Source organism: Passer montanus, unplaced genomic scaffold (genome assembly GCF_014805655.1).
Source record: "Passer montanus isolate IOZ18808 unplaced genomic scaffold, ASM1480565v1 scaffold49, whole genome shotgun sequence".
In the NCBI taxonomy this organism is placed as follows: Eukaryota; Metazoa; Chordata; class Aves; order Passeriformes; family Passeridae; genus Passer; species Passer montanus.
In genome coordinates, this window is record NW_024369818.1 from 4,576,253 (window position 1) to 4,834,424 (window position 258,172).

General features: G+C 44.4%; 6 protein-coding genes and 2 long non-coding RNA genes across 12 annotated transcripts in view; 3 read left to right on the forward strand and 5 right to left on the reverse strand.

Annotated features, from left to right (window-relative positions):
* LOC120508674 overlaps positions 1-4,109 on the forward strand; it is a 12,748-nt gene extending 8,639 nt beyond the window's left edge. The window contains exon 3 of the long non-coding RNA XR_005629041.1: positions 3,512-4,109. This is a non-coding gene — a long non-coding RNA (uncharacterized LOC120508674). The remainder of the gene's footprint in view (positions 1-3,511) is intronic.
* Positions 4,110-131,443: 127,334 nt separating this feature from the next.
* LOC120508671 (transmembrane protein 182-like) lies at positions 131,444-146,733 on the reverse strand. The gene is made up of 5 exons (XM_039722490.1): positions 146,475-146,733; positions 143,584-143,701; positions 141,561-141,659; positions 138,861-138,998; positions 131,444-132,096 (listed from the first exon to the last, which is right to left on the reverse strand). The coding sequence occupies exons 1-5, from the start codon at positions 146,625-146,627 to the stop codon at positions 131,867-131,869; spliced, it is 738 nt and encodes a 245-aa protein (XP_039578424.1). The 5' UTR covers positions 146,628-146,733; the 3' UTR covers positions 131,444-131,866.
* Positions 146,734-153,233: 6,500 nt separating this feature from the next.
* LOC120508669 (sodium/hydrogen exchanger 2-like) lies at positions 153,234-179,017 on the reverse strand. The gene is made up of 12 exons (XM_039722488.1): positions 178,885-179,017; positions 177,036-177,499; positions 176,063-176,313; positions 172,540-172,757; positions 168,802-168,998; positions 165,541-165,630; positions 163,410-163,480; positions 162,215-162,379; positions 161,677-161,791; positions 160,360-160,494; positions 155,411-155,477; positions 153,234-154,197 (listed from the first exon to the last, which is right to left on the reverse strand). Exons 1-12 carry the CDS (start codon positions 178,907-178,909, stop codon positions 154,052-154,054), a joined length of 1,944 nt encoding a protein of 647 aa, XP_039578422.1. The 5' UTR covers positions 178,910-179,017; the 3' UTR covers positions 153,234-154,051.
* Positions 179,018-181,025: 2,008 nt separating this feature from the next.
* Positions 181,026-183,527, reverse strand: LOC120508673. The gene is made up of 3 exons (XR_005629040.1): positions 183,500-183,527; positions 183,058-183,191; positions 181,026-181,268 (listed from the first exon to the last, which is right to left on the reverse strand). It is a non-coding gene; the product is annotated as an uncharacterized LOC120508673 (long non-coding RNA).
* Positions 183,528-186,354: 2,827 nt separating this feature from the next.
* LOC120508670 (TLR adapter interacting with SLC15A4 on the lysosome-like) lies at positions 186,355-190,799 on the reverse strand. Its single transcript, XM_039722489.1, has 4 exons — positions 190,694-190,799; positions 189,409-189,640; positions 188,057-188,182; positions 186,355-187,861 (listed from the first exon to the last, which is right to left on the reverse strand). Exon 4 carries the CDS (start codon positions 187,814-187,816, stop codon positions 186,893-186,895), a length of 924 nt encoding a protein of 307 aa, XP_039578423.1. The 5' UTR covers positions 187,817-187,861; positions 188,057-188,182; positions 189,409-189,640; positions 190,694-190,799; the 3' UTR covers positions 186,355-186,892.
* A 2,696-nt stretch (positions 190,800-193,495) lies between these two features.
* On the reverse strand, positions 193,496-222,807 carry SH3BGRL (SH3 domain binding glutamate rich protein like). Its single transcript, XM_039722491.1, has 4 exons — positions 222,655-222,807; positions 201,280-201,465; positions 198,482-198,562; positions 193,496-195,561 (listed from the first exon to the last, which is right to left on the reverse strand). The coding sequence occupies exons 1-4, from the start codon at positions 222,697-222,699 to the stop codon at positions 195,529-195,531; spliced, it is 345 nt and encodes a 114-aa protein (XP_039578425.1). The 5' UTR covers positions 222,700-222,807; the 3' UTR covers positions 193,496-195,528.
* Positions 222,808-230,719: 7,912 nt separating this feature from the next.
* Positions 230,720-238,943, forward strand: HMGN5 (high mobility group nucleosome binding domain 5). 4 transcript variants are annotated; one of them, XM_039722486.1, is made up of 7 exons: positions 230,720-230,903; positions 231,367-231,410; positions 232,563-232,592; positions 233,238-233,267; positions 233,710-233,760; positions 236,897-237,040; positions 238,237-238,943. In XM_039722486.1, exons 2-7 carry the CDS (start codon positions 231,396-231,398, stop codon positions 238,282-238,284), a joined length of 318 nt encoding a protein of 105 aa, XP_039578420.1. In that variant the 5' UTR covers positions 230,720-230,903; positions 231,367-231,395; the 3' UTR covers positions 238,285-238,943. The 4 variants fall into 4 exon arrangements, with proteins under 4 accessions (XP_039578420.1, XP_039578418.1, XP_039578419.1 ...); XM_039722484.1 differs by having other exon boundaries at positions 230,728-230,903; positions 231,308-231,410; XM_039722485.1 differs by lacking the exon at positions 230,720-230,903 and adding an exon at positions 231,103-231,149.
* Positions 238,944-258,171: 19,228 nt separating this feature from the next.
* BRWD3 (bromodomain and WD repeat domain containing 3) overlaps position 258,172 on the forward strand; it is a 51,036-nt gene continuing 51,035 nt past the window's right edge. For both annotated transcript variants that reach the window (XM_039722481.1, XM_039722482.1), the window contains exon 1: position 258,172. This exon is cut by the window's right edge and continues 208 nt beyond it. The gene's annotated coding sequence lies outside the window, so the exon portion shown is untranslated.

Here is a 258,172-nt window from a genome sequence, read left to right on the forward strand (position 1 = left end):
TTTTCCAGCTTCTTGTTTCCTCCCTGGACCTGAAAACTGTTCTAATTTTATTTTACCTCCCTGTAAAGTTTCTTTTCATTCGCTGCCTTTGCTTTTCTTATCGCATTTTATGCTCTCAACTTCATTATGCAATTGTTCCAACCCTGCTCTGTATTTGATGTTTTATAACTCGTGTCTGCCTTTTCTTCCACTGTTGATTACTTTTACATTTTGATGTTCCTTCACACTGGCTTTACAGGGGAAAAAAATAGAAAAAACAACTTGAACATTCCCTGTGCAATTACTGGGAGGTGGCACACACAACCCCCGGGCATACATTAATTTATCTTTGAACACTTTCTATTTCCTCTGTGTCCTTTCTCTCCCCAGCTTTATCATGTTGAATTTCACCCTGCACTTACTCTCCCAACTTTGCTCTGCTAAAATCTAATCTACTTGTTTTCTAACTTCTGGTTGAACATTAATCCTGGTGAAATCCTTAAGGGCTGAGCCCAGAGTCTCCCCCATACTTGCATCCACTCATAATTGCTGGTGCAGGAGCCTTGCTCAGGAATTATTCCTCACAAAAAGCCACCTTCTTCCCAGACATACTCCAGATGAGGGAAAAAATACATGGTGGGACCCCCTGCACAGTAAAAAATGATTTTTCCCCAGTTCCCCAGGTATTGCTCACATCCTCTCCCCCTCTTCAGATTTGTCTTTCCCCTTGACTTGATCCCAGCTGAACATTTCAGCATCTGCCTGATTTTGAGCAGCTGGGACATGGGTTTCAAGTGCTGCAGTTCTGGTACTTCCATAAATTTCCTTAAAAACAACCAACTTGGATTGCTCAGCAAAAAGTCTTCATGTTAATCAGCAGAAGTCTTGAAACACTCTGGATGAGCCCTGGACTTTTCTAGACCTGTAAATCTATTTTCAGGAAACCCCTGAAGGTTATTCCCATTGAAAGCACTTCTTTATACCCACATAAATTCCCAATGCATATAAAATTCTGTCAGGGTGGATACTTTGAGTGTGTTTGTCTTGTTCTTCCATATCTTTATCTAGTTCTTGTATTATATGTAATTAACACATTTAATACTGACTTTAATTGACCTCATCAATGTCATGGCTTATTAAGCTTTTTATCATGTAATGCTCTTTTTCCCCCATCTCTGTAATGATCACATACATTTGTTTATCATAAATTGAGTGCATGTGTTTTGGAAAAATAAAATTGAAATGCCAAGTGCTTTTCAGAAATACTTTCAAGCACAGTAAAAGAGATACCTGGGTGTAGTTAAATTTTTATAAAGTGCAACATGAAAACATGTCTTTACCTTCATTGCTTTCTCTGTCTTCCACCTCCTGCCTTTTTTCCCAGAAAGGCAGCTGACAAAAATAAGAAGGAATATTTCTTGTGCTAAATGAAAACAACTTAAATCTCTTTTTATTTATTTGGTATTTAATCTCAAGTGGAAGCTTGCAATCAGAACCTGTGCTTTCTGTTCAAACTGGAAAAGTATTCTTCACAAATAAGTGTTTGTTTGGAGGGGGAGAAAGCTCTAATTGTAACTCTTGGGTCTCACAATAAATATTTCTGTAGTGAATTTGAATTGATTAATCTGTCACTTTTTTCAGTAAAGTGCAAAATCAGATCAGCTCCCATCTTGCTTATTTACACGGTCAGCTTTAATTTGTCATTAGTTCTATTGAGTAGCAAAGCTTTTAGTGCAGAAGATACCTCTTCCACTTAATGGATAATCATTTAGTGGAATATAATTTAAAAGGATTTATCTGGTCTCTCTGCCATGGCTGTAACCTAACCCCAGCATGATAAACTTTCTCCGGGAGAAGGATTAGCACTTTCTGGTGGCTTTTGCTTGGGAATTTGTTCAGTCATTAGTTCAACACCCAGCTTGGCCAAAGTGTCCTGAGAGCTGCACCTGAGGCCTTGAAACAGTGAAAGTGTTTCTGGCTTTGGCTGCACTTTGCATTAGACCACTTTGTGTCAGGTGATTCAGTAGGTTTCCAATCCAGATCCCTTCCCTGCATTATTTGGAAGAGCAGAGCAAGAAACTCAAGGCAGAGGGTAGGAGAGTTGGAAAGGTTTTGTGTGAGATGAGGGGCCAGGAGCTCTACCTGGAAAAAACAGGGAACACTAAATGAAAACGAGTTCTTGAGCAAGTTATGGGAAGAGACTGGACAGATCATGATAAGAATTTTGACTTGCAGTGGAGGGCCATGGGGGTAAGAGCTGGTTTTTCTCCAGAGCTGCTTTTCTGGGCACCAGAGCTGTATCCCCTCAGCCAGAGGGATGGGAATGTCAGCCCTCCCAGAGAAGCACCCTTAATCAGGGATGCAAGTTGCTGTAACAGTTTGAACTCCTAGAATCTGAAATGATGAAGAATCCTGACTTCAATCCATTTTCTTTCTTCCCCATTGCTGAGCTCTGGCACTCCTGGAAGGTGACAATGGTGGCACTGCAATGTTATGAGCTCCAAAACCAGGGCAATTCATCTTCATGGCTCTGCAGCACGGGGCAGGTGCTGTGACAGTGGAGTTTGCATTAAGTGAAGGTTTGTCCCAGGAAAATCTGCAGCAGGGACAGAGAAGCACTATATAGATCCAAGTAGGACCTTTTTTCAGGGAGCGTGTGAGGATATTTTCAATGGTGTTTGGACTGATGTGCTGGGACAGTGACAGCTGACAGCTGGACCTGGAGTCACCAAACTAAAGCTTTTGGGCAAAAACTTTGAATTAATACATCATCAATAACTGAACAAGTGCAGCGCTCCTCATCAGCATGGATTGACCTTGCTTTTAGTGCTAAATGTGAAAAAAGTCAGGCTTCCCAGGGCTTTAATTTGGTTTTGCTTCTTTTATCCTGGGTCTGCCTGGGTTCCAGAGCTGTCACCACTGGAATAGGATCATTCCAGCTCCTGCTGAAGCTCTGTCAGTAGGGCATGGCCAGGCTTGATGACAGATGTGACAAGAGGGTTTTGGTTGGGTTTTTTTTTGAACCTGATGCTTTCCTCTAACTCTTCTATTCCCCTTATTGCTAAAAGAAGAGTTTTAAACTCCCAAATAGCAAAAACCAAACACCCTCTTCAAAACTCCATGTTGCATTTTTAATGATCTTTTATGGTTGTGTAATAATCCAAAGCAACATTTTGAAGCTTCATTTTTGGAAGGGATTAACAGGGACTGTTTTAATCTTTCCTGTAGTGTATAAACTGCTGGAAAGCAATCCAGCAATCCAGAGGCAGTTATGTTTTCACTGATGCCTGGAATTGAAATACTCGTTGATTTTTACTTTCTTTCTTTTGGCAACATTTCTACTCGAGGAAAGAACTTGAGTGCAATCAATTAAAGAAAGGATCTGATTTGCTTTGTAATTGTTTTTCTGTCTCTATGAATGATGTAAGGGCATTTTGGAAGAATTTACTTCACCACTCTGTCTTTTCTAAAATAACAGGTTTACTGGTTGATTTATGGGTTGTTTGTTTTGTTTTTGTTGTTCTGTCTGTAGGTGAGAAAAAGGTTAATTTGCTTGAGAAATCATGTCTATGCCAGAGAAGGTCAACTTGTTCCATCATCGTGTTCTGCCATTGGAGCTGACCTCAACCTAAGCACGGCACTTTAAGGCAGGAATTAGACATCCTGTTTTTCTCCATGCTTTTCCCAGCATTTGTTTTCTCCTGTTGTCATAGTTTCTCAGAAAAGGCAGGAGGGTGTGACTCCCAGGAATGAATTCTGTTCCCTCTCAAGTCGTGTTTTTGACGTTGCACTTCAAAAACTTCGATTTTTGCTGTGGCTGTGCCAAGCTGTGTCAGGTGTGACTGCCCATGAGCCAAAACACCAAGTCTATTTGGGAATGGTGTCAAAGGCAGGAAAAAACTGTGGAAGCACAAAGATTGGGAAAGACTGGGAATATTAACTTTGTCAAAGTGGATGTCCATGGATATCAAAGCATAGTGAGTCCTGGGGATGTCCCAGCTCCTCTTCCTGTGCTATTCCCATGATTTGCAGGATTCTGACCACAAACGATGGACCAAGGCATCCAAATCCTTGGATCCAATCCAAATCCAGAAGCTCCTGCTTCTTGGAGCCTGGATTCAACTCTTGTCAAGGGGAAATATTCTAGGGAGTGACTAAGGAAGATGAAGTAAACTCCCAATAATGTTTAGCTGGAGGGTTTAGGAGAGGTGGTGGAGGAAATGTTAAAATGTTTGATCAGTCTGTAGGATTCACTCTGGATGCGCCAGAATTTATGTTGGCATCTCCCTATTTCCATTCTTGTTCCAAAGTCACCAGAAGCTTGGAAATTGGCTTGGAGGTTGCACCTCTCATGCTAAATCTGGCTTGGGGAGGTTGTGCAGCTGGAGACTCATCTCCACCCAGACCCAACTCCCACAGTAGTTTTGGGAAATTAATGGGAATGCATTTTGTGACAGCTTAGTGATAAAGTGATGGTTAAGAGGGTGTTGCCAAATTTGAGATACAAGTCAGCAGGAGTCTCTGTATGTGTGCAGTTTTGATGTGTTCTATGTTGTTTCCTGGAAGATCCACATGCAAGAAGAAGCAACTCAATAAATTAAGGGGTTTTTTTCCTAGTAAGTCTCATACAGGGAGTGATACTTTGCTTTTGTGGATTTGCAATTGCTCTTAAGTTACCAGGGATGCTGCAGGGGGGACTGGAAAGAAAATAAGCTTTTTTCCCCATTTCTTTAATTGGATAAGAGTGAAAAATGTGGTTGGAGTTTGTCAGCATAGAAACAAATGTCTGAATTTACTTGCAAGACTTCAATATCTTCAACCTTCCCAGGTATAAAACCCCCTGCAGTAAAAGGCATGTGCACAGGATTTTACATAATTTACTATTTTTGATGAAAAATCTCACCAAAGTGACACCTGAGGCACCACATCCATTGCCCTTTGATAAGAGATGGAAGTTGGTCAGTCCTGCTCTTGACATTTATTAGTGCTGATTCCCAGGGCCAAGGAATGGCAGGAAGAGTTGGTTATACAGTAACTTCTGAACTGGAGGGGCAGAGCTGGTATTAAAGATCTTGGATTTGCTTTAGGCTTCCTGTACATCAGTATAAAGCTGTGGTAGGCTCTTCATGCACTTGCAAGTCAAAACACTTCACAGGTCCTTTTTTTTTTTGGGTAGTTTCTTGACTTTAAAAAAAAAATTATTTTTCTCACAGTAGTTGTTAAAACATTTGCAGAATAAGTGCTGAACTGAAAATAAATTTGTGCATCCACTTTATATTTCAACAATGCACAATAGTTGCTATTGCAGGTTTTACCAGCCTGCAGAATTGGTCTTGGCTTTCCCCTCCTCAGGGCAGATCATGTATCACGCCCTGTTTAACTCCTTCAACAGACACAAGAAGAAATTTCACTTCTACAGAGCAATCAGACCTCCCCCTGCCCTTGAGCCTTCACGGGGAGGATGTATGAGTTGGGATTTTCAAGTACATATTAAGAAGTTTATTGCCAGTGGAGTATGCATAGATCAATATTCAATATAGCTGTAAACACACGTCCTTCACACGGGTGCTGGATGCCCTTCCTTGGGCCTGCAGCTCCCTGGAACACTCTTACAGCAGGCCACAAACAATAAAACATCATCTCTCTGCCTGCCTGGCCCAGGGTTTGCTCAAGCAGGTGCTCAGAGGGGAGATTTTTACACTTTTGACCTATTGGTTTCACCTCCTATTTGATTTTTAACGTGAAATATTCAGGTGAGGAGAGCTCTTTCCCCAGTATTTTACATTGCTGGCATTCACTAGCAGCTGGTGTTTCCTCTTTGTTGGGGCAAAAACCAGATGAAGTGTCACATGTGGATCTTTGTGCTTTGCTGATGGAGAGAGCCCTTGGAAAACTCACCTGAACGTCAGCTGGGGCCGCAGCATTGGTCTGTTAATTAGCATATTCCAAGAAAATTATCAAAAGTTGGACCATTCCCATCCAAAAAACCACAATAACTGCAGATCTTTGGGGGTAGGGTGCTCCCAACCCAAAAAAGGCTCTTTGTCTTGTCCCTAAAGTGAGGGCTACAAATCCTTCTCTGTTAAACTGAGGGGGGAGAATCTGGTTGGCAATAAAAGTTAAACTGCTGTCTAAGGAATTTCTGCTTATTTTGCTGTATCTCATTCAGCTTGAGATTTTTTGAACTGGACAGGGAGTTTGCAGGGATCTGAGGGCTGTCATAGCTGAGAATTGGGCTTTTTATAATGCAGAAGAGTCTTTATTCAATTGTTTATCCTGTGTCAGAAGGGCTGTGCATGAGAAGTAATTGCCAGAGGAGAAAACTCCTGGCAGTTCCCACCGAACCCATGGCACATGCTTGAAGTGCCATCCAAGCCTAAACAGCACTCAAAATAAAACAGGGATTTGTTCCCTTCTGTGTGGATTTCCTGGTCTGAGATATCTTGTCAGGCTGGCAGAAATAATTATTACTAGGAGAAGATGGGAATTCTTCCCTCTAAGATTCCTCGTTCATCCATTCGCCAGGAGAACAATTAATGACAACTCACTAATGGCTGCAACACTTGATTTTCTCTTTGCAGTGGCATGTGCAGTCCCAGGTTTCTGAGTGCTGGGTACTCCCTGCCTGGCCCCAATTACTTTGGCAGGGAGGATGGGATGCTGCAGAGCTTCCCCTGGCAAGGCAATTCCCAGCCAAGAACGGGTTGGAGCTGCTGGCACTGAAGTGGTGTCTGGGAGCAGCTCTGGGTAGTGGGAATCACTGCCTGGCTCCAGCAAAGGAAGAGCAGTTGAGGTTTTAGCTGTGTAATTAATTACCACAGATTTGGATGGGGGTAGGGGAGAGAATTTGGGCTTCAGGGCTGAGTGAAAATATCAGACACTTCCCAACTGACCAAATATTTCCTGTAAGATGAAACCAACAAGACCAAGAGACAGAAAGATGTTAAAAAGAAATATGGTCTAAAATTAAAATAAAGCAACATTTGCTCCATCCAGTTTCCTCATCGAGGCTTTTGCCCTGAGTCTGCAGGTAGAGCATGGGCTGGCATCAGTCTGTGATTTAAGGCTGGGAATCACCAACATTCCATGGTCTGTTTTACTGACCTGGTGGCCCAAAATCTGCAGAGCTGAGCTGGAGAAGCTCCTTTTGGTCAGTCTGGAGCCTTTTGTCCTGGGGCATCCACCAAGCCCATCACCAGGGCCGGGGGAATTAAACAGCACAACCCCAAACCCCCTCTCCTGCACCTCTGACATGTTGCAGAGATAAGAAACCAACTGACTTGGCTGGGACAGCACTAAATGTTTCCAAAATCCTGGTGGATAAATTCAGTATCTTAATATCAGAGGCGTTGGTGGAGGCCAGGAGCTTGTCTTTCACGTCCACTGAAAATGTTATTTTTAGTGCATTACATCTTCAGACTTGAAAGGAGAAAAGCCCAACACTAGCTAATAATTAAGTGATTAACTGTAATAATATGCTGCACATTTTGAAGTGAGCAGTATAGGTTCAGATGAATCAGGAGTGAATTTATACATTAATACTTATTCAAAAGTGTGTTTTATGATTTAATTACAGTTCTAAAGGAACCAACCCAGAGAAGAAACATAATGCCCTGATGTTTGCATTATTCTTACACAAGGAAACATCCAAAGTTTGCCTGTTAATTAATGGATTCTGTGTAATTTATTTATATCTCTACTGCCTTTCCCATTATGCTGCTATGGCTGATCTTGGGAAGCAGAGAGGGGAGACTGAGTTCAGGAAGGGATCACTCCTCATCCCAAAAGTGCTGCTGTAGCAGAAACAGCCTTTGATCCCAGAGAGATGGTTCTGAGATTTAGGACTTGCAGCGTTCCCATTGCTGAATATGTAATTTAGGTCACTGAACTATGTTTTGGTGGAAGATACTTATCTATTCCACTTCTTGCTGATGTCATGTGCTGGGAAATCAGATGTTAGAGTGCAAAAATACATGAGAGGCCAGGCTTAAAATGGCATAAAATATAAATGTCTCTGTGACTGGATGCAGCTCCTGGTGGTGGTTGTTGGGGATGAGGGTCACATCCTTTCTTTTCTGCTTCATTGTCCTGCTCCATCCAAACTCTGACAAAAATAAAAAAATCTGGTTTATCTCTCCCTTGATTTTTGGTGCAGAAGAGGAGCAGAGAAGCCCCAACCCACTGTCTCCTACTTTCTCTGCTCTAACTCTGTTCAATTTGGGAAAGCTGAGGGTGTTAAATTCAGGTGTTTTCCCTGTATCTCCAACAGAGATGTTCACTACCTACAAGAAAGGTTAATTCAACCCAAAATGTCCCTCTTAAAGAGAATGTGGGTTTTAAAAGGTGTGTGGATACCTTGTTTTGAGAAGAATTAGTAAATCATGTCCTGGTTTAGTGCAGTCATGGCAGGCAGTGATGGTCTGTAGTTAAATTCTCCTCTCAAGGTTTGCTGTGTGCACTGTCAGCTACTTCTGTAGTTTACCAAACTATTTTTTTCCCCTTTCTCCCTCCTTCCCCTTTGAAAATCCTCCATATTTTTACTTTAGGGAAATTGTTAACAGGGAGCAGGCTCGGAGGAAGATATGGAGGGGCTTATCTTAGTTGTAAAATTACTCAGAAGTTCAACTGATAACAGCAATGCAAATTTAAATAAGTAATAAAAACCCTCCAAACCTCACCCTTGGGTAACAAAAAGAAAATATGGCTCTGAGATAATTCATCAGGCAGTGCTCAGCAAACACAAAGAGAAAAATACATTTTTCCCCCCTAATTCTTTCAGGGTAGAAGAAAAAAAATCAGGAAGTTTTTCTCTTCCATCTATGAAATTTTAGCAAACCGTGATCAGTAAAGCAGTTGTGAGAAATATCAGCTACCCTTGCTAGCTAGTATTTGAAAATCTCTGATTTATAGCAGCAGCTGATGCCAAGATAGCAGCCTGGATTTTGCAGATCAATCTCCTGTAGCTGCTGAGATCTGAAGTATCAGAACTACCAAGTTCACATTTTCTGTATTTTTCTTTATCAGATTCCAACCCATCTGTAAAAGTCCCCAGCTTTCTGACACTGTTCCTATTGAACAACATAATCCAGGGAGCCTACAAATTGTTAATGGTTCACCTTTTCAGTGAATCCTGAAGATTTTGGAGAAAGATTTTTCTTACTTATGATCTTCCCCCTGTTCCTTAAAGATGAACACACTGTAAGAATGTTTACATAAATAATGGCTATATAAGCATTATATACAAATGCACATATTATGTTTATTATTAGTTGGCTGTACTTATTTGTTCTCACTAATGGCTAATTAATTTGGGAGAAGCTTACAAAGCTAATGATGTATATAGTGCTAAATTCTGTGCTAAATCAAAGATATCAGCCTAGAATTTACAGTGAGATGGTAATTGCTGAGGTTATCAAGTAGAAGGTATTTGCAGTTTGACATAATTTGTCATTTATAACAACTCTTACTAAAAGTTCCAGGATTTACAGATGAGTTGATCCAGATCACCTTTGTACAGCAGTTAATTATTAGCTCCTGCACTACCAGCTTTCACTTCTAAATTACCTCCTCTCTCCTTCAGTCTTGCTTTTAAAAGCAGTTTAAGATTATATTTGCCACGAGGCTGCTGAATTTATCTTGGGCACCGGTGACTCAAACTCCACGTTGAACTCTCTCAACACTCCTCGGAGTGAAGCTGCTGCTCGGAATTTGTTTCCAGAATTATTAAAGGGATCATGTTTTAGAAGTTTGTGGCATAAATACTGATGGTCTCCCTGACAGACAAAAGGCACAAATAACCACTGATCCCAGATAAATTGCTGGAGTTTCCCCTTTCTTCAGTAGCTTGCCGTTGTGAAATTTAAAAAAAAAAAAATTATGTCCAAAATAATTAGGAAGTGTCAGGGAGATTTCCCACACCAGCAGGGACGCTGCAGAATTCAAACTGCAATTCCAAATGTTCCTGAGCCTCTTCAAACCCTCCCTGATTGCTACAGTGGGGTGGAAAATAAACACAGGGATTATTCACCAAACAGAAATTTTAACTCTTAGTCCACGAGATGAGGGTGACATTTTGCTGCTGGGGTGGGAGGAGGTGGGGAAGGGGAACAGGCACATTCAGGGATTTTCTCTTTAGCACTGCAACTCTCTAAGTTGAAGATATGTTACGGTGTAAAACAAAAGTATTTTGGAATTCCTTATCTCAATAATTTTTTGTTGTTTTTCCCGGATTACAGTAACTTTTTGTTTGCTGGTAGTTGCTTTCTTTAGCAATTGAGACATATTGAGACATAATTCAAAATGACAGGACAGGAGTAACCAATACACGGGGCACAAATGACTCCCTGTTAACATGTCACGTATTACATCCTTTATTAAAACCAGCCCCTGCTCCGTGTTGGCAAACAGCATTTCCAGCCATCCCCCAGCACAGCTTTATGATGGATTGTCCTGGAGCTTGGTTGTATGTGGAGTAAAATATCAGCATCCATATAAACACACAATGTTGTAATAATGGAGGGTTTTTTTCCTTTATATTCTCTTTGTAGGGATTTCCATTCAAACAATATTTTTAATCACAGCTCATAGTTTTAAATAGGCTTCCCAGGGCAGCCTGGATTGCAAAGCTTGGAGGTATTTCAGCATCCCTCTTCAGCACAATCAATTAATCTGAGAGTTAAGGCATACCTGCCCAGCTGTCTGCCTCAGGTCTGCAGCTTCCTTGAATTTTTCCCATTATCCTAAGTTTTTGTACAGCTTCCCTCCCACCTGGCACTGTGACTTTTCAAATAATATTTTCCCTTTTATCGTCTTTGTTTCTCTTCTATAATTTATCACTTGAATTCCATTTAAAAAACAAATAGAGCTGTGCATGAATCCCAAATTGCTCTGTAAAGGATTCAGAATTCCCACACGCTCTGCTCAGCTTTAGCCTCTGTGCCTGGCTGTTTCCTTTCGTGCTGAAGCTGGAAAATCCCGACTCCTTATTCCGGTGTCGGTGCAACAGATGTCTGAGTCCCATCCTCAGCCGGTGTTTCTGGAGCAGCAGTGAGTAGGGGTGTTGTTTCTGCAGGATAAGGGAGGACTGAGAAACGACAGGGGTTTTCAAACCCTGTGTGTTTGTTCACAAGATGCCAGGTATTGTTTTAAAGCTGAGCCTGTAAATAAGAATGTGTGTTATTATTTATTATTTATTGATAATGTCTCTTGTGCAACGTGAAAGCTTGTATCAAAAAAATTGCAGGGCATGGTGTTTACAAATAGCCAAAAAACCCCAAACCCTGAGGGGTGTGTGAGTGTGGGGAAGAGGATGGAGGGGGAGCAGAGGCAGCGGGTCCGGCTGCCGTGGGAATCCCACCTCGGGTCCATCCCTGGCAGCTCTCCATCCCACAGCAAGCCCAGCACTGGAAAAATGCCCCATTCCCGTGGTGAGAAAGGTGATGGTATGTTTATCACGCAGCCAAGAAATAAATGGGAGCCATTACAAAGGTGTATAATTCAGCAATTACAGTTATTTGTTTTTTCTGACACCCCCTGCAAACAGTTATCGCTTCAGTCAAACATAATCAAATTATCTTTTTTTTTTTTCGTTTTCCTGGTACTGTATATTAACAGGGCAAATAAAAGGGAAAATAGTGCAGTCCCTTGTAATAAAGAAAACAGCAGCAAACTATTAATGCTCTTTGAAAAGAGTAGTTTTAACAAAGTAAGCAAGAATCATTTTCTTTGGTTGAGTGTTGATTCCCCAGTGTGCTCTCAGTAAGTAATTAGAATGGCCCAGTGAATGTCAGCATCAGCTTGTTTATTCTCATTATTTTATCATTTTAAAAACCCTCTAGGTGATGAGACATGCAGTATAGAACATAATTACCATTATTAGCATACTAATTGGACACAAAAATAGGCCAACTACAAGGTAGCCAACTGAATAATTTCACATTAATCAAACACCATAGTGAATAAGCCTATTGTTAAATTGACAGCTACAATAATTGGCAATATTTCGCTGCGCAATATAAGAAATTCCTTGTAATATCTCTGCCACATTATATAATTTAGTAATTTCCCACATTTCCAGCCTTAACTTTGTACACCTAGTTCAAGTTCAAGAAAACATCATGATAAGATTATTAGTCTATTATCAAGTGGACAAAGTATATAAAGACCTGCTTGTTAGCATTCAGGAATAGATTTGCTCGATAAGGAAACAAAAAGGCTCCCAATTTAGTTACTTGTTGCTTCAGCATTGAAAATGTATAAAGGTTCTTGATAAGAATTTTTTAACTGTATATTAAAGTCCAACTTGCCTGTTTAAGAAACAGAGAAAATGGTAAAGAAATTTTTTAAAAATGGTAAAATAAAATAAAATAAAATAAAACCCAAGGGGGAGCTGTGACTTTCAGGCTCCAGGATAATTTTCTGGCTGGGATTTGCCTGGTGCCGTCCCCATCTCGTCGAAAGGCGAACTGGAAAGTTGCAAAGCCGCCACCAGAAGTGGGAATTCATGAACTGTTCAATTAGCAGCAGGCAGGAAGGGAGAGCTGGCCCTGGCTGGGCTTCCCTTTGAAAACCTTGGGGGAAATAAGACAGGAAAGGAGTGAGTGGAAAGGAGAGGAGAAACAAGGGTGGGGAAGGTGCGAGGGGGGAAGGCGCGGGTTGTGGCAGAGGGAAGGAGAGCGATAAGGAGACCAGAACCAGATGGTGAAACCAGAGCAGCAGAGGCAGGAGAGGACGAGAGGAAAGAAAAACAGTGAGGAAGAAAGAAAATAGTCATCAAGAAGAGGGAGGAAGAGAAGGTAAGGTGAGAGTCGGGGAAGGCAGAGCAGATTTGGAAGAGTATGAAACAATATTCTTCTTTTAAGAATTCAAAGGCGAGGGGAAACAAGCATCTCGCTGAAAGAAACGTTTCCTTCCCACTCCCCGGGCTTTGGGAGGAGTGGAGGCTGGGAAGAAAGGCAGAAAGGAGTCACTGAAGTCTCTGTTTATTTCAATAAGGAAAATGTTTTTGGAAAATTGTTATAAAAATGATGTTTTGAGCAGTTGCTCAAGGGTACTAGGTGCCTGTTAAAGGTGGGGCACATGGAATAGGACAGGTTTGGAACCCCCCAAATATTTCTGGGTGACTTCTTGGTTAGAAATGGCTTGATGAAATCCTGAACTGTGTGGTTATACTTGATGGTGTGTGATTTTAAAGAAATGAAGAGGGTCAGAAAGAAATAAGAAATAAGGATGGCATAGCCTGTACGAAGTGCCAGTTGTCACAGAACCAGATGTGGCCTCTCTGGCAGCACGTGGAGAAGGGAGACTGCCTTGAGCATGGGCCAGCAGCTGCCTGAAATACCCTTCTTTCACTTAAATAATGGAATTATTTCAATGTCAGTCACCAAAGGGGCAATTTTTTTGCCAAGGATTGGTTCTGGTAGGGGTGGCTCTTGAGGACCCGCTGATGTAATTAAAGGCAGAAGTTTTCTGGAAGAAGGGACCTTTAAGTTTGTTGAAATTTGGCTGCTTATTTTGAATTAAGCTGTAGGGGGGAAAAAACCCACTGCCTCATGAGCAATAACAACATATTTTTTTCCAGCTGTTCTTTGATTATTAATCTGTTAATGGGTAATTCTCTGCTAATGGTTGGGGATGCCTGTTAATATATCACAATCCCAGAGTATTGATCAGCTGCTTTATTTCCCTTTGTATGGCCAGGCTCTTGAATAGCAAAGTCACAGGAAGAAAACAAGTAAGCCTGTGCTTCAAATATCTCTGGGTACAGAGAGGAGCCACCATGGGACATATCAGAGGGCACTAAAATCAGGTGAAATATGCAGTATGTGCTCAGACTTTTCTTAAGCAGGAATGTACAAGCTCCAGCTTTGATTTACTCACTGTACTTGGGAAATACATCTCTGGGCACTCATTGCTGGGAAGTGTCTCCTTGAGCCAGCTCTGTACCTATAAATGACTGTAATACCTGGGTCAGGGGGTCTTGGAAGAGCTCTCAAAAAGTGATAGAATCCACCTTTTATGGAGCAAAACTTCGAGTGGGAAAAGGGAAGAGTCCTGTGCCAGGTTTGCAGCAGAGTTAAGGATAACAGCCAAGGCCATACTTTTGCTAATACATTAGGATGGCTCCGAAATGTGCCAACTCCAGAGCTTGGGATAAAGCAAACGACAAAACTGAAAATATCCTTGACAAGATGTCTCTCTTAACACATTAAGAGGCTGTCCAAACTGAGAAAAAAATGCTCGGCAGTTCCTCTCCTTCTGTCGCAGAGTCTGTGCTGGGGTGGTTGGAGTTGCAGGGCTCTGCTGCACGTCAGGTGCTGGGAGAGGAGCAGCTCCTGGGCAGCACGCTGGGCACACGCCATGCTCACCTGCTCCTTCCTGTGCCAGACACACTGGGCACTGCAAAACCCCCCAAAAACCTGGTGGATTCTCCAGGGAGGTCTGGGCAGGGGGTTTGACGGGCATGCGCAGCCACCAAATGTTGTTATTATATCAGGATGTTGCAAATCAGATGTTTTCACATCCCTAAAATACACCTGGATGATCAATGGAAGCAATCCCCCACACTCTGCTCCCAAGAAACCCCAGAAAAACCCCAGAGCTGAAAGCAGAAGGAAAGAAGGATATTAAGCACATTCAGGCACGATAAACACAGAAGAAAAACACTGCAAAGGATAGTTGTGGAATACATTTGAATAACAAATACATTTGAGGAAATCCCAGTCTGCTTGGGGACAGAGAAAAGGAAAATAAATTCATCACATTATTCATTGGAAATTATTTGTTCAGCTCCGCTCCTTAATGTGTCAGCTAAAGATGATTTCCAAGAGTGAAGATTTTCCTTTCTTGCTTGAAATGACTCAAAAAGAAATGAATATTCCAGCCACCAAGTGAGGTTAATATATGAGTTTCATAGGCATTTACTCACCACTGCTGTTCCCCGCAGAGTAATGGCAGTGGAGGTGCATTCTGGGAGTGCCAGGGGTGAAACCAAAGTAGATGTTCCTGAATAATTTAGTGGTGTATGAAAGCTTATTTCATCATCATCAACACAGTAATACCTTGCACCAATGGAGTGCTTTACATCTCTGGGCTCCAAAGCTGTGCAAGTATCAGCATTTCCATTTTTCAGTTGGGGAAACTTGAGATTAGAGGGGGGAAAAAGACATTTTCCAAAGGGAGTGAAGGCTGTGGCAGAACTGGGATAACAATTCAGGCTCCTAGGAGGAGTCACCTGTAATGTCTGAGTTGAGTGTGGGTGAAGAGGCTGCGGTTTAGACCAGTTTATGCTCAGTGAAATATGAGGAATATCTAAAGGAAAGTATTTTTCCCTTTTCCTTTTAGAGTAAAAAAAATATATGATATGATAAATTTCCAGGATAAATGAAATTTCAATATATCTTCAATATATATATATTTATTTTTTTCTGTGCACTGGTTATTCCAAAGTGGCAGAGCAGGTTCACATCCAATTCTTGGAATGGCAGGAGGCTCCACTTCCATTACCCAGTGATTATTGCCATTAGGCTGAAGGAGCAGAGAGCCCTCGTGCCTCTCTTTGGGCTGTTTACACATGCATGTAGCTGGTAACTTTTTTTTGTGTTTAAAGAGTCTAACAGCTCATCAATCTTATTCTTCCCTGAATGTAGATTGGTCTTTAATGAGATCAATGAATAGTGCTGGTACTTTGCTGGCCAAAATTGTAAATGTGCTGTTCCATTTCCTATTTACCCTGTAGCACAGGGATTTCGGCGCGTTACTGCTAATGTGTTTTGCATTCTATTGCTCTCCTACAAAATTTATGGCCAGAGAGAGACTGCAAGAAACAGTACGGGCAGGGAGAGCTGGATTCTAATCTTTCTGCTGCATTCTGGTTTTCAAAAAATATAAGGGTTTGGAATAGTTGAAGAAAAGGGAAAGAGGGAGCTGGGAAAGGATGTCAGATTAGTTTAATTAAAACAAAACTTGGAGACTGAGGTATATGAGAGACATAAAAAAATGTGGCTTAAGACAGCTTTAATAAAGGTGGGATGTAATGGAAGTCAACCTGGCCAAAAGCAGAAGGAGAGAGGGGCTGCTGGGCAGGGAAATGAGTTTTGGAAAAGCATCCGGTGTTAATTAGAGCTCTGGAGTGGCCTGGGATGACAAGTGCTCTTCCAGCCCTGTCCCTTCTCCTCAATGCCCTTGTTAGCACTGTTTGGTCCTGTTCCAGCTGTGCATCAACCTCTGGAACCACCACCCCAAATCCTGGAGGATTTGTTTGTCCTGCAGCTGGGGTCACACAGACACCCCTGAGCTCTGACCTGGGGGTTGCCCTTGGTGTGTGGGTGTGAAGGTTGATGTTGAGGATCTATGTCTGGTTCTGTGACCACAAAGTGATGATTTCTGTCTTTCTTTTTTTCTTTTGGGGCTTCCCCCTATGACCTTTCCTCCTGAAGCAGCTCCCAAGGAAGTTGTGTCCCACAGGAATACACTTTAAAAAATCTCTCTGTGCCAGGGAAGGTTATTTGGCATCCTTTACATATTAATCTTTTTTTTTTCAGTGCACAATGGTCCAAAGGCAGATAAGAGCTGTAGTCTGAACCTCTGACATGATTATATGGGAAATATACTATATGGAAAATCAGTGCAGAGGGTTGATGGGCTTTTCTTGGTCCATTTGGGATGGGTGTGTGCTGAAGGAAATTTCCCACAGACCATCAGCTTCACCTGACAGGTAGTAGAGGGGCTGGATGGGCTGGTTGATTAACTAAGTGAAATGATTCCTGGAATTTCTGCATCCCAGAGGAAATGCAACCTGGCCACTCAGGCACCCTGCAAATATCCAGGTGACAAATGTGGTATTGTTGTCCCACATCATGTTGTGCCTATTAAATCTGAAATATGGAGAGGACCCCTTCTTTGGGAGGCAGGAAAATGCTCAACCACATAGAAACGGACTTGGGAAATTTGAGAGAATGTTATTCGACGTGTTATCTGTCAGGAAAAGTCAATTCCTTCTGAAAAGGGCGAAACTGCAGAGGAAAAGTGACTCTGCCCACCCCAAAGCCTGGGCTGATTGCAGAGAAATGCAGATTCCAAGAGCCCACTGAAATCCTCCCACTGGGTTTGATGGTGCCAAGCCTCTATAAAGCCAGTAGAGATGATTTTCTGAGCAATCCCATGGTAAGGGGAAATCCCCCAGCAAAGAGCAGAGAGGCATCTGCTCATCTTTTGGCTTTGGCAAAAGTGGATGCCTTGGACATAAAGGACAAAGTACAGAGGTGGGGCAGAAAAACAGGTTCTGCATCCCCTGCTCACCAGGAGGAATCCACTGGCAAGTGGAGGAGATGTGTGGGAAGACCCAATTTACAGGAACTTCAACATCTTCCCTTGCACTGGGACCAAACTGAGGCCTGAGCTGAGCATTCCCTTTGCCAGGTCAGCAAATTGGGCTCCAGACCGTGTAATTTCAGGAGCTGAGTGGAATTATGTAGATGGTGACAGCAGAGAGAAGAAAATATTAATGGCTTTTTGGGTAGGTGGCCCAAATTCTGTTCTCTTGTACTGTGATTTAATAACAACTGCATTTGCATCAAAGCTTTCTCAAGAGTTCATATTAATCTTAAACTATTCTGATATTTAACCTCCATGCTCTGGAAAATATGGTTTTCCATGCACTTCTTCCATGTGAAATGCCTGTTATATCTTATGCTCTTATCCCAGTTTCCTCTGCAAAGAGCAATTCATCTCTCTGCTGCTTTATCCAGGATTTAAGTGCACGTTCTCCCTTTAATTCTGCACACTTCTTTTTTTACCTTCTGTCTTTCCATCCTTAAGTATCACTGAGTTGCCAGATAACAGAGTTATTGTTCATATTACCAGAAGATTTTAATGGATTTATATAAAACTCAGACAGTGCCATTGTTCTTGAAGTCCATTTTATTGTAATGAAGTTCCACTCTTAATATTCCATGATCTTCAATGTCCTTTACAAGTAACTTTTTATAAATTAATCTATAATAATCTAATTCAAGTCAGTTAAAGTGGATAACTATACTCCAATTATGATATCAGGAAGAGTTTTTACATAATGAGGGCTTTTATATAGATGGTTAACGCTAATACTGTAGTTTACAACATACTGTATGAATCACTAATTAAATGCCTAAGTAGCAATAATGGAAGTGGAACTATCAATACAGAGACGATATCAGTGATGTAAGGCATTAATAAAACTTTATGGTCCCATTTAATCTTTTTTTATAGGTACTCCATTATGTCAGTTAAAAGAAAAGGCAGAAAAACAAGAAAGTGAGAGAGTGGAACTTAAAGAGACCAGGACACAGAAATTAAAATGGGCTTTCCCTTGTACCATGCCCCCAAAGTGGGTCAGATGGAAAAGTGATGAGAAAACTGCCCAGTAGAAATGAGTTTATCACATTTCTAAAAATATGGCTGTTCACTGCAGCTGGATGGTTTAAATGCTCCTTAAATAACCCATATTCTATGATTTAAATGAAGGGCAGCTTAAAGAGTATCTTCAAAGGGGAATCTGAGTTTAGCACCACTCTGGCCCAAAAGGAACAGCTCAACTCTTGTGCTCCTGCCATTGGCCAGCAGAGATGACTTGAAGGGTAAATAGACAAACATTTATATTGGAAGGAGAAACGATTAACAAAGGTATTTTATTTTGAAGCCAAAGCCCAGGCTTGGCTCCGGCGCTGCCCAAGGAGCGTTCGAGGCGGCCGGGCTGCTCTCCTGACAGGACATCTCCTCTGTGTTCCTTGGCCCCCAGCCAGTGTCCCCTGCAGGAAAGCAAGCTGCCCATTTGCATATCAAAGCAGAGGAATAAGCCAAGCCCAGCAGACCTCTAAAGGGAAGTGAGACTATATGGGAATTTTTAGTTTTAACTCTCAATTAAAGAAAAAAAAAAAAGAAAGACCACCTCCATTCCTTTCACGAAGCAGCCTCTTCAAATGTCTTTTGCAGCACATTTGAGCAGAAATAACAATTTAACCCCTCAGATTTGCTCACAGGGTGTTTCAGTCCTGTTTTAATGAATAAGAAAAGAAATGGTTTTATTCCTGGTGCTTGATATCAGCCCTTAGAAAATCATTGCACTGAGCCGTTTAACACACCTTGACACGTATTAGGAGTGTGCAGTGTCAGGCTTGTGTTTCATGCTCACTGCTGTTGAAGTGACATGTTTATTTAGCACAAGATTTCCAGCCTGTGCCTTTTCGTGCCTCATAGGAGGAATTTGACATCACCTGCATTGGATATCAGGGCTGAGCTTTGGCTCTGAACTCCTTCTTTTCTGGATGCCCATTGCTGGGCAAACTGGAGCTGACAGCTGGGCTCTCACAGCCCCTAATAAAAATAAATCTTTCTGTATTATTTTAAAACTATGACTTCAATACGGGTAGATGAAGAGGCTGTGAAAATTCTGTGCCAATATCAGTGAAGATTAGATCTGAGAACTCACATCTCTGTGATAAGGAATTCATTACTCCCCTTGCCCATCAAATGCAGCTGTTGGCAATGCTCTGCCTCAGCACACGGAGTGGGGACATCAATAATCCTGAAAATCTGCAACAGAAACCAAACCTTTGTGCAGCCCTCTTCCCTCCATTTAACATGTGTACTCCTCCATTTCACAGCCACCCCCTCTACTCTCTTCAAACACCTGTGGAGAACTGAAGTTTGACTTGTGACTTTCTGGCTTTTTAGGTAGCCTTCTTTCCACTGAGTGGGATCAGATGGGTTTTGTGGACTGGCAAATGTAGCTGAAATACAGGAGCAGGAACAGCTCTGCCTGTATACCACCTGACAAACCCTAGGCTTGCCATGAGTAATGTAATCAAACCTAAATAATGTTTAAAAGGTACCTAAAAATGATGTGGGTTTTCCTGTGAGTCCAACCTTATCACATGAGCAGAGCTCATCCCTGGTCACTGGCTTTTCTTCATGGAGTGGTTTGGGCTGGAAGAGACCTTAAAAAGCATCTAGCTCAGATTTATCAGCAGTTTCTCTAAAGCAGCCATTACCTTCTGCCAGGAGCAATCATGGGATAAACTCCTTATTAGAGAAAAAAGCACCATTCAAATGATTTGTCATGACACAAGGTTTTCTGGAATTCCACAGGAGGCTCTGATTGTCCTTCCTGTTCTGCAGTTCACTGAAAGAAATTCCGCCACAAAGCTTCAAGTCCTTCAATATTTTTTAGTCTTTCAATAGCTCATGTTTTTTTCACAGGTCTCTTGGTAGATCATAACAAAAATAAGATTAAAAGATCAATGAAGGTTTGCTCTGGTTTAATGATTTTGGGCACAGTTCCCTCCCTTTCAGTGTTCTTGTCCCCCATGGCAGCTGAGCACTGTAAGATGCCATAAACCTGAGACCTGGTGGTAGTTTGTGTCAGAAATCCAGAAATGGCACTAATGGACAATAAAAAATAATCAATGAGAGGAGTGGAGGCTCAGCTGTGTCAGCAGGAATGGCTGGAGAGCCTGAGCTGAGCAGGGGGACCAAGGCAGGACGCAGCCCCACGGTCCTCTGCCCCAATTTGTATAAATAAACACCTGGTGTGAAGCCCCAGCGAAGACACAGGTTTATACTGAAGGAAACTTAGGCTGTGATCTGACTTTTATCTGCAGTTTTCAGAATAATTTTCTTCTTTTGGTGTTTTGTGGGAACTCTAATTCTTCTTTCTGCACAGGAAGCTCTGTAGGCTCCATACATGTGGAAAAGTTACTGTAGGAACTGTTTAAAGCTGGGGCAGAAATTTTTTTCTTATTTTAAAGGGTGTTTGGAGAAATATTAAGACTTTGAATGCAGCTTGTTCTGCTGCATCTCTGTTCCCTTTGAACACACCTACACATTCAGTGTCACCTCCATTTGGTTTATCGTGCAATAAGATGTCAAGTTTAATTTTATTTATGGGCTTAATATTCAAGTTTTTCACAAGTTATTTTCCCCATATGGGCCTTTAGAAATATGTTAGAAAAATCATCATGTACTGCTGTTAGGAGCAATGCATTAATAAGCAGATGAGCCTCCTGCTGATGGGCAAAAATCTGGTTTTAGCACCATGTGAAGGCACTTGGTCCAAAATGAGCCATGAACCAAAGAGTTTACAGGTTATGGATGACTGGAGCATTGTAATAGTTTGTGTACCAGCAAGTGTAATGCTCACTCCTGCTTTAAAATTAAAATATCCTCTTAAATGTGCATTGTTGAGTCACCCTGAATCTGTTAATGGGAGTTTTAGTCTGATTTCTGTCTCCAGAGTGCTCCTGTGATCTTTGTGAGTTTAGCCAGAGCCAGGAAAGTGCCTCTGTTGTTGAAGGGCTCTATTTCATCCTCTGGGTTAGAGCAGGAGCCTTCTGGGCTCTGAGCATTTGTACAGCTATGAATGAATGAAGTCTGCCTGATACTGTATGTTTCAATTTATTTTTTTTATAATTCATCAAGAAGCAAATCTGGCACAAGCACCTAAAGTGATGACAAAGATCAGTTTTCTGTTCTGGTCCCTTCCTGGCAGCCTGTGATATCTCTGCTGGCTGGGAGAGTTGGTTCTGTCCTTGAAGGGTGGCTCTTCAACTTCTCACGTTCCCCGCACGCGGCCGCGCGCGCGGAAAGCGCCACTTTGGGAGCACTTTTGGCCCTTCCTAAATGAAACCTGTTGCGGGTTTGAGCCTGGGATTGACAGGGGAAGGGGAACAGCTGTGATGTTCCTCTAAAGCTAAATGTTGCCGCTTTTGCATAATCTGCAAAAATATGTTGTCAGGATGAGCGCTCCAGCTGGCTCCCTGCCACCTTCCCCTCCGCAGCGTGCTGCGGGAGCGGGCGGAGCATCTGGAGAGCGGAGGGTTCGCTCTGACACTGATGTGTCAACCTAATATAGCAAAAAAAAAAAAATATTACAGAGAGAGAGTGGGATATTTTAGTAACTCGAGTTTTTTCTTGCGAGAGGCGGAAACAAAGGGAGCTGCAGCTCCGAGTCCCGCGGTGCTGGAGGGGTGGTTGGAGTGTGGTGGGAGCAGCGGGATGGCGACGGGCCGTGGTGTTGGCATATGCACACCACAATCTCCTTAATACCCATGGTAAATCCTGCTGGCTGCTACAAGCTCTGTGGTGAATGTTAGGCTTGTTTGCCTTCTGGTTTTTAAGCTCCTGAACACTTTGGGGCTGAAATTCCCACAGAAGGTAACAAGAGCTTTGTTAACCCTCCGCCATGGTCTATTGAAAGGAGATTATCGTGGGCAAGTGGGGCAAAAGGATGGGGTGAGCTGGGGAGTGGTCAGGTTTGGGTGGTGGCTACTCCAGGTTTATGTTTCCAACAGCACAACTCCATTGCATTCAGCAGGGATTTATGGAAAGCATCCATATGAGTAGAGGATGTCAACAGTTCTGAGTGGTTGATGGATGGATGTTGCTCATCTGCTCAGACCCAAGAGTCAAGAACTGCTGTTTAACCCTGAGTTTTTATTTTAGGCATGGTGCTGCTGTTATTCCAGGCTGACACAGAGGGTTTCATGTGAGGTTTCCAGTATTATGTTCATTAGGGTCCATGCATAATGTTTTGTGATGTTATAAAGTGTTCCTGTGCTCTGAGGAAATAAATTCTGATGGAGATTGCAACCAAGTGGATGATTTGGTGCTCTTTGATCCTGGTTCCTTGCACCAGAAATCTTCTGGTTCTGATGGAATGAATATAGAATCAAAAAACCCCACTTTGAACCCTTGCTACAGTTTTTCAACAGTAAGGGTGAAGGTAGCACTTGGTTATTGTTCTAAAGTAACATAAAGAGAAAGATGATGCCAATATCAGTGTCTAATTTACATCCTTAGACCAAAATGCTGTTTGCTTCAAAAAATATGTTAGAGTTGGATAAAAGCTGAGAAGAGGATGGGAGATCAAGAGTGCTGCTCTAGCCAGGGTGTGAAGAAGGCAGGCTTGGCTTTTGTGGGGAGTATCATAGAGAATAATGAGCATAAATCCTGTGGGGAGGATTCAGAAGGGGTTAAGGTCATTAAAAGATTGGTTAGAATTTGTTTTGCTGCTGCTAATCTGTATTATGAAACAAAGTCTCTGAAATGGGATGAGTTTGGGTGGTGGGCAGAAGCTGTGAGTTTGTTCTCCACGTGAGTGTGTGTGAAAATGCTGGCTTGGAAAAGAGGATGAGGGCAGGTGTAAAAGGCTGGTTTTCAATATTTGGCCAGAAAATGCTTTTTCCTGGTCCATGGGCCCCTCAGTGCAGAGCTCCCATCTTTGACTTCCCAATCCACACCCTGCAGACAGGGCTGGGCTTCACTTCCCTGCACACACATCTGCAAGAGAGAAAGTTAAGTGCTAAAATACTGAGATTATACAAACACCAAAGGTGGGCTCAACTTTATCTTATCTAAAATAACAGCAAACCCCCTTTTTTCCTTTTATTTATAACCCTTTATGTACAGAATGTTCACATCTATATCCCGTAGTTCAGTGAGGAGGCTGCTTGTCCTGTGCTCTGAGCAGACTAATAGACAAATTTCCCCCAAATCTGTGCATTTGTCTTTTGGCAATTCTTGCAATCTGTTTTATTTGTTGCCAAAATATACACTTAGACTGATGGAAACCTGCATGGCCTTTTTTTTTTTTTCATCTGACTGATTTCCCTCCTTTGGGTTGTTTATCCTTCAAATGTGTGTTAAAGGGATGAGGAAAATATTTACTGAGCTCTTAAAGAATGGGCAATAATCAGGAAAAGGTAAATTTCCCATCCTCCCTTGGCAAGTGCATTCCAGTAGATCTCCTAATAAATCACCTCTGTGAATTGAAGGTGTGAATAACACCTGGGTCTGTACTGCAAGAGGATAAAAAAGTAATAGTGCCAGAAATGGGAATTTGGGAAGAACTGGGCTTTTAGTTTTTGCAGGGAGGGTTTGCAAGGTGATGTTTCAATCTCTGCAGGCATTAAACCTTGCAATTATTCTATTATTACTAAAGTATATAATCTTAAAATATATTTTTATTATTGTATAGTATGACGATATTATAGCATTGCTATATTGCTGTTATAATAATATAAAATTATGCCAGTATAATTATCCTGTAATGATTCAATTATTACATCCAATGTAATAATGCACCAATGCTGATTTAAAGACTCTTTTAACATTCAAGATCAAGCAATTCTCCCCAAGCTTGAGAGGGAAGCAGTGACAGAGTTCTGCTGAGGGCACATTAGGGACGAGAAAGAAATAAGTAAAGGAAGCTAAGCATAGCCTTCAGGTTGGTCATCTGGAGAATTTTTTCATGGGAAAGGTTGTCAAACCCTGGAACTGCCCAGGGAGGTTTGGAGTCCCCATCCCTGGGGGTGGCACTCAGTGCTCTGGGCTGGTGACAAGGTGAGGCCAGGCACAGGTTGGGCTTTTCCAATCTCAGCGATTCTGGGATTCAGAACCACTGCAGCTCAACCCATGCCAATGCCACCACACAGAAAATAATTCAGATGCCTGGCTTTATGTAGCTTTTGGACAAAGTTTTAAGGTCAGGTCTCTCCTGCTTCAAATGGTGTTGTGGGGGTTCTTTTTGTTTCAGTGAGAAATTTAATTACATCCCTACGCTGAGCAATTTCTGTTGGAATTGGCAATTTCCACTCTGCCTGTTCTGCAGTCTCTGGATGTGAAGATGATTCTCATTTGCAAATAATTTCAGCATTTCTTCCTCTCCACAAGGCTGCAAAGGGTGGGTCAAAACAAAATGTGCTTTCAAAGAGATGCGTGTGAAACAATTGGCTGGCAAAGTTACTCAGAAAAAAGTGCTTGAGAAAGTTCTTGTTATCTGTATTCCTTGCTAAACAATTATTAGAAGCTGATAATGCAAAAATTTAAATATGAAATCCAACAGCATCTCAAAAGACTTGTGGGATTCCCCCAATGCTTCAATATAATCTGAAACAAAAGATTTTAAAATCATCCTGTGCCATCTCTGAGTAAATTTTTATTTTTGAAATTTTTCATTGGTTTGGGGTTTTTTTTTGGCCTAAGGACTACATTTCCCACTAGGCTGCTCTTAAATTAAATAATAAAGGATTGAAATGTTAAAGGAAGAAAAGGCTACAGCTACTATTGTTCCTTGCAGTACTCTGGGCTTGGTTAAGAAACTTCAGGTCTTTAATTTATCTATCTATCTATCTATCTATATAAATAATGTTATAGATATTATTATATGCTATAGATATCATTTTATATATTTATATGTATTATATTAATTTGTTTATTTATATTTATTATTATATCTCAGATGGGTAACTGCTTAAGTCATAACAACTTCTGGAAACACCAGGAAAACATGGACAGGCCTCACATAGCCTTAATTTGTCATGAGATCCCCTCTTTATCTGTGGGAATCTGCTCCCTCAGCAGGATGAAATTTCTGTGTTTAAGTGAATTGGTTGCATGGATATGCTCAGGACTGCTCTCCCTGTGATGGATGCCCCCCAGAAATGGGGGAAGAAAGGGTTAAATCAGCCTTTAGCATCCCACATAATTATTCCTGCCCGATTGTCTCCAACTGGAAACTCACAATTTGTTACCACTTAGTTGGTTTCGGTGAATGAAGAGGATTCATTGCTTTTTGCAGGCGTTCAGACCTTTTGTTCACAGTTTGGAGAAAATTGCAATCTTTTCTTGCTACTGTTCCAGCTTTAGCCATGCTTGGTTAAGCCAATGCTCAGATTTCTCTGGATTCATTCACATCCACTAATCTGGGAGCGAGCAGGGCTGGATTTTCTTCTCTTTTTACTGCTTTTCCTGGAGTATTTTGTTTTCGAACTGACACCACTAGAGCATTTATTTTTACAATCTTAATATTTTTGCAGTGACTCCACTTTCTGAAATGTCCCTCTCCTTATGGGATGGACATTTATCTGAATTGTGTTAATATTTCCTGAGCTTTACAAGACACTAAAGAAAGAAAAAAAAGAAGCCACTGCTATAGGCACAGGTAATAAAAACGGTGTGGTGACATTACATAAACCAGCATCCAGTGCTTATTCATGGGTTGGTTAACTTCTGTGAGTGGTGCCAGTAGCTCCTGTGGGATAAGCATGGCTTACACGTTCATAGAAGAGATCTCAGAAAGTTTAGTAGCTGAAGGGTTATTTTTTAATAAAAAGTGAGTGAGATGGAGCGCGCTGATTCTGATTAACCAACTGTGACAGATGGTAATTCTTCCCTTTAAACGTGGCTTAGAGAAATTAAATTCAAGGTGATTTAAGAACTCTTTAAGAGCTGCTGAACCCAACTTAAAGGAAAAACAAAAAGCAGAGCAGAACACCTTGAAGTTTGCTTTGTTTGCTCTTGCCCAGGCATCTCTGGTGTTGGGGAGCCAGCCCCGTTCCCAGAGATCCACAGGGACCTTTCCACCCAAGTGGTGTCCAGGGTGCCTTGGGACTGCCCCAGGAAATGTGTCTGCTTGTGCCAGCCTCCTTCAATCCACATAATTGCAATTAGTTATTATCTCTGGCGATAATGCTACTCAAACATTTTGGGGTTGGAGGAGGGAATTACTGTACATTTCATAGGAGATTTGTTCCCAAGTTCTGCAAAACTTGTGCTGTATGTTTTTGAAGGGTGTTTGTAGGGCTTGGGTCAATGAGGGACAGCTGAGACCTTCCCATTGTGATTCCCAAAGCATTGATTGGTGTTGAGGTTTAAAGGGATCTCAATTTGCCAGGGCCAAACCAGCTCTGTTCACCTGGTTTCACATTAAAGTCTATGAAGAAAAACAGCCTACACTTCATAGAATTGCATCATCATAAAGTAAATCCAGGATCTCAAAACTGGACTCGGTTTTCAGTCTGAAGAGGTTGGAATGTGACTGTACACCCTGATTAGACGGTGTAAAGCACTGTGTGAAACCCCAGACTGAGCAAAGTTTGCAGTTCTTTTCATGATGGGCATATGCCTGCCTGATTTACCCAGGAAATCAAACTCTAAACCTTCAGAGCATTTCTGCTAATCACGTTTCTGGAAACAGCACACAAAGACAAATAACAGGCTTCAGCATTCTGATTTGTAAAACCATGAGAAAACAACTTGTAAGAGGGGTGGGAATTGCCTGGGTGTGGTTTGAGAGCACAGCATTCCCCTGCTTGTCCCTCGTGGATCAAACACAAAATTGTACCTGAGCAGGAACAAGACTGAGCCATGGCATCAAGTCTTGTACAAGGGGGTGCATCCTGCTGGGAGCAGAGCAGCACATCCCTGAATTCCTGAGGTGCTCCTGTCCCAGCCCTTTGTCTGATATCCATGTGAAGAAGAAAGTGAGCCAGCTGCAACAGTGATGCTCAAATCCTTAAAGGCTTCCCAGCATGGCTCCTGCAGCTATTACTCTTTATGTAGCTGAGGTATTGTAGCACAAACATAAATCTCTTTATTTATAAAACACAGTGTTTCAGCTATTTTGTGTTATCTTGGTGTCAGTGGTCTCAATATGATTTCTTGAAATTGCTTCTGTCAGCTCTGGGGTAACTGGGAGTTGGAAATATATTTATGTGTGCACCTTTATATTTCACTCTCTACATGTGTATGTGCACATGTCTATTTATATCAGATACTGTTCTCAATTAAGTTTTAGTCCAACTCTTCTACTGACTCTATTAATTAATAGAAAATTGTGAAAACCATTCACAGCACAGTTTTTAAGGAGAATTTCTTCCCTCCTCTAGCTATGGAGTTTGAAACGGACACAAGTGATTATGTTCTTTTTCCCTTTTCTGGTTGGATGAGTTCTTTCCTCTGGAGAAATTTCTCAGGTACATGTTCAAATGCATTAGTCAAAAATTATAATTTTCTGTAGGTGTTCTCTTACATACCCTGCTGGGTGTCCATGCCATCCCTGGAAGTATCCCAGGCCAGGTTGGAGCAGCCTGGGACAGTGGGAGGTGTCCCTGCCCATGGCAGGGGTGGCACTGGGTGAGCTTTAAGGTCCTTTCCAGCACAAACCACACCTGGATTTTATGATTGTTTAAACACTCCTGTTGTTTAGGCAGAGCCTTATGGGAAGGGAAGGCATTCTCTCTGTTTTCTGATGACAGTTTTTCCCCTGTAACCTTGTGCCTATGCAGTCTTACAGACGCATCCCAAATTGTGTTTTTTGGACATGCTTGTCTATGATGCCCATCCTGTTCAAACTCTGCCTTCTTCCACAACCTATCCTTCAGCAAGGAGCCTGGTCCTGGAGTGGGAAACCCCCTCTTTGTCCAGCCACAGGAAATCCCTGAGCTCAGGAGAAACAGGCTCTGACCTCCTGCGTGGCACCTGTAATCTCAGAGCAGCAAAGTGGGCTCCTTTCATTATTTTTAATGCTGGTGGAACAATTTATTAACGTGAATTTTTATATATCCCAGCATCTCGTGCTTCACAGTGTCACAACTGTTACCAAACCACCAGTGCTGAGCACTTAAAAGTGCTCAGAGTGGTGGCATTTGTGATCTGAGATTTGAATATATGGTGATTCCCAAGGAATCATCGTGTTCTGCATCTTGAGGCTTTTAGGAAGAAATGACAGACTTGAATTAACGCTTGGTCATTATTGCTCTATCATGTGCTCTCATTGCTTCATGAGGATTAGGGAGCTGGTGATCATATATCTGTATTTGTGTGCCAAGGCATCATCATTGGTATTTACTGTGATTACCCTGGTGGAGAAAACACTTTACATTATCACAAAATGGTCTGAAGTGGGAAGATTGTGCAACAAAGCCCAGTCGTGCCAGTCTGATGAGATGCTGACAAGTGTTAATATGTTGAATAATCAATATTTAATAAGAATTATGGAAATATCTCTTCTTCATTAAGGGTATTTAGTGATTGTACTTGGTTTTGATAATTGTTTGTGAAATGTGTTGGGTTATTTGTTTTGTCTTCTATGCTGGGTTCAGTTTCCAGGGGAAAATCCTCAAATCTTGATGAGAAATTCTTCAAATTAAAATTAAGAGCAGTCTTTCTGCATGGCAACACCTCTGATAGCTTTATGCACTCCTTCAAAAACCTTTCTTTTAAAAAATTTGTCACTTTTTCTATCTGCTGTGGAGGAAAGCTGGTTGAAGTTGCATTTCCCAGCTCAGGAGTGGTTCTCATTGGGGGTGCACAGCAAAGTTCAGCTTTATTTATCTGCTACCTGCAAAGCCAGGGATAAGTGCTGCTGAGAGATGGAAAAGTTCATTCTCTCCAGCAAGGTTACTCTTCTTGATGAGCATTAAAAGATAGCTTTGAGCCATTCACAATTATGACCTTGACTAGGAAAATGTAAGTTAATAAGGCTTCAACAAATTATGGTCTTTTTGGTCGATTTGCCTAGTGAACTGTTAATTGTAAAACTGAAAGACATTATGTTCAGCTTTCTCTATCACATCTTTTGTGTTTTAACAGTGACACTTCATTGAGTGCAATTAACAAAGCCTAGGAGATTTATTAACACACTTCTTCATGGCCAATGATCCATTCCACTTAAGACATAACACTGTAAAATGCACATTATCTCCTTTTGGCACTTACAATAATGCTTCATGAACTAGGAAGGCATATGTTAAAGCAGATAAAATAGCATTATTAGCTGACAAATCTTACAATTTATTAGACAGTTAATTTATCAGCTTAAAAGACACTTAAAACAGCTGTGCATTTAATGTCTTTTTAATGTATCCAGTAAAACTTGCATAATTGCCTGTAGTGCAATTTATTTTTAGCTATGTTGCAAAATGTCTGCATTTACTGTTTACATCTTCTTTAATTTTTCCTGCAAGGCTCATCACATCGAGGCAGGGCTCTAACAATGAGGGCAGATAATCAGATAAAGAGGCTGCTTGTCCAAATGGCCGCCCATGAATGAACTATTCACAAGTCCACGCTGAGCTGGACCAAAGAGTTCCTGCGTTTTATCTCCACCCCAAGGGCGATAGGGAGGGGGAAAAAACCCAGGGAGCCCTGCAGGCAGCGCGGTCATGGAACGCCGGGCACCTCGGAGCATCCCTGGAATTAGCATTTGGAGCCCATTCGGAGCCACATGTCTGGGGTGTAAACTAACAAGGCTCCAAGACTGCATTAGCAGAGGTGTTTCATTTTATAATTAAGGTAACTGCTCCTGCAGATCCATTGCAGCAGCCCTAAGTAGTGTCTGTGAAGGGAGTGGTGGAGAGGATACACATTTAATGACTCCGATGCATAAATTGGCTGTGTTTGTTTATTGCTCTCTAATTTAATGGAACCTTTTGTTAAATCTTTCTGCCTTTTCTTCTTCTTTTTTTTTTTTTTTTAGCATACCGCTATTAATGATTTCTGTGGGAACAAAGGGTGTTGCTTATTAAAATAAAAAGTCAAACATTGCCGTTTCCATTAATTAAATGTCAGATTAGCTTAATCTTTTTATAAATATTGGATATAATCTATTTACAGAGGGAAATCAGATCTGCAGATGCTGGGGAAGGAGTGTGGAGGTGTAATTCTCCTCGCCTTGCAGAAATCAGCTGGGCTGGGGGAGCTGGGCTGGGTCAGACCTGCAGCTGGGACCCCAAAACAAAGCAGATTTTACTGAATGCAAGGAGCACAGAGCCATAGGTACCTCTTCTGAAGGAATAGGTGAGTCTTGAGAAAGGGAAAAAGCTCTTCTGGAGAGTTTCCAAATTGAGGAGTCTGAGAGGAGCCAGATTTCCAAATGCCCAGAGACTGAAAATGAGTGGAATCCATCAACGTGCACTATGCACCAGAAGTACGTGAATAAAAGGAGCAAAGGAATGTTTTACAAAACCATAGAATTGTTTAGGAAAACCCTCAAAGATTATGGAGTTCAACCACTCCCCCAGCACTGCCAAGGCCACCCCATGTCCCCAGGTGTCACCTCTGCACAGCTTTCAAACCCTTCCAGGGCTGTTGACTTCAGCACTCTTCAACTTCACCCACTGCAAATCCCAGCCTCCAGTCCAGGTGTGAGTTATGCTTTGTCCCAGGCTTGGCAAAGCTTTTCACCCCTCTTCTCCCTGTGTTTTGGGAAGGGGCAATGGAAAAGAAATGGATTTTCAACAGACGCATCAACCTCCAAACAAGAATTTAATAATCCAAGGCTAAATCCTCCTAAAACCCTTTTATCGTGTTAGGATGACTTTTGATTTTCCCTCTAAATGTAGTTATCCACTCAGAATTGCTGTGTTCAGTGCGAGTTTACAGAAATGCTGAAGGTCTGCAGTGACTGTGTTAATCCCAGTCAGCCTGGAAAACACTATAAAAACTTTTCTCATAAATGACTAACATTAGGAGTCTGGCAAAATGATAAATTGTCCAAATGAGGGGATGAGAGGAAAGTGAATGAATTATTGAAGACAGGTATAATAGAGGCGTATGGATACCTATAGTCATTACAAGAAATGTTATGTATTACATTTAATTAAACCCAAACAGGTAATAGTGCATTATTCATGCAGAGATAGCCATCTAATGAGAGCTGCTTCTCCCTTGCATTAGTGCAGCCTTGTTGACTGTTTCCTTGCTATACACTGAATTCTTGGAGAGGTGTCTTTGTCCCACTTACAGCTGAATTCTGAGGACATCAGGTTTTGGTGAGGAGTAATCTGGTAATCTGTAATTCCAAAATTACAGCTCTTTTCATGAGAGATTTTAAAGGCTACCACTGCAGAAGAAGGTGCTCTTTAAGTTCTCCCTCTGCTTTTAGCAGGACATCATCATCTGTTTGATGTTCTCTCAATTTGTCATCATGAATTTAATTTCCAATAATTTAAAGGTAAAACATTTTGGGCAGGAAATACCTAGAATTATCTGTTCAGTACCAATGTTGGGGTGTTGCTGTAGATGAAGAGCAGATTCAGATTTAAAGCAGTATTTTCTTAGAGTAAAATCTAACCTTTGAAATCTTTCTTATGCATAATCCACCTTGTTGCAGGAATAATTATTTTACAGGCTAGTGGAATTCTCTCATTTTGTGAGCAGCTTAAAAATAAGCTCATCTGTAACCACAAACACTTGAGAACCTTTTCATATTCCTTGTTTGGAAGCTTTCAGGCACGGAAAGAAGACAACTCCTTGCAAAATGATAGGTTGGAAATGCAGTTTGGCTTATCTGGATTTTTTCCCTGCTGTTTAATGATCAGGTATTTTCTAAAGAGATGAAAAAGTTGCAAAACCAGGACTATAAAGCAGTGATTCATTATTTTGTTAAACTTTAGGAGCCTTTCTCTGTAAACCTGGTGGGTGAAGGTGGTTTATAAATAAGGTCTCCAGCACAGAGCATGTGGCTGGAGATGTCACCTCTCTTCAAAGGCTTGTTTCTACCTCTTGAAAGATGAATTTGTGTGGAAAAAGCACACGTTGGCTCTGAAATTCTTATTTGTCTACAGACCTGTGCAACCCCTGTCATTTGAGAGGTACAAAGTCAAAAAAGTAATTTTTAGAAAGCTCGTGCTGGCATGAGAAGACAGAAAGTCCTGGCAGGTTTCTGGCCAGGGGGCGAGTGAAGGAGATGAGGAGCTGCAGGAAACAGGACTGTTCCCTGTTCTTTAATCCCACCAAGCTATCCTGTCCTCTCTTTCCTACTTGTGACCGTAAAATTTGGAGTGTTTAAGAAATCATAATAATCTGGAAACAGGTTAATAATTTTTCCCTGACGTTGTTAGTTTATTAAACAACTAAACCATAATTCCTCTTAACATGGGACACTGCCATAAGATAATTAATTACTGTGTCAGAGCCTGAAAATAGTTGGTATCACTGTGTTTTAAAAGCATTTCCATTCCTCTTAACATGGGACGCTGCCATTACTGTGTCAGAGCCTGAAAATAGTTGGTATCACTGTGTTTTAAAAGCATTTCATTTAAGATTATTTGTAGAAAAACACTGTTTAATTTCCAGGCCATTGTGCCACACCTTTCTATCTCACTGGGTGGGATTTGCCTTCCCTGACGTGTGAAATCCCTCCCCAATTTCTCAGCCATCTCCACAAAAGTCTCTTTTTAAAAACCCACATTTGAGCAGACACTGCTGGTTTTGCTAGAAACACATTTGGTGTCGTGGGGAAGGGTCCAAGGGAAGCAGGAATGTGTGGGAATCCCTGTTGGGGCTGGAATCTTTGGGGGAGAGGGTTTTTGGGGTCGGGGGATGCTCTGAGCCCCCGTGTGGGATTCTCCACAGCTTTAGTTACTGGCACAGCTCTGCTTGTGAGAAACACCCGAGGAAAAAGGAAAAGCAGCAGCTCTTCCCATGGGTGTTCCAGGCAGCAATTAGAAAACTGCATCCAGTGAGCTTTCCTAAAAAAAATCACTTCAAGAATGTTATACAGAAAAGATTTTTACCTCCCTCCATCCTCTCCAATAGTGAAAAAACTGTCCTTTTTCTAGTAGGTTGTGATTTAACCAGCTCTCCTAGAAGATGAACCTGTAGTTTAAACTAGTTTTGGGTCATGTTGTTTTTCCCCCCGAGCATCAGAAGCCAGATGTTTTCAGTGCAAAGGAAATTAATGGCCTAAATAATGAATATATTGAAGCACTGCAGCCACAGTCCATCTGCTGCTTTAGGCACTGCTTTTGGGGAAGCAGGATCAGACCCTTTTTAATTTTTGGAGTATATTTTTTATAGATCTTGTAAATGTGAATAAAAGAAAGATTAGCCTGGTCTGTGAGGAGTAAGGAATGATGCAGAGGGGATTGTGGCAGCTTGGAATAGCTGGAGAAATCACATGGATCCCAGTCTTTCATGGCAGCTCCTTGGTGTCCTGACCCATCCCTGCAGCTGAGGAAGGACCTCTGGTCCCTCACCAGGCTGAGTCTTGCAGCTCCTGTTCCAGCACTGCCCACCTGGGAAGGCTGTGAGCCCTTTATTCTAAAACTGTTTCTGCTGTGACCCCACAGGAAGCTGTAATGACCATTCCAGAGCATCCTGACAAGAATATTTTGTATAAAAAGCTGTGTGGGCAGAGCCCTGGGGAGGGAGAGGCACTAGAATAGAAAACAACCACAACATTTTCATTTGTTTTCCTGGAAGCTCTCTAAAGTTGTTTTTTTCTTTCATTATCATAAATGGAAATTCCCACAGAAAGGCAGGACATTTCCAAAGATGGTGATGCCTTGACAAATAATGGCCTCCCAGTTGATTTTGTATTCTCTTTGTGTTCCAGCTTGGCTGGAGTCTGGTTCTTTTGGATGTGCAACACCCATGACTTGATTCCATCACTTTGATTTCAAGTCCAGTGAAAATTTGCTCTTCAAATCTTGCAATTCACTTTTTTACAGTTCTTCTACTGTCCTTGGTTTTACAGAATGTCCAAATGCCTGCCACCAAAACAGCCTGGTAAAGTTCCAGCTCTCCACCAGCCTTTTGTCATAACCAGACTGACCTGGCCCTCCCAGCTCTGTGTAACTACAACCCCAAACCTGTGTAATGAAATAAAAACCATTCCTAAGTCCAGCTCAGAGCAGTTGGAAGGTCAACTTCCTGCTATTCTGTGATAAATCTAGGAATAAGCCTTTATTTGCTGAAAGTGTGTGAGTACTTCACACAGATCCAATATGAAAGAACAGCAGAATCAAGGATAAAAATCACTTTTTGTTCTTTTGAATCCTGAGGCTTAAAGATCGCTGCTTACAGAGGTTGGCAAAAATATACTTTTAGTGGGCTGGGAGGAAATCTGTAAAACATATACAGGTATAAATGGAAATTGAGAGTCTGAATGTATACAGTGTTTATTTATGTTTTGAAAACATCAGGGGGTCTGCCTGGGTAAGGAACTGGGTGCTCAAGAGAGTGGGAAAAGATGCACAGTAACTCTTCAAAGTTCTGGTGGTTTGAAAGTCACAGGAAGGGAAGAGGTCTGCCTCCTATGGAGAGAAAATATTTTCTTGCACCAGGTCAGTGATCTTCAAATGAAGAAAAAAAAATCTGTAAGTAGGTTTAGAGATATTAGAGAGCAACATCTCCCAAGAAATCCTTTCAGGGAATTGGCCAGTGGTCTGAGTCAACAATGGGATTTTACAGCACTGCCCATGTGGGGATGATGCTGGAGGAGCTTTTTGAGCTCCTGCCTAATCCTGGGGTGGTGGAAATATTCATCTACACCCTAATAACTGGGAGTTTTTTGCCCAGTCTGCAGAATAGAGACGTGAAACCAAGGTGATACAATGCCAGGAGCTGGGGGTGTGCTGTGAAAAGCAGGAATTTAGGCTGGATAATTTAAGCTCTGGTTCGTGCTCTTGTACCTCTCCCCCGACCCCAGTTGTGTTCAATTGGTACCAATGTGTCAGGCTGGATTTTCAGCCCATTTAATCATCTGCCTCTACCTTTGCCTGTGTTTGTTTCTATCACCAGGCTAAAAAGCCTGCTCTGAGCGGGTTATTGGATGAGGCAGTGCTCTGTGAGCTGCAGAGCACTTTCCCTTAGTGGTGATAAAATGGTGATAAAAACCAAAAGTGACACTTCAAACGCGCGCCTGCTTTTGAGCTTCAGTGCATATTGCTTTTTCTCCCCCAAACACAGCTCTTTATTTTTTCCCTTCGACAACTGATGGCTTTGAAAGAGAAGAAGGATGCACATATGGCACAGCAAGTCTTCCCAATATCTACTGGTATGATCTGCAGAAATGATGTGAGCCATCAACATATTTGAGCCTACAGAAGCTCCTAATATTTAGAGAGAGTGTTTTCTCTGCTAGAAAGGTTTCCAGCTCAGCTTGGACTCACCAGTATCCTTCAGCTGCCTTGGAGGGATGCAGAACTATATTAAAATTGTTCAGTTACCTCTTTTTTGGGTTTGCAGCAGCTTTCCATCACCCAAGAGCTCAATTTCAGGTGCATTTGCCCCGCACCTCCCTTCCCACCCTCTCTCTGATGGCCTAAATCAGAATAAGAGTTGCTATGTTAATTATTATCTCCTTTTAATTAATTAAAGAGGCTCAGAACATGGCTGTGTTGAAGTATGGCTGCAGGGACGATTGACAGGGAAAAAATAGAGGCTGAGAGAAGTTCCCCTGAGAGGCTCCACAGAGCTGTCCTGCCGTGACCCCACTGCTGGAACCCCAGTCCTCACACAGACCCGGCTCCATTTTCTTCCCCAAACCCTAATTTTTACCTCACTCATCTTTTCTTCCTTTCTCCCTTCCTGTTAAGCTTTCTGATAGCCTAAAAGCTTGTGTTTGAAGGAAGAAAACCCTTTTTGCTGCCCATTCTCTGCCCTCAGCTCCTCAATCTGGGCACCTTCACAAAGCAGCACAGGGGTGCTGTCCCCTGTAATTTCTCTTTAAGCCTCTCCTCATGTTCATTTCTGTTTGTGCTTAAAGCATTTTTCTGTGCTGCCTCTGCTGTTTTTCTGAAGCCTGGGGACAGGAGAGGCCCTGGTGCTGCAGGATCCCATTTAACACACAGTTCTTTAAGGATGCTGTGCAGGAATCAGAGCTCTGAGAAGGACCAAAACTGATGAAAGATTCAGAAAAGTGGGTTGGAGACAGGGCTGAAGGAGCTGGGTTTGCTGGCAGAAAAGTCAATATTTCTTTCTCTCTGTTGGGCTTAGGAAAAGAAGGAATTAGCTTCCTTTGCAGCAAAGATTTTGGATAAAAAGGGTTGTTAAACATTAAGACAAGTCTCAGAAAGTGAGGGCTTCTCTTCTGTGAGTTTTTGTGAACAGATTTGTCCAATTCCTGCTGGTTAAAATGCAGGTGAAGCCCTTTCTCCTTGGCTGGCAGGGAAGTGAACTTGAACTTCCTACCACCTTTCTCTTCTTCTAATATCTGTGTAAACATGGAAGCATAAAAATCTTGATTTTTTTCCACACAGGGCTGTTAAAAATCAAGTCTGATATGGTTAATATTTTATAACTGCTCTGAGCTATAAAAAAATTGGCACTGCTTCCGAAGTTGCTGCAGAAAGGATGGATAATTTATAAGAAAGATGCGGGGACTGTCCCATCTTCTGTTTTCAAAACCTGCCAGGTTGGAATTATGATCCCTAAAGTGCCCATTTGGATTTGGGGGGGTGAAGTTGATAAGGACGTGTGCATTTGTCACAATAACCTTGCAGAAACCTTCATCAATGTGCAATTCCCAGAGAAATGGCCAAAGATTTCCTCCACAGGCATCGGGCACTTAGTGCAACATCAGCCCATGGCAGGTAGAACCCCAAATAATTATTTTGAGTGCTGAGAGAGGGGGTTTAGGTGTGGTGGTTGATACCTGATGAAGTGCAGGTGTTATAATCAATGCACAGATGCTCTTTTTAAACAGAACATTTGGAGAGCTGTGTTTGCCACGGTTCCTTGTGCTTGGCCAGGGCTTGGAGCAAGCTGGGCTGCTGGAAGGTGTCCCTGGACCCAGGGCTGGCCCTGGGTGGGATTTAAGATCCTTCCCAACCCATTCCATGATCCTGTGACTCTGCTCCCTGTCCACATCCCCTCCTCAGCCCTTTGAATGCCCAAGCTCACCCCACTGCACCTTCCTGAATATCCCCCAGTGAGGAAAGGAAGAGCAATTCATTAATTTATTTTTTTTTATTCATTTGGTTCTGTCATAACCTCAGCGCAGCTTTAAAACTGAATTTTGCATTTCATGATTTGTTCTTCCCACACACATGCACATATTCCCACTCCCCCTCAATGAGGTAATTGCATGACAACTAGATTAATATCTTTTACATACTTATTAAACTCAATAAGTGGTCCTGCGCAAACAATTGATATTTAATTACCGTATTATCATCCTACTAAATTTTAATTACTATTCATTTAAAATACCTCATATGTTATCATTCATGGTAATGCAGATTTGTTTCTCTGTAAATGTTTCTCTGTAAATCCTAAATTCAGGTTGAAGTAACCTGCAAAGTGATTTGGGTTTCTCAGGGTAATGGGATGTTTAATGCAGGTCCAAGATATTCCAATATGATATAGAAAGGGAAAATTGAACCACCAGTTTGTACTGGTCCAATCAAAAAATGTGTTTTCGAACCAAAATTCAGAAAAGGTTGAGTGACTTTACCTTTCAAACTGCCTTTCAATGTCATTTCAGCTTAAAAGATCTTAAAGCAAGAGAAATTAATAATTAGCAGCTGACAATAGCTGATTGTTATGAACCAGAACAATTCCAAACTAGGCAAGGAATGTGAAAAAAGCCTAAAATCACAATTCTATGATAAACTTACCCCTTCCACTGATCATTGTTTTTACCCCTGACAAGTATCAATTTTCTAGATCTCATCCATGAGTCACTTAATTACTCCTCAGAGAAAGGAAAATATGTGGTAATTTTTGTAGTGAAAAAACAACCCCCTTTGAGGTAAAATCATCACACCTGCAGCAGGAGGCAGAGATTGGGGTCTCGTGATCGGATTTGCCTAAATCTCTTTGGTTTTGTAATTTATTGATCAAGGTTTTAAAATAACGCGGGTTTGTTTTCTGTATTTGTGAGTACAAGAAGTGGAGCAGTTGTGGATGACTCTGCTGAGAAAGGTCACAGGCTCTGAATCAGAGCACTTTGCTCAGCTCCTTCTTGCTCTTACATTCATTGAAATTAAACCTCTTCAGAGAGCTCTTCAAACCCATTGTGCTTTTCACAACCAGGCACGTGAAACTATTAATATCTGCACTCTGGCAGCAAGACTTCCCAAATTTCTGCAGAATCTCTCTTTTTTCTCCTCAGTTTTGCAATTTCTAAAGGTGGTCCTTGATCCCATCTATTTCTTTTCCTTGCGAAAAACAGGTTCAGCTTGTTCCTTGTAAAATCTATAAGGTTTCTTTTTTCACCTAAAACATATTTTGTGAGAAGGAAGTTTAGTAACAGCTTGGAAAACGCTTCTTCCACACGGTTTGGTAATTTGAGGGGATTCAGTTTTGTGGGGTTATTTTTGTTGTTGCTTAGTTATCTTCCAGAAAAGTCCATGAAAAGGATCAGCTTTCTTGTATCAATTTGCTAAAAATACACTTTTTTACTGCAACCACGAGCTTTTTCTTTGGCAATTAATTGTGTGACTCAGTCCCATAAGCTCCTTTAATGACTTTATGGGCTGTCAGTGATATATAACCTATTGACTTTGCTTTGGTTATGGGACTATTACTTTCCTGATTGATTTAATCATTCCATGCTACCTTTATCTATCTCCTTGCTCTTATGAAACACGATTGACTCTCTGATCTTTAAAGGGCTGATCCAAGGGCAGGGGAAATCAAGGGGAGGACGTGGCAGCCCTCAGATGTCCCTTGGTTTTATTCCTGCCTGAGGTGGACTTTACTCATGGATAAATTCCAGAACAGACCTCTGAGTATGGTAAAATAATAATTATGTGGGTTTCTATTGGTGTATTTATCATAATGGAGAACGGGCAATTTTCCCTCTCCACAAAGCACCAGAATTGAGTTCCTGGGGGAATTATTGCTTTACTAATTACACCAGGTTTTATTCATTTTTTACTGGGACAAACAATCCCATTCCCTTCAGGTGAGTTTATTTGCATGAATTGTGGAGTCTCAGGATTGGCATTTCTATAAATCAGGGGGGAAACCAGAGTTGCTGGTACCCTGTGTGTCATGGGCATAATAGAGTCTTAATTTCCTTAGAAACATTTAATATGCAAACACTTCCCTGAGACCAATTTACTGATTGGGATGAAATTTATACAATATATTTGTGGTAGGAGCTCTTGAACTTTAAATATTTAAACCAATGCTGGACTTTTGAGGGAATGAACCCCATGGCAATGAAGTTATGGCAAGGGGGGCACAGGAAAACCCAAAATGTGTCCCTATTGTGGTTAAATAACCAATAAATAATATAATAAATAAATAAATAACGGGGTGAATGACAGAAAAGACAAATTTACTGACCTGGGCTTTGGTGTGCTTAGACCCTGTATATTGTAATTTTTATAACACACATTCACTGTAACACTTTAACTAAGAGAGTTTGTGTATTAAATGATGTTAGATTAGGATATTTAATGGCTTATAGGATCTAGGGAGGACCCAGGAGGCTAATTTGTTTGCATTAGTTGGACGGGTCAACTGCTTCAAACATGCAGATTATAGAACTACTGGTAGATTGCATTACACAATTTAAATAAATAGTAGCAATTTGTCAATGTCATCTTAGCTTCAACATTTTCCTTTTAAACCCCGGGAAATAGTAGCTCCAATTAAATTGACCTTTTCTTTTCTGCATCTTCATGTTATTAGTAGATAATGCTTAGTCTTTTAGCAAGTAAAAAAAAAAAATAAAAAAAGCAAGGAATAAAAATAATTCCAAAGCAACGAGGCACTTGTAGGAAACTTTCAAGGGAAAATTACATTCTTTATAAACAACTGAATCCAGTTTATCACCCAATAAATTTTACAAGTCAGATATACATATATATGTCAGGAATAAATGAAGACACATGAATTGCTGGATCTCAGTGATTAAACCATTGTTTTCAAGAGACAATTGCAGATTCTTGGCATGGCAAAGCTTTAGGTTGGACTATTCATTTTGGAATATAATGGTTAAATCATCTAGATGTTAACCACCCCCAGCCACATCTGGAATGTGGGGAGTTGAGGGTAGGGATCCACTTACTCAGTCTTGGAGCACAAAAGGAGCTGGACTGGAAAACCTGGATGTCTTGTAGTCAAATGAAGTGGTGAAATACTTAAATTGTCAGGAGACGTGGAAGAATTTGGCTCATGAAATTTCCCTATGTCTGTGTGCATAAAAATTAGTTTAATCCTTTGTCCTCCTGAAAAACAGTAGCAGTAAAATCAGATTTTATTCCAATTTTGGTAATGGAGGTTGTTCTGAACCTATGGTAGCTCAATGATTTTGGGAAAAATTTGGCCAGAGAAAGGTCCATAAAGATTTCTCAGTCTTCTGGGCAAAATACTGGGACAGGAACTCTGTTATTGCTGTGTCCTGGTGGAGTTTATCTGGGAAAGGGAGCAGTTCTCTAAATTAAAGGATCCTAAAACTTCAGATTTTGCTGAATAGGGAAGGATTCCTTTTTGTTGTTCAGGCTGAAAAGGGTTTTGGAGCTACTGAGCAGTTTGCGACTAAAGAAAAAAAACTGAAATGTGAAATCATGGAAAAACTACTATTTTTTTAAGGAAGATGCCAATCATCTCAGCTGGAATCCAAGGGGGGTAAAAAACTGACCCAACCAACCAAGAACAAACAAAACCCCCCAAAAAACCCAAAGAAAACCCAACCAGGCAAAAAAAATTTTTGGTTCACCCATCTTTGGTGCTGTGGATAGAATGGCAATTCTCATGAGAAAATCCACTTTCAAATTGGCTTCAATTATCCATTGTTTTATTAATCCTTTTTTTATCAACAAATCTGCTTTCCAGTCCTTTCCTTTTGGGTGTTGCATGAGGCATCTCTCACTTTGCTGCTTTATTTCCAGGGGGATCAGGGAGCTTTGGATAATCTCAGTGTTTGGGTTGAGATGTTTCCATCCATTTCTTGTGCCACGTAGCAATAGAGCCCAGAAACAAAAACAGAACCAATTTCTTGTTCTTCATCACACCTGGTGTTTGTGATGCTCTCAGAGAATTTGGGGCATCCAGCAAAACTCCCTCTCACACAGAAGGTTACAACAGCATTGACTTTATAGATTCACCTGCTAATTAAAAGCACTTTTTTTTCCTGAGCATGTGGAATTGGCACATTCCAAAGCTGAATGCTCCAAGCACAGAGCATGGGATATTTAAAGTTTCACTTTATTTAGAATTCAGAGCAGATCATTCAGCAGCCACCATTTGAAAAGAGGCCAGAAAGCAATTTTAACCATATCACACGTGAGAAGATGATTCTAAGTTTTGGAGAGGGATAATCCTGTAATCTCTGTGATCTAAAACCAAGCCGAGGATGTGGCATAATATATTAAATACAAAAAACCAAGTTCCTGCTACATTCAGTTCGGACTGCTCAGAGTGCAGACATGGTACACATGGATCTCTCGCATCGTGTTTTTAACATCATTAAACTGAGTAGTTGGGCCTCAGAAATTCAAAATAGCCCAGAGAGAGTTGCAAGGACAGGGACTGATCTCTCCCTTCCCATTTTTGGCTTCAGGGAGGTCCCATACGTCCCCAAGCACAAGGGAGAAGAGCAAGGGCTGTTCAGGTTTCTGAGATGTTCCTGTGGCTCTAAGATGTCCCAAGTGCATTCTTTGGTTCCTGCTGGGAATAAAAATAAATGGAGAGGTGAAGGACAATCACTTCTGGATTATTTTTCCCATCAAGGCAACTAAAACTGATTAGAAAAACATAGATTTTCGAATTGAGGATAACTGCTAAGGAGTATTTTGGGGTTATTTGGAATATTTTGCCTGCATGTATTTAATGTGCTATTTAATGAAGATGCCACTGTACCTTCTCTTAGCATCTTTACAAATGCTATGTCATCAATTTTGGATCCAGATACTAAAATTCAGTAGTAAATTTTATGGGTTTGTTTGCCTTTGCACTTTTTGTGGATTTCACCAATTTCTGCTTTGTGATCAATCAATGCCTTTAAAAAAAATTTCTTTCAGAGCAGTAGCCACAAAGTCCTTTCCAAAGGACAAAAAAGAGGGCAGCAAATTCTGGGAGCCCAATCTTGGCTGTTTCAGAGAATTGTCAGTCTTTGGCTGGCGAGTGTTTTGTAGGAAGATCCAAGGATTCCACAAACACAAAGTGTCAAGAATGTGCCTCATTGAAGGATTCTTTAGCGTTTTCTTGTCTTTATATATTTATGTATTTATTTATTTTTAGTTGGCATTTCTGCTGTTACCTCACAGATCAGAGTGGACAGCTCGCGGTGCATCCCTTTAAGTGTCTGCTCTGGCTGGGGGTATCAACTGCAGACTTTTAGGGCTTTTCTTCATTTCCACCTGCAGTGCATGGACCTCATCTCTCCCTGGGTACCTGGCAGTGCAAACTCTGTTGAGAGGGATCAGATCTGAGTGGGGTTAGCAGCAAGCCAAGTCCTGTGCACGGCGCTGCTTTTGCGCCGCTGCTCTCTGCCAAAGAACTCCATCCTTGATTAGCAGCTGGCAGCTAAGCAAGAGAGGTGCACACTGTGCAGCAAAATAAGTCAGAACCAATTAATGTTTGTACCTTTCGCTGTTCTCTAAGAATTGTTTAAGGATAATTCTGGAATTTCCATGACTAGGGGCTGTCTGTGGTGTTTTCTCCCTTGTCAGCAGCTCAGACTGGAGCGGAGATGTAACCAAAGTGAAACAGTACATATGCAGTCATTAATCAGCAAATTAAGTAAATATGCAATAATTGCTCATTTTCCTTAAGGGACTCCATACAGTAAAAAAACTTGGATAAAGAAATTCTCTGCTTTCCCCCATTTCTGTATTTTCTGCATGCTCATATAAAAATAACACGGCATTGTGTTAGTTGGTTACAGAGCCTGAATCCACATAAACCAGAGGTTTTGATCTCCCTAAATCTGTTTGAAAAGGAATTATTTTGGTGCCTTTCTGGGTTTTTGTGAACGTAACTATTATAATTTCCTTTTAAAGTTCAGCCCTACTGCCAAAGGGAAAATTTCTCAGCATAGAAAATGAGTAAGCAGCAGCTTTGGTTGCTACATCGTTCCATATAAATGAACTGCTTTAATTGATTCAAAATGCAATTAAATAAAATTATCTATAAATTGGTAAATGTATCTGTGGCTGCAAATAAAAACTCAGCCTGCTTGAACAGGCTTTCTTCTTTCTGATAAACATCACAATGTCACAGGCTTTGATTTTGGGACTGATGTATGAAGCAGTTTCTTCCAGATCAAGACAAATCTTCACTCAGGCATTCCAAAACTTTCCCACCCTCTCTTTCAGTGAGCAATAATCATGCTGGAATATGTGCAAGGATCTTTATGGAAACATTCCTTAAATACTATTGAGAAGGTCTAAGTGTCCACTGTAGATCTGTAAATAAAATGTGATATAATGACACCAAATGTGTACAGAAATGTGGAACATCTTGGATGTGTTTGGACCAAGGGTGGATCAGACCTTGCAGGGAGTTATGGGGGGAAAAAGCAGATTTTGATACTGTTTTAAATGAGTAAAATCAAGCTAAAGGTGCCAGCACTCTGTGCCTGCTGGGTTGAGCTCTCCATCCCTACAGCCCCCGCACTGCTGGGAAAGTGGGATGGAGAAGGAGTGTTGGAAGACTTGGAATTTGGGGAAGAGGCTCCTCTTAATAAGATGGGAGACTCCAGACATTTTTTTATACAGAGAGCAAGACTCTGTCAAGTTCTGCTGTGCAGAACTTTCAAATGATGCACAAGTGACTCCTGGGGGTGCATTTGTCTGTGTCCTGTGACGTGGGGATGTTCTTTGGGTGAGAAGGACCTGGAGGAGGAAAACACAGGAGGGAGGAGGGAAGAGCTGAGCTCAGGGAGGTTGATGCTGACGTGGGTTTAGGCATGAACTTGGGACAAGAATATAAATTTGTTCTGTTCATATTTCTCACTGGTACAGGGCATTGCAGTCATGCAACTCACCCTTTTTCTCAGGCTGAGAGTCATTGCCAAGGCTTGACTTTGGATCTCCTGGTTATGTAGGGGTTTATTACTGTCCTTCCTTTGGATTAAGATGCACTGTATGGGGTTTTTATTGTTATTATTTAAAGTTCGTATCGATTTTTTTTGAAGAGTGTCTTTAAAAGAATTGCTCTTCATCAGCCATGTTGATATAAAAGCACATTGCTATAATAATGGCCTTTGAATACTGTCCATTAAACTTTGACATTTAAAGTGTTTACTGTGAATACATATTAAGTTTCTCATTAAAGACAAGGTCTGGTTTTCTTGATGTGACTCTTAGATTAAATCAGTCTAATCCAAAATAAATACAAAGATGGAGAATTCATAACAAGCCGCCTTGTAGATTCTCTGTGTGTAAAACAGCAACTGCTTTTGTGGCAGGGAGATTTCATTTTAGTGTCTCCTTTTTGGTCCTCAAGAAAAAAAAAAATTTGTTCATTGTGTACAAAACCTTTTGCACTTTGACATAAGTCCTTCCAGCAGAATCCCTTTTTTTTTTTTATTGAAACAAACTTAAACCATATTCCATTTCACAAAAGTGAAATGTGCTGAACATGTGCTTTTTAAAATAGAAGCATGTGCATCAACTCTTCTACTGAAGACACTTTCTGAGAGCAGTCTCCTGGGAAGGTCCATTACCCAAAATCCAGCAAGCACAGGAAAAGGGTGAAACAGTATTAGATCAAGCTTTACTAGGCTGGATGGCCCAGGCTGTGGAATAAGTGATATTTAATACATGCACTTGGAGGCTCCTGTTGAGTGCCCTGTTTGGTAACCCGGATCAGGATGCTTGTTTAGTGGATAAAAGTGTAACTTTAGAAATTGGCAGGAACTTTCTGTGCTTGGCCACATGTACTCTCAGCCAGATATGGTGTAAGGAGCCTCAGACAAGCACACTTTTCAAAGTTTGTTCTGTTTCACTTCCTTACAACCACCAGGTTCAAAGAACCATTTATTTAAAAAAAAAAAAAAAGCCTCTCTCAGTTCAAAGATGCATTTATAAAGCTCACTGGTCTTTATGATCAAGCTCATACTTTGTCTTCCCGTTACTAAAATAATACTTTTATCCTGCCCTCTTTTTCCCCTCTCATCTGTTTTGTTATGAAAACATAACCATAATGAAGGTCTCAGGCATTGTATATTCCAGGCAATGTGATACCATAAGTAATAAAAATGGGATTTTTCTCTTGTTGGTGGAGTTTTTGCTGTCAATAATAATTGTATCAAAAATAATGTGAACTCCCACCGACGCCTGCACAGTCAATCAGCATAAAGTATTAGCACTTCAGGGACACAAAGGCTCTGAGCCTGATAAAAGAGATTGGACTGAGAATTTTGACCTAAGAATATAATAATGTCTTCCAAGATCTCATTATGCCCGTGCCCATTTGAAACCATCTGGGGCCCGGAATAATAAAAGGAGTGGTGTGAATTTATGAACCCATAGATCCAGCCATGCCCCCTTGGATATTGTGTTGGATTAGTAGATTTACTGCTAATCCAAACACTGTGGGCAAAATTATGTCTTTACATCTGCACTGCGGCTCCGGCGGAGCCGCAGTAACTTAAACGCTTGAAGGGTTGACAGCAGCTCCCCTGCTTCAGGCACAATCTTCTGGCACCCTGCCACCTTCCCAAAAGTGCAGCTCCTCGGATGCACGTCCTCCACGTCTTGCCGTGGCACCTCTCCAGAGGGAGAGGCTGCAGCTCCTGGATGAGAGGGGCTGGTGAGCGCCAAGGCACCGCTGCCGCCTCTGCCAGGCGGGAGCCGCGCGAGCGAGGAGCAGTTGGCACGGGGAGAGATTGATCCATCTTCTCCCGCTTGCCTCAGGTGCAGAGCCCGAAGAGAAGAGCCTACGTTTAATTGGGGGTGTCTTCAGCTAAATAAAATAGTCGTATGCAAATCCTATTCCTAAGGGGCAGCCGCGTGGACTCGTGACCTTTCTTTGAATGGTTTGGAGCCCAGAAATCAATGATTACACTAAATCCATAATTATATTCTTTTCATCTGTGGCAGGATACTGATAGCATGACAGATGCGAGACCTTGAAAGCATGGGAACTTCAAAGACTGTTGAGATGTGTTACACACCACGGACATGTGGAGCAGGAAAAAATAAAATTAAAAATAGCAAGAGGCTGCTCTACCAATGCTTTGGGTGATCCCTCTCCTGCACATGTGTGTGCACGCATGTACACATTTACACATGTGACTCAGGTCCCCAGGGAGCAGGACGACCTCAAAGAATTTACTATTTTCATTGTTGTTTCATTTTACCCCCAGAGGCTTCCCAAAGAAAGAAGGGGATGGGCTGGAGCAGCTGTGGCTGGAGACACTGGCTGGAACCAGGAGATGTGAGTGTGCACCAGTTCCTCTTGTGCTGCTGGGGGACGTGGCCAAGAGGGTTTGTTCTTCCAGGAGATGTTGCACAGCAATGGTTTTTTGCCTTTAAAGGGCAGAATTGTACAGGATGGTTGCTTTTGTGCCTAGTAATAATTTGCTCAGAAGGAAACACTGGGTCAGCATGGGGAGGGTTTGCAGTGGGGTGTGAGGGAAGCTCAGTCTTCCAACCCAGAACACAGAGAGGACAACACAGGTCCCACCTGGGACAGCTGATGTCTGGGGAGCCCTGAGCCCAGAGATGCTCCCTGGAGGAGGCTGATGTGAAAGGTGTGGGTAATTCAGAATTACTGGGCAAGTGACACATTCCCTGTGTGCCAGTGGGATCCTGGTGCTCCACAACTGCAAGGAGATAAAAGTCTGCATAGATAGAAATTTCTAAACGAATAATTAGTGTTTCTCATTAATCCCACATTTAAAGTTTTGATTTTTTTTTTATTTTTTTTATTTTTGTTTAGTCAGTGCCTCACAGTCTTGGCAAGTAGAGAACAAATGTGTTAATAGGGAAAGAGAAATTACATTCCCAACAATTCCTTGGTATTTGGAGCTGAGAACATAAATTTTGTTACTCATCATACTCAAAGAGTTGAAGGGCACAATGTGGACTTTTTTATTTATTGCAACTTCAATAAATAACAAAACTATTCAGTATTAATCCATATTATTTACTAGTAGTGTTTACTCCTTAAAAATTTTGTGTGAATTAAAAATTTTGAGTGTAATATCAGAAATTAATTTGCATGAACTCTGCATGATACTGTGTCAAAATCAGAGAGTAAAAGCAATTATTTATATGTTCCTGGCACTGCACATCACATGGATACTCATGACCCCAAACCGATCAGGAAATGTTGTTATGACGGACACAGATAAGATAAACTGAATATTTCTGGTGGCTGATATCAATACAAGGAGGTTTATAACCATATAATTCAATTTTAGATGAAACTTCATAACATTAATAATGTGGAAATGTGAGTTGAAAATTATCAGTAGGTTGGGTTTTCTATAAAATTCAAAACTTTGATGTTGTTACTTTTTGAGGTTCAGTGCAGACCTTTCAGAAATAAAAAAAGCATATGGGAATGCAAAATCTTCTCAATATTACAAGAATTAATTAATTTTTGGGGCCAGATCAGAAAATTTATCACTTTAGCCTGATCCTGAGATCCCAAAATACCATTCTGTCTCTGATCTCAGAACCTGAAATGCCTGAGTGATACTTGAGCTAGTGCTGTCTTGGATATAAAGACTGGATTTTGAGGGAACATCCCTTAAAAAGATGATTTTTAAAATAAATATTTGTTGTTTGAAGCTGGTGGGGCATCTCTCAGGCTGGAAGTGTCTCCTCAAGGCTGCATTAAGTGCACGTGGAGTTTCTCTCCTTCCTGCACAATTTATGGATAACTGAAGCTTTTGGAAACAGCTGAATTTCAAAACAATTGCCAATTGCAATTCCCAGTCTGAGTGAAGCCCTTCCCATCACCTTTCTCCTTGGCTGTTTTTAATATCTGCTTACATTTCATTTTCGATCCTTCATTCGTTTCTCTCCTTGTTTCTTTCCTTTGGTTCTTTTTTCCTCGTGCAATTCCATTGGCATTGCTTGGCAGGCACCTGTGTTCCTTTCCTGGCCACCAAAGGAGCATCTTCTGGAAGGCCACTCATGTAAATTCAGCCAAATACTTGTGGAGAATTCCAAGATACCTGGGCAGAGCCAGTTCCTTCTCTCACTGAGTCTGCTCTTCAAGGCAGATTAATTGTTGAAGTGATGCACTAGTTGCATGGGTATTATAAAGTCATTTTATCACTCCTGTGAAAGAAGTACCATCCCCATTCCTCCAAATATTCAAACCTTACCTTTTCTGCCTAACGCAGGGGGCACCAAGATGAACAAACTAGTTATACATGCATGGAAAGTAGCAAGCTGAAAGTAATTGTGTATTCAGTTTTAATGGAGCCGAATCTCCTGCTGAGATTTCAATATCTGACAGCATTGCTTTCATTGCCCCAAATGCCCAACCTTTCTCTAATGTTTGACCTTGGGTATGATTATATTTCTGTATGTATCTCAAATGATGCAAAATCATTTGCCTATATCAGTCATCTCTCGCTGACAGTCTTGCTCCAGCTCGTGGCAGAAGAGAACAAGTCTGATGGCGTTAACAATAGCTAAAATGAGCTTTGATAGATGTTCCCAGCCCTTCAATAAATACATAAAGCATCTCTATAATGTCATTTTGTTAACTGATAAACAACAAAAGGATGAAGGCATTCACTTTTAACTATATTGCATGTCATTATTTTCTCATTGCCTTGCGTAGGGTAGAGAAGTAGCGTGACCTGCAGAATAGAGGACAGGACTGTTGCTTTCAGAGCTGGTTATTTATATTCTTTGCTATTCCACCTGCTAAATGAGAGCTGTACCAGTGTGTGACAGGATCTACCACGGCAGTTTTGTGTCAAGATGTTGACCCACAAACCTGGGTCTGCTCCTGGTGGTGGCACATCACCCACAGCACTGGCTTTACATCGCTCCATGCCTGAGGTCAACGTGCAGCTCCTCACAGAAATGCAATTCTTGGGTCTGCCTCTTAATTTTTTCTCTATCTGGTCCAACCTGGTCCCATAAGAGGTTTAGGCTGGACAATAAGAAGAAATTCTTCACAGAAAGGGTGATTGAGCATTGAAAGGGGGTGCTTAGGGAGGTGGTGGAGTCCCCATCCCTGGAGGTGTTTGAGAAAAGGCTGCATGTGGCACTCAGTGCCATGGTCTGGGTGACAAGGTGGTGTCAGGTCATGGGTTGGACTCGATGGTCTCAAAGGTCTTTTCCAACCTCAATAATCCCATGATTCTGTGATTATTGGCCTTGTAGTCCTTGCTCTAGAGAAGTTCCTGCACCGTGCTGGGCTGGCAGAGGTGGGTCCAGGAGCAGCATTTTCAGAGCATTTACAGATGTGTACAGAGGTTTGGAGATGATGTGAGAGTAAATTACTGCAGCTTAGGAGAGAAGGAAGAGCTGCCTCCCATTCCTTGCATCCCCACGATGAAGTGGCCATTGAGGACAAGCTGAGAAGAGGGAAGTTGGTGGCTGTGAGGAAGAGGGACTTTGGCTGGATGGGGACAAAGGGACTGTTTTTCCAGTGTGGCTCCACCAGGCAGCCTCAGTGTGATTAATGTTCCTGTGTGGGTAACAAGAGCATATCCCTGAAGAGGTAAAACTTGATAGGAGCCTCTTTTTTCAGGTCTGTGTAAACTGGGCACATTATTTTAATAGTACACCATTAAGGTATTTATCTTAATTTAAAAAAATAATATTTCCCTTGTTGTTTGCAATTGCCCACTAGAAACGAAATCCCTTTCCTGACCAAGGATCCTTTACAATCCTGAGCTGGTTGTTATTGCAGGTTGCCTCGGGAATACCGAGTTACTGAGTTTCAGACTTCCCTCAGAAATACTGAGGGGAGTTTAACAGCATCTGAAAATACAGATAAAGAAATACATGGACCATGCAAACAAAAGTAAGTGGGATAAAAAGGGATGTGTTTACCAGATGGTGCATGGAAAAAAAAAGGTCTACAAAGAAGCCCCTTGGTCTGACTGCAAGGCTTGTAAGGGATGCAGAGCACTGACCAAGCTCACTGGAGTTTGAAATCCCAAGGGCAGTTTTGGGTTTCTTGCTGTGCACTGCAGAAGGTGATTTAATAATTCATCTGAAACTGTGCAAAACTTTCTGTTGACTTAATTTACTCCCTCTTCAAGCAGATTTTTAGTTTTTCTGTGAGATTTTAAGCCAGCTTTGAGGAACTATAAATAGATGGAGGCCTAAACCCTGGGCCTAAAGAGCTTCACTCACGTCTAGTTGAGCCTGGACAATCCGACCAGTGGTTTGTCTGAATTTACAAAGAAAAATGGGCACAGGGAGGCTTAAAGGAGTCAAATTTGCTGCTGCTGTACACTGGTCTGCCTTAGTACAGCCTCTCTACTTCCCAAGAAACAGGGTAAAGAGAAATCAAGGGAAATCCAGGCCCTGGTGTGTAGAAGAGGGGAGAGATTTAGTGCTGGGAGCTACTGTCAAGCGTTTTTTACACAAATGCAAGATTTCAACACCTTTCTGCTCCTACTGCAAATAAATGTCCCTGGTAAATTTACATTTCCTTCTCACTCACAAACATTTGAATGCTTCATTAGTGTTTGTTGCTTTGTCTTTTAAAATTAACTATCTCATTTCCAGTGCCTTTTATTTTGATACACATTCTTAATAATTTGTGGAAAACATGGCAAGAGGTCAAAATGTTTATGGGCCACTTCATTCTGGTGCCTGCTGCCATGGGGGCACCTTTTTTTCTTCAAATAACATATTACAACCATCAAGCTACCAATTATTAAGGAATCACAAACATCCATATTCTGTTTTAAACACCTTTAGGATTTTTTTTTTCAATTTTCTTCTTTCCAGGATGTGAATTTGGCTTCCAGTAGGCCATCAAGTAACTCAAAGTTCTGGAAAATATATCAAGGACTGAATCCACTCATACATACATCTTGGAAATAGCCTTTAAAATAGAAAGAAATCTTTCCCAAATATAAAGAGCTTTTGTTTGAGGGAAGAAAAATCTGTCTATAGGTGATATCTCAGATAAAAACATTTACATAGTCTAAGCAGCTGTCCAAAAATGAAACACAAACACCAGTTCATTTTTTCATTGCAGGCATGTACGTTTCTGGTAAAAAATGGATGTTCCAACTCAGGAAGTCAGAACAACATGTACAAGTGGCCCAAATTGGTTTTGATTAACAAGGTTTTCTGCCTGGAAGTCACTTTATCTTCATCCCATTAGCTCCACAACAAAATAAATGAATCTAATGCATTAGTCTGAGCCACGATCTTGCAGGGTGAATGCAAAGAAAAATCCTCGCTCAAGAGCCGCGCAAACATTTTATATAAAATGTTGTTTTTCAACTTAATATTCCCCTTGGAATTTATGTGGTAAGAATGCTAAGTTTTCTGCCTTCTTTCATTGTCTCCTCTAGTTCTGCTGATGTCTGATATTCCCAGACATGGATCATGCCAAGTTGGAGTGGTGTGGTGTAAATGTGGGCTGTTGAGATGCTCATTCCACACAGTTATTGTAGCTCTTATCCTTTTACAGATGCATTTCCTAGAGTCTGGGTTTTGGTACAGATCGTGGACAAAGGAGTATTTTTTCAATGGGACAAGTAGGAAACTTTGCTGTGTAAAAAACCCCTTCATGCCTCGAGGATCACCTCCCACCTCATGTGCCAATCAAAGCAAAGAATCCCCTTCCACATCTAAGTCTGGTTTTCCCTTTCTCATTTCTCTGAAAAGAAGTTGATTTTTCCTCAATTATTTCAAGTTGTGTTGCTTAGGTTTAAAGCAGATTTTCTTGTCTATGCAAAAGCATGATTTTCAGTGCTTGTTCCTGATCAGAGGTTATTCCAAATATTCGATTTCCAGATTGATCAAAGGGTTTTGTTTTTTTCACAACTATTCCAAAAAAATCTCTGTTCTAGGCTATTGATAGGTGGCTGAAATGTGTTTTGTGGGGAGGAGAGAGGAGTCATGAGTCTGGCTCCAAGGAATCTTGTCCTCTAATTCCACTCTACTCCCAATATCTCTACCACAGAAAATGTATTTAGTTCCAAAGTTATCTTGGGAACTATGAGTAAGTGCAGTTGAATTCCTTTGATGTTCTGTGTAAGGAAATATGAATATCCAGACAGAGACCTTAAGCAAGATCTATTCTTGATTATATAAAACCTGAATGCAACTGAACTTTCATATTTTATTTGTAATTTCTCTAAGCAATGTAATACATAATTTGAATTTTAGGAAGAGTTATCATTAAAAAATAGCAGCTAGAGAGGACTCTTCCAAATTCTTTTGAGCAAGAGGGTGTTTTTCTTACCACCTACATAAAAATTGTGAGTTTAACCAAAGTTCAGTCTTAACTAAAACCCCAGTGACAGTGCTGGTGCTTTTTCTTGCTATAACTCATTATAATCTAAGCCAAATCACCAAGAGAATAAATTCCCACATAATCTGTGTATTCTTATGGTTTGTTATCTTCTTGCTTAAAATTGTCCATGAAAAATTGAACACGTTCATAGGAACATGACTAAAATATTTGCAATGGAAAATATGTGAGAACAAAACATTATTCAAATTTCAAAAATATACAATTGCAACCAGGGCTGTCGTGTTCAGCTCCAGTAGACACACTGGATTGTCTTTTTTTTTCAAGTGGATAATTTATGTAATTAACCATGATGCAATGAATTTTAAATTGTATATTAAAATGGCAAAATTAGGTAGTTAGGAAAAAATATGATGTGGTTTACATTCTTACTCACTGTTAGGAATTTTTTTTTTTTTATTGCAGGACTTAAAATTGCAGCTGGCAGCTTTTTAATGTGAATCTTGTCCACAGAAAGTGTTTTCCCTGATCATCTTGACCTGATGTGTTGGCATTATTTTTTAAAAAATCAAATTATTACATCTGTAAAATACTATTCTTGCTCATGTGCACACTGAAGATTTTTTTTTGTTATTGTCATCTAAGAATGCACTTCAGGCTTAGCACCAAGAAACCTAAATGTGCTTTTTTTATATTCAGTCTTGTACAATTTAAACAGATCCAGCATGTATGAAGTCTCTTTTTCTCAGAAAATTTCATATAAACTTAATTCTGCAGCTCCTATCAAGAATTGTTCTTTGCTGCATTACACCTCTTGATCCCGTTTATCTGCATAATTCAAATGCAACCCTGAAAGATATAAACATAGTGACAGTTTTAAACATATTTTCTGATAATCAGCACAAACTATTACTTGAACCTATTCAATAGCATCACCCTGACAGACGGAATTCAATGACCCTCAATAACAACAGATACAATCTCATTGTATAAAATTATATTATGACATGATTGTGTTGAGTTATGACTGAGGTTGACTTGCAATATGGCACGTGTTTTCTTTAGGAGAAGATGATACTTATTGACATTGAGATAATGCAGGATCTAAATTGTGCAGCCCGAGCTTCTGTCATGAAAAAAAATCCCCCAAGAGTAAAGAGATGTGTGAGTACAACCAGCAGCCAAATAAATAGTCAAATACTGGTGTGTTTAGCAAGAACAGAACTGTTATTTAACACAAATTTCTTTGCTGGGGCAGGTTCTTTGGTAGCTGATGATGTTGGGTGGCTCAGTTCAGGTTCCAGTACTGGGAGGAAAAGGGAGAAAAAGGAGATTGGAATCGGAAATGACACTCACCTCTGTTGGTGAGAGGTCATCTCTCCTGGGATCTGGCAAACCAAGCTCACTGCTAGACCAGCACAGTCATCCGGATGGATATTTAGTGCTTGAAAAAGCCAAAGTGACTTCAGAACATCAGGTTCCCCAGGTGGTGGGGGAGCCTGTATTGTTAAGAAGATGAGCACAGCTCTGGTCCAGGAGAGCCAACACTTCCACCTTCTGTCCTTGGTCCGAGTTCCCCATTCCAGAGAACATGGGACATTGGAAAGCTGCTGGAATATGGGGTGTCTGGGTGGGTAAAAAGTGCTGAAAGGGAGAATAGCACAGATGGTGTCAAACATTCCTGGTGAGACTCCAGTTAATGGGCAATGGATAGGGCAAGGTCCAGGTGGGATCACTGCTGCAGCTGCTGGAAGTTGTTGGCCAGACTTGGCCAAGACTTTGCACTTGGTGTCTTGGAGATTTGTGGGTAGAGGTATAATTCCTGTGTGCTTCTCCTCCAAAGAAAAACATCCCAAACCCACAAAACCAGAATGAAATATCATTATAATTCCTGTTTTCAGGAAAGCTATTTTGCTAAATTATGAGAAAATCCCAAGGTCTTCAATCCAATTGAGTGAGGTAAAACAACCATCCGAAAGTGTCCAGAAGGACAATGGTCTTTTACTTTTCATGTGAGAGCAAAAAAGATTTTTGTCCAAAAGCCAAAGCTTCTGAACATTGAGAGTCCCAGCACGTGCAGATGTTGAGGGGTTTGGGTTTGTTTGCCTGAATCATCGGTAGAGCCAATGATTGTATAAAACTTCATTATTACAAGCAGGTTAAAAACACGGAGCTTGTTTATGAATAAATAATTCTGTGTCTATTCTGCAAGGTAGGAAGGACACTTAGGACGTTCAGCCTCTCCAAGGATGCCGTGAGCAGGAAGTATATGTGGCAGGGAAGCAGATTTATGGTCAGGTAAATATAGGAAGGAAATGACACTCACAATAAATGGCATTACTGGGGTTTACATACAAAGACAGAAGTCAAAGCCATTGAGGGCATTCACAGGTTAAAATTTAGTACAGAGAGAAAAGTGCAGGATTTTAAGTCATTTCCATTACTAATGAGATAGGAAGTATTTGGACATTGATTTTTTACTGGCAAAAAGCCACTGAAAATACCAATCTGCTGTATAATATCAAAATCCAGTATCACTAGTTTGAGAGAGGATACAAACTCCATGCTGCCTTCAAAAAACCTGCTGTTGTGGTTCCCTGAAACGTTGTTTCCACAAAAATATTTCATGGAGGAAAGAATCCATTGGCTGTTTGCTCTGCTGGCCTGGAAGGGGCCAACCTGTGCCTGGTGGTGGGTCCACCATGGATCCAGGGATCCCAGAGGGATGCTTGGCTCTCGTTATCAGAGCAGGATTGCTGGGGAGAGGCAGAGGGTGTTACAAACATAATGCCATGGTCTAGAACCCCTGCCCAGGGTGGTGAGTGACCAACCCCATTAACCACAAGATTTTGGCAGCGCTTTCCCCCCACTGGGTTCCCTCCTGGGTGCAGGCACGTGTTCCTCACGTGCTGGCAGAGCCCTGCCCACCCTGCAGGGCTGGGGGCTGCTCTGCCCTCCCAGAAATTGTCTCTCCCTTCCCTCTGAAGTTTTCCCCCTCTCCTCCAGCAGCGCGAGGTCAGGCACACAAAGGTGCTGTCCCCTGATTGCAGCAAACACCGCCATGTGTTGTATGTTTGATGAATTAAAAGGATGCTGCCAACTTAATTACACTGTAACCCTTCAATAAAGGAAGGGCAGAGCTGATTAACTAGTGAATAATTGGGGGCTGATTGATGGCTTTCTCCCTCACTGCTAAAGGCTGTATATATAATTATTTTGCCTGTGGGCCTAATTTTGCCACTGTTAGCTTCCACTTTTGTCATCAGCTGTAATTTATGGATGGGGCCTGAAGCCTTAAAAAAGGCTGGAAAATGAAATAGCCCCAAATCCCCAGATATGTCACCTGGAAATGGCCAGCAGGCAGCCTTTAACATCAACATTTGCAGCCATTTAGCAGAATTAACACCTCATGCTTAGCCGGAAAATAATATTATCATTTGTCAACAACTATCATAATATAGATTTTTTTCCTGACATGTAATAATGTTGCATCACTCACACCAATGATTTAATATATGTTTTAAATGCAAGATCAATTTATTGCAACTGAATAGAAAATTCTTCTGGTAATGCACCAAAAGAAAATAAGAGAGCCAGAGGAGGAAGACCCACGTCCCTCATTGCTTTGGCAGGTTGGTTCCAGAATTAGCATCTAAGTCTCTAGTGAACCCCCCAAATCACAGCAAACTAAGATGATTTTTGAAACTTGGTTTAAACAATATATAAAAATACTTCTTCTTTGAACTTTGAAAGATGCAGCGGCAGCTTCAAACAAAATATAGTTAATAAACCACCGAGCTTAAAAAACATTGGGGGACAATTTTCCACTGACTGTCAATCAGCAGAGCTGCACAAGAACCCGTGGAGCTCCACTGGTTTGAACAGGATGTAGATCTGGCTCTTTGTATTTTAAATTGAAATAAGATTTCTTACAATTTTTTTCTTTTTTATAGAGAAACAAAACCTAATAATTAATGCTGCAAAGTAACAGCAAAAGACACTTTGTTTTGAAGGATTGAATTGCTTCAGTGGCAAAGAGATGCTCCCCCAAAAGTCAGCCTGTTTGGGGAAAACACCACATGCTGATTAGAGCTGCTCCAGTGACTGCCTGCTTTATATTCCACAAAGATTTTTTTCAATAAAGTAATAACATCTTTTTTTGGTTGTTTTTCTTTTTTTTTTTCTTTTTTTTCTTTTTGGGAACCCATATTGAAACATCATGGAGAGGAGCCTTCTAATTTATAAGCCAAGATATACAAATCCTCTCTCTCAAATTTCCTTTGTTGTTTTGTCCTCACCGAGCACTCCCTTGCCTATGAATCACAGAAAGATTTGAAGAACCTTTCAGTCAAAGCTCAGTTTTGTGCCAGTGGGCACTGGCCAGGAAAAAAAAAAAAAAAAAAGATTGATATTTGCGCTCTCTTCTTATCTGCACTTGATTTATAAGTCAGTGCGAGTATGCAAGAGAAATAAAGGCAAAGACCTTGATGCCTCCCTGTGGAGAATATGCACCATTTGGATTGAAGGCATGAAAGAGGAGAAATTAATGGTAAGCTGTTCATCTGTCACTACTGCCAGCCTGATGGTTTTGCAGGGAAGGAGAGGACTGGCTGACATGCCCTCCAGTCAAGGGCATGACTGCCCGCTGTTCTCATATTATAAACACAGTGCTTTGGGTTTCTGAGGGATTTAAATTTAAATTATACTGTACTTTGGATAGGCAAATCTTTACACAAGTTTATTTTCTTGAAGTATTAACATGCAGGATTTCGCTGGCTTTATGTGGAAGAAAAATAAAAATTAAGTCCCTCTGTTTGATAAAAATGTGTAGCAGACTCTTAAAATGTATCCCTATTTCTAAAGCAGTGTGTTATAGTGTAATGAGATTTAAATTTATATATGCATTGAAGATTTAGGCACAGGCATAAATAGATAAGCTTTAGTTATTCTACTTTCTGGCACATAGGGAAAGATTAAAAAGTTCAAAATAGGAGTTGAATATTTTTTTCTATTAAAATGGTATAATACTAAGTGCTGCTATCGATGACAACATTAGGAACACATCTGGAGGATAAAAACTGACACAAAACTTTCATGTTGTTCTCAACAACAAGAAGAATGTACTTATTGCTAAATGACTTATTTTCAGGGCTGAGCATTTGTGCCATCTCGTGCTGCTTCTGAAATGTTTTGGTCTGCTCGAGTCCTCGTGATGCTCCTGTGGCACCGATGAATCTCTGTGAGTCACCAAAGGTATTGGGGATAATTGGAGAGGTTTTGGGTGCCTGGCTTGGTTCGGATAAGTGCTCAAGAACATGAACTTGGTGCTAAATTTTACACAAAGTTCAGGGTTCAAATCTGGGGGCATTGCAACCACCCACACACTCTGGCTGTTTGAAACTCTCATTGCTGAGCAACAATGGGCTGGGAATTCCTGTTTTCCATGAAAAAAGGGAAAAGTGAGTTGTTAGCTTACTGCTTTCAAATTACCTTGTCATTTTATAAGAGTAAAAAAAAATAACAACAAAAAAAACCCCAAAAAACTTCATCATTTATTTTTGTTAAAGGATTCCGAGTTTGGAGTTAATTTCATTATTTCCTGAAGCTTGAGTCATGATTCCTGAAATCCTGGTTTAGGGAACAGATTTCAGTGATAACTGTGCACAATTAAAGTGATGTTTGTTCTTACTCCAGCAAAATTATTGGCTGGCTGAAAGAACAGGGAATCTTCCACAAACCTGACAAAGATAAACCAATCAGAGAAGAGGAGATGGGCGCTGTTTAGGTCTGAGATGATCCTCTAGGGTCCTCAGGAAGGAAGGATATCCTTCCCTCCACCCTGCCTGGCATCCCTAAAGCATCATGCTAAGCAAACCTCACGGAGCTCAGCCAGTGCAAGGTGCTGCCCTGGGTCAGGGCAATCCCAAGCACAAATCCAGGCTGGATGGGGAATGGATGGAGAGCAGCCCTGAGGAGAAGGACTTGGGGGTGGTGGTGGATGGGAAGCTCTGCAAGTCCCAGCCGTGGGCACTGGATCCCAGAATCCCCCTCATGTCCCGGGCTCCTCCTCAACATGGGCAGCAGGAAGGGGGGGATTCTGCCCCTCTGCCCCACTCAGGTGAGACCCCACCTGCAGGGCTGCCCCAGCCCTGGGTCCAAGAGCAGAAGGATGTGGAGGAGGCCACAGAGCTGCTCCAAGGGCTGGAACTCCTCTGGAGCCAGGCTGGGAGAGCTGGGGGTGTTCACCTGGAGAAGAGAAGGCTCCAGAGAGACCTTGGAGCCTCTTCCTTGTCCTTTAATCTGATTCCACCCTGCCTGGGGGCTCTGCTTCCATGGGCACCACAATCACCCCTCTCCATCACCTCCTGGGATAACCCTCAGCCAGGGGATTTTCCTCCCTGAGGCATGAGAATAAAAATGTTCACAACCCTAATCAAAATTAGCTGGCCAGAGACATCACACCAGGGCTGCGAACAATTCACCTTCATAAATTCCCAGTCCCTCTTATCTCCCTGCTCCTGAAGCATCTCCTCTGCAGCAGTGACAGGCTCTGTGCTGGGTTAGCTGCCCAGCGCTCCATGTTTAACTCCCCGCTGGAATCTGCCTGGAGTTTTGGCAGACTTCAAATGCTGGAGGTGATATTTTCTGTGCCAGCTGTGAGTCGAACAGGTTTTTAGAATCTTTTTTGCTAAAATGAGTAAGACTTTTCCTCCTTCTTTTTTTTTTTTTTTTTTTTTAAGAGATTGTGGTAATGCGTGTTCTTTCCCAGTCTTCAAAATTATCATAATTTTCCCGAGCAGCTCCAGTTCCTTCAGGCTTGGAGCAGGTATTTCATTACTTGACGCTTTCTTTTTTTTTTTTCCCCTGTTCTTGTCAAAAAACCCTCCTGTGCCCCACTTTATAGGCATGTTAAAAATCTGTTTGCACTTGCTGAGTCCATCTGCACCGAGGCTGATCCGTCTCCTCGCAGTTCCGAGCGCGGGTGCGACGCCCATACGGAGCATCCCTGGCGTGGCCACACCAGAGGAGCCGAGCAGAGAACGCTTCTCCCTCTGCTCTGGGGTCACCTCCTGCTGATTCAGGGACAGCACAAACCCCACACAACCGAGCATTATTTTCTCGGTGCTGAATGTTTGTGCAAACGCTGGCAAATTGTGTGTTTTCCATGTCTGGAGCAGCAGGGCACGGACAAAAAGCTGCTTGCTGTCACAGAGAGCGTGGGGAGCTCGGGCACAGGAGGTGGCAGAACAAGTCTAGAGGTCCCAGTTTTGCTGATGAAGCGAAGGAAGGTCGTCTGGTCCTGCAGGCTGAACACTTTTCAGGCTCGGCTTGTTTGTTGTTTGGGGAATTGCATTTGAAAGAGAGCAATGGAATGCAAAGGTTGGGAAGTTAGGGGCTGAAAAGTCAGAAAATGCTATTACAGACACATTTTTTATATTTTTATATTTTTATATGGCTCCTGCTCTGTGCTGTCACTGAAAAGGGTTGTGGGGTTGCTCAGCCTGGAGAAAAGGAGGCTCAAGGGAGACCTTATTGATCTGTAGCTCCCTACAGGAGGGAGGAACCAGGGGGGATTGGGCTCTGCTCCCCAGTGACAATTGACAGGATGAGAGCAAACAGCTTCAAATGTCACAGGGACAAGTTTAGATTGGATATTAGGAAGAATTTCTTTGTTGTAAAGCATTAGAACAGGGAACCACGAAGAGGGTTATCATTCCATGGAATTGTCCAAAAATTGTGCATGTGGCCCTTCAGGACCTGGGCTGATGGTGACTGTGGTGGGGTTGCTGAGTTCATGGCTGGACTTGATGATCTCAAAGGTCTTTTCCAACCTTATTGATTCCATGATTCTACAGAATGATCTCTCCCCTTTCAGCAAGTGTGGTTTTCTCATGCTCATCACCTGTTATTTCCCAAACGCTGTCCAAATTTTGGACTCTTCCTCATGGATTTCCCCCTGACCCTCTCCTGAGGGCTCTTTACAAAGAACAGATCTTTGTTCATTGTCTGTGTAGGAGTAGAGAGGAATCTCCTCCTTTCATGGAGGGTTGGCTCCATTTTACACGTTCATAATCAGGCACTGAGATAAAAGATATTTCCAAAGCACCAATAAACTGGTTTTTATCTTTCTGGCTTCATTCACCTTCATTCATTCATAGAAAGGAAATCTTGACTGTGAGGTCACTGGTCCCTGGAAATGTCCAAGGTTGGACAGGGAGCAACCTGGGACAGTGGAAGCTGTCCCATGGCAGGGGTGGGACTGGATGGGCTTTAAGGACTCATCCAACCCAACACATTTTACAATTCCATTATTTACGTTGCATCCACCAACTATAGACAGCAGCAAAATAAAAATCCTGATTTATTTCCATGCACTGTCATCCCTGGGCACTTATGAGCCTGCGTTTCTCTGGCAAAAAAAAAAATTTCAAAGCTGTATGTGAGCAAGTAATTAACAACCACATCATGGTGAAGACAGGCAAGGGCCAAATTAGAGTTGCAGAGGGACCTTTAGTTCCAGCATTTCTCAGCTACTGAGCATTTCAGTATGTGGAATTAGCAATTTTTAGCTCAGTTTTTAAGCTAAGGAGGTATCCACATGAACTGACAAACTGCCTTTTAACACACTTTTTAATTCCTTATTTTTAGTTCTCTTTTTACAACCAAATTCTGGATGTTGTCTCTAAAAGAAAACCCCAACCCCATCAATATAAATTAAATATCTATACAAAGAAAAACAAAAACTAAATTTATTTCATGTTCAACTTAAGAGTGAAATTCTTAAATTTCGGTTCTTAGGGTGGCCTAATTATGAAAATATTTTGGAATTTTTGGGGAACTGGTTTTATTCCTCTGTAATGAAAAATATGTTGCATTGGAAATCCATGTTTTTATCTGTGAGGAAGGAACAAGACTAGTAAGAAAACTTTAAACCAAGTTGAATATGTTGTTGAAGATTTTCAGGAAATTCTTCTAAGAAATCACTGAAGTACTCCCTCAGCTTTCTAAACGTGGGGATATTCTCCTATATAAAAACTAATCCTTGTAAGAGACCCTCTGGCACCATCTTTGCCTCATGGGATCTCAGAACTCAGGGATTTGCTGTTGTTTTGTGTGGCCTCAAAACCACCCAAAATTCACCATCAGATTTAACTCTAAGTCTAAATGACAGCAAAATTATACCCAAAAGTTGTAGGCTTAAAACATAAGGGGCCACTAATATTTTCTGTAAATATTTTGGTGTGTCTGAACTACAGTTCTCAGAGTTCAGCTGCTTATTTTTGTTGGGCTTTGTTGCTTTTTTTAATTTTTATTTCTGGGCACTTGATTAAAACTTGGCAAATAAATGCAATTTTATTTTTATTTTATCTCTGAAATATGATTATAAATGACCTTTGATAAAAAGTTAACAGAGAATATGTCAGGAAGCAGCTCAGAAGGAAAAGATTAAAAGCAGGCAGTCTAGAGAGGTGTTTAATTTCAATTTTCTTTGTGGTATAAGAAATCTGTAGATTTTAAAGCCATCGTGCCATAGTTACTTTTATCAGCCGGGCTCTTTTGTTTTGTTCTGCCACCTAATTCTTTTGATGACAATGAGTCCACAGTTTTCCAATGACTGATTTCGATTTGCATGTTATTGTCAGCCTTTTATATTTTATCATATCTCCACTTTGGTTTTTATGCAGATCCTCACATCAGAAGGCAAGGGCAGGCCGAGCTAAACAGCTGGCTGGATTTGCATGAAAATGGACTGCCCTTTTTCATTTGTTTGTTCTTGGGAAATTACAGTAGGTGAGTATCTGACTCAAATTTCCCAAACAAATAAAGATAAAACTTCACAGATATTAAACTGTGGAGCATTAAACTGTATCATTTTACATATAAAAAGAAAAGGATTAAATAGAATTAGTCTGTTGAGCTGACTGAGGAGAAACAATGTGAGTGACGGGCTGAAAACTAAAGATACAAAAGAACTGTGGTGTCTTCAAGAGATTTCTCTCTCCAAATATTTTCCTTGGCCGTGTTTAAAGGATAAACACTAATAGAAATATTTCCCTTATGAATTGAAGATATTTTTGCTAAGGAAAAGAAAACCATAATCTGTTATAAGCCATTATATATTTGATAGTGTTTCTGTGTTTATGCATTTATTTTCTGCACAGAGCAGTAGCAGCAGCTCCTTAGCAGTGGAAATTCTTTACAGCTCGGGCTGGCCTTGTAAAGCAGCCAAGGTCTAAACGTGACCAGGGGCAGGTGACATTTAGAAGCCCACATTGTTCTCAAGAGGCCAAACCTGCAGGGTGAGGGACAATCTTTTCTTAGACTGGCTGCTAGGGGTGGAAAAAATGAACAAGCTTTGGGGCACAGGAGAGCTTGAGAGTTGACAGAGAGGGGCATTATGCGTTTGAAGAGTAAGGTATCAAAATAACACATGGCACAACTTGGAGTTGTCAACAGACTTATAAATTATTTAGAGCGTGTGTGTCCTTGTGTGCCTGGGAGCTTGTCCCTCTCCTTCCAGCCAGGCTGCTCGAGCTTATAAAAGTCACAACACTCCCTCCAAAGCTCACCTCTCTGCCCTTAGACCATCACAGAAAGGAGAGAAAGACTATAACTTACCTTAAAAAAAGGTTTGGAAAGAGCCAATTTAATTATTTTATGCCTATGCTTTCAGTTTAGGTAGGAGCTTGGATTACCAGGGGTGTTTTACGCTTCCTGGAGTTAAACATCAGGGGCAAAGAGCTGTCAGCTCAGAATTCCACCAAAAAGTGGTAACTGCTAGTGCTGCATGATCTATTAAAAGTTCTTCCTTTCCTCTGAAGTGGCTGGAATTGGGTAGGGAGAGTTGGAGAATTGGGAGTAGAGGGAGCCACACAGTGCTGGGACAGAAGCAATGATCCCAGGGAACAGCAGAGAGCCAGGTCACAGCCAGGGAAAAATTCGTGGGGTAAAATACATTCTCATGTCTATCTAATTAATTAATTAATCAGATTTATTTCCTGCAAGAAAAGGAAAATCTGGAGAACAGTCCTTTTTCTTCTAAATGCAGCAAAATCGCATCAAAGTTCCATCATACATTAAAACCTTTCAGTAAAAAGGATCCTGAACAATTCCTGAGCCTGGTGACATCTCTGGGCTTTGCTTTGTGGTGGGGCTGTGGAAACTCAGCATCCACAGCAGAAGACAACCAGTCCCAGGTGAGGGCAGAAGGTCTTAATCCACCCCCTGGGAAGCTAAAATTTTTGTTTATAGTAGATTGTACAATTGTGAATGGTTAAAAAGAGACCTAGACCTGCCAGAGTAAAGATGGGTAGGAGCTCTCGTGCTGCTGGGAACTTGGAGTTTCTGAGGGATTCTTTCAGTGTGATGGACATGGTACCTGGAGGACTGACCTTGCCTTGCCTACTGTTGCTTTCAGCTATTTAAAAAACTCAACAAACATTGGTTTGTTTTAAGAAATTCACATAGGGAATTGCTCCTGCTTTGCTCACCTTCCAGCAGAGATACGAGGCTGGATTTTCCCTGAGCTCACTGGACATATCTCTGATCTGCAATTTGAGTCTCTGAAGGTGACAAATTTCTGAGGTTTTTCTTTGAGAGCCTCAATGGCTCACGGGCTGGCACAGGAGAAAGGAACTTCCTGGGTAAAATGGTAATTTTGCTGGAGTGTGTCCAGAGAAAGGCAACATGGCTGGGGCAGGGTCTGGAGCCCCAGGAGAGGCTGAGGGAGCTGGGAAGGGGCTCAGCCTGGGGAAAAGGAGGCTCAGGGGGGACCTTGTGGCTCTGCACAGCTCCTGACAAGAGGGGCCAGCCGGGGGAGGCTCTGCTCCAGGGAACAGGGACAGGAGGAGAGGGAACGGCCCTATGGATTAGTAATGGACTTGGTTTTTGGGCAAAGAATATCTGGGGTGAGTGTTTGCTGTCTGCTCTTCCCTGGAGCAGAGAGGGGTGTCCTACAGCTTCTTGCACCTTCAGATCTGTGTGTGGAGCTCCCCCCAAACCTGCTAAGCTCCTGCCCAAAGTCCCATTACAAATTCCTGCCTGTTAAAGTCACTGAACCTGCAGAAATTTTATGTTCAACACCCAGAGACTCTGGGGAAACTTGTTACAACTCAGTATTTACAGAGTTGTCCTGGCAATACAAATCATTTTTGGCTTATTATTTATTTCCCATTGATTTCATTTTGTTGTGTCGTATTTCTGGACTTCTTCCTACAAATTTTGTGTTTCCAAATATCACAAAATAGATATCAAAAGTTGCAAAGGCATTTTTGAGACCTTTCCAAGGGTTTGCTGTTGTTCCAGTTGCAGCAACCACAGCCCTGGCATAGCTGTGAGTGCCTGGAATCACCAACATCCAGCCTGACAACTGCTCAAATTGCTCTGATGTTACAATACAATGTAAAAATAATGCAGGAAACAAGACATTTTGGCTTTGGAAGCTGACCTGGAAATGGATTTCTGGAGGAAGTCGAGTATTTGACTTGCTTTTCATTTTAATGAAGAGGAACAAACACTCTCAGCTTTGGCAAAGATGAACAATTTGAGGGTTTTTTTCTGTTGCTTGTTTGGCTTTTTGGGTTTGGTTTGGTTTTTGGGTTTTCTTTTTGTTTGTTTCTTTTTTTGTTTTTTGTGGTTTTTTTGGTTGGACTTTAATCTGGGCTCACATGAGGTTTCCTTCAGTGCTTGGATGTGTTTGAATGAATTCTTCCTGCTTTGCTGTATTAATCAATCTGGGCTGGCATGGCAAAAATCAGTGGCACTGGGAGAAGGAGCCAGTGCATCAAGGGCCAGCTCTTGTTATCAAGCTGTGATTTTTCTTTGGACCTCTTCAGTTTTGCAAACTGTTGGTGGATTCTGTTATGGCTCCAGCGTGATAAAGATAATTAATTTGTGTTTTAAGGGTTACATCTTCATCTGATATCCAACTGCTGCTGGAACTATGTGAATTTACCCTTGGGGAGGGTCAAGTGCAATATGTGGGTCTGCATTTTGCAGAAAACATTTTTCAGATTCTATTTGAAAAACCTATTTTTACATTGAATTTGTAATGTAGCTTCTTGCATAAATCCCTGGCTATAATTAGCAGTGTAGTACCACTGCCATGCTTAGGAAATCTGGTGTAATTTGGGGAATCAGCTCTTTTTTCAATATAAAACAAGCTAAAACTCTTTATCCTGCCTCCAGAATACCTGTGGCAAAGCCTGTGCATCCACAGCAGAGCCTGGTTTTGCTGCAGAAGGCTGATGGAATTTGGCTGATGTCCCCATTCCTGTAGGACAACCCAAATTCAAGGATTTTGTCCTTTTTCTGGTGCTTTCTTGGTGTGGTTAATGGTGTCCTGTGGCTCTGTTGACCTCAGGGGTAGTGCCAGGACTCCTCTGAGCCTGACACCTTCAGATTATCCATCTTTTCACCCATCTTTTCCTCAAACAGCCAGAATCCAGTTGTTGATTGGGTTTATGATGACTTCAGCATCACCCACCCTGCAGCGGAGAAAGGGAATGTCTGAGGTGTAGACTAATTTGCATTATTCTTGAATAAAAGTGCCCAGCATTAGAGTTGGTTATGGCATGGTCACTTCAGTTTCCACCTGAATTATGGGTGCACAAATGTGCATTTCCCCCCCAAATAATGGGAAAACCAGGATTTCCATAACCCTGGGCCTCTCAGCTGTTACATTAATTTGTTTGTGAGACAATGTTTTGTTTTTGAAGCCTTTCACGGTGCTGAAAGGACACTGAGAAAATCTTCACATAATTCTTAAATTTCAATCGAGAAAAAACAAATGTGGCTCTTTTCTGTCAATATTTTCTGTCTCCGTGGGTTTTGTGTTAAACTCCTGTACAGAGGGACTGTGTGTTATTGATAACGTGGGACTGGACTTGGTGGATTTTAATGTCTTTTTTCATGTTTATATGGAACATTTTTGAAGCAGCAATTAAAATAATTAAGGAGGGTGAAGAAATCTTTAGCATGCAACAAAGATTTCTGCAAAATGTTAATTTCTGTCAAATAAGTGAATATATGCACAGATGCCTCCTGACAGAGGCTGTGATTTCTGAGTGCTTTGCATGCCAAATAACTTGTTTACCCCCTCAATGTTTGCCAAGTTTACTGTCAATTTACAAATAATTTCCATTTTGCTGTTTATTCTGCTGCCTTTTGATGGATATGTCTTCCAGACTTTTATCTTGCATGTAGACAAACTAATTAATATTTTCCCTTCAGGCAAATATTTTTTTCTTAGATCTAAATGTGGGTTAGATTCTTCTTCGTTTCCATATGCTTTGTTCTGTCAATCACTTCTCTTCTATGTTACTAAAAATGTACCTTTGTGGATGTCATTTCTCATGTTTTACAGATTTATTTCACCTCCATCTATATGGGAATGTGTGTATGGAGAGAGACATATTTGTTATATATGTGTTCATGTATGTTTAAAAGAAAGAGTGAAAATACTCGCTCTGTGTTAAGATTTGGATCCTAAGACTGAATGAAAATGCATTTTTGTCTCGCCTGTTGCTGCCATTTCCCAGGCTTGACCTCACAGTTTGTGGTTCCTGCTGCCCATATGGCACAGGCAACACAGAGCACGTCTCTTCTGCAGGGTCAGCCCTGGTTCCTGCACATCTTTCTGACCTGGCCCAGCCTTTCCAGCCATAACTAAAATATTTGGGATATCCCATTCCCACCCTCCTACAGCACAGGCCGCAGTGAGATGAGCAGGATGATGCAGGAGTGGTTCTTGGGCCACTGGGATCCTGCAGGAGAGATTGTGGAATCAGTCATGGAATGCTTTGAGTTGGAGAGAGCCTTTAAAGGTCATCTCTTCCACGCCCCTGCCATGAGCAGGGACATCTCCAACCAGATCGAGTTGCTCTGAGCTGCATCAAACCTGACCTTGGATGTTCTCAGGGATGGAGCATCCACCACCTCTCCACACAATCTGTGCCAGAGTTTTACCACCCTTATTATAAAAACTTCTTCCCCCTTCTTGCCCTGGTCAAGCTCTGCCAACATTAGTGCCCAAAATTCTTCCTAAAACCCCAGCCCCAGAGACCTCCCTCCTGCAACACCCTTCATAAACATTTAGCTACATTTAAAGATCTCCGAGAGCTAAATATTGTCATATCCAAAAAACAAGATTTCCATGTACTCCCTGAAGGTTCCACAAAGCTTTGAGGCTGTATTGGAAGACACGGTGGTGGATTAAAAAAAAAAAAAAATTGTTATCATAAAGCCTGCATGTTACCCACGTTCTGCTGAGAAAAACACAGGTGGTAACCGAGAGCGCAGATATTGTGAACAGATTCTTGCAACTTACCAGTCGTAAAAATATCCCTGCAAAAAAACTACTCCCAACGACTCTGTTTACAGAATGCTTGGTATTTCCTATATCTGGAAATACTCTCGTTGGAGCTCCATATGTCGCAGCCAGTCTGACAAGCTTGCTTTTGAACTGTTTGCAGGTTGCAGTCTGTCTGGAGGGCTGGGTGCTGATGCCTTCAGGTTTTTAGGCCCCGCATTATGGGCATGATTATCTTGTTCACTTTGCAGGCATGGAAAAACGGAGCTGGGATTTAGCAGGATTTGAAGAAACTTCCTAATTATGCCAAGTAGAGAAGTGCCTGAGTGAAATCTCTGCCAGAACCCCAGGTTTTTTATTACTGGTTCTGTTTTAAGTGTATCTCTATAATTTTCTGTGTTTCTGCTTTTGTTTATATCATCGTAGTCAGCAGGACTGCGAGATTAAAAACTGAAATATATTATCTTCGCACATCCTCCAAACCTGTCGAGAAAGGAGGAGAAATTAAACAAGGACAAAAACTCACAGTGAAGTGAAGCTGTTTCCTTTGAGCTGCCTTATTAACCAGTCAAGTACTTGACTGCCACTGTCAGCGAGATTTCTTTAGAGAAAGAGTGGCATTTTGAAAAATACAAATTCACCGCCTGCACAAGTTAATGAGGCCCTTCAGCAATGTTCATTGATAGTGTAAATTCATCATAATACGGTGCTACAAACCATAAATGGGATCTGCATACAGGAAATCAGCCACTATTAGAAATTTGCCAGACACGGAAAGAAAAAGAAGCCATTGATAAGCAGAAAACTCATCTGAGCCACTCGGTGCTGATGGTGTGCAGCACATCAGCAGTGCCAGAGAGTGCCATGACAAGAACTTATTAAGGTGATTTGAGGTGGCTCATCAAGTAGGTTTTGCTCCCCTTTGTTCGTGTTTTATGGGCTCTCAGCTGTCTCCCTTCCATTCTCCAGTGCTGGGTGAGATAAAGTTTGCTGTGTAAGGACTATCCCTGACATAAAGGGACAAATGTCTCCAAACATGGCCCTTTTCTGTACATGCACAGATGTGTTCCTGCTTTTAATTGATTTTCACTTGCACTTATGAGTGAGAGTTTTGCAGACACCAAGTTATCTTCAGGGCTGTGCAGGACACCAGAAGTGGACAGTAACAAAAATTGGCAACAACCCAGGAATAATATACCAAGGTGACTTCCTGATCTTTGAAATAATTATCGAGCAGTGCTGTTTTGCTGCCCATATCAATCAATAAATCTCTCTACAAGTAATACATTCATTATTCCTACCCTCGGTGAATAGTGTCAGTTTAAAAATCTCGGGGATCATTAGGTCAATATTTTAGTGGGATTTGTCTGCTGGCCACTTTCCATCATCCTGCTCAGGAAGTGAATAGAAAATGAATATCTTGCATCATGATCATAAAACAGGCGGCTTCTTGAACAGAAGAGGTGACCAAACTTCTTAAAATTTTGAAGACCATCGCCGCAGACAGGCAGGAGGGTGCCAAATTAAATGAATGAACTCAAAGAAACAAAGCAGACTGGTATGAAAAGGCTTTGAAACATCTGTATCCATCTCCTGTGGTCTTGATTCCAAATATAGGGAGATCTGAGGAAAGATTGCATCAGGTTAGATGTTGAGAAGTGGAAAAAGAGAATTGATCCCCTGGGTCCTGACTCCCCACTTTTGGTCGATCTGAACATTACAGAACCACAGAACTCTGGGGACTAACAAAGCACCACAGCAGAGGATCCTGAAGAGATGCAAATTCTGCTTTCCCTCTTCCCACACTGTCTTTGGTTTCCCATGTGAAGACCAGGTCAAGGCCATGATCTCTGATCTCTTCCAGGGGATCTGCTCTCAGGTATCACCTGTGGCCTTCCCCAGGGATAGTTCAGAACTCATTCCCACCCATGGAAACCATGGAGCACAAGTGCCCTTCTCCCAGAGTCACCTGTTTGACTGGTGTTTGTGTCACCAGCTGCACGAGCCATTGGGCAGAGCAGCAGAAGCCTAAGCAAACATGTCGTTCTTTTGTAAACAAGAATAATTATGTTGACTGGAAGATAAGTAGGAATAACTGAGCAGAAATTGCAGATGTTGATGCTTTCTCTTCCCTCTGTCTTTCAAACTCCTTTGGTAGCTTCTCTGCGTTGCTCCTGTCCCCTTTCCTGGTGGCAAATTCCTGTGTGTATTTTTTCTGTGCCTCTTCCATCTTCTCCATGCTGCAAACTATTCAAAGCTGACAGTCTGGAGAGATGCTTCTTGATCCTCTCCAGCATCCTCCTCCTCTTGTGTTCCTCCTCTCCTCTTCCCTGTTCCAACCACTGCTTTTTCCTTTCCTATCGCCCCATCAGATTTCCCCCAGCCTTGGTAGCCCCACTCTTCTGAACCACATTTTCTTCTCAACTTCTGCCAAAGTCCATGGGATGATCTCCAGAGGGGGTTTGGTGTCTTAAAAGGTGGGTTTCAAATAAATCTGGAGTGGAGGTTGTTCTGTGGGCTGTGGGAGATGAAAGGGAGTGAGATGTGTTCATTCCCTTTGCTGGCTGTTCCAATCCCTGGCTGATAATTACCAACAATGGATAAAAATGTGCTTGGGATATATCATAAGAAGAAATCATATGGAAATATTAGGCAGCCTATTATTGTAAGGCTCTTGTAAATACTGTTTCATAAGAAGAACCTATCTAAGATGATGTAAAACTTAATATTCCTATTAACAAGACGTACTGTACTATTTCCAATTCATATCAGTGAAAATGCATTTTAAATTACAAAGTACTCGTATTTTATCTGAGCCAATGTTCTGATTCATATGTCTCCTCTTTAATCCTATTTTCATTCAAAGTTTCACAATTCACATCTTTTCCCCATTTTCTGTAATACTTTCTGTGTTTTCAAAATATAATCAAAGCTTGTTAGCTTCTACCCAACCATGTTTGGCTGAATGGGAATATTAATAATACCAGCTATTGATGTCTTTATGTTAAAATTTGATTTATTGAGCAAGTGGCACATAATCTGTGGGGAAAATACCTAGAGATAACACCTTGAGATGATTAATTGTGTTTACAGTGCATTTCTGTAATAATTGTTTACAAGGAAATTTATGCATGAGTTGCTGCCCCAGTTCAAAAGAATAACTCATCAGATTGTCAAGCTCTCTGCTCTTGAGTATTCCAGCTAATTGCTATCTTTGCTAGTTGAGCATCATAAATCCTTCTTCCACAGAGCTGAGAGCAGGATTTTTTGGATCCTGCTTTTGCATGCAACCTTTTCATCCCTGGGAACATCAGTTTCCTCCTGCAGGAAAAGAAAAAAATCTGTAAGGGGGCGATATCGACAGAAGATTATGACAAGCTACCCGGTGGCATCAGGTCTAACTTCTGAGAGGAGCTTAGACAATCGTGTCTTAAAATCTGTGTTGGGTGAATTTGCCAGGAATGTTAGTGATAATGAATAACACACAACGATTTAGACTCAGTCTTTAAAAACACTACATTCCCCGTTCTGCTGCTCCCTACTCTTGTGTTTCCTTCTCCTCCACAAGTGCTGCAGGGTAGAGATGGCAGGATGGGTTGGGGAATGGTTCCTTTGCAGCCATCTGTGCTTATTGCTGATCTAATAACAACAGCACAATTCTCCCTTTTGGAATTAAATCCGTCTTTATAAATTCACAGACATAAAAATACTTTTCTTCTGCGCAGCTTCATGCATTTTGAGTTTGCTTTTTTTTTGTTCTATTTCCAATTTTGCAGTTTAATTATTTCATAACTAACTCTCCTGTAGTTGCAGGAGTGTTATCCAAGCAATATGTTGCCAGGAAGTAGTTGATAATGTTTAATAATTCCTGATTACATTCCTGTTCCAGTCCATGATCATGATTATACAAATGTTTCTGGTGCTGTTTTTCAGTACAAATCCTCCTTTTCAGTTTCTTTCCCCTCCTTGTTGACAGTGTGTTGGTCAGAATACAAGAGAAACCGACCTATTTGCTGGTTTAATTAAAGATGTCAGTGAAATCCTTAAGGTTTGCCTGGGAAGGAGCAGATTTACTTGCTGCTTTTATGCACACTGTGGGATTTAAACATTTTGAGAATTGCTTTGGTGATTTTTCCCAGGAGATAAAGGAATGGATTAAGTGAAGTAGTTTCTGACTATAATTGGTCTGGTTTAAACACTTAAAAATAACTTTAAGAAATAAGAAAACACAAAACAGGTTTTCAAGTAGGGATTTAACTTTTTCTTTCCACCTCCCTCCCCCCCAGCTATATGTTTATTCCAGCTTTGGTGTCTCATTGTGAAATATCAAAGTGGGCTGGACCTGAGGTGGGATATCTGTTCTTGGAACAGCAGAGGACAGATGTCTGGAGGAGAAGAAACAAAAGGCCTAAATCTGAAGGAACAGCGGGAAGAGAGAAAAAGGAGATGAGAGGGAGGGAAGAAAAAAAACCCAAAACCCAGAGGCTTTCAGCCTTTGGATCAGTTATTTGCTCTTTGCAAACACAGTGGGCTGGGAGTGCTTTAAACTTGCCGAGGGTTTGCTGGCAGAGCAGCCCCATCAAAGGCTCCACCTGTTGCTCAGGTGTTCCTGAACTGCTGCTGCTCCTCTGGACCAGCCAGGGATACACCCAGGGCACCACGGAAAAGCTGTTCTGTCTCCTTTTCCAGTCAAACACCTGGGCTCTCCTCTCTGCCTCGCTGTGTCTCAGGCAGGTGAGCGGCCAACAGCGAGGAATTGCTGCCAAATTATTCCTGTCATGGTCTCTTGGAGAGGCAGAGGTGGAGCTGGTGCAAATCAGAATATTCACATGGCTGAACCAAGCTTAACTCTGTCCCCCTGAATGCCATCAGCTCCTACAGTACCAGCTGCACCGAGTGAAGGCAATAAAACGCCCTGCTGAGCAATCAGAAAATATCAATTTAACACCTAAACTTATGCTTGTGGTCCAGAGAAATGAGGATCACTGCTATGCCTGTAGTAAAATCGTTCCTATCAAAACTTGGTGATATAGGAATTCTTGAGAGGAGAGTAAAAAAAGCCACCCAAGGCTTTACAAGCAAGTTTTGATCCAGAGCAGACGCAATAACACAACACATGAAGCAGATTCTGTAGGAAATATTAGACTAATCTTACAAAATATTCCAACCATGCCTATCAAGGAACATTAATAACAGTGTTATTGACAGAGTATTCATTTGAAGTCATTCTGTTGGATACAATTAACATTTAGATGAGAGACAGTTATAGGAACTCGGATGATATATATGAAAGAAACAATGACTCATCCCTCCAGCAGCATCGGTACCAAACCTCACAGCAGGGAAACTGCATTTCTTCCAGCTTCAAAAAGCTTCCGTGGACCTTCCTGAAGAAATCAGCTTGCTCCTCTCAGAGGGATTGCTCTGCTCTGTTTCCTTATTGAAAGAGGAAATTTCTGTGGAGTTTGCCAAGGGCTGGATGAATGCACACAGGGCAGGAGGAGGCAGGGCAGGGGAAAGGGCTGGGATGGACAGCTTGGCTCTGGATGATTCTGCTGTGCTCCTCTGCCAGGCTCTTCTTCCTAAAGCTGTTTATGTAATTAGATTGTTACATCACCCACAGGAACATCAGCGATTGATGAACCTCTGTGCAGCCAGGGTGAGGGCAGTGCTGTAAAAACCAAGAGTACACCATAAATCCTCCCTTGCCAGCACTCCCCAACATCAAACCAGACTCACAAGGCCTGGCTGGAATATTTATTCTAGGCCTGCTTTTGACTGAGAGAAGCTTGGTCTGGGAGCCCTTCATCCTGGACAGCTTCAGGTCCCTTATTTTTGGAAAGATGAAGTGTTGTCTGAACGCAACATAAAAGCATCAGTGGCATCCACCAAACTTTGTACTTTCTTCTCCACATCTGTGCCTGCCTGGAGGTCTCTCCACCCAGCTGGGTTTTGTGCAGCTTTAGAAGATGCTTGGTCAGCCAGAAATTGGAAAACAATCAAACATAGTTCAGAAAATCCAGAATTGTGACAGAAATTTCCACCATAAACCCTCTCTGCACCAGCAGTCGCTGTCCTGGTAAGTAAGAATATCATAATTTGGTTTAGAGAAAATGGTACTATAATAATTAATTGGAAATTTTTTTTTATATCTCAAACAAAAAATTTTAGATGACATGTTGCCACAATAAGAAGACTTGCAAGTCTGGAAATGGAGTTATCTCCAACCCTGCTGCCTTAAATCTGCTCCATAATAGCCTGGTAGTAGTTTATTTATATTAATTCCGTACTGTATATTTTGCATTTTTGTGGAAATGCCTAGAGCATGCATATTAAGTAGTTAAGAAAATTGATCTGCTTGAGCAGTGATAACATTTGCAGAATGAAATCCTCACAATTAGAGAGACGTTTGAAGAAACCATGTTAAAAGGTGCTGAAATGTTCTTGAAGAAATGCCACATGTTGCTGCGGGCAGTAATGAAACATTTCCATATAAAGTACTACATAAACACATAGAAAATGTAGACATATGTTAGCAGATTATGGGGTGTGAGAGTGATAGAGTAGTGATGATTATTTGCAAGTGTTAATGTTACCAAAGCTGAAGGTTATCTCCTGGTCCTGGACCCTATATGTAAATAATTATAGCTGGAAATATGCATCTTCAAAGCCATCAAACAAAATATACATCCAGCACTCCTGAAATACTGTAGGGTTTATTGATCTGCAGTGTAGGACAGTAAATTTTAGTAGATTTATGCTCAGACTTTGGTGAACATATGGCTTAAGACATGCAAGTTTGGAATAAAGTTATTCATATTACGCACACTTGCACATGGTTCAGGATTTGCAAGTCAGGGAGTGATCAATATGCAAAAGGTGAAGTCAAATATACATTACCCACACAGAGGGAATTTTCTATGCATAGCACAGAGCTCTTCTGTCAGCAAACCAGAGAATTTGGATCTCTGCATCCATCTATCAAATGTTTCCTGTGAAAATGTCCATCTATTATTTAAATAGTCCTGTTCTAAATATCCGTTTGTGTGAGGGCAACCTATATATTTTCACAGCATGCTGCACCCAAAATAGCACCTCAATAAAGAACAATAAGAACATATAAAAATTTAAGATCCAGCAGTAACTTCAGCTTGGGAATATGGTCTTAGTGAAATTTGGGTTGGGGTTTTCTTCCAAGCCTGTCTCAAACCCTTGATAACCTCATTTTTTCCTTGGTAACTTTTGCATTTCTCCTTATATAAAAAATCTGTTCATTGCTACTGCTCCAGGACCTAAAAGCACAACTGTGAAATCAGGTAAGTTGGTTAAATATTTCTGCTGAGATTCTCGATGCTGTTTTCCTAATGAGCATTTTCTCACATCCTTTTCTGGTTGTTTTTTTCAAAATGTTTGCTTGAATTAGAAAACAATCTCTGTACTCCAAAGTGGTAAATCACTTGAGACTAGTTTCTGAATAGTGCTGAGAAATCCCTCTTTGCATATCTTTAAAGATGTTGCTCCAAGAAAAACAGGAATTTGTAACTCTAAAGCCTTCATCAGCCTTGTAACTTTGAAATTAATAGTTCTTGAAAGAATTAGCTACTTGCCAGGCCTTCAGTTGTGTGCACTGAAGCTGTGGAAATTCAAGCAAAATAGGCTTTATGATCTTTGTATATTTAATAGAGGTTGTTTTTCCTTCATCACACAATTACATCACCATTTTCCACTGCAGAAAGACCAGAAAGAGAAAAATTTGATAAATTAATGAGACCATTTTGATATAAAAATCCTTATATAATTTCTGGGTGCCATTATCCACACACACACACACACACATATATACACATATATATATATATATAAAAATAAATATATATATATATAACTTTTGGTTTTTTTTTGTTTTTTGCTAAATACTTTGATTGGTTAAAACCAGCCCCTAGTCATTTCCTTTGGTTCTGGGTCAGGCCTGTTTTTGCACAAACAGAAAAATTATTTAGGTGGATGCAGGATAGATTAATTATAAATTATAAAAGGCATTATAGTATTCATTTGCATTTCATACCTTGGTGCATTTGCTTATCAATCCAAGGAGTCCCTGTGATTTTTTACCACTAATACACTGTATTTATACTGAATTTACAGTGTGTTGTGTTGAAGGCACAAGTGCAGAGCCCAGTCTTTGTCCATGGCTTGGGAGAACGGATTCAATGTTGGCAACATCCATGGAAATTTCAAAGGGACAATTGAGGGGATACTTGGGGTGCAAAGAGGGTCTGCAAACAGAATAATCCAGCCCATCTCATTCTTCTCCAGGCCCACTTCCCAGGAGGGATGGGGAGGAAGGGCTGGCATGGATTCCTGCAGAGCCCAGTGCCCCTTTCCCCAGAGCACTGAGGGCAATGCCAGCTCCCCAGTGAGATAAAGGGAAAAATGTATTTCTTCTATTTCGTACATAATTTGCTGATTCATGATGATAGCACATCAACAGTCTGCTAATTTGCCAAAATTTAAATCAATTAAGTTAAAGATTTACTACATTTCACTAATAGAAGCCCTTTTGAAATGGGGTGCCTTAAAATTTGGAAACAAAAGATCACACAAGTATTTTTTCCAACTATCCCTGTTTTCAGAAACCCATCCATCTCCTTTCCAGAAAGGAGTTAACTTTCAGGATAAGTCTTTTCTTCTTCATTTGTTCTTTATTAGCATTGGGCTAATCAGGTCAGGCAGAATAAAAACTCATCAGAACCATCAGCTAAAGATCAGAGGAAGCCATTTTTCCTTTTGAAAGTTACATTTCCTATCTTTTCTGTCTTTTTTTCTTAATAATTTCTGTTCCTCCCGTTGTCGTAAAGGAACAGATGTGAATGAATTCCCCAAAGAAAATTTGCTCTTACAGCATTCTGGTTCAATTTCTTTGTCCATGCCCATCCCCAAAGATAGTAAACAGGTAATATTTATAGGGAGATTTTATGACCTGTTTACTTCAGATCTTTTTTTGTATTTATAAAAACCACAGAGAAACCAAACCAAGTGATAAAGCAGCAGCTTGAGGTGCCATTTTCACTCTGGGCATTCAGTAAATATTGCTCTGCTAGAATGAAAAAAAAGTAAAATTGAAAAATATTTTTTAAAAATCATTGAAATATTAAAAATCATTTTGGTAACAGTTTAGTAGTATAGATAATGTTGCAGTTATTGTAAAAGCTGTTTTAATTAATGTTTCTAATAACATATATAAACTATACAATATCAGCATAACTTTTCCGTATTCCCACAGGGATCCAGGCTCTGTAGTGGTTTAAAATGCTGATTTGGAGCTGGATTTGGGTGGATGTGGGTGAAAGGATCCTTTTCTGGATCCCTGAGGGTTGTAGCTCTAGATACCACTTTGGGGCTGCTTTATGAATACCCTGAGGTTTAAAAGTCCATGATATTTATTTTTGGTAAGGTACAAGTGCACTTAAACTATTTGCTCCATTTTTGGTAGAAAATGAGCAATTGGTAAATTGAAGGAGCTTAGGTGCAGCTAGGCCTAACCTTAGTCTCAGATTTGGACAATGGTGGACACATCTATACAAGTGCATAAATGAATATTGAATATTCATTTCATTGGTGTTAATTCAGCAGGTCTGTCACTGAGGATGTGTTGTGGGGAAAGGGTCTCTCTTCCTTGGGCAGGGAAGATTGTCTCAGCCTCAAGAAAGGAATCTCAAACCTTGGGAAACCCCACTCAAGGGAAGAGTCACTGGTGGGCAGCTCAGCTGTAATTAAGGAGAACTCCAATTGGACTCATCCATAGCTGGTAAAAGGTTTCTCTGCTTTGAGGAGCAGCCATGAGTCCCAGCTCGAGGGCTCTCCCAGGCTGGAATATCTATGGAATAAAGTGGTTGTCTCTCAAATGGCATATGATGGGAAAGGAATGATGAGCCTCCTTGTAGCCACAGCTTTGTTCCTTGAGGAAAGAGAGCTGGAAAAGCCACCTGCCACCCCTCATTAATGGTTGGTGTCATGTTCTGATCTTCCTGGGGTCTGATGCTCCTCTGGGGATTTTCTTGAAGAGTTCTTCAAGCTTTTCTTCTTTGGAAAAGACCCTTGGGTCTTCTTTTCCATTGGAGGTTGCACCAAAATCCTGCTGCTTTTGTTGAGGGGTCAAATGTCACCCACCCCAACAGCCAGAGCACTGGGGTACTGGGAGTGTTCTAAGAGTACTTTGGGGGAAAAAAACATTCACCAGTGCTTATTCACCTTCTGGAAAGTCCAGTTTGGTCCTTTCCAATGTTCTTTGATGTGCAGGAAGCACTTTGCTATTTGACCAGCTTGTGGAAAGGTTTCCATGCTCAGCCCTCGGTGGAACAGGAGACCTGATCATCCCTTTAAACCAAGCCTCTGCCATCTGTTTCAACCTCTAATTACAAATGCAAAATAACACAATTCGCAATTGCATCATAAAAAAGTAAAATATAAGTGATTTAAATGCATGTGTGTGTTCCTTATGCAAGGCAACATTCATCTGTTATGTTTTACTGTCTTTTAGAAACAACTCCAGGGTGAAATCCCTCTTTGTGGAGGGAAGAAAAATTATTTCATTGTAAGACAGTTTTTGAAAGGTGTTTTTCCGGGTTATATTGCACTTTATATATTTGTCTGTTTTAAAATTCTCGTTCTTCTGCTGAAATAGCAGCATTGATGGGCTGGGTGGTTTGTCCAGATCAGTCTGTTGTCTTCCAACACACAGCTTGGGGAATTCTTTGGCTGACCAGGCTCTCTCCTGTATTCCCTAATCATCAGCCATGTGCTACTGCTGCTACCCTGTTTTTATAGAGCTGTATTTATTTATGTCATTGTGTTTACAGGGGCTTTTTTTTGACCTGTAGATGGACAATCCATCCAGTTCATCTCCTTCTTGAAGCAAAGAGTTAAAAGCAACCTTTAGTTATCGGATCATGGAGCTCTTCTAGCTTTCCTGTGCTGACATCACCTATGTAACCAGTTAAACTTGGCCTTCTAAATAATTACATTAATTATGGTTTGTTTATTTGTGTTTAAGGTGTTTGCAAAATTCCATGATCACTAACATGTGCATGCTTAACTTTTCATTTCCCTCAGAATTTTCATTTCCGTTCACTAGCCACATTTATGAGTCTGGAATAGATATCTTTGGTTTCTCAATACCATTTTGGCACTGAGACGGCCCAAACCAAACATCCCATGCTCTGTAGACCTCCCACTTTTCTCCACCCACACCTTTACCTTAACCAGAGGTGACACCTCACTCTGCAAGAAGAGCAAACTAAAACTTTCTTCCTGAAGAGAAATTATTCCCAGTGAGCAGCAGATGTGGAGCATCAGAGTGTCTTTCTGATCTCAAGTTTTCTGGTGAGCAATGAGTACTTTAAATGCAGCATTTTATGAACTTGTGGGCTCTAAAACATTTGGAGCCTTTCTGGAAAACAGAATCCAAGGCCTGTGATGTGTCACAGCGTGGGCTGTGCAACGCACGTACTTGGAGCCTACACCCAGCCCTCAGCCCCGAGCTTTGTCCTCCCTTCCCCTCCTCTCCTCTCCAGCCTCCTCAAAATAAGGGTCCAATACATCAAGGGATTGAACTTCATGGGTTTCAAATGGAAGCTGAAGAATTTGTTTTCACTCTGATGTGAAAGGAACAATTAGCAAGGGCGTATGCCCTTCTCATCAATGGGAGACTTTTCAATTTCCTTGAAAGGCTTTGGACCAGGATCTAAAAGAGCAAAGACTTACTCCTAACAAAGATGCCTGAATAGGGATGGAAAACTGTTAATCAGACACTCCTGGCATGCTGGATGGTAAAACAAAACCATCAGCACACCTCCCTCCAACCTTGCCAAGGGCACGGGGATGATTTTGCCACTCAGGAATCCTGGAGGATAACTGGAGGCTGTTAGGATTGCCACTGCTTACTTCTAGTGCCTGTTAGAGGGTAACAAAGGCAACCTGTTTATTCAATCTCGTGGCAAACACCTGGGAGAGCCCTTGTTTTGGTCAGCTGTGGGAAGGGGGAGAGGGAAGTGCCAGTGGATGGGAGCAGGAGGAGAGGGATGAGAGGAGCCCTGCTGGGCACAGCAGGTGAGTGTGGGTCACTGGGGTTTGGGAGGACAGCAAAGCTGAGCGAAGGATGCTCCCATCATCCCTGTTCTTCACCTCGGTATTGTGTTTGGTAGGCATGGAACTGAAAATACTTCTGGAGCTGTAGCTGTGATTTGAATTCTGATGAGGCAAGCAGGTAGTGAGAGGGGCATCAGGAGCTACTTTTTGGGGGTATTTTATTTTATTGTTGCCATCTCTGCTAGTTTCTAATGTTAGGCAACCTGGTTGTTCAGAAACATTTTGGTGTTGTCTCTTTCTCTTTTTTTTCCTTCCAATCAGCTGCACTTTGATTTTCTTACCAAGTTGTTTGGTTGTTATGGCTCCATGAATTTTTTACCAACCTTTGTAACTGAGCATTGGGGTTTTTTTTTTGTTTTGTGGGGTTTTTTCCTATACGTAATTTGCTTTTGAAGTTGCCAGGGAACAACTTTGTTCAGAAAAACAACAAATCCACCCATATTATGAACTGGTTTTCTTTGGAGAAAATAGAGTTACAGATGCACCAAGATGAAGTTATTTGGCAACAAGAGATTTTGGGTCTATTCCCTTTGGACTGACATAATCTTGATGGAACAATTGTTAAAAGGAATTTATTTTAAAATAATGTGACCTGTAGTTAAAAGAAATTGGCCTCAGATAGCCCAGTAAGTTGCTTTTTCCCAGGCTTGCTTATTGTTTTATTTAAAAGCTTGTTCAGAACAGACCCATTAACTGGTCATAGTCACTAATTGTGAGCTTGTCTTTTCTTTGGCTTAGAAAGGCTTTGGATTGAGGTCAAAAAGAAAAGGAATAGAATAGGCAATTTTAAATTGCCAATTTTTCTCATTTTAATATCAGATTTGTTTGGCTTGTTCACATTATGCAGATGAAGCTGTGCTACCAGAGCCCAAAACCCTGTGAGTGTCTAAAATCCCAGGATCCAGCCAAGGGCTTTCTCTTATAGGCTGAGATATTTCATAATTTAATTCCTTTTCCGTTTCTCTGGTTTGCCCGAGCCTGATGCGCTGGTGATGCTGCTTTGTTTTGTGCCATAGAAAATGTCACCATTTCCTGAAACATCATCAGCGTTTTCTTAGTTTTTGTGCTACATTAATGCAAGTACTGAGCAATAGTTGGTTTTAGCAAGTCCCTTGTAGCTGGGTATTTTTTTGGTTTGCTTTTTTTTCCCCTTGAACCTGAGTAGAACTCCAAAAATAGTTCTTTTTTTAAAGGTCTGGAACTTGTGAGGAGCTTTATTGCCATTGCTCTTTCAGGGCTTTAGGTTTTCTTGGGAGGAAATGCAACAAAATATTTGTCAGCATCTTTCCATTACAACCATCAGTCTTGAATCTCCAAATGTTATGTACCATAAATTTGGCTGTAATTTGGTTGTGTTTATCTGGTTGTATTTATAGGAGCATGGTTGGGTGTCACAAGTGTCATTTTAACACACAATGAAGGTTAAAGAGTGGTACTTTACCAGGCAGGTCTCCATCCAAATTTGCTGCACAAACCTGGCTGGGGTAAATCCCATTATTTTTATTTTTGACAAATATACAGCAAATAATTTTATTTTTCAGGAATCCATATAGCTTTGGACGAGCCAGTAAGTGAAATATTTTCTAGCATTACATTTTATTTTTTTTTTCCCTAAAAGTACTATTTCTGTTAGTTGGAGAATCCTGCTGCCTACCAGAATGTGAAAATAGGTTTCATTCAATTAATGAACTGGAAACAGGAAGACATTACATAGTAAATGAGGTTTACATATGATAATGTTGGATTTGTCATGTAAACGATTGCTTCCTTTCAGCTCCCTGAAAGGACTAAATTTTGCTTTTGTACAGATTGTACAATGCTAATAAAAAGAGAAGGCTCTATGGAAAGTATAACAATAAACTATATCTATAATTCTAATGTGCAGGAGGAAAAAAGGACGATGATATTTTAATACACAAGTAGATCAGAGGTGGGAAGGGGTGTCGAAAACTAAAGGCTCAATCACAGCTTTGCAACAGACTCCACAGGCAGGGCAGTGTAAGGGAGGGAAAGGTTTAAGCTGAAGGAAGGGAGGCTTAGATGGAATATTGGGAAGGAATTCTGCCCTGTGAGGGTGCTGAGGCCCCAGCACAGGGTGCCCAGAGCAGCTGTGGCTGGCCCTGGATCCCTGGAAGTGTCCAAGGCCAGGTTGGACAGGGCTTGGAGCACCTGGGACAGTGGAAGGTGTCCCTGCCATGGCAGGGGTGGGATGGGATGGGCTTTATCACCCCTTCCATCACAAACCATTGCATGATTCTGTATTTCCATGAGTTTTATTCATCTCTCACCATCTTTGCTGCTCCCAGCTGGACTTTGTTAAATTCTTTCCAGTTTCTTTGCACTTTTTTTGAACCATGAGCTCAGGACACACAACATCCCAGCTCAACAATGGTGGGAGAATTACCCCAGTGCTCTCATGTAGGATGCCCCTGTTAACAAATCCCTGAAATTACCTTTTCTGGAGCAGTTTTACTCCTTTGTTTGATATGGAGCTTGTAGGCCACTATAAATTTGAATGTGTAATGGAGTTCCCTTACTGGCAATTTCCCATTTGCATCTGATTTCTCCTCTCTAAGTGTAACATTTTACACTTGCCTTTATTGAATTTCATCTTAATTTCAGGCCATCACTCCAAACTGTTAATATCTTTTCAGATTTTGATCCAGACCTCCCAAGGGTTCCCACCATCCCAGCTCCTCAACATTGCAAATTTTATAAATGTAATCTCTTTTCCCTTTAACTGAGTCATTATGAAAATATTGAACAGAGCTGGAGCAAGGACAGATCCCTGAGGAATCTCACCTGAAACTTCTTCCTGCTTTGACAGTGAACCATTGATAGCTTCTACTTGAAAGCAGTTTTTCAGCCAATTGTTCCCTCCACCTCATGGTAATTTTATCTAGTTCTAGACCATATTTTCTTAGTTTTATTATAAGAATGTCATGTGGAACAGTATCAGAAAGCTTACTAATAAGAAGATGTATCATATCAACTCTGTCTCCCTTATCCACAAGGCCAGTTATCCTGTCAAAATTAAATTGGAGAGCTCTGTGCTGGCGACTTCTTTTTAATCAAGCCATTTGAGTTATGACCCCTGCAATATTAGATAAATTTTTCAGGAATAACAAACATGCTGGGTTGTTTTTTTTTTTTTCCCTAGGATACCACTAAAAAGCAGTTTGCTTGTTTGTTGTTTTTTTTAAATAATCTGATGATGTGAGATTAACAATAATGGTCTGAAAGCCAAAAGCCATTATCTGACTGTTACCAAAGACAAAAATTAGGGTAGGAGCAACAAGGCTTCCTCCATAATAGTGTTTTCTTCATTTCAAGCTGATCAGTAGGAAGTGGATTTAGAAGTGCTTTAAATCATTTCACATCATTTACTGGTAATCTAACCAGCATGAACTGCATGTACCCTAAGTGCTGATTTTTAAAAAAGCATAAGAGGAAGAGCAAAAGAACTTTTTATTCTAAGTCATTCTGTAATTTACACATTTTTGTATCAGCCCACTTACTAGTGCCATACATAAGTGTTTCCTCTGAACAGATTTAATTTTTAATTTTCCTGAATCAGTGTTAACCAGGAAAAAGGTAATTGTTGTCAAGAGTATTCAAACTGTCAGAATATCATTCAATCTAAAAGCTGTTAGAATCTGTGCAAAAGTAATTACTGAAACTCTATTCAACTGTAATAATAACCTGCCACTGATGACAGCAATTACTGGGGAAAGTGTAATAGAAATCAAAGGCGCATTTTTCTCTGACAAGTACATTTCTAACTAAGGTTTACATTGGTTGAATAGTGTTGACAATGATGATGTGCTGTATCACTCTTAATCACGGCTGGCATGATGTTACAGTTTGAGCTGCTCGTGCTAGAGGGGCACTAATTGCGCGTTTCAGCTGACACTGGCCGTGCTCTCTGCGCCGGGGAAGGGAGCTGAGGGATGAGCAGGGTCTGGCTCTGCTGCCTCTCTGCCTGACTTGCACCCTTCCCAAGTGCAGGGCGTGAGCAGGAGTTTAACAGAAAGGCTTCTGTTCGCATGGGGGTGAACCAGTTTAGGTCAGGTTTGGGTATGAACAAAACGCAGAGGGATGGGAAGGAGCAGGGGGGTAGGAGTCACCCCACTTCTGGCAGAAGTCATGCACAGTCCTTCCCCATAGACTGACCTCTTTAGGAAGTCCAGCTGTCTCAGGAGAAGGTGGTTCTTCAGTGCTTCAAGTTCCTAGGAAGTCACTGAAGCAAAGAGTGGCTGCTGTTGCCAGGTGTCAGTGCTGCCCTTACTCAGACAGAACCTACAACACACGGTGCCAGTTAGGTAATTTCCCTGGCTCTGAGGGAATTGTATTATATAATTGTATCTGGTCTGGCTTCATGCATTTTTTTGAGAGGGAGGAAGAAAGGACATCCTTCTTGACAGCTTTTACTCATCTGTTGATTGGTTTTGCCCGCTTTTTCAACAATTGCTGAGAAGTTTCCTCCAGAACATTTCCCCATTGTGAGAACCCTTCAGGAGCAGCTGTTTCAGAATTATCCACCCAGAAATCTGGTTCAGCTCCCCCTGTTCAGTATCCCTGCAACAATTCCTGTGTCTGAGAATGAGCTCAGGAAAATCTTCCCTCGGAGGCAATCTTGGGGAAGGTATCCAGAGTTCCACATGTGTTGGTCCTGCCCAGTCGTTCCCAAGATTATTTCAAAAACATGTTAAAGCAGCACAGAAGTTCATTTTAGCAGATTTTTGCTTCCTTTGGATCCATCAGAGTAATTTTAAGGAAGGAACTCATGCAGGAGACGATGTGCAGATCTGGGGCAAAGCTACTGAGAGCAGTTTCAGGCACACCAGTGGTCAGGTTTTCATGCAGGAAATTGGGTTCAATGGATTTTTATAGAGTGGAAGAAACAAGGATAATTGAGAGATGTTGTGCACTTAAACACATTTCTCTTGTCAGGACTGTTCTGTCCTTCACACAATTCCACAGTCCATAAGCTCATAGTCACTACAAAGACCAAAAGTCCTTATTATTTCATGGCAGATTCAGCTATTTCCACCACTGAGACTCAGCAGGAAAACAGAGTGTAGAATCTGGATGTGGAATAGAGAGATACAGAATTAAACAGTCCTTCTGTGATCACCAAACAGGTTATATCCATTAAAGGTAATCCAAACTGTGTGCAGAATGTTTAACACTTCCAGGAGACTTTTTGAAATGAGTTCTAGGTAGTGCCACATCCCAGCAGAATCACTCACTGTCCCTGCAGTCCAATTTCCCCAAGGTATCTCTGAGCTTTTACAGCCCCCTCACACACACTTTAATGTGTGAGAAGTCCCCACAGGCTCCTTGGATGATCTTGTGGACTTAAACACACGCCTGTTTTTTCATGGAATTGGGGCCTTGCTTGGCTCCAGATAGGAGGCTGCCAGAGGAGTTCATTCCATCATTCTTCTTATTGCTCTAATTGCCTGTTTATGTTTTCTGACAGCCAACACTACCCAATAATTTTTATAAACAGAAGCTCTTTCACAAAATCTACTAAATAAAAGTCACAGCTCTTGAAAACCAGACGGATTTTAAAGGAAAACTTGATGTTTCCCCTCTGATTTTCCTATTGATGTTTAACAGTTGCATCAGGCTGGGTCCCTGGTGCTCTGTTACCATGTGGCTCTCTTTTATTATAACAACAATAATGCAATTCAGCTGCAAACGTGTGGTAAAACACTCCTGGATTTCGTGCACACCTTATTAATTATCCTAACTGCAAAATGATGGGGTCTTTGACAATCATTTCTGTAAACTCTTTGGGTTTCTCACGTGATGGTCTACCTGAATGGAGGTGGTGCTTGCCTGGCTCCGCGAGCGTTTGTGCAACCAGGGCTGGTTATGAGCCTCGTGCTGCTGAGCCCTTGCATCTCCAAACCAGCACTTCATCCCTTTGCTGAAACAGAACAGGAGAATGAAACCAAAACCACAGCAGGGCCTCCTCCCTGCTCGGAGTTTTCTACCCAAGGGCAGAACAACCTGAGGGAGAGGAGCCTGTGCACGGTCTACGCTCAGCGTTGCTCTCTGCAGGTTCTGCTTTTTCTCTTGGAAGGTGGAACCACAACAAGGTGTCCCAGGCAGTGTGCCATGCTCAGGGCTTCCACAGGGCTTTTTCCATAGGATGGAAGCACCCAGGCAAAGCAATGCAGCAACAGTGGCTGTTCTGGGGGTGGCCATGGGTCACCCTCTTTATGGGGTGACAGGGGAGCAGAGGGAGCTGAAAATCTGATTCCTTACAGTTTGTGTGCTTGTGCCATTGGCATTTCCATGTCAGCTGGAGAGGGCAGGCAGGGGTTTGTGTGGCTTGCAGGTGCAAATGTGTGAGCTAAATATAATCTGAATTATGAGAGCTGTGACCTCTCCAACAACACCCATGTAATTTTGTTTGGGAATTTAGGGACATTATTACTGATGGATTTCCCTTTGCACATTTGCCTTTCCAACACTACGCTTCAAACAATTCCCCATCACCAAGAGCTTGGAAATGATCAGTTAGATGTCCCCTGATAAAAACAAAAACCAATTACTTGTCTTTTATAGCACGTCCTTAAAGGTCCTTATTTTAAACCTTTTCCCTGAAAACCTCACAGCCACGTATTTATTATTTTTAATAGAGAGCTGAGATTAATAGATACCATAAAAAAATATTAGTACCTGGCTTAGAGATGCACCACTGCCATCTTCTCCTGGTGTGGCCACCTCAAAGGGACAATTGTAGGGACAGTGGTGTCCAGGGCAGGGATCAGACTCCAGGAGTGGCAGTAAGGACACATCTTCCTGGAATATTTCTGCCTGCCTGCATAATCGTGCACAGCTTTCTATTGTTCCAGGAGTTGCTCAAGCATATAATAGAGTTTCAAGGAGTTCAAACCTCCTGTTTTAGATGGTGTTTTAGTGAGTTGTTTTTCTGCCTCAGCATGGATTAGAATTTCCCCCTCCCACCTCAGTGCATGGAGAGAGTGTGAAGAAAATCCTGGATTTTAAATGCTGACTATGCGGCTGTATTGTGAATTTTAAACTGTAGGAAACAAAAATATTACCTACAATGCACCTTTGGCACCTGCTTAGTGCCCTCTGTCTGTGGTCAGAAATAACCTTGGGCCTCAAACAGCTCTTGCCATGCCCAGATCCTATATCCACAGGTGGAATTCCAACCTGGGGCAAAGGAACTAGTGAACAGAGCCAGGGATTCATCCAGGAAATGGCAATGCCAAACAGGTTTTGTACTCTGCAGTGTTACCTGGGAATTTGATTGCAAATTCATAATGATGCTTCAAGGAATCTATTCAGTTTTGCTGGGATCACATATAAAGTCATGGGCAGAGGTGTTGCATCTAAAGGATCAGTCAGGTGCAATGCAGAAATTGCAGAAATCCCTTCCTCAGGGAAAAAAAAGCTCAGAAAAAGAAATTTAGAAATCCATACTAACGAGGAAAAAAACATTTGAAATAATGCAATGACTGGTTTTGGACCTTTGCTGCAGCAAGTATTTTTGTTTAAGTACACAAACAATTGATTCATGTGGGGCAGGAATGGGAACACGGTTTTTGTGCCAGCTGAGGGAAAATCCAGTGGGATGAGCTGATGGCATCCCCCCTCTGCCAGCCTGCTGGTCCAGGGCTGTGTGCTCACACTCCTAATTCCTCTCAGCCAGGTTGCTTTAAACTGTTTGTATTACTGGTCCCAGCTACCCCAGCTGATTTTTTTTATCATTTTTTTTCCTGCCTGGAGAGAATTAAAGTGCTCATTTGAACTGCTTTGCCAACAGATCTGTTCAAAACCTGCAGCAAGCAGCTTTTAATGAGCAGCTGGGGGAGCGACTTCTTCCTGGCACAGGCTGCTCCTAAAGAGCCTATCCATGCATATCCTTAAGACATTTGAAAAGACTGCGCATTTTTCTGTCTTTAAATCACAGGAAAAGTGACTTCAGGTGTTGCAGGGCTTGAATTCGCTGGGTTCCTGCAGCCTGCGTGGTGCCCACGCCCGTCATTAGCGCATCCTTTCATCATCAAGGCTGGACCGCTCAAACGAGGGAGGGTTTGGATCCCTTTGGGAAGCCAGCAGGACAGAGCTGAACACATCAGCCCTGCTGCTTAATTAGATCCCAAAATCTCCAAGTAAAAATCAAGTCATGCTTTAACCAGTTCTTGTATAATTGCTGTCTTGGTTAATTTTTATTTTTTTTTCTGGAGGATTTTCAACCTGGATTTAGGAGATTTAATCAGTTGTTCCTTTAATATAAATGTGTAAATAACTTTATCTCTGCACAGCAATAATTTAGGCAGCTGTTAAATCATAGGAACACCTTTGGAAATGAGGTGAGTGTTTAAAGGTTTGCTCAACAGAGATCTAACATTAAACAGGTATCATAAGCCTTAAAATGTAATTTAAGTAGATGGGTGTTCCCCCTAATGACTGTGGCAAGATCAGTGAGGGAAGGCAGTGGCAGAGTGTGTCAGATGCAGTGGTGGCTCTGGAGAGTTCAGGGATGGATTAGAAATTTCCCATCTCTTATTTTCCTTTCTCATGCTCATAAAAAGGGAATCTCATCCTTTTCCTCAGGTGAGTAAATGAAAGGGCTGCTCTCCAAACAGCTGCACACAAATGTTCAGCTTCTTTCTGGGCATTTGGTCACTAGAAGGAAAAACTTATCTGGTGGGCAGATGTTTGAGAGACTTTTCTAAGCTTTATCAGAGGGAAAAAAAGTTTAAAAATAAGAATAAGCTTGCTAAGGGCTATATGATGCCTGGTGGTTTATTAGCCATTGTTCTGGTGGATGAGCCAACATTCTGCCTTAATCCATGCAGAGCAGCAAGTTCCTGTGGCTTAGGAATCACAGACCTGGGCTGTTTGTCCTGCTCTCTGGTGGACAGCATTCCATTACTGTCACACTCCCTGGTTGTGTTTAATGGGAGGAGGATGCAAGTACTCAAAAAAAAAAAAAAAAGTCACTTCAGTGGTGCTCTCTGCATTTTTATTTCTGAATATTAAGTCCCAATTTTTATAGCCTTAGCTTGATCTGGGGCTTCATAAAACACCATAAATTGGAGCTTAGCTTTACAGGCAAGCAAGATGATTTGATAAGCATGGGATTGCCCTACTACATCAAATCACTTTTCCTCTCTAAGGATCCCAAAGCCCTCAGTTATGGCTCTGGCTCAGTAGCCAGCCAGGAGATAGAAGAAGCCCTCTGCAATTAACTCTTTGCATTTTGGTTGAGTTTTTGTGGGTTTTTTTCCTTTTTCCAAGGGGAAAGAATGAGAAAAGTTCTTTAACCAGGTATTTTCTTCCAATTTTACCTTGTAGCAGAGTCAGCTAAGTGCAACCCCTTGTCAGCAGAACCATTATCTATAATTTACATGCAGGAAGCAACGAAGTTTTAGGGTGAAATGGCTCCAAACCCAGGAACCTCTGCCCATTCCATCATCCAGCCCTGCAAGCACAGGAGCTGTGTCAGTGACAGTATTAAGGGCTATTAAACTGGCTTTGATGTATTGCTGGGGTTTTGGATGATTTTCTAGTTTTTATTATTCCTCTGACTACCATTTGCTATTTTTAAATGGAATCTGCTGTTATGGGATACAAGGAGCCTGTCCTTCAGAGGAGACTCTGCTCCAACAGCCCTTGTGCTCATTGCTGGTGGGGTGTAGAGGGGACACTGGTGATCCCCTGGAGTCTGGGGGTCACAACCACCTTTTGTACAATTTATCATCCACAAAGGTTCTCTGAAGCCTGGGGACAGGCACAGGGAATGGCTCTGCCCCTGGAGCTGCAGGGGTTGGGTTTTTGCAGGTCTCCATCAGTGCCACCAAACTGGCACTGCCCCAGCTGGCAGCTGCTGCTGCTCTCTCCAAATTCTTCTCCTTGGTTCAATATTATTCTCTTTAAACATCCCACCTCTCTCCATCTCTGGTCAGGCAGCACTTGCTCAGCCACAGGTCTTTCATGGGTCTGCAGCAAAAGGTTTCCATGGAATTACAGAATCACAGGCTGCTTTGGGCTGGAAGGCACCTTAAAGACCAGCTGGGTTTTTGTGATGTTTTTCTACAAAGACTTGCAGAGTTTTAGAATCACAGAAGCAGAGAATATCCTGAGCTGAGACCCTGAGGGACCAGGGAGTCCAACACCTGGCTGATTTTACGGCTAATTCAATACCTGGGTGACAGGTAGTGGTGAGAAAAACAATGAGATTGTTGAGAAAAGAATTGCATTTAATGAGCACTGAAATGTATTATTCCCTTTTTAACAGAGCTGCCTAAAAACTATTGATTTTGCTGCCCACAGATTTCTAATAATAAAAAATTTAAAGCCTTGCTATCATTCCCCCAAATCAGGTTTATTTCCAGCATGAGTGAGCTCAGAAATTCTCCAGTTAGAACTGTGGGAATTGGATCCTCCAAATTAACAAATTCCTCTTCCAAGCTAACAAATTCTTGCGTTCATCTGCATCCTTATGCTGGGAGCTGGCACTGTTTGGTGAGAAAACCCAAAACTGGTTTGTTTTGGTGTTCAGCTGCTTTTCCTTTTCTCTCTGGCTCAGCCACCACAATGAACCCCCTCCCTATGCATACTTATTTTTTATATCTCAATTTATAAATATTTTTTGACCAAAATTAGCAGTAATAATTAGTTTTATCCTTGTCTATCACTCCAGTTAACCTCAGGTTAAACTTTTTAGGTCAAATCTGGTCTGCCAAGTCTTTAGATACAACATCAAGGCTCCTCACCTGGCCCTTGAGCTCTGCTGTTGCAGCTACATCTGTGTTCATTTTTACTGATAATTTGGCTTTTTTTGGTCTTCATTTCACCACTAATAAGATGCCCACAAAGACTTTTGGCCAAGCTGCTGGTTTTCCTTGCAGCAGGGTTATCCAGTGTATTGCTGGCAGTGCCTTTAGGGGGAAATATATAAGTTTGAAATCAAGCTTCCAAAAAAACAAACAGCACTTCTGATTAGGATCTCATATTGTTATCCTTCCTGCTTCATTTGTTTTCCAGATGGGCGAAATAAAGGTCAACAACCCTAGGGCAATGAGCTGATTTGAAAGAAATGCGATTTCTAAAAGGGAAATTTGCAAAAAATAGCCATAACCAAGAAATGAGAAACATTTTAAGAAATTGGCAGTTCAGACTAATCTTCCACGTAGTTTATCTTGGCGAGTTGGTGATATTTTACTGTCCATGCAAATGTGCTGATAATCTAGTCCTGCTCTTGTGGCGCTTGAAAACCATTTTTCTTTATTGGAGTTGGGGTGCGACTGTGGCCATGAACAAGGAGATAAAGACCCAGCGTGCTCTGAGCTGAAGAAGAGGCACATGGAAGGCTGCTACAGCCAGGCTTCTCCCAGAGGGAGAAGTCGGAGCTGCCACGTCCCCAGCTCAGCTGGGAGCTGCTCTTGGCAGCATCCATCCCTTCCAGCACTGAGAGGGATGCTCCTGCATCCCGGGGCTGCTCCTGCATCCCTGGGTCAGGCAGTGTTTCCCCGGGTGGTTTCCCTCTCCCAGCACCCTGCATCCCCTGCGGGGTGAGGAGCTGGAGCTGAGACCCGGAGTATCATTTTCCCCATCCCTTTTTCCCCCATCCCTTTCTCCCCCATCCCTTTCTCCCCCATCCCTTTTCTCCCCCATCCCTTTTCTCCCCCATCCCTTTTCTCCCCCATCCCTTTTCTCCCCATCCCTTTCCCGGCCGGTCGCTCCCGGGAGCCGCTGCCTGGATGCCGGCAGAGCCTCCTCCCAAAATCGGGGTCGTGTCTCCCTCTAGGGGCTCGCGAGGAGGATGAAACCCCCCCTTCCCCTGCCACAGGAGGCTTCCAGTGTGCTGAATAAAGGTGTTCCCGCTGGTAGGGGCTGGGACGTGACACAAACCCGGTGTGCCCGTGGAAAATGAAGCTTAAAAGTTATATTTTAATAGCATTTTCTGGAAGAAATTTGCTTCCTGCCTCCTCTCTGGGCGAGGAGCAGGCTGAGCTCTAAGTCTGTGTGGATGAAGGATGAAGGGGGATGAAGGTGTTCTTTGTCCCCAGCCCGGCAGGGTGACACTGCTCCTTCACTGGGTGCCCGTCCCCCTCCTCTGCAGCATCCTCAGGCATTTTGGAGGTGGCTGCTGCTGCCAGCTGGGCAGGGATGCTCTTCCAGAGGTGCTGCTGGGTGCTCTGCTGGTCCCTGATGCAGCTGGAGAGCAAGGGCAGGGATGGGGACACAGACGTTGTTCCCAGAGCTGACAGCAAGAAGAAAATCAGGGGGAACATCAGGCTTTTATTTCAATGTTTGCTGAAATGGGAAACCAGAAGTGTTTAATGGCCATAATGCAGCATTTAAACATAGCACGTGGAGATGAATTTTGAGTTTGCAGTTTAATTTGATGCCTTTGTGGACTTTCAGGGTAGTTTGTGTTTTCTGTTTTTCCAGTAACAAGAGCAGTGGGAATTTCCTCCTGTTTAGTGGCCAGGCAGCCATGATAATCATTCTGTGCCACTGTTGACCTGATATTGATCTGAGAGTCTGGGAAGAAAAGAAGTCTAATAAATAAATATAAATCAATAAATTCAATCAAAATATAAAGGACAGTCTTCCAAGAGGCACAAGTGGGAATTGCAGGAATTGAAAGGCAGCCCATGTAATTTGAATGACTCTGCTGGCTCTGTGTGAGCACTCAAGTACAGCTCTCAAAGATCTCCTTTTACTTCGGGGACACAGAAATTCATTTCACCAATTTCAACCATCCAAAATTTAGGCTGAGGCTTCCTCACAGTCAGCTGAGAGCTGGGATGAGTCATGTTCTGGGGGAGGGTGTTCATTAGAGGCACTACATCATCGCATGGGACGTCAGAGCCCAATTTTTAGCTGCCCCAAGTTAGGTGCAGCTCATCTCATCCCTCTCAACAATTCCTTTGTGGGCTGCTGCAGCCTCCCCCCGAGGGGTAACAAAGAATCCTCTTTACCCCAGCAATTATTTACATTGTGATGATTTCCTATTGCCCAAAACTAACTCATCTCTTTGAAATTATGGCTTTTCACTCAGCAAAACCAAGGATGTCTATAAAGATGTCATGGCAATGTTGCTGAGAAATAATCTGAAAAACTTCTCCAAGAGCTCAGAACCAATTTAAATACAGTTCTTTGCTCCACTGCAGTGTAAACCAGGAATAGCTCCTGAACCCCAGCCCAGGTACCAAAGGCTTGGCTGCAGTTTGTGTAACACTGAAGAGCCTTTGCCTCTTGCAGGATGAAATCACTGATGAATTCAGGATATGTTAGATAGGCCTATATAATTTGTAGTTGGTTGCTTAATTAACCCTAATTAGGGGTAGGAACTAGATGATCTTTAAGGTCCGTTCCTACTCCAAATGAAACTGAAGGATTTGGGGGATTTGGGGCTTGAGGATATTCATGTGGTCAGATTTGGGGATGTGCAAAAAAGCTAATAAATATAAACCAGAGAGAAGTATGCTGGCACTGCTTTAGGGATGCAAAGTGATTTTAAATGGTTTTAAATTCTTAGGTTCAGTTACAGAAATTCAGGGTCAAATCTAATGAAAGGTTTGGTCTCTAAGCTGGGCTGTCCCATCTGATGGTGACGTTTGCATCGAGGCCACACAAGGACAGAGCTGGGTGTCAGCATGGCAAGGGGACTCTTGTGGTCCCTTGGACCCATCAGGGACAAAAATCAGTCCAATGGGAACAGAGTCCCTGGGACTTGAGAAAAGTGGCCTGAGTTCAGCTGTCTCTGGTGGTGTTTTGTGGCTGCTGTGGGTGCTGGCTCAGATTTTCTGCTGATTATGCTGGAGCAATAATGCAAGGAATTTATGCATAATGGACATAAATCTCGCTCTATGAGCCACCTGAGGGGCAAGAAAAATGGTCTCTGTCAAGGATCTACACACAGAAATACATTAACCAGGAGCTCTCTGCAGAGCAGGAGCTCCAGCTCCAAATGTAGGTTTGGGGGAATAATGAAGAATAAAATTAGTGCTTTGGTAATGCATTAAGCCTTTTGGGGGGGTTTCGCTGGCAGCTTTTTACAGCCTGAAAGGATAAATGGTGCTGATAATAAATTTTGCTAACTTTTAAAGCCACCTTCCAGAGGAAGATGCAGAAAGCTTTTCCTGCACGGTTGTGGAGCAGGAAGAGCTGGGGCTGCAGACCCCTGTTGCAACTCCCAATTAGCAAAACATACTGGGAAACAGCTGCCTGCCAGGATGGGAGGTTTCTGCTGGGTGGGATGAAGGGTTGGGCATGCCACACTCACAATCCTGCCCAGGGAATGAGCAGGGCTGGTTGTGAGATGTCCAACGAGCCTGGCCCAGCCGCGGCTCCCATTGGAGTGGGGATTCTGTGGCTGCTCATCCTCCCTTCAGCCAGGGTGTTCTGTCACCCATCCTCCCTTCAGCCAGGGTGTTCTGTCAGAGGCTGAAAGCTGCCCATTGGTGTTGATAAAATGAACTCAAAACCAAACCCACAAACCGAACGGGCGCTCGTTTCTTTCGCGTGTTGTAGGGCCAAGGGGAGCAGGATGTGATTAAAGCCTCTTCCCTCCCATCTCCGGGGCTCTGGCTTTGTTATCCATATTCCCATGCATTATTTTGTTGCTATAGCAATACTTTTCCATGGGCCTAATCCTTTCTTATTTACAGGGAAGCCCTTACTTTGCTCTCTCAGTGCAGTGGGGCCTTTACTTTGGCAAATTACCTCTCAAATTACAGCTCGAGGTTACTTTTGCTTTTCAGCACTAATCTGGATTGGGGAATTCTTAATTTGGGTTAAAGTGGATTTGGAGATTCTTAGTAAAATAAGTGCCAAAGAATCACATCTGTAAAACTATAATATATATTGTGTGTGTCTGTATCTTTGCTGTCATGAATCTTCTCACCCAATTAAATTTCCTGTATGGAGGGGAAAGTGGTGGGGGAAACAGAAATAAATAAAAAAATCTGCATGCTCCAGATTTGCAGATTTCTGAATTCCATTTTCGTCATGACATTTCTCAGCAATTGAAAAGTATCTCTCAGTCAAAATTTTTATTCCTAACTGTGTGGCAGGAGGAGAGCAGGGTCATGGAGGAATGGAACAAGGCAGAGGCAGTGATTCCAGTGGTCCCAGCAGTGGTGGCTTTGGTCCAATCCATAATTTTTCTTCATTCCTCTTATTTTTCCTTCAATTTTCCTGTTTGTGTATGTGCTTATCTACATATAGCTGTGTATGATTTTGTAGTGTTCTTGGATCAAGAATCTGCTGTCCCTCACGCTGGGTCATTGCAACTCTCAATAATGCTTTTCTGTGTGGTTTGTGGATCAGCAAGAGGGTTAAAAGGTTTAAATAGTTATTTTGGAATGTATATGTGGATGGAAGTCAGGTTCAAGGTGGAAGGATTAACTTGTTTGCTTTGTATTAGTAATACATATTAATTCATTATCTGTTATTAATTTTTAATGGATGAGACCAAATTTTGGATTATCTTTCCTTAATACCTAGGAGAGTAATTACAACCTCAACTACATTGTCACAAGCTTGCAAAATTAGTAATTGGAGAAGGTTAATAAATATAACTGGGGTTGCTGAGCTGCTGTTGGAGGGCAACAATGCTGGATTTAGACGCTGTTACTTCAAATGTTTAAAGTCCATTTAAAGCCCAGCACTGAATTAACTGCAAAGACTGAAATTCAGCCCGAGGGCCCTGGGCTGGTGCTGATTATTGGCCACAGTTGCCTCACAGACAGGCTCACAGACATTGGCACACCTCTGAATTCACCCCAATTTACTCATGGCAGCTCCTACAGGCAAATCTATTCAGATGCATCAGTTCTTCCCACTATTCCCATTTGGGAGCAGCTTCCAGCTCCTCCAGCTGACACAGGCAGCTCTTCCACTGCTTTCCATGGCTTTAACCCTTCTGTGCTTCTTTCCTTGTGGAGAGGATCCCTCCTCCCCTGAAGTGCAGCCCTGGTGTCTCCCTGTGGGAATGCTCCTGGTGTGGGATGGATGGGATGGGTGCAGTGTGGATGAGTGAGCCACAGGCATGAGGAAGAATAATCAAAAGTTACAGAAGGAGGGGGTTCTTGATTTAAGGGGGGTTTTCCCCTGAAATCTGTTGTTTCTAGCTTCCTCTGACTTTTAAGAATGAAACCCCACAACATCTGTGGATAGGGAAATAATTTCCTTGGTGGTTGCTGAGTCTACACCAGTCTGTCCCACTGGAGCTGGGTCTCAGAGATTCAATGTGATTGATGCCTTTTCTGGCTTTAATTGCAATAATTTGTGCGCCTGAATATTTCCCAGAATTATTTTTTTTTCCCCAGGATCTAGCATTTCTTTTTCTTGCCCTTTCAAGAGACTCAGCTGGGATTATCCTGTCCTTATTTTCTGTGCCTTTGTTTTTGTTCACATTCCATAACAAGTGATGCTGGATTACAAAACCTACTTCAGGCTAATACACAATTGTCCATCGTTTTCCACTGGGGTGGATTTTAGTCAGTCCCTTTCCTCTTCCAAAACTGAGCTATTCTTGTGGCAGTCCCACGTGGAATGTCCCTGAGTCCTTCTGCAAGGCATGAACTCCTCTGGAGCCACCACGGCTTTCTCTGGAGATCTTAAATTTTCTTGACTTCAAAAGTCTATTTGTTATTTAAGGACACAGGATGTTCTCCCCATGTTTACAGAACACATTGTAACACACTTTAAGTGTAATTGGAGGGAAAGATCTTTGATGTCTATTGTAATAATTTCCCTCAAGGGCTGCAGGGTTGGTCCAAGTCTACACCAGTCTCTGGATATTTCCCTTTTTTTACCCCTCAAATAATGTCTGTTTTTTAGTTCATAAAATCCAAGAGTGTGGATGTTTTATATAAGATTTAAATATTTTAGTTTTGGGGAAAAAAAAAAATGTCTACATGGGTATAAAAATATTCTGTATTAATATTTCAGAGGAATTATTTCATTTGCCTTAATTTCCCTCATTTTATCATGATGGTTTTTCTGACTTTTTCTTCTGGATATTTCATAAATATACTTATATATTTAAATATATACACTGAGTGGCGGAGATGCAGGGACCAAATTTCTTCTGAGGGTTGGGAACAGAAGGGGGGAGGAGGAGTCTGCGCCATGTTCTGAAACATTGTAATGACCCAAAGCCCTTTCTGACATGAGAAATAAAATAGGTTAAGCAAAAATCCTGTTCTGTTCATACCTGAAATCCTTTTGTTAAATCCCTGCCCAACGTTTGTGTTTGCTGAACTCCCATACATCTCCATCATCTCACTGATAGCTTGGAGAACTTGAATTGCATTTCTAGAACAAGATTTCCAAATCTACATTTTTGGTGGATGTTTTAGCAGTCTTCTCTTTTTCATACTGAGTGTTCCTGGCTTTGAATACTAATTTTTGGTGACCAATTAATTTTTATCATGGCCATATCACTCGATGTTTTAGCAGTCTTCTCTTTTCATACAGAATGTTCCTGGCTTTGAATACTAATTTTTGGTGACCAATTAATTTTTATCATGGCCGTATCACTGAACTAAGATAAATATCATTTTTTGTTGTTTATTTCCCAATGCAACAAATCAATTTTACATTTTGAGTAGGAGGAGAACTAACTGAAGCTGGGAGAAATATAGATAACTGTGTGTCTTTTTTAGACCCCAAAAATAAAGAGAGATCTCACAGCTTTTTAATCATGGATTCTCGAGGTCTATATTTAATATCCGGAATTTAACATCATTAATTTCATAGCAGATTTTATCATCAAATTCATTAATTTTCATCAGAATGCAAGTGATAAATTGTTCTGGATAAATAATCATCCATCTATGCCATTGTTGAGAGAACAGACCTAAGCTGGGCTTTGAGGAATTGGGAATCTTGTGTCTACAGAAGGGAATGGAGCTGGCAAAGGGTCTGGAACATCAGCCCTGTGAGGAGCAGCTGAGGGAGCTGGAAGTGTTTGCTCTGGAGGAAAGGAGGCTCAGGGAGAACTTTCTGACTCTTCACAACTCTTGACAGGAGGGTGCAGCTATGTGGGCATCAGGCTCTGCTCCCAGGGGACAAGGGACAGCAAAGGACAAGGAAAAACGGCCAGGGAAGGTTCAGGTTGGACATTAGGAAAAGTTTCTTCACTGCAAGAATAGTCAGGCATTGGAGGGGCCATCCAGGGCAGTAGTGGAGTCCCCATCCCTGGAGGTCTCAAAAATGAGTGCACACTCCATGTGGCACATCCTCCTGGTGAGGTTTAGTGGCCATGGTGGCATTCATTGGAGGCTGGATTTGATGACTTTGGTGGGATTCATTAGAGGCTGGATTTGATGACTTTGGAGGTCTTTCCAACCTTGATACTTCCTGCATGCAGATGATGGTGCCCAGCAGCCATCCCTGCTGCCACCTGACACATCTGGCTGCCCCAGGCAGGTGCTCTCACTCCTGGCTGGACACTGGGATGTCTCCCAACAAACCAGGGGAAAACCACCCGGAGCAGTTGAGGCCATCACAGCAAAGCTCTCTTGCTGTGAAGTGCTGTTACCTCGGAGCAGGGAATACATATTTATGGAGCATTATTTACTCTCAATCAGCAGAATATAGGCCAGCTTTGAAATGCAAATGAGCTGCTTCATCTACAGCCCAAGCCTGCAAAGGCTGAACCCACCCAAATGCACCATTTCTGTTCTTCCAAAGGCCAAGCTCGCCCAGCTACAGCACTTTCCCTCAGGAAGTTTTGTGGGGGAAAACTGTTTCTGCTTTTCATTTGCTCTCCTGAATTTGAGGTTTCCTCCAGGTAGCCTTTGGTGCTCTCTGTTTATCAGGGAACTGATCCATGTTCTGTGGGCAACCCCAGCCGTGCCGCAGCTTCTCCCTGGAGTCTCCATCCACACCGTGCTCCTGAGCCCTAACAGCTTCCAGGTGCTGGGACAATGTGTGCTGCACATGGCCCAAATTGGGGCTTTTCACACAGCCATCACATTTGCTTAGGAAGAAAGTTCCTTTCCTCCCCAGCAGAAACACCCCAGCGTCCCTTCCAGTGCCATCTGGGAAGAATAACTGGTGCAGCAGAGTAATTCTGTTGTCTCTATGCATCCAGGCAGAATTCCCAAGTTATTCCACCTGAAAACGTGTCTCCTGCAATGGCCATCAAATGGGTTTCCAACACGTGCAGACGAGCCTGTAAGTGCTGTTTTTATTCCAGGCTAACTTGAGCAAAGAGTGAGGGAATCCAACAGAGAGGGAAGGTTGACTTGCTAACAGGAGTATTAGAGAAGAGGGAAAATATAGCCAGGAGAGCAGATGAAGATGGATTATGAAAATACTAGACTTGGATCTCCTCCTGGCTCAGTGGTATAAGAAAAAAATTGGCTCCTCCCACAAATATTTTTACTCCCTAAATAAAATTATTACTCAGTATTATCATATCAAAAATAGTAGTGTCATAAACATATCCCCAAATGCTTAATATTCCAGTCCAAAATTTTCTGCTTTTAAATGCTACTTGAAGAAAAAAAAGCAAATATTTTATATATATTTATATACATAAATAGTATATAAAAAACTACTTTCTAAAATAAATTATAGGCAGTTTTCTCAACAAAAACTGTTTTTATAGTGCTTTTTCCTTACCATCCTTTATCCTGGGTGATATTCTTGGCTAAAATTCCCAAAGAATGTCACAATTTAGTTGTATTTACCTTTGTCATTCCCAAACTTCCATCCATTAGAGTCCAGCCGTGGTGCCAGATCCTCTGCAGGTTTATCCTGCTGGGTCTGCCCAACACCTGTGCAACTCCAACAGGAAACACATCCTTTCCTCACAGGTGGCATCCCAAAAATAGGATGAGGAGAAACAAACTAGGTAATGTTGCACCACAGCACTTTCCTACTAGAAATGAAAATTCTTGGCTGTTAGAGCTAGAAAATGAATTAAAGAATGCAGATTTATTAATCCCAGTTGTTCAAATTCCAGCTCACATAACAGCTCTTTTCCCATGAGCAAAGTTTTTATGCTAAAATTCCTCTTTTGGAAGTGTCTGGAATATTTTGCTATTACTTAGTTGCTCATGCTGAGCAATTGATTTTTTTTCTTGGCTCTAATCAGATGTTATTGCTTTCTCTTAATTTACTTTTATAGCTGTTTAATGAAGGCTGCTCCTAAATGGTGGAAAAGAATCCAGAGGATTTAGGGAGCTAGAAAAGCTCTTGGAATGTGATTTGTGGTGCATTTCAGGTGGGAGGGAGCAATTCCTGCACTCCATCCTCCACCAGCCTGCCCAGCTCTGCAGATGAGATCATTTAGTCAGTTAAAAGTCATCCTGAAGCAAAAACAACTTCCAGATGTTTCTCTAATTTTGCAGGACACTGAACTGTGAACAGTCGTTAAACTTTATCCCTTTTGCTTCCTGAGTTTTCCAAGACAGAAACAGATAAAAGAATGGGGGGAAAAAAAAAACCCAAACCACTGCCAAAGGATAATTGTGCAAAGGAAAACTCTGGAGTAAATGTGTTTATTGTGGGTATGGCAAAGAGAAAAGGAGCAAAGTGCAAGGGCAAAGCTTGGAAGCTCAGTCACTGTCCTGGAGAATGGGATCAATCCCACGTCTTGGTGGTGTTGGGAAAGTCAAGTGTTGGAAACCTCCCTGCAGAGAGGGATTTGTTTGACAGTTATCACTTCCCTAAAACTGGCTCTGATGGAGACTGAGAGCTTGAGATCTGTCAGGAAAAAGGGGTTTGCTGTTAAAATTAATCTGTACTTGCTGAAGATGAGCTCCTGACTCGTCATCCTCCCTAACCCTGCATAGCTACAGTGAGAATCAAGGATATTTTCTCCTAAAATCCAGGACTGTGAATTAAATCCTCCATAAAATTTTGATAAAGATCTTGCAGCTTCAACTTTAGAAAGCATGTACTTATTAAAACTCCTCCAACTTGATGTTTAATACAATATTGACATCCAGTAATTAGTTCATCCATGATATCCTTCAGTTCTTTTCTGCCAATTAGTGCTGCAGTTTTCACTTTTGCCTGTCATAGAAATAAACAGAGAAGGTACCATTAGATTTTATTCTATTACCTTTTTTTTTTCTTTTCATGGTGGTTTCCCCATTTCTTTTTCATCCATTTAATGCTGGAAGATGTGGAAATTTGCCAATTGCCCCGACATCTACAACACCTCTTTTTCTGAGGAGAAACAATTCAGCTCTAATCTCCCCAGACAATGCTGTCCATAAATTAACGCAGGCTCAGTTTGAGGGACTTGATCTTGCTGCTTTCATTTCTCACGTGACACTTGAACGGAAAACCAAGTGGATTTTAAACAGCTCTAATTTGTATTTCCCAGTTAAGAACCAGTATGATCAGTTGATGTGGTTGCAACATTATTTGGAAAAGACCCAATACAGACTTTTCCTATATTTTCCCTGTAAATGGTGTCATTTTACATTAATATCATCTCTGGTTTTGTGGAAGCAGCTCCTGTGTTTTTTTGTTGCTTCTCTGGATTAGACTGGCTGTTATGAATTTGACAACAGTTATCAAATCTCCCCTGCAGCAGATTGACTGTCAAGGATATGATGGTCAAATGTTTCACATATTGCAATCAAACCATTTGTGTTTGGTTTGAAGAATTCCAAAAGAAAGCTGTCAGCTAAGAAATGAAGTTGAAGTAGCCTGAAGCTTTTGGAGCATGTTGATCCAATTATGATGATCCACTCATATCCTTCAGCTTTTTTTTTTTCAAAATCAATTTTCATTTTAGCTCAGGGGACGGGTTTTTTTTGGTAATGCAGAGAAACATCTGTAAGGGTATTTCAGATGTGTTGTTTCAGGAAATTTCTTTTTTTGTGTGCAGGAGACCATTGAACTCCACGTTGATTTTGCAAGTGGTTTTTGTCTCCAGTGCACACACATTTATTTTATATATTGTACATACATGTACACGATGCAATATGTACTAACCTGAATGGGAATTTTAAATTAGTTTACATGTGTTTAATCTGGTTGCTTGAACCTGAGGAGAAAAAACTACAGCAAAACCCTGAGGGCTTAAACTGCCAGCACTTAAGGATGGATGTAAAGAAACCTAAACCGTGAGCATTGTGGAAGAGATTCCCAGCTGGTGTTTACCAGGAAAGCTGTTTGTCACCTGCAGGGCTCTCTCCTGGACAGACACTGCTGCCATGACATGTTGACATAACAAGTCAGTGGTCAGCTCTCTCCTTTCACTCCTTCAGCTGAAAAATACCAGCTGAAACCACTTAATATTTGTTATTCTGCTGCCAGGTGTTGTTGCTGGTGAGTTGATCCCTGTCCCTTGTGCAGCCGTGGGTGACACCGAGGTGTGACAAGTGTGAGGACAAAGCCATGCCCACCCACACTGTCCCCTGCCACGGGTACACAAGTGGAGCATCAGAGCTGATCCAAGATTGCTGTGCTGTCCTCATCCCAGATCAAGTGTTGACAGGCTGTTGTTTTCACATTCCATGGCAAGTATTTAACAAATGCCACTAAATAAGGAGATATCCCATGGTGAAAAGAACTACATCTGGGTGGTATCACCAGGGTGATGGACACTGAGGTTGGGGTGATGGTCTCCAGTGTCCAACACAAAGGCACAAATTCCCTGATGTTGGGAGTGGAGAGAGACCCAAACCAGGACCTCATCCCTTTGGTCACCACTCCTGGTAGACCCAGTTCTGCTGGAGATCCCTACAGCCATAAATATCCTTCATTCCCACGGCCTGGTTCTCTTCTTGAGCAGGAGATCTATAAATTCTTCAAACTGGCAATCAATTCACAATCCATACGCCCACCAAGCTGTGAGTCTGATGACCTTTCAGAGATCCATAAAATGTTCAGGAACCACCTCTATAAAATCTCCATGACTTAACCCAAGAGTAAGAAATGGGCAAGACCTCCAAATCTCCAGAACTGAAATTTGACCTTTCCCTCGTGGTTCATCTCCAAGCTTTACTTAATGATGATTCTGCTAGGAGAACACACTACCCTGAGATAAGAAGGGGCAGCCTGGCTATTGCAGCAAGAAATATTTCCAATTTTACCAATTATGTTCTGAGTGAAAAACTGTCTTAAATTTAATAAAGACCTGGTAGAACCAAAGGTTTTTTGACGGGAACAGGTGCCCAACCACCACAAACATGCTGTGGTCAGCAAGATCCTTAAAATATAATCCTGATACAGCTGATTGGGGGGCAAATAGTAGATATGGCAGTTCTTGGGGCATCTGGCTCCTTGAGTCATCTGACTGTGGTGACAGAAAGTCTTTTACACTCTTTGTCACCAAAGCCAAGGCACATCCTGCTCATTCACTCAGCACACTGAGCTTGGGACATGTTGTATTGGCTCTTTTGTCTCATGAGCTGCCAAAAGACACCAAAAAGTATCCATTATTTCAGGTTTATTGAGGGGTTTAAGATCTTAAATGAGATGTTTATAGTGAAGTTAATCTTGCTTTTTGTGCCATCATACCTAGAGATGAAGGGCAAATTTAACCTCCCTTTCAAGCAGTGTATTTTGTTAAATTGGGATATTACCAAAATACACCAAAAAGTATCCATTATTGTCAGGTTTATTGAGGGGTTTAAAATCTTGAATGAGATGTTTATAGTGAAGTTAATCTTGCTTTTTGTGCCATCATACCTAGAGATGAAGGGCAAATTTAACCTCCCTTTCAAGCAGTGTATTTTGTTAAATTGGGATATTAATATGAATTGGATGGCTGATACTTTCTGTGATATAAGTCAAGGCTTAATTGATGGTACTTAAATATCTTTGCACCTTGCAATACTGGATTTGAGAAATTATTTTGGTAAATGCTGGTTTTCAGCAGAAATCAGGTTTATTTTCTTTTAGTTCTGAAGCCCTGGAATTTCTCAAGGAAATGAAGAGTTTATTTGATAAATCCCAAATATCCATGAACAGACTCCAAATGCTAACTTTACCAAAACAGCTGATTTGCACCAGTTGAAACTTTCAGCCCTTTCTTGTCTCAAAATTTGCAGTAAAGGCAGTGCCCAGTTCCCTGGTGATTTTACAGGGAACTGGATCAGCTCCATAAAGTTACCTGGAAAGGAACAGACCCACAGATACTGAACAATTTGCCAAGCATTTTTATGAACTGATGATGGAGAACCACACTAAGACCAGAGATCACCTTTCAAACCTTTTGGCCTAAAAGTACTTTATCTTGGATTTAGAGTATATCCATCAAACTTTGAAGTTAAAAAATTAACCAACTCGGCTTTTTTGAGTCCTTTCACTCTGTACAGTAGCACTGCTGTTTGAAAGAATTATTCCAAAATCATTCAAGGTTTTATTTAACTGTAAATATTTATTTTCCATCAAAGGAAGGGGTTCCCAGAGGTGGCCAAGGCATCCAGCTGGCGGCTTTTCAACAATATATTAATTTTTTGTACACCCTTTTCCAAGCTGTGCAGTCAGCAGGAGTCAGGAGCTGTTGAAGACAAGGTCTCCTGCAAAGGGCACATTTCTCATGGATAAACACGATGGGGCATATTCTGCTCTAGAAAGGATTCATCCTGATTTTCTTCTCCCTCAGACCAAAGGTTTCATTTCAGTATAAGGCAAAGCAAAACATTTGTTTCCAGTAAAAGCAAAGTATTTTGTGGCCTCCTGAATATTTCATTGGAGAATCTTTACCTAATTAAGGTAAATTTTCCAAATAGTTTATTTTTACAGTAGGACGGGAATGGAAGCTGGAGTTTGGGGCTCCTCCAGGAGAAACGAAACCTCTGTGTTGGCAAACATGAGCAGCACTGCACAGATGTTCCAGACAAGGGTGGACCTGCATAAACACAGGAAAAAACCCTGTCCAATCTCTCCAGATACTGAATTGTACAAGGAGCAAATCACTCAAAATTAATACAGCTCATGATACTGAAATAAGGAAAGTGCCAGTCACAGTCTCCAGCTGCTGACATGGAGTGTCCCAGAATCCCAGGATTTGGGCAAAAACCTGTGTCAGCAGTTAATGACTCACTTGCAGAATGGAGTGATTAATTATTTTTTGTATGACCACCCATGGATGCTTTAGCTGTGGCCTGGAATGGGTCTGTGTTAGTGCTTCATGACAGCAAACTCCAATCCAGGATGAAAGACTGGGATGTAATTAGCATTGTATGAGGAAATACCAAGAAAAATATTAATTGCCTATACATCATAAATTTGACCGATGTCAAATCATTCTGTGGCCATGCCAAGGAAGGAAAATTTCACAGATGGATTTAAAGAAGAATCCAGTCACTATTCCTACACGTGTAGGGTTATTTGGATAAATGGAGAAAACAGGTTTCTTGAAACTATTGGCATCCCAACATGAACTGGGTGAGGTAGAAAAGTTCAGAGCTTGACTGGACCAGATCCTCAGCAACCTGCTCTGGCTGTGAGCAGCAGATGGGCCTGGGTGGCATCTGGGGGTCCAGAGGGGTCCTGTGGAGACACAAAATGCTGATGGTTTGCTGACGGATGAACAGAGAAGGGCATGTTTTAGTTGTATCACAGAGGGAAAAAAATCTGGGACTTCAGCATAAGCTGGAGGCATAAACTCAGGGAGATTTGCAAATGGATGTAAAGTTAGTGTTGCTTAAAAACAGGCCAAAGAATGAAAAGGCAAATAGTGTGGTGGTATTTTCCACAATGTTTATGTACTCATAAGTCTAATCAGCCTGGGGAAGAAAGATTAATAATTCCCTTTAAATCACATTGAACCAGAATAGGTGGCTCAAGAGTTACACGAGGACTAGACAGATCAGGAGAGAAGCAAGATGAGCAGAAGGACCATGTGGGGTTCAGACAAACCCACCTGACCCCCACTGGCTGAAGCTCAGCCCCAGGATGTGTTTTTGCACCATGGCCCTGAGGATTCGAGCAAATGTTTTGGGGCTGTTCATTATTATCTCCTCAAAGGGAGGAGGGAGGACCTTGACCCTTCATGTTTTCTGCTTTAAGCATAAACCCCTTATCAAAACCACGCAAAAACACTGAACAACTTTCAGAGTTGTGTTTAGCTGCTTAAATTTCCAACCTGAGCAAATGGAATAATGTTATTTATTTATTTATCCCTGTGCCACTGCTCGGGGGCAAATACATAAAGATGGATCATTTCCCACTGGAAGCTTTTGACTCCAAGTTTAGAGGAGTTTAGTCACGTCACACATGCCAAGTCTGGTGGAATTTGGCAGAGCTGTTTAAACTTTAACGAGGGTAAAGGGATGAACCTTTACCTCAGCTGTGCTGATGGTTACAATACTATGATAATTCATCAGGAGTTTAGTGCTCAGCTTCCCATTAAAATACCCCAGTCAGCCAGGATCAATCCCTACAAATCTGCCAAGAAAGATACAACTTGGATCAAACAATAACATTTTTACTCAGGCTGCACAGACACAGTTTGGCTCTGATGTGTTTTCCCGGGTGAATTACAAAAGCAGGATTTGGAGATTCTTCCGTCTCGGGAATTAAATGCTCAGAACTATTGGCTGTCAACTTGAAGAATGTTAGATCTGCATCTCTCCACAATTGTCTTAAGTTTCTTGGAATGGAGCCCAGCTATTAGCAGGGGGTAAATAAGACAAAAATTGACAACAATGTGCATTGTAGGGTGAAGCGTGGAAGGCTGAGGTTTAGATGTGAATGGTTAATGGATTTCTTAGAACTGTGGTATTTGATTTGAAGCTTACCATGTTTTTCAAGCAAGTTCACCTCAGTTGATCTCTGAAAACTTTTTAAAAAAAGAGAAGTATATTTTATTCCCTTTGAAACACTGCAAAAATACAGGGTAGTGTTTATTAACATGTGTGTCATTTTGGAGCTTGTGCAGAATCATTCTATGATGGTTAAAAATATGTTTTAAATGTGCATTGTTGTAAGTTTGAGTTGGCCAGATTCAGTTTGGCTGTTGGTGTGGACCAATGCAGTAAAATGAATTCTGCTTGGTGAATTAGGGGTTAAATATCTGTTAATTCCAAGTGTGTTTATGCTATTTCCAAACTCCTCCTTTTGATTTTACAACATACAGTGGGTACAAGGTTGTGAGGTCAGACTGGGAGTGATTCTGCATTTTCAGAGAAGTGGTTTTTGCTTTATTTTTTCTGCTGCCTTCTGTATTTGGACCATAAGAATGTTTTTTATCTTCTGTGGCATGAGCTGTGCTTTTTATCCTACAGCACCTTTACTAGGGATGAAAAGGCCCAAGAAAAATGATAATTTTACCACAGATCCAGTGAATGAACAGCACAGCTAAAATACGGCAAACTTGTAAAAGACCCCATTTCAACAAGTTTCTAAGGAGCACAAATACAAATACCCTGACACAAGTCTCAAGCAACACAAACAAACCTAAATACACATCAAAGCTCAGTTCAGCCAGGTACCTCAGCCTGGGGTTATTGAGATGTGCTGTAGCCCTCCTCAATCCACAGGTTTATTCTCATCCATGCACATTTAGGGGAGTAAAAACTCTTTGTCTTGGCAAGCAAAGCCAAGCCTTTATTTCATTCTCTTAATTTCCCTGCTGAAGCAAATTTTTCTGCCTCTCCCTGGACTTCCTTCCTTGGGAAAAATGGTGTTTTTCTGTAGGTTCTGGATGTGTTTGTGGATTTTCAGTGAGTTCCCCCACCCTTCCCCGTGGCAGTGCTGCCTGAGCCTCTCTCCAAGCAGCTGATGGGGCTTGGGCAGAGCTCGGCTGCCTTTGCACCAGCCTCGATTCCTTCCCAGTGACAACACCAAGTTTCACTCTGGAGCCTGAGGTAGGTTTCTACTCAGATAAATCTGCATACAGCAGGGATGAATTTAGTCACACAGATTCTAAAAAAGAGTGCACATAATGCCTCCAAAACTTGACTTTACTCAGTTGGGAAATATCAGCCCCCAGCCCTGTCCTGTTTTCAGTAACTGTTGTTATGTCGCAGTAATCCAATTTTATATCCGGAAACCTCTGTGGTTTTATTTATACAAACAATTCTTGATTTTCTATTTTCTCTGGAAGGAATGGAGGAATTTTTAAACTTTGTGTTCCCATGATTGCAGGTGTGTATTATGGCACTGGAAAGAAAATTACTGCCATGAATATATGGCTGATGGAGACCATTCAGGAGTCATGATGTGCAATGAGAAACTCCCAAAAACTTTTTCAGGGCATGAATTTAGCAACAAACATAAACCTGAGATTGAAAATGAGCAGCTGGGTTGTTCCATTTGGTGAGTTCACACAGTCAGCAGAAGTTGGGCTGAGTTGGAGTGACTTTGCGTCTTTTTTTAAGCAAAATGTCACCCACTTGGGCCTAAGACCCTGTACCAATATAAACCAATAGCTTAGAGTCACTGGGTAGAGGAAAATACTAAATGGAAATTATTTGGAATATACCAGAAAGTCCCAGGAAAGTGGAAGAGCAGAAAGGTCCGGTGCAGCTTCTCCAGGATTCCTGTAAATGAGGAGTTTCCAGGTCCCATTGATCATTCCTCTTTGCACCATGTGTATAAAATAGCAATTTGAGGTTTCAGGAGTGTCATGTCTGCATGATGAGTCCATCAATTTTCTTTGGCTGCAGGTTTCCCTTCAGTGGCTGGGAAGTAAATTATGAGAAGCTGAAGGAGAAAGCCGTAAATTATTGGGCTCTGCCAGCTTCAATATCCGCAGCCTGACGGAGCCTTGATTTGACAACAATCTGCTTGTCAGTCTCTCTTGCAAAATATTAACACACTCAATTATCAAATGTGTTATCCAACTGTTAAATCTCACGGATAGAGCAGTCCAAAGTCCAGGGTCAGGCTCCGCTTCTCCTCCTGCAGCAAAGCATCTGCTCAGGCTTGGGAGCTGCTCCTTCTTGCCCTGTGACAGCAGCATTTCTCTAGGGTTAGTTGTGGGTTTTTTGGGAATTCAGGCTCTTTCTGTGAGAAAACTGGAAAGAAAGGCACAAGTGTTGTTGCTTGGTTGCCCCGGGTGCAGTCGGAGTTTCTGGGAACAGTGCTCCCCAAATCAGCCTCTTTGAAGGGGAAGAAAACAAATTATGTGCTTTTTAAAAGCCCAAGTTTTGGAGGAAGCACCAGGTTTCCTTCATGTAAGAGCATTTTACTAAATCAAGTGTATTCTAATCACCAGCAAAAAAAAAATCTCATCTTTCTCTGAAAGACCCTTTGGGGAAACCTTCCCACTTCAGTAGGGTTTTATCCATCCTCCTGCACTTTTCCCAGGCAATGGGGATGAACATTAGTCTGTCTTCTCATCCTGTAAATTATGATGGGCCACTGTAGATAAGGGGATTGTGCTAAACATTAAAAACAGTCACCTGGAAACAAATGAAAGCATGAGTAATAACCACATGCAAATTTCTCCCCCATTTATAACTTGCTAGTAAATGCTGACATTTGGAGCGAGGGAATGCAGTACAGGAGGAGGATGTTGGTTTTTGCAATTACAGTCCCAATCCATTCTCAAAAGATTAAAGTTTTACACAGTGGTTGTTCTCGGGAAATTTGCTGAATCCTAATATTTAAGATGAAAGCATAATGAAGGATGATTTTTTTTTTTAAGAATTGTCTGATAGGCTTGATTTGCCAGTTCCCACTGAAGCAAAACTTTCCTCTGACTTCAATTATCAGTAAATTGTGTTGACCTCAATAAGGGTTTTTGCAGAACTGGACCCGTAGCATGAATAGGCTGTTCTGTGCAGAAAAGTGACTGCATGAAAATGGCATCTTCTTACTCATCAGTTCTGCCTCCCGAGGGCACACGAGCTGCTGTGCCTGGCGTTAATGACAGAAATGAGGTTTTGCTGCTCTTTCCTCCTGTGAGACCCCCGGAGCTGGTGGAACCAGGTTGGGAGTTGGTGCAACAGTGGCAGAATTTGGGTGGGAACAGCTTGGTTCTCTACACCCAGAGGGGTCTGAGCCCCCAGGCTGCACCCCAAAAAGGTGTGAGCCCCAAGGCTGTCCCCCAAAAGGGTGTGACAAAAGCCAGCCCCCTGTCTGCACACGACAATGAATCAACCATCATTTTCCCACTGGGCTACTCCAGACCCGGAGCTTTAAACGCTCTCTGTTTGACATCCTCCTGATTTATTGCATTTGTAAAGGTGACCTTAAATATTTTAATGGTAATAATTCTTTCAAGGGCTTAAATCAGTAAATGTGCTGTGTTCATATTTTGGCATTATATACTGTAGGCAATTTAATCCATATAAGCAGTTTCAGTGATATTAACACTGTAGGCAAACTGATACTAAAGTTTAAATGTCAGAGAGAGTTTCCATATTACATCTAGTGCAAACAAAGCATTTTTTCTCCAAGTACTGAGGCATAAAATACCAGGAGATAGTAAAGACAGAGAGTGCCAATGAGTCTGAAATAAATAGGAGGTGAAATTTATAGTATTTTCAAATATGTGCCCTATCCAAGGACTGCTGCAGCTGCACAGGTCTATAAAATTAGAGATAAGAGAAAAACCTTGTAGGCGCTTCACAATAAATGCACCTCCACCAGGGTATCTATCTGGATTTCTGTAACTCCTTGGAGATTTACTATTTCACCTTGGATTTATTTCCCACTGTGCATAGCATGGTATTTCTATACTATGGTATGAAATACCATCTCCACAGGATGGTATTTCATATTTCCTCCATTGCCCCACTCGTTATGCAGTGACAGGTCCCAGTTGTAATCACTGGGCAGGGATGGGGCATCCTGAGCCCACCCCTTGCAGGAGGGTGCAAACAAAAATGGGCTGGGATGATCCCACCAAGATTTACACAGTGGTGCTACAGGATCTTGGGATCAGGCAGGTTTCCATCCCATGGCCCCCAAGCTCTGGGTCCTTCTCACACCCAATGGGCAGCCAAGACTATAACTTACTGGGGGGAAAAAAGCAAGGATTGGGTAAAAAGAGGTGCCTTCCTGAGGTGCTGGGTGCTGCCCATGTTGGGATAAATGATGCCTGTGGCTCTCCAGGGCCATCGGCCCTGGGAAGGTGCATCTGAGCCAGCCAAGCACCGGCTCATAAAACCTGTGACAAATGGTCAAGAGGTTTATTGGCCATGTACTGCTGTGCATGACCCCATAAACCAGCAAGGATGTGTGGAAACACGGGCTGTTTGTTAGGGTGTTTGCTTGTTAAATAACCTGACCTGCTCTGAAATCTCCTCTGGCATCCCTGGGCTGAGAAACGGGGGGAACTCAGTAAAAATAAGTAAAGCAACCCATGAATGATGTGTAGGAAGTCAGAGGAGGAGGAAGCACAAGTGCTGTCACAGAGGATGAGGGTGGAAGGGAATAACCATCAAGAAATAGCTTTTATGAGCTAATCACGCTCTTTTTTTCCTATGGACTCTTATCCTTGATTTAATCCCTCTGAAGGTCTGGCACAGCTTTGGTGACCATGACTCCTGGGAATGTTCATCACTATCACTTAGGTGGCAGGATTGTGGTACCAGGCTTGGCAGTGCCTCTTTATCTCAAGGAATTTTGAAGGTGCTTCAGGCAACTTTAGGAAATTGGATATAAGAGAGAAAATCCTCCTCCTGCTGGGATGGTGAAAAAGGTCCTGAGCCTCCATCCTTCCCTTTCAAGCTAAGCCCTGCCAGACCTTGGTGAGATGTCCCAGACCCCATGGGAGGAAGGGAAAGCCTCTGCCATGAGAAGTTTCTTTTACTATTCAAAAAACTCAAACACAAATAACACCTTCCCAGCTGTGTCATTGCATCAAGGTGAACTTTTAGTGCTCCAGGCTGAAGGATTCCTCTGGAACAGCACTTCTCCCACCAGGAGCCCCTAGAAGCACGATGTGACCATCACCTTTTCTGGCCACAGCTCCTGGGTGAGCAAGTGACCCTATGCATGATTTGCACACTCCAGAACCTGTCAAAGTGAGGAGAAAATGAATGTGCTCAAGATCTCATTGCAAATTTCAGCCTTCTGCTGAAACAGAGCCAAGATCTTTAATTCATATTCACATTCCTAATCAATATTTCAACAAAATCAAAGTGTAAAGCTCAACCTGTATAATCGTGGTTCTGCCTTCATCCTGATTGCACTTAATTTCATCAGGGTCACACTGAAGAGCTCAGGCTTGTTTAATTCTAAACTCCAATGACAGTCAGAGGAACCCAATTTTAGCTGTGGCTCTGTAAGATTTTTTTTATTCAAAAGCAATTAAATGGCTTTCTTTGGCCTCCTTAAATTGACAAACTGTAAATAAGGGTTGTTTCTCCATAGGAAATGATACCACCATATTTAAAACATATATAGAATGCCTTGTGATAACTGCTACTACCTCAATAGATGATAAGCCAATAAATTAAAGTAACAGCACATAAAATGATGAATTCTGGTAGACTTAAGGTGATATAAAATAATTGGATACTTCCCTGTTATTTCCATTTTTAATGGGGTTCCGTGGCAGTACATTCTGGCAGCAGGGCTGGAAAGGAAAATTAATCTTTATGCATCATCATCAAGCAGTGTAAACATGGCCAAACTTAATTAGGACATAATAGATTGTTAAGTGTCAGCCCCTCAGAGGTGAGATTTCTCTGGCAAGTGATTCAGACTCTCAGGGAAGGTCTTCTTTAAAAGAGTGGTAGTAGCTCTTCCATGCCTCTGACAACAAACCCCATGGAAGAATCCTGCCACAGAGGCAGCTTTCCATGGTCCCAGGGCCAAGCACAAATCTGCAGTGAAATATTAATGCAATGTGGCCTGAGGTTGTACTGCTCTGGCAGGGAAAACTCTTGGTTTACTGCAAAAATACCAGCAGGAGCCATTGAAATCTCCAGCAGGATGGAAGTGCTGGGCCTTCCCAGCTCTTCTTCCACAGCCATGGAGAGGGGAACTGGGCTGAAGCGGGTGTATAAAAATAGCAAAAGTCTTACTTGGCATACTGTCTTTTAGACATTATTGCACATTAAGTAGAGAAATGCAGTGCAGTCTATTTTTCACTTCTATTTCTGATACTTTCTTTTGTCATTAGCAGATCCATTCCTGTGTGATTTTCTGAGCCTGTTGTACTGTGACCTCTCTTTCCATGGCAGCAGTTTGAATTTACACTTTTATATATCAGTATATATTTATACTTTACTACACATGCTCTTGCTTCTTAAATGGACCAAGTTCACTAATTGAACATAAGATGATAATTTCTGGTTTAAAAGTAGCTTCAAAATGTAGCTCAGAAAGCTCAAAGCTTTTTGTGAGAAATGTTGCAAACTAATTCTGAAAAGAAAATGCGTTTTATTGAACAGTTTCAGTCTGGATTCAATGTCTGTACAGTGTGGACAGCAGAAAATCTGGGCAAGAAAACATATTGTAGTCTCAGGGGAATTTTAGTTGTGTCTGCTTTAAAACTCATTTTGTAGTATGGGTTTGGTGTGTCGAGGTCACGACGCACAGTGGCATGAAATGGCCAGATGTGGAGATCTTTTTCACACTGTCAAATACCAAAAGGTGTCTTAATAACTGGAAATCAAAGTGCAGCATCATCTTGAATGCCTTGATTGCTCCAAGGTTCCTTTTGGAGTTCAGCATTCTTGATTTTATTTCCTGATAATTGTGTTAAGAGTTTTCTGCTGCTCAATTGCCTCAGGAATTAGGAGATGGTTTTGAGAGCAGGGGAAGGACTCCCCTGCTAGCACAACTCTCCAGGGCAGAAAACATTTCTCATTATGGAAATTATCATAGATATTGTATGAAAAGGGGAAAAAAAACAATTTCAGAGCTGTAGGAAAGGTCTACTGCAGACCACCACACCGGATTCATCTTGTTAATCAGGATAAAAACAGCAGAGAAGACAAAACTATTGAGTTCCCAGCTTTATTTGATCACTACCATCCTTGAAGAGGGGTTTTATGTACTTTGATTTCTATTTTAAGTCTTTAATTCACTTTTTAATTCCCTCCTTGCTAATTTAATATGTTTTGCTCTTTGTTTGCACCACCTCTAACTAAACCAGCTTAATCCATGTATATCTCAGAGTCAGACTCCACCCCTGCATTTGTTTTTGCATTTCCACTCTTTGGTAATAGCTTTTACAAGCAGACCAGTTTAAATTCTTAATTTTGTCTAATTCCTCTAAATGCACAATGATTCTTCAACTGGAAAGGAAAGAGAGTAGCTCAGAATGATCCATATGTTGAAGTACTGTATTTTCATCATTTAAATGATAAACTTCCCATCAAATATCCACAAATGTACATTCATGACTCCCATCCAATGATCCATTGGCCAGAGGCACATACATTGTTTTAATTTATTTTGGAGTAAAGGTGCTTTCCTGCCGAGTTCGGATAAGCTTGCTATGCACCAAACAGATGTTCAATAAAAGAGACTTTACTGAATATGACAGAGAAACTCAGGGAAAGGGGATGAAGGAAGGAAAATTACAGGATGTATGGCTTCCTGGTTCATCAAACAAGAGGCCATGCTTCTAATGGGGGCCCTTTTATGGATGGAGCAGTAATGAAACAGAAGGACCAGGGATGTCTTGGAAGAAGATGACACCAGTGTGTTGCTCGTGGTGGAATTAACTTTGGCAAACCCACTGCAAGAGCACACCAATCTCCCCATCCTCTGACGGGTTCAGTTCCTCCCATCATGGGAAAAAAACACCTGCAAAAATTCACCTGCAGGATCTGGGAGAATTACAAGGTCTAGAGGTGGGCAGGTGAGGGTTCCTTCCCACCATGTGAAACAGCCAGTTTTGCTCTCGGAAGGGAAAAGGGATTCTTAAACCACCCAAGCCTTACATCTATTCAGGCTTTTCCTATTTGGAGAAAGGTGCTATTTAAGGAGGAGCTGAGGAGCACAAAGCCAGCCTGATTCATCTTGGGATCAGAGAGGGAATGCTGCCTTTGAGATAAAGATGGCTCTGCTTTGAAAGGTTTCTCCTTTGTCTCCTTGTGTCCACCCACCACGTGGGACAGCTCCTCCTGAGAGACACACACCAGGAGAAAAGCACCTCCCCTGCCTGCTTCCAGGGAGCTGAACCTCCAAATTTTGGATGTCTCCATCAAAAAGAGAATTCATTCCTGACCTTCTCCAGCCCCACCCTGCCTTGGAGCCCACTGGAGATGGGTCTCCATCTTGTGACAGAGAATTGATTCCACAATGCAATTTTTAAACCTGGAAAAATTTAACACCACCCTGGAAACTTTTTTATTCACAAGATGTGAGCCTCAGTGTTGATTTGCCAAGGAAGGGGAATTGACATTTTCCACCCAGCAATCTGCTATGCTTGTCCAGGGGCAGCTCACAACCAGCTTCCCTCATTCTACCTGCCACTTATGGATGTGTCAATGTGGTGAAAACTTGAAGTATTTAAATATTTTTGTGATCATTTTGGTAAAATCTGATGGTATAGAAGGTGGAACAGGTTCTGCAGGTGCAGCTCTTCCATCAGTGCTGTCCATACAGATTATTTGATGTTTTCAAAATCAATCCTAATGGTAGTGGAAATGCCTTGGAATGTGGGGTAGGACAATCAACAAGTGACCTGATTTGGCTGCTGAGGTTTTCTCTTGGAATGGAGAGAAAAGGTAAGAAGGGGTTTCTGGAAATGGGACCTTTATAACTGAATTTCATAAACTTTCATTCAGGAGATTCTCAGCTTGGCTTAACTCTCCTACATTCACTTTTTTAGAAAGAACTTCCTTTCTACAACCTACAAAATCTGTATTTTCATGTAGACATGAGATAATAAATAAAAGTGAGTAGGATATATGGGGAAAGGCAGCAAAAATGAATGGCAAAAGAGGATCTGAAGGAAATAAAAGGTCTACGTGGTTACTGGCATTAGACCTAACTACTTATTTTTTAAGAAGCTGCTGAGATGCTGACCTGAATATTTACCAAGGTGTTCTGGACAGAACTGCCTGGTTACCAGCAAGTTGAGATGAGAAATTAACTCAGCTGCAGGACTATGATGGGCTTCTCCAAAATACACATTGAGATTTGTGAATTTGCAGTGGGGAAGCAAGACTGTCCCTTTAATAATAGATTGGTTTATAATTTATTATTAAAACCAGCCGTTGACCCCACCACCAAGGGTCAATAAACAGGAGTTTGCAACATGAAGTAGGATCCTGTGTAGATTTTCTGAGCCATTGCTACGTGTGAGTATCTACAGCCAGGCGCATCAAGTCTCCACTGCTGCTGATGAATTCACACATGATGCTGAAGTTTCAAAACACTGAAGCCTGGACAATATTTTTCACAAGATGGATTGGCATTTTTAATAATTCCCAGATCCCAAACACATATGAAATGAGCCCTTGATGAGAAAGGTCTGATTACAAATAACCTGCAGAGAGATGAAAGTTTGTTTTTAATATCTGCCTTTGACTTTCAAGAGGCTTCAAAAGAAGGCAAAGACTAGAAAACAGTTTGATTTAATACTGTTAGATGTGTGAAATAAAATGCTGGACAATAAGAGATGTAAAACAAGCAACAAGTGCAAATGACTTAAATCAAATTAAAGAGCTAATTGAAAATAATGGAATTAAACCCTTTTTTGGTTGTTTTTATTCATCTGGTTTTCAGCACTGTTTGCAACAGCATTTTTTTAAATTTTTTATTTTATCTTCTTTACTTTGAAGAACAAACTTTCTCTGCCATGAAAGACAATGATTTTAATCAGGCTCTGAAATGTCATTCTCTGGGGATGTGGCTGTTAAATGCCAGTGAGGAAGAGAAGCACCATCAACACAAACCAGCAGGGCAGCCACGGAGCAGAGCAGCCTCAGTGTGTGGAGCTCTGATACAACATCCTGATACCGAGATCCTTCAGCTCCCATCCCAGTGATCCCACCAACTCGACCTTGCTTTCATTCTCTCTGTATCTAAAGGAATTCTTTTTTTGTAACACAGACACTCACAGCTCCAGCTGAGCAGATCTCGGACTCCAGCAAGGAACCACGAGGTTCCTCTGGAAAATCTCTGTTTTCAGAACAGATCACCTGATGTGGAGTGAGCTTTTGTTGGTTTTAAGCAACAGAAGGGAAATGGGGTTACATGAGGGTGTTTGGCTGTTTTTCTGTTCATTAAAGCAAAGGAGTGACCCCTCTGCAGTGGGGCTGGTGTGACTGCAGACTGCCTGTGCTGCTCATGGCTGCTCCTGGCTCTCCTGGCAGAGGAGGAATCCCAGCAGGAACACGACTGGCTCCTCCTGTCCCACTCCTCTTACCCTGTCCTTAAGGCTCCTCCTGTCCCTCTCCTCTCACCGTGTCCTTACAGCTCCTCCTGTCCCTCTCCTCTCACCCTGCCTTGCAGTGCCAGGCTGACTTCCCCTTGCTCTCCTCTGCCCGCTCCCAACCTCCTCCTCATCTTCCAGCAGGGTTTGGGCTCCAGGGCAGGGATGGCTCAGGTGCGTTTGCCCAAAGGGCTGAAGCCTCCAGTGCTTAGAAAAATCCGAGCAGAATCGAGCATTTTAAGGGTTTTGTCAGACTTAAATGATGATTCTGTGATTGCAGAGCACGTCTGCAGGGGGATGTTGCCCACAGACCTCAAATGAGGCTTGGCTTTGCAGAGCAAAATTAAGCCTGTTATAAGCATTTTGAACAGAAAATTCCCCCATAAAACCCTGTCATCAGTGTTCAGAAAGTGTCTCTCTTTTTTTGACTGCAGGCTCACAGAAATAACCTCCCTGTGGAGTTCAGAGCTGGGCAGCACAGCAGGCTCAGCTGCTCCTTGGCTTTAGAGGTTATTTTTGCTTTACCCCATCCTGCACAGGAGCAAACCACGCTTGGAGCAACCTGCTCCAGTGGAAGGTTGGAATGAGATGATATTTTAGTTCCTTCCAACCCAACCCACTCTAGGATTCTGTGATTAACTTTTCTGCCTTTCTCATGGGCAGCTTAATTTTAAGTCTTGCAGAAGAACAAGGGGAAAACCAACTGAGACAACACGAGGACAATTCCCCTGCATGTGGAAACGTGGTTTTTTTAAATGAAATTATTTCCCCTGTGTACTGCTACACAGCCTCTTCATTAGAGGGACAGGAGAAGTGTGTGCTTGCTCGGTGCTAAGCTCTCATGGTATGCAGGGGTTGCATAGAAAAAATCATTTCTGGTGCTAAAAACCAACCTGACACTGCTCCTTAAGTTTAGTGAAATATCCAATCAGTCTCAGTGGGTTTTTCAGGAAAAGGAATAAATAAAATAACAGGAAGGGAAAAAAAAATAAGTGGGGAAATAAAGAAAAAAACCCACCAACCATAATAGAGGGCCTAAAAATGCCCCACTCATTGATGCAAAATTACACTTATTGTTTATCCTCCTTCTACTTCACACAGCTTTATACAATACACACCACGAAAAATACAAGCAAACAACCGACACATTAGTTAAGAGACCTTCCATTTTACTTTGGCAGTTCACGATAATGGAATTTAATTGTGGAAAAAGCTGAATAATTTTAGCTGAATGTCATTTGGTTCATTCAAACTGGGAATCAGGGACATTTTTAACAAAGGTTTTCAAACTTCTTTTGAAATCAGGAAGCTGCTGTGCACAGATAAGGGGAGAGGTTTGAGGATTCTCTATCAGAAATTTCAAGGTTTTTTCCATCTGCTTTTTCACATTAACTGGTAATTATCCAGAAAGGCACATAATAGTGCAGAAATGACAGAAGCTGACAAAGGTTTTCCTAAGATATGTAAATTGTCAGTGATAGGCAAGGTGCAACAGAAAGGCTTTCTACAGCACAATTATTTATGCCAGTTTCATTTGCTTTTAGGTAGCACTGATGGTTCTACCCCACTGCTGCCTTTATCACAGGCACTGCACATTCCCTCACCACCAGCACACAGGGAAGGTGGCAAAAACTGAGCTTGGAGCTTGGTGGTCTCCTCCAATGCCTCTATTTTCTATTAAATACGTGCACAAGGGGCTGTGTGTGGAGATATTTCTGAGGAGGTTATAACCTTCCCCTTCATCCCTCATGCTGCAGAAATAAATAAAGAATGTAATCCTTCCCAGTCAAGCAGCTCTCACATGGTGGTGGTCTCAGAGCCCACCTTCCCCACAGCAGCTGTTTGAGGGAGGAGGTGTGAGAAGGGACACTCAGATGTTTGTCTCTGAGGTTCATTAGCTCTCTCTGCTAATTGCCTAATTCCAGCAGACAGATGAACCCCTTAGAGCTGCTCAGACAAAGCCCCTTCCTCCAGCTCTCTCTGTGCAGGGATTCTCCTGTGGGTGGTGGGACCACCACTCCATTTGCATTTGAAAATTCATTCTGGGAATGCAGAATTGTGGAATAGTTTGAGCTGGAGGGGACCTTTTGAAGGTCATCCAGTCCAACCCCCCTCAATGAGCAGGGTGGGCTGATTTGGGTGCCCTTAGGTTGTACTCCTCAAGGGAGGAAAGATCCCCTCTCCCCAGACTGTCCACTCAGCCTCAGGAATTATTACCCATGGCATTACAAACATGCCATCCCCTTGCCCTGTCCCAGGTCACCAGACAGGGCTCCAGCTCTTGAGCAGGGTTTTACAAAGATATTTTAAGTCTTTACTGTACAAACAGAAGCATTGGGTTTTGATAAATACTCCTTTGCCAAAGGAGAAGTTGGCCTGGGCTTCTGAGTCCTTTTGGGAACTTAATTATTATTTAAGTGGAGAATAAGGGGCTGTGCTGGGAGAAATTCCTGCCTGACTCCCCCTCATCCAGCTCACACCAGAATTACAGGTTTTAAATAACCTTTCCTGGGAATAAGACTTCCCATGTAACTTCACCTGTACCAAGAGTTTATAGGATCTTTAATGGATGGAAGGACTTCACCTGCTGTAGTGGCACCAGAGGTGTTATGGTGGGATAATCACTTCCCATCAGCACCTAAGTGATGTTAAAGTACCCTGATGGGAGGAGTTCCCATGTGTTTGTGGGGGTGGAATTAATTTCCTTTATGGTAATAGTCCCTGAAGTTAATGGGTGCTGAGAGAAAGGAAACAAGATGCAACACAACAGATTTGTATAAAAACCCCCACAAGATTGCATTTGAAAGTCAATAGGCTTTGTTGTTAACTCTAAGGACCTTTTCTACTATCTGGTGCTTTGTTTTCCCAAATCAGGGAGGTCAAACTCAGTGAAAGGCTTTGGGAGGGGTGGAGAGGAAGGATTTCACCCACCAGAGCCTCTGGGCTGCAGTTGGTGCCCAAGGTCTGTCCCTGCAGGGACCAGCCTGGGGAATGCTTGTTCTCCTTATTTTATTTGGTTTTTTTAAAGACAGATTTTCTTCCAGGGGTGTTTATGCCATAAAGATTCAACAAAAACTTCCAAGAGCTTCTTGGTCAGTGCTGAACGCCCCCCAGGATGTGCCAGATCTGGGGGTTTGGGTGAAATGTCCCAGCAGCTGATTTTTGGGGGCTGCAGCCCCAAAACAGTTCATGTGCTCATGTCCCCTTTTGTCCCCATCCCGTTAATTCCCAGGGCTCCTTCCTTTCCCCGTGCAGCCTCTGGTAGTGCTGGAGGGGCAAAACCAGCAGCTCCAGCTGCTGACACTGGGCTGTAGCTCCACTGAATGCTGTGAAAAGAAAAGAAAAAAAAAAAAAAAGGCATCAAACGTGGAAGGGTTTAAGCAGAAGTCGATAAATTATTAATTGCAAAAGGAAACCCCAGCTCATGCTCAGGGGAGACCCCAGGACAAGATGAGGTGGGGGACCAGATCCCAAGCCCAGCTGGAAATGGATTTTGGGAATATGCAGGTGAATTAAATGAGGTGGGCCAGCAGCATCCTGCTGATGTTCACACAGAGCATTCAGAATACTAAAAGTTGCCTGAGTGATAACTACATCCTTAAATTTTATGGATTTCCTTTGGTTTTACTTTTTTGGGTTTCTTTTTTAAAATAAAGTTTAAATTAGATCAAAAACCACCAGGCCTGTGAAGATGGTCCCAGGTGGTTTGTGCACAGCAGAGCTGAGGACTTTGGAGTTGTCGTGCACAGACATCAGGTGAGAGCTGGCAAAAGCACTTTGAGAAGGCACAAAGGCACTTAAGGACAGAAACCCTGAGGATGCTCAAAAAACAATCACAGGAACGGTGCCTGTGCCATGAATGTGACTTTGCCACTGTTGCACATTTCTGCTCCTGCTTGTAATGACATTTTGGCCACTGTCTAAATACACAGAAATGGCCTGAATGCATCATCTGGATTATCTGATGTAAATTGGAGGTTTTGGAGCTTTTTTCTAGAGCCTCTTGGTAGACTTTGAAAGAAAAAAAAATGGAAAAAAAAGTTAAATATATTTCAGAGTAAGTGAACTGTGTTCACATTAACTTACACTAAAATTATTTTTAATTAAATGAACTTCCCCTGTTTGTAGCTGGAAGGTACTTGTGTGAGATAAAAACTCCATTCTAATAACGCTGAGACTCACCAGCACTTAATTAGCATCACAACTCAAGGCAGAGGGAGCAGGGAGGTGGGTCTGTGCTGCTGGGTGGGATTTTGGGAAGGGATGCTCAGCCCCCATCCCAGAGCCCACCCAGCACCGCGAGGAGCACCAGGAGGGGAAATCACACCTAGGATTTGACACAGTTTGTGGCAAAAGCAATTATAATTAACATTATATTAAATATTAAGTCAAGATCATAAAATGTTGATTGGTACTGATTAGCTGCATAATCCATAATTAGAAATCACTGCACCCTTCAGCAGGTACTGTAGTGCCTTGCCTGTGATTTCACTGCTAAATTAAGTGAGAGTGATTCAGCTTCTGCCCTGAGTTCTACTCCTGCATTTCATTTAGGGCAGAAGCACATCCAGGTAAAGAAAGGCACAGGATCTGTTTCCACTCAGTCTGCTCCCAAATTACCCATCCTAAGGGCAGCTCCCCACCCCTTCCATGTCCACAGAGAAATGATGACCAAATTGCCCTTGACCATTCTCAGCTCTGCTTTGGTTGTGTCCAAAAGATGTAGGGAGAAGCTTTGGAATTCCCTGAGGAAGTGCTGGAGTTCTCATCCCTGGAGGGGTTCAAAATCCACGTGCATGTGGCTTTTGGGGACATGGGGTAGTGGTGGCCTTGGCAGTGCTGGGGGATGGCTGGCCACAGTGATCTTAGAGGGTTTTCCCAACCTAAATGATTCCATGACTGGATGGAATTCTGCATTCTCTGAAAATTCCTTGTGTACTTCCTCACCCCAAAACAGGGACTGCAGAAGGTCGAGCTGAGGCTGTGCCCTCCTGGCTCAAGCCAAGATGAAGCAGCACCAGGCAGCTCCAAGATAATGATTTCTTTTTGGCCCAAACTCAAAATACACCTCAGGACACCTCAGCAAGGAGGGAGCAAAAAGAGATTCTTTATTCTAATTTGATTTTAGAAGGCCAAACCCATCTGTGCCTCACTCGTTAATGGGGTGGAAACAGGGACCCTGTGGGGAGGTCGGGGGCTCTGGGCTGAGGAGCTGCTGCAAGAAGGTGAATTATTCGGGGTGTTATCAAGGCTTGCTGCAACAGCCCTGGTTTCCCCTGATTTTATGGGTCCATTTATCCTGGATATCCATTTGTAATGGATAATGTCATCATCACACACTGGGAAACGCTCGAGTTTTGTTGGAGGAAAGAACAAAGTCCCCTAAACCATGAGGTTTTATGTCTTTCCTGCTAATTTCAGTCACTGCCTTGGCTGGTGACCCAGCTGTGATTTTCCACAGTAGAGCTGGATAAAAATAATAAAATTTGGTGGATAAAATCCCAAGCCCATGGCAGCCTGGCTGTTCCTACTGGAGCTCCAGCAGCCTCCCTGCAGCCGAGCTGATCCAGAGGGACCCTCGGAGGCAGCACTGGGCACCCCCTGGCAAACCCAGGGCAGCAGAGAGAAAACACATTGTCGTAATTCCCTCTTTCCAAAGGCACTTTGGAGTCATGGGGAAGAAATCTTTTCATTCCTTCTGCTGTTATCTTTGGCTCTGATTAGCATTGCCTGGGAGTGGAGCTGAGGTTCTGGGCAGAGCCTCAATCAATTAAATCAATGCGGCCGTGACGCTCCAGTGATTTTCCCTAAGCAAGGGCTGGGTCTAAAAGGGGGGCACAGGGAATCACAGGGAATGTGGTGCTGGGCAGGTGGGGAGAAGCAGCAAAGCTGGGCTGAAATCCCTGTTTCCCTGTGCTGGATATCACGGAATGCAGCCCTGGACTGGATCAGGGGGGTACTTGCACTCACACACTGGTTCCCACAACATTTTAATTATTCACCTTATTGTATTAATGAGTATATTTTTTATTTAAATCAGTACTTTTTAAATTTTTATATATGCATTTTTATATTTTTCCTATATTTATATATAATACATTTAATATGTGTGTGTGTATATATTTTTTTTTTTTTTAATTAATAAGATGGCACAGACCACCTCCATTTTTAAGAGCTAGTTTTGGCTAGTCCAGGGAATGCTCTGCCCTGCCTGAGCTCCTCAAGCAGCCATGTATCCTAAGATCTTTGTCCCACTACAAAGCATCCAAACCCCACTGACATCCTTGCAACAATCTGGAAACATCAGCAAGCCCCAGAAAACACTCCCAAACCTGGTTTGTTCTTTGCTGAAGCATTGAGAGTGTAGGGGCTACCTCTGGGTCAGCAGCTAAATAAATAAATTCAAAATTTTAAGAAGATTCCCATACCATGACTATCAAAACAAAGGTATTTCCACTCTTTTGGCATTTTCATTTTAAAAAATAAAAATTATAAAAAGATAAAAGCTGAATGTCCTCTCTCTGACACCCTTCCCTGGGCAGGAGTGCAGGAGGTGCTGGGCACAGGGTGCTGCAGCCCCAGTATAAAACTGGATTTGCATCTCCTGCCTGGGATGTACAGCAAATCCCTCCATCCAGCAGACAGCCTTTTGGCTTCTGGAATACTGAAAATGTCTCCTTTTTTTTGCCTGCAGAACCAATGCATTAACTCTGAGAAGGGGCAGCAGAAGGAAAGCCTGGAGCTGCTGCTCGCCCGGGAGCTGGAACATCCTCTGAGCAGCAGCAAAACAAGAGAAAGCAAAACCACCCCTCTAAGATGGCTGCAGACAGAAGGTCTCTGCAGTCCCTCCTCAAACACTGAAGATATTTTCATTTAAAATATCTACTTAAAGCAGGTTTAATCTCAAAATGGCATTTTCCACTTAAAAAAAAAAAAATCACACGCACACAAAAAACCCCCACCTTCAAAAATGTCTTGAGTTATTTCTCCTTCAATTTTTTTTTCCAATTAAATTAATTTAAACAGAGTGAAAAATGCTTTATGCCCTAAGAGCCTGAAACCTCTGGTGTCAGCTGAAACGGGCACTTGTGCTCTCAGCTTCAGCCCTCGCTGCAGGCACCTCTGCTTTGAAGCCTTTGAAGTGTTTGTGGCACAGGAAGAGGCTCTCCTCAGAGAACACCAGTTATTTTACAGATATTTAATGTGTGAAGTGTGTGTGCCTGTGTTTGGGTTCGGATAACGGGGGTTTCACAAGGCAGGTGGGAAAACAGGGACGGGATCTTGCAGAGCAAAATTGAAGGGAAAACCACCCTGAGAGCAGCTCTTAAGATGCTTCCAGCCTTCATCAGCACCATCCTGAAGATGCAGATGAAATTATCCGACCTTCAGAGGGACCAAAATATGTTTTTAGTGCCTTTAGAATTCATTCAATTCTCCCAGCACCTCTCCCCTTAGGGGAAAGGATGCCACCAAAAAAGCCTGGGGACACCAGGAGCAGGGGGCTGGGGGTGCCCATCCCCACAGGGCAGCTGGCACCACCCCCCGAGCTTGTTTTGGGGATGTGATGCAAAAGCCTTGCAATAAATTTGATTAATGGCTGGATTTTGGAGCTAATTATTTAACTCGTGTAATGACCTTGCTTGTGATTTGAGGGGTAAAACCTCTGCCTGTATTTCAGGGGGGCTGATGCAAAATCTCCACCTCAACACCCAGCAGGACCAATTCTGAGGCTGATTTGTTTAAATTGTTGCATTTCCCTTCTTTTTGGGGGGCAGGGATGCCCAAAGGTTGATGCCTCTCTTTCAGAACAAGCCACATTTATTCACTGTGCACTGCAATTATTCCAGCTTGTAACCAATGAGGTTTAATTAACATTAAAATCCTAAATCAGCCAGCTCAACTGATGTTATTTGAGCATTGATGGTTTGTTGAACATCTTCACTCATGGACTGGTATTTATATAGAAGAAAATGCCCCAAAATTATTCCTATATCTGAAATGGAAAAACAATTATGTTCTGTGACTTTGCAGAGTTAGATTTGAGGACATGTAATATATTTTTGCTGAGTCCCTGTTCTAGGAGAGGCTCTTTCTTCTCCGTGTTTGTTGCTTCTCTTAAAGTAAACACAAGGAAATACTGGGTAATGGATAGGGAAATACATAGATAAGGAATATGGAACAAACCCTCTGTTTTTCAAAAAATTGCCCTTCATGCTACTTTATTTTTAATTTTTTCAGCTTTGCTGCAGCTGTCCTTGACTCAGCCAAGGCCAGGTGAAACTTCTTCCTTCTTTGCAGATCCTGAAGTTTATAAATCTTCAATCTACTTTTCCATAACCAAATGTTTAGTACCTACCTATTGTTTTCCTTTGGTATTTCTTTTTCACAGTAGTCCCACTCTTTAACCCTCTGGTTCCGTTGGGTTGAAGCAAGAGGTCCTCTGATCCACCTGGAAATATCAAGTTCCAGGAGATAAGAGTATCACCTGCCCTCCTGACAATTTTCAAACTAAATGCAGCACAGAATCTTGGCTATAGCTAGAAAATTTTTATTTTTTTAATTCACAGAGGAGGAGAGAATACTTGTAGGAAAAAAAAAATATGAGAAGAAAGAAGATCAGTGAATGTCCAGCATTGATTTAGAAGCAGGCTCTGCCAGGCAGGGGGAAAAGGAGCCTTTCCCAATCCATTCCATTTATGGTTATTAGTATTGATATTGTATTTCTCTTGGCTCCCAAAAGGAAAAGTGGGGAATGAATTAGGGGAAAAAATACTTTTCTGTAAATAATTTTTTCCAATTCAGATGTTTTTTAGGAAACGAGGAGGGGGAAAAAATCTGCTTCTCAAATGTCAAGGACTTGAAAGACTAAAAATACATCACCGGAATAAATAAATTAACCCAGAAGACAGGACTGATGCTCTGCAGGCATCAGGGATTAAATAAATTCACTAAATTCAAAGTGGTACTGCAGATAAGAGCTCTTTGTGCTGCAGCATGTACAGCTTATTGATTCTGGGATTGAGGTGCTGTGCACTCTTGTAAAGGGGGCTCTGCCTGATATGGCTTAATCCTGCCCCAGCGCAGAGCCCCGCGCCGCGCGTGGAGCCCGCTCCCCTCTCCACATTTATCTTAATTTGGTCTGCGCCTTCGTTTGCTGCACCACATCTGTGCCTCTCCCCCAGCACTGCCTGAGGGACACTTCAGGGGCTCTTCAGGAGGTGCTGAGCCAGCAGGATGGGGCTGTGCAGGAAAGGGGCCGTGGGCATCTTCCATAGGGATGGAATGCCCAGCACTTCCCTTCTCCAGAGGGTTTTGGGGCACTGCGGGTCTCGGGATCTCCTCTGGTCAAGATGGCCCCAAGATGTATTAAAAGTCTCTTTTCTCCAACCTAGCTGTCGAAGAAGGAGTCAGAAGTTTTCAGCTCGTGTTCTCAGGGTTGTTTATTATTTCTTATCTAAAACATTTTTTGTCTGGCCTGCTGAGGTCTGTTCTGCAGGTCAGTCTGAGGCACACTGCCCTCCCACGGGGCTGGCGTTGTGTTGTATAAACTATGTATTCAATATTTACAATTGTGTTCCGATATCTATTACCTATGTTAGACAGTGACTTTCTACTTTACACCAATCCCAAAGTGCCACCATCACCAAGAAGATGGAGGCTAGGAAGAAGAAGGAAGAAGAGCAGGACAATGCCCAAATTCCTCCATCTTGCCTCCTAGAGCCCCATAGTAAAAAATCTTCAAAATTCCACCTTTCACCCGGTGACAACGACTATTATGCTACTTAAACTTTTGTGACTTGTAATTCTTATACAAGGTTAGTAATTTGCTCCATGGGTTAAGATTGAATTTCCAAGTGTCTTTGGCTTCCTGCCAGGGTCTCCGAGCCCGTGCCAGGATTTTGAGCCATCCAGGGCACCCAGAGGGATGTCCTGGGTTCCGTCATGCAGGGATAAGGGGTCTTTAGGGGAGCAGCTCCAGTGGGGATGCTGGTTCTGCTCACTCACATTTTGTTACAGGAGCCACCAAGGAATGTGTCTGACCAAGGTCAAAACATGACCTGAACAGATAAGATGAATTTTTCTGGACAAAAAAAGAAAAGGTGGAAAGGTTTGTAATAAATCCCAGAGGGGCTGTTGCACACCCAGCTGGAATGAAGCTGGGAAAGTTCCAGTTTACCTGTTTTCCACAGCAGAGGATGTTCTCACCCCCTTGCTCTGAACTGTCAAAGTCACTTCCCACTAACACAGAAGGACATTTAATCCCTGCTTTGGAAGCTCACCTGGTGCTCAGCTCAGGTGTCCTCCACAGGCTGCTCTGAAGGCCCAGCAGATCTCTCCAAACACAGAATTTCATGATCTCCCAAGGAAGAGAAAGACCTCCAGGCCTCTGGAGGTGTGAGGGAGCAGCTGGCAGGGCAGTGATGCTCTCGGCGTGTGCTGCTCCCCTGGGCCATCCCTCCTTGGCTGAGGTGGAGCAGCACCAGCACCTTCCCAGCCTCGGGGCATCCTTGGGTGCTGGCTTCCAGAATCACACCAAAAAGAGCTGATCTGACCAAGGGGAAAGGCTTTCATTATTAATTGTTGTCTCTTAGGTACGAGGGAAGAGCTCCACGGCATGAAAGAAGTTGCCACAGGGACTTTTGGGTGACCTCCCCAAATCCCTGTATTTCCCTGAGGTTTGGCAAATCTCCCAATATCTTTCACAAAATCAAGCTCTTAATCTCAAGACACCTCTCCTACGTAAGGCTGCCTCCTGAGCTCCATCCACAGGGCCCGTGTTTCAACACCCAGGATTCATTAATATTTCCTGCAGAGTGCTCAGTAAGTAGCAAATAAAGCAGGAAGTGTCCCAGATGTTGGAAAGAAAAAATGGAATTATTCATTGCTTACTAACATCAAATGCTAATGTGAGAAAAGCATCCTTGAAGAAATCCTTGACTAAAATTCATCAGAGTGATGTGAAATCACTGTTTTAATTATGCATTTTGAATGTATTTATTAGTCCCGGTTCTGATCTGACTTACAGATGTTTAGCAGTGATAAGGGTCTGCTGCAGCCTTCGGAATTACTCATGATTTATAATGACAAAACTTGGATCAGAATTAGGTCCTTGTCACTACTCTATAATATCCTTTCATCAAACTTCACATTCAACAGATGAAAGCGAATGTGGTTTCTGCAATTTCCAACTCCACCACTGAGCCCATGAGTTCCTTTTTTTAAAATTTCTCCTACAGAAGTGATGACTCTCACTGCAAATTTTGTCTGCTTGAGTTATACTAGCCATGAGAAACTTGACAGCAAAGGAATTGGAGTCTTTAAAATGATGTATTTGGCCTTGTGCTGGCAATAAACATGGAATTTTAACGAAAGAGTTAATTGCATTAATTATGCAACTCTACAATCTCATTCTTTCTTGTTGTTGTAACTATTAGATATATACCTAATATTGAGAGATTTTTCCAAATCTGTGGAAAATCCAGGGATTTGATGAGGTTACCCAAAAGCTCAATCCCAGACAAGAATTGGATGTGCTCAATACCAGACAATTAAAATAAAACACCCTCTGTTCAAGAATGATTCAAAGCCATGTGGTTTATTTCCAAAAAATGATGGAATTTTAAACTATTGCTTGTTCTAGAGCTGATCCAGAAAGAGCAAGTCTCCAGGGATGCTTTACTCCCTACGGCATGAATGCATGATTAAGCTAAATGTATTCCATAAATGCCTTGATGACATTAAACTAAATTTTTTAAAGAACAGATGGAGAGAGTTAATAAATATTTCATTCTATAATATAAAACTCACTTCTATATTCACAACTTCAGGGATCCTCAGCTTCACAGATATCAATAAGTCTGATGGATTTCTTGCTGCATTCTCATTCTTCTGCCCTGGTGTCTCTTATGGGATCATCATTTCTGCATGCTTGGATTGTTTTATGGGATCAGTGAAAGGCAAGTGACTGTAAATCTTGACCTCTTCTGCTCCTGGATTGTATACTTTTATTCTTTGTGACCATAAGTGTTCATCTCCACATTGAATAGATAATTAAATGACAAAAATTATTCAAAGGGAATTTACAGTGAGAAATTATCCCTTGAAGAACTGGTGGGGAACTAGGCATAACCCAAAGAGGAAAAAAAAACATTTAGAATGGCCAAATAAAACACTAAAATCTCTGTGTATTTGGGAATGTCATGAAACATCCATTCACTGGGAAAAAACCCATGATTTTTACCTGCACATCCCAATTTTATTCAAACAAAATTTCTATTAAGGGAAAACAGTGTGGATATTGCTTAAGAAGTGTAGCCCAAGCCTGTTATTCATATGAAAGAACTAATCTTTACATGGGGGAATTACAATTCCTCACTCTGTGTATGCCATGAATCTTGTAAAAGAATAATTAGAACTTGCTCCGAAAGGAAAGAAACGCCAGACTTGAATAATATTTTAGGAAGAGCATTAACAAACATTTTTACACTGCCAACAATCTTCAGCGCTTCCTAGCAGAGATTTACATTCCATTATTAATTAACTGCACTGAGTCAATAGTGTGACATAAAGCTCGGGAGATGTGAGTTGAGCACAAACTCTGACATCCACGAGAACGGCGCGTTTTGAGAAGTTTGATTTAAAATTTATGCAAATGAGCTCAGCAAACAAGGACCCAACAAACTACTTCAAAGCACCACGCTCCAGCCCGAAAAACACGACAAGATCAAATCTTTGTCATTTCTCAAGTGTCTTTACAAACCTCTGCATATTCAGGACAAATTATTTCACCCCCAGTAGCCGGATAGTTTGGTGGAGGATTAGGAGGTGATTGCTCTTTGCAGGGTCACTGCCACATCAGCCTGAGCGACTGCAAGAATTTAAATGTATTTGAATGTTGTATTATTTGTCATTTTAGATCTGACTCTTGTGAGGTGTCCACAGAATACAACAAGGTCCCAGCTGAGCTGCCTGATAGGGCTGACCAAAACAAAGCCAAAAACAAATAGCAGCGCTATTGTCCCCACTCCCGTTCCTCCAGCTCCCACTATCATTCAGTGTTTGTGTTGAGAAACTTCCCCAAACTGTGTCCAGGGAAAATATTCAGTTCAGGGTAAGGACAAAAATTATTCAAAACAAATTTATAGTGAGAAATTGCCACTTGAAGAACTGAGGGGGCACAGGTGCAAACCAAGGTGATATCACAATATCATGCTATTGTCCTCCCTCCTTTTCCCTCAACCAGCATCACCTTTCAGTTTTTGAATTGGGAATCCCCACAAAACTGCATCCAGGGAAAATATTAAATGCAGAGCAAAGCATTGCTGTAAAGAAACACTAATTAATTCATGTTATGTTTCAAGCCACAGAAATTGGTTTATTCCCGTACTGAAAGTTAGGTTATGTTCAGGTACATTTGTATCTTCAGAATCAGGGCTTTTAAGGAAGAAAAAAGTTTCTCATGTTTCCCGACATCCCATTAAAATGGTTGTCCTTTGACGTCAATTAGAGCTGGCTAAGAAAAAAAAATCATCCTTAATTGCTTTTTAGAAATAGACATTATTGCTTGCACCATCGCAGCCAGATTCGATTTCCTTTTACAAGAAACCAGGATGCTGGGAATGCTGTAAAACTCCAGCTCTGCTGAATATGGATGTGGAGCTCTGCTGACAGAGAGCTGCTTTCCCTTGGGCTACGGGAAAAACTGGTGCAAACCCCACCAATGTGGTGAAATACCTCCAAAGTGGAAAAAGGCTGGAGCTGGATGTTCAGCTGGGGCTGGTTTGGGATGGGCAGTGCTCAGAGCCAGGCTGGGAGAGCTGGGAGGGCTCACCTGGAGAGGAGAAGGCTCCAGGGAGAGCTCAGAGCCCCTTCCAGTACCTAAAGGGGCTCCAGGAGAGCTGGAGAGGGACTGGGGACAAGGGATGGAGGGACAGGACACAAGGAATGGCTTTCCACTGCCAGAGGGCAGGGGGAGATGGGGCATTGCAAAGGAATTCCTGGCTGTGAGACTCTGGCAAAGGGTACCCAGAGAAGCTGTGGCTACCCCATGCCTGAAAGTGTCAAAGACCAGGTTGGGTGGGGCTTGGAGCAACGTGGGATAGAAGAAGGTCTCCCTATCCATGGCAGGGGGTGGAAAAGGATGGATTTTAAGGTCCCTTCCAACCCAAACCACCCTGGGATTCTGTGGATGCTCAGTGCTCCATCCCTGCCTCCCCACGAGAGTGAGTGTAACCTATCCCCACAATTACAGCTACAAAACCCATCAAGCCCTCAAAACTTGGGTGTGTTTCTTTACAAGGAGCATTGCCGATTTTCTCAAAGCCTTTCCCACGTTTGTCTTACTGCAGGGAATCCACAATGTCTCTGCCCACCAGGAAGAAGAGGAGTCCGGAGAGCAGCACCAGGGGCACCCCGGCGGCGGCGAACATGAAGGACCACCCGTAGTAGACGTGCACAGGGACATCATCCAGGCACCTCTCACTCCTCTCCAGGAGGATGTACTTCTGAAAGTCAGCTGCAAACTCCTTCCACATCACAAAGAGAAACACGAGCAGGAGAAACAAACCTCCTGGGAAGAGAGAGGAAGCTGAGTTATGGTCTGGGCAGGGAATACAGGAGTGAAGGTGAGAAAAGATCACCACAGCTTCTCATCCATGCTCTGCACCAAAGCTGTGTGTGGCACAATTGTTGCTGCTGATGCTGCTCTGCAAGTTCCTGTGGAAGCTGAGGCCACACCACAGTGACCAGTTCCTGCCCTGACATCTCCTGCTTTGACCACCAGCACTTCTGAAGGCTCTGTTTCAGCAGGATAAGGCCATGGAGAAACCACCCGAGCAGGGATGATGTTCCCAGCAGGGACCTGCCTTCCTCTCTCCAAGGTGGGATGTTTCACCTTTTTCACTTTTATTTCTCAGAGATTAATGAGGAGACACCAAAACTTACTTCTTCCTTTTTTTTATCTACCCTTGCAAGCAGTGTCACAGCCAATGCCCACCAGGAACACAAAGATGCCATGATAAATCCTGGGGCTGGTGGAAAAATTCTGGCACTGCCACCCCCAGAGCCAGCAGAGCCTGCAGGCTCTGAAAGTGTTTATGCACATTATGGGGTGGGAAGGGCACACAGCCACGAGATGTTAATCTTAGATGGGCTACTAAATACCAGAATAATAACAAGAATTATTCCAGCAGCTTATGCCATGAAGCTGGAAGCAGATGAAAAAAATTAGAGTGGCCCAAATCTCATTAACTCTGAATCTTTAAAAAAATATATATATTTCTATGGTGCATTTTAAACTCAACATCTATTAAAGCTAAATAGTGACGGTGTGATGACAGGTCTGAAAGCAGCTCAGAAATATCTGATCTTGCTACTTCACAGGTAGAAGCTGCTATTTTTAAATGGTGCTGTATAACATATAGATATACACACACACATATGAAAGAAATACATCATAGCTTATATTATTTTTATGGTTGAAGTGAACTGCTCGAAATTAATTTAGTTGACAAGTTACCACACAGTTCTGTGGATGTGTTGTGGCTTCTGCAAGATTTAATTTCTCCCCTTGCCATTTTTAAATCAAAGGTAGTTGTGGTGTATTTAATTATTCTTCCTGGCAGCTTATATACTCCAAAATCCAGCTTTTGAGCTAAGGAAAGGAGTAAAGATTGACGTTGATTTATCTGCTTAGGGAAGTTACTGAATCTTCAGTCAGAGAAAACACATCTGTGTTTTACTGTGATTCTGTTTATAATGGTTATAAAAACATCTCAGAGACACAAATAAGACTCACATGAAGGTAAGAGGCTTCAAAGTCCTCACTAGGAGGGAGATAGAAGTTGCAGTTCCCCACCCTAAGCTGTCACATTTCCTAAACTGCCTCCCGTGCCCTAAAAAGATGCAATCTTACCAATCAAAAATTGGTGTAGCCACACAAATGTTCTTTACATCACCCCACACTGAAATTCCAGCCATTCTCCCTGATGTGGAGGAGTCCTTGTTTTTCCTGGAGAGGCAGGCAAGGAGTTAAACAGCAGCTGCTGGAACATTTGCATGTTCATTGAGGTTTTGATACCACTTGAAATTAAGTGCACAAATAAATATTTTACACTTACTATGATAGTTGTATGCTTAAAATACCAATTATTCTACTATAAGAAAGCGATGGTGTGTTCAAATAGTCGCATGTCCTTTACAAAATACAATGTATTGATAAGAAGGCAATTAAGTCTTTATTACTGATGTAATTTAAAATTAAATTAATTAGATAGCAACTGAACCTTGAAAAGTGCTCCTTTAAAGATCAATTTCTATTTCATTAACTTATAATACCTACCGTAAGAGACGCAAATGAAAGCGCAGCCCCGGTGGGACAGAGAACGTGGGTATGGAAATGTACTTTGGAATTTTGCTTTAAATAACCAGGAATTCTGTGCTGATTTCTCCCAGGACAATTTATATGGCCTAAGTCTCGTTTTTTGAAGTAATCAGATCAAAACCTTCCAGTTCTTACTGAGGAGGGTGTGGGAAGTCCCACGTGTGGGTGGCACCATCCCCAACCCCTTCAGGAGACAAGGAATGGGGATTGGTCCCTCCTCTGGCCTCAGGAGAAGCTCCAGGTCTTGGCACAGAAGGATTTATTATTAAACAGGTACTGGAGGTGATGGCATGGCCATGGCATCTAAATTAAGAATGTTTTCACACTCTGGGCAAATGACAAGAATATGTAAAGCAAGCAGCCTTCTTCCCTGGAATAATTACAGCGGAGTGATGAAGAATCCCTGGGATTTGCACAATGTCCTCAGTGGGAAGAGAAAATCAGGAGGGCAGGTGCAGCCAAAGGATGGTGGGAGCTCAGGAAGGGCAGCTCACCAAAATCTGCTCAGCCAGAAATGCATGTTTGGAGCAATCACAAGTGTACCTGAACCTGCCTAAAATTTGTCGCACTTACAGCCATCAGCATCCTCTTCATCATGAGAAGATCACAATGTTTCACCCCTATATTACCAAAGTGTTTGGCATTTTTGTTTAAAAATGCTGTTGTATTTGGGATTTTTCATCTGTTGAACAGGTTTCACTTTGCTCCCTCCTTTCTGGGGCTTTTAGTGTGGGACAGAGCAGAAATTGTCTTTGTTTCCTGACAGCTTTGGATGTAGAGAGACAGATTCCTTCCTGCTTTGGGCAGCGAAATGAAAAACTGAAAAAATCTAATTTTCTGTCTGAAATAGGACACTGGCATTGGCACCCACACCCAAGACAGAGGGTGTGTATTGGGTTTGGGTAAGTGAAGACCTCATCAAACCTCATCCCATGCTCCTCTCAGCATCCCTGTGCTTTCTCCACTGGAAAATTACCCGAGTGATCCCTTTCCTTTCCTTCTTGTCCCTCTTTGCCTCTGTTCATTAGGATGGTACTGGGAAAAATTAACTGCGAAACTCCATCTCCAGACTGATGAGGTCAATGGCATCTTCTGGGGAGGGGCTAATTGCCAGAAAATTGCAGTGGGGTATTAAATCTGCCTCCTTTGTGCACTGCAGATCTGGGAGCCTGGAGCTCCATCCCCCTCTCCCAATGGAGCTGCGTCTTCTGTGTGGGCAAATTGAAGTGGAGCTTTTCCTTTCTCTCACTTTATTTCCTTGTGACACCTTTATAGCTGCTAATTGTGGGGACAGGTGAGTGAACTCAATCTTTAACTCTTATTCTGGGGAAGCTACTGAATTTTTGTGTAATCTGCTAATTAGGAGAATAATGAACTTTGACTCGTTCTCCTCTCTCGCTCGTTGCCTCTTAAGGATGTTAATAACAGCGAAATGGAGGGGTGACCTTCAGCTGCCCCTCCATAACTGTCAGCTTCACTGCACGTGGGGAGCCTGAGACTGCCAAAGTGGAGCTGCTCCATTTGGGAAACAGGATCTGAGCAAAAAATCCAGCATTTTAACTCACAGGACTGGGAAATCTGCCTTTTATCCCATGCTGTTGGTTCATGCTGAAGAACAGGTTGGTCCTACCATGGGCAGGAATGTGTCCCATCATCCCAGGTGGCTCCAAGCTCCATCCAACCTGGCCTGGAACACTTCCAGGGATGGGGCATTCACAGCCTCTTTGGGCAACCCATGCCTGTGCTGCAGTTCTACGTTTGGTCTCTAAAATGCCCAAAGGGAAAGAAAACCGAGGGGCACAAGGTAGGAAGAAAGGAAGGACCACAAGCAAAATTGCCTCAGCAACTCAAAGAGTTTCCAGAAGCTGCAGCACAGAGCTCACCCAGCCCTCTTGGTGACATTCTAGTAAAAGAAAACCAAGAGGCACAAGGTAAGGTAGGAAAATAGGAAGGACCAAAATGAAGCAAAGTTGTCTCAGCAATTCAAAGAGCTTCCAGAAGCTGCAGCACAGAGCTCACCCAGCCCTCTTGGTGACATTCTAGTGACACCAACCTCTGACTACTGAAACAAAGGGACAATCAGGCACCAGGCAGGATCTGCCACCCTTTAGAAGCTCATTCCAAGATGGCAAATGCTGGGAGGAAAGCAGCACACTGGCTCTTGCCTCATGTATTCCAGGTGCTTTTGGGAGAATGCTGGCAGGGAAAACTCCTCAGAAAATGGCCTCAGCTGCAAAGGCAGCACCAGCAAATGTCAGATTGGCTTTGGCTCTTTCCAGAGTCACCCAATGGAGGAAATCCAGAGAAATGGCTCCACTGCTTCGGAAGGGCTCTCAGAAACACCTCCCAGAGCAGCCCATTGGTTTTTGGAGCTGGCACAGTCAGATTTGCCCTCTGGAATGTACAGTAAATAAAAGGCATCTCAGGGGGAATCCAAAGGGATCCAGTTGAGCCAGAACAACCCTCACCCTTCAGCCCTGGATTCCCCCAGCGACAGATGGACACACAACCCTCCTCAGGCTGGTCATCCATAAATGTCTGGGAATGCATTTGCACCAGGGGTGTCTTTAGAGCCTTTTGGTGGAAAAAGTGACGTCATTTTGCAGTGAATAACCACAGCTTCTCCCAAAAGCAGGGAGGTGGTGGGCAGCACAAAGCTGCTGGTGAAGGGCTCCCTGCGAGGCCGGGACATCCCGCAGTCCTGGTGCTCCATCTCCCATTCCTGCTGCCAGACCACATTCCCACTCTGCAGATTGCCAGCTTTTTCACACTTCCTCAAGGAGAGATCCTTTCTGCAAGGGAGGTTAATTAACACTGACCTGCAGGCCATGATTAGAAGACAAGAGGCGCTTTCTCCTGCATCCTCCCTGCTCATCCCGCTTTCCTAAGGAAAGGGATGGCTGGGGACTCCAGCCTGTGTTAAATCCATTGTTCCTACTGCTTAGTGCAATTATGCAAAATATTTTTAGAAGGGATAACGAGAAAATAACCATGGAAGGATGCAACCCAAATCCATCCAAGCAGGATCCAGAGGTCTGAGATCAGGATAAGCCCCCCAAAGAAAATGATCAGTTGAAACACTAAAAAAACTTTGCTGAAAAACACATTGAATCCTTCTGCTATCATTTGAGTGGAAAATATAGCAGGAAGTGTCTTCCAGCTGAACTCGTTCCCCCGAATGACTGTTAATAACAATGATTGCTGTTCAGATTGAAGCTGCATTAATACAAACTTCAATTTTAACAGCAGCATCTTTGTCTAATGCCAAGAGGTTTATGTGATGCATAATCAGCTCTTCCAAAAAGTGTCACATTCGAAGCCCCAGCCTTTTAATCAAGGAGTAGTCAAATAAAGTGGAAAAACAATGAAGAAAAAGAAAAAAAAGAAAAAGAAATGGAAGACAGTTGAGTATTACTCGGCATCCTTTTCTGTGATATTTGTGCCCAATGTGCAGGCTGGACACACTCCTCAGGGACATCTGCTGCCTCCTGGGAGCCTGGACTACAGATGGGAAGGGAAAGCTTCCTGCCTGGGTACAGCCCTTGGATTACTGTCCATTATGGGATCAAAACAACCCCATGGAAAACTACAGGCTTGTTTATAGAAAAGGCCCAGGGGGGGCTGGTGCCAGCAGCTGGACATGAGCCCAGGGGTTCCCAGGTGGGCAAGAGGCCAGAGGCACCTGGCTTGGGTCAGGAATGGTGTCCAGGGGATCAGGGCAGTGCTGTCCCCTGTGCTGGCACTGCTGGGGCACCTCCAGTGCTGGGGGCAGCTCGGGGACCCTCACGACCAGAGGGACATTGAGGGGCTGCAGTGAGGCCAGGGAAGGGAACGGAGCCCCAGGAGGGGCTGAGGGAGCTGGGAAGGGGCTCAGGGGGGACCTTGTGGCTCTGCACAGCTCCTGACAGGACGTTGGGCTCTGCTCCCGGGAACAGGGACAGGAGAGGGAACAGGAATTTCTTCATGGAAAGCCTTGTCCATCTCTGTCACAAGCTGCCCAGGGCAGCGGTAGAATGACGATCCTTGGAGGAATTTAAAAGTTGTGTAGATGTGGCAGCTGGGGACATGGGTCAATATCAGAGCCTTTCTTGTTAAATATTTTCACTGATGTTTATTATGAGGCAGCAGGAGCTGGTGAAGGATCTGCAATTAAGCAGGGGTTTTTCAGAGAAAGACCTGATTTCATTACCAAGTTCTTCACTTGGCGCAGCTCAACTGAGCTCCAGCCTGTGGCTGCTTGAGTCATAAAAGAGCTTTTTTCTGAGTTTGAGTCACTGGTATAAATCAAGTATTTCTAATATTGAAGCCAGTTATTCCTCTCAGATACAGAAAAGGAAAAAGCCCAAGTGATAATTCAGTGGAATCGTTGGTAACAGCAGTGGGAAAAATGAATAAATGCCTATTTTTAATTCATTTTCCTGCAGTGCCATCGTTTCATCTTTTCAGGTCTCCTTAAGCCAGCCCTCCCATTTTGGATCATGGGGTTTGCCTTTCATCCCTCTGTGGGTTTCCAGCTCTATCAAAGCTAACAGCAGAGGAGCAGCCCAAATGCAAAGCCTGACTTTGGGGAACTGAGCAGGGCTGATGCTGCCCAGACTTAACACACCTGCAGGCTTTACTGAAATAAAAGGGTTGCATACAGGAGCAGTAAAAACAAAGTGATTTTCAAAAACCTCAGCCCTGCTAGGACTAAGGACTATTGTGCTAAAGCCTGGCTGAGCACAGAATGATGGAATCACAGAATGGTTTGGGGTGGAAGAGGACCATAAAGGGCACAGACAGGGACACCTTCCACTGGACCATGTTGCTCAGAGCTCCCAGGGGTTAAATTCCAGTGGGGAAGAGGGAAATAATCATTTGCTGCTCCCCTCAGAGCCCCATCTCCCACGGCAGCACTTCATCCCCACCTGCCCCCATTCCAAAGCCACCCTGGCCCAGCCCTGTCCCCTCACCTGAGAGCAGCAGGAATCCTCCCCCAACTTTGTAGGAGTGGGGGCTGGAGAAGGGGACCCCACACACCAGCAGGAGCCCCCCCACGAGCCCGGCAGCCACGGCCAGCAGGATGAACGCCGTCCAAAATCCTCTGTACACTGCAACAGGAACACAGCCAGTGAAAGGAGGGGGAAAGAGGGACATTTCAACCTCAGAAATCCTTTTTCTTAATGATGCCATGTTTAACTCCTGCTTTAGCAACAGTAAAAAACAACAACCTGTGATGCTGCTGGGTCAGGCAGAGCTGAGGCCCCGGCTTTGCCAGGGCACCTGGAACAGCCACGGGCTCAGGGGGAATGTCATGCCCTACAGAATGGCACTGGAATGAGGCCAAAGGGTTGGGAAGATTTGCCAGGGAAGCACACAAAAAAAGAGGGTGGGAGGAAAGGACACCGCTCTTAGCTGTGCTGGGGGAGGTTGGAAAACCTTGGCAAGAAAGGAAAGAAAATAGCAAAATTTGGAGAGGTGGATTCAGACCACAGCTTTGTTCCACTTTAATTAACACTTCGGGAAGGTGCCAGGCTCCTGGTTTAAAATAAAAGCAGTGTTTGCTAGCAGGACTGCGGGGAAAACAGGAGCTCAAGAGTTCCCCCATTAATGACTCTGGGAAAGAGAATGGGGCAGGAGAGAAGCTGCCTGTCCATCCAAGGAATTTGGGTTTGGCTGTGACTTCATACAGCCACCCCAGGCAGAGCTGAGCAAGCTTGGTCCATCACATCCCACCAGATGGAACAGGATGGGATGTAGCTCACTAATTCAAGCCTCCCAGTAGCCAAGTGTCTTGCACACACTGCCATAAACCTTATGCAAAGGTATCAGGGTCCTCCAGCAGAGACCCTGTGACACCCTGCTCCCCATCCCCTGATTTATCTGATCCCTTGGACCACCACATCTCGCCCTGCCAGGTGTTTTCCAGAAGCTCCAGCTCGATTTAAGCCGAGCACGAGCAAGTGGGTAGTGCTGAAATGATTCACACTTGAAAGAAAAATGATACAGAGAAGATGCCTTTTCCTCATTTGAAACCATTTTGTCAGGAGAGCCACTTAGGGAGAGATAAGTATCTTGAACTCTCCAAAACCAGAGAATTCATTTTCATGTTTAACCTCCCGTCACCCGTTTCTCCCAGGGAGCCTAAGAGGATGCAGATAAGGCAGAATTATCTCCGGAGCAGGTAATAGCTGGAGAACCCCTCTCCTTGGACAGCCTCCTGCTTTGTCAGCCTTTGCAAATGAGGACGGGCTGCTCAGCAAGAAAAGGTGCCAGGGACAGAAGTGGCATCCGAGGGATGGGCAGAGATTGGGGCAGGGGAGAGCCCGGGGCCCCCCAGAACCACCGGGGTGGGAAAAGAGCTCTGGGACACCGAGATGGCCCCGGGGCTGACAGGCAGGGACAGATGCTCCAGCGCCTTGGTTAGGATGGAAAAAACAGTGAGAGCGTGTCTGTCAGCAGGATCATTCCCAGCCGGGATCATTCCGAGCTGTGCACGTCTGTCCCGAGCAGGAACAATCCCGCTGCTCATCCCGCACCAGCTCCTCCTCCTCCCTGCACAGCTCCCTCCGATCCATTTGGCACCACGGAGCATTCCCCAGGGCAGGAATTCTGCGCAGCCAAAGAAATGAGCTGCCCTTCCTCACACGCTCCTACTGACAATATTTTTTTTTAATTAATTTCTCATAGAAAAAAAAATAAAATAAAACTAAAAAAAGGTACCACTAAAGGCTAAGGAAAAGGTCAAGATGTTTGTTTGTGCAGAATGTCTGCCCTGCATCCCCGGAGGCAAGGCAGACTGATGCACACTATTTAAAGAAATCAATTCATTTCAAAAAAAGATCATTCAATTAATTCTAACTGCTGCCACCAATTTAGCAAATTAAAATTCCTAACAGCAACTGATTCATTAAAGAACTTGGAAAATATAGAGAAACATAAATAAAAAGGGACCCAGTTGAAAGGAAGCTCTCCAACTGTGTAGTGTTCATTGCTTTAAAAATAAGCCAGTCACTTATGTGGATTTTCTAACAATTTGGTCTTTAACTGATTTTCCAGTGCTTGTTTATTTTGTCTTGCAACAAACCAGCACCTGAGCTATCCCAGGAAACCAATTCTGGGATGGAGTCAGCACTCAGGCTGGGTTTGGGTGGCTCCAGCTCCTCCCAAAGAGAGAGGAGATGGGGAGAATGGATTTATCCTCCTGCCTGGCTCCCCGGAGCAGGAGCAGGCAGCCCAGGAGAGAGGAGATGGGGAGAATGGATTTATCCTCCTGCCTGGCTCCCAGGAGCAGGAGCTGGGAGCCCAAGAGAGAGGAGATGGGGAGAATGGATTTATCCTCCTGCCTGGCTCCCAGGAGCAGGAGCAGGGAGCCCAGGAGAGAGGAGATGGGGAGAATGGATTTATCCTCCTGCCTGGCTCCCAGGGGCAGGAGCTGGGCCCTGTGGGAGGGAGCTCAGCCCATCCCAGCACGCCAGGCTGGAGGAGACAGCGCGGGGGAACCCCTCCAGGTGGGCTTGGGCAGCCAACCCAGCAGGAACGGTTTGTGAAGGAGCTGTCCTGAGGTCTTGGACGTGTGAATTCACAACAGGAGAACCTGACACACATCCCAGATCTCTGCCTGATCCCTTGGAAAAGGAGCTGCTGGGGGAGAAGGAAGGAAGGAAACTCACCTGCAGTTGTGTCATAGGAGGGATGGGGGAAAGGTCCCACAGCAATGGGCATGGGGAAGAGGTAGCCATGCATGCAGAACTTGGGGTGTGCTTGGCTGGCTGGAAAGACAAAGGAAAAGAAGAATTAAATCCCAGTTTGCTTTTATTTCCTGCAGAATCAGTTACAGTGCTGAGATGGTGATGTGTTGTTGTGCAAAACTTGCAAAATCCTCAGTGAAATCAGAAGGCTGGGGAGGGAAAAAATAAAACAAATATTGGTTAAAGAGAAAAATAAAAATAGAAATAATAATTATAAAAGAGGAGAGATGTCAGAGGATCTGAGACTGCTTCTTACACATCTTCTCATCTTCATAACCTGACTCTGAGGTGGACAAAAATCATGAAAGATGAAACAACTGAAGTCACTGTCAATAATCTTATTGCTGTTTTCCTCCAGACAATGTCCCTGACCACCTGGAAGGGTCAAAATATTTGGGTACCAGAACAAGGCACTTCCAAGACCTCCAGCTGGTGAGAAGGAAAAGCACAATTAGAATGGAAGTGCCCCATCAATATTAATACCACTGAGGCTTATCATGATTAACAGTAATAGAATGAATGTTAAATGAATTAATTAATGGTTGGCCACTTATTTAAATATGTTCCCCAGCTCAAAGGAGCACTTTATAATAGGTGGACATTAGTTCATGCTAAATTGACTATGGAATACCTATTGAATTAATTATTACATCCACAAGAGCAGCAAATTAATTTGCCATGATCAATCCTATTATAATAAATACCTAAAGAAGTAGCAAAAAATTTGCCAGTTATCAGAGTGACTCATTTTACTTCAGGTAAAATTATGTTATGTATTTCCATATAATGTAATTCAGCAGCAAACTCCCTGTCTCAAGCCTGTCCTTTTTTATCACAAATTTCCTGGGTGAAAAACCTCCCATTGTTGAGCGGTGGCGGGAAGTATTCCTGCAAGATTTTACAGGAAACAGGTCAGGGGCTGGGGGACAGCAAAGTCATTTGAAATTTTAATCACTGCAGGGTAGATTTAGTGTGGGAACCTGCACTATTTGCAGGGAAGTGCCCTCTGAGGTGATTGTGCTGCTCCACAGCCTCAGGAACATCTTCCATCGAGGCCTCGGTGGGCACAGGGCCAAGGTGTTTGTGGTGCTTAAAGCCTTTACAGAACTTATTTAAAGTATGGGGTGGGTTATCCCAAATCCTACTGTAGAGTTGTGGCTCCCAGCAGGGCTGGTGCCAGGTGTGTCCTGGTGTGGTCCCACTCCTTTCCTGTTCCTGGTGGGAACCTGGTTCACTGGGCCAGCCCTTCACTGCACCAGGGCACCAGGGTGGCACCAGACAGGGTCACAGAACAGGTTTTATCCTTTTCTTCAATTTGTTTTTAAAGAGTGAATGTATTTTCCAAAAAAAATAAAGAATTTAGCATCTCTCCCTGTTTATTCTCAAGTGTAATTCAATGATTTTAAAAAGTAAAAAAGGTGAGAACATAAAATAAAATGGCTTTCCACCACTGATCCTGAGCACTCAGGGACACCACGAATGTGCAGTTCCAGCCTTCCCAGTGCTGAAACCAGTGGGAGCTGGGAATGCTGAGCACCTGGAAGGCAGAAAACAGGGACAGAAGAGCGATGCTGGGAAGGGCATGGCCTCACATCTACAGAACTTTGCTGAGTGCAAACATCAAGAGGTATTGGGAGGGAGGAGGAGGAAGGATCAGCATCTCCTTGCTGGTGGAAGCCACCACTTCACATAACTTTGTAGGTGATCAATTAAATGGCCTCATGAGGTTGCAACATTTTGGTGAACAGCCCTGTGAAAGCAAAATCCAAGTCAAAAAATGTGCACAGAAAGGGCACAAAAAGAGTGAGCCAGCTTTGCTTTTGACAGAAGAATGACAAAAATGAAATAAAAACTGTCTCCTCATCCCTGGGAGCGCTTCCTGCGTTTGTTTCCCATTAAGCTGGGATGGAATGCTGAGGATAGGGAGTGGTGGCATTGTACTCACTGTACCAGAAGGTCCAGATGCTCTCGGGGTGGCCCTCACCAAAGAACCAGCACCGCCAGAAGAAACCCTCGTGGTGGAAAGTGAGGATCTCCTTCCCAGCCTCTGTTGGACTTTCAGCCTGGGGAGGAATGAAAGTTCAGGCTAAAACAGGGAACATCATGGTACAAAGAGTGGATGCTTCAGTTAGACAAATGTTGATTTAATTTTTTATGAGGTTTTCATTTGTTTTTTGTGTCAGTTTTGGAGGGATTGTGGAACACGGAGGAGCTGCTGTCCTTGACTTTCTGCTGTAAAACAGCTACGAAATGTTCTGACAACAAATTGTCCTGCAGAGCTACACAAACCATTTGCCTCCTTTTCTCCTGTTTTTAAACCCCTGCTGGCCAGAGCTGGATGAGAATTTCAGGGAGCTGGGCCTTCTGGGTGTGTTCTATTCCTCAAACATCTTCCTCCAACCCCCCGACCAGACCTGCAAGCACAAGATTTTGGTCTTTCCTGAAGGCACAATACTGCAAAGTCCAGTCATGGAAGATTTACCAAAGAACTTATTAAAATTATCCTCAAAACCAGCTTTATCTTTCCCACAGACAGTTTGGTAAAGGAGACAGGACTGTGACAAAATTAAGTTTTATGATGGATGGGGAATGTCCATAGAGGAAAGGCCTCTGTGAGCCACAGAAAGGAGATGGGACTCAACAGGGAGGTGCTAGAGGTACTTATCCTGTCACAGGTTAATTGGTTTGGGTGGAAGGGACCTTAAAAGCCCATCCAGTGCCACCCCTACCATGGGCAGGGACATCTTCCACTGTCCCAGGTTGATCCAAGTCCCATCCAGCCTGGCCTTGGGCACTGCCAGGGATCCAGGGCAGCCACAGTTGCTCTGGGCATCCTGTGCCAGGGCCTCACAGGGAAGAATTTCTCTCCAATATTTCTCTGGCAATGGAAAGCCATTGCCCCTTGTCCTGTCCCTCCATCCCTTGTCCCCAGTCCCCTCCAGCTCTCCTGGAGCCCCTGGAAGGGGCTCTGAGCTCTCCCCAGAGATCTTCTGCTTCCCTGGCCTCGGTGTTTTTATGCATCACCTTGTAGCAGCTTCCAGAGCTCTGACCTGATTCTCCTTTTACTTTCAGGATAAAACCCTGACTATGACAAGGGGAACATTCAGCCCTGAAACTTCCTCAGCTGGTGGCTCTGACTTGGTGCATCCACAGCACATTTCACTGAGCTTGCCAGCTCCAGCATTCCTGGAGCCCCTGGAAGGGGCAGAGATCTTCTGCTCCCCTGGCCTTGGTGTTTTTATGCATCACCTTGTAGCAACTTCCAGAGCTCTGACCTGATTCTCCTTTTACTTTCAGGATAAAACCCTGACTATGACAAGGGGAACATTCAGCCCTGAAACTTCCTCAGCTGGTGGCTCTGACTTGGTGCATCCACAGCACATTTCACTGAGCTTGCCAGATACTCAGCCCATCCTTATCTGTAAGGGACAGGATTTGACAGTTTAAGAAAGGGCAGAGAAGGTAAAAACAGAGCCTGTTATCCACAACCAGTAACAGAAATAGAAATAATAGAAACAGTGTCTGAAATAGAAATAAAATAGCTCAGAGGGAAGAGTAAGAGCAGTTCCTATTTCTGCCTGGTGCTTTTGAAGTCACTGCCTCAGCATCAGGCTCCCCAGTCTTGGCCAAGAGCGTCTCTGAAATGTTTGAGATGCTTATTTGTGTCATGCAGTGCATCACCTCTGCTCTCTCCACTTTTAAAAACAACTAAAATGTGAAACAATTAACACTGTCACTTCCCAAGTGCACAGAAAACAAGCGGCACTTCTCTGTCACTGCCATCCCCAGGCTTTACTGAGCTGCTTGAAACTAAAGACCCTGTTTTCTGTTTCACTTCTCCAGGCATTTTTGCCATCATAATTTTTTTTTTTTTTTAGTCAGGAAAGTCATTTGGAACCATGACTCAAGCAAACAGTGCCCTACATTTGATTATGGGATTCTGAAATGAAAGAAAAAATATTTCTTGCTGGCATCATGATGCCTACCCAGGGTGACTCACTGCACCAGGAAAAAAATCAAACCTAATTGGATTGAACTTTGAAGTAACAAAAAGTCTGCACACAACGAGGATCTTCCTGTCATTTTGTAATGGAAACCACACATTGATTGGCACAAAAACATTTCGGGGGAGTGGGTGGCTCGAGGAACTGATCTGGTTGTTATTTCATTGAAGAGTTAGACAACAGCAAGTGCAGCAAGAATCCAACTTGAGGGATCTATAAACGAGTGACACCAACCCTTAGGACTAAAATATCAAGCTGTCCCTTGAAAATTACATTTCCTGCTAACTAAAATCCTATATAAAGCTTCCTCTGAGGATATCCAGGCCACTGGTCAGATGGGCAGGAACCTGTCTGCTCTGCTCTGTGTCTGATGTTCACTTTACTTTGGTGTCTGTGCTGCAGCTGTACCACTTCAGATGGAAGTGATTGCCAAGGCCCACACTTTTAAACGTGAACTAGTTTTAAATGAACAAACTACAGAGGGAGAAATCTTTTAATGGCAAATATCAGGAGATATCTTTTGTCTTTAGAGGGAAATGCTGTCAACAGCTAAAGCTCTTACATTTTTGCCTTTCATTCTCTAATGTTCATATCTGCCAGATTACAGAGGTGCTGTCTTAATGCTTCCTAGACACGATTTACTCCAGTCAAAATGCTCAATATTACAGAAAAGCCGCGTTGGATTTTAAAGAATTTAAAGTTTTACCTCAGGCTGACGTTTTACATTAACAGGTCACTTTCACTGAGCATAAATATTATCACAGATTTCAAAATTTTAGATCTGAAGTTATTTAGGTTAAGTTCTTTCAAAGCACAAGATTTCAGAGCTCACCCCCCCGGTGCTCAGAGTGCTGTTCTCATGCTCGAAGACCCCGCAGGTGTCCGTGGCCAGGAGCCAATAATCCGTCCCAAAGGCGACGAGGAAGAGCAGCACGCCGGTGCCCCCGAGGATCCCGGCTGCCAGGGAGGCTGCTCCAGCCTTCATGGGGCAGCAGGGGGGAAACCAGCCCAAGTGGGAATCAGAAAAGGAGGAAAACCCCCAGTTCCCCGGGTCTCTGCAAGAGCGGGGCCAGAGAAATGCTATTTTTGGATGTGGACAGTGATCTCCAGGCTGGTGTGAGTTTCAGTGGGTGGTGGGGCAGCACTAATAAAAGCAGATGACCTGGTGTAAGCGAGCAGCTGTGGCATTAAGGATCATGACAAGAGCAGGGAGCCATCCAAGGGAACACACGGCTGCTGCTGCCAGAGGAGCCAGGAGCCCTCAGGACACGGCTCTGGGTCACGAGTGCAGAATTCCCGGGACACCAGGGAGTTATTCCCATCCCTCCCTGCACACACGAGCAGAGGTGGACTCAAAGGTCTTCCCCACACTGTGGTGTCCCCAGCCACTGTGGTGACACCTCTCACTGTGTTCCCACAAATGGCACTTCTGGAATTTGCATCTCCCCCTTCCTCTGAGCAAAACTCTGATGCGGCTTTTACAGAAAGTAATCCCTGCAAGAAAAAGATTAAAACACCAGGAGATCTGAAATATCCCAGTGCTCTTGGGAGGGTTGCAGCCACCCAGGCAGGTCCACATGGAGCTGGACAAGGAGCATCCAACCAGGGGCACACATGGACACACCGGGGATGTCCTGCACCTCTAAATGTTCTCCCTCCTACCATGGAAAAGTGAATTATATGGATCCATACCCCTCCCACCCAGCCAGCCTGCTGTGGGAGAAGTGTCTCCTGGGAGCAAGGACATTCCTGCATGGAATTTCACTGCCATTTGCTTCCTCATGTTTTTGGCTTCTGCTGGAGCATCTGCTGTAGATCACTGCCAGGACTGGGATGCCAGACTAGGAAAATTATAATTTCTGTAGGGCAATAACTATATTCCTGTGGCATGCCAGGAGGCTGGGAGAAGAAGTTTAAATTATAGTCAAAAATCAAGTTCTGAATTTCTAACCTTAGCCTTAATCATGACCTGCTCTAAACAGGGGTGGTGATGATCTTGACTTCCCTATCCTGTGGGAATTTGTGTTGCCAAATTAATTTCCAAATCAATTTAATATTTAAAGTTACCTGTGAACATATGGGTATCTCAAAGCAACTGCACACTGGTTGGGGAACCTGGAGAGGGTTGGGAAAAATTTTGACTACACTTCTTATTGAGGCATAGAGAGTGATGAATGTTCTCAGTCTTCTGTTGTGCTTCTATAAGCACAAGTGAATTTAAATTATAATAATTTATTTTATCCTCTGCATTGTCTTTATTAAATATTGCAGGGGTAGCTGTTAAATAACACACCAGACCTCTCTCCCTCACTGTCCCAGGGGCAGAGTTGCTCTGACTGTGAGCATGTGAGGAATTCCACAGGATCCAGAGCAATCCCTTCACTGACACAGGGAAAAGGAGAGCTGGGACAGGGTGCAGACTTACCACCATGTAGGGTCAAAACTCAGCCACAGAGCTGGGATTCTGCAGGAATAAACACACCCTGTCCATCCCATTGCCCTGCCATTCCACTGGAAACACTGCCAGCTCTGCAAGGGATTTCTGTGTAGGTTCTTGTGATCCTAAACCTCCACCCATCCCATTCCCACACAAATTACCCCTTCCCACCTCTTCCCAGCATATTCAACTCTTTCCCCATAGTTTTGAACAGCAATAACACACCCATCTCCCAGCCACTGGTGCATCACTGCTGCTCTTTGTAGTGAACATAAAATGGCTGATTAAATACAAAACACAACTTATCTATCACCTAAATAATCAATTAGTGCATTTCCAATCAGCCATTTAATCACCTGGCTAAACCTGTCTGCAGTGACCATGACAATTGGTTGCCATCTCTTCTTGTGATCTCCTCCTCAAAGCTGGACACGACTGACAGGAGCTTTGGCAGCGCTCAGAGGAGCTGGGTGAAAACAAGGATTTGCACACCAGGAGTGAGGATTTTTTTGTAGCTCACACTGCAATTACATAAAATTAAAATGCAAAGTGGGCACTTGTGTATTTTTGTTTTAAAAAAGGGATTCATGCACACTTCCACACTTCTGGGTGTGTTTTGAGCCAGCTGTATTTGGCGCTGCTGTTTTTGTGCTACTGCACATCCCGAGTTAGTGCTGTTTGCCATTTGGAAGTGTCCTCTGGAATTCTGGGTCCCACTGGCAGCAAAACTCTGTGTGGCTGAGGCAGAACATTGCTGGTTCCCAGCCTTGGCTCTCCTCAGGATGCCTTGTGCCCAGTCAAACATCCAAATTCTGAGGCTGTGGAACAGGAATTGAGTTCCTAAGGTTGAAATGTCTCTCCACGCACTGAAATCCCACTCCTGACAGGTGTTTCATTCCAAGGACAGGTTGGACAGGGATTGCAGCAACCTGGTCCAGTGGGAGGTGTCCTTGCCCAGGGCAGGGTTTGGAACTGGATCATCTTTAAGGTCCCTTCCAACCCAAACCATCCTGTGACTGCAGGATGATTCTATGACTCCTTGTCACAGCCCCAAGCAGGTCCTCATCATATTCAGGATCCAAAAAATTGCTGGGCAATGAGACCATGTGGTCTCTCCCACAGCCTGTGGAAAATGGGAATGATGATGTTTGTGTTGGGATTTTGGGAATGCCACACCAAAGCCAGGGAGGTGAATTAACCACCCAGCACCACATTCCATGCAAAGGCAGACACAAACACCATTTAACTCCCAAGGAAAACAGCCCTTCCTTTCTTCCCTTGCCTCTCCTGGTGCCAGCAGACACTGCCTTCAGCATCCTCTTATCCAGAGGTCAAATGAGAGTGCCACCACGGGCAGCTCCAGGACTTCAGTGGTTGAAAAGGAAACTAATGCTGAGCATTTTATTAATTCCTAATTGTCCTTGAGGATTTTTTTTTTGTTTTCCCTTAAGCTTTTAAACCAAAATTGTGACTCTCCAAACATACATATTCTAGCAAGAAGCTGGGGCAAGTCAGCTCAGATTTTTCACAGAATTGGGTGTTTTACCTTTGAATTGATCAAAGACTCCATCAGCATAGTCTGTGTTGTTATTTCCTGCAGTTTGATCCATCTCACAGAAAAATTTACATTTTATGTAGCTAGATCAACATATTTTCAGTCTCATGCAGAAAGCAGAGGATTTCTTGGAATTTGATAAAGAGATGAGTTTCCAAGGCTGCCTTTGGAGATTTCACTGAGTCCCTTTGGAGATCTGCAGACCTTTCCTCATTGGAGCTTGGCCTGATGATCCTGGGTGGTGAAATCCTGGAACAGTCTGTTCAGGGCAGGGGGGAGTCCCCATCCCTGGAGGGATTTAAAAGCTCTGTGAATGTGGCACTTGGAAACATGGGTCATGGTGGCCCTGGCAGTGCAGAGAGAATGGTTGGGCTCTCTGTTTTAAAAGGGCTTTTCCAAACTAAATGATTCCATGGTTCTATGACCTGCCCTTCTCCAAAAGGTGTCCCATGGTTTCCTTAGGTAGGTGAGTGAATCTCTCTAGAGTCTCTTCTTTTACTCTTTTCTCCCCAAACCTCTGAACAAGAAGACACCAAGGACAGCAAAGCCAACCAGACCACAACAAGAGCACCCCAGCACTGCCAGCTTTACCTTGGAACAGCCACCAACATCCCCAATGGTTTCACAAAGAGCAACCCCCCAGCCTGAGCTGTGCTGGAAGGGAGAGCAATAGATACCCATGTTGACATTTGCCCCTTTAATTCTGCATTAGAATGGTAATCTCCAGTTCATCTCCATCACATGCTCCTTTTTCATCTCTCCCGTCTCCACGTCTCTTGGAAGAAGCACATAAGCCTGGATGTTGAAAGATCCTTAATGGTTCTTCTGAGGCTGAATCCCCTCCAGGACTTGATGTCAGTAGAGAAAAAAGCTCAGATTTGCCTCACCTGCTTCTCAAGCACCGCCAGCCCTTTCCAGGATTAAGTCATTATAATCTCCTTAAGCAGTCATGAAATAAAATAAACACAAGTGTGGTTTTCTCCTCAAAATAAAAATACTAAAGTTCACATGAGGAAATGCTTTTGGAGTCGGGAGATTTTGCCTGATTTTCAAATGCAGCTGACTGATGTCTTTGCAAAGAGTTTTCTGATGTGGTTTTTTGGCTCTTGCTTTGCCATCAAGCTACTCCCCCTCATTAACAACTTTTGCCCATTTTAACCTGAACCTTCCACAGACTCCTGTAAACTTCCAGAGTAGGCACAGAGCAAAAACTCTCTGAACTCCTAAAGGAATCAAACCGATGCAATTTATTTCCACAGAACCATGCAATATTCAATGATACACTGAATCCGTGTTTTTAACACTTTTTAAAGGACTAAAACCCTGGAAAGAATTAATTAGGCATGCTCTGAAGCCTGAGCACTTAACAGTTTTCCACTCAGTTGTAGAATTTTAAGACCACCAACACTGGATACTGGCAAAGATTATCAAAGGTATTCGGGGCTGAAATACAAACTAGTCAGAGGGCTTGGCCACTAAGTGGCTGGAAAATACTTCATAAAAGCTTTAGCCAGGCTATTCTATTTTGTAAAGAAATTTTAAGAAAAAATCCACAGTATCCAGAAGGTTAAATTTAGGGCAGAGTGACTCACTGGGAAAAAATGTCCTGCTGGGAACATTGTCTTCTCTGCAGATCAAGCAAATTGTTCATGCAGCAGAGAGGTATTGAAGGACCCAGCACTGCAAGTGGGGCTGGAAGGGAATGGTGGGCTGGGATCCACAAAGGATGCCATGCCTGAGCATGGCAATGTGGGGCTGAGCTGGAGCAGCCTCTGCAGCCACTGCACACCTGGAGCCAGCAACCCCTGGAAGTGCCAGAAGCTGGGAGATGCTGGCATGGAAACATCCCTCATGCTGAATTAAGATGAAAATGTACCATTTAAAAAAAAAAAATGGAAGGATTTTTTTTACCTTTTTTTTTCCACACCAGATAAAATTTCCATTTGATTTTCTGGCATTCTTCCAACCACTTCTGTTGCCTACAACAGTATTGCAAAGAAATCTACCCCTGCCAAAACAGCCACCATTAAATGAGGTCCTTGATAACCCATAATGATATTGCAAAAAACTGATGGAAGTCTCAATGGGAAAAAGTTCCTCATTTGTCTGATGCCCAGAAAAATGATGCATACTGTACAAAGATGACAAGGATGGGTGCAAGACAAAGATGGTACAGACATCCAGGTATTTTGGACAAAAATAACACAGGTCAGATGCAAAAGCATAAAACCAAAATAAAAGAGCCAAAAATACCCAAACAACACCCAAGCAAGAATTAGTCAATCACAGTTTCTATCCTTGATTAAAAACTCCTAGAGAAGCAAAATTATTTCATTTCCTTTTTGCTGTCCCTCTATAGAATAAAAACTACTCACCTTAGTAAATCCTCCTATGACTATGTACAGTGCAGAATTTAAGGAGAAATTTAAAAGACTGAGGACATAAAACTGCAAGTGAACAGGGACATTCCAGCCCCAGAGAGCTGAGGACCTTCAGGTTCAGTATTTTTTCTCCCTCCCTTGTATGCAATGGCTTTCACCAATGAACAACAACAGTACTTTTATTTCCTTATTACAATCACTTTCCTCACTCGTGATCTTGGGATCACTGGCCAAGGGTTCAAGGAGCTGCTGTTCCAAGAGGATCAGCCTGGAATGACACCCAGAGACACCCCTGAGTGTCCCCAGCTCCTCATGATGTCACCAGCAGCACGTTGAAGATGCAAGGAGAGAATAACTCAAAGATGATCCCATAGCACAGCAAGTTTAATTGAAACAGAAATGTAGAATGCTGCAACCTATTCATAAATGTCTTAGATTGTATCATGTATTACAACACACTCAAAGAGAGGTTTTTTTCTAAACCAAGTACAGCCAAACCCACACGGCTCCCATGCACATGGATTAAACTAGGAAACAAACCAAAACTGCAATAAATGGAAGCTGACAATAAGCCTATTTTAAAATCCATGCATATGTACATATATGTATATACACGTGTAAAACACACATCTATTGGTAAAAGCTCAAATTTTCCTTTGCAATGAAGTGAATTTCCAGTGATGGAGTGACCTTCAAGTCAACATGAACCCCCTCAGCTTATGCCAGGACACCATCAAGGGTTTTTTTCAGAAGAACATGAGACCTTGGATCATTGCAAAGCAAATTCACACAAATTTGTGCCTTTAATTTAAAATGAAAGCCCCAATGTACCATGCAGGGGTCTCCTAAGGGAGTATTTCTGCACACAGGAGACTGGTTCTGTGAGCCCAAAAATATCATGGTGGGGAGGAAGTTTGTGAATTTCTACAGTTTCTTTTAATGTTGTTTCAGAAAGAGCCACTTGTTCAGATTAAACACTGTCGGATCAGAGGAAGGAGAAGAGAAAGAAAAATGTCAACGCAAAACTAAAACTTGTCCTGTCAGGTTCAGTAAGGACAAGAATTCAAAGGCTTGAACTTACCTGGAGTTTCAAAGAAAATTACCCAAAGCTGGGGCTACCTGTCTTCCTCAGGTCTTACCCCCAGAGTTTTCCTGCATCTGCTGTGCCAAGGGCTCACACCTCTCCTGGGAGGGGCAGCCAGGGTTTGGGTCACCCTCTTGGCACTTTCAAACCCCTCTAAACCCACAGCTCCCAGCTGTGGCAGCACAGATCATCCCAAAATATCTTTGCAGGATTAGTGCAACCAACCAACCACGTCAGAAACCTTTCCTATTTATTTAAGGGCTGTCAACCTCATCTCCTGCTATCACCACTGGGTGTGGAGCCTCCTCATTTTAACTTTGAGGTGAATCATTCCTTACATAAATTTTCAAAAACCAGTAAGAACATATTTTGCCCTTTTAACTCAGCTGCAATAGTTTTTCATTAGCAGAATTGTGGCTGGGTGTGGGACAATCCCTGAGGTAAGACACAGCCCCTTACTTAACTATGTCATTTAACTTTGGGCTTCATGAGATTAATGCTTATAGTCAGGATCCATCAGTTCCTGAGGAGAAGAAGAAATCTGTTGCTGTTTCTGCTCTTTCCTCCACCCCCTAATAAAACCTTCTTTGAGATTATCAAGTTTTTCCCAACCTATAATCCAAATGCTCCCTGCTGTTTAACCTATCCCTGAAAACTAATGAGAAGATCCCATATCTCACCTTATTAAAATATCCTTCCTTGCAGTTGTACACAGTTTCAGCAACTTTCCCAGACTGAACAGGCTGATTTTTCCTAGAAATTCCTTAGAAATGCCCCCTCAGCCATTCCCTGGCATTGCTGATGCTCAGCTGGGCATCTTTGCCCTCAGTTCCCACCGAAAACCCAACACTGGGCAACAAGAGTGACCTTCCATGCAAACCTCTCTGGATATTCCACCACTGTCCTTCCCAACGTGCATATTTACATTATCTACACATCCAGCAGCCCTCCCTCACGGGGAGCCGGAGCATCCCTGGTGTTTGTACATGTCCAGAGTCAGCTCTTTCACCCCCGTGCCGCTGGGCTGGGGCGGGGGGATGGCACACACGGACTGGGACCGGCTCTCCTTCACTTCCCGAACCTTCTCCGTGTTCCCCACTGTGGGAAGAGAAACACCATGAGAAACACCATGAGAAACAACCCGAGAAACACCCTGACAAACAAACACCACGAGAAACACCACGAGAAACACCACGAGAAACACCACAACACCCCGAGAAACAAACAAACACCACGAGAAACAAACAAACACCCCAAGAAACACCCTTCTTTGTGGCTCAGCAGGAATGAAGGAACACCAAGGTGGCCCTGTGCTCTTTGGGGATGAGCTGTTCCATTCCACTCCCCAATTATAAAGCAGGAGACAAAGATCAGTGTTTCCATGCAAGAAAAAGCCAGAAAAGGTAATTTAAACCCAGGTTTACACTTCAAAATACATCAGGTATTTGGATCAATATCATCATTCTTTTGTCAGTCCTCATCTGCAGTTTTGCAGAGCAAAAATTCACATTGGTGACTTCCTTAAACCGGCTCTGGATAATTCAGGTGTCCAGCTGGAGCACCTGGAATGTCATGATGTCACATTATGGGATGTTTGATGGGGATGAACATGCAACCACAACAGAAGGGTTACAATCTCCTTCTGTTCTGACACCACTGTATGTCAGGGGCCATTTGGATCAATATCATCATTATTTTGTCAGTTGTCATCTGCAGCTTTGCAGAGCAAAAATTCGCATTGGTGACTTCCTTAAACCAGCTGTGGACAACACAGGTGGAGCACCTGGAATGTCATGTCATCACATTATGAGATTGTTTGATGGGGATGAACATGCAACCACGACAGAAGGGTTACAATCTCCTTCTGTTCTGACACCACTGTATGTCAGGGGCCATGGTGTTCATGTTTTCCTTGGGGTGGAAAAAAAAATTACCCAGAAATAATGTTTTTTATCACTTTTCTCTGCTTACGGTCATGATTTTCTTCAGGAAGAACATTACTGAAGTCTTCCTGGTAAACTGTGGATTAAAACAGCTACATCCCAGGTTGGATGAGGCAACCTGACCTAGCTGGAGATGCCCCTGTGGCAGAGGGGTTGGATTAGATGGCTTTAAAAGAGCCCAAACCATTCACTCCAACCTCAGGTTGGGCTGAGAGGGGGCACCAGGGCTGGGAAGGCTTTTGGCTCTTCTTGCTCAGCCATGAGGCTCATTTGAGGAGACCCACTCTGTCCCACAGCCTCCCTGCCCTGGCTGGGCCATTCCACGGGGATGAGGGAGGGCAGGGAATGAGCCCAGCTCCCCAGCTTACCGGTGAAGGAGCGGCAGAGCTTGGGCTGGGGGCTGGCCTCGCCCTGCGCCGAGCACGCGTCCTCCTTCTGGGACTGAGGGAGAGAAGGACTTCAGTGCCTGCTGAAACCTGCTCACAAACCAATCACTGGCAATCCCTAAGGATTCCACTCCCCTTCGTTCCACTTTTGCCATGTAAAAATAAACAACAACAACGACAAAAAAAAAGATGGATTGCTAAGAATAGACTGAAGAGATGGCGGGAAGTATTTGCAGATGGTGAATTGCTACAACACAGCAACGACAAAAAAAAAGATGGATTGCTGAAGAGATGGCGGGAAGTATTTGCAGATGGTGAATTGCTACAACACAGAATCGTGGAATGGTCTGGGTTGGAAGGGACCTTACAGATCATCCCATTCCAACCCCTCTGCTGTGGGTGGGGACACCTCTCACAGGACCAAGTTGCTCCATCCAAACTGGCCTAAAACCCTTCCAGGGATGGGGCATTCACAGCTTCTCTGAACAACACTGGAAGCTCTTCGTGGGCTGTCAAGAATTTAGAAATAAAACTGAGCCAGTGTCAGAGGCTTAAAGAATTAAAATGGCACAATACAGCAATTATGTTTTGAGTTCTGGAAGAGGTCTGAGCTCCCCAGGAATGGTTCAGCTGAAAGGATGGGAAGAAGCAGCCCTGGAGCTGGGAGAGCGGGGCCGGGAGTGCAGAAGGCAAAGCTGTCCCCAGGATATGGATGTTTCTCACCTTGGCTGTTCCCCACGTTGGCTGCAGGCCAAGGAGGCAGGTAACGAGCTGGCACTAACGAGCTCCCTGTCCTTTCACTCCAGTGCTAATCTCCACCCTCCAGGACAAAAAAAAATAGGAATGAAAAAAATAAAAATCAGGTAGCACAAAGCCGCCTGGATTGTTCGGTGCCTCTGCAAACTGGGAATAAGTCTCTCACGCAGCTGTGATTTGGCACCTCGGTCCAGAAACCCAGACTGCCAAAATAACTCTGGACCCCTCCCAGCCTGGTTTTGTGTTTTGTTTCTGTTCGTTCTCCTCCCTCCCCTAACGAGGACCGCTGCCCTGCATCCCTTGTTCTCACTTTTATTGACCATTTTCATAACAATGCCTCCCCGGCTCGGGCAGCAGCGCCCCGGCTCCCTGGAAAGCCATTCCCAGGGGCACTGAGCGATTCCCAGAGCATGCTCCATGAAAGGGCTCTGACATAATTACCAGAGGCACTGTGTCATTTACGCACATGGCTCACAGGCAGCTCCAAATAAGCTCCTTCTGGGGGAGTGCACTCCTGTTTTGGCAGGAGAAAAGAGGACCGAGTTGCCTGGCTACAGGTGCAAGGATTTTCTGGGTGCTCCGTGGTAAATAAAAGCTGTCCTGGGTCTCAGAATCTGCCCTGCCAGCTCGGGCCGGGCTGGATCCCTGCCTAAAACAAGGCAAGCCCCAGAAGCAGCCGGCGCTGGAAGCCAGCAATGATGCACAGCTCCAGGAAGCAGCAGCCTTCGGCAGGAATTTTGTCCTTAGGCGGAGGAAGGCGAACTTTCTGCTGGAAATAGATAGTCTTGGAGTTAATCCTCTGGGCTGTGGTTCAGAGCTGAAGTCACCTCCTTCTCCTGCCAAGGTCCTTCTGCCTGGTGTAAATCATTTAACCTGCTCTGGAGGAAGGAAGGTTGTCCTTTTCTCGCTGCTTCTCCCTGTTTGCTCTCCTTGGAGGAGGCTCCAGGAGCCCCCTCTCCATGCTGTAAACACACCCGAAGTGCAGGAGACCCCTGGGGCACCTAAAGCCACCCAGGGAGGTGACTCAGAGCCAAGAACAGTCTGGGTGGAAGGGACTTCACCATCCCTGTGTGGTGCTGGGCACAGAGCTGGGCACTGCCTTCTCCTCTGGAAGGAGATGCAAGGTCCAGCAGCCAAGATGAACCTGGACCCTCCCCAGCCTGCTGAAGCCACCAACCCACACGAGGATGCTCTCCCACACGAGGATGTTCTCCCACACATCCCTGATTTCTGTCTGGGGGGAAAAGACCAACCAGCCCCTAATAAAATGTGATAAATGAAATATTTAACTGAGCTACAACAGCTTCATGTTTAACAGCAAAGCTCTCAGCAGCTTCACTAAAAAATAAAACCAGACACTCACCAAACAGAAAAAAACAGGGTTTCTACTGAAGCAAAGGGATTTTTTTAATTATTTCCTCAGCCTCTAACGCTCAAGGTATCACCAAAGTTTTTTTTTCAAGACTGGCATTGCAATTGCAGGAGTTTCACCAGCACCACAGGGTTCCAGTGGCCCTTTGCTGGAAGTTTATTTCCCGTCCCTGGATTTCTAGTTGGGGTTGCAAACACAGTTGTAATGCTTCCATCTCGTGGTGAGATGTAGAATAGAAAAACGTGGGGAGCAACAGCATGCAAGTTTTTCTTGCTGACTCAAAACCTGGAAGGCCAAACCCTTCCCTGTGGGACTACAAAAGATGGAATATCTGACAATCAGAAAAATCTCTAACACTACTGACATTTTTCATTAATAGCTTTTTTTTTTTAATCAGGAAAATATCATTTTCTTTTCAATTTGGCATGGAAGAAACATGAGTAGCTGCTTTTTTCCCAAAAATTGCTAAGTATTGAGCTGCTTATAATAAGCTAAAATCTACTTTCTAGCACAGTGTTCTTTCTTTCTGCTGACAAATTCTGCAATCTGTCCTCCTACAGCATGAAGTAACAGCATTCACCCACCCTCCTTAATATTATATAATATTATATATATAAAATTAATATGGTGTTAATATTTCAGGGCTCTGTTAGAGCATTATCCCATCACTTTGGGGCATCATTTTATTTCTTTTCACAGTAAATGAGGCACCTATTATTAAAAATTAGCAGAAAAGCTGCTGGTGACACAAAACAGGCCTGGCTTGTTCTTTTGGGCACTGGGGGATGGTTTTGGGGTTAGAACCACCCTTGCAGGTGTCACTGGGATCAGCTCCCAGTATTTGCTGTCATCTCCCAGGTAGGACAGGGCATCGTGGTCTAGTGGAAGGTGTCTCTGCCCATGGCAGGGGGTTGGAACTGGATGATCTTTAAGGTTTCTCCCAACCCAAAATATTCTGGGATTTACATCTGCTTCCCTTCACCCAGCACAAAGCCAAGGTGGCTGCAGTAAAGAGGGGTGAGCACCACCACCAAGTGGCTCCAATGACACAACAGTCAGTATTCAGCATCAAATTGGCATTTTCCATAATCCACAGGGCATTTCCCACCCTCAGAGGGCATTTTCCATCAAGTCAGCAGACACAGAGTGAATCCTACTGCTTTTGCAATTCCCCAAAAACCATTCTGTTCCCCCAAAGCCCAGCTGCAAGCACTCAAAGGAACAGGAGAAACAGCGTTCCCAAAGCTCCTGGATTTCCCATCAAATGCAGCAGAGAAGGGGAAAGCAGGAGCACAAGGGTTAACAATCAAATATTCTTAAAGTAGAGAACGTCGTGCTCAAAATCAGCCCGAGTTTGATGTTGCTCTTTTGAAGTTTAATTATACCAAATGTTCTACAGGAACATGCCATGTTCTTGCCTATCTATTCTGAATTGTAAGTACCAATCAGCATGTAAATGATCAAATTAAATCCTTTAAGTTGTTTGCAAGAGCCAGAACACCTTTCTGGGAAGGAAGGGCTGAGCACCAGCAGCGTTTGGTGCGGTGCTGCTGCTCTCAGTGGGCTCCTCCATGATTGGCACTTCCACGAGGAAATTGGAGTGGAAAAAAATCCACAGCACTCCCAAGTTCTTGTGCTGTCATGGAAAATTGCTATCTAAATAGGGAAGGGTAATTTATTTCTTTCTAAAAGGTCATTTTGTTCTCATCAGTGATGGAGCTTGGCTGCTCAGATTAGAGCTCACAGCTCACGCTTGGACAGTGCTCAAGCCATCAAAACCTGAAATTCGGAGAAGTGAGTGAAATTTAGGGATGGTTCAGCAATTACTGCAAGCACCACCTCTTCCAGACCTCAAAGAGTGTTTGGACAACACTTTCAGGCACGGGGTGGGATTCTTGGGGCTGTCCTGTGCAGGGCCAGGAGCTGGCCCAGTGATCCTCATGGATCCCTTCCAATTCTGGAAGCTCTGTGATTCTGCAGTGCTGCTGACCTGGGTATCTGGGAGCAAAAAGATGACAAGGGTGAAATGCTTTTCCTCTAAAGTGTTACAGAGGGTGGGAGGAACTGCCTGGAAACCTTTCTTTTCCATAGATAAATGTTGGCCCAGCTTCTCTCACCAATCTCCAAGGAGCAAAAGTCTTCACCAGGCACAGAGGTTGTATTAACCCTGTTTCTCCTCTGATTCAGAACATAAACCAACACAGAGCTACGCAAGCAGTAAACTGGAAAAATTTTCATTTCTCACAGGAACCTGGTAAGCAAAACTTGCTCCTATTTTACGTCTTTCAAGCCTGCTCAGAACTGTAGATGTGTTTAAAAACAAAGAACTCACCCCCAGAATGCATAAGAAAGATTACAAAAATGCTTCTGTCCTTTCAAGAGAGTTGGGGGGGAAAAAAACACTGAGCAGTTTCAAATATTTACACTCCGTACCACTGACAATGGGGGAGACAAATTCCTGTCTTTGATGAAATCTCCCAGAAAAGAAAACACGGGAAAACCAGACCTCAGGATCGACAGAGTGAAGCCCAGTCAGTGACATTTGCTCAGTAAAGAGCTTTCCCAGCACGGGTGGAAGTCACAAAGCACTGAACAGGGCTGTGCCTGGCATGGCTCCTTGCTTTGCCAGGGGCTGGGTTGGAGGGAGTTTTTCCCTTGGTATTTTTCCTATTTGTTGGAATGTGATTTGGAATAGAGACTTAAAAAAAAAAAAAAACAAGATTTGTCTTTCGAAGGGAGCACCACCAGCAACAAGCAGGCTGTGGGGAAAGCAGCCTGTGCGTGGTCCTGAGCTCCCCCTTACCTCCTTCCTGGAGCTGCAGGTGTCGCTCCCGGCCACCTCCACCAGCAGGCTCTTGTGCCGCAGGATCAGGATCTCCTTGGCCTGCTCGGCGGGCTCGCTGTCCCCGGGCAGGGTGTGCCTGTTGTACGCCGGGCCCTGCAGGGGACACAGGAGCATCACTGCCCTCCTGCAGGATCCTCCTCCCCTGCAGCCATCCCGCCAGCTAAGGGCATGCACTGGTTTAGGAGGGGATGGAAAACGCCATGGAAGGGAGATGGGGCTCCAAACTCTGCTTTTTTTATGTGAAATCACCAAAGAAATCACTGAATGACAAGACTGAGTTACAGCTGGTACCCAGGTGACACAACGAGTGCAGTGACTCTGCTCCAGGTGCCTTCACAGCTTCATTCCCCAGTGTTCTGTGCTAACCCCACCTTCCCATATAAATCACTGGGAACCATAAATTCTCCTTCAAAAGCCACCACCCAGCCAATTGCAATCTCCCACTAACACCAGTGGGAGTTGGGATAATGCTGTCTCTACAAGGGTGAGGCTGGATTAATGCAGGACTAAGCTCAAACTAGAGCTGTGCCTTCATCTTCATCCCTCCACCATGTCCATAGGTTTTTTCCCAGCCTTATCCCATTGTTTCCCTCAGCTCAGCAAAGGGACAGGAGGGGGAGGCTGATCCCTCTGTGCTGAGCTGCCCACATCAGCCCCACCCCTAAGGACTCTGTATTTTGGGTGTAATCCATAAAACAAAGACTGAGATGGATTTTAAGGCTGAGTCTCCCTACGAACAGGAATTCACAGGTGCTGTATGAAACCCCAGACATGATCCATGATTCTGTGAACAGCAAGTGGGGTTTATGCCCTGTAACCACTGGTAACAGTTCCATGGCAAAACTGCTGGGTGGATTTTAAAGCTCTGCAGATTAATTCCCACTCACAGCTCACTTCCATGGGGAAAAATGTACCATGAGGGTCACCCCATGCCTGCTCTGCCCTAGAGCTGCTGCTGGATCTGCTATAACCCAGTGCCTGAAGTTCCACGTGCTCCTCCTTTCTCCTTTTCCCTGCCGGGTACCGATGCCGAAAATATTCCATGAAATTATAGGCTGACTGGGTGAACCTTTCAAAAGCTGTCAGGCAGCAAACAGAAATGTGCCACTGACTTGGAAACTGGATCTGGCTCCACACAGCCAACTATTCTCTCCTCACAAAGAGACATCCTGGGTAATTATGGAAATATTCATAACATCTGCTCAGGCTGTTCGGATAACCGAGGAAATTTGTGTCATTGGACACTTGAAATATGGATGGAGGGAGAAGTTGTACCGTCCTCCTGATCCGGTACAGGTTCCTCGCCAATATTTCCTGCATGTTGTCCAGGACATCAGGATTTGGAGTGTCCTCCAGTTTCTGGTCTGTTATGACAGTCCTGTCGCTGCTGCTGCAAAGGAAAGCAGAATAACTTATTTTGGAAGATGCACAAGAAGTGCGTCCCCAAATCTCAGTGCCCCTTTGGGATCCCACCACAGCCAACAGCTCATCTCTGCAGATGGAGCTCGTGGCAAAGCAGGAGTTTGGCATTTGCATCAGAGCTGGGCTGTCCATATGCTCCCTGGTGGATAAAAGAACCGTGGGGAGCTGTGGCAGAGCAGAACCATCTGTGAGGTCTGAAGTGGCCATTCAGAACATTCAACAGTGCAAACCCATCCGAAATTGGGCAGCAGCCTCTTCCTCAGAGCACCACTTCCCTGTAACTCGTGGGGACACAGGCGGCCCTCCACGTGCCACCATCAGTGCCGGGGGATGCTCATCCACCCCACCACTTTTAGCTCCCAGGTGCCGAGTTTGGGTGGTGTTTGCTCACAGGAAGGAGGGGGGGGCGAGGCCGTGGCCCAGCTGCCCAGCCTGGGCCAGCTCCATGGCGTGCTTGCGCTCCAGCTTCTCGTAGAGCAGCACGATGCTGGACTTGGGCTGGTCGTACTCCCTCAGCAGGATCTTCTGCAGGTATTTGCTGTTGAAATATTCCAGTCTGTCGGAGAGCGAAACGAGATGGGTTTAGCCTCTCCCCTGACTCCCCAGCACCAACAGCCCTGAGCAAGGCAGCAGGGTCACAGCCCATGGGTGCCCCAAATTCCATTAAATTCCATTATATCCCATTAACTCCTCCTCAGAAATCGATGGTCCAAGAGGTCAGTCCCTAATTATGTCTGCATTACAGTGCATGAGTCAAAATATTAAAACTTCACTAATTACAATAAAAACTCCCCAAAAGTGCCAGATATATCATGAACTCTTCTAGAAGTGCTACATCTACATTTCAACACTTCCAGATTCCCTCTTAAGCCATTTCCTCTTCTTTTCTGCCCAAATCGTTGAATAATTTAGGTTGGAAAAGACCTCTGAGATCATCAATCTCTCTCAGATCTGCTCACAAGGAGCCAGGATGCTCCTCAGCAGCAGTGTCTCCCATACCCTCTAGTGGCACTTCCAAGCATGGGCATTCCTACAAAATCTCTACCAGCTGCATCTGTGTCTGGACCACCAAGGAATTAAACCTGGTACACAGTATTTTTAGTATATTTATGGTATTTGTATTTTTTGTTTTGTAAATCCTGACACATTTTTTTTAATTTTAAAATGTACAAACTTACAGAATTTAATGAAAATTGAACACTTTGCTACAGAAAACTGTAGAAATCTCATTCCACAACAAGCAGTGCTGCAAACTCAGCTCTTTAATGTTAACTGTGCACAGCCTGGGACAGGCTGCATGTCATGACCACGGCACTTCGAGAAGATTTCTTTGGGCAAGAAGGGAAAAACACAACAGGAGAGGAGAAAGGATCTTTTTAGGGTGATGCAAAAGAGGTGCCTGCAAGCAGGGAAGTGCCCTGAAAACCTGGTGTCCCCTTGGACAAGGAAATGCTGTCCCTCTGTCCCCTCCCTCGTGCCACGAGGATGAACAAGGCCCAGCTGCCCACAGCAGAAACTCTGGGAATAAAAACCAACCTCCTTTTTTTCCTACACGTGTACACCGTTGTATTTTGGCAAATCCTTACTTGTCTTTCCAGTAATACTGTCCCCAGTGTCCAGATATATCTTCAATGCCAGCCAGCAAGTGATCCAAGAACTAAAGAGGAGAGAGGATTTCGCTCTACGCCGGTTGCATGCCTGATGAACCCAGCCAACAGCAAAAGCCACACACACACAGCAGGGGATGCTTCCAGCTCGGGATATGGAGCTGGAAACAAGGAGAGAAGGCACTGGGATCATTCTCCAAACACTCATCCGTTGGTGCTGGTTTGCTTTCAGGTGTGGGCAAGCAGAGGATAAAGGCTGAGGGCCATGAATCTGCTCTCTGTGATAGGTACAGGAGGGCTGATGGCTCTCATGTTCTGGGCCTTGACCAGCAGGAAAGGCTCATTTTGGGGTTTTTGAGGACAATTTGTCTCAGGAAATCAGTATTTTCGTGATATAAATGTAGGTAACACATAAATGTCAATCTTGAATAATAAATACTGCCTTTCCCCAGACACTTCCCACTATATAAAATCATCATATTATACTTTATATAAATAGATTATTATTGTTTAAAATTATATAAAGAATCCCAGCCTGGTTGGGTTTTCCACCTCAAAGTTAAATCCCTGTAATTTCCCAAACTGCCTTCCCTCCTAATGGCATCTCTGCTCTGTTGCCCTCCACACTTAGGTACCAATGACCCTGGAACTTTCCACAGACCTAAATTTTTTTTTTAAAACTATCTTTTTGGGGGGTCAGAGACAGAAAAGTTTCAGAGCAGCTGGCTCAGCCCTGCAGGCTGGTGTGGGTTTAGTGCCCTCACATGGCTGCTGGCAGCTGTGAGCTCCACAAACACAGTGGAGGGAAGCACTGAAGTGTCCCATCCCTGGGAGTGTCCCAGGCCAGGTTGGACAGGGCTTGGAGCAACTTGGGATAAGGCAAGGTGATGAGATGAGTTTTAAGGTCCCTTCCAACCCAAACTACTCTGATTCTCTGGAATTACACTCACACATCACTCCTACAAGCAGAATATCTCAACTATCCAGATGGCAAAATAAATTTGAGGAAGAAAGATGCTTCTGGCTTCTGCATCCCTGATTTCCAACTATGTGCATTTTTACCTTCTCAACTTAATTGGTGCATGGCTATTTTCAGCTCACACCTCCTAATAAACACATTTCTGAGATGATTTACCATTCACACCCTAACAAAAGAACAAAGTCTTCTCTGTTCACAACTGGAAAAGGCTCCTCAGCCTCCTGAGCTGTTGTGTTAACCTCAGACAAAGCCTTTGTGAGGATGCCAAACAGGTTTTACAAATGTCCTCAGCCCCAATGGCTTTATTGCTAAAGAAACAATGACAATAATATTCCTGAAGGAGCCATACCCACAGAAACGTGGCTGGGATTGAACAATTAGATTCAGAAATATATTAATTTTCCATCGGATGCAGATGCAAATGAAAAGCTCAGCTGAGTGGGAGAGCAGCTGATCTCATGGAGCTGAGCCTCTCCCTGAAGTCCTCTATGACTACAAATACCAACATCTGGGTGGTGAGAACAAGGGGAATGAAATCCCACCTTTGAGTTATGGATGTAGAATCACAGAATGGTCTGGGTTGGATGGGACCTTACATCTCCTCTCATTCCAGCCCCTGCCATGGGCAGGGACACCTTCCACTACCCCAGGTGGCTCCAATCCCCATCCAACCTGGTCTTCAGTAATTTCAGGGATGGTGCACTTCAGAGGTTCCCTCCAATATGGCACCAACGTTATCCTTTTCTTTTTTTATTTTGCAAAAATATCTGAACCAATGGTGGTGATGGGACAGGAGAACACATGGAAATTCCTAATCCTGAAAGCAACCAAGCCTCGTTTTCTTTCCTTCTCTCATTCCAGAGAGCAGAGACATTTGAGTTAGGTCACAGCTTAAAGTTTTGGGCAAGAAATCATCTTTTTCTCTCATGTTTGTGCATTACTTTATGTTACATCAGCCTGACTGGTGGCTGCTCTTCCAATGCAAAAAAATCCCCATGGTTAGGAACCTGAACAGGACTTCCAGCATGGAAAGGGGGTGACCTGCAGAGGATTTGGGTAAACCCTGGAGACAGGGACATTCCAGGAGATCTCAGAACGCTCTGGGCACCTGCTGATGGAGGCTCCACTTACCCGGATGTGGATCTGCTCTCCCACCGTGGGAGCACTCTCCCTTTTCCTCTTGACAGCCAACAGGTCCACGAGGGGACGGATGGTCATTCCCTGCAGAGTAACCACCGACACAGAAATCAGCCTTTCCTCACACCCAATTTTCCTCCCCTGGAACAAAAGCCACCAGCATGGGGCTGAGGCACAGCGACCCTGTTCTGGTGTTCCAGCAGCCTCCCTCACCTGCCCTGCTTTCCTGGCAGGATAAAACCTGCAAAGCTTCAACAGGACTAGAAATTGTTCTCCCAGGTGTACCCCAAACACTCTGTTTGCTCCTGGTAGGAACCTGGCAATGGGAGCTCACAGAGAGGCTTCAGTGTGGAGGGAAGAAAGTTCCACTCGCCTCCTCCGAGGCCACAAAAAGCCAACCAATAATTCCAAGGTCAAGCCTGTGGTTTGCTGCTGCTCGTGGCCTCCCAGATGGAAAGGGGCTTGAAACGATCCAAGTTCAAATGCCTGAAATGAGGATAATCCTTGGGATTTCTCAGCACGGAGCCTCCGCCAGCAATTGTCTGCTCACTCCTTAAGCACTGTGTGTCACACACCATTACTCCAGCCATCTCTGATGGCCAGCCAGTGGCTAAGTTTCCTAATCAAAGCATCCACCTGGTGGGAAGGGTCAAAGAAAAGTTTTAATATCCTTTAAGACTCGTGAGAGAACTAAAATGCTGCTGTGGTGTGTTTCTTAGTCCGGCTTCCTTATGAAATGACTTTTCTAGGACATGTTTACAGCAAAAATGATGGAGTAGTTGATGTTTATGACTTCTGAATGTCACAAGTGCTGGCACAGAGAAGAGTTGAACACATTTTTAATTGCAGAAACAATTAATGTGTCATTTTAATAGCTAATAGCAATAAAAAATGTGTCGCTATTCAGAGTCAATAACACAGAACTCACAAATTCCAGAATAACAGATAATACAAAAATTAGGCAGAGACTGTGCAATTTGGCCCCTTGCCTTCCTAGATAATCAGCTGCAGTTGTTTCCTTTTTAAAGCAGCATTTGGGACTGTTATGGGAATCCCATGTGTCATTCCAGGCCACACATCATTTCCCAGCACACCTGCAGGTCCCCAGTGCTGCTCCTCCACCCACCAGGGATAACTCATCCCAGGGAGTGTCTGACAGCTCCATCACAGCTCACACAACATTTTCCACCTCCAGAAATCCAGTGGGACAGCGCAGGCACCAAACAACCTCCCCCCTTCACAATTATTACATTTGCTCAGGATTTCATGGCAGAGGTCAGGGGTCAGTAAGTTGAGAGAGTGAACTTCCAACAGTATTTGATTTTAAAACCACACCAAGAGGCAGAACAATGAGGGGGGAGTTTGTGACATTCCAGACAAGCCCAGAGAGCTCCCTGGAGAACTTCCTGGTCTATGTGGTACAAAGCCAGCCTGCCTGGAAGCACTGAGGAATTGACAGTGGCTCAGTCAACCTGCCCAAAATTATTAACCAGGCTTGTTGTGGGATGAGCCTTATGCAACTGGCTTAGGAAGGCCAAAAGAGAGAAGTTTCCTGACCTGTGGAATGCTCTGATAGAGCCATGGGCAGCCAAGCCCAACTGCTCACAGGGTTTCCAGCCAGCAGGGGCAGGATTTCCCAGGGAATCATAGGATGTGGAGGGTTTGAGCTCTGACAAAATCATCCAAACCAGCCTAGGAGGGCCCAAATCACCTCTGCCTTGGTTTCTGTCCTATTTTAACACAGACACTCCCCAACAAGTCTATATAGAGATCACTGTGAATATAGAGAAAACAATTTGCATTTAAAATAGAACAAGAAATGTCCACTATGCACAGAACTTGTTTCACAGCCAATACTTCTGTTACCCTTTCCACACAGAGTGACCATGAAAGATGCTGGGATGCTAATAATATTTCCTCCCCAATAATGCATCCATCAATGTGTCTGGCAGCAGCACCACAAACTTGATTTGCCAGCCCAGGCTTTTGAAGGTTCTGCTACATTTACTCACCTTTTTCTATGCTGAGCTGCAGCAATACCTTTCTGCCTCAGGTTTTAAGTAATTTTCCTGTTTTTTCCTCCCCCTGTTGTTGTGGTGGCCCTGGCACTGCAGGTCCCTGGAGCCCAGCACTGCCCCTCTGCAGACAAGGTCAGGGGTGACAGAGGGACCCTGCTTAACTCTCACCCTTTTGCACAGGGATGACATCACCAGCTGAGCTTTGAGGTTACACAAAAGCCGTTTTCCCAGCCCGGGAAGGATTTCCCAAAGCCTGGAGCTGCTGCCTTAGAACAACCTTTGTGTGAGGCTCAAGAGCTGCTCTGCGTGAGGGACGTGCCTGGGGACCGGGGCTTTTCAATTTCTCACCCACATTTGCATCTTAAAACTCGTCAAGCTCCACCTAAGCACGTCCCCCAGCCAGCCTGGCCCCTTCTCTCTCCTTTCAGGCTGAGGCTGTGCCCAGTCCCTCTGCCCTGCAGATCCCAGCTCTGATCCCATTGGCACCACACATTCTGATCCATCCTCCACCACTTCTCCAGCTCAGGATGAGGATTTGGGTGGATGTGGGGAAGCCAAATCAACCCCAACCCTCCACATTGTCCCAGTGCTCGACACCCACCGGAGGGGTTCAGTCAGGAAAAGCAGAAGGAATTTGTCTGAGGGTGATGCTCAGCCACGGGGCCACTCAGCAGCTGCCACTATCTCCCAAAGGCCCAGGAACTCCTCTGCTCCTGGGCACCAGCTCCACATGGACCTCATGTCCTTCACCAGGAGCTTGTAGGGAGTTTCTCTACATGAGATCTTTCCTAAACATCCACATCCCACTCACTTCAGTCCTGTGCAGAACCCCTCTTAACTTTTTGGGATAAACAGCAGGTGGACATCAGCCTTGCTCACTCCAGCACCAGACAATCCCAATATTTCCACCACAGCTTCCTTCAAACGTGGCTGTGTTTGCCAGATGAACTAAGAGCTGAACTTCAGAGAAGCCCTCAGAGACCTGCTGCTGGTCAGAGAAGATCAGGGAGACATCCAAGACCCCGATCCCACAGAGAGCTGCAGGAATGGTTTTACCACTAGATGTCACAGCAATGCTGAGAGCTGCTGCTCCTCCCGAGCCCTGGAGCACCTCAATTCCTCAAAACTCAGAGCTGGAGCACCAGAACTTCCAGCCCCAGCGTGAGGGAGAGGAACCTTCCCCACCAGGCTCCTGGAGGGGACCCAGTCCTGAACCTGTGCCCAGGACTGGTGTTACCTGCACGAACACGGTGAAGAGGATGACAACAGTTGTTGCTGCAATGAAGAGCTTCTTCCTGTGGAAGTCAGGCAGCAGGAAAACCAAAGAGAAGCAAATGGCCCCTCGGAGCCCCCCGTAGGCAATGATGAACTGGTCCTTACTGGTGATGGTGTTCACGTGGAATCTGTTCACAAAGAAAGTCAGCACAAGAACCCCTGAAAAGCAGGAAGGTAGGTTGAGGCACATCAGTCAGATAGAACAATTAGAGAAAACTCATGATCTTACATTTTCCAGTAAAACATCACGGAATTGGTAAATACCAACTACAAGGAACTAGCCACGGCACAAGGGGGTGTATTCCCAACATGCTACTGGAGAATTTTTCTTCCAGTCTGATCCAACAGGTTGAAATTTACTTTGTGCAGATAAAACTTAATCCCCAACATATTTCTAATTTGAGAAATTACAAATATTGACTGGCTACAGTCCTGAAATATTAATTGATTTATTCTAATTGGTGATAACAAATGACTGAATCGTTGAGGTTACAAATGCTTTTGAGGCAAATCAACAGCAACAATTTAACCACGAATTGCCCTCCTATTTGCCAAAGTTTCCAAGCAGTAGCTTGGATAAGTAGCTATATTCCACCTGTGTTAATGTTATTTCTTTCCCTCAGATTTATACGATACAAATTGAAGGCCACGTGAGGTGACACAGCAATTGCTGTGATTTACAGCCATTTACAAATGCACAAACAGATGCAGAAAGGTACAAAAGCCAGGCCTTAAATCAGTAGGCCGTGATTTTAATCCCAATGGAGGTGATAAACATCCCATTTCCCAAAGATTAACAGCCATTTGAGAACTGATGGCACCGCCTGTCACTGACTTTGGTTAGGAATTAGCTGCAGCCACAGCACTGTTGCTTTTCTAGGGGGTGTTTGTAAAAGAAACAAAAACAGTGCATTTATTATGTACATATCAAACATCTTCCCACACACCTCCAGCTAAAAATAGCTGAACTTTTACTGTACATTGGAGGAGTGTGAAGAAAACAAAAAGCTGGGGATGTTTGGGAATAGGGAACTCAGTTAACTGAACCTTGTGGCACCTTCCCCATCTCTGAAGCTCTGCAGAACTGGTGCCCGGACCGGCAGACAGGAAGCACTTGGGTGTCAAGGTTCTTTGTAACTTAAAAAATAAATAAAACAAAGCCTCCTTCAGATCACATCCACCCCTACTGTACAGCTCAGGCAGTGCTGATGATTTAAAGGAACAAAATTTACTTGAGCTGATATCCTGGCCTTTGTCTTAATTTAATCCTTCCTCATAAATTATTATTAGCATTCCCTAAACTAATTCAAGGCCAGTTTGCTCCAAGAGATGACATACAATTAATCATTCGGAGCAGAATGTATTTTCTCCTGCAGATACCTGGGGAAAGAGCAGGAGGAAATCTCCCCAGGGCTTGGCTATCAGCAGAGCCCCAGTGCTGCCATGCAAGGGCTTGACTTTCCTTTTTAGATCATCTTCCTCATACCAAAGGAATCCCCCAGGTTTCAGCAGAATCATTTCTCAAACATTTAAAGCACTGAGAGTGTTCTAGGAAGGACTGGGGTACAGTTTACCCACCAATCCCAGCACTGCCCACCCAGAAATCCCCAGTTCCTGCAAGGAAATGTGGGGGCACCTCCCTTTTCTGGATCAGAGCCTCAAGCACCTCCAGAATCCTGGCATTAAGATTGGAAAAGTCCTCCAAGATCACCAGGTCCAACCATTCCTCCAGCACTGCCAAGGCCATCACTAACCCATGTCCCCAAGTGCCACACCCTCACGTTTTTGAACACTTCCAGGGCTGTTGTCTCCACCAGTGCCCATTCCAATGTTTGGCATCCCTTTCCATGAAGAAATCTCCCCTATATCCAGTTACTAATTAATCCAGAGCTGCTGGATGGCTCAGAGCAGGCCAAGGTCTAATCTCAAGCACATTCTCCAAGGCAGGAGTTTCCCTGGCTTGGTGCAGCCCCTTCCCAGTTCTCACCCTCCCAGCTCCCTGACAGCTTCCCAGGAAGGTGCTGCAGGACAGGAACACCCTGGGCAGGACCACTCAGACAATCTCCAGCCCTGGTTTGTGTGTTCTTATTTAATTCCAGGGAGATTTTGACTGGAAAAGGGGGGCTGCAGCCTGAGCCCTTGCCTGATAACGTGCTGCATGATTTAAGCTGCTCTCAGAAGGGCTGTGCTTAGGGAGGATTTTTGGGGTACTTTTGTAGCATTGCTATGTTCTTATATCTTGCAATGAAGAATTTTTGAACTAAAAAAAAAAAAATCAAACTCACTGAGAACTCCTTTCATCTGAGCAAATAATTTAAGAGAAACCACTTAATGGAAATAAAACACTCGAATGTACAAAAAACTGACTAATGAGCACATTTCCAAGTCTGGTGCGCAGTTATTAAAACAAACTTTGGCATGTCCTAACAGCTAATAAACCTCATTCTGCTCGGCCTTGCTAATCATGGCCTAACCTATTTAAACAATTTCTTGAAGTGTCTGTCAAATTCGAGTTCACTGCTTGACTTCTGGTTTGTAAACACAAATCCTGCTGAACGTTTTTAAGCTCTCGAATTTTTTTCCAAAAATGTGTGCTGTTATTTTCCCAAATGTTGTTAGGATATAAAAATACCCATAACTGAGGCACTGTGCACTCATTAGGTGCCAAACACTGCAAGAGGAATGGAGGTCCAGCCTCTCCCAGCACGGAATCAGCACAAGATGCAACGGAGGAGAATGGAAACAAAGCACATCTATTTTCTCTGGTAATTTTCAGTGCATGAAAATGGGATCCCAGGGAATCCTGGAACCAGCACTTGGGTTTGCATTGTAATTGTGGCTAAAGAAACTGCAGAGATGAGTTATCAGGAGAGTGTTTTCCTGCCTTGCTCCTCATCATCACCAAGCCTTGGTCTCTTTATTGCTGTGAGGTTGGTCACACACCCTGATGAGTTTTCCAGGGATGCTGCAGACTCTCCATCCATGGAGATAACCAAAAGCCATCTGGACACAGCCTTGCCTGCCTGCCCCTGCTCAGGCAGGGGTTGGAGCAGATGACCTCCACAGGCCCCTGCCAACCTCAGCAATTCCCCAGCTCTGCCACTCTCGACCCTGACCTGAAATTCTTGAGTAGGAGCAGGAGCATCCTCACAGTTTAGGTCCCAAATCTCGTCTACCCAGGACAGTTACTGGAATGTTCCTCCAGTTCCCCAGTGAAGGATGCTGCTGTACACCAGCTTGTTATGAATTAAATCCCTTAAATTCAGAGGATTTTCATGGATCTCTCGCCCCAAGGTATGTGCCTACAAATTCCCTCCTGCTGGGAGAATACCAAGAGACTAAAAACCACTGAAATGGAAGAGGAGATCATGGCAATGAAGGAGGGTAAAGGAAGATCATGGCAAAAAAGGGACATTGATAAAACAGATCTCATGAGAGCTTCTATCCAGCACCAGTGAGTGCACAGAGCAGGGAACTGCAGCAGAATGCAAGATTTGGAATTGAGTGAGATGGAGGAGCAGGAAGCATTGGCTGGGATGTCCCAGTCCAGTCCTATCATTCCCATCAGGAATGATCACACTGCAGAGCGAGCAGGAAAGGATGATGGAGGGCAGAGCATCCTCTCATCTAATGGAATCTCATTTTTTACTCCCATAAACAGTAACACACGTGAAAAACCAAGATCTACAATTTCCCCTACCAAGCGCTCTCCAAACGAGACAGAAAATAACTGTGAAGCAAATGTAGGGCCAGTTCCACTCGTGGTTTTCTCCAATGGTGGAAACTCCGAGGAAGATGAAGATGAGGGTGTCGCTCACACTGCTCCACATCTTCATGAAGTACTTGACTGTGGTGTGGGACTTTAGGGAGATGTTGGCCTCCACGTAACGCTTCATGCCCATGGCACAGGAAATGATGCTGAGGAAGTGAGAAAATAAACAACAGAAAATAAATATGTTTGAAAAATTTAAAAGAAAACTTTTTTTTCTACTTTAACACTGAAAGTCAACACATCAGTTATGAAAAAAGGGGGTTTCAAAATAAACAACAGAAAATAAATGTTTGAAAAATGAAAATGAAAAATATGTTTTTCTACTTTAACACTGAAAGTCAACACATCAGTTATGAAAAAAGGGGGTTTCATCAAGTCTTGGCTGTTTGCAGACATTTCACTGGGGGCTGAGTCACTTCCTGCATCAGTCCAAGAGTATCAGGACCACTAGGACGACAAAATATTTCATAGGTTGCCCAAACTGTGCAAATCTGGATTTTAACAGATGAACAATTCATTACCTGCTGCATTTTATCAGAGCACAAAGCAACACCTCCAGCTTACACCCAACTCTTCCCATCTTCACACACTGTTTCCAGTTCTTTAACTTTGCCAAACTCTGACCTTGCAATTGCCTGGCAATTTTTCATGGATAATTGGTTCTTCAAGTTCCAGGGAACATGGCATTAGCCTAATTCATCAGCTTTTCAAATCAATTTATTTTCAGGCCAGCAATCCTAGGAGGACAAAAATCAATACATTTTCAGGCCAGCAACCCTAGGGTCAAAACAATTGAGCGCTCAAAGTGCTGAAGCTCCATTTTTTATATTTTAATCTGGACCAAAACATTTTTGCTCTAAATATTGCAGCAGGAATAGAAAAGAGGCTTTAAATTTCCAAGATCTGACTTGTAGTGCTGTTTGATAAAACCATCCATATTTTCATTGCACTGAAAACGGATTCCACAGGAAACATCACAATGGTGGATCACAGAAAAGCCAACAGAGAAGCAGATCCTTGGCTTGTCCCTGGCTCTGGGTGTGACCAGGACAGGTAAGTGACCCAAACAAAGGTGTGGAGAGAGGTGGTGGCTCACCCAGGACTATCAACTAAGAGATGCCCAGAGAACTGCCAGGCAAGTACTGCTTTGCACTGAAAATACCCTGTTTAACCCCAGAATTTCATTAACATTTCGCATTATTTTGAAGACACAAATATTTGGGTCTGTTTGAATTTAAAGCTGGGCTTTAGGGAGAGGATTTGTGGCAAAAGCAGAGGATAGGAAAGGCCAAAATTGGGAAAGTCACGATGCTTTTGCTGAGGAATGGGATCCTCTGTTATCCAGAGCAGGAGACCAAGACTGAAGTCCCTTTTTACCAAATGCTTGAGTTCGCATCTTTCATCGCCTAAGAAAATGTACCAGTACATAAAAAATATTCTAAAACAGGTCTGGTTTGAGTCATCCTTTTTAGGTCTGACCTGCTTTGCCAGAAAGAGCAACAGGAACTGAACCACAGGCTGAAAGAAAAAAATAAATAAATCCTTCTGTTTCTGTGTCTGCATCAATAAATATAGTGGGGAATATAGTTACAGTTAAAACCTAAGAAATCCAAGTACTTATGGGCAAGTGACTTCCAGAGCTGTGGTTTGGGGGAATGCTTATTGGAGAACGGACATGGGATCACAACATGGTCACAGAAAGAGAATAAACTTGTCGTGGCTAAAGATGGACACCGCCACCAAGGCAAGGGGCAGGGAAAAAGAGAATAAGAAAGGAAAAAATCAAACTAAAACCCATTTGCAGAACAGTTTCACAGACTGAGCTGTATTCAGATTTTTTTATATTTTTCTGGAGTATTTAGAATTGATTTTTTTGGCAATCAAATTATTTTTCAAAGGAACAAACTGCCAAAAGCTGCTTCTTATAATACAGTATTCCCTGGCCACAGCAGAATGAATTGTTTGAACTCCAGATCTATAAGACAGGCATTTATAATTTGGCAATTAGAAGGGCACAGTGCAGGAATCAGCTGCCTTTGCCATTGTTTTGCTTCAGAAAAAAATGCATTATTCAAAAGAACAGCAAATGGGTTCCATAATGGGTACAGCAGATTGTGATTGATAGAAGGAGACACCATTAGGATTGAATGTTTTCTGCTCCATGATGATTATGCAGCATATTTATTTCACTGTTCTGTCTTGCACTCCTATAAATAGACTTTTCCTACCTATTCCCAGAGCTGGAATTGTTTTCAGTAACACTCAAATATTGCTCCTATTAACCAGCTGAGGAAATAAAATCTGCAAGACACAGGGATGGTTTATATCCAAAGCAACATCATTAGTTTTAAAATAGATCTCCCAGATACTTCTGTGCTGAGCTGTGAGCCCACCTCATTTTTTTATTTTCTTTTTATCTTCATTCTCATCAGCTGCACAGTTGTTTACACTGCAGCCACTGAGGCAGGGTCGGTGCATTTTGGTGTCTTTGGGGGAATATTAAATGGTTGTGACCCTCAGCACCAGCTGACTCAGTTTGGGTAGGAGAACCACACTCAACAGATACCAGCCCACAGAATACAGGAGGGCTGGATCCCTCTGGTTTTCCTCTCTCTCTGCTTTCCAAGGTGAGATTTTGGTGAACATTGGGGTCTTTCTGGCTATTTTTGTGTCAGCATCTGCTCTGACAGCCTGACGAGGTAAGTACAAAGCTTAATTAGTCCCGTAAATCTGAAGGATCCAGCCCAAAATTATGGATCTTATTGAAAGATCTATCCAGTTAAAAGAAAATTACATTAACTGAATGATCTCCGACAGCTTTGGCTGAAATTGGCCAGCAGATTCCCAATGTTACTGGAGACAGAGGTGTTGGGTGACACCTGAGGCCAGACATGAGCTGTGTTTGAGCTTCTGGAGCCAAGGCAGAATCTCCAAAGCAGAGGTTTCTATTAGAATCCTCTGTTCCCAAAAAGCAGGAATGTTTCAAGCTTCAGTTCCTGTCCCATCACTCACTACTCTGTCACACCAAGGGCTGCCAGGCAGGACATGCAGATGGGGAAGGGGATGTGAGAACAGAAGTGCTGCAAACCAAGATCAAACCTTTCCAAGGAACTGACTAAATTCTCCCTGTAACTCTTCCCATGTTGGTTTTGACTGGGCCATGTGGAAAATAACAAAATAAGCTAAGGAACTTCTTCTGACTGCCAAACCTACCAGACACTGTTGGAACATCCAGCCTTTCCAAATAAAAACCATGGAGCTCAAACAAACATTCCTCAACAACCTACATAAATCCACCAGCAGCCATCATTGTGCTGTTTGGGAAACAGAGTGACACTTGGAGAGGGCTCTGCTCCTCGTCATACACAGATTTCCAAATTTTAAAACGTTTTTGGGTATTCTTCAGTGAATATAGGCAGGAAGTTTTCCTGGAGAGAGGAGCCTGACTTACGCCACGATCCCGGAGAGGTGGAACATCTCTGCGGTGAGGTAGGACAGGTAGCTGTACAGGAACACAAAGAGGGGCTCGATGACACGGATGTCCTTGGTGAAGCGCGTGGTGAAGGCAGCAGTGAACCCAAAACTCAGCCCCACTAAAATTCCTCCCAGCCCAACCACGAAGAATTTTCCAACTCCGGCAAAAACATCCACGCTTTTGATGGTCGGCATCTCACAGAAAGAGCGAAAGAGCTTGTAGAGCACCTTGTGGGGGGAAGGAAAGAGGGAAACAGCTGTTAACTGAATGTTCACCAGATGTGCTCACGGCAGCAAATACACTGCTGGGATTTCTGCCAGGCACCTCCTGCCCAGGAGGTCTGGCTCCCACCAGGGGACTGCTGTGGCCCTCACGAACATTTCTGTCCCCAGACACGGAGTCAAAGAGAAACCTGAAAACTTTTAAGTTCACCTGAATGCCGCCCAGGACCTCGGGCCAGAGAACTGGACCAGGAGTCCTCTGCTAGAAGGGGTTGTTGATGACTTTTCCCTCAACAAATCACAGAATCATTGAGGTTGGAAAAGCCCTCCAAAATCATCAAGTCCAACCAATAACCCAGCACTGCCATGTTCACCACCAAACCATGTCCCCAAGTGCCATACCCACATGGTTTTTAAACACCTGCAAGTGTGGTGACTCCACCACTTCCCTGGACAGCCTGTGCCAATGCTTGACTGCATTTTCCATGGAGAAATTTTCCCTGATAGCCAGTCTAAGCCTCTCCTGGTGACACTTGAGACCATTTCCTCTCATCCTGCCACTTGTTCCATGGGAGAAAAGATCAACCCCCACCTGGCTACAAACTCATCTCAAGGAGCTGCAGAGGGAAATAAAATCTTCCCTGAGCCTCCTTTTCTGCAGATCTTCCATCCCCTCACTCAGCACCATCCTCTGCAGGTTAAACACCCCAGCTCAGGCTGGTCCTTACCACGGTCACGGCATCGTTGAGGAGCGATTCCCCAAAAACCAGGATGTGCAGCTTCTCGTTGACGTGGATCTCCTCGAAGACGGCCAGCACGGCCACGGGGTCCACGGCGGCGATGAGGCTGCCGAACAGGAGGTTGTGCAGCAGGGACACGTCCTGCAGCCGGAAGGCTTTCACCTGGCAGATCCCGTAGAGGGAAAAGCCGATCCCAAACACGTTCCAGATGGTGCCCACCACCGCGTAGAGCAGGATGGTGCCGATGTTCTCGAAAAAGGGGCGGCTGGGCATGAAGTAGCCGGCGTCCAGCACGATGGGGGGCAGGAGGTAGAGGAAAAAGATGTCGCTGTCCATCACTGGCGGTGACCTATCATTGAATCCATAGATGATTCCCCCCATGATGAGTCCCACAAATATCAACAAACAGCTTTCGGGAACGACGGAAGGCAGCTTGTTGTAGAGGTGGAACCCTGCAGGGCACGGAAGGATGAAACTGGGGTTACCTCACCAGCCCAAACCCTCAGAAAATCCCCACACTCCCACTGTCAGCAGGTTACACCTTGGAATAGCACAAATAAATTCACACAGTGAGGGTGACGTTTCTCAGAAATTGGTTAGAAAATCTAAAAGTTACTGAATACCAAACTTTCTCAAATTACTCTCTGTTCAGACCTTGTTCCATCATAGCATAAGGTTAGAAAGATATATTGAGGTAATAAACAAAAAGTAATAATCTGCATAAATAAAACAGTATTTGGAATTACTAATTATGTAATCTAGCAAGCAGCCCATCTTCAGCACTAACAGAAATAGCAATTTCTAATTTTAAACACAACACAGATTCTGTACATTAAAAAAAATCACAAAAACCCTTCCCATTAATTATAAACAGGTCCACTTTTAATAGTATTTAATCATTAGCATTTAAAGCTAAACAGCTAAAAAGCATCCAATCAAGCCTGTCTTGTGCAATGCCCAACATTAGAAAAACCACCACAAGTACAAGGTGAGTTATTAAAAGAAAAAGTCATAGAAACAAACCTAATTAAAATAGGAATAATAAATTTTAAAAATCTCATCATTATTATGTCTTCATGCATGTGACTAGAATTAGGGTCTCATTATGTAGCATGAAATTAGTCAGACAAAAAGACCCTTTCCATCTGAAAAATTCTGATCAAACCCAATCTTAGAGACGTCTACATTTTGAGGAAAAGAAATACAAGAAAAAAATGCTGTAAAATAACTTTTATAGCAGTAATATAACAGAATTGAAGATGATTCCTGGAGAAAAACATTTCTATATAATTTTCCCTTTCCTGTGCCCAGTTTGGCAGAGGAAAATATAAAAAGATCAGATATTTTGCATAATTTAATCTAGTTTAGATGACCTTGCACAGGCAATCAATGCACAGAGATTTTATTTTAGGCTGTGTAACAGCCTGGACATGGATGGAATTATTCCTTGGCCAGATGCAGGGTACTTTTAGAAGAGTAAGGAATCTTCATTTTAAGATGAAGATGTCAGTGGACCACCTACACAGAGCGTGGCTGGCAAGGAAATCAAGGTGAAGACACACCTTAGTGTGTCCTGCAGTTAAATCAAATTCCTCCTCCTGGAAACCCGCTATTTTTCCTCCTAACAGCAACAGTGAATTTCTAGATGGAAAACCACCACTCCCAACCTAAAATGCGACTTATTTTCCACCTGTGCAGTGTCTCTGGCACACAGTGTGGGAATTCTGAGGCGAGGGTTTGGCACCTCCAGCTCCAAACCAGAGCGGAGGTGAAGCAAAGGCCACACCACTCCACAGAGATTCCCCGTCCCTCCTCATCCTCTCGCAGCAGGCCTCACCTATTTTGGCCAAGGACGCCAGCATGATCCAGAGCGTGATTTCAAAGGGCACCTGGACGTGCTGGTAATCCAGGGAGAAGAAGGCGTGCTCCGACGAGTGGTTGCCCTGGGCGTCCTCGGCGGCCCAGCTGATGTTCTCCAGCGCCGCGTCCTCCTGCAGGGCTCCCACCCGGGGGGCTCGGAGCAGCCAGGACAGCCCGGAGCCAGCCAGGACAGCTGCAGCTCTGCACCCCTGGCTCCCCATGGCCCTGGGAGCCGCGGCTGCTCCCGCTGCGGTGGGTGAGAGGTGGGAAGCGCTGCTGGAGGCGCCAGAGCTCGCGGGGGCGGCTGCGAAGGGAGGAGCAAATGTTCCAGCTCAGGCTGGGTTCCCTCCCTGGTCCATCAGCTTCCAGCTGGGAGAGCCCATGGAGAGTGGTGCTACATGGCCAAACAGGGGCTCCTCCTGTGGATGCTTCATTGAGGAAATTCCTCAGGTCGATGGTACAACTCACATTCAATCCCAGCTCTTGATGTGTTTTGGCTCCCAGTCCCTCACAAACCACTCTTGGAGGGAAAAAAAAAATAATCTTCACTGCTGTTAGAACAGACAGACTTGACAGAACAGGTCCCATAAAAAAACTCATCCCAAAACAGCTCTGTCACACAGGGGGCTTCCCTGGATTTCTGCCGTGCCCACATGGAGAACACAACACAAACATTACTGGAAATCAGTTTCCATTTGGTGAAACAAGCAAATCACCCGGTTTGTTGGGCTAAATACAGAGCTGCAGGAATGGCAGGCACCTCTGTGAGACAAATGAGGCTCTACAATTGCTTAAAGCTTCCTATAAAAAAGATTAACAGGAAAAGTTCTCTTCAACTCTCTTGAAAACAGCATCAAAAACTGAATAGTTGAAAAATGGAAAAATGAAGGTAGTTGCAACAGTGTTTAACAGATTTTAATAAAACTGTGGAGAAAAAAAAATTATTGGGTCAAAATCCTCCATTGTGAAGCTTCATTTAGGGTGATGATGCTTCAAGAGGCACAAATTTAGCCCAAAGAACACTGGTAATTAAAATCCAGGGCCCGGGGCTGTTGCCAGACAGATCGATGGCCTCTTTGCTCCCTTCAGCTGCCTCAGTGACACCAAAACGGAGTGCCAGTGACAGGCTGGTGACCCACTTCTGAGCTGTGGGGACCCAGGACACGGATCCTGGGCCTCAGCACCACATGAGTCCCTGCTCCTCACCCCTTTGTAAAGCACAAGGATACAGTTTGGGAGGCAGGAGGGATGCAGGGACACCCTCGAGGAGTGACTTCTCTCTGCTTTAGCAGGGTCCACTTGGATTTCACAGAATCAGACAATGCTTTGGGTTGGAAGGGACCCTAAAGCTCATCTCATCCCAATCCCCCATCCTTGGGACACCCCCCACGACCCCAGGGTGCTCCAAGCTCCATCCCTTGGACACTTCCAGGGCAGCCACAGCTTCACTGGAAAACCTGTGCCAGGGCCACACCACCCTCACAGGGAGGAATTTCTTCCTAATGTCTAACAAGAAATCACTCATTACTCTGAAGAAGGCAGAACAGTGCTCTTGACAGCAATTAAGAAGTAATTAAGGAACTATTTAGCCAAAGGAAGAGCAATGGAAGCAGCTCTGAGCCTGGGCTCACATCCCAAGCCATCATATTTTCCTCTTTCCGTTGAAATATTGGGTGTTAAAGTGAAGGGTTTGAGGACTTGTTCCATTTGGCAGCATGGAAAAGGAGTTCTGCCAAGCTCCCATTCCCCTCCATCCCCAAATGATCCATTTTGTCTTTTGATATTCTCACCAAAAAAAGGCAAAAAGTTAATGCTCACCTACATTTTCCTTAAGCCAAAATCAAAATGTTTGCATCTTGGAGGGGGAAAAAGCCTTGCAGTGGGGAGTTCAACAGCTTCCTGGAAACTGGTTTTGTGTGTAGAATCTATATTTATTTAATAATGGAACCAGGAAAAAACCCAACAGAGCTGGGACAAAATTTGAGGAAGGTCAACAGGGAGGATAATTTTAAAATATGCTCCATTTTTCAAAGAAAGCTGCCTTATAAAATCATTAAGGCTGGAAAAGACCTCTAAGACTACCAGGTTCATTATATATTACCTACAAATAAGCCAAAAGCCAAAGACAAAACGTTTTTCCAAAGTTCTATGATAACAGAATTCATGCTGCTCCTCTGGTAATGGCTATTGATATTATTGATCCACTTTTTCATGTGAGCACCAATTGATCCGATGCTTATGGACAGGCTTTTATTTTTTCCCTAATGTAATGCTCTTCCCTACATTTTGCAGTCTCCAGGCTGGATTTTGATCCCCACAATTGTGCTGATGGGCACCTTGCTCCTGGTGGGACGAGGAAGACTGGGAGAAAAACAGAGTTACTGTGGAATGTGATATCAGTGACCAAACTTCAGCCTCTTGCAATAAAAACACGACATTTCTGCATGTTTTTCCCCAGGGAACACCCACCTCCTGACCGTGGGCAGCCCCACAAGCACCACGGTGGATTATCCCTGAGGGAGCTTTGCCTTTCCCTAGGGAAACCCTACATTGTTCTACGCTGACCTGTGGGACAGATATTTGGGAGCCCCCAGGAGATGTTTTAGTGTTACCACCTTTTTTTGTTTGGTTGGTTTTTTGGCCCTTTTTAGAAGTAAACTTTTTTTTTTTTTCCCAGCTTACCCTAAACCACTCATCCCACTTCCCCTTCTGGGAAGGATCCCACCCACAGCTATTGGGGCAGCAGGAATAGGAAACCCTGGAAAACCCCGAGGCACCACGTGGGGTCTGTCAGCACATCACAAGCCACGGGGACACAGAGGTAACTTGGGGCTGCAGGCAGTGGGGAGCCTCATGGGCACCCAGAGCCCAGGCAGGCTGAGGTTCCATATAAAATCAGTGATTCCAGTCCAAAATCCGGGTTTAAGGAGGATTCAAATAAAGTTACATTCAAATAAAGTCACATTACATATCAGTAAAGGAATATTGATAAGGAACAAGTTAAAAGAATATACCTCAGCAGAGGTGTGAGCACATTCTGCCTCCTTACTAATGAGGTCTGGGATATTTAATTCATGGATTTCACCTCAGGGTGGAGATCAGTTCTCATTTATTGGCTGCCCCCAGGACACCACGCCCTGGTCCCACACATGGTCAGGAGAAATCCACGCTTTCCCTGAAGTTTTTTACCTGCTGGACGCAGCCTTTTGTTTCTCTTAGTGGAATAAACATAAGCAGGTGGCTGTTTCCAAGGATGTTTTAGTTATATAAAAATATTCAATAAAACTGTCCCCAAGCCATTTGCCTGTGATCAGTGACCTGTCCTTGCTGCTTGGTGGCTGAGCTGGAGCAGAGCTGGGCAGCAAAGGGAAAGGGAGCTGTGCAAACACCAGCACCAATATCCACACACAGCATTTCACACTCTGATTTGTATAAATTTAACACGGGCAACGTGAAGGTTTTTGCTTTCTATTCCAGGAAAGAATTTTTTATAATTCAACTACCAGGAAAGAGGAACAAAATTTGGTAGTTTAAAACTTCAAGGCAAGATTTTTAAGAAATTAATTTGCAGTTCTGTTCCTTATTCCACTACGTTCATAAATCTCACTCATTTGAGACTAAGAACAAATACAGCTTAAAAAAAAAAAGTGACAGCAGGACTGGGTGCTTTCTCACTCATCTTTGTTAACTTTTGTTACCTCTCAGATTGGTAATTAATTATTGAAATATCTTTGTACAGTCAAGCTACAGAGAAAGGGAATAAATGGTTCATGGGTCTTAGAAATTTGGCAATGGAAAGCAGAAGTGTGTAATCACTACGGATGGGGACTGAGAGCAAAAAAACAGCAACACAGCAGATTAGGAAATTGTATTATTGCACAAAATGAGAAACTTTTTGAGGAGGATCAAGGATCCCTAAATAGCAAACCAGAGCCCAGGAAAGCAAAGCCCCAACACAGGAGTGAGAGGCAGGAAAACCCTTCCTGCACCAGCTTGGGGAGAGAGAGAAAAGATAAAAAAATCATGGAATAACAGACTGGTTTGGGTTGGAAGGGACCTCAAAAATCATCCAGTTCCACAGATCCCAGAGCCCACATTTCAGCTTTACCCAGCCAGAGCCACATTTAGGAAAGATGCTGTTCCTGCTTACCCTGAAGGAGGAGCAGCAGTGGTGGGACACAGAAACCCCCTGCAAGTCCCAGCTCTTCTGCTGGGGCTGGTTTAGTCCCAGCTCCTCAGGGTCATGCAGTTTTCCTTCTCCAGGGGAAGCTCCTCAGCTCCTCACTCACCAAAGAAAAGAAAAGCCCCAGGAAAAGTGGTGAGATGCCACATTGTCCCCAAGGCACTGCAGTTTAAAAGGCTGTAAAAACAGCAACAAATTTTCTCCTCCAAAAAGAGCCCCAAACAAAGATCCTGAGGAAAACACAGCCTCGATGGACACAGATCATGCAGAATGCCCAAAAAGTTTCAATAATTCAGCTCCACACACAACTCTCCCCCCACTCTGCTCCAGTATATCAAATATTCCTCCAGATTTTTCATCTTCCCAAGAGCACAGCTCACAAGTGAAGGGGAATATCCACAACCCCTACATGGAACAGGATAGAAAAGGGAAAGTCTTCAACCTTCTGGTATTCACAGCTCCACACTAAACCCTTTTATTTCCCCCCAGGAGGGAGCCAGGATGGTGGATGTGGGAGTGGAAGGTTCATTAGCACCTGGGCACTCATTTACCAAACAACCACTGACACTCACAAGTGATTTATATTCCCAACAGGTTTATGGGATTATCACAAATAAATGAACTCAAAGGAAAATCAGGCAAAGATTAAGTGGTGAGGATGTCCTGGTAAAGAAAAAGAAAATTAGGGTAATTACAATCAAATATCTGGATTTCTGAAATCTGTATTTAAAACAGGAACAAAACAGAGAGAAAAAAATCAGTTTTGCCATGCCGTGTATAAACTAGTGGAGAGCAAGAAAGAACACTCTGCTCTGCTAAAAACTAGATTTCAGCCCACTAAAAGTAGATTAATATTTTACATTTTGGGTGAAAAAATAAGCCACTCAGATTTAGTTTCATTTGTTTAACAGCTTTTTCCTGATTAAAAGAGAGATGAATGAAAAATACAAATATTTAGTGTTTGAGATTTTTCTGTCAGTCAGAATTTTTAGTTCCAAAGGGAAGGGGTTTGGCCTTGCAGGTTTTAAGTCCTTCTTGATTTTAACTGGAATAGAACATTAATTGATGGAAGTTGTTGTTCTGCACACCTGGACATCCTTTTTATTGGAAATAATCCTGCCTCCAAAAACAGACTTTGAGATTTCATTGCAAAATGGTTGTAAAGCTCTGGAAATCCTGACCTGGAAGGTACTAAAGGAAACCACCACTAGATATCACCATTTCACTATTTAATAAATCTCAGAAAAAACTGTTAATGTGTAAAAATCCTAATTATCCTCCAGGCTGATGAACTCACCTTCCAGAGGGGCTTAATTCACACAACTGAGGCAGGCTGGGGAACATCCTGACTACAGGATTAATTGGGGAAATTTAACTAAAGAGTCCAGCTTTCTACAGGGGCTGGGTCCCAGGACCTGCTAAATATTCCTCTGTGGGAACACAGAATGAGAGCTGGATACGAAGGTAAAAACTCCCTGCCAGCATTTCTCCTCCAACCTCAGATTTCCTGGCCTGTGGATAAAAATCACCTCCAGGCAGAATCTGGCCATGGATGTCTGCCCTGTAAAATATGGCACTGCTTTCCTTTGTAATGGAATCCAGCTGCTGCCCTTCAGCAGGCTGGAAAAGCACCTTTCCAGGGATTTTCCCCAAGGAATTTGAGTTCACTCAGGCATTTTTCCTCCTAGTGAAAACGGGCACAGCTCCAGTGCAGCTGATGGAGTTTTACTCAAAGCCATAATGGAACTTAGCATCTTCTAAATATAAATAAATCCAAAGCAGGTCATGGATTACAACAAGTCAATTAAAAAAAATTAGTTAAAATAGTATTTAAGTTACTAATAAATGTATTTGTCTGATCTTTTTAGAAATTAACAGATTTTGCCCCTAAAATGTATTCTGCAGCAACATCTTTCTTCCTACAGAGAGAAATTAATTTTGAGAAGTTACTTAAATTGTGGGTTAAACCAGTTTAACAAATGCTGGGGAGGGAAGAACATGGACAATATTTTTCCACGGGGAAAGCTACACAAAATACAATGTGCTTTACATTAACAATATGCATTTACCTGCACGTCCGTTTGTGCTGTAATTGGGGTGGTCTAAATTACCTATTTTCCTCAAAACACTGCCGTTATGTGGTTTTATTTTCATTCCAGCTAAAATTATCCACATATTTAATAACATTAATTTAAAAACAAGCTCTGAAACCAGTCCTAAGAAGGGATGGGATGAACACAACTTCCCAGTAACCTCAGGTTTTGCCAGACTCCCATTATTTATGTGTTTTTCTCCATTTGTGCCCCGGGGATGGATCCATCAGGGATTGTGCCACTGCAGCAGCTGCTGCTGATCCCTTGGCTTTACTCCCTGGGCTGGGGTGAGCAGCAGAGCAGAGAGGGGCTCCTCCAACGCATTCCTCAGCGCTGGGAAGGACAGAAAACCACCGGGTCTGGAGCTCGGGTTTAACCTCCGACTTCCTCATTGCCTGAGGAAGAACCTCGTGCCATTAACTTCTTTCCAGACTTTGGCTTGAACCATAAATAGATCCCAGGGGGAAGCAAGGGCTGGGGCACGGCGGCACAAATGGCACAGAGCATTTCTTGCTTGGGATAATTGCAAAGCCTTTGGCTGCTGCTGCCCTCTGGAATATTTCTCCTCTCAGCCTCAGTTAAATTGTTCTCTGCACCTCCATCAAGGAAATCTGGAGAGCTCTGCCCACCCTGCACTCCTCTGGAATTTAATGAAGTCATTTGGCCTCTTCCAAAGGACTCCTGGCCTGATTTTGAATGCTGAGAAGGAGATTAATGAGACACACATGGAATTAGGGCAATGCATAGGGAAGCAAATCATCCTTTTCCTCTCATGCTCCTAGAAAGCAAGGATAAGATTCTGTATTGCTTATACTCCTTGCGCCAAGGTCAGCCAGAATTTACATCCAGTTATGTCTTGAATGTGCATGAGTATGATTTTATTAATTTATTTCCTTATCAGGGATTATCTTTCCCTGTCATTTTAATAAAGAGAGAGAAGTCTTTTCATTGCCCGCTCAGATCATTTTTCCCTCAGGAGCAGCTCCTCCTCTGTCCTGCTGATATCTTCTTAGAGGTCACAGATGATTTTAAGAAATGCCCAAGAAATAAAGATTAAAACAAACAAACAAAAAAACCCCAACCACAAGCAAAAACACCAACAAAAAACTTTATTAGAAAAAAAACTTCTGCAGAGCAGGTAACAGTCCAATTCATCTATCATTTCACAGTGGTGACATAATGAATAATTTCCAGCTGAAATATTTGCTGAGAAGCAAGAGCAAAGGGAGAAAATGTGTTTGAGTGCTAAACAGCAGTATTTCCATATGAAAATCTGCATTTAAATTTCCAAATGAAGATGCAGGAATCTTGCACTTTTTTTCAGGAATGCTGCAGTCATCTTTGCTTGCTACTTTTGCAGAAAATTAATGCTTTTATGTGTGGATGTGGCACCTGAGGACATGATTTAGTGGTGCTGGGTTGATGGCTGGACTTGATCTTAGTGGTCATTTCCAACTTCAACAGTTCTATGATTCTATATGTGTTATAGAGACATGATTAACCAGTATTTTGGAGAGAAATTAATTTAAAATTCTCCATTAGAAAACAGAAAACAGTGACCTTTACTTGCCCTGCTACCAAAGGGGTTTAAGACTTAAAATATTAATCAGAACAAGTGTAGTGTACAAATGTTTCCATTTCCCAACCTAATCCTTGGAGTGAACCATTCATACCTGAATCCCACCCCTCTCCTGAGCTGAGCAGCTCAGTCAGGATGTGAATTCCCTCCTGCAGCTCCATTTTGCAACCCCTGTGTTGGAGATTTGGAGGTTTGGGGTGCTGAACTCGGAGCTGTTCCTGTTGGGAGCATTGCGGGAGCTGAACAAAGCCAGCGAGTGCAGGAGGGCTCCTCTGGCTTTGGAGGTTTCTATGTTCTGCTCCTGGGAGATCTGAACACTTATCTGGTCCAGGCTGTTCCTTATCCAGCTGCAGGTCAGGAGGTTTGTTATGGAACCACACCTGGCCAGGCTTTCTTCAAAAAACTGTTTGTAGAGCTCTGCCACTTTGGCTTCCATGTACTTGTTGAGCGTGGAGCTGGACAGGGGCTCCTCACTGAGCAGGAGGCTCCTTTCTCCAGCTTCATCTCCAGGCAGGGACATCCCACTGGGCTTTTTGGGATGCTCACAGAGAGGGGACTGACCCAGGGGAATGTCTATGGAGAGCAGGACGGGGCCGTCGGGGAGCTCATCACACACGTGGTCCAGCACACAGCCCGAGTCACACGTGTGGCCCCCCACACGGTCCCCCCCGATCTGCAGGTCAGGGTAGTTCTGGTAAATGCTGTTGCATGGCCAGGATCTGTACAAATCCACTTCATCTGGGCTCCCTCCTCTCTTGGGGATATGTACAGCTGGGGATGCAGTTCCTTTAAGCAGCATTTCCTGATCCTTCCCAGGCTCCTTTTCTGTGCATCCCCATCCAGGGCTGCTCCCGGCTTCCACTTTGCTGCTTCTGGCAGAGAGCTCCTCCCGCTTCTCACATCCCTCAGCAAAGCCTTTAATTTTTGGGATGTCTACAAGTTTCTGTCTCCAGAGTCCCTCTTTAGCCTTTTGGGATGCAGGAGATTTGCGAGGCTTATCTTGATGACAGCTTTCTCTATAGATGAGCCTCATTAGGATGCCTTCTGCCAGCATGGTGACAAGTGTGAGCAGCAGGGATCACCAGAGTTCCATGGAGCCCTGGGACAGAGACACAGGCACAATACAACAGCAACTATTATTCAACAACTATTCCAGAATAATTATATTATTATTACTGTTATTATTGTTGTTATTACTAATGAACAGTGCATGTCTCACAAAGACAGTGATGTTTCTTTCCCTCTCAAACATTTATTTTTAGCAAACATTAAACTGCATGCTTTTCCTCTTTACCATGTCCACAAAAATCATTCTGAAGATACAGGAAGGGCTTCAATCAGCTGCTTCATCTGTAACATCCCTTCTGCTCCCAGGTCTCTTCCTCATCGTGGCTACTTGAGGCAGATTGTGCTTTATAAGCTGTAAAAATCCGCAAAATCATTTTACTTGTCTGTATCAATACCATCAGTAATTAATCAATGTTTTCCATTACAAGACAACCATTTCCAAGAGCTAAAGAGGTGACATAGAAAGGAAATAAAGAATATATTCATATTTAGAGGCATTTCTGACTTGAGCACTCCCATGAGCTGCCAAGGAGCTTCAAAAGGAACTGAGAGTTCTGCACATAGAATAAAACTGTATTCAAAATGCAGATCAAATGTGTTTAGATGAACTTAATGATGAACTTAATGATGAACTTAAAAGGTCCCTCTTAATGATGAACTTAAAAGATAGAAATAATTTGCCTTCCCCAATAGGAATAATAGTGAAAAGATAAGTGTCTTAATTTACTACACTTAATGATTCCTTATCATTCCTTTCCAATTTACCTACTCTTGAAATCAATGGGAATCTTCACATTAAGAGTCTGACCTGAACCCCTGCTCTTATGGAAGAATGGGAAACATAAACATAAGAAAATCATTCAGTTCTTCAAATATCCTGTAAATCTCTGCATAACTAAGTATCCACAGACCCAAAGTCTCCTTGTGGCTCAACACTTTTCACTGTGCCACTACACCCTGGTATATTTGAAACTCCTCACTACACTGGTTCACTTTTCAACCCCAGTGCTCCTTCCAGGAGATATTCTAAAACTTCCGTTATTTGTGACATGGAAATTTTCACCTTTCCCCCAGAATTTACACACTGGCACAGCACAACTGTTTGGGTTTTTTAATTTTTGCTGGGTTCTTTATTTTTGTGACACAGAAGCTGAAAGGAACACTGGAATTTCAGTCCAAAGCAGGCAGGAAAGGCAGCAGACCTGATTATGTACAGAGTCATTTACATATGCAAAAAGCAGGGCAACACCTTCCAAAGCACTTAAGGGACTTGAGAAACCAATTTCCAAAGAAAGAAGAATTGGCAGCCTAAATCTTGCTAAAGAACCATGGAATTTGGAATGCTCTGTGCCTTGTAGGACATGGGTAACCAGATCCTTACCCTGGTCTGTTGGACCTCAGGGTACCCAGCTCTTTACCTGCTGATAAATTTTGGTTTATTGCTTTGAAAGTGCTCATGAAGAGCTAAAACATGGTAATCTTGGAAAAAAAACTGGTCTCCTCCAAATAAAATAAGTGGTTCCTGTGTTCTGGAACAAAGCACAAGGAAAAGAAAAAGGCACAAAAAGCCCAACTCACCAAGCCCAGTCGGGTCCCAAGTGGATTTCCCCGAGCCCAGAGCTGTCCTGTGGAGCTGCTGGGAGGGGGCAGATGGTTCCACAGCCTTCCCACACTGCTGTCTGTGCAGAAAAGCCTGACGCACTCATGATGCAACTCCCCAGCATTTCTGACTGGTAAAACAGAAGTGATCCCGCTGGGAGAGGGCGCGGTTTTTGAACACAAAGAGAGGGCGACGTCTAAAAGAGGATGTCTGAAAATGAATTGAGATGTTTCTGACCACGGTGTGATGCTGAGGAGCTGCTGACAGCCAGAGTGGGACACTGGGGAGGAGCAGAGGGTCAGGGCTGAGCCGGGCAGAGCGAAATCGGAACCGAATTCCAGCCACGCTTCCACTGGCAGGGGCTCAGCTGACCCGTGGACTTGCACCACTTCCCCTTTGGAAACACGCAGCTAAATTTAGAGTCTGGTGATGGGCCACTGATGGGGAGGAAGTTGGCAACTTCCTTTCACCCGGATTTTGATGAAACACCCTGTGTCTGTGACGTGCAGACAGGACAATGTGCCAACCTGAAGGCAGCAGCCAAGGGACAGCTCTGCACAATCGTGTTGCTCGTTGACCAAACCCACTCTTTAGGGGTTAAAATATTAACCTCTGGCACGTCCCAGGTGCTCCCATGGTGGTTTTAGGTGTCCTCTCCAAGCTGAAGCCCAGGTCCTGCACTGAGCCCTCCCCTCAGCGCAGGATCCAGCCCACACACAGCCTGAAGAGTTTTCTGTTGGTGACTTTTCTAAATTTCCTTTTTCTCAGAATGTAAAAACCCCCAATGAAGCAGAAGCTGAATCTCACCTAAGTACAAGATGAAAGAGTCTAAAAAGACACTGTTTAATGACAGGAGCAAGACACAAATTATCATCCATGCCATGGGCAGGGACACCTTCCACCATCCCAGGCTGCTCCCAGCCCTGTCCAGCCTGGCCTGGGACACTTCCAGGGATCCAGGGGCAGCCACAGCTTCCCTGGGCACCCTGTGCCTCCCAACCCTCACAGGGAAAATTTATTTCCAATATCCAATCTAACCCTGCCCCCTGCCAGTAGGAAATCATGTTGTGCCTTAGAAATCAGGTTTGGAGTAATTCTGGCCATAGAGGTTCAATGAAGTCTGTAAAATTATCTCTCTTCCCTCCTTTTCTCCTGTATTTCATGAAAAACTTCAGGTTTTCATGGAGGCAAAATGAAAGCTATTTTTACTACCACCAAAATTACATAAAACTCATTTAATATTTAAAACCTGCTCAAAATTACCTGATTTTTAATCATGTTACATGAGCAATTTCTGCACAGAAGGTGTGGCTGGGACTCCAGCAGAGTCACTGCCCACAGCCTGTGGGGGCAGGAACCAGCGTGGATCAAATTCCAAGTAGTTTTAAAGCTCTCCAAGCTTGCAATCAGTGCCAGCTGCAGCTGGAATTTTTGTGCAGCTGTTTCAACAAGACACAAAAGTAACAGAGAGAGAGAGAGGAAGAAATCAAGTCAGGTAATTTGTGTGGAGTGATCAAAAGCAAATCAATTTCCATTTCATACCCAGCAACCTGATCTACGGAACGCGTCCCTGCCCGTGGTGGGGGAGGAATGAGATGAGCTTTACCATCCCTTCCAACCCAAACCAGCCTGGGATTCAGCTGGTAAATGCATCAATATGCAAGGAAATCAATGTATTCTCTCAGTTAGATCCCACCAAAAAGAAATTCCCGTTTATTTACAAAAATAAAGTCAGAATGAGATAGAAGCAAAGTTAGTTCAGAAGCTGAGCAGATTGCAGTTAGAATAAACAGCAAGGCAAGGATGTCAGGATTAAGAGCTGAATGTGTATTGAAAAAGAATAAAAAATTACTCATATAGTATCATTCGTATGTGGACAAAATAAATGCTACCACACTGAATGATATTAACATGAACTATGGCTGCATGTAACAAAGTGCATTCTTACAGCACAGGCAGTGTACTTTGCATGTACATAAACATGACGTAGATATTGATGGTTTGAAAGGTTTTATGTTGGGGTTTTCCTCCTAAGCACAGCTGCGGGGGACTCTATTTCCAAATCCAAAGGGAATTTCACTCCAACCCAATCCTCACGTCGGAGGAACCCCTCACACACAAGGACGCCGCACCCTCAGACGGCGCGGCTTAAGTAGGATATGGGCGGGGCTTAGTTATGACTGACAGCTGTACCACCCAATAGGAAGGGAGGACGGGCCGGCCTCGGCCGCTGAGTGGCAGCTGGTTGCCGCAGCAACGGCGCGCGGCGGCGGCGCTGCGGGCCCGGGCGCCATTGCGGCCCCTCACAGCGGGGCAGGCGGGATTTGGGCCGCTCTTGTTTAGAAAACGTGAATTTGATCAATTTCTGTTCCTGTAAACCAAAATAACCTTCTCTGCGCGCTGAGAAAGGGATCCGGAAAGAACTGAGGGCACATGGGAATTATAGTGCTGCTGACATTGGATTAATGATGTGCTGGTTTCCTTTTAGTAAGGATTTTAAAATAGTGAGCAAATTAAAATGAAGAGATGGCCAAGTTCCTGATGATGTCTTCAATAAACCAACACTTAAGGAATTGCTACAAGGAATTACAGCATATAAGAATTATATATTACTATATTGTGTATGTATATAAATATGTATAAATATATATAAAATTATATACATAATGAATTACTGTATATTCATGTTACAAGATATGCATGGCCAAGTCTGACACTTCATGAATGCAACACATATATTTTGTACTAAATATATGTGTTTTCCACTAAATATATGTATTTTGCATACTCAGTACTCAATATTGTCTTATCTGTAGTAATCCAGCAATTTCTACTTCATCACCTAAACTTTTAAAATTCTTTTTCATTTCTGCAAGTTTACCAGTGCAGCACAAAATTTTTCATAATCAAATTCAGAACTGTCATAATGAACTTTTCAGTCTAAAACATTCTACCAAGATCCCAGAATATGGGCAAGTCACAGAGCATTTCTGCAGGAAACTCAGTGAATGGCAACGATTTGGGAATGATTTATTGGCGCCGTGGGGTTGGGATCTGAGCAATCTGCTGTAGGGAACTTGTCACACATTGCACGCACATGTGGAGCTTGGTTTTTAAAGATTTTGGGAAACTGTTTTCATTGAACTTTCCATTAATGAATAACAACTGGGATTGTAGGATTTTTAATAAGAAGGAAAGCAGCGATTTCTCTGAGTGGCACAGGTGGATACACAGGGGAGTAAATGGGATTCATTACAACTCGAAATGGCATTCCTGGCCCTTTTCCCATCCTGTGGATCAGCTGTAAAACCCCACAGGACAGGTGTGAGGGACAGGCAGGAGTCCCTGGGCCTGCTGGTGCTTGGCTATGCTTTAGCTGCTCACACAGAAGCTGATCCTGTACAAATTACCAACCACTCTGAAAAAGATCAGGTTATTCATTGCCTCCAGAGGATGTGAACTGAAGTCTGGAGTTTGGGCAGGTCAGAGGCAGAGAATGTGATTTTGTTACTGCAGATCTTGCAGGTGGTGCAGAACTTCAGCACGTGAAGCAGGAAGGAGGAACCTGCTGATCCACCTGGCAAACAGGGAAGGTGTGAGGGAAGTTTTGGTTTAAAATTTATCCTGCACTGCCCTGTGGCAACACAAATATGAAACAGCACAGCTCCCTGCTGGGAGCAGCACAAAGCTAATTAATTACAGTTTGTAAACGAGCAGGGCAGGGCTGGGTGAGCTCTGAGTGTGGGAGCAGCTGCTGTGTCCCAGCCACTTCCGACCTGTCCCTGCCCCGGGGAAGGAGTGGGACAGCAGGACAACGAGGGAAATACCCCAAACCTTGACACGCTGTTTTGGGTAGGTGTATCCTAAATTAAACCCATTTTGTAATTAAATCCCATTAGCTGCAGCAGGTGAGGGATCCAAGCCAGCAGACTTCACCTGCAGCAGCAGATCCCTGATGTTCACCTTGTAGAAATCCTGAACTTTTAAAAGCAGTATTTTCATCTGAAAGTTTCACTTCTTTCAGCTTCAAATGTCCAACTGTGAACAAAACATGCAAACAACTCATGGAGTGAGAAAGTGTTCTAAACCAACTTTATTGGAATGATACAGGAATGGTTAACATACAGGTTAAATCCTCAATGCCTGCTTTCTACATAGGAAAAAAATAAGAAAGAAAAGAACAAATTCAGTTCTTGCACCCATGGAAACAGAAAACCAGCACAGAGGTAACAGATTCCTGGCACTCCTAAAGTCATGCAAGAGATCTGCATCAAAAAACTCAAGTTTTACACACACAACAAAGAGATTTTGGGTATTTTCAGTTTGTGTTGGTGCCTTGTTCCCCGGACAAAGGAATAATTCAGCCTGGCTCACCAGAGCTGCCTTAGGAATGCTGATACAGTTTGAATGCTCCCATATGGCAAGGGGGGCACAGACGAGGGCAGTGACTTTGCTTTCTTAAACTTGGCAATTTTCTTGACCGTTGAGACAGGGATTGACCTCGTTTCAGAATGTTTTGGGTCACTGAACTGACAGAATTTGGCAGCTACTTTTAATTACAGCTTCTCCGAAATAATGGCTGTGATTCACCAGACTTGCACAGGAAGCACAGCAAACTGGTGTGGGTACAGACTTGTGTGTCAAATCCCACTTTCCTCACCACACTTCACTTAGTATTCCACAGTTCCCAAAAACTTGAGCAGGAATCTAGACACAGAGAAAGATTCAGCCAATATTAAGAAAGAAAAGCAACCTCATTCAGAAAGATGAAATCATAGTGAACAACAAAAATCTGATGCTGGATTTAAAACATAACCAAACTTCCATCCCCAAAAGATTTTAAATTTCACAGAACTGCACTAATTCCCAAAAAAAGGCGTTAATAAAAAAGCACAGTTGTGTGTGTGTTAATCTTTAAGGTAAGGCAGCATCCATCCATCCCTCTGCCTTGTGATGCTGTGCTGCTTTTGTAAGCACAAGCTTCCAACTGCTTCCCAGGCTCCCGAAATGATAAATCAGGAATTACAACATGGCCAGGAATTCCAGGCTCCCTCATGAGCACTGGGAGAACACACAGGTTAATATTGCACGTGGTAAATTCACCCACACAAGACACTGAGAGATTTGCAATTCCTGTAATAGCTTTATGATATGGCAATAAGAATGGAAATTAAGTTTTTAAACCATAAAAAAAGAAGTTTTGCTTAATTACAATAACTTTTGCTATTCAAACATTTATTTCCTCATTTGAAAAAATACTATATGAACCTAATGGCTACTTGAACATGCAGTGAGATGTTTAATGCTCTAAGCAGTGTGAACTGGTATTTTTGTAGAGAAATACATTAAAGGCTTTCACCCTTACACAGGTAAGGAAAGGCCATTTCTGGCTCTTTTGGCTTGTTTGCAACATTGAATCTTGCCCCAGAGGTGTCATTGCTCGTGCTTAGGCAGCTGTGAGGGACCTGTGTCCAGTGCCCTTTTTGTCCAAAGAGCCCACACAGATCACTTAAATGAGAAGTACATGGGCTCTGTTGGGGGTTTGATCACCTGTACAACTGTGTAACAATACAAACCTTAAATATCCATTCTACAGAAGACAAACACAACTTCCCAAAGTGACTACAAAGGTTAAACTACACAGTACCACCTACGAATTCATCTGAAACCAGGAAAGACACTGAGAATTTACTGTGTAACTCAGTAACATTTTTGAGGCAACTCAGGCACTAAAAATTAGTATCTGATGAGGTTTTAGATGCTGTTTTCCATAGTTTAAATAGGCAAAACCCATCTGCATTTTTAGTACTAAAATAGTTTCTTTAAGTTTACACGAAATGGATGAATTGCCAGGACAGTTTAAACTAAATGTAACTCATTCATGTCTGATTGCTTCGGATTCCATAGAACCCACGCCCGCTCCCTACCCTGAAATTCCCATTTCCATCCTGTGTTCAATTTGTGTTATGGACAGTGAATGCTGCAAGCACCAATCAAATGTTAGAAATCACATCTACGTTTCTTGAAGCAGAGACAGTTGGACTATTTTATAAAAAGCTGTGGAAATTCCCTTTACAGACATTTAAGGCAGTTGAAATTCACGCTTGCTGCTTGGCCAGTGCTTCAGCTTCCTGAAACAGCAAAGAAGAATTACAAGTTAGTAATTTCTCAGTATGTTTCCAAAGGAACACTGTAAAACAATAACCTGCATTTTTCAATCTTCTTTCAGCCTTTGTAAGGTGATCACAAATGGGAACAGAATGACAAGAGAAGAAATGCAAAAGAAATTTTCTTTCGGTTTCTCCGAGTGTACTTTTGACTGCAGATTAATTTAATTACCTGCTAGCAGCACTGTGACCTACAAGGAGATGAATGAGAAATGAATTCCCAGTGCCCTCAGTGCAGCACCTCAGTGGGGACAGCCTGGCTCACTTGAAAGGACAAAGTTCAACATCTGCCAAGATGTGTTGGAGCCATTTGCTTTTGTGACTGCACAGAAATACTCAAGATAAGATTCAATATCATTGTTACCATGACCCAGCACTGCTAAACAAACAAAACACATGAGAAGAAAGGACTAAGAGGGGAATTTCCAAGAAGTCTGTATGATTTTTTAGGAGGAGACACAGTGGGTGACCCCAGCCTGCAGGGCAGGAAGTCCCACACATATCTCCACATCTTGGACGTGGTGGCTCACTCTGGTTGTCCTGGCTAACTGCCCTCATGCTGCCTTTGAACTCGGGCGTGGGAAGAGCCTGGCTGGGAGCTGCCGTGCTCCTGGCCCGTGCTCTGCTCTCTGGCCTGTCACGGGTCACAGAGCAGGCCTGGGATGTCACCAGGGCTCGGATGTCACCGTGCACGGCCATCCACAGCACAAAAGGCAGGTGAGCAACGAAAGGAAGATCAAAAAGAGCTACAAAGCCTGGAAAAAAACAGTGTGTTTGATATTCTCTACAAGACAAGTGGTTCTTTGAATGGTAAGAAAGAGAAGGTTCTTCGCTTTGTAACAGCTCCCTTAACCAGCCCAGGGCACTGCAGTGGTGACACCTCACTGGTTGGTATTTTTTTCAATACAAAGTACATTTCTTCAGAACAGGCACTGGAAAGCTGGAGAGAACTCCTGGTATTTCCCTCATGCCCAGGAAGGCTGGTACAAGTAACCTGCTAACCTATTTTTCTTGGAGGTCAAACTCCATTTCTTTGGGCGTAGGCCTCCAAGTTATCTGGGAGAGGCTCAGTTTTCCAGGCTTGACACTGTCCCTCTTTCATACTTTTCCTTATTTCTCCCTCAAGGCCCCTCACTGAGCATCCTTTCAGTCCTTAAATCCATAATAAATAAATAATTAAGCATAGCTTTTAACTCACAAAACCCTCTCCCTTTAAAATCCACCCATATTGCTTGAAGTAGAGATGTTTAAGAAAAACTAAAGACCAGCCTTTTCCAGAGTTTGTAGATCCAAAGCACAAACCAAACCACCAGGGCTCAGAGAATAGTTACTTGAATTTACCATGCTCACTTCTGAGCCAGTCCTGTTTAGCATTAATATCAAGTCTTTGTGTTGAGAGTCAAATAACTTCCCAAATCTCTCCTGATGGCATCGAATGGAGGTTTCCTGCCAAGGCTGCTCCCAGCCTCCTGCATTTTCTGCACTTGCCATGTCATCCCCTACAGCATTATAACCAAGCTGCACACAGCTATGCTGGAAACATCAATTTCAGCACCTACAAATCTGTGTACCCTCCTCAGCAGCCTGCAACTGACTTGACTGGACATCCTAATTGTGGGAGGGATTCCCAAAGTCAGCCCCAGAGCAGGGTGCAGGGGGTACAAGGTCGCTGCTGCAAAGATTATTTACCATCATCAGCCCAACACATGGAAATTCAGCAGGGTACAGCTGTGTTCTATCCCTTCTGTTTAGAATTCACCTTTTCCTTAGGTGAGGACAGAACTGGAGCATCCCTTAGGACAGAAGCAGAGCTCCTGACAGCCATGCTGGCTGCTCCTGCCAGCCAGCAGGTCTGGGAACCAGAGATGTTCCCAATGTTACTGAGACAGGTGACCTGATTTGTTATGGCAGCAGCTGCTCCCTGGTAGCACTGCACTTCCCAGGGGAAAGGCACGAGCTTCCCTGCATCCCACAGTCTCAGGATTGCTGCCTGGCTCCTTGGCTCCATCCTGCACACTCTGCTGAGCAGTGAAGTGCAGATGTTCCAAGGAACTTCACCAGGACTGTGGCGCTGTGTGCAGCTGGAGCGATGCCAGCAGTGGGTAACGCTGGGGTGCACATCCCAACCTCTGCTCTGGGCAGCTCTGCACGAGGCAGTTTTTTCCTCATCACACCATTCCCAGTGGAGCTACTGCTGGAAATCTGGCTCCCAAAACTGCTTCAGTCTGCCCCACAACCTGCAGTGCTCACTGCTCGTGGGTCAGCATCCACCTTTAAAATTAGGTCTCTTAGTGATGTGCACAGCACGACCTTCGACTCGTACATGAGTAAAGCTGAAAGGGAGCGGCGTGTTTATCCACTGGAACAGGAAAGCTAGAAGTGACCTGGAGGATCCTGCTGTTGTCAAGTGAAACGTATAAAGCAGCCTTGTCTTATCCTATCAAAATCAAAAGGAGAATTCCAGCCCACTGCATCCACAAAGCAGTAGCCTAGTTCATAATTGGCAAAGGAAAATAAGCTTTGGATAACAAGCCAGAGGAAAAAATTACTCTGAAGCAAGACCATGTTATTTCAGAAACAGTGGCTCTGGTTTCAAGGGATTTTCTAGTAGAAAAATATCATCAAAATTCCACATGAATTAATTTTTTTTTACTGAATTGAAAACCTTCTTTGATTTTGGGATATTTTTTTTCATCTACATTTCTTATGCATTCTTCAGTGCAAATATTAATTACTCTTTTGAAACTGAAGCCTGAGAGCCTCTAGAGAGTGGGTATCTCCCAGGGAGACTGACAGGGGCAATGACAGCACATGTACCACATGCTGTTCTGAGCAGAGGAGGAGGTGAAAGGCACAGGGTGCCTGTGAGGAGCTGCTCACCCACCTTTGACCCCGGGGGTGCAGTCAAGCCCAGGAACGCGTACACGGCGTTGTTCTCCCGCGCCTCGAAGAAAGCATCGTAGTCCTTCACCGTGGCAGGAGGGAGAGGGAATAAAGGACAGAGGAATGAACTGTCAGAAATAATCTCAACTCAGTTCAGGGTGTCACCCAACCCACACCAAGCAAACTCCTTCCTGTGGCCGAATACAAAATCCAGCAGCAGCTCAGGTACGTGGCATTAGCACTAACAGCACACAAACTGGTCAGGCTGGAAAGGGACAAGCTGGGAATTCACTGTGTCCCAGCAAGATGTTCCTGTGAGCTGCTCCAGCCTCTCCCAAAGGGACAGATTCCACACAAGGCAGGTGTTGTCACTGGTCTGGTGTGGACATTCCCCCAAAAGGAGAAAGCTGAGCCTGGACCTTGTCATCAGAAACCCTGATGTTCCCAGATGTCATTGCTGATTCCTCATAGGGATGGCAATTGTGCAACTGTGACTCCAGCTCTTAAATCTGTCAGAAGTTCAACTGGAACTTTTACACTGAGGGTGCACCTTTCCCATCACATTTCCCACTAAGGATTAGTCTGTGCAAGTGAAGGCAGTGGGGTGGCACTGTTTGCTCACAGTGCACTACACAGCCACTTCCCAGGAAAATTAAGGTAATAAATAAATGAAGAAAAATAAATACCAGCTGCCAAACCCCAACTAAAGGAACCGAGAAGTTTTGTGCAAGCTCATTGTTGTCCAAGTTACCACACAATTCTCTCACTCCAACTTCTGAACTCAGCAGGGATCAGTCCAATGACTTTCCTGCTCTCCATTTTTAACTGACTGTAACTTGACCAGCCTCCTCCAGCTTTCCTGGGCAATGTTGGGATGCAGGAGTCCTGGCTGGGGAGCCCAAGGCAGGCAGCAGCTCGGTCTCAGGCTGGAGTCAGGGAGAGCTGTTTAGGGCAAGCTGCTCTGGATTCCTGAGTGTCTGGGAGACAAAAGCCTAAGGAAGAGCAGCTGAGGGGGCAGCTCTAAGGAGAGGCTGTGCAGCTAGAACAGAACAAAGTACAGGGACCAGAAGATTCCAGCTGCCTGGACTTCAGGGATATCAAATTATTGCTCCATTTGCCTACGCAGCATTTGTGTGCTGGTTTGATAAAAACGTGTGTGATTACGGTAAATCCTCCCTGAAGCCCTTCTGTTGACAGGACTGGGGCTGCTTGATAACAAAGGGATTGTTTATCTTCTGGTGCACAGGCCATGAGCCTGCTCTGCAGCATCTCCCAGGACAGAATTCCTGGGCCTGAGGAGCAGGGCTCATGCCAGCCCACACAGCATCTCCACTTCCAGCCTCTCTGCTGTGCATGGGCCAGGAAGGCCAATTTGCTCTTTGCTCTGCCAGTTGTGCTGCATCAGATGGAACAAACAGGGAACTTCATGCTTGAGAGGCATCAGATAAAGACAGAAATAGATTCAAATTCTGGGCACAGAATTAACTTTTACCTTCCTGAAAGCTGAACTGTAGCAACTCAAATCCAGAAACACAAAATGACCGAATTTCAAAAGTTCAGCATGACATCAACCAAAATTTTGGGAATGAAATAAACCGATAGCAAGAACCTTGTAACCAGCCTACTGCTTAGATAACCAGAAATTCTTATGTCCACTCTAAACTTTTTTCCATGTCACAACCAGTCAGTAAAATTTCGAGAGCCAAGTGGCACTGTGGATATTATTTCAAGTTCTGCTTCTATTACAAGCAAGAAAAATTCTTGGCACACTGAGAATAATTTCTTTCAGTAGGCACAGATTTGTCTCACAAAGGTCCAAAACTGGCAGGTCTTGACTTACAGACTGTGCAGGTCAGAAACAGACTTCAAAAGGACCAGAGGAATGCACATTGAACTCTGTTCAGAAGATACTAACTTTTAAAAATAAAACTAACAGTTAATCTAATAATCATTCAAGCATGGTCTGCTGAGTACAAGTACTGCAGGGCAACTTACTTTTGATCAAGCATTAAAATAATTACAGTAGGATTTTTGTTTGCAACACAAGTATTAATCTGTCCAAGGCTCTGCAGTTAGTGAACCATAGCAGCCTTCCTTTTGCAAGCAGCACACAGAGCTCATCCCAAAAAGGATCAGAAAACTGATTTATGATCATAGCAGACATCAATTCATATGATCTGGGATTTACACCTACTGGCAAATCCCACACGGGCAGAACAGATCTCTGAACTTGCTACAGAACATAAGCTTGGTGTAAAAGGGCCAGATTTCTTTGAGGTGTTAGCTCACAATCATGGGGAAAATGAGGATTAAAAAAACCTGGCAACTTTCAGAGCCATAAAATGGGAAAAAACCACAGAAAAATAATATTAAGCATGTACTGCAAAGTAGGATCCAAATCAAGAGGGCTACATTTTAATCTTTCCTATGGCGTGACTGGAAAACTCAAGAATCAATTATTACTAAAAGCCCAAGATGGGGGGAAATGTCTAACACCTCCTACAGCCTTCCCAGTTTGGGCAACTGCAGCTGGGCAAGCCCTGCCTTGCTGCTCACTGCAGTGAAGCACAGGCAGTGGCAGTGAGGAAGAGGAGTGGGATGAGCACAGGAGGCTGGAGGTGAGGGGATGGGCACAGGAGGCTGGAGGTGAGGGGATGGGCACAGGAGGCTGGAGGGGATGAGCAGAGGAGGCTGGAGGTGAGGGGATGGACACAGGAGGCTGGAGGGGATGGGCACAGGAGGCTGGAGGGGATGGGCACAGGAGGCTGCAGGGGCCCAGGAGGCTGCAGCAGCCCTCACCCCGAGGTAGCGGCTGTCGTTGAAGAGCCGGGGGGGCAGGGGGTTGCCGCTCGCTGGCCGACTGTCCTCGGGGACGTTCTCCCGCATCCATTTCCGGTTCTCCTCGTTAGCTGCGATGTCCTTCTCCTCAAATTCAATTTTGTTGGCTTCTAAGAAGCCTAACACATCTTGCTGCTGCTTTTTAATCTGTCACAAAAGAAGGAGGAAGGGAGATAAGGTAAACAAAATCAGTGAAATAATTTATGATGCCACTATGAGGTTCGATGCAGAAAACAGGGTGAAAATCAGGTTGACAGTGGGAGTGGTAAGAAAATTCTTAGAACCAAAAAGTATCTTCTGAGGAGTCAGAGCTGAGCCTTGACTTGGCTCCTACAAAACTGAACAGGCTGAAGCTTAAAGATGCTGTCCCTACACAATAAGTGTTGTGTACCTTAAAGGTGCCCAGCCAAAAGCAGAGGTGTGAGCAGGGCCCTTGTGCTGGCCAGATTTTACAGTTAACTCAGGGGAACATTGTTTTTTCAGGTGCAGTGGAGTTTGCTGGAGGCACATTTGAGGTACAAACTGCTTCCTTGTGCCCTTGAAAGCACAGGCTGAACTTCCCCATCCCTTCAGAGTCCAGGCTTTTGTCCACCTCGGTGATGAAAGAGACCTCACCAAGCATTTTTGGTTCACACTTCTTTGCACAGAAACCCCTCTCCCGTTGTGTCCTGGGTGTCTGCAGGGCAGGCACAGTCTCTGGAGAGCTGTGACCCCACCTACCCATCATAACTTCTGTCAGAGAAGCTGGGTGAGGCCCCAGCCTGATGTCACCTGTCCTTGTACACTCACACAACACCCAAGGGAAAAGCAGGATCTGTGTGGCAAGCACAGTGCTGGCTCTGCACAGAGAAGGATGTTTTTATTATTGTCATTGTGAATTACTGACTTATTGACACAGAGATGTTCTGCTTACGCTCTGCTCTCCCTCTGCATGACTTTACCACCACAAAGGAGATTATAACAATGCACATCCTAGCAAACAATAAAAAAATGGGGTCTAATGGGAAATTTGTTTTATTCAAATGACCCCCTTCACTGCAAAGGCAGTCCAAGGCCTGGCTTTACCCAAATGCACTGGGTGCCGCAGGAGCGGCGATTCACACAGATGTTGCTGGTGCTAACTCAGGTCAGCCGCAGCTCCCGGAGCAGCCGCTCCATATACGGCCACAGGCAAACCCGGAGCTGCCGGGGTCAGCGACAGCCAGCCCGGAGCCAAATATGGAGCCGTGCACAGCCCCAACCCACGGGCACCGGCCCCGCGGCCACGGGCACCGGCCGGGCCCCGGGAGCGCCAGGAGCAGCGGGAGTGCGATGGAGAGCGCTGCCCCGAAGGGTGTGGGCTGGGGAACAGAGCCCGGCACATCCAAAAGGGAATCTTCAGGCACTCCCTGACTCGGTCTGGAGCTGCTCTATGCATGGCAGGTTCGAGCGGAGCTCGGGAGGGGTACATGCAGCTCAGAGGGGCCGGTCCTGCTCTCCCGGCAGAGGCAATGTGCTCCCGGCTGCAGCAGGGAAGCTGCCTGCTGAGGAGCCAATGCAATTCCTCCGACCACGTCGGCACAGGAGCTGCTGGACTCTGTGCGAGCGCCCTGAAACACAAGGATATTGCTAATTTCCATCATGGCTAAAAATAAATCAAACTGGAGGAGTTAATACCGCCCCGAGGAAATAATTTGTGTACAGGCTGTATAAAAACATTCTCAGCAGACTCAAACTCTGGAAATCTTAGAGGTTTCCTTCCCTGCCTCTAACAGCAGCAGGAGGAGCAGGGGAAGCTTTTCTCTGTTGTGCTCTACAGCTCAGAGAGGGGAAAAAAAGGGAGCACTCCCTTCATGAACTGTTCTGTAGGGCTAAAATAAGGGTAAGGTCTTTGGAACTGTAAACTCTTTGGCCAGTATGACCCAGTAGTAAATGTAATTTTTTTCCTTGAACCAGTTACATGTTTAATTAACCATTTCCTACAATCTCTATATTTTAGATCCAAATAGTTTTTATTACTCTCAGGTTCTTAACTTGTCCAAAATCCATTGCTTAGTGAAAACATTTTGAGATGCCCCAGAGTTATTAAGGAATTAGAGAAAACCAAGCTTTAACCAAGCTTTTTTTAATGCTAGAGTTTTCCACTCTACCATTAACCTCTACACTCTGCCATGTACAACAAGAGCTCTAAGTTGGACTGGAATCAGCATTTTGATCTCCTGAGAAGTCACTTCATCTTTTTGTTAATCATTCTGACTATTAGACTGTTTTATCCACATATAAATCCTTGCACCCTCCCAGCATCTCACAGTCTCTGGGTTGTTTTTTCAGCTCCAGGAGGTACAACCACATCCCAAACTGTTGACTGTGGCTCCAAAGGGTGATCACAATCCTCTCTGCTTGTTTTTGAAGAGCTGGCAAAGCTGGAAATATATTTTTTTCTGCTATAAAAGGCACCATTGTAAGGCAAGCATGAAGTTTGGTCTCTGTGGCTCTCAGGCTGTCTGTAGTCAAGGGAGGTAATTCTCTAGAGAATTCTACAGAAAAGCAAGGATGGTGTTGATACATGAGGGGTATTAGTCTGGAATCCTTGTTTTCTGGTCAGACAGAAAAGTTGGGAGATTAAGCAGCAGTGTTTTCTCCCAGCTCCTCAGACAAATCCTCCGGCCACGGTGATGAGCACTTACACAAGAGCAGTAAATGCTCCAGAGAAACAGGGCACCAACTGCTGGGCAGCAGGGATAGGGACACCGAGCTGCCTATTATTTTATGGGATTTTATTTAGAAAACTTCCATTAATCTCAGGCAGTGGAATAGCACTGGGAGGGAAGGGCTGAAAATAGAGCAAGAGACGTCTGCTGCTGCTTCAGGGTGTTTTGTCTTACTTGAAAGGGCACACGTTCTCCTCGGGACAGAGCTGAAGATGGTTCCTGCTGCCCATGTTTGGGAAGGAGCAAGGAGCCTTTCTTCAGGATGCTCCTGTCAACACGCAGCACTCGCTTCCCACAAAACCTCCCCCAGCTGCCTGGGCAGGCGTGGAGAGCAGCCAGCGCCTTCCCAGACCCTGCACCTCAGCCTGCATAAACAGCTGTCATGTCTGAAGCCCTTCTGGCCCGTGAAGGGCAGCTCAGTGCAGTTGGCAAACACGAAAATCCTTGTTTATTCCAAGTGCTCCTGACACACTGTGCAGGGCCGGGAGCAGCAGGAGAGCCGGGAACGTGCCCGGAGTCAGAGCAGGAGCTGGGGAGCCCTGAGGCTCCAGAGCAGCACTGGTGGGGCAGGAGCATTATGGAGACACAAGAGCACAGGAACAGAGAAATGGAAGATAGGGATGGACAGACAGCTGTAAGGAAGGAAGAGGCTGGGGGCAGGAGTGGAGGCAATGAGCAAAATGGATGGATGGAGATCAGGGGAAAATCTCTGTGGGATGGGACAGAGGGATGGAAGGAGAAGGGCTGGGAGCAGGTGAAGCCAGGACTGCAGGGAGCAAAGGCTGCATCCTCTGGAGGCCCCAGTGCCCTGCCTGGGAACAAAGCTGCCCTCAGAACAGCCTGGGTTCACCCAACCCCAGAAACAGAAACACATCCTGCCTCAACACTCACTTGGGAGAAAAACAATTCCTAAGGTGAGTGAAGATATTTTACTTCTTGCTGATGTTCCCAAGATAATACTGAAAGGAACACTTAATGAAATAATCTATTTTATCTTTGTTTTGGATTTCAGGGTCTGGTTCCTGGACAGAAACAGCTTTATGGCAAGTTATTGGTGGTTAAGCAAAGTCTCACCACACACTGTGACCCTGTGCTACAAAATCCACTGGGTATCAAGATTCCCTTCTCTTCCAGTTACAAGCCAATCACGAAACATTAAGCTTTCAACAGAGCATGGGCACAAAATAACATTATAAAAATGAGTGTAGAATTGTGAACAAGTATCACCCCTCACTTGAGTACATATCAGAAATTCAATTTACTGTTCTTAATCTAACTCCCATCAGTGACATCAGTAACACAAGAGAAACCACATCAAAGCTGCCAAGAGTACAAACAGGTGATGTTTGCCAACAAATCAATCCATCAAAAATAAAATTTTAACCCCAAAGTGGGAATAAACTTTCTAGAAAATGCTGCAACATTTTAGATTCTCTTCCAAATCTCTAATAATTGAAAAAAATTAAAAAAAAAGAACTCAGCTGAAAGATAATAAGCAGAAAGGAGGCAAGGATGATGCTGCAGAACCTTGGTCCAGTGAGCAGGCAGCATTCCAGCCTCAGCCCCAGCCAGGACTGTGCTGGCTGTTCAAGAGCTAACTTCTCCCAGCACCACCCCACTGCAGGGAAACACTAATTTTAAACACCTTTTGGAACTGAACTTCACAGAAGGCTCTATCTCATTTGCTGTACACAGGCACACACACACAGCACAGTCCAGTCCACGCTGCTGGCCAAGAAGGGGTTTGGGTTGGTTTTTTTCAGTCTTGTTATTTTTTCAGTTTATAAATAAATCCCTGCTTGGACAATAGACATGTTTTGAAAATCTATTTCTGGACCACTGGAACTCAAATTAAGTTTACAGTCTGAGTGCTGCTGTTGTGATCCAACAGCAAACTTGCTGACTGTGGCTCTGCTTCTCCACCACTTCTGTGGCTCCTGTGTCCCGACCTCCATGCAGGGGAAAAACATACATTGTATTAATTTCTTTCCCAATGATGGGATTAAATGGCTCATGCTTTATTGTGAGGATTTAAAAGAATTATAAAGGGATTTCTTAGAATATTCCCAGCCATTGTTATATCATTGGTTATAACATCAGGACAAGAGGAATGGCCTCAAGGTGCACCAGGGAAGGTTTAGATTCGGAATCAGGAAAGAGTTTTTCATGGAAATGGTTATGAAGCATTATGCCAATGATGGTTTTAAAAATGCTGCTTCTTCCTTAGTGGGAGCAAATCTTTAAATCCCAGAAGGAGCTGCTTTGTGCAGGAAGGTGAACTCCAAACTCCAGGTTATGCTACTGGTTGTGGCCAGACTTGTAGCCATCAGTTCTCCAGAAGCTTCAGAGTCTCCTGAAGATGGACAAGCTGAAATGTAAGCAGGGAATGGGAAAAGTGCAGCGCAAGAAATGCTGAGCAAACTCCACTGGCAGCCAGCAGCAGCAGGGTGGGAACCCCCAGGAAGTGATTTTTCTGGGAGGAATGGGCAGCATGAGCAATGCCAATGCTGCCATGACAAACTGACTTGTCACAGGGTGACCTGTGGACTAAGCTGGGGCTACAATCCACTGCCACTTTTTGGAATTAGAGTAAAAACTGTTGGGGGTTTTGGTTTGGTTTTTATCTGTCTCACCTAATTTCTCAAACGACCTTGCCTTCCTCACCCAGAGTCCCTAATGCAGAAGCTCATCCTTGCAAATAAGCTGCAAAATGCTTAGAATTTCTCCTCCCACTACAACCTAATTTGTAGGAGTTAAACAGCCCAGCAGCTCAGCCATGGATTTAAATGTCACAGATTCCTGTCGGCCCCCTAAGCTCATTGCCCACCCCAGCACACGGCAGCAGGGCTCCCTTCCGAGCAGCCTCAGTCCTGCCCCCCATCACAGTTTTCCTTGCTTTTACTCTAATAGTCCAGAAGATATTTTTTTGTCTAGAGTGGTTTTTTTGGTTTTATTTGTATGAATATTAGCTTAAGAATCCAATGTGCCAGTTCTGGTGGTGCCACTGTAAATGTGGTCAGAGGGTGGGAAACCTGCAGCCAACTCCATCAACAACCTGGCTTGATCAGAGCTTTGCCAGGTGTCTCCCAGCAATTCCTGTCTCACTCTTTTTTCTCCCTGCCTGGTAGAATGTCTGCTTATTTTTAGGTCTGGGTAATTATCATCTCAGAACTCAAAGCACTTCTTTGTTCTGGTTATTTTAAGCAGAGCATTACACGAGTGGTGCCATCGTTGTCTCTCCCGATGGATTCTGGTCTGGAGGGAATGAGACTGAGGACAAACACAGCAAAACCACCAGGAACTTACGGGACCTGAATCAAACACAGGAGGCTGGAAAAGTTCACGCTGGACTTGTGCTGCTCTTTTTTTTTTCATTTTCCAGAAATTCAGCAGTGTCCAGATGGACTCCATATGTCCTGACTCTCTCCCTGCAGGGTCCTTTGGGAAAGCCCATGGCAATATCCACATGAATCCTGCACAGCAGCACTGGTTTGATGTGGTTAGACCCCAACAGCTTAAAATTGGTTTATTTGGAAATGGTTTTTACCACCAGGCACCCAGCAACCCTGGGCTGTGTCAGCATCACCAGCCCAAGACCTGGGACAGGAGCAGGAGCTGGCTCCAGCTCCCACTGAGAGCAACAAGCACACTCCTGCTGCTCACATGTGGCTTTGGAAGACACCTTTTAAAAGCAAGAAAAGGTGAGAGGATGCAAAGTGACCATCACTCAACAGCAAGGCTGGGGGAAAATCCAGGCTACTAAAAGGGTTTTGCAATTTAACCTGGAGGTTACATCACGTCTGGCAGCACACGTGAGCTGTCTGCAACAGGGCTTTAGCCTGGCATAAGGTGCCACGCCACAGACCAGATTTTGGAACACAAGCCAGAAATACAGCTGGAACAAAGGACAAAGTCTGCACTTCCCAAAACAAGACCACAACTTGCTCCAGAAACCATAGAAAGTTACATAAATGAAAAAGCTGATTCATGAGAATAAAAATAAAAGCTTCTCTCATGGATTATAATGCCATTGTAACTGCATTCATTCAATAACCCAAGGCCTAAAAACTTGTTAAATCCCACACCAACAACACCCCAGTCCAAAGATCCTTGTGCGCGCAACAAGGTTTTTCCTACCAGAAGAACCAAACAGGAAAGTTAACATCACCTCCATGTGCTAAAGCCCTGGGGAATCAGGATTCTCGAGGGAGCCAAGGGCACTTAGAGACCCAACTCCCACTCACTTTTATTTACTCTGACACAGAGTGCAAAGAGAATAACATCCTGGGGGGATTTGGCATTTAGTTCCCTTGGGCTGCTTTGGGAAGTTCAGCAGCAACACCAGACTGGCCCTTCTGGTTGGCACAGCCCAGCACAGCTGAGCAGGTTCCTAAGTGCCACTCTGCCAACTTGCTGTTGGAGTTCAAGGAATTAGTTAAGAAAAAATATGAAACATTTTTTCTCTTGCTGCAGCAAGGAGGGTTTGAGTTCAGTTTTCCAGCAAAGTTTTTCAGTGTCACTAATTTGGTGTCAGACAGTACAGCCAGCTCCACCACACCTCGACTACAGTCAAATGACAAGATCCTAAAAGGCCCTAAATAAGTCAGAACTGTCTTGCTGCAACAGCCAGTGTCTGTTTAGCTACTTTCCTCCTGCAGTGGCCAAAAGCAGATTCCACTACCCATTAGTCAAGTAGGAGGACAAGTAACATTTCCTTATTTATATCTCCTCAGCTTCTGGCACACAGCAGCAGCAGCACTGCCTAACGAAGCCCTGATGACTTTTTAATGTGTTTTAGGTTTACTTTCCATGAAGGCACCTTAAGGATTAACATTATTATCACAGCTTAAGGCAAATTCTGTTTTTAACAAATGATACTCAAGCACTGGGGAGATGAGTGGGGGTGAATCCACTCATTCTTTAGCACCTGCTTGTCAAGGACTATTGTGGTGTTACCAGGATTCTAACAGAGAACATCTTATCAACAACACCTGAAGCCCATGGTTAAAAGTACCATTTAATAAACCTCACATTTTGTTCCAGTACATGAAAATGGCTCTGTCAGCTGAAACCCCACCTCTTTTCCAACTGAAGCATCAAATTCAGAAGTAAATCTTTCTGCTTTTTTGGCTGCAAGGAAAAGGTGGTGGGGCACTGAAATGGCTCCCAGGGAATGGTCACAGCCCCAAGGCTGCCAGAGCTCCAGGAGGCTTTGGATAACAGGGATACAGAGGCTGGGATTGTTGGGGTGTCTGTGCAGGGCCAGGAGTTGCACTTGATCCTTGTGGGTCTCCTCCAACTCAGGATATTCCATGATTCCATGAAAAGAAGGGTGTCACAGTGCACTCTCCTTCAACTCTCCTCCTTCCTGGCTGCTCCCCAACACATTTTCAGTTGCTCATTCAGCATCTCCTGGCCTGTCCAGGCTCCTGAGTGCACTGGCAGCACCAGTTGTTTTGCCCAAAAGCCCAGCTCAGTCTCCAGCCTACCAGAGATGCACAAACTGTTGGGAGTGTTCTGGGGGGCTGTGCAAGTCAGATGCATCCTCCTTTAGTCAGAATATCTGTGTTCTCACCACAGCCAGAAATGAACACATCCCTCTGCTCTCTGCTTAGATGCTTCTGTTCATTCTGTAAAAGGCTTACAGAGGGTCCCTACAGCCAAGTCAAATCATTCACAAGTCAGGATATGCCAAAGCTCCTCCCCACAGCAATCATGGCCTCCCCAAACACAGACTCTGGGTGTATCCAGAGAGTGACTTTCTGTTTCTCTAGGATTTTTCCTTCCTTTTTTCCTTTTTTTAAAGTTCTGTGAAAAGTGACAGCAATACTCAATGGGATTACTTGCCCGGATTTCAAAATCAAACAAACCCCACACAGCCAAAACTTCCATTTGCAGGGATTTTAATAGAAGATTTTAACATTTAAAACCTCATTCCATCATCAACCAAAAGATCGAGATGTTTGCTCACAGGCTGACAGTGAGCCTTTTTACACTGTACTTCCATGCACATGGAACACAAGATCCCCAGCAGCTGGGCAAGGGAGAAGTTAAAACCCAAAAGTGCAAGGAAGTTCTGGCAGCACTGGAGCTGGTACTAGCAGAAGCACCAAACCTCTTTGCCTAGACAACCCAAGAGCCTGAACACAGCAAAACAGTGAATGCAATTGAAGTTTCCAGCTGCTGAACGCTGGGAGGTGTCCCACATCTGGAGAGCTGTCAGACTGACACTTGTCCCCTCAGCCAAGGAAGGTTTGACGGAGGCATGGGGGGGTTTGGCTCCACTCTGCTCACGCTGGGCTCCAGGCCCAGGGACAGCAGCAGGAGTCTCCCCTCCCTTCACGTGATCTCTGCAAACAGCCCCACCAGGAGCTGTGTTTGATTAGGGATGAACTTTGCACGGGAAACAGCCCGAGTCTCTGGGCACTGCCTGGCAGCAGCTCCAAGCTCCTACAGCCTGACCCCTCCAACAGCCAAAGCCTGCCCATCCTCCTGCAGGGGCTCTGCACAGGCTGCCCCCAAACCTGCCTCATCCAGCTGGGTCAGGCAGGGTTATCCAGGACAGACGCTCCTTACCAGGACGGCAGACACCCAACCTGCATAAACAGGGATGTGGAAAGAGGCCTTCTCCACCAGCTCAGACTCACAGAACATCCTGAGTTGGAAGAGACCCTCAGGGATCACTGAGTGCAGCTCCTGGCCCTGCACAGGACACAACAATCCCATGCTGTGCCTGAGAGCGCTGTCCAAGTGCTTCCAGAGCTCTGGGTCCATGACCATTCCCTGGGGTGCTGTTCTGGTGCCTGACCCGCTCTGGGTGAGGAATCTCTTTCCAACATCCAGTGTGAACCTTCCCTGACACAGCTCCAGCCGCTCCTGGGGTCCTGTCCCTGGTCAGAGAGCAGAGGTCAGTGCCAGGCTGTGCCTTGGCCGGGCTCCATGGGGCTCTGAGCTGGAGTCTCCTCCAGCAGTGCTGCTTTGGGGTGCCAGCCCAGCTCACAGCTGACAGGGAATTCTTGTGCCATCACAAGCAAAGAGAAGAAATGAGCCAGGGGAGGCAGGACTGCCTCTCCCAGCAGCAAAAGGACTGAAAGCAGGGATCAAACCATGGCCTCGGGCCATTCCTGCACAGCCTTTTGCTCCACTCAGCAGCAGGAAGGACTTGGAAATGCAAATATTCACATATCAGGATGATTTTTTTTGACTTTTTTTAATTACTACTTTAGTTATCCAGAATAAGCATATCTTGCAAAATCAAGCTTCCAAACCTAGGCTTCCTCTTACTTTCCTTTAGGTGAGGATGTAAAGGAACAGTGATGTATGGCAAACTAGCTTTAACCACTGCTGACACCTCAGCACCCAGAATTGTCATCATCCAAAGGAAAACACCCCCATTACAATACTAAATAAATTGACCCTTGGCAATTTTCTAAGTCAGTCTTGTGGCATTTGACTTTTATAAGCCTGAAAACTGCTTGTCTGGTCCAAAACCAACAGAGAGCAAGCTTCCTACTGTGGAATACAGGCTCCATTATCTCAGTTATGCACTGACAAAGCTAAGCAGCAGCAGAATGTGAACTCTTCATTTATTACACACAGTTGTTTCTGCAGCAGACGTGGAGCTTGGCAGGCTGAGCTTCCCTGGAAGTCTCCATGTGCCTTGTCACAGCATCCAAACTCAGGGCTGGGTTAAATAAAAACAAACAGATCCACACCTCCCAAAGCCCAGTAGCAAAGCAACAGCTCCTGAACGGCACAGGGCTGAGACTGGCAGGGCCTGGCAGCATTCCCACCCATCAGCCAGCTGATCTGCTATTCCTGGGGTCTCCACAGCCTCAGCATCTCACTGGACTCTCTTACCTGAGTCACAAAACAGGGAAAGGGGAACTTTTGTTATGTGGGGAAAAAAAAAAAGTCTGTAAGTCTAAGCTACCTCTGTCACAGACTCCTTGAACAATTTTCTCTTCAGCTCTCAGAGCTCCCTTTCCTGAGTCATCAGGAGTAATTATTTTGTTCAAATCACTGCCTATTTACTTCCAGGGATCATTTCTGGCTGATTCTACAAACGGTATCAATACACCACAGCCCAGCCCCACAGACAGGCTTTGCACACAGACTGTAAAGCAATTTACCACACAAAAACTGATCTCCAACAAGATAGTGAGGCTCAGTGTCACAAGATGCAGACAACTCTCTGACACATGATATCTTCCTAAATACTCAAACATTTACCATGTGGCTGAGAAAAGCAGGGGAAAGGCCCTGAAGGTGCTGCTGATCACCTGACTGCTTGCTCTGGAACCTTTAAAAAGTCCTGACAGTCTGGACCTCAGTCCTGCTGTCAGGTTTGAAACCTGTTTTTTTCAGCCAGCCTCCTTCTGAAAGCCAGAAGAATTATTTCTCCTTCAGCTTCATGGAGACCCCAGGATGGGTCTGTGCAATGCTGGCAGCAACTCCACCCTGTAAGAAGTGACACAAACTGCCAGGTCCCACCTCCGTGCCCCTGAGACTTCACCCTCCCCATCAGCACTCCAGGGATATTCCAGGGAAGCAGCCTGAGAAAACAGCACACACAGGCTGCAGTGTGGGGGGTTTATTGAAACAGCTGCTCCTGTAATTATTTTTCAGAAGCTGTGGATTTCTGCTGGTGATGAGGAGCCCTGCACAGCAGAGGGAAAACAGGTTTGGTTGTGCTCGTGTGACGAGCTAAACTCAGGTTAGGGAAGGAGTTAAAAGCAGACAGTTCTGCACGAGGCCCCTGTGGTTTACAATAAAAGCAAAGTTTATTTCCTGTATGGTTTAGCACACAGAGGCTAAATTAACCGACAGGAGTAAAAGTTTACAGCATTAATTGCTGTTTCACTGCCTTTATATTGCCAGGCATTTATTCTTTAAATAAAAGACTACTTTAAGAAGAAATACAACACGGCCTCAGGGATCCAGGTGCCTCTGATGTGTATTACTTTTTATCTTTGAAGAATTCATATACCACAGATCTTAGTTAACAAAGAGTCTTTTTGCTGACTGCTGTTCTAAAACTAAACCAAGTAATTTTTTGAAGAGAACAAAGCCTTTTTCTTCAACTAAAATACCTAAATATCATAATACAAAGGAAGAGAAAAAGCTATGGATTAAATACAAATTTTCCTCCTCTTTGCAAGAAGAGCTTTGATGTAGAACAGTACGCAAAAAACTTCCCAGAGAGGAAAGATTCAGCAGAGCACAGCCTGGATGGGCAGCAGTTTTCTGACCCAGTAATTAATTGCCCTGGGTAACATTTCAAGTGTGAATCATCCTGAAGGCCCCAGATCCTTCTTTATGTTACTTGGACAAAATATTGTCTAAAAACTGTGTCTCTAAGTGGGAGAGATAAATTGTTCCCACAAGCCCTGGCCACACTGCAGTTTCTAACACTTCGGGCAGCTGAAACAACACAGGAGTTGGCCAAGCTGTGCCTGCCAGAGCCAGGAAGGCCAGTGCCTGGGGCTGTGCTCTCAGGACTGCTCAGGAGACATCCTGAAGGGACTCTTGCAGGAATTAACCAAATGGAGCATTGCCCAGCACAGCGAGGTTGTTCCCATCACCAGGCTGCTCCCACCCACTGCATCCCTGCAGCCCACAGGGAAGTGCCACCTTCACCCCAGAGCAGGAGCACTCATCTGGGTGCTGCCCATGCCTTGGAGCCACTTTGCAACTCCCCACGGTCTTTTTTAGGTTTTATAGATCCCTCTTGTCACCATGGTTATCTGCTTTTTTTTTTGTCCTAAACCACAAGCTTCCTTCTGCCTCAGTGCAAGCCAGCATCTGCTTACCCCAATCAGAAACTAAGATAAATACACACAGCATTTTATTTTTTCAAAGTTGAAGTCCCCAGCTGTTTATTTGCTGTAGGATGGAGTTCTCCAGGCCTGGGCAAGCAGCCAAAATGGCTTCATTCCCCTGCTGTTCCTCAGTCTCAGCCCAGTGCTGATGGCTGGCAGTGGGAGGTGAAGGCTCTCCCAACACCTTCCAGCTGCCAGCTTGGTCCCAAATCATTCCATGGAAGATGGAGCTGTCTGTCCAGCAGCTCCTCAGTCCATCCAGGTGTAAATTCCTGAGGGGAACATTTCCCAAGTTAGCGTTATGGATTTACATTGATCTTTCCACAGCATGCACTACAAAGCCCAGACTTCTCAGGTGAAGGGAGGCTCTCACAGGGACCCCTGGTACACTTTAATGTGGTGGAAGGGAACAGAAAACTGGAAGAAGATTGCCTGGCCACAAAGGTTCCATGGACTGAGCTACCAGAACCAAGGGACTTGTTTATCTGCATTACAGGGTGGAATTTCCAGTTCTTAATCAGGATTACCGGGGAACTAACAAGGAAATTTGCAAACCTGCTCCTTTATATTTCTATTCACATATATTGTATTTCTTGCCTAGGGAAAAAAAAACACCATTATCTACTAGCCATAAATCATCTTCACTTGAACTTCATTTCTATCCATATCCAGTGAAAATGTTTTGGGATATATTTTAATTCATTCACAGAGTTATTCTGCTCCTTTCCTGCTCTGCCAGTTGTTCTGCAGCTGCTGCTCTGGCCAAATACATTTGCAACATGTGCACAGGAATGTCTTGGATAATCAGCATTAAGTATTTCCTAAGGAATAAAATCCTGTCCTGCTGTAGTCCATGGCAGAATTCCCAGTGATATAAGCAGAGCCAGAGGTTGATCCCATGAGGTGAATACAGATGTGCTGTTTAAACCTGCCTGCCAACAAGTACTCCCATAAAATGAGGGTTTATGTGAAAACTGCCATGATTTTTCCCAGAGGCTTTGCATTTGCCGTTTCCATCAGGCTTTTCCAGTTGACTTTGATCTATGCCTAAGGCAGGAGAGGTGTCTGATCACCTACCCTAATCACGGGCTAAACATGCAGTGTGTCAGCATCTGCACAATGATGCTGGTCTCTGAATCCCCAAATGCTTTTTCTGTATGTAAGAAATGCTGAGACACCAACCCAACATATCCCAAACACACACCAAATGTTTCTTTTCCACCAAACATTTTCCTGGACAACATGGTCTTAATTTTTTTAATGCAAAGTGTTAACATAATTTTGGGAGCAGAGCCAATTTCATTCAAGAAGAGAAGAAGGCTTTACTGGGTTGGATCCAACACTTGTCTAGCCCAGTCTCCTGTCTCCACTGGTCACAGATCCCAGGGAAGATCACACCATCAGGCTGAGCACAAAGAGCTACACCACATCCAACTTTCTTCCCAGGCTCCAGTAATTCACAGTTTTGAGTCAGAGGTGTAGCAGTAATGTTTAATATCCCCCCTTAACAGACTTTCCCCTTAATTTGTCTCACTGCTTCCTGAGCCCATGCACTTTCTGCTGTAAAGCACGTCCTCTGGCAGGGAGTTCCTCCCTGAGATCTGTGTTGTCAAACAAAGCATTTCATTTACTCTGAACCTGCCACTTCCACTCGCTCTCCCCCAGTTGTTCCATTAGGGAAAATTATTAATTAATCCCTTCCTGTTTGCTCTCCCATGCCTGACGTGATGCTATCACATTTCAGACGTTTTCAGCTGTTTCTTTCTCCACTGCAGAACTCACAGAATCATGGAATGGTTTGGGTGGGAAGGGACCTTGCAGACCATCCAGCCCCACCCCTGCCATGGGCAGGGACACCTTCCATTGTCCCAGGTTGCTCCAAGCCCCGTCCAACCTGGCCTTGGACACTTCCAGGGATGGGACAGCCACAGCTTCCACATTATCATCCACAAATTCTGCCTTATTTGGTTGTTCCTCCTGCAGTGATCATCTCACCCTTTCTTCCCTTTTCTCACTTCCCTATATCATTTAAAGACAACAATTCCAGTCTACTAAAGACACACTCACCACACATACAGTGGTTATTTTTTTTATTTTGCCCTTTCCCATCTTAAACATTCCTGGCATTCTGTTTGCTTTTCATGGCTATGAATATGGTATTTTTGTAGAATTACCTAGTATGGCTCCAAGACCTCTCTGCTAAACAGTATTTTAGCAGAGTTTAACCTCATTCTTGCACAGGATAACCATTGTTTCTTCCCAGTTTGCCAGCTGGGACATCAACAGCAGGCTCTTCTTGCACTGTTTTTTAGAGTCCAGCACAGATCTCTGTGGGAATTTCCTGGTAATTTCTGCAGACTGACAAAGATATTAAAAAAAGTATTTTTAACCTGGCTAATGCTTGTCCAAAACTTCCCAGAAATGCAGACATTCAATGTTATGGATGAGCCTCCTTCCTGTGCTCCAGGTAGCTCAGGTGTGAGGCACAGCTTTCTCCTCTGACACTGCACTGATTCTCCTCCCTGCTCTGTCTCTGCCCACACATTTGCTGGGAAAGAGCCCAGTGAAGAATAACATCCATTTGTGCAGCACCGGAAGATGGCTCCCAGATTTCCCTGAGATCCTTTTTCAAACCACAGCTGCCTTTGGCTCCTCTCTGCTCTCCAACACTCCAGCAATCAAACAACAGGTAGTAGTTAAGATTTTACACTTGAGCGCCTTTAGAATTTCTAGAGAGGCTGATTCATGCACAGAAACAGCCCCAGAAAAACTGAGCTTCAGATCATTAATTAAAGAAATAAATCACCACATCCATGTCTCACAGGGGAAACCATGTCCAGGAAGGAGCTGTAAGTCAGGATGTGAAAACAACTTCAGCTGTATCCTGAGAGCACAGAGCTCAGTCAGGCCAGTTGGATGCTGACCTTTCACATTTTTTTCTGGTGCTTTAAAGCTCAGTCTCACTCTGCTGCCTTTTCAGTGTTAGAAAATGGCCTTAACATTGAGCTGGAGGTGCTGTCCCAGGAAGGACGTGCTCCTGGATGGAGGCTTTGATTCTGGGACAAACAACAGTAGATAAGCATTACAATCAAAGCTCTTTCAGGCTCGATTAAATATCTGACCAACAAAAGCATTTACATTTAATCATAAACTAAAAGTCTCCCCTGCGTATGGCCAGGGTTAAACAAATGCCATTAACACCAAATTTTCATGTTTGAGCAGAAACATTCCTGAATAGCAGAATATTGATATAAGATGTGGATTTGGTTCAGGTTTCCAGCTCTCCAGCCAGAGCCAAGAACTGAGATTGGTGCTTCCAAGGCTGGGGAGCACAAGGAACAGGGAGAGCCCACCTCCCTTTGGCTATGGCAACGATGCATCCTCAGCTCTTGTTTTTGTCTTAGAGGGGAATATTTCAATTCTGTTTTGACCTTCAACATCTGAATTCTGTCAATGTTGGTGTAGTTTCCTTTGTCTCCCCTCTCCCCAATTCCTCCTTTCCTGGAAGGAGTAAGAATAACCTCGCAGAGACACAAGTCTTGGCACCCTCTGCTCGTTAACACAGATGCCAATTCACTGACTTCTATAGGAATTTTGTGAGTGTAACTTTAACGCCCCAGGACAAGAAAAGCTCCCTGCTCAACTCTATAAATATTTATTTAAAACCCACAATTGCTTAGCCCTGACATGACGCTGTGTGCATCCTGTCTCAGAACGTGCTGCGGTTCAGGGTTAGAGGGAAAGCCAGCACAAGCTGACAGCATCCAGCCTCTCCCCAAGATCTGCCTCTTCTCCCCAAGCACAGACATAATCCTGATGCATTACCTCAGAATAAACACTGTCCTACCTGCATATACAACCTAGAAAAATTCTCAGCAAAAAGCTTTTCCTGGCTTTAACTGTGGAGTAGAATTTTCCATCTTTCTCCTGCTGTCAGAAAGTGGTTTTAGTTAAGCACAGTAGAATGTTTTTTATTTTGATATATTAAAACTATTGCCACAACTGCAGCCAACTTAATCTCTGGCTCCATTAAAAATGTGAATGCAATATTTTAAGAAAAATATTTGACTTATCTCGAGTTTGGAACAATGACTGTACAAAAAAACAACCCAGGAGGCAGATGGAACACATCCGAGCCTGAGCCACATTACAGATTTTGTCTTCCATCCCAAAAGCTCTAACTCAGAACAATTCCTACCATTTTATTGAGAAAAACTCTGGTGAACACTGGCTATCCAAAAAAGCCCTTCACACGTATTATGTTTCCACAAAAGAGGGGTTTAGACATCAGTACCTAGCTTAACAAGTCAGTTTTCACCCATGGCACAGAAATTGCATGAACTGAGTATCACAAAATCATACATACACCGTGAGATTGTTTTTCAACTACAGATGCAGCTTATTTCCCCATAATGTGTGCATTTACCTAAACTTGCATCACAGCACAAGACTATTTACCAGAGATTTGTATCAGTGCTTTCTTCCCACACACGCTGCCCTGCCAGGCAGCCCAAGGAAGTTCACGAGCTGCTCTGACCGGCGGCTGCCACTGCTCGGGGCTTCCGCAGCGACAAACACCACCACAGATATCCGGGCGGGGACAGCACGCCGGGGACCCCGGCCGTGGCAGCACAAGGGACACTTGTGATCCACGCTGATAAGGACTGCGTGCACAGAGCCACCCTGCTGTGGCTGCACTTCCCCTCAGAGCCACCTCCTGCACGGCAAAGCCCTTGGACTCAGCTTTGAGGCCTTTCCCAACCTGAACGATTCTCTGATTCCATGAAACCTCACAGCAGCCAAACAACACAAACACAAAGCACTCAGACTCTGCTCATTCTCTGTAAGGGTGGCATTATTTGCATTCATTATGACCATCTGAGAAAAAAGGCCTTTGGGGGATTTAAATGCAAAATATAATTTTTTATACAATCTCCATCCCTCCATGTATTACTTCCTTGGGATTCAAACTTCAGAAGGATGAAGCAGCCTCGCCAGCACCCCCAAAACCCTGAGCTGTTGAACAGGGACAAGAGCTGGTGGTTACACATGCTCTCATCATTTCCCACAGCTCTTCTCCAGAGCTCTTCTCCCCTGGAATGCTCCACGAAGCCCTTGACACTGGTTATGTCCCCAGTAACACCAGCAAGTTCTCTGGTGCCTTACTGGGAAAATAGAAGAGTAATTAAAAGCAGATGTTCTCCAGACCATGGGCCACTTTCATCTTCATTTACTGGGTGAAGACCTAGTTCCTTTCCCAAGCAAGAAGACAATACAATAAAAATATGAAGCCCCCACATCCTTAACTTTGTGAATGAAAATAAATTAAAATTTCCTTTCCTCTCTAAAACCATCTGTAAACAGCAGCAGGTCTGTGTAATACAGGACTCTGACTCTGGAGATCATCTCTTCTTTCTGCTGTGTCTGCAGTCGCAGTAGGAGGCAAGGAAAGAAAACCACTCACACAGCCATCAAAACAAGGGAGGAGGACAGAGCTGGGAGAGATGGAAATGTGGATATAGATCACAAAGATGAAGCAATTGGCTCCATGGAGCATCTGGACACCAGACATTTGATGTGGCAGTTTTCACAGCCCACAGCACTGGCAGTGGCACAGGGCAGAGCCCAGCCCACCACATCCAGTGCTGGCACTTCAGTTCCACAGCCACAGCCTCCAGTTTCAGCCTTACCCCTGGAACTGCAGGGTGATGTTGGATGAACAAATAAATTCTCTCAAAGTCCATATTCAAGACCTGTGCAGTTGTTGGCAACAAATGCACACATAAGACCAAGAAGAATTTAAGCAGCTGGCTCCTTTCCACATGAGATCAATAAAATGGGCAATCCAGCTGCCTTCAGGAAGAAAGGGATTCTGGTGCTGGGCAATCTCCTGCCCCAAAATCAACAATACCAAAATCCCGTGGAGAAAAATCACACACTGGATTTGTACCATTCAGCTTCTTCCCTCCTTGTATCCTTTTCTACCAGGAGCAAGAGTCTAATGACTCTTAGGCCTGTCTTCCTTTCACCTCCTGAAGGATTTGAATGGGAGGTTGCAGTGAAACCCCTCTCACAGCCAGCACAGTCCCTCTTCCTGCAATGCTCCCACACTTCCGAATGCGGCATTTGCATCTCATTTCTGTCTGCAGCCTCCACTGCTGTCCCAGGCTGAGGAACACTGCTCACTTCCCATCTGCCACGCAGGAAGGCTCCTGGACAGCAGCTCCAGATTCTCCATTGCCATGTGGGTGTCCTCACCTCATCCTCATCCTTACAATCAATCCCTGTGCATCCCTGCCCAGCCAGCACAGCCTCCACGGTGAGGAACATTAAATACAAGGGGCCACTTCCCAAGCAAGGCTTTCGAACACTGCAGGAAACTGGTGCTGGAATTATCACATTATGGAGTGAAATTCAAATAGGAGGCCAGGCAGGATGTCAATCATCATACTTTCCAGAAATCCCTTGAAACACACTCATAAAATGTCTTTGCTTAGACATGAACTTCACACAGTGGTTTTTTCCTCACAGATACATCATACTGAATATAAACATTATAGAGAACAGTGCCTTGGGGAAACATTTTATACACTGTGATGTGGCAAATTACACCATATAGCAAAGCAGGACTTTGCCAATAATAGACCACAAAATTTGGGCACCCTCCAAGACTCGCAGCCCCAGGGCGTGAGGTGTGAAGCAACCTCAACCCTTTTCCGTTCAGTGGGAGACACTTTCCAGTGCCACGAAAGCTTCTTCAGCTTACAGAAATGGGGCAGGAAGGAGGAGCTTTGATACTTATTTCTGGTTTTCTTCTACTCAGGCAAATTAGCCTTTTAAAACCCAAAATAACACAGTGCTGGGTGTCACTACAGTACAAAGATGACTTAGCAGGAGTGAGAGCCCTTCCCAGGCTGCTGTTACCCAGTTCAGTCACTTTGCTGCAAACAGCTTTGTCTCTGTTCCACCTCTCTGTAGCAATCTTCTCTGATGTGGATTTTCCATTCCTGGAGTAGGTTATTTCAAATCCAGCACCCAGAAAGGCTTCTCTGCTCCTCCAAGCAAACCCCGTCTCACCAATGGTTTTAAGAGCCACAGAAACAACTCATTCCCATTCCCTCCAAAGAGGTGCCTCTCTGTCTTACTTTAGGTTGAAACATCAATTAAAATTCTTATACTGGAAAGAAAACATCACCCAGTGAGGTGCTGGGCTGCTCCTGCCAACAGAAACACCCTCAGTGTACACAGGAATCTAAGAATGTGCAAGTGTTGCTCATTACCACAAGATCCCTTGAGCTGCTCCAGCTTTAGACATAGGCATGAGTGTATGTGTGTGTATATATATATAAATATACACGTCATAAAACTGGCAATCATGTGCACATTACACTCGAATTCCCCAAAAAACAGACTACACCAACGCTACATTCAAATTCCACAGGCAGGGATGCACAAAGGAGCCTGAAAGGCAGCAGTTAGTCAGACTGGAGCTTTGTAACATGTACAGCCCACACAAGGACCAGGCAGCACTGTAGAAAACACTAAGCTAATAATTAAAAACTTAATTTAAAACCATAAAAACACAATTGGAATGGAGATCTGTGCTTGCACCCCTGGAGCTCAGTATCACCAGACAGACAGAAATCAATAGGTGCTACGAAGAGGGCGCTGATAAAAATCTATAGCAACTGAAGCAGTCAACTTGAAACCTATTAACAGCTGCATTAGAAAGAAAGGATTACTTTTCCAATCTGCTGCTTTCCTTCCAGATGATCGTTCTGTATGAACCCAGCAGAAATCCCTCTGGATCCCTTTTATGAATGAACTACTCAGGATTTCAAGACCCTCTTTGGTCAGCAAGAAATAATCTCTGCTTTTCAACACCAGCACCAGCACTGTCAGCGCTGGCATCAAGTTTACTAAAAATGACCAGGGAAGGGAGGGACAGCAGGGACACCTGAGGCACAGGCTGCTGTGCCATCTGCAGCCCATCACCCCAAGCTTACCAACTGGTATTTGATCTGCTGAAGCCCACAGACCAGTGGCTGCACTCAAGCAAAGAAGGAGGATGCAGTGAGGGCTTGTTTTTATCTTCTGTACATCACTGTCCTCCCAAAGTTTAGGGACCTGAAGCACGAACAGTGACAGGAAAAGGTCATCATACAGCCACAGCTCAGACTCTTTATCTCCTCGCAGTAAAAGTCACTGATCATTAACTGCAATAGCTGGCATTTTCTGAGTCCCTGGCATTTTGTAGTTCTCCAGCACATCCATACCAAGTGCAACCAAATCCCCCGGATTTCAGCCTCGGAGCATCTCCCACACGGATCAAAGAGAAACCAGATAATCCTGAGGACACAGAGCTACACCTGAATCTAGGCACAAAACCCGCTATTTCTGTGTATCTTTTTGCCTTTGAAAAACACAGTCCGAGCTCTGCCTATAACACGCTGGGAAAAAGCGAAATCCAGTATTCCCAACAGGGCAAGAACCAGAGGCTACTGGGACAGCGGCCACACACGCCTGCCACAATCAACGAGGAATAAACTCATCAAAACCAAACGACGGACGACACATTTAGAATTGAACTTCAAGAACAACAACAACAAAAAAAACCCAAATAGTGGTGGCTCTGCCTTCCCAGCACAGGGCGAGGGGTGCGGGATCACCGAGGAAATGCCGCTTTCCGTCGGCGGCAGCCGCAGCACCGCCCGCACAGCGCCGGGCGCCGTGAGGGGACCGCGGCTGCCCCGGCCTCTCCCCACACTGCCCGGCCGCCCCCCGCGTCCCCCGCCCGGCACAAGTTGCCCCCGGGCGCCGCTTACCGCCGTGGAGCCGGAGGAAGAGGCGATGTAGACCTTGATGACCATGCTGGGAGCGGCGGGATGCGGAGCCGGGCGGGCGGTGGGTGTGTGAGGGCGGCTCGGGCGCGGGCTGGGGCTCAGGCGGGAGGGCGGGCGCGGGGAGGCGGCGGGAGCGCTCGCCCCGCCTCGCTCCGCAGCTGCCACCGCCCGAGTCCGGAAGGGCGGAAAATGGTTTTTTGAAAATTAAATAAATAAATAAATAGTAAAAAAGGAAAGGAAAAAAAAATAAGAAGAAGAAAGAAAGGGGAGAGGAGGAGCTTTCTCGACGAGGCGCGCGAGACGTGCGGGGGAGGTGGGGCGGGGGAGCCATGGCGGCGCGGCCGCGCTGAGGGGACGCGGGGGCTCGGGCGGGGCGGCCGCTTCAGGGCGGGGGTGAGAGCGGCGGGGGGGACCGGGGGACACCGGGGCGGGAGACGGAGAGAGGAAGGGAGCCAAGCGTGGGGGTCGCCATGGCAGCGGCTGGTTTCCCTCAGTGCTGCCTCCCGTCAGCACCAGGTCCCCTCACGGCCGCTCCCCTCACGGCCGGGTCCCTTCACGGCCGGGTCCCCTCACGGCCGCTCCCCTCATGGCCGCTCCCCTCACGGCCGCTCCCCTCACGGCCGGGTCCCCTCACGGCCGGGTCCCTTCACGGCCGGGTTCCCTCACGGCCGGGTCCTCTCACGGCCGGGTTCCCTTCATGGCCGCTCCCCTCACGGCCGGGCCCCCGGCACCGCCAGCCCCGTGCCTCGGCCGCTCGCCCCGGTCTGGGGCACAAGGAGGCGGGGGTGAATGGCTGTTGCTGGGAAATGGTGTTTAGAATTAAGAATTTCTCTTTAAAATCTATTCCAGCGTGGAAGGTACGGGCCAGGTGATGTGCCAGCCCATGCCAAAGGACAGGTGGCATCCAGGGAGGTTCTTCACATTCCTGTGGTTATTGTAAAGTATCTTCCAGACACAGAAACAGCCATCAAATCCCCCACATTTTTAATGGTTATAGTCATGGTGGCATGTTATTGAAGGAAATTTATATCCAGCACCTGTCTCCCACTTGCCTCTGGTACTCCAACTATTACCTCATATATATTTTATTATCTGTTCCGATAGCAGGTTCACAACAAATGGAAAATATGTGCAGTGATAAGCACAGGAAGCTGCAATTTTACACCTACAAGCTAAGATGAAAGCAAGATGTTTGTTCTGCTCTTGGCAAAAAACAAGGAGGTATTTCTGAAATGAGTTTTCCAAACAAGCTTTCCTGTTTCAAATTATTAGTTTTTCTAACAAAAAAATTATTTTAAAAACACATTTAATTAAATAAGTATTGAATTAAGTAATCTATATTTGCTTTATTAATTTGCCAATAGTAAAGGAAACTGTTTTGAGGAGCATATGCCTCAATTTGATATTACTTATGATACTTATCTGAATCTTTGAAGCAGTCATGAGTTTTAAGTATGTTTGAAAAAGCAATAAACCAAAATTGATTGAGGATGATGGTACGCCATAAAAATTCCCTGGTTCAAGGAATTTAAAAATTTAATAAAATAAATAGTGTACATTTCAATCTGTTTAAAACAAACTGAGTTAAGTCCAGGAGATTAAAATTCTTCAAAGAATGTTTCTTCAGTTGTGTTTGTGCAGCCCCTTCCCAGCTGCTTGAGAGACACCCTGGGAATTCCTGCTGGCTCCAGCGTGTAACCTGATTCATGGCAAGGAACCCAGGAGGGAGAAACCCCAGCTTATCAGAAAGAAGGAAAAAGTGCAGGTGGAGAGCAGGAGAGGGAGGGTCACTTGAACTTTGGGCTCCCCTGTCACTTTCCTGGCTGGCTGCCAGCTCTGCTCTCCCTGGAGAAGTGGAATCAGCTCCTCCGAGGTGAGATTCACCTGGAGCGAGCTGCACCTCGTCCTCCTGCCTCCTAAAAAGCTGCTATCATCATTACTCTCAAAAGTGCTCTCTAGGAGGCATTTTATCTTCATGAAATGAGATTTATTAAGTTAAGAGCAATACACGAATCAGGTATTGTTGACACAACTTGGTTTTCTTGACTCATAAAAGTAAATTTTCTACTTTATTGATAGGAAAGTGTGATGTTTTCTATTCCCATGCTACTCCTGTAAAATTCATGGTGTTGTTTTTGTTTTCACTGTTAAACACTTGGAAAGCTATGAAATATCCTTCTCAATGTAGACCGAAACCTAGAGCAAAACGACCAAATTTTAGGTGCTCCCCAAAGGGGAGCCCAAGGGATTGGCCATGCCAGAGTCATCCTGGGGTTTCACAGTAAAACACTGCCAGTGATGGCAAGGATCCCCTTGCTTTTTCCTAGAGCACAGGCAAGGATGGAGCCTTCCTAGTGCTGGCAAATTAAGCTTTTTTCTTTTAAAAAGAACTGTAGGAGAACCTCACAATGAAAGATACAGCAGGCATCATCTGCAAATTCCCTCTTGTCCAAAAGGTCAGGAGGAACATGCTCCACATGCTCCACAGCTGCTTTGTAACCACTGAGAGAAATTAATCCAGAATCACCTCTGAGTAACGTGAGGCTGTGCCAGGGTCCGCTCTTGGCTCGTGCTTGTGCCAGGGGAGATGATCTGGATCTGAGTGAAATGGAGAAGGTGTGATGGGCAAGGGACATCAGCTCAGTGCTCTGAACAGGAAATCAGAAATCCCTGCTTCATTCCCGGTCCAGCCTGGCAGTAACTGGAGCCAAAGCGCAAACCCTGACTCAGAGCCCGTGCCCTGCTGCATCCCATCCCGCGGGAGGTGGAAACTGCTCCCCTGCTCCAAAGAGTTCCTGGGAGCAGGAGGGGGAGTCCAAGAGATCTTCCTCATCTGGAAACTCAGCAAGGCCGGCTTTCCTTGATTTACGTGTAGTTGTGGCAGGCACAGAGCGGAGCAGGTCACTCACAGGCACAGAGCAGGGACTGGTTTGTGAGTGCTGGTTTCACCTGAGCATGGCAGTGAGTGACATTACACTGCAGCTGCCTTAAAACCGCCCGTCCGGCTCAGCACCCCAAAGCCCGGCTCAGCCCCCCAGGCCCGGCTCAGCCCCCCAAAGCCCGGCTCAGCCCCCCGGGCCCGGCCCCGCGCTGGCTGCCGGGGCGCGCCCCCTGCTGGCGCTCGGCGGGACCGCGGCCAGGGCCCGAGAGGAGGAGGAAGAGGTGGAGGTGGAGGAAGAAGAGGAGGTGGAGGAAGAAGAGGAGGAGGGAGTTGCCTGGGGCTCTGTGACACGCTGGAGGCCTGGAGACGTGCGCGTCGGTGCCTTGGCGGGTGGGGTCAGCAGTGCTTTCAGAGCCATGGAATCATTTAGGTCGGAAAAGCCCTCACCCTACTGTTCAGCAGCACTGCAAGGCCACCACTAACCCATTCCCCCGAGTGCCACATCTGCACAATTCTGAACCTTTCAGGGATGCTGACTCCACCACTTCCCTCTTTTGAAGACAATCGTCCAGAGTGGGGCTGGCCACACACAACTCCTTGCTTAGCGTTTAATCCCTGCTTTTCCCTGTGCATCCGCCCTCCCAGCCCTGAGCCAGCAGCCAGCCTGTCTCTGGCAAGGGCTGTGCCTGCTCCTGAAGGGCACTGAGTTACCCTGGAGTACCCAAGGGATGTACATGGAAGGGAATACTAGAGCTGTGAGACTGCAGAAACATCCAGGGAGTAACAGCTTCCCACTGAGACAGTAGATCTAGATTGGGTACCAGGAAGAAATGGTGCCCTGTAAGGGTTGTGAGGCCCTGGCACAGGTTCCCAGAGAAGCTGTGGCTGCCCCATCCCTGGAAGTGTCCAAGGCCAGCTTGGATGGGGCTTGGAGCAACCTGGGATAGTGGAAGGTGTCACTGCCATGGCAGGGAGTGGAATGAAATGAGCTTTAAGGTCCCTTCCTAGGATTCTGAGATTCTGCAAAGTGGAACATATAGATAATTGCGTAAAAAACATAGTTTGACAAACAACTTACAAAAACTTCAAACCCAGAATAAGTAATTTTTCAGTCTTGGCAGGAGTGGGAGGCCTGAAAGATGATTTCTAACACCAGTCTGCCACGGAGGGCTAACAGGAGCATGCAGAAATGACAAAATTTGGGCAGAAAACCCCAGTGAATTTTTTGCATGTGTTTGTGGAGGAGGAGGAGGGTGGGGAGTTCCCAGACAGGAACTCAGAGCTCGCCTGAGGAACTGTCTCAGGTTGAGGTAGAATGGACACAGCGAATAATAACAACCTAACCATTGCCAGATGGTCCTTCCTGCACCCTGGAGTGGGTAAAACTGCTTCCACACACAGCCTCGGGACATGGCTGGTGCTCCCAGCTTTTACAGTCCATTCCCAGGGACACTCAGCAACTGAGAGGGTTGTGCCCAAGAAAGCCTAGCAAAGTTTCACAAACTGTCTTACCCCTAGCACTGATTTTGAACTTATTTTGCTACAAGTCTTCCTAGAAGCCATTTGAAGATGTCCAGAGAATTTGGGGGTAAGCAAGTCTGTGAGCAGACCCTTTGACCAGAGCTGACTCAGTCCTAGGAGACCCCAAGTCCAAGACTGTGAATGCAAGGGGCCATCTCCAAGTGAGTGAAACCCCAACACCTTACAGCAGGCAGCAGACACTGATTTGCAGCCCCGTTTCCTTCCCTCCAGCTGGCTCCGAGCTCACAGCCAGTGGGAACTGCAGGTTTCTCACAGGATGGGCTTGAGAAAGGCAGGATTTAGTGTTCAGAGCACAAAATGTGTTCTGTCCAGCCCAGCCCTGGGTCAGAGGGAGCCAGGGCCAGCGCAGGCTGTTGGCAGATTTTGGGGTTGTGTGTTCTGCCTTTCAGAGCAGCCACCCTTGAAGGCCGAGCTGAGCAAAGTGTCCTAAAACAGCATTAACAGAACGACTGTTGCTGTTACTTGGGCTGAAAACCTGGTGTCTCCTAGAATGTCAGGATGGTTTGGGTTGAAAGAGACCTTCAAGCCCATCCAGTGCCATCCCCTGCCATGGCAGGGACACCTTCCACTGTCCCAGGGTGCCCCAAGCCCTGTCCAGCGTGGCCTTGGGCACTGCCAGGGATCTAGAGAGTCCACAACTTCTCTGGGCAACCTGTGCCAGTGTGTTTTAAGTGGAAATAGACATTTCAATTTATTTTTTATGCACTAAATCTGTGAATAATCTCCTTTTTGTTAGATGAGAAAATATATTTTCTGATTTAGAACACCTGATTAACATCTGTCCTAGAATGGAGTGCACCAGCTCCCAGAGGTGCCAGCATTTTTCTGCTGGCTATCAAGGGAGTCCAGACAACTCCAGTGTGAGCTCCTGCTTTGGGATAGATGCCTGAAGCTCCCTGGAAGTCATTCTTGTATCCTGTTACCTGGGTTTTGTGTTTAATACAGTTCTGGAGCATGTAGTTACCCCCTTCACTCTCAAGGACCAAGTAAGAAGCTGTAGCTAAGTCAAAGGTTTTACTGAAACACAGATAAAAAGACTCAATGAGAATCCTAAATTCCTCATCCTCATCTTCCCAAATTAATAAGCTCTAAATGTTTTATTGCAATCAATACTGAATTTGACACATAAATCAATTTTTACCCAGGACAAACCACAGAACCACCCAGGACAAACTATAAAATTAACCAAGCACAAACCTCTTCTGTAGATCAATAATCCACTCATCCCAAAAGTTATATAAAATAAGGCAGAAGGACACTTCAAACACCAGGTACAGAACACAAAAATGTGTTTTGTGGTATTTTGTCACAAAAATATGTATTAATATTACTGGTCATATGTGCCATGACTATGACACAGAATTCTAATTTCTTTTCCTCTGAACTCGTGACTGTGGGGCTGTTCCACAGTTAAATGAACCAGGCTGAGAGCAGAATGTGTGGAAAGGAATCTCCAACATTCCAACGCCCATGAATTTTAGCACAAAGGAATGAGAAAGGAACCTGTATCTGATTGCCTGTCCCAGGAAGGTGAGAAGCCAATCACCCAAGAGTGACTCAGCTCTGTTCTGCCTTTATTCAGGAATGTCCTGATCTAGGTCAGCTCAAGAAGGTGGTCCAGGAAAACATTCCTGAAGTACTACAGATCTCTGATAGCAGGAGCAGGCCTCCTCCTCTGCAGGGCATTCCCAGTTTCAAACCATTCCCCAGCACTTGAGCATCACTCTGTAAGTTCAGTGTGGGCTGTTCAGACTGACATCCTGTGCTGGTCACTGGTGGTTTGATGCAGGCCCCTGTTTCTGTCTGCAGACTGGATGGTTTTACCTCTGGAGTCAATGACTCCTTACAGAAGGAGAATTCACATTTTAGCATGGAATTTTGCTCATTGAAACAGTGGCACACAAAAAGGAGATTAATTTCTGATTCGTTGCTTTGATTCGAGAGGGTTCATAAATTCAGTTTTAGGGGATTTTGTACTGAATAAAAAATGCCAGTTTGTGCAAAAACATTCAAAAAGTCACATTTACAAACTAATGCTCCAGAATAAACTTATTCTCTTAGCTACAACCAGGTCTGTAATTTCCTTCATAGTTACAGCCATTTATACTTGCAGCACAACAGCATCTCACAGCAGCTTATCTTGTCTCTTTAGGGGGAAATAATCTTCTCACTAGTCATTATTTAGGTCAGTTTGTGGTTTAATGAATTTTCTTTTGTTAAATAAAAGCGTTTGAGAAAATGTAAAGGTGAAAAAGAAGGCAGAGCAAATATAATGAAGTTGTGAATTTTAAATCTGTGCTTCACTTGCACATTTTCATCCCAACTGTTGGTCATGCAAGTTGTTCAGAAGATGTTCACAGACCTTTCAATAAATTCCTGTTTATTTTTCATAAAAACTTCTCCCAGAATACAGAAAGGATGAAAGAGTAACTGCAGGGAGACAGGAGACACCTCCTGAGGGAAGTCAAGCACAAACCTTGATGGTAATGGAGAGCTCAGAGACCAAGAGCTCTTGAAATGTGTTTCAGGCCTGTTTCATTCAGAAGATGAGAAAACCACTGGAGCACTATTTAAAATCTTGATTAACACAGGATGTGTGATTGTATTTGGTTACATGGTTACACTGAGGCTGGAAAATGCATTTCCCACGATTCAGGAGGCCAGTCAGAGGCATCCTTAAATAATTGGTGTGTTTTAACAAAACAATCATGGCACTGATGGATCAACATTGACTGGAGGAAGGGGGAGAGGGGTAGCTCCGTGGATGGAAAATTGCTCAGCTTAACTGCAGAGTGCAGGAAGATAATAAACTATTGACATCCTGGCCCTTGGAGAGGGAGGTGACGTAAAAAGTGACAAATCAAAAAGTCACCATGAATTTGTCAAGAACAGGGGAACAGCTGTTCAGGGAGCAGCACTGAAAGGGATCCGGGGATTACAGGGGATCAGGAGGAGTCTGAACCAACATGGTGATGCTGTTGCTGACTCTGCAAATGCCACGCTCAGATCTGTTACCTAATTAACCTGATTACTGGACACAGACCTGGGCAGGAATGTGGAGTCCAGAGGAGCCTAAGAATGACAAAAGCTTTAGAAAATATGGCCTATGAGATCATGAGGCCTACAAGAATTTGTTTAGTCTATAAAGTTTTAGGGAGAAAATGATAATATTACATGAAACGACACAGTGTGTAAAATGTTATTGGAATTTGATGCTCAGTAATCATTCTTTGGATCTGCAGGACATGGCACAAAGAAGCTGAAATTCACAACCAAAGTACAGTTTAGGTGCTGGGGAAAACTTTGTGGGGTTAAGGCCAGCTGGGTGCTGGAACTGGCTTTCTGGGAAGATGGCAGAATCGAGTTTAATGTAGGTTTTACAAAGTGTTGTCCTGGCTTTGGGCAGGAACTGTGACACCTCAGAGCAGCAGCTGCTGCTTCAAATCTCAGTGCAAAGAGTCCTGATGGTGGTATTAATACACCTTGTGCCTTCCCTTTGGAAATACACGAAATAGGTGGTGCAGGCACTGCCAGACACTGCAGCTATGATGGAAACGAGAGCTGATTTTCCTTAATCCACGCGGAAATCTGAGACTTCACCTTGTGAACAACCTCAGGCCCGCAGGCCCCGCTCCGGGCCAGCCTCGACAGCGCCAGCCGAGGAGCAAGACCCCAGGAGGCCGGCCAGAGCCCCGAGTGCTCGGACAACCCCGGGGCACACACCAGCCGCTCACCCCGCCGGACAAAGGCCGCAGCCCCCTCGCTGCGCCGGCCCAGGCCACGGGCGGGCCACGGCCCTTTCCAACAGGTACGGCAGGCGGCGGCCGCGCTCCCGCAGGCCGCGGGGCCGAGGCGGCCATGTTGTGCTCCTGCGGCCTGCGGGAAGTTTCGGGGAAGTTTGTGTGGCGGCCGGCGGGGGGCAGGCCCCGGGGGCGGCGGGCGGCCCGCCCGCGCCCCGCCCCCGCGCCGCTCCCCGCGCTCCCATTGGCCCTGGCGGCCGTCAGTCAGCGGCCGGGCCCATCTCGCGCTCCCCATTCATGCAGTTTGGTTGCGTGTTGGTGTATTTTACTGTTTGCAATAAAGAGGGGGGGATTTTTTTTTTTTTGTTCAGTTTCTGCCGCAATTAACTCTTGGTCCCTTAAACATCTTCCTTTTTATTTTTGGGGTTTTTTTTCCTGTCTATTTTTTTTCTTTTTTTTTTTTTTTTTGCAGGACGGTCGGAACAGTTTTTCGCCGCTTCCATTTATTTTTCGATATCTTATCTCTATTAGGTTTTGCAATCAACTATTAAGGTGCAACTATGCCCAAAAGAAAGGTAAGTACGAAAAAAAATTAATTAAAAAACGAGGGAAGGCAGATGGGGAGCGAAGGGGGAGAGATTAAAGCGGCAATCGCGGAAATTTAGCTGTAAAAAAAAAAAAAAATTTAGCGCGCGCGCGCGTGTGTGTGGAGTTTTTTGGGTTTTTTGGTTGGTTTCCCTTTTTTCGCATTTTTAATTTTCGGTGTGTGTCCTAGAGCGGAGCGGGGAGCGGAGGGAGAGGGCTCGGGGCGGGCAGGGCAGCGCGGCGAGTTCACTTTTGGGCTGTTTTGTTTGGGAAGGAGGAGAAGGCTGGAGCAGCAGTGTCTCCATGCTGGATTACAAACAGCCATAGTGCTGTGCTGCCCCTGTGGAGAACGCGGGGCAGCAAAACCCCCCCAAAACCTGCGCCACGACCCCCCCGGGCCCCCCCACCCACCTCCGCCAGCGTTTTAATCCCCATCGCGCCATTCCCGGCTGGATTCGCCTTTAAACGTCGCCTCTTTCTCCTGCGTTTGCCTTTGTTCTCCTTTTTTTTTTTTTTTTTTTTTTTTTTTTTTTGCCTCCCACTTCTTGTCATACCAGATGGTTGTGCAATGGTAATTTGGGGCCATTAGGCGGCGCAGAATTTGAAACTGGCCTTCAAGGAACGCGGGGAAAAGGGATTTATCGCCGTAGTCGGGAACTTTGGGGCAGCGGGAATGTGGGGCGCCCCCCCCCTCCCCTCACAGCGCGGGCTGGTGGGGCGGGGCGGAGACGCGGTCGCCCCTCAATCACCGAGGCGCCCGCCCGAGGGGTTTCGACCCGGTCCGGGCGCCTCACGGTCCGGGACGGGGCCGCCAGGGGCCCGGAGCCAGCCGAAACGCTTCGGGCGGGCGCGATCGCCGCCTTCCCGGTTGTCCCTCATTGTCCTTGCGGGGCCCGCGGCGACCTTGTTGTGTGAGGGGAAATTGGCGGGAACTTTTCGAACTCGGCGTGGTGACGTAGCGACGGCTGCCGCGGGGCATTGTGGGAGTTGTAGTCCGCGAGGCGGCGGGGATGGGGGGAGGCCGCCATTGCTGCGGGTGGTGTTGAGGGGCCCTGTGAGCCCCCCCAGCTCCCCTCAGGGCTCGGGTGGAGTCACAGGGGGTGCTGCTGCCTTCTCACCTCAGTGTCTCGCTTTCCTTGCAGGCTCCAGCTGAAGGCGAGGCAAAGGAGGAGGTAGGAGTTGTGTGTGGTCCCCACTCCAAGAATTCCCGTGGGGTTCTGCCGAAATTAGGAAGCCCAAGCAGCTCATGCGGGGTGTTCAGCCCCTGGGGGGGGGACTGTGCCTAGTTTTGGGGTGCTCGGGGCCATCACTGTCCTCTGAGGTGGCAGGTGACCCCCCCAGGGTGGCACTGGGGGTCCAGCAGCTCCCCTGGGCTGGTCAGGGACAGGCTCCAGTGGGAATGTGTCCCTTTTAGCCCCACAACTCCTGCAAAGAAAGAAAATTCATCGCTTACCTCAGCAGAGACCTGCTGAGCAAAGGGTCACTTCTGGGAAGTCCCAGAACACTCGGAGCTGTGTGTACAAGGATCATGGAATCACAGTGTGCTTTGGGTTGGAAGAGACCTCAGACATGCTCTGGTTCTGCCCCTGCCACAGGGGCACCTGCCACCATCCCAGGGGGCTCCAAGCCCCTCCAGCCTGCCCCCAACACTTCCAGGGATGGGGAGTCATCAAGGTCCTCACAATAATGCCCATAATTTCATAAATCCTAGGATTTCTGTGGGGCTCCATGATGCTGTGCTAGTTTGGGTGGCTGTTATGAGAAAGCTGTGCTTTATGTGCTCTCTGAATTTCACTGACATGTCTCTCCTTATGCAGCCAAAGAGAAGGTCAGCCAGACTATCTGCTGTGAGTATCTGTAGTTATCCTTTAATATTTTATCACTTGGGATGGGGGCAGTTAAAAATAAACTATTGGGGTTTTTCCCCCAGAAGTGGGAAAGGCACACTTGGAGCACTGCAGTATTTAAAATTCCCATTCCATGTTTCTGTTCCCTGAGCCTCCCCAGGCTTCCCACATGAGATACAAGGTCTGTGTTAGTGCACATTCCATCCACAAGTATCCAGAGTTAAGGAATATTGATTTCAGCATGGATTTGTTCCCTGTAGGACTTCTCCCTACAAATGCTCGTGGCTCTGTAAATCACCTGCTCTCTCCTTAGCCTGGTAATTTGCCCATTGATTTTTTTGCAGGGCCAACAAATAATTTTCAAAAGCTACCAAGATAATGCTCATAAAAATAAGTATTTATTTCTGGCATTCACCTGACTTGTTTCTTGTGTTTTTTGCAGAAACCTGCTCCACCCAAACCGGAGCCAAAGCCCAAAAAGGCAGCACCTAAGGTAAGGGCCTTGAACTGAAGCCATGTTTTCCTTCCTGAGGTATTTACAGGGATAAACCCCCCACAATTAACCACTTTGCATATTCATAGTTATCTTGAAAGTTTTAAGATAGAATTATGTAAGCTAAAAGAATGAGAGAGACATCATTTCATCCAATTGCTACTGAAGGAATGTGGTAAACTGAGCAGATTTGAAATCCCTTGTGGTGAGGCTTTGCTGCTGCTTTGCAAGGCTATTCTGAAGTTTCATATAATGCATTGTTGGGAAAATGATGCCTGGAGTAGAGATCAGAGACTCAATTAGAGCAGGCATTGAAAATTGTGCTTTTAATTACAGTTTCTTACTGTATTTCCATTCTGAGGCCCTCTCTGCAGTTAGTTATCAGTTTATCACATTTTAATCACTCAGGGTTCTAGAGACCCCTTCAGCTGGATATTTTTGGAAATGTCAGAAACATTGGCATGTCTGACAGTAAAAAAATAAACTATTTAAAGCTCTTTTTTAGTTTGGAGCAACAGTCTGAAATTTCAGAGGGGGCAGTTCTGCAATCCATGAGGGATTTCTTTCCATCCCCTTCCTATCAGCCTTCCCAGCCATCAGTTTACAGTGCCCTTTTGCTAGATTTTTCTGTAAACGTTCAGGATTTTGCAGAAAAAAAAACAAACAAAAAGACAAACAAAAAAAAAACCATAAACACCCCATCAACAAAACTTCAGTGATTGTTTTTAACCTGTTCCCATCACACATTTTCCCCGTGGTTTGGGATGATGAGGTGGGCAGAGCACAGTGAGGAGAGACACTTTGGTTGCAGAGGGAGATGATGGGCTGGGAACCAGGAGCTTTTTCCCTTTCCTTTGAAAAGGAATTTGCCATTGCCTGTGGCCCAGCAGACTTGCAGGTGAGGGAAGTTTCCCTCCACATGCTCTGTGTGGAGCACAGAGATGCTGTGGGAAAGAGAGAGAACCCCACGTGTCATTTTGGGCTCAGCTCTGTGCAGAGCGAGCTTTTCCAGCTCCATCCTGGCTGCAGCTGGAATTCTAGACCAATTCCTGGCTGGATGGAGCCCTGGACACTCTGGGTTGCACTTCCCTCTAGTGGCTGCTGCCCCAGGCAGAGCAGAGCCAGCTGCTGGTGGCACACAGGGCAGGGCAGCAGGGGGTGATCCACGTTGTTGTATTTGGGTTTTTCCCAAGTTTACTTTTCTATTTTCATGGAAACATTGCAGGGTTTAAACCCTAGAGCTGCCTTAACTGAATGTGAAAAGTTGGAGGAGCAGGGGTGCGAGAGTTCAGGTTTGTAAGGGACTGGCAAAGCTTCATCTGGGCCCCAGTGCCCAGCTGGGTGCTGTGGTCTCCCTTTGGGATCGTGCAGGGATCCCCTGGGAGCTGTTCCTTGGGAACTGCCCAGCTGCACTTGGGAAGTGTTGGTCCTCCTGCTCCTGAGGTGCTGTTTGAAGCCAGGACACCTGAGCTCCCCAAACTGCATCAACACCTGTGCAAAGGGTGATGGAGTAAGAATTGTGGAGGTATTTTTAATTTGTGTCTGCCCCAAGTGCTTTCCTTTTCAGCCTTCAGGATCTTGGGATGGTTTCCGTGTGTCAGAATAGATTTCACCCGTTAAACTTTGCCGTATTGAGAAACACGGGGTTGGCAGAGGAGTTTTGTCACTTCTAAAATGCAGGACCTGAGTTTTGAACTGTTGTTGCCATCTCTAGAGCAAAACTTTTGAGGAAAATGAACACAGTGCTGTGGCTGAGGACCTGTTGTGTCCTGTGGGACCCTTCCTCTCCGTCAGTTCAGCCATGGAAGTCCATTTCCATGGATTCTCCTCCAGGGCTTTCTGAAGAGGGATTTTTCCAGCACTGAGAATTGATTTTAGCTCTGTTAATGCTTTGTTGTGGGTTTTTTTGGTGGGATAAGTGAACAGATAAGCAGTGCCACAGTACAGTTGTAATTCCCACTGCCAAACCCAGGATAGTGGGTATTCCCAAGGCAAGGACTCTGACATCACACTGCAGGAGAGTTTTCAGGGCAAGATGAAATCCCTCAGACTGAGGAGTGAGAGGTTGGAGAGGAAGGAGAACCTCACTCACTGAATGTACTGACCCCAGCTTAAATTTTCTGCGTTATTGGAGGATGTGCTGTTAATTTTGGTGTATTTTTAATAATTTAAGAATCAGATTACTTTACCCCTTAACACTCTTGAGTTTGCCCTTAGCACCTCATTTTTAAGGTGAATTAATTGTGTCCATTAATAACGAGGGATTGAAGTAAGAAAGTAAACTTTTTGTAACCTTTGAGTAACTTGTAGCCACTGAGACAAATCTCCTGAGCAGATAAATGTATATCCAGTAATTTTCATTTATCCTCATTCAGCTGTGAGCAGATCTTGCAGGGTTTCTGGTTCCTCTGTGGGAAGTAGGTTAATCAAGCAAGGGGCTGAGCCAGTGCTGTTCCTTACTGGCAGCAAGAGGCACATCTTTGGAAGTGAAACTAATGAGGGTCAGGTATTTGGGTCAGGATCTGACCTTGCCTATGGAAAATTATTACTACAAAAGCATCAAGTTTTGGGTTTTGTTTTGATTTAGTCTGATCCACATATAAGAAACTGCACTTAAATAATAAATGCAACTCTCTTGTGGTTAGCAAAGTGATGCTGTTGAGTCCCCAGTTTTTCTGGCATGGAAGTGGTTTATTATCACAAGGAATATTTCTGGCAGGGAAGGGGGAAAGTCCTTTGCCTACAGCTTTGTTACAGTTTTCTAAATAGGCATTAACAGCACATCTGAAGTATTCTGGTGTTTGCACATGTTGGGTTTCTTCTGTGGCTGCCTTTCAGCAGCAGGGCAGAAGTACAGGCCAGTTCAACATTTTTTAGCTAATTTAATTAAATGCCTATTTAAAATGAGAATTCTTTTAACCCCAGCCGTGGCTGCTTTTATATTCTGCACTTCCCTGTAGCACATTCAGGACAGACAGAAGGAAAACATTTCTCCTGTGAAACTTTGATCTCATATTTGTCAATAGGAAGTTTGTGGGGTGGCAGGAGGTTGTGCAGAGAGTTTTGAAGTTGAGAACATGCTGATGTACAAGGTGGAAATCAGGATTTAATACATCACTGTCTGTTTTCCTAACAGAAAGAAAAAGCAGCAAATGATAAAAAGGAGGACAAAAAGGCAGCAACAAAAGGGAAGAAAGGAGCCAAAGGCAAAGAGGAAACTAAACAAGAGGATGCTAAAGAAGAAAACCACTCTGAAAATGGAGATACCAAAACTAATGAGGTACTTCAGCTCCAGTGAAGCTGGGCACAGAGCCAGATGTGCTGGAAGCACAGCTGCAGGGGCTCTGCTGGGCTCCAGGGTGGGGGTCCCTGCCACACTGTGGGGACAGAGCAGCTGTGGTACCTGCCCAGGGCAGCTCCCAGGGAGAGCCTGCAGGAATGGCCTGCTCCTTCCTGCCCTGTGCTGGAGCCCTTGCAGGTGCTGTCTGCTGGCCCTGCTCCCTCAGGGCTGGCTCACAGCAGGGCCCAGGCTCTGGGGAATAGTGGAGCCCAGGGCCATCACACCCTCCTGCCCTGAGCTGACTTTGCACATCCCCTCTGGACTGCTGGGTTCCTCTGCTGCTCAGCACGGGTTGGTGCTGGGCCAGAAATCTGGTTTTCAGTTCTACACAATTCTTTAAAACAATTATTTGGCTCAGAGCAATTCAACACGAGATTTGCAAAGTAGACTCGGTCTTGTCTCTTATCTGCAGCCTCTTGCCACAGGTCCTTGCTGTGGCAGCTCCTTACCTCAGCTGCCCTTGGCTAGGTCCAGCTGCAGGCTCCATCAGCTGCTGAGGGATTGTCCCAGCACATTCCTTGCTGATAGTGGAGCAGTGTTTTCCCAGGGCTCTCTTTGCCCCTTGTGTTCTGTCACTGACAGTGGTGTCCCTTCATGGGTTGAGTGTCACCATCCAGCCAAGGGTCCTTTATTCTTTCATCTCTGAAACAAGAGCAGGAGCTGCTTGGTTGGAGCACTACATGGCTGATGTGCTTCAGAGGGGCTTTGAGGGAGCTCTGCAGCTTTGATGTGTAGACTTGGAAAGTAAAAGCACATTTTTATAGAGAAAGGTGAGAAGTGATTCCCCAAAGTTCAGCCAGGGCAGGATTGTGGTTGATGTGTCCTTCTTCACTGCCCCATGATGAGGGCTTGAACTTCCCCTAACATGTAATTGATCCTAATTAAAATATATTCCAAACCTCTGCCTCTCTGCAGGCACTTATTCCAAAATTACCTCACTAATTAATACTCCTGTGTTTTTATTTAAAGAATTATCAGCCCATTGCTATATCCATATTTTCTGTGCATTCCTGTCTATCCACACAAAGCCTTGTCCACGTCTGTGTTCACAAACTGCTCTCTTTTTGATGCTGGTTAGATTGGAATCCAATTAGCATTACCAATAATATTTCTGTTCTTCCCAACCCCTTTTCCAGGCACCAGCTGCTGAAGCATCTGATGATAAGGAAGCCAAGTCCGAGTAATGTTAACCCTGCCCTATATCTCCATCATTTGGTATCCGTACCTCCATGCTGTATTGTTAACAGAGAGGAATATTTTTATCAACTATTTTATAAATGCAGGTTTTTTTAGCATGAATTTAATTATGGAACATCTTCATCTCGGTTACTTGGGAATTAAATCCCTAACAAACAAAACAAAACAACAAAAAAAAAAGTCATTGTTTTTAAATTTTGTGATTGTAATAGTTTGTATGGTACATGGAAAGAATAAGTGGTGGTAGCTTTTGACTTCTGTCAGTGTGTCCCTTTTTGTGTAAGTCATGCTTACAGACTTCAGATTTTAATTTTTCCCTTGTATGTGTTGTATGGTTTCTTAAAGTGGGGAGGTCTCAAAACAAATAACCGTGTGAAACATTCCAGTGGTTCTGTGGGTTGCTTTTATAAAGAAGGTGAGCTATTTTCATGAAAAAACCTAAGAGCTGGAAATCTGTTGTTTCCCAAATGTAATTTTATTTTGTCAGTTTTGAAAAAAAAAAAGAAAAATAAATAAATAAAAGTGTAATCCTGTTTTTAAATGAAATACAAACATTTCTTTTCAAAAAGGGCAGGTTGGTTGTATGTACCCACTGTTAGGAATTTTGCTGGATTTATCTTAATAAAAAAGACTCCTCAAAAGCTGATTGTGGTTTGTTACTTGTGCTGCTGGAAAGGTCCCAAATCCCAGGAGAGCTGCAGTGGGAGAGGGAGAGCCCATGGAGAGCTTTGGGCTTCTGGCTGGGGCTGAAGCCTCTCTCTGCCTCAGTTGTGTGACTTCCCATCAGTCCAGGCCTCCTTATTCTGGGAAAGGTCTGGACCAGACCAGTGACCTGGGGTTAAATCCCAGTTCTGGTGTTACAGACTTTTTGTGCAACTTTATCAGCTCCTGCTAAAACCTGCCTTTGTAGAAAGTCTCTTCACATCCAGGATATATCTACAGGATATATTTAATAAGAAGAAAAATGTCTGCAATGCAGAAACCTCTCTCCCATTAAATTGTTCCTCAGCCCAGCAATCCAAGAGCTGGAATATTTTGTGTTCAAACCCCAAACAGCACCTCAGTGAGAGTGTCTTGGATGCAGTGGGGTTCAGGGTGAGTCCCCAGGGCCACTAGAGGATGTCTAAATGTGGATTTCATTTTCCAGGCCCGAGGCACTGGGGACTGTTATTCCTGCTGCTCCTGTTCTGTACAAACACTGGGGGTTAACTGGGCTCCAGCTCCCCAGCAGTGAAGGTGAGGGAGGTCTGAGGGGCCTTTTCCTTGGCACTGTATTCCCTTAATCCTGCAGAGATTTTGGGCCATGCTCTGGTCTCTCCTCCTGTGAAAAGTGATGGAGCAGTAACTGAATTCCCTGTGCCAGGTGGAAGTGTGCTGAGATGTGGGTAAATCCATGGAGACTGAACATCCCAGGTGGAACATGGTCCAGCAATAGTTCAAATGTCATCCTGACTGACATCTAAAAATGGTTCACCGAATTTCCACTCCACCAGGACAGGCTGGGGGTGTCCAGCCTGGCAAAGAGTAGGATCTGGAGAGCTTGGAGCCCCTTCCAGTGCCTAAGGGAGCCTGTAAGGAGGGAGAGGGACCTTTCAGGCATAGTGACAGGAGAAGGGGAAATGATTTTAAACAGAAGTCAGGGTTAGGTGGGATGTTGGGAAGGAGTTCTGCTCTGTGCGGTGGGCAGGCCCTGGCACAGGGACCCCAGGGAAGCTGTGGCTGCCCCTGGATCCCTGGGAGTGTCCAAGGCCAGGTTGGATGGGGCTTGGAGCAACCTGGGATAGTGGAGGGTGTCCCTGCCCATGGCAGGGGGTGGATTAGATGGTCTCTAAGTTCCCTTCCCACCCAAATCATTCCAGGATTCCATGAGTTTAGCCAGCAATCAGTGGGAAATCCCAGTGGGCCTTCTCCCAGGAGAGCATGCATGTTGGAAATATTTTAGATTTGTGTTATTTCCTACCCCAGTGGTTTCTCTAGAAGGCCTTTGAACAGGAATCCAGTCCTGCAGGAAGGTGGAGCCCCTTCTCCCAGCCCTGGAGCTGTGGCACCGTCCCTCTTTGGCTCCACCTCCAGTCACTGATTGTCTCAAGCACTGTGATTTCAGCAGCAGACACTGAGTACAGCTGATATTTCCTTAGCACAGGATCCATCCCTGTGCCAAGGTACAAACACCCTTTGGAATGAGGTCACTCTTGTCCCAAGTCGTGTCTCTCCATCTGAGTCCAGAGGTTGTTACACAGAGCATACAACTGAGTGTTTGGTTTTGGTTATTTCTTTCTTGAGTGCCAGGGTGGGAGTTGTTCTTAATTCTATAACCATTGTTCTAATCAAATTCCTCTTTCAAATAAGTACAGAAAATTGCCCAAGAACATTTTGCTCAAATTCATAACTTTTCGGAGCCATGGGGTATTGAGAGAGTTGCACAACTGAATGGATTGTCTGGTTTATGCCAAACCCTCCTCCACGGCTGTCCTGGTGTCTAGACACTGAATCCAAAGCCAGCTCCATGGAAGCTCCCAAGTTTGGCTCATTTTGTCTGAAAAGGAGAGGTTTCAAACTCTCAGGTTTATTTGGAATTTGTGGAGAAAGTGCCCTCCCCAGGGTCCTTGGCTACCTGTTCCCTGTGTTCTGGGTGTTACTGACACTGGCTGGGAAACATCCACTGATTGCTGTGGATCTGGTTATCATTATTCATTCTAACAACTGGGGACCTCGAAGATGCAAAGGTGAAGAGATTCATGAGTGTGAAGGTAGTGATGGTTCTGAGGTGATCATGGGAAGAGATTGGAGCAGTGTTTGCAACACCCTGCCATGGTGAGGTGTCCAGGCAGCTGCTCAGGATGAGAGGAGACAGCCTCAGGGTGCACCAGACAAGGTTTAGGTTGGATATTAGGGAAAAAAGGGTTGTCCAGCCCTGGCACAGGCTGGAGTCACCTCCCTGGGGGGATTTAACTGTGGATGTGGCACTTGGGGACATGGCCAGTGGTGTCCTTGCCAGTGCTAGGGGAACAGTTTAACTCTATGGACTTGGAGGGCTTTTCCAACCTAAATGTTCCTGTAATTCCATGATCCAGCTTTTGGTGCAGGCTCCCAGAGTAGCAGAGTGTCCTCACACAGTATCCTCACGGGATCTTCAACAGAACTGGGCAAGCATTTGCTTTTGTTTGCTCAGAACAATAAACCCACTGAAAACCACTTCGAAAACACTGGTCACTGTCCTGGGAGGGACAGGGAAATCACAGGAGGCACCTCCAGACCTCATCCTGGTCTCCACCATCAGCAACGTGCTGGAGCAGCACAGAGGGAAAAGGCACTGCTGCCTCAGCAAGCAAGAGAATGGCAAACACAGGTCCTTGGGATGCAAAAAAAGGGGCAATGGGGGAAAATAAAATTAAAAAAACCATCTCCAAGTACATAAAAGGAATGGCTTTGCAGGCTCATCCCACATCTACCTTTGCTCCTTTGAGTGAAGTGACTGTACACAATAAAAAGGAAAATCCCTCTGCTCTGGAGCCAGGCTGGGAGAGCTGGGGGTGTTCACCTGGAGAAGAAAAGCTCTGGGGAGAGCTTAGGGCTCCCTTCCAGTGCCTGAAGAGGCTCCAGGAGAGCTGGAGAGGGCCTTTGAACAAGGGATGGAGGGACACCCCTTTGGAAGGGATGCAGTGACAGGACAAAGGGAAAGGGCTTTAAGATGAAGGATAGATTTAGTTTGGATATTGGGAAGAAATTCTTCCCCATGAGGGTGGGGAGGCCCTGGCACAGGGACCCCAGAGCAGCTGTGGCTGCCCCTGGATCCCTGGAAGTGTCCAAGGCCAGGCTGAATGGGGCTTGGAGCAACCTGGGATAGGGGAAGGTGTCCCTGTCCTTGGCAGGGGGCAGAACCAGAGGATATTTGAGGTCTCTTCCAACCCAAACCAGTCTGGGACTCTGTGACACTCCAACAGCTCTGATTTTCAGATCAAGAGCAGCTCCCTGGCAGTTAATGGATCCGACAGCTCTGATTTTCAGATCAAGAGCAGCTCCCTGGCAGTTAATGGAGTAACAGTGATGTTAATCTGATGAAGGAGGAGGAAAATTGAATCTTTGCAATGGAAACGATGGCTCCACCCTCTGACTGTCTCAGTGGTGCTGCTCCTTTCCTGTGCAGCTGCCGGGAGCCCCCCTGCTCTGAAACTTGATGCCCTGGACGGGCTCCAGGAGCCGGGAACACCCCGGGCCGGCGCTGGGCGGCTTTCGAGGAGCTCTGTCCTTTGAGAGAACAATGTCAGTGTGGCTTCCAGAGACTGTCCCCGTGCCCGCAGGAGCTGGGTGGTCACAAGTGAGCATGGACAAGGGACAGATGTCACTGGTGACTCTTGTGGCCATTGTCCCCTGCTTTGGAAGGGTTGGGATTGGGATTGGGGTAGGGTGAGTCAAGGAGGGATGGGGAGAGGTCAGAACTGTTCCTACCCCCTTCACCCACACCTTCCATCTGTTTGCAGAGAAGCTGTCGTGTCCCTGGAGGTGTCCAAGGCCAGGCTGGACGGGGCTTGGAGCACTCTGGTCTCATGACAGGTGTCCCTGCCCATGGCAGGGAAGGAGATGAGCTCTAAGGTCCCTTCCCACCCAAACCACTCCGTGATTCCATGATTCCCTGACCTGCCCTGATTTATCCACCTCTGCTGGAAGACGACAGGGAGGGGCTGGTGGGACAGGATCCCAGAGAAATGACACTCCCTTCCTCCTACAGCACCAGCCAGGGAATCACTGGAACAGCATCAAATGGAAGTGATGTCCAGGGATTAGTGTGAACTTCAGGCTGAGGTAACACCTGAAAACACTGAAAGGAAGTGGATGCTGATGTGATAGAAAAGGGAAAAACAGCAAATTGGAAAGCTCTGTTCCTAAGAGTGGGAATCCAATTGACACCATAAAGCTCTCAAAGGCAACTTAATACAATTGGACACATCTTAAACAATTCCAGACGTTCTTAAAAGGAGGAGAGGAAGCATAAATTACACAGGGAAAAATGCTGGATTGAAACCTAAACACAGAGTGGTCAAGACCACTCCCCCCTCCCACTGCCAGCAGCATTCCCAGTAAGGGGTTCCAGGGCATGGCTGCTCCCCTTTGGAAGTGCCTCCCTCCCAGCAAGCGAGGTGTGCTGCTTCCACGGGGGATGAAGAGCAGCACAAGCCTGGAATGCTCAGTGAAAGCTGCTCCAAAGTTATCCCAGATAACTTGGAGCTGGGGTTTTGTTTGTTTAACATGAACAATTCGGGGAGGGGGTGGAAGTCTCAGTGAAAGCTGCTCCAAAGTGATCCCAGAGCCAAAATCTCACAAAATCGCTGGGGTTTTGTTTGTTTAACATGAACAATTCGGGGAGGGGGTGGAAGTGCCTTTCTTGGAGCTCAAACCAGATGTGCGACATCCCAGCCACAAAGCTCCGGCTTCTGCGCTGTTTGTTTTCCCCCCAGGAAGATAAAAGGAGCAGTGGAGAAGGTTTGGATTGTGGCAGCTCTCGGGTTTCACCCTGGCTCCAGGGGCGCTGGCAGAGGCTGCTCTGTGGGACCACAAATGAGTTTTGCTCTTTCACGGATCCGGGGCTGCCGCTCCCCTCGGAACGCGGCTGGAGTTGGAGGTGGGCTGTTCCTAAGCCTCAGGCTGAGACTCAGCTTTCCAGCAGGCTGGAATTGTGCTTGGTTTGGTTTCTTCCTTCATATAAATCCACTGTCACGGAGGTGCTGACCAGAAGTGCTTCCCCAAGTCACGGTTCCATTTTGTGCCAGCTCTGCCAGGAGAGAAAGGCTGGAGTTGCCTCTCCGGGCCTCATCCGAGGGCAATCCTGCAGGATCTGCCTTCTCTTCCTATAAATCCTTCCATGCTGCCAACAGAAAGTTCCACATCCAGGCCAAACATTCCCTGCTGTGGTTTCACCACCCATGTGGTTACAGCCTGGTTATCAACTGAGATCTTGGAGTAAACCCCGACTTCCCCACTCCGTGTTTACTCCTGTGCTCCTCTATACCTATAGCATTACCCTGGGAATAATTAAAATAATTAACAAGTGTAATTAACTGTTGGAGGGGAAAGGAGACTTTTAGGACATTATACCAGCAACAATTAAATAAATTACCCTTTTTGTCTTGCAAAGAATTGACAGACAGGGGGGAAAAGGATGTGGGATTTGTATTCCCTGGTGCAGCGGCACAGGGACAGTGAATAGGGGTCGGTGGCTCTTGTGTGGGGACACAAAGCAAACAAAGAGGCCCCAAATGAAATTACAGAGTGGCAGATGCAAAACGAGCATATTTCACACAATGAGTAATTAAACCATGTAACTCATTGCCCAAATGGAGCCCAGGAATCATAATGGCTTAGGAAGTGATTACACAAACTCTTGGAAGATGATCCAGGGGGGCTGTGGGACACAGACACGTCACCAGTGCAGGAGCAGCAACGCGTGGTGGTGGGAGAGGACCTGGAGCTGTCCCTGGCCCTGGACCTCTGGAGGAGCTGAGGGGTGAGGGGACACAGGTTTGTACTTCCCCTTTGGTTTGAGCTCCTCCGGCCATTCCGGGCACTTTGAGAGGAGGAAAACTTCCCGGCTGTTCACTGTGTGTGGCTGTTGGGGACAGACACGGCATGGATGTACCCAAGGTACCACCTGTGTCCCTGCCAAGCCCTGTGCCACTGACCTGGGCTGTGCACATCCCCCTGTGCAGGTGTGCTCCTGGAAACATTCTCCATTGGAGCTGAATTTTCCCCAGGAGGAAAAGGGCACCACATCCTCCTGTTCTTGGCAAACCCCCTCCCCAAATGCCACCCGAGGGCCCAGGTTTGCTGGGTGCTGAAGGTGAGGTGATGGCCACCACTGGGCTGGAGAAGGGGTCCAGATTCCCAGCTCCCAGTGCTGCTCCATTTGGGCTTGGAAGTTATTTCCAACCCCCTTTGTGGCCCACCTTGGCTATAAATCTTGGCTTCACTTGGTGCTGCAGTCTCGAGGTGGTGGTCCTGGCTGGGGGTTCCTGCACGGCTGCTCTGCATACACAGCAAGGCCATCCCTGGGAATTTGGGGTTATCCAGCTGCTGGGGGGATGGCACGGGGACCAGGAGCAGGCACCACAGCTCTCAGGGTGTCAGAGGATGTGGCACTGTGCTGGTGGCTCCACAGGGCTGGGGGATGGTGGCAGCAGCTCTGTCCCAGCTCCTGCTGCAGGGATGCCCAGCAAGGATGCACAAGCAGGGACCAGAGAGCAGCCAAGGCAAAATGCATCCATGATTATCTTCCATCACCTGGAAGTGTGATGTCCCTGCAAGAACTGGATCCTTCTGGAATGCTGGCAGCTCTCCCTGCCTGCCCTGCAGCCTCTTTGCTGCCAAAATTTGGGGTGACAGAACAGTGCAGTGTGTCCTATGAGGATGGGCTGGGAGAGCTGGAGGTGCTCTGGAGAAAGCTCTGGGAGACCTCAGAGCCTCTTCCAGTGCCTAAAGGGGCCACAAAGAAAGATAGACAGAGACTTGGAATCAGTCATAGAGTGAGAGGAGAGATCTCCTGGCCTCAGCAGCCCACGACATCCCTGGGAGAGCAACAATGTGCCCACTGCTGCAGCAGGAATTGGTGATACTTGTGTATAGTTCATATATTCATGTTTTATATATATCACAGAATTCCTGATGGGTTTGGGTAGGAAGGGACCATAAACCCATCCAGTTCCACCCCCTGCCATGGACAGGGACACCTTCCACTAGCCCCAAGGTTACTCCAAGCCTTGTCCAACCTGGCCTTGGACACTCCCAGGGATGGGACAGCTACAGCTTCCCTGGGCAATAATATCAAATCATATATAATATACATAATATTAAATATACACATATATCTCTCAATAAAATAGGGTTGTAGGTGCCATGTTCAGATCAGGAGTGACTCTGTGTTGAAGCTTGAGTTGATGTGCTGGACCCAAGGGCTGTGCACCCCTTCACTGTTTGTCCCCAGATGCCCCACAATGTCTCCTTTCCCTCAGCAGGGACAAAACCTTGTGGATTTTTTTGGTTATTCCCTGATTGGAGCCCTTGACTCTCCATCTCACTTCTCTCAAGAGCAGCATGACAAAACCAGCAGTTCCAGCCTATTTTGGCGACCACTTGCTTCAGGAACCTGAGGAGTTTCATCAAAAGCCTGGATGGATTTCGGGTCTTGGGTTTTATTCATTCCAGCATTGGCTGACAAAGCCCATTACATCATCCCTTTGGAAGAGAAATTCTCTGCAGCTGCCTGTGTGGCGTGGGGCGGGGGGGCGTGTGGAGGGGGGTGTTTAAAAAAATAACACAGATTTTTGTTTCTTTCTTTCTTTCAGGGCAATTTTCCTCCCAACTGCTGGAAAACTGAATGCTGAAAAGCTTCAAAAGTGGGAAGGAAAAGGGCAGTGTGCAGCAGTTCCAGTCATTCCTGGGTTTATTATTATTATTATTATTTCCTTTCCAAAGACCAAGGGAGGGGGGAAAATAGCCCCATTACCCCGCGCATCCAGCGCGCCCAGCCAGCCGTGAAAAGCAAAGGCAGTGTCATGGCAATGGCAGATGGCACAGAGCGGGAATGGAGCGGGAATGGAGCGGGAATGGAGCGGGAACGGAGCGGGAATGGAGCGGGAATGGAGCGGGAACGGAGCGGGAATGGAGCGGGAACGGAGCGGGAATGGAGCGGGAATGGAGCGGGAATGGAGCGGGAATGGAGCGGGAGAGGGAGGGAGGGCTCCCGCCCCGACCTCCGCGCGGACCGCGCTCCTAATTAGCCCCCGAGCAGGGACTAATTAAACCCGGAGGTAAGACAAGTGATCACTTTTCCTTGCAGAGATGTGGATGGAGCCGGTGTCGGAGTCGCCCCGACATCCACGGCAGGAAAGGATTCCGGTCCCGGCTCATCCCTGCCGCGCTGCCCGGGAGCCGCAGCAGCAATTCCCGGCTCTCCCAATGACCGGGGCTGCAGAGAACGGGGCACTGCAAGGAAACACCGACGGCGAGGAGAGAGGCAGCGTCTGGATGCTGTGCTGATGACGCCAAGATGTGACAGTCTCACTCATTAGCATTATTTGGCACCCAAGTATCCAAAGTACCCCCTTGAACTCACCCAGGGTCAGAGCAGAAACTCCTCTTCCCTCCTCCACAGTTGTTTTGGAGTATTCTTTCATGCTATATAACCTCATTCCTTTTAATCCACTTTTTCTGGTTTCCTATAAAAGAGGCAGTTGGAAGTAAATTATTTTCACTGCCATTAAACTGGGTGCAAAGCTTTCAGAAAATGGGATATAGAGAGGAGGAAAATGATGATATTATATAATATAATGATAATATAGAATAATACATTATATAAGTTATATTATATTATATTATATTATATTATATTATATTATATTATATTATATTATGCAGTTATTCTGTAAAAGTATTTCTTTTTGCACTGCAAGAACTGGAAGTCCAGAGCTGCTCATGCAGCTGCAGTTGCTGATGATTCCTTCTGGGATGTGCTGGGCTTTCCATGGCTCTTACAAATGGGCTGAACTTTGCAAAAACCATGGGAAAACCTGTGGCTGTGGAGCTTTTGGCACTTCTTTGCCCATTCCCAGGCAGATGCCCATTCCCAGCACACACACCCTGGGTGAGCACAACACCAGTGCACGCTGCCTCTGCTTGGTTTAAAATAGCTCCAGCCCTGCCCTGCCCTGCCTGCTGGAGCACTGGGAGCATCTCCACCAGGACCATGATCCCAGTCCCTGGGGATCAGTGGGATTTCCAGAGCAGCATCCCCCTCTTGCAGAGCATCATCTGGACGATTCAAACTCCAGCCTTGCCGGATTTCTGCTTCCCAGTGGAACACCAGACAATTTGTGTTTCTATTTTTACCCTGGACGAGTCAAGGGTCGCTACAGGACCAGATCAGGGGTGCTGGGCTTTCCATGGCCTTATGCCTCATCCCATAAATGCTCTTGGCCTTTGGCAGGCAGGAGGAAAGCCTGACAGGACAATTCCTCTTTGCTGCCAGGGTTGGATCCCCGAGGAGCTGCCAGGGCTGCTGCAGGTCGGCACAGCTCAAGGGCTCACCACTGCACTGAGAGCTGGTCAGTCACCCACTCCAGCCTAAAAAGCATCCAGGATTATGAGAAAACTTGGGAACATCTCACCAGCAGCGCTGGGGCTGAATCACCACAGCTCCAGCCTGGCTGGGATGCTCATGGGATGAAAAGAGCCAGGGAGAGTTTGGAATTTCCAGAGAAATCTCTACATTTCCACCTGTTGCTGTTTAATGCAGAAACAAGGGGAAAGCAAACCTGTCTGGAAAGAACAAATATGGGAATGGAGTTTGGGATTGTTGGAAAGGGATGGACTATGTCCATGAAAAATATTAGCAATAATTAGTCCCAGAACTGCAGATATTGATAGTCTGGATCTCACATCCATCAGAATGACTTGTACTTATCAGCAGCTCCAGGGTTTTCCTGCCCTCCAGCAAACACATTTTTCCTTCTCCTGGAGGTCTGGTCATGTTCTGTTTCATTTCATTGCTGTGAGAAATTAAAATATTTCTTACATCTGCATCAGCATCTGCTAACAGATTAGGAATTAGGAAGCTGAAAATTTAGCTGAAAATAAGAATTTAGGAAGCTGAAAAAATATTTAAAAATACATAAACATAAAAATATATCCATATAAAAAATGGGAGCTTCCTCCCTGTATTCCCTGAGCACATGAGGTTGCTTCCAATGCACATTTTATTTTAAGGTGAGTTATTTTGTTGCCATAGTGACATCATTCAGGTTTCCAACCGCTGCCGTGTTGGTTTCCTCCCAGGCAAGACTTGTCACAAGCAGTCAGTGTCCCCAGCCCCTTCCTGGCCAGCAGCTTCCCACGGGGTGCAGGATTCCCTGGAATTCCAGCCTGCAGGATGAGCTGTCACCACTCCCTGCTAAGGCATGGGGGGACTCGGGATCTGGGGGAGTCAGAGAGAGGCAGGCAGGGAAAAGCTCCGGCCAAAAGGATTTTCCTCTGCTCATTCCTTATCCTTCCTCCTCCGCCCGTGCAGTGAGCTGGGAGAAGGTCAAAGAACCTGGTAGCTTTATTAATTAGCACTAATTAATACACTCAGCTGCCTCTGCTGTCACTGTGCTCATCTACCCCAGGCCCTGACATGGGCAAGAATAAACTGTCCCCAAAAGCTTAAAATCTCTGTAAATCCTATTTCTTCCCACACAGGTGTCTCATGGATTTATTTTACTACCAAGAGAACTGCACTAAAATAAGGATTTTAAATACAAAGGTCTGTAATTATGTTAATAAAGATGTAAAGAAATGGGATTCTCTGGTAAGGGAATATTTGTGGGGTTATTTGGGTCAAATGGGCTCTGTAAGTGTATTGGAAATTAATATTTAATTTTACGTATTTTTATATTAAATATTTAAATGCATTGTGTTATTATGATGCTAAAGACTTTTAATGGTAAATGTATTTTTTTGGCTCTAATTAATTTAATTAAAGCAGGCAGAGCGTGCCTCATTAGCCTAAAACCTATTTCATGGGTGCCAGGCCCTACATGTGACTGAGAGCCCGGGTGCCTGTTCTACTGCAAGGCCAAAAGGAGCTCAAAAAAAAGAAGCTGTTTCAAAGGTTTTCTATGTTTTTAATTTTAAATAAACCATTCCCAGATTATCAAATCAAGGCTACATTCCCGTGGCAGACCTGAGCCCTGTGTAAGCCTTCCCAGGATTGCAGCATCTGGCTAAATCCAGCCCAGATTAAAGCAAAGCTTTCATTGCACAAACTCTCCCTGAAAGGAGCAGGACGCTCCTGACCCGGGTAAGGGACAGAGCTGGGAATTGCAGGCAGAGGATAAGGAATGCCAGAGGCAGCAGCAGGGTGCAGAGGAGAGGAGGCAAGGTCCTGTGCTGTAGGACAGGCTGGTGCACTCCTCCCTGCAGAGGGAATTTGGGAAGCAGAGCCATTGGGTGTTCCTGAGATCAGCCTGGCTCCCTGATGGAAACCCCTGGAACACAGCCTGAGCACACCATCCACAGCTCAGCAACAGCCTCCACAACAAGGCTCTCTGCTTGCAGAGGTTTTAGCCAAAGCCATTGTTTTAACACCCTTTTTTAATATTTATTTCCGAATGTCTTTGACTGGGGGAAGGGTGGAAGGGGCTCCCAATTTAATTCCATAATCCTCCTAAGCCTTGCTTAATGCACTCACTCTGCCTGGCCTCTGTGAGTTCTACAGTGGTGCTTTGGGTGGTTGCAGCACTGCCCTGGAAAATGTCCCATCATTTATTTTGCAGCTATTTGAGGGAAATGATTCCCAGGGCTGGAAGCCTGGTTGTTAAACCCATATTGCCAAAGGAAACAAACTCTGTCACCCAGATGGGGCTGGACCTCGGGGCTGCCACGTGGATTCCTGGATGAGGTAGCTCAGAGTCCAGTTGAAAAGTCCCAAAATTAACATTAAAGCAGGAGCAGGAGACTTCAGCAGTTGGTGGAAAATGTCATTTTTAGCTGAGGGGGTGGGTGGGGCTGCAGGGAACAAAGCAGAGTGCCCAGCTCTGGGACACCCCTGGGATGAGTCCCCCCAGGCATGGCCATGGCTCACCCCAACTGCCCTTGGGTGGGAGGGATGGAAGTGCTGCTGGAGGGAAATTCCAACAACAGATTTTGTCCTGCTGCTGTCTTCTCCTGACAGGGAGGGAGTGCTGCAGCCTGGTTTGTTTTCCACATGTTCAAGAAAAGACAAAACAACACTTTCAAGAGTATTGAAGCATCTCATGAGCCTCTGGTTTCCCTAAATCCCTCACTCAGTTCTCAGCTCCCAGGATTTCTCCAATATCTGCTTGAAACCTGCACCAAGAGGACAGCATCACTCTGAAAGGGATTTTTCCATGTCCCATTTCAGGATGCACTGTGTCTCCCATTTGAATGTTCCTCGGCCATTCAGAGGCATCCTGGAGTCAGCAAGGACAAAACCCCCAAATACAAGGACATGGGGGGCTGGCAGAGTCCACAGGCAGCAGCAAAGTCAAGATGGGAAGATGGGTTTGGAAGAAAGTCAAGGTCTGAAAGGTGTTACCTGTAACAACCTCAGTCAGCAAGCAGGAGGAAGGAGCAAAGAGAGGGAAAAAAATGAAGAGACTGAGATCTACTGACTGCACAGAGCAGGAGGGAGAAAGGGGTCCAGAGACATCAAGAAACACATGGAGAGAAGAGGATCCTCAACAGGAAATGGCAGATCCTTCAGACTTCAAGGACAACGTGGAGAACGAACAGGAGAAGCTTTCTTTCACCTCTACAGAATTATTCCATTCTTATGCCATTATAATCCAGGGATAACAAAGAAAACCTCAGGGAAATAAGGACTGATGGCACAGTTCTGTCCTGATGGATACCATGTGCCTTCACAGCTTCACCTCCCACCTGTGGTGGTTTTCCAGCAGAAACTCAACAACACAGACCTTGGGGACTTCATAAACTCTTAATTGACTTTTATTGGCGTAAGAAAAATGAAAGGGAACAGCCAACAGGACAAGAACTTGCAGGAAAAACACCTCACTGGAAATTAAATTAAATTAGTCCTTTGATTCAAAAAAACAAAACACTTTAAAGGACCTTCCAAGAAGGTAAGGCCTCTCTAAATCAAGATGACACACAAAACCTATTCCAGCAGGTTATGTCTCAAGCCCTAATAATTTAAGGCCAAAAATAAAAAGGGATTCTGAAATCTGAACTCCCAAGGACATCAGGGGAAAGACTTTTCTCAGAGATACAAAGCTGGATGGCTACAGGAAAGTGTGAATGTCCATTAAATGATGGAAGTGCAAGAATTAAATGAAATGGGGTCACTTTACTGCAGAGGAATTTATGGAAGCTTCCATGTTAAAGCTTTTCCTTATGAGGGATAAGAGGGAGATGTCATCTCAAACTGAAGATCAGGAGAAGAGGCTTTATAATCAATAAATAAAGATAATGGGAAGAGAATTCCTGTATGAGACAGTGCTTTGAGAAATGTTCCAAAATCCCATCCTTGGATTCCATGATCAGTGACTTAGAAAGTTCATTCTAAACTCACACTCCTGTGAGTAAATTTACACAGGACAGTTTTCTAATGCATCACCTCATGCAGTAATCGAGAATTAATTTTATAAGACTGCATTTAAAGAGTATTAATGAGTTTATTTAAAATGTCTGCCTGTTAAGGATACCAATAAATAAAAAATCATCAAAATGTTTTATAACCTTTTATTTCAATAAAAGCAGTGCTGTAAAATACCCTATTGCACTCCTTCTCAGTATTTGTAATATTTTTGTAGAATGAAAAATATAATTAAAATATAGAAATCCTCAAAAGTTTATGGAAAAGGGTATAGGATACAGAGGGATGTAATTTTATTAAAATTGTATTTGCTAAGTAGCTGAGGGCATTCCAGTAAAATTTGCATGTCCAGGGAGAGAGGTGATAAATTCCCAGCTGCAGTCAGATGCTTTGTGCCCAGGCTTCCAGGAGAAGCCAAAAATGCAAAAACATAAAAAATCACAAACAAAACATCAAAGGATTATTTACAAATATTTAGCATGACTTGAAGTTGCTGAATTAGCCCAGCAGTGATATCAGGTGATATTTTTGGGGCAAGATCCTTGTGCAGGGGACCCCTGGACTGGCAGCAGCCACAGCCAGTCAGAAGCTGGAAAAGGCTGGGAACAGGGGCTTGATCCCAACCAGGGGACACAGGTCAGAATCAGTCCCTTCGACAGGGATTGTGCAGAGTGCAGGAGTGACAGCAGCAGTAACAAAACCTACCTGCTCACTTACACCCAGCAGTAATTTTGCTGCTGTAAAAACGGGGTTCCAGGCACTTTGGGGTACAAAGTTGGAATTCAGAGATGCTGAGGATGGACCTGACACTGACATCACTCCCCCGGTCCTTCTGCTGGCAGGGAGGGACACAGAGCCACCCCTTTTCCTGTGCTCCATCCACAGCTGGATTTGGCATTTCTGTGTGAAATACAGATAAGGAGAAATGTTTAGATAACAGCCAGAAATGTCACTGCTCTGCAGACCAGGCAGGTGAAGTTCCCCCAGTCGCAGCAGGGCTGCACACACCGATCCCAGCTCACAGCAGCTAATGGCTGCCAGAAGGAATATGAGATATGGATCAGCCCACGGAGCGAGGGATTCCTGCTCCACGCAGGTGGAATTTGGGCTGAGCGCATTTTACGATTCTCAAAAGGAAAAAAAACCACCGTATTTACATCAGCAGAACAAGTAATTTTTCAAGATGAACTGCTACAAGACAGAATTTAGAAACAAAGGCGAGCGGCGTCCTGGCTGTGCCTCCATCGCCTTCCTCGGGATAATGTCGCACCCAACTCTTGGATGTCTGGCACCATCTAGAGGAATAACCGGAATGATGCAGCTGAGAAATTAAATAATAAATTATTATAAATAGCAAAAATCCTAGAGCAGATCTTGTGTAATATCTAACAGCTATTTAGATATTATTTAACAGCTCTTGTCGAGGAAGAGAACCACAGGAAGGAGTGGGAACTTGGAGATTTGTCCTGCAAAAACAGGATGTTCGTTTGCACACACAAGCCCTGCACTCCAGCAACTGTAATTACTGCTAATTATTTTGCATCTCATTTCTTTTTAAAAATAAACTATGATATCAAAATTTTAGGTTATATGTAAAGATCTTAAAATAAGCTTGGACTTTTTAATATTCCTTTACTCACAACTGTGTAGCACAAGGCACCAACTCCTGAATTCCTTCTGAACAACTCTTATTTTTGAATCAACTAAACAAAAACTTGGATTTAATTTAACTACCATCCTGGTTTGTCCTTTAGCTCCATATGAAAGACCCAAGATTAGCAGAATGTTCACAGAAATCCTTGTAGGTTGCTTCCAACTCGGGGGTATTTTATGAAATGTACACAGAAAACATTTTTTTTAAAGCTGAAAATGCTTAATTTGTTCCAGTGTTTAAATCCAGCTGGATTCAGGCATGTGCATCCCCATCTACATTTACTGGAAAGGCACAATGCAGGTAAGCCCACCACACCTGCACAACTCCACTCTAAACTTGCCTTTTTTTTTTGTTTTAACTGTACATTTCTGTTTATGCTAAACCACAATTCTGTTTTCACACATGGCTAAAGCAGGATTTGACTCATGAGGGCAGAATAATCATAAATAAAATATGAGAGACACACCTTTACCTGGTTTTACAAGCCAATTGTGGGAAAGTTCATTTAATTTTGTATTCAAATTAAACAAGGGGTTGAGTTTTACTTTTAACTACAACTGAGAGTAGAACTCCCTACAACACCAAATGGGAGAAGTGATGGGTATTTGAATGTCATCAGTTCCTACTCCTAAAATCCCTCAAAAACTTTTGTTTTTTTTTTATCTTTAAAGAGCAGTATGGAAAGAAACAGCTACAATCCAGCTTCTTCCTTAAAGCATCTCTGCTCCTGAATCCTTCCGTGGCTCATTAGTCTGTTCTCCCTCCTCCTGCCACCAGCTGCTGCTGGCATTTACATAACAGAGCTGTGCTCTGAGGAAAGATGAATCAGCACATCCATAAAATCCTGCTTTCACTCTGAGATTTACTATCACCCCCAGCATGCTGCTGCTTGGATGCAGAGGATCTGGAAAAAGATGAGTCATGGAGCTGCAGAATCCACGTGTGGTGTGGAAATGGAGCTCCTGGGGAAAGAGAGGATGGGCATTACTCACCAGACATGACTCCTGGAGGGGAAAACCCCGGAGAGGTGGGAAGAGGTATCGGTAACAGCCCTGCTAGCAGGCTTGGGGAGAAATGAAGCAACTGGGAGAGCGTTGAGGAGAGGAAGCTGAGCTGCCAGGGAGTCAGGAATGTCGGGAAGAAGCTCGGGAGTGACTGCACAGCAGCACAGTCCAGCCACAGCCAGGCTGGGGGAAGTCCCCTGTGAGCTGTTTGGGAATGAGGAATGCCCCTGGTGCAGGTACTGCTGTGCCCTGCAGCACACACAGGGCACACCTGGGGCATTCCCAACACTCCCCTTCCTGCTGATGCAAGAATTCACCTGAGCCTGATGCGGAGCAACACCGAGCACAGCCGAGCACTGACCCAAGGACGTGGACTGAGCACCAAGCCAGGCTCCCAGCTGGAATGCCACAGGAAGGGCACAAGCAAGGCATGGATAAGCTTACTTTGGGAGCATTTTCTATCCCAGGCTTTTGAAAGCCCCTTTTAGTTATGGCAGAAATCCTCATGGGCTGGCCCAAACAGAACAACCCTGCCTGGTGGTGCTGCAGCTTCACCTGTGCCACCCCCAAACTCAAAGGAAATCAAATAATGAGTGGAGAGATTCAGTAAGGCACCAAAAAGTGCCAAGGAAATGTCATATTCCTAAACAAATACAGAATCATGGAATCCCAGAATGGTTTGGGTGGGAAGGGGCCTTAAAGCCCATCCAGCCCCATTCCCTGCCATGGGCAGGGACACCTTCCACCATCCCAGGCTGCTCCAAGCTCTGTCCAGCCAGGCCTTGGACACTGCCAGTGCCCAAGATCCTGGGGCAGCCACAGCTTCTCTGGGCACCCTGTGCCAGGGCCTCTACACCCTTCCCAGTATCCCACCTAAGCTGCCCTCTGGCAGTGGGAAGCCATTCCCCCTGTCCTGGCACTCCAGGCCCATGCAGTCTCTCTCCATCTTCCCTGTGGGCTCCCCCAGGCACTGGAAGCCACAGTCAGGTCACCCTGGAGCTTCTCTTCTCCGGGCTGAACAACCCCAATTCTCCCAGCCTCTCCTCACAGCAGAGCTGCACTCTCCCTCTGACAGCTTGGTGCCTCCACCGGATTTGCTCCAACAACTCCAGGTCCTTCCTGTGCTGGGGATCCCAGGGCTGGAGGCAGCTCTGCAGGTGGGGTTCTCACCTAAGCATGGATGTGGAGCTGTTGGCACCAAAATGCACCAGGACGTGGTGCTGGCCAGTATTTGTGGAGCTGGTTTTCCCTGACATGGAATTCTGTTCAGCTCAGGAAGATGGATTTGTACTTTCAGGGCATATTATTATAAAACATCATTTATGTTTTCTCCTTTGCCTTCCCATCAGGCATGAAAAGATGAGCTTGCAGTTCTGGGCTCTGAAGGCAGGTGGGGGAAGCAGTACCGCTCTGGAGAGTGGGATCAGTGTGAGCTTCTCCTGGCTGGGAATTCACGCTGAGGGCAGCAGTTCCACCCTGTCTCTCCCAGGAGGCTCTGGGGTCCTGCTGGGAAGCTGGGACAGCTGTTGGGAAGCCACTGGAATTTGCAGCTTGGTGAGGCAGCACCTCGTGTCTGTCCACTGACCAGCTGAGCAATGAACCTGCCCTGAAAACACTCCAAGAGTAAATGTCTGGAGCCTACAAGAGAAATTGAAAGGGACTTGGGACAAGAGGGAAATGGCTTCCCACTGCCAGAGGGCAAAGTTAGGTGGGGTATTTGGAACAAATTTTTATTGTGAAGGGGCTGAGGCCCTGGCACAGGTGCCCAGAGCTGCCCCTGGATCCCTGGCAGTGTCCGAGGCCAGGCTGGACAGGGCTTGGAGCACCCTGGGATAGAGGAAGGTGTCCCTGTTCATGGCAGGGGTGGCACTGGATGAGCTTTAAGGTCCCTTCCACCAAACCACTCTGGGATCCTCTCAACAGCCACCGAGAACTCGAGAACTTTACAGGACGATGAAGGGGAAACAGGGTCCACACATCACCCGGTGAATCCAAGCTCCTGGCACAAAACAGCTTCAAGAGGAGGATGAAGGGCAGGTGAGCACAGGTGAATTGTGTGAAACAGCTCAGTGCCAAATCCCCAGATCCTCCCTACAATGCCCTGGAGGCATCCCGTGGAGCTGCCAGCAGGAAGGACTGCGCCCCGCCTGCACAGCAACAGAACTCTGAGCAGTGCTCCTCAGCAAACCCAGCTGCTATAAATATGTGCTCAATCTGAATTTATTCTTAATATTTCCAGAGCATCGACCCACAGTGATTCAGCTCTGCATTCCAGGCTTGAGGAGAGGCTGTCCTTTGTTATGCCATGATGACAGTGGTTTTTACACTGGAGCTCTAACACCAAATGTCAGGTACTTGAGATAAAATAAATTCACTTCATGTGCTTTAGCAACTCATTGCTGAAGTGACACCGATTTCAGGAGCTCTGACAGGATGCATCCCGTGGAAAAATATTTATTTCTATTAAAACTATCTACTTTGACCCCGGCCTCTTTGTTCCTCAGGGAGAACAGGTGCTGTATCCATCACATTGGAATTTCCTGGTCACTGGGAGCAAACAATTTTATTTAACTCCTAAAGCCACCCGAAACGGAGACACTTCCCTGCAGCCAGGCCTTGTTTACCGAGAGCCTGGAAGGGCTGTCACCTCCCCACTGAGCAATCCCCTCCATGGCACACGGGTGGGCTCCATCCCCCTACCCTTGACAGGATCCCTAAGATTCCTGAACCCCTTCATTCTCTCAAAAACTGCTTCGTCTGAGGCACTCACGGGCCTCCATTTCCCAGGCCACGACCAGAGGCCGAGAACACTGCGGCCGCGAGGGCTGCAGTCATGAGGGCCGGAGCTGTGAGGGCTGAGGGCCGCGAGGACAGGAGCCGTTAGGGCTCCCCCGTGACGGCTACCGGGGCCCTCTAAAGCACAGCGCGGCTCCGCGCAGCCCCGTGACCGCGGCCAAACGCCTGGGGCACATCCCGGCTCTCCCGGCCCTTCCTCTCCCTCCCCTTCCTCCTCCTCCTCCTCCTCCTCCCTCAGCCGCCGCCCGGAAGTGGCGGGCGCCCCCCCGCGGCGCGTCACCGCCCCGCCCTTCCTGCCCCCCCGCCCGCCCGGCGCT

Bases quoted from the DNA above. Each gene is read 5' to 3' on its own strand.
- LOC120508669 (XM_039722488.1), bottom strand. From the start codon at position 178,909: ATGCTGGCGTCCTTGGCCAAAATAG. The intron at 177,500-178,884 runs GTGAGGCCTGCT...CGTGCCCTGCAG, and splicing joins GGCGTCCTTGGCCAAAATAG to GGTTCCACCTCTACAACAAG. The intron at 176,314-177,035 runs GTAAGGACCAGC...TCCCCCCACAAG, and splicing joins TCAACGATGCCGTGACCGTG to GTGCTCTACAAGCTCTTTCG.
- LOC120508670 (XM_039722489.1), bottom strand. From the start codon at position 187,816: ATGCTGGCAGAAGGCATCCTAATGAGGCTCATCTATAGAGAAAGCTGT.
- SH3BGRL (XM_039722491.1), bottom strand. From the start codon at position 222,699: ATGGTCATCAAGGTCTACATCGCCTCTTCCTCCGGCTCCACGGCG. The intron at 201,466-222,654 runs GTAAGCGGCGCC...CTTTTGTGACAG, and splicing joins CTTCCTCCGGCTCCACGGCG to ATTAAAAAGCAGCAGCAAGA. The intron at 198,563-201,279 runs GTGAGGGCTGCT...GCCACGGTGAAG, and splicing joins ACGACAGCCGCTACCTCGGG to GACTACGATGCTTTCTTCGA.
- HMGN5 (XM_039722486.1), top strand. The intron at 232,593-233,237 runs GTAGGAGTTGTG...CTCCTTATGCAG, and splicing joins AAGGCGAGGCAAAGGAGGAG to CCAAAGAGAAGGTCAGCCAG. The intron at 237,041-238,236 runs GTACTTCAGCTC...CCCCTTTTCCAG, and splicing joins GAGATACCAAAACTAATGAG to GCACCAGCTGCTGAAGCATC.
- LOC120508671 (XM_039722490.1), bottom strand. From the start codon at position 146,627: ATGAAGGCTGGAGCAGCCTCCCTGGCAGCCGGGATCCTCGGGGGCACC. The intron at 141,660-143,583 runs GTGAGTACAATG...TTGTCTTTCCAG, and splicing joins CATCTGGACCTTCTGGTACA to CCAGCCAAGCACACCCCAAG. The intron at 132,097-138,860 runs GTGAGGGGACAG...CTCTCTTCCCAG, and splicing joins AGGATTCCTGCTGCTCTCAG to GAGGTTTGTTTCTCCTGCTC.